Consider the following 288,358-nt stretch of genomic DNA (forward strand, 5'->3'; position numbering starts at 1 on the left):
TTCACATTGAAACAAGACAAAATTGATTATTCCGTGTAGACATTATGCAACTATATTTCATTCATAAATTAACTGATTTATTTATCACAAGGCTTATCAATTCTCTTGAAACCTGTACAAAGAAGCATTGATTATATATATTGCCTATTGATTTATTGATATATGTTTTCTCGAGAAAGCATCTGATTAGTACTGCTTGTATAGTCACATAGGATTTTGTGAAAATACGCCATTCATTCACTTTCAGGTCTTCAAAATTAATACCTTCAAATATCAAGTGAAATGTTTGTTAAATGCAGATTTCTAGGTTAGGTACAAAACAGTCCTCTTTATAAAGATTCTTGCAAGATTATTTTCAAATTAGGTTTGTTTGTTTTGCTTTTTTTAATGAAGAGAAAATGTACTCATAAGCAATTGGATTTGGTTTTAGTTTAATTAGGCATTTTTACTCATACAGTTGATATCATCTTTTTAAGATTCACATTGCCAGAAGTAGGGATCTCCCATACCAAATAGGTATAAAATTATGTCAAGCAATATCCTCATTTCTGGAAGCACTAGATATTTCCACCTTTATTGTACTTTTTGTTATAATTTAAATGTTTTCTTCTTAATTATAGTTTTATTACATTTTAAATTATATATGTTATACATTAAACCACTCTCATGTAAAAAAACAAATAGATGTGCACAGTAAAGAAGTAAATTTCCATTTACTTTGTAATTTCTCTCCAAAATAGTAACTACATTTATTAGATAAGTATGTTATTCAATTTTTTCCTTTTTCAAAATCATTAGTTGATGTCTTAAGTATTAAAAAAGTAAACCTTCAGAATTTTAGAATTGAACCTATAAACATCTAGTTATATAGAGAGAGAGAAAAGAAAAAAAGAAATATATGAAAAAGAAATAAAATAGATTATAGTCATGGATTTCCAACATCTACTTCTGTTAACACTTGTTAAAATTTAACATTTATTCTTCTGGTCTTTTTTTTTTTTTTTATGAACAATCTGTTCTAAAAATGAACCAAGATATATGTGCAGAGTATCTTCCTTATACATGAAACCCAAGTACTCTGACAACTTCTGCATTTGCTTATGTAGTCAGGGGTTCCCCAGCCTCTCACACACCCAGTGGTACTTTTCATAGAAGCAACTCAGTCATGAGTTTGCGGTGAATTCTTCAAGTCCAGTTAACATACTGCCTTGAACCTATTAAGCTATGCTTATTTTTAATGCTTAATATTGTTTACACTAATGCGTGGACAAACTATCTAGTTTATTTCGTTTTGTTTTTTTTTGTTTTGTTTTCCGTCATTCCACTATGCCTTGGAAAGGTAACCATACAGATACAACTACTTTATATCTTAAAATATTCCATAGTACATGTATGCTGTACTTTATTGACTTGTTCACCTACTGATGGATGTTGTGGATTGTTACTAACTTTTGCTCTTTCAAACAATGCTCAATAAATATATTTTGAGGCCCAATCCAAATGTTTCTTTATATATTCCTAAAAGTTAAGTTGCTATCACGAGGTAGGCACATTTTTAATTGAATTTTCTATTGCTGAACTGTGCCTAAATGAAATACATCATGTTCCCTCCCCACCAAGTACTATTTTCAGACAATAGTTGGCAATAGCTAATGGGTGAATAAATATATGATGTTATTTAAATTTGTTTTCTCTATTCTCTCAGTTTATTATTTTTTCAATTTTAAGATTTCTTTATTTTGGATAACACTCTTATCATGTGTGCTTTATAAAAACAATTTTTCTAGGTATCTCATTCTCTTGACATTGCTTTTTATAGAGCAGCAGTTTGTAATTTTATTTATTTTTTATTTTTTTATTTTTTTTGTCTTTTGGCTATTTCTTTGGGCCGCTTCTGCGGCATATGGAGGTTCCCAGGCTAGGGGTCTAATCGGAGCTGTAGCCACCGGCCTACACCAGAGCCACAGCAACGAGGGATCCGAGCCGCATCTGCAACCTACACCACAGCTCACGGCAACGCCAGATCGTTAACCCACTGAGCAAGGGCAGGGACTGAACCCGCAACCTCATGGTTCCTAGTCGGATTCGTTAACCACTGCGCCACGACGGGAACTCCAGTTTGTAATTTTAATGAAGTGAAGCTTATCAACATTTCTCGTAGGTCATGCCATTGGTGTTGTAGATAAAAACTCACTATACCTAAGGTCACCTTTTTTTATATATATATATATATTGGGAATAACATTTACTGTGAAGCTATCTACTAGGCCTGCCACTTCTTCTTTTGGAAAGTTACTAATTTTTTATTAAATTTCTTTAATTAACATAGACCTATTTGGATAGCTTATTTTGTCTTGTGTGAAATTTTGGCAGCTGTGTCTTTCAAGGACTTGGCCTGTTTCATTTAGGTTATCAAATTTGAGGTCATATAGTTGTTCATAGTATTTCTTTATTATCCTTTAGTGATGATGCCCCTCTCTAATTTCTGATATTAATTATTTGTATTGTCTCTTTTCCTCATTTAGCCTGGATAGAATCTTATTGGTATTATTGATATCTTCAAGGAAACAGCTTCTGGTTTCCATGATATTCTCTACTGATCTCCTATTTTCAATGTTATAGATTTCTGTTCTAATTCTTATTATTTATTTTCTTTTGCTTATTTTTCATTTAACTTACTCTTCTTTTTTCTAATTTCCCAAGGTAGAAACTTAGGTTATTGATTTTATATCTGCCTTCTTTTCTAATATTTGCATTCAATACTACAATTTTCCAAGAACTTCTTTCGCTGTATCCCAGATTTTTTATGTTATGTTTTAATTTTTTTTAGTTAAAAATATTTTTAAATTTATCTTGAGATTTTTTTCTTTGACCCATGTATTATTGATTTCTAGTTTAATTACATTGTGATCTGAGAACAGACCTTGTATGACTTCTTTTCAGCTTGCTAGTAGAGTGTTTTATAGCTTAGCATGTGGTCTATCTTGGTGAATGTTTCATTTTAACTTAAGAAAATTGTGTATTCTCCTGTTATTGGAGAATACTGTCTACGGGTATCAGATATATCCAGTTGATTGATGGTATTGTTAAGGACAACTTTTCCTTTGTTCCTCTTTACTTTTGGAAGATAATTTTTCAGGGTATATAGAATTCTAGTTTTTTTGTTTGTTTGTTTCTCTCAAGATTTTAAATATTTCACTTCAGTCTCTTCTTCTGATTGCATGCAGAAGTATGATAATAGAAATTAGATATAATTCTATTTTTATTCCTCTATATAGTGTATTTTCTCCTATTTTGGAGTATTTTTTTCTTGATCTTTGACTTTCTATAGTTTGAAAATGATATGCCCACATGTAATTTATTTGTGGTAATTCTGTTTAGTATTCTCTGAGATTCCTGGACTTATGGTTTCTTGTCTGACATCAATTTGGGGGAAAATTATTCCTATTATTTTAAATATTTCTTGTGTTCTTTTTCATTTTTCTTCTCCTTTTAATCTCATTATGTGCATGTTATATCTTTTATAGTTGTCCCACTGTCCTTGGATATCCTGATCTTTTTTATTCTTTTCGTTGGTTTGTTTTTTAGTTTTGGAGAGTCCAATTGACATTACTTTAAGCTCAGATTTTCTTTGCTCCACTGTGTCCAGTCTATTAATTAGTACATTAAAGACATTATTTTTATTAGAGTGTTATTTAATCTCTAGTATTTATTTTTAGTTCTGTCTTAGGATGTTTATCTCTTTACATTGTCAATCTCTTATCACAAGCTCTTTATGTTCAGAGAGCTTAGCATAGTAGTCATAGTTGTTTTAAATTCCCAGTCTAATTCCAGTATTCCTGTTATGTCTTTTAAGGGCTACACCCATAACATATGGAAGTTGCTAGGCTAGGGATTGAATTGTAGCTGAAACTGATAGCCTATGCCACAGCCACAGCAATGCCAGATCTGACCTGCAGGTTGCTACAGCTTACAGCAACTGAGCTTTAACCCACTGAGCGAGGACATCACTACCAAGCAAAAGGAAGTACAAATAGGTCTCTAGTAATGTGGAGTTGTACTGTTGAGAGAGGGGAAGTGTTCTATAGTCCTATGATGAGGTCTTAGTCTTTTTTTAAACCTATGTGTCTGGACTCTGAACTTAACAAGAGTTTTCTTTCTTTCTTTCTTTCTTTCTTTTCTTTCTTTCTTTCTTTCTTACTTTCTTTCTTTCATTCCTTCCTTCCTGCCTCTTCCTTCCTTCCTTCCTTCCTTCCTTCCTTCCTTTTCTTTCTTTCTTTTCTTTTCTTTTCTTTCTTTCTTTCTTTCTTTCTTTCTTTCTTTCTTTCTTTCTTTCTTTCTTTCTTTCTTTTCTTTCTTTTCTTTCTTTTCTTTCTTTTCTTTCCTTTCTTTCCTTTTTGCTTTTAGGGCCACACCTTCAGTATATGGAATTTCCCAGGCTAGAGGCCAAATCAGAGCTATACCTGCTGGCCTATACCGCAGCCACAGTAACGTGGCATCCAAGCTATATATCTGCTACCTACACCACAACTCATTGCAGTGTCAGATCTCCAACCCACTTAGTGAGGCCAGGAATTGAACCTGCATCCTTACGAATACTAGTCAGATTAATTTCCACTGCACCACAATGGGAATTCCTCCTTTTATTTTTATTCCGTCCTTAGATGGGGCATGATGATTAGAGTGAACTAGAATTGAATATACCTCTTCTTGCTGGTGAATTAGGCTCTGATAAAACCCCAGCAGGCTACAGTTAACTAGTTCCTCTTGAGAACATCTCTCATTAAGAACAGAATGAACTGGTGTATTTCAAAATGGTTCCTTTTTCCTTCATCCTACCCAAGGCAGGAGGAGATTTTTCTCAGATAACTTACTGTGAGACATAGTTGACTTACTTGTGTTAAGTCTTACAAAATTGTGGGGGGCCCTCTATGACTGGGTATCTCTGGAGTGTTTAACTCTCATGTGTATCCATATTGAGCCTGCAATAATTTATTGATTACAGTTCAGGTTTTCCTATTCGGTATTTGGTCCTACAATGACTTCCAGTTGTGAGTCCCTGTTTCTGTAGGCTCATTCCTTGCATCCACATAGCTACATCTCAAATGGTACGGCAGAAGTTGTCCTGCGTCATTCCCTCTCTTACAGATCCTAAAAAAAAAAGTTTATTTTCCCATCAGTTTAACTTTGTACTTGTTAGGGTAGAGTGGCAGCTTCTAAACTCCTTACATGTGGAACAAATGTAAGAAATCAGTTTATTCTGATTTAATAGTTTTTAAAAGACTATGAAAAGGTAAAGTCTGTATATTATGAATGCCTCATAAAATTTGGTTTTCAAAACATAGAACCAAAATGTATGAGATAGAATAACTTAAATACACACAGATATTTACTCCTAAGACATATGGTGGCCCTATAATTCCAGAATTTCTAATTTTTATACCAAGGATAATATTGTATTAGAAAATTATATTGTAGTTGGTGTGGATATATTGCAAACTGCCCAGTACAAATATATAATGAACTGTTCTTTACCAGATAAACTGCATGTTTATAATACTCAATTAATACTTCCGGCTGACTTTAATTGCATTAGCTTTGCCACACCAGAGGTGGCATAACTTTCATGTGAGATAATTAGGTTTGTTCAATTTAAACAGACACATTAATGCAGCTCAGCAAGGCTCAATTAAATCTGTTTTCAAAGCAAAATCACAGTGTGAGGCATTGTGGGTAATGTTATGCAAATTGTCATATTGGCAGAGAAACTGAGTAAGGTTTCTGTGGTTTCTATTGGCACAAAATGAATTTCTCCACTTGGAGTACCAAGGCAAAAACAGCAAGATGCCGGTGCTGTGATTTCTCATTTGCAGTGCTTATCAAAGTAATACAGCTGTTGGCCTCATCAAACAAATTGTTTTTTTCACTTTGATCTTCTTTAAGTGATTTTTTTAAAGCTTTTTTTTTTATAACCAGAGTATTGTTTCAAATTTAAAAACAATTTGTCTTCCACTAGACATGACCAATGATCAAAGATCATCTTCTTTATATTATCTCCATTTTTAATAAGGGTGTTTATCAAGCAGGAAAGCCAGACCATATATTTAACCCCATTGAAATACTTATTATAACCATTCCCAAGGGTGATAGGTTTTATTTGTCTATGTAAATGTGTTTATGTGTGACACAGCTTGGCACTTGAAGAAAATTTTAATGCCCTTACTTGAATACATGTGTAAATTTACCAAACTATCTGTTATATGCCAATAATTTTGCAGCAAAAATATGATATTATATTGACGTAATAATTTAAATGTCTATTCTAATAATAGGTACTGATTGGAATAGACTTTTTTGAAATTTTAATAAATTAAAAATTAACTTTAATTTTTTTGTAGTCTGATGTATGATTACAAAAATTTAATTCTCACTCTGTATATTGTATACCCACATTCATCTATATAAACATATTAAATAACTATACATACATATTCAAACATTAATATGTAAAATGCATATTAAATTTGCAAGTATGTATTATATAGTGTATGAATATTCTGTATTTATTTTCTTCTCGGTAAAATTACCAAATCTTCTCTGCCCTTAACCCACTCCATAGACTATTCCTCCCCATTTTAACTGTACAGAGAATTTGGAACATTCTTGGTATTTTCTTTTCTTTTTTTTTTTTTGTCTTTTTAGGACCACACCCATGGCATATGGAGGTTCCCAGACTAGGGTTCCAATCAGATCTATAGCCACTGGCCTATGCCACAGCCACAGCAATGCAGGATTCAAGTCACATCTGCAATCTATACCATACAGCTCTTGGCAACACAGGATCCTTAACCTACTGAGAGAGGCCAGGTATCGAACACATGCCCTCATGGATGGTAGTAGGATTTTTTGTTTGTTTTTGGTATTGTTTTTTTCTGATTCGTTTTCCAAACATATAAAAATTATATTTTTAAAGAGCCTGTTAATGTTCATTTTAAATAATAGCACAAAGACTTATTATGGATATGCTGTAAGGCTAATCTCACATCTGTATTCTTGAAGGATCTTTAATACTTTTTTTAATTAGAGGACATCAATGTGTAAAAGTGAACAAATATTTTATCAGAGAAATTATTAGAAATAAATAGAACTACATGATATATGAATGTTTGCAGTAGGGATATGATAAATGATGAGGGATCTTCTATTATTCTTTATGGTTTTATATTTTTCTTTATGGTTTTAAGTCTGTATAGAGATTATGTAATTTTTATATATGGAGGACCTTAGAAGAAAATAAATCTTTGAAAAATGTTTCCTAGAAATATAATATCTTTTTGATATTTGCATGAAATTGGAATATTGGATGAATTTGAATAATCTTTGTTTTAAAGAGATAAAAGTTTACAGAAGAGAAGATTCATATCAGGAGACATGATCTCATTTTTGATACTAAGGTCCAGAAAACTGATGGCTGTTGTTAGCACTTATTGCTACTTTGAATAGTCTATAAAATAGCAAAATTATTCTGCTGATATAGAAAGATAATTAGTACAACAAACTTAAGGGGAGTTTTTATATAATATTATTTAATAGGGGTAACAACTAATAAAATAATAATTAAAAATAACAGGAAGAATAGCTAAGAGCTTTACATGTTGATATACATGGAGTTTGGAGTTTTTAGGAACACATTCTACCATCAGTAAATCTGAGTTCTATTCTAGCAAAAAATGACAGTTTATATAGTTATATTAAGTTGTAAAAAAGCATTCATCTTGTTTTATTTTAGATATCATATGTACTTTACATATTTTACATATGTTATATGTAACATTATATGTTACATATAAAACATTTTATATGTATTACTTTTTAGTTTATATATATATAGCTTCAAAATTTTAGAGGTACATAAAATGTTTACCCTTTTCATTATGCTTTTTTAAAGAGAATAATGCCAATTTAAAAATGAGTAGGAGAAATATTTTGCCTCAAAACTACAGCTTTTATTTTACATCCAGTTCTAATCCTAATAATTTCAAAAAGCAGAAGTAAATAATATGAATTTTGAATATCCATTGGTTATTTGTAGGGAATGAAGTATTCTATATGATTATATTTTCCAATATTGAAGCTTCCCCTTTCACACATGCTTATTCCATAGTAATTAATGCATTTATTAAACAACTACTTATTTATTTAGATGGTTACAAAATACAAATTCTTTGTTAGATAATAGGATACAATATTGAATAAGACTAAGTCCATGACCTCAAGGAATTTATAGCATGTGTGAAAATGTTTTGATTTTTTTTTAACTTTTTAATTTTGGTGTAATTGTAGATTCATACGCAGTCGCAAGAAATAATACAAAGAGACCTCATATAACTTCACTCAGTGGTAATACTTTGTATAAAAAATTATTGTACCCCAAACCAGGAAATTGACTTTACCTCACATTTAGCCAGTTTTACATGCAATAACTATATTTAATTCTATGCAGTTTTAGCATGCGTGTGGATGTGTATGACTACCATTGCTATAGCTAAGATACAGAACAATTCCATCATGTGTGGGGGGGATGTTTAAATACATGTTTTAAAAATTGTTATTATTTAGATGATTTTGATAAATAATTTATAAAATCTATGACCCATATCACTATTTTTTTTACAGTTGTACAAGGACACATCTCACACAATTTTGATAACATGGAATAACCATTATATGCATGCATGTTTTCATTACATTGTAAAATATTTATCCATCTTCTACATATATAAATATTTATTTTCCCTCAATAAATGTCATTTCCCCTGTCATCACAGTTACTATTCCTAATTTAATCTAATTTTCTTTAGTCTTTCTTTTAAAAAATTAACAATAGCAAACTCAAAACCTATTCAGCCAAGGACAGTATATCAGTGTTCACAGGAAAATGTGCATTGCTTCATTGTTCATTATGATTAATTTGGGGAATAAAATCTTCTGGATTTCTTTGCAATTTCAGGAAAAATTTACTGAAGATATAAAAAATTTGCATAGGAATAGACTGCAAAAATATTTAAAGATAGTCTGTCCTTGATGGACTAAAACAGAGAAAAATAGAGATTTCATTTCTCTACAGTAATTTCAGTTATTTATGACACATCTAAGCTTCATTGTGTTTTTTGAATGATGCACTTCATTAATTTATCTATTAGCTCTTTCTGTGCACTCAACTGTGTCAAGTACCATAGTACATGTTTTGTACCAAATAGAGAAATATTTTATGAAATAAATAGATATTATTTTAATAATCACAAAACTATGGTCAGTCTCATGGATGGGTGCATGAGAGAGTACAATGAGGGAGTTAACTTGACATTCAGGTCAGAGGGAGGTTTCCCTGAGGAAGTCATGTCCATGTTAGACTTGAGTAGCAGCTAAACTTTGGTGAAGTGAAGAATGGGGAAAATATATTGATACTGTAAGGTAGGAAGTAATAGACACATTCAAGACACTGAAAGAGCTTCCTCGTAATAGAGTGGGAGAATGAAATAGCAATCTATTTTGTAAAAATAAATGAGCATTTTTGAAGTATGTAAGAGAAAAAATGGCCTGATATTTGAGTTTCACAGCTTTCAAAGCAATTAACTAGTCATATCTCATTTGAACCCACATATTCAAAGGCTGGTCATATATTTATTGAGAATATACCATATGGATGTTGGAGAGTGTTCTGTCATTAGATGAATTCAAATTATGTTTCAGTTTAAGCCGTTTTAAACTCAATTACTAAGAATGGTTAAATTTCTGAGATTTCAGGGAAAAATATATCATAGTAGAAATAAATATTCTCTAAGAATTTGTTATAGGAGATTCTGATTTAATATTTTTTAGACTCAACAGCTGAGAAAATGCCAATGTACAGTGCATCTCTACTCAAAAATGTTCAAAATCACACTAGTAGGTACAACCTAATTTGTTATATGTGTCTATATAATCATATAAGAAAAGCTTTCATCAGTACTGAGTTACTCCTACTCAGACTAAAATAGTAAGTTTTATGTCTCTTATTATACCTAATTTGTATTGGTTTAAAATATGGTATGAGTATTAAATAAACTGATCCCAAACTTAATGTACATTCCAGAAGGTTAATTTCAGTAGAAAAAAGTAAAATATAAATTTATATTATTACTAAGCTTACAATTTGCACAAAATTATTTTACTAATATGTGAAGCCACAATGTAATTTTCTTTAACCTTAAAAAAATGCATATCTAATTACCAAAGTTATTCCTTTGTTGAATACTAGAAATAGTTTCAGATAACTCTAAAGAATTTACCAATAAGATAAATGGACTGAATTGAATCAGAGATATCTTCTTTCTGTGGGAGCCTCCTGACTTTAAATAAGAGACTTTTAACTTAAATAAGAAAGGAACATTGACTGTCCTTAGGAGAGCTAAATATAGTAGCCTGATAATCATCTTTTTTTCCCTTTTATAATCCATGATTTATTTATAAACACAAACATTTAATATTGACTATTTGACATTAATTACAATATTTATTAGTATACCAACTGAGAAATAATAAGAATGTCCTTGTAAGTGAGAGAAAAATACACACATGGACACATAGAGACCATGTAGAGACTGAGGCATATGTTCCAGTCACATGCCTACAAGAAACACCAGGGAATTTCGGTAATCACCTGAACCTAGGAGAGAGGCATGAGACAGTTTCTTCCTCAAAGTTTCCAAAAAGGAACCAACACTCCTGAAACTTGACTTTGGACATCTGGCCTCCTGAATAGTGAAAGAATAAATTTATGTTTTAAGAAGATGATAATTTATGTTAATCTGTCATGTTTGCTATAGCTAAAAAAGGACCATAGGTATACAAGTTTCTAGGATTATTGTTGCCGCTTCTGTTGATATGTTGTCCTTCCCTAAGTCTCCTTCCTCAGAGTCTGTGTCTTCAGTCTTTTTCAGCTGTAATTCATTTTTATTACTGGAGCCAAATTAGGGTGATGGTGAACTTTGTGGAAAGGAAAGCATATAATTGTCTGAGTGAATCTCATTCTTTTAGTGGGCCTGTGTCCCTGGGTTGTAACTTTTACAAGGGTTTGATGGTTCCCTTCCTCCAACATTAAGTGCCATAGAAAGTATGGAGATGGCCGGGGTGGGAGAATTTCTTCTCCCTCGGATGGGAGTTGACCCTGAATAGCAGGCTTTCTTTGGGAGAGTCTCAGTCATATTTCACAGTAGTTACGCTTTCCCTTTTCCTGCCAGGATCGAGAGGGAATCTTTGTCTGCTATTCTCCATTAGAATGATAGGATTCCTGTAGGTAGAATGAAGATATTTTCCCTCCCCCACTGTAAAAATCAAATCCACTAGGAGTTCTTAATTTCCTGTAAATGCATACTCAGCCTCCAGCAATTTGTGAAATTTCCATTTAACTTTCTATCAGTTTTATTGCTCTATTGGCTTCTCTATAGTTAAGCAGTCTCTTGTATGACTCTTGATTTTCCTGCTCTCTAGAGTTTTTTGGAGGAGGGGTGATTTGCCCTGTGACCTCTATAAAATGGTGGGTCCAGTAAAAGTAATCTGTTTTCATTATTCTGGATTTTTTTGTAAGGATGGAAATAATGACTTCTAAGCTGTTTGCATGTCTCATCTTGAAATGAAATTGGCCTTTAATTGTTCACTGACTTAGATCTACAGTGCCTTCCTACTAATAAGTTTTTAAAATCTTTTGCCTCCTTATTCTCAGTAGAATTTTTCCAAATAACCATTACATGAGCTTTTTCTAGTTTAAATTACAAGGATTATATTTTATAGGTTCTAGAAGATATTTTCTAACCTTTTTATGTATTTATTTCTTACATTTTAAATTCAGCTTTCATAACTTTAAACATTTCAACCATGCTTATTTTGTTATTTTATAATAACTCTATTATCTGATATTTTAAATTTTTAATCCTGGATACTGGCAAATTATCTTTTTTTAATTTTGGATTTAGAGATTTTTTGATGCTTTCTCTGTGAGAATCATAAGAGTGTTAATGAGATTGTGTCCTTCTAAAAAAAATTCAGTTTTCTAGCCTCTATCTTCCTAATTTAGGACTAAATTCATTCATTAATGATCAAGTATTAATTTATTTCCTGCCATGTGGCAGAGAATGTTTTATGTTGTGGGAATATATCAGTAAATATCAATAAATACCATCAAAAATCTGATCATCATGGAGTTTACCTGTCCATGGAAATGATGATACATTTAATTATTTCTTTTGCTCATGATTTCCTTCTCCAATACTCGTAGTATACATTAAATCTTCAAAGCCACGTAAAGGAAGATTATAGCTCATAGAAACTTTCTTTTACCCTGTGTAGTGGTAAGGCTCAAGCAGACCTTTTTTTTTTTTTTTTCTTTCTTTGTCATCTCCTTCTTGACAATTGAGTGCATCATATGGTCCACTCATTCATTTATGATAGAGAGACCTTTGGGCAAATTAACATTACACTGAGTTCCAAATTCAAACTTAAAATCTTTCTTGGTTTCGAAGCCTTATCCTTTATTCTCAAAGCAGCCTTTAAAAACCAAGGCTTTTTACTTTAAAGCAGCCTTTAAAAATCAAGGCTCTTTATAAAAATATCCTAAAGGCAGCTATAACATTACTTTTTCATTTTGGTTTCTTGCTCCCTCTTTGCTATATATCACATTTTATTCAGATTTTTGAGGTAGTTGAGATGTAACAATTATACATTAGGATAATATGTAAGACATTTGTTTTATTTACTAAAGTTCTTTTTCTGTACCTTTATAGCTTATTACCAATTTCAAATTTTTATTATAAAGAAAGTATAAAGGTTTTATTATATGAATGATTCTATGACTTCTAAACATAAGAGAATAATTACCTATTTTCTATTTATTGTTGCATACCTGATTTGTAAATTAAAAATAGTGAAGCTATATGATGCCCATTCGAAAGCATGTGGTTTTTGTTTTCTTTGGGGTAACCACTCTCCATTTGCAAAGTACTATTTCATATCAAATCTACTTTTTCCTATGGCTTATCTTATTAATCAATATTTAAAGTCTTATTTAAGTTTTGCATTGATGCTATTTTCACATAGCTCTAGAAGTAAAATGCTAAGTTAGTATCAATATGTACTATAACTCAGAAAATAGTGTAATTTAAAAAATTTAGAATTTCAATTATGTTCTCTTGTAAAGCAATTGGAATATAATATGTGCCTTTGCTTGCAAAGCAGATATTAAATGGACATTGGTAATCTAAAGAAAATTATAGTTTAAATAGTTTCTTATTTTATGCTGAACAAATATAAATATATTTATTTGGGAATAATTATCTGATTTTCTAGTTACATAAAGAATCCATGTATCTGTGCATTTTTAATCTAGTTGTATTAAAACTTAATAGAGGCAATTTACTATTTGTATAAAATTTATTTGCATCTTAATTAGAACTCTGAGAATCTGACACAATGCTGTGTTATGTGAATAAATACTTTCCACATACGCTACAGGTGAATATGCAAACTGAAATCCTTTAGATAAACCTAAGCAAACTTTTTCCCTTTCATGTGTACACACACAAAACACACTTAAGTTTGGAATGATAGGTCTGCTCGCCAGGAGAGAAAATATAAAACTTCCCTTTATATATCAGTGCTTCAACTTGAACAAACATCTCGTAGCACTTTAAACTTGACTACAAAGTGTTTTATAAGCTTCTCTATAGCCTTTGCAAGTTATTGAGGTTAATGGTCAATGCAATTGCCATCTCTTATCCAATAAACTACTTTATTTTGTCTGTGAGTTCTCTAAGGAATAACACGAGCATAAACGGTGTATTCAGCATACATGAAATATAACCCTATTAGAGTAGCCAACTAAATTACAGAACCTCTGAAGCAGAAAAACTGCCAGTTCTGTAAAATGATTATCTTTCTCTTCTTGAATGGAATGAAATGATAAAGTTGCTGATTTCAATAAAATAATTTGAACCAAAAATTCAGAGTTATATAAAATGAACCTAATAAAGTTGGAATGGCAGTACACATAATCTATTTGATGATTATATTGAAGGAAAAAAAAAGGGAGACTGATCAGAATGGCCATGAATACTTCAGCTCATTTTGGAAAAGAATACACTATAAGAAAAACAGCAATAGAGATGAACCACTCTTTTGTCTCAAAGATTACTATCCCAAACCACCTTTTAAAATACTGTGACATCACTGCATTTATTATACTCAAAGTCTTGGCCATTAAAGGTGGTAATGTTTCTAGACATCAGAAGTTATATTTTTAACTAGAGACCTAAAAATATGATGCTATGTCATATTACCAATGATATGTTTAATAATGGTGACATATCACTCTGAGTTTTATTTATGAGTTGGATAGTCATCTGTATTATAGTTGGAGCCTCTGCAACTTTTGTATGTTTGGTATTCTATAATACTTGATTTTTAATCAACTTCTTCATTCTAGTTTTTTAAATGTCCTTTCTTTTTGCCGTGCCCATGAACCATAAATTCCAAATTAGCCTCCAACTAAAAACTAAAATTTATTTGTATTTAGCTACTTTGATGGATGCAATGAAGTAAATCAAGAAAGAAAAAGAAAGTTTAGAATGCATTTTGCTTTTAATCCCTTTTCTTTCTACTGATGTATTCAAGTTTAAGCTTGCAAAAACCAAAATATTGTACATTTTTGTATTTTTGTTTTGTTTTGTTTTTTGTCTTTTTAGGTCCGCACCCCCAGCATATGGAGGTTCCCTGGCTAGGGGTCTAATTGGAGCTATAGCCACCAGCGTACACCGGAGCCACAGCAATGCCAGATCTGAGCCACGTATGTGCCCTACACCACAGCTCACAGCAACCCCGGATCCTTAACCCACTGAGTGAGGCCAAGGATCAAACCTGCAACCTCATTGTTCCTAGTTGGATTCGTTCCTGTGCCACGTCGGGAACTCCTGTTACGCATTTTATTCTTCATTCATGTGGATACCAATATAAAGAAAGTTTCTTAGCATACAATATAAAATCATACATGATTTTGTTTCATTATCATCCTACAGTTAGTTTAACTAAAACTTATAAAGTTTAAGTCCTTATTCAAAGCAGTTTTTTTTTTAACTAGTAAAATTGGCATACAACTATTGTTTTAACAAGAAAGAGACTACACTTTTGACCTTTATAATTTACTGCTTTTCAGTTTAAAAATAATTTATTTCAAACAATAACTTAACATTTCCTGTGTGAGTTATAAAAACTAAAAACAATACCTTAAGGTAAAGAATTAGAAACTAAATATACTTATGAGATACATTGTGAATAAATGGCAGTGCTTAATTTAGAAATGGAAAGGCTATACAAAATCAGATATTCCTGGTTCCCTTTAGCAGTGGCATATCTAAAAAATAGAAATCTAATGGGGAGAAAAGAGGGATGCTGGTGGAATTCCGCTTCAGTTAAGAGATTACCATGTGTAAAATTTTTTATAATTCTAGAGTTATTTTAATGCTAGTTTCCTGTTTTGTAAGTCCATCAAATCTATGCTGGATCCAGCTTCAGTAAAGGTTGCTTTTAATCTCCTGTTGGGCATTGCTTTAATATTTTTATAATCTAGCAAATTCTCTTCTTCTCTTCCTGAGGGAGAATGGAAGCTGGTATAAACATCCAAAATAAGCATGAGTCATTTCTCCTGAGAAGACACTGCATTCTACATGTCAAGTAACCTTATAAACACTGTATTTTGTTTGGAAGCCTGAGATGTATATTACAAAGTAAAGTGTTTCTGGATCAAATTCTCACTGTTATTGAGATGGAAACATTTCAAAATGTTCAAAAAGCATTCAAAATGTAAGCAGTCATTTATAAAAGGAAGCATTAAGAGAGAAAAGGAGGTTAAAATTGGTGGTTGACTATTACGTCAGGCTTTTTTAGTCATAAAAATTACAGTAGATCACATAAGCTGTTACAAAATTTACTGTAATTGTTAAAACGATATAGTACTTCTATATCATATCCAAATATTTCTTTCTCTTCTCGTTTCACTCCAACTTCCCGTCCCTTCATTTCTTGCTTATCCCTTATACCAAAACTTAGAGCATATGGTGCAGAAAAGGCAACTCCATATTTTATGTCAACATTTTCTAAAAAAAACAAGCAAATATAATTTTTGTATGCTTTTTAATATAGATTCTGTTGTGCTATATTTAAGATATAAGTTATGCTTGGAAAAATATAGCCTCCAAAATTCTGTGATGTAATACAATCAAAATTTATTTCCTGCTAATTACATATTGCTTAAACTAGTGGTGGGAAGTTCTACTCTCTACACAGCTGACACTTGAACAAAGCAGGGAATAGGAGCACCAACCCTCCCTGCAGTTGAAAATCCATTTATAAATTATAGTCAGTCCTTCATATCTGTGGTTCTGTGTATTCTGGGTTCCACATCCATGGATTTAATCAGCAACAGATTATGTAGTACTGTAGTATTTACTACTGAAAAAGAAGTACATGTATAAATGAGCCCATGCAGTTCAAGCACATGTTTTTCAAGGTTCAGCTGTACTTACAAAAGGATTCAGGCAAGAAGAGACTGCCACCATGAAAGGAGAGTACACAATCACATATGCATGCATTTATTCTTAAAGCCCCTGCCCAGGAGTAACACAAGTCACTTTTTCTCCATTACATTGGCCCAGAATTTTATGGGGACAGGAAAGTGCATTTCTTCTGTTGGCCTAGAAGAAGAACCAGAAATATTTTGTGACAAGCGACAAGGATTATTGTTCAAAGTTATGGACAAGCTTAATTTAAAAGACTTTATTTATTTATTTATTATCTTTTTGCCATTCTGGGGCCGCTCCCGCAGCATATGGAGGTTCCCAGGCTAGGGGTCCAATTGGAGCTGTAGCCACCGGCCTACATCAGAGCCACAGCAATGCGGGATCCGAGCTGCGAATGCAGCCTACATCACAGCTCAAGGCAAAGCCGGATCCTTAACCCACTGAGCAAGGCCAGGGATCGAACCCGCAACCTCATGGTTCCTAGTCGGATCCGCTAACCACTGAGCCACGACGGGAACTCCAAAAGACTCTTTTTTAAAAAAGTCCCCTTTTAGAATGTTTATCGATGATTCAAAAAGCAGACGGATCAATATTTACACCTGAAAATTAAAGAAAACACTTACCTAGGGAGGCATAAAATTGGTCGTACTATAGGTGTATCATGAGTATGTATCCATAATTTTATCAAGAATTTCCCTTGAGAAAAACAGAACAAGTGGCTCTCCTGGTACTTTGGTAGTATGTAGCTTTTCTTCTACTAATTGGAGTAAATCTCTTGAAAGACAGTCTTCATTAAGGTTATTTAAGAAAGAATAAAAAGCAAGTAATTGATGTATTTTCCTAACTCCTTTCACACTTCCTTATTCTTAGGGTAATCAACCCAAAGTTGTTATCATCTAAAGGCTTTATGAGAAATGTGTGAATTCTCACTCCATATATGATTTTCAATTTGCAGTTAAAAAAACCCAGAATGTGTATGAACGTCTAAATGTTTTCTTCATCATGAAAGTAAGCTGATACCACTGGATGTACTTTTTATTTGCAATTATTTTGAAAATTCAACCTTAGATAAAAGGTATATATTTTTCATAAATCTTTTTATATGACTTGTTTCAAATATGCAAAATATGGAGTAAATTGTAACTCAGCTATTATTTGAAGGGACTAAATTATGTACATTTAAATGTGGATATCACATAAGATCAAAGAATTGCATGACTTCATAGTTCAGCTCTCCCCACTTACCCACACACATAAAGGAAATAGATAATTAAGAAAAAAATTAACTTAGTGATTTCAATGTACAGTATTTCAACTCAATTCCTATCAACAACTGTCCATTGAATCCATGCATTTTACAAAGGGCCTTGCCAGGGATTTGCAGATATAATCCAAAAATTTATATAGTTAATTTCTGCCATGGGGGGTGTTTTTACTTCATTTTTCTCCCCACATATTTACATGGTCACTCTTTGGGAAGCTACTCTTCTTGTTTATGGTGATTCTTTGTTGCATTGGGTAGAGATAGCCAGTAGAACACATGGTGGACCTTTTTCTCTCAGACAGAAGAGCTTGTTGAGATTTTCTGTGCAGTTGAGGGAGTAAATAATTTCCTTTTTTGGACCTCCAAGTCATAATGCTCTGAGGAGGAAGGGAATAGAATGTGCAATGACAGCAATTTCTCTAAGGCAGAGAGAAGAGAGAAAGGCAGATTATGGGCTTGTTTTAACCATGGATGATGGAGATAATAAGTACAGATGGGATTTTTGTGTTGACCTTAATTTTGAAAAGCCTCAAGAGGCCACTGAAATTGTATGTACTTCATCTTTTCATTTCTTTGGAATCTTGTTCTATAACCCAAAGTCTCAACCTGTCACATAAAAGCATGTTTAAAAGGAAGAAAAATAAAAATAAAAAGATTGTGTAAGCACTTTTGTGCTCAGTTTTCTAGAAGTATAAAAGGTTCAGGAAGGTCTCAGTTTATGTAAACAAACAGTATTTTAATCAACACAAGAAAAGAAATTGCTGTATTTGATTGGTTAGAAGAAGGATCTCTACTTATTTTTCCTTCCATATCATCTATTGTTTCTTTTAAACTTTTTAAAAATCTTCTCTAAGCCTAACTTTGTAACTTAAGAATAAGATTAGAATGCATATAATTAAAAACAAATTAGGTTATTAAAAAAGTCCATCTAATTGAACGTGCATCTCCTCCTAACCACTCAAAATGTGGTCAAAGGAAAGAAAAGATATGAAATTCAAGGTATTCTCTTAGGCACCTCTTAATACTTCTATATTAAATATTAAAAGTTGTTTAAAAAGTTAAAACCACAAAGTATTCAAAACATTTAGTAGTGAAGGTATAAATCACTCCATGAGGTAAAGACCCTGACCAGCTGAAGTTCTAACTGAGGGCAACTGGATACTAGAAGAATGAAAGGATAAATATAAACCGTGACTTGGTGACATGTTACAGGAAAATTTAGCTGCCATGAATATCTTTTTTACTTGCTTACTATAAATTTAGTTTATATATTTGTCTTCTTTGTCTTCATCTTCATCTTGTTCCTGCTCCCTCTCCCCCTTCTTTCCCTTTTCTTCTTTTCTCATTATTTTTTAAAAAGATTATTATTGATATTTAATTTTATAGTTTAGTCCTTAGGCTATTAAAAGTAGAACTGTTTCTATTTTATGGAGCAATTAACAATATCTAGACATGGATGCCATATATATCACTCAGAGAGTAAATAATGAGTGCATGGACTTTGAGAGAGGATGACAGGATCTTTATTCATATGAAGTGTAGTTATATCTGGTTAAGATAAAGTATTTTTGGTTTGTTGTGTTTTGAAGGTCAAATGTAGTAAAAGAGTTTGCAGATACTAAATAGTCCTTAAAAGGGTAGACTGTTATGGCTTTTAAGTTCTAGTCTCTCATTTCCAAATCTATCCTTTACTTTGTGCTGGGATGAGACTCAGCAAGTTTTGTTTCTCCTTTGGATTCCTGGTGGAGTCTATCAACAGAGGGTTTTTATGTGAGGTTGAAAGGCTAGAATATGGAGGAGATTTCACCTTTGCTTTGTTACCTGTTTCTACCAGGATCACTCCAGCAATGATACAGTTGGTTTCAGTCTTGAAGTTATTTTGTTTTTTGCATTTTCCCCTTAGATTTCAGAACCTCCCTTATTATGTACTTCAAGAGACAGCATCGCCAGCCACCCAATTATCTCTGCTCTTACTTGGCTATAACCAATTCAAGGGCAGATGCCATGATTTTTATCTGCATTAATCCATACTTTTTTTAAAATCAGTAAACAGAAGAACCTCTGATTCAAAGTAGGCATAAAGTTACCACTTATTGAATGAAATTAAAATGAGAAAAAAACAACTAGCTAAATAATGGCTTCCATGATATTTTCTTCTTGCACAGAGTTACATTCAGTTGTTAAACAGATGTTCATATAGGGCCTTCTTTGTGCCCTGGTCTTGGTGATTCCTTGGTTAATAAAATTGATCCTAATGTAAATCTGAGAAAATACAAGTCAAATTAGATTTCTTTTTTTATTTTAAATGATTTTTACTTTTTCCATTATAGCTGGTTTACAGTGTTCTGTCAATTTCTACTGCACAGCAAGGTGACCCAGTCACACATACATACATACATATGCATACATACATATATATATACATATATATATATATTCTTTTTATCACATTATCCTTCATCATAAGTGACTAGATATAGTTGCCAATGCTATACAAGATCTCATTGCTTATCTATTCCAAGGGCAATAGTTTGCATCTATTAACCCCAAATTCCCAGTCCACCCCACTGCCTCGGCAACCACAAGTCTGTTCTCCAGGTCCATGATTTTTTTTTTCCTGTGGAAAGGTTTATTTGTGCCATATACTAGATTCCATATATAAATGATATCATATGGTATTTGTCTTTCTCTTTCTGACTTGTTTAACTTAGTATAAGAGTCTCTAGTTCCACCCATGTTGCTGCAAATGGCACTATTTTGTTCTTTTGTATGGCTGAGTAGATATATATATATATTTCACTAGAATCTCTGTGTTGGGGAAGCCATGGATTTATCTTTAAAATATATTCAGTTACCAAATATTCAAGTAAATTGTTATGTTAAATATATCCCATTGTGTTTATTTTTGAGACGTAATGTGCTTAATATGCTTGAGTAATATAAAAATTAAATATAAAACAGGTAGTAGAATTTGATACTGAAGAACTAAGGTTAAAAGCTAGTTCCTTAATTTTCTATGAGATTGTTAAGGCTATTTAAACACCCTCATGTTTTTGGTTTGTTTCAGTTTGGAAAGTTTCTATTGACTCATCTTCTTGCTCACTGATTCTTTCCTCAGCTGTGTTGGCTCTGCTGATGAACCTATCAAAACATTATTCATTTCTGATACTGTTTTTGGTTTATTCAATTTCTTTTTGATTATTTCTTATAGTTTCCACGTTTCTGCTTACATTATCCATCTGGTCTTAAATGATGTCTACTTTCCCCATTAGAGCTTAACATATTAATCATAATTATTTTATGATAATTACAAAACCCCAGTCACATCTGAATCTGATTCTGATGATTGATTTTTTTCTCTTCAGACTTTGTTGTTTCTTGCCTTTGGCATGTTTTGTAGTGTTGTACAAAACACTACAAATGGGAACTGGTAAATAGACCTTCAATGTGAGGATTTATGTTACCCTGGCTAAGAGTTGGGCATGCATCCAATGTTTGTTGTAGTTATAGATGTCAGAAACTTCACATTCCTCTACTGTCCTTATTTCAGTCTCCTTTCTTAGTTTTGGGGCTTTGCTTTGTACTGCTTCTTAGGGAGGACCTATATCTTCCAGGTATAATCTGCTGTTATTATGTTCAAGCACTGTTAATACGGTGGTAAAGTGTGGGGAGCAGGAGTCTTCTGTAATTCTCTTATTAAGTTACAGTCTCTTGAGACCATGTTTCAAGAATGTAGCCTTCACAAATGTTTCTGCCTCTAAAGGAGTCTAACTTTTTATCCCCTTACCATCACTCATCTTTTAGCTGCAGCATTCCTAATCTTTTTTACTTGAATCTCTCTCTCTTGTTGACCATGGATTTTTTTTCCCCTATTAGTGGAGTCAGAAAGACTGTAGCAGATCAAAGGGGGATTGGAGTTCCTTCACCCTAACTGGGGTAAGTTTCCAATATCACCCACTGGTGGCATCCTTCCTCTGGAGAGTAGCTTTTATTAGAGAGAAGAACCTGGGATGGTATCCCATTGGCTACTCTTCTTCCTACTGCTAGTACCACAAGGAGGATCATCTTTGAATCTTGGCCATGAGAACTTCATCACATTCCCGAAGGGAAGCTAATAAAAGTGTGGGGCTCATCTATGAATGTTGCCCCAGGATTGCTCAGTTGCACACTAGTCTATACCCAGGTTCCAAAAATTAGTCAAAATTACTAATTAAGTAATTGCTCATGTTCCTCCCAGCTTATGGTGCTCAGTGGATTCTCATTCAGATAAGCAGATCTTAACTCTTAGATCTCTCTGGAAGTGCCTCTCTCTCCTGATTTCATGGTCAATCTTTGCTTTGTGACTTCAGATCCAAAGGGCCCAAGAAAAGTCATTGCCTTTTTCCCCCATTTTTTATTGTTTTATTTCTTAAATGCTTATACATTTTTAATTATTTATTATTATTTTTAATAGTTATTTCCCCAATACAATTTTTTTCTACTGTACAGAATGGTGACCCAGTTACACATACATGTACACATTCTATTTTCTCACATTATCATGCTCCATCATAAGCAACTAGACATAGTTCCTAGTGCTACACAGCAGGATCTCATTGTTAATCCACAACAAAGGCATAGTTTATATCTATTAACCACAAGCTCACCAACCACCCCACTCCCTCCCCTCCACCTTGGCAACCATAAGTGTATTCTGCAAATCCATGATTTTCTTTTCTGGGGAAAGGCTCATTTGTGCCATATATTAGATTCCATTTAAGTGATAACATATGGTATTTGTCTTTCTCGTTCTGACTTACTTCACTCAGTAGGAGAGTCTCTAGTTCCATCCATGTTGCTGCAAATGGCATTATTTCGTTCTTTTTTATGGCTGAGTAGTATTCCATTGTGTATATATACCACATCTTCCTAATCCAATCATCTGTAGATGGACATTTGGGTTGTTTCCATGTCTTGGCTATTGTGAGTAGTGTTGCAATGAACATGCAGGTGCATGTGTCTTTTTTAAGGCAAGTTTTGTCCAATATATGCCCAAGAGTGGGATTGCTGGGTCATATGTTAGTTCTATGTATAGATTTCTAAGGTATCTCCATACTGATCTCCAAAGTGGTTGTACCAGTTTACATTCCCACCAACAGTGCAGGAGGGTTCCCTTTTCTCCACACCCCCTGCAGCACATGATGGCCTTTCTGACTGGTGTGAGGTGGTGTCTTGTGGCAGTTTTGCTTTGCATTTCTCTAGTAATCAGGGATGTTGAGCATTTTTGCATGTGCTTGTTGGCAATCTGTACACCTCCCTTGGAAAAATGACTATTCAGGTCTGTTGCCCATTTTTCCATTGGGTTGTTGGCTTTTTTGCTGTTGACTTGTACAAGTTGCTTGTATATTCTAGAGATTAAGCCCTTGTCAGTTGCATCATTTTGAAAATATTTTCTCCCATTCTGTAAGTGGTCATTTTGTTTTTCTTTTGGTTTCTGTTGCTGTGCAGAAGCTTGTCAGTTTCATTAGGTCCCCCATGGGCTTATTTTGGCTTTGATTTCTATTGCTTTGGGAGACTGACCTGAGAAAATATTGATGAGGGTGATGTGAGAGAATGTTTTGCCTATGTTCTCTTCCAGGAGTTTGATGGTATCCTGTCTTATATTTAAGTCTTTCAGCCATTTTGAGTTTATTTTCCTGCATGGTGTGAGCGTGGGTTCTAGTTTCATTGATTTGCATGCAGCTGTCCAGGATTCCCAGCAATGCTTGCTGAAAAGACCGTCTTTTTCCCATTTTATGTTCTTGCCTCCTTTGAAAAGCTTCATTGACCATAGGTGTCTGGGTTTATTCCTGGGTTCTCTATTCTGTTCCATTGGTCCATCTGTCTGTTTTGGTACCCGTACCACACTGTCTTGATGACTATGGCTTTGTAACATCACCTGAAGTCTGGGAGAGTGATGCCTCCTGCTTGGTTTTTGTTCCTCAGGATTTCTTTGGCAATTCTGGATCTTTTTGGTTCCATATAAATGTTTGGATTGTGTGTTCTAGTTCTGTGAAAAATGCCATGGGTGATTTTATAGACTATAGATTGCTTTGGGCAGCATGGCCATATTTCCAATATGAATTTTTCCAACCCAGGAGCATGGAATATCTTTCTATGTTTTTACATCTTCTTTAATTTCCTTGATGAATGTTTTAGAGTTCTTGGCATGTAAGTCCTTTACCTCTTTGGTCAGGGGTATTCCCAGGTATTTGATTTTTTGGGGTGCAATTTTAAAAGGTATTGTATTTTTGTATTCCTTTTCTAAGATTTCATTGTGAGTATACAGACATGTGAGCGATTTCTGAATGTTAATCTTATATCCTGCTACTTTGCTGAGTTTGTTGATCAGTTCAAGTAGTTTTGGGGTTGAGTCCTTAGGGTTTTCTGGGTATAGTATCCTGTCATCTGCATACAGTGACAGTTTTACCTCTTCTCTTCCTATTTGGATGCCTTTTATTTCTTTTGTTTGTCTGATTGCTGTGGCTAGGACTTCCTGTACTATGTTGAATAACAGTGGTGAAGAGTGGGCATCCCTGTCTTGTTCCAGATTTTAGTGGGAAGGCTTTCAGCTGTTCTCCGTTGAGTATTGTATTTTCTGTGGGTTTGTTATAGATGGCTTTGATGATGTTAAGGTATGTTCTCTCTCTACCCACTTTGGGAAGAGTTTTTGTCATGAATGGATGTTGGACTTTGTCAAGTGCTTTCTCTGCATCTATTGAGATGATCATGTGGTTTTTGACTTTTCTTTTGTTAATGTGGTGTATGACATTGATTGATTTGCGTATGTCGAACCATCCTTTGTGCACCTAGGATGAATCCCACCTGGTCGTGGTGTATAATTTTTTTGATATGTTGTTGGATTCGGTTGGCTAGGATTTTGTTGAGAAATTTTGTGTCTATATTCATCAAAGATATTGGCCCATAGTTTTCTTTTCTGGTGGTATCCTTGTCTGGTTTTGGAATTAGGGTGATGGTGGCCTCATCGAATGTCTTTGGGAGTGTTCCTTCTTCTTCAACCTTTTGAAAAAGTTTAAGGAGGATGGGTATAAGTTCCTCTTTGTATGTGTGGTAGAATTCACCTGTGAAGCCATCTGGTCCTGGACTTTTATTTGTAGGGAGTGTTTTTATGACCTCTTCAATTTCATTTCTAGTGATCGGTCTGTTCAGTTGGTCTTTTTCTTCTTGATTCAGTTTTGGTAGGCTGTACGTCTCTAGAAAGTTGTCCATTTCTTCTAGGTTGTCAAACTCATTGGCCTATAATTGTTCATAGTATTCTCTCATGGTTTTTTGTGTTTCTGTAGTATCTGTTGTGACTTCTCCTTTTTCATTTCTGATTTTGTTTATTTGGGTTTTTTTTCTCTCCTCTTGGTGAGTCTAGCCAGAGGTTTGTCCATTTTGTTTCCCTTTCAAAGAACCAGCTCTTGGTTTGATTGATTTTGTCTATTGTTTTTTGAATCTCTATTTTATTGATTTTCTCTTTGATCTTTGTCATTTCCTTCCTTCTGCTGACTTTAGGTTTTGTGTGTTCATCTTTTTCTAATTCATTTAGGTGGTGAGTTAAGTTGTCGATTTGAGATCTTTCTTCTTTTTTGAGGAAGGCCTGTGTTGCTATGAAATTCCCTCCATGCACTGCTTTTGCAGCATGCCATGGAGTTTGAGTGGATGTGCCTTCGTTATCATTTGTCTCCAGGTGTTTTTTAATCTCCTTCTGGATTTCCTCATTGATCCATTGTTTTTTTAGTAGCATGTTGTTTTGTCTCCATGTAGTAAGTGTTTTCTCATTTCTTCTTCTGTGCTTGATTTCTAGATTCATGCCATTGTGGTCAGAGAAGAATCTTGAAATAATTTCTTTATTCTTAAATTTGTTGAGGTTAGCTTTGTGCCCCAGTATATGATCAATACTTGAGAATGTTCCATGTGCGTTTGAGAAGATGTGTATTCTGATTTTTTTGTATGTAAAGTCCTGAAAATGTCGATTAAGTGTAACTTTTCTATTGTTTCCTTTAGGATGTCTTACTTTATTGATTTTTTTGTGTAGAGGATCTGTCCATTTTTGTGAGTGGGGTGTTAAATTCTCCTACTATGATTGAATTCCCATTGATTTCTCCTTTTATGTCTGTTAGCATTTGTTGGAGGTATCTAGGTGCTCCTATGTTAGGGACATATACATTGATGATTGTAATATCCTCTTCTTGAATGGATCCTTTAACCATTAAATAGTGTCCTTCTTTGTCTTTCTTTATGGCCTTCATTTTAAAGTCTATTTTGTCTGATATGAGTATTGCTGCTCCTGCTTTCCTGTCTTGTCCATTGTCATGAAATATCTTTTCCTTTCCCCTCACTTTCAATCTATATGTGTCCTTTGCTCTAAGATGAATCTCTTGTAGGCAGCAGATCATAGGTTTTTGCTTTTTTATCCAGTCTGCCACTCTGTGTCTTTTGATTGGAGCATTCAGTCCATTGACATTTAAGGTGATTAATGATAGATATGTATTCATTGCCATTTTAAACCTTGTTTTCCAGTTGATTCTATGTTTCTCTTTTCTCCTTTTATTTATTTATTTATTTTTTTTTGGTTGGAATGTTTTCCATTTATTTTATACTTTAGTACTTTTCAGTGTTTGGGATGTAATTTTTGCCTTTGATTTGTGGTTGCCCTGTTTTTTAAGTATGTTAACACCTTCCTATATATGCTTCCTTAAGCCTGATAATCATATAGGTTCAAACACATCATTAGGTTTAAAAAAAAAGAATCTATTTTTCTTACTTCCCTTACCCACATTGCATGGTTTTGATGTTTGTTTGTTTGTTTTTTAACATCTAATGTTTGTATCTGTATGCTGGCTTATTTAAGTGACTGCTTTCCAATTGTGGTTTCCTCCATCCTAGTTCTTCCTTTTTTTTTCTTTTAATTTAGAGAAGTCCTTTCAGTATTTCTTTTAGAATGACTTTCATCTTGCTGTACTCTTTCAGGATTTATATCCTGGAGAAATTCTTTATTTCCCCTTCTCTCTTAAATGATATTCTTGCTGGATAGAATATTCTAGGTTGCATATTTTTTCCATTCAGTGCTTTAAATATTTCTTGCCACTCCCTTCTGGCCTGTAGTGTTTCTGTAGAGAAATCAGCTGATACCCTTATTGGGGTTCCCTTATAATTAACAGTTTGCCTTTCTCTTGCTGCCTTTTGAATCCTCTATCTTTAACTTGTGCCATTTTTATTATAATATGTCTTGGTGTTGGCCTGTTTGGGTTCAACTTGTTTGGGGCCCTCTGTTCTTCCTGCATCTTGATATCAGTATGCTTTAGATTTAGAAAGTTTTCAGCCATAATTTCTTCAAATATATTTTCAATCCGCTTTTCTGCTTCTTCTCCTTCTGGAATTCCTATTATGTGTAGATTGGCTTGCCTTATATTATCCCATAGGTCTCTGATACAAGAGACCTTTCATGTTTTTTTTCATTTGGTTTTTTGTCTTTTGTCCTGTTTGGGTGATTTCTATTATTCTATCTTCCATGCATTATTCATTCTGCATTATTCATTCTGGTCTTTATTGCCTTTAGCTTGGTTTGTATCTCTGCAAATGAATTTTCTAGTTTAACTTGACTCCTCCTTATATTTCTAGTTCCTTTCTAAAGGAATCTGCATTACTGTTCATATCCTGTCTTAATTTCTTCACTATTTTCACTATCTCCCTTTTGAACTCAAAGTCTGTCAGACTGCAGAGGTCTGTTTCATTGTTGACTGCTTTAGGTGAATTCTCCTGTTGCTTTAACTGGCAATGGTTTCAGAGCTTCTTCATCTTGCTGGTGTTTTTCTTTTTATGAGAATTTTGGGAAGCCAAACTGTAGTTTGGCACAGTCTGGGGTGGTCTGTGGGGCCGGCTCCGTGAGGGTGGGGCATGGGCACTGGGAGTGAGTGAAGGTGCCGGCAGGCTGGATCAACGTGGGCTGGGCATGGGTGCCAGGAGTACTCGAGGGTGCCTGCAGGGCTGGATCCACGCAGGCGGGGCTGGATCTGCAAGGGCTGGGCAAGGGTGCCGGGAGTGCGCAAAGGTGCTGGCAGGGCCATATCCATGCATGCAGAGCTCAGGCACTGGGAAGGAGCCCTCAGCTCTCTACATTCCAATGGGCAAGCATGCGCACTGGAGCCCAAGGAGTTTACTATGGCAGCCTTCCCCTCCTTCTCTCTCTTCCCGACAGTGGTGCCTTGCCTCTCCTGCAGGTCCAGACTGTCTCCCATGTTTCCTCTGCCTTGGCTTTCCACTCCCCAGCCCTTAGCGTACCACTCACCCCATCAGCAGCGTACCACTGCCTAGTCCCTTAGGTTGTCTCCACCCCACCAACCCAGCCCACTCCCTGGGACTGACCTCTGGAGCCTAAGTCTCAGTGCTTAGCCCTCACCAAACGTCTCAGTCTGTGATGTTTGTGCCAGTGGTTCAGATGGTCTATGTATCTCTCACCATGCTTTTGGGGTCTCAGACCTGATTCTGTGCTTTTCTCGGCTTCTTGGAGTTCCCTCTGACTCAGCTGATCTTTCTGTTGGTTAGGTGGCTTCCCAGGGTGTAGGTTCTCTTTCTTCACAACTCCCACACGGGAGTGTTAGACCCGTCCTGATTCCTTTTTTCTCTCTCTCTTTTTTTTTTTCTTTTGTTCTACTCAGTTCTGTCAAGAGTTTCCTGCCCTTTTTGGAGGTTTAAGTTCTTCTGCCAGCGTTCAGTTGATGTTCTGTGCAAATCGTTTTGCATATAGATGTGTTTTTTTGATGTGTTTGAAGGATAGGGTGAGCACATCCTCTTACTCTTCTGCCATCTTGCCAGCCTCCCTAATTCTTTATCTATAGTCATCTTTCTATCCATTCAGACAGCATGTTCCTTTTCAGTCCTTGTTTCATTACACTTTCCCCTTCATTAAAAAAAAAAAGTACGTTTTTGAAGAACAGTCTATCCTCACTCTCTGTATGCCCCCAATTTTTTCTTCACGTCTCACCTCATCTCTTCTACTTCAATGAACTGCTTTTGTCAAGGAAACTCATAATTTCCATCTTGGAAAGGGCTCCTTTTCTGTTCTCATATTAATTGATATCTTAGCAACATTTAAGGTAAAATATCACTTCCTATTCTTAAATTAGTCTATTCCTTGTATTCTATTTCTTTTGGTACACTCTATTTTTCCCTACCTTATTGCTCACTCCATCTCAGAATGGATCTAGCACTGGATCCTCCTTTTATGTCATTTGACTCTAGGTGACTGTCTCAGTCATCATACTCACCTTTATTCTCTGAATATGTCTTCTGCAGATAACTTCGTGCAGTTCTATGACTAGAAGTAATGTCCGCATGCTAAGACTCCCAACTGTCTATCTCTAGTTGTAACTTTTCACCTGAAATCCAGACGTATATACAGCAACTTACTGGATATCTCCATTTAGGTAATATGCATGTCCAATTCAAGGAATCCCAATAGGACTTTTGATTTTCTCCCCTTAATGTGTTGTGTCCCATGCCTCCCTTTCCTAATGAATGGCACCAACACTAACTTACGTCTTAAACCAAAAGCATGAGGATCTTTGCTGATTTTTGTGTTTGCAAATATGTTCAGCCCTATCTCTAAAATATAGCATAGATACTTTCATTCTCTCCCCCCATTCCACTAACATCCTTGACCTGATCATGATTATTTCTAGACCAGACTACCAGACAATGCCAGTAGCCTTCTTTCTGATCCCTTCTCCCTTTATTCTCTAAGATCAGTCAGAGTAAATATGTGAAATTTCTGACCTTCAAGAATCTTAAAATCTAGCATTTTCTCCATACTTCTAATAACATCCAAATTTCCTTCAGTGGCTCATAAACACCTAGTTTATTTCTGCTCATTAGTCACTACCACTATAATCAACTTTCTTTCCGAGATCTCAGAGCATTTGTATTTTCTGTTCCTTTTGCTTGTAATACTACTCCCACAGAACTTTAGATGGTTATTGTCTTTGTATTTTTGTCATTTCTACAATCACACCTCCTAACAAGTCTCCCTCAGGCAATTCAGAGGTCCTTCTGCCCTTTACTTAGTATCACAGTACTCTCTTCTCTTTTCATCAAAGCATGTATCCCTAGATGACACTATCTTGTTCTGTATGTGATTTTGTTTTCTTGTTTATAGTTCATTAAGCTCTTCTCAAACAAAATGGGTTATGCCTTAGTTCAGAGGTGAAGTCTGTCTTGGTATATACAGTACTTAGAACAAGGCTTAGAATATAGTAGACAATTGATTTTTTTTTTTGAATGAATGAATGAATGTTAGGAGTAGCTGGATTACCAGCTATTGGCCAGAAGGTATTTTCAACAAAAGTTAAGTTGGATCATGCCTTATATATATAACATTAAATTTTGTATTTACCTAGAGATTAATACAGTTATGCTGATTTAAAAAATTTCTAGTCTGTTTACCAATGATGGAAAAAAGAAGGGGGAGAAATGTTACATAATGAAGTATCTCTGATAGAAAAAGGAAAGCAATAAAAACACATAGGGTATCAAAAGTTCATTTTAAAATGAAGTTATTATAAAAAGTGAAACCTGCTTTAACAGACCTTGCAATTTCATAAAGGTTAAATGAAAAACAAAAGATAATCTATTTTTATAGATGATTTGCTTTTCAACTCTAAGGACATAGAAAGGGACTAAGTTTACTGACAAAGCAAAAAATAAAGTAACTTCATTAACCATGCTAATTTAGATTTCTCTAAAAAATGCCCAGCTGTATTTTATTACTTGTTCAATTACAATTAATCTATTTTTGAAGTTCTAATTAAATGCTCAAATGATAAAAATGTTCTTGTTTTAATTTTTAAAGAATTAGTGGTTGTTTCATTGACTGCAACATGAAACTCAAATTTGGAAAGCCATTCTGGGGTTCAATAACAAAGTGTTACATTTTGAGTGATAATGCACTACAAACTTTAAAATGCATGTATATTGCTTTAAAATGTATGTGTGTTGCATTAAATGAGTTCTTTTAAAATGTAAAAAAAAATAAATTTACAGTTTAAATTGGTAAGTGTATTTTAAAATTTAGTTTTATAGAGTTCCCGTCATGGCACAGCAGAAATGAATCTGACTAGGAACCGTGAGGTTGTGGGTTTGATCCCTGGCCTCGCTCAGTGGGTTAAGGATCTGATGTTGCCATGAGCTGTGGTGTATGTTGCAGATGCGCCTTGGATCTGGCCTTGCTGTGGCTGTGGCTAGGGCTCTGATTAGACCCCTAGCCTGGGGACCTCCATATGCCACAGGTGCGGCCCTAAAAAGACAAAAAATAAAATAAAATTTAGTTTAAGTGCTCCATTTGCAGGATGGAAATTGATATTAGCACCTATCATTCTTATTTTTATTAAATTATTGTAACTATTGCTTTGTTTGATCAGAAGAAAATGTAAGTTGCCACGGTTCAAGTTATCATTATAGACATATTCTAGGGTACCATATTTTACTCCCAGAAAATCTACCTTTGATTTTTGGAGGCGATACATACAGATATTCTGAATGTCATTATGTAAAGATTTTTCTTCACATCTTTCATATCCATCTATATACTCCAAATAATTGGTTTAACATGGGGGGGGTCAAAGAAAGTATTTGATCAGGGAGGATATGAGTCCAAATTATCAAGAATCATCATTGTTTCGTAAGATTTTATTATTTTTAGAAAAATTGTTTAATCAGTGTATATAACCCATACTACTGTTAAAAAATGTGATATAATTTACATCAATTAAAGTAAGATACAGCAGTTCATTTGTAATTCGTATGTATTTGATTTAAAAATTAGACCCAGTTTACTTAAGGAGTCAGTAGGAACATAGGAAAAAATTGGAGTAAGTCTTAATATTTTAGGATGTGAGTTTCATATGAAAGTGAAAATTGATGAAGTTAAAAAAGAGAGAAAACATTAAAATGTAAACTATGATTAAATTTCTAAAATATATTTAATTTGGGTTATTTTTTTCATGAGTAGTTGATGAGAAAATGATGAAGGAATGAGTAAACCTTTAAAAAAAGACAAAATTTCTAACAAAAGAAATTACTCTTTCATATAATCAGGTCTACCACTAATATCTACAGGGCATTGGGCTAGTACATATGCAGACCCACATAAAAGTTATGAATGGAGATAATAAATTGTTATATAATGCATGGCCTATCCTCTTACCTTAAAAAGTATGCCTTATTAAGCAAAATTGAAAAATATGTGAAGAACTCTATTTCTTTATCATTGAAAGTCACCAAAATATAAGCTGTAGCTGTATTTAAATGTTATTGTCCATATATTAGTATTCTTTGATGAACCAGTAATATTGAAATGGGTAAATAAACTTAAATTATAAATTTGTATAGATAAATATTTATATTTAAGATAAATCAGAAATTAACATTACATTTGACATTTTAAGATAATTTGATTTCAACTGACAGTAATGCCAATTTATATGTTCCCTGAATACTTAAAAGTCTGGTAGTCTTTATAAGTTCAATTTGGAGATACATTACTCTGTTGAAACAGGAAAAGTTGGAAATATCAATAGAATTATTTAAGAAATTCTAAGATTCAGACATTAACCACAGGTATGAGTTGTAAAGAAATCTCATATAATAAAGCATTATCATCACATAAACTATTAAAATATTTTAGTTTCATCATAATAACTCATTACTTAGTCATACAATATATAAATTCATGTAATACTTCCCAGATTCTTTTAAATTTTTTCAAGCTATATTTTATAAAGAAATCAGGAAATAAATCAATTTTGTTCTTTTTTTTTCAAAAAATGTTAACCAAAAATTTACCTTGTTTGTTAATGCCTAGAAAATACTCTAGATATAAATAATTTTTTTGATAATTTTCTTATATTCGTACAGATTATTTTTCTTATTTGAATTTTCTGGGAATATGGGAATACTACTTTACTCATATATTTCACATGTAGTATATTTGATTTAATTTACCTCTAAAATTAGTCAATAAAGATCTCTTTAGGTTTTTAATACTTCTTGTAAAAATTTACTTTGCAGGGATCTGTTATCTTCATGAAATCTGAGAAAGATTTGTCAAATTTATTAATTTGTTTTTACCTTCAATTAAACTTTGTTTCTTTCCTGTGACACCAGTGGAATCACCAACAAATCAGATATGATAGCAAATTCAGACATGGGGATTCAGACATGGTGGGAAAAGATGAGAAGAAGGATTTCCTTGCGGCCCTACCATGGTAGGAGATTTGAACACATTGTGTTGTGCCAGTGTTGAACATTAAATCTTGGGTGATATAGCACGCTTTTGTTTTAATATATGTTTATTTGATTTTATCTTTAGCTTCTTTTTGATATGTGGGTATCATCAAAGGCCAGCACCTAAGGAAGAGAATTTTAAGAATTATGTCATAGATAATTTGTTGCCTTCTCCAAACCTAAGCCAGATTGCTTTTAGAGTGGCTATTTATTGTCTGTTAGCTTGGACCCAGGTATTTTCCAAGGACTGTTTACAGCAGTAGCTCCTGTGCTTGAATTTTGAGAATCTTTTTGGTTGATCATTGTCTTAGATATTTTACTCTTGTTACCAGCTTTTCCGTCTAAGATAGGTTTACTACCCCAGCTACATCTGCTATCAATCTGTTTCCTACACCCAAACTATTCTGTTCAACTCTTTTTACTCTCATCTCTTTGTGAAACTGAAATTTTAGCCAAAATCAACCATACTTTCCTTTTAAACATACAGTTTGTTTAAAGTGAGCTGGAAACAAAATTGTTGCTTGAAATATAAAGTTTAATAAACTAAGGCAGTACAAGCTCTTTAATAAAACAGCTGTTAATGGAGTTCCCTTTGTTATACACATAAAACTAATCTGACTAGTAACCATGAGGTTGTGGGTTTGATCGCTGGTCTTGCTCAGTGGGTTAAGGATCTGGCATTGCAGTGAGCTGTGTGGTGTAGCTGTGGTGCCATGAGCTGCGGTATAGGTCACAGATGCAGCTTGGATCCTGCATTGCTATGGCTGTGGGGTACACCTGCAGCTGTATCTCTGATTTGACCCCTATCCTGGGAACCTCCATGTGCCGCAGGTGCAGCCCTAAAAAGGAAAAATAAAATACAAGAGCTGTTTATTTAGTGTGTTTTTTTGGTTTTTTGTTTGTTTGTTTTGTTTTTTTTTTAAGAAAGGGGTAATAGTGAGCATTTAAAAATATAACCCATGGTTTATAGGTATCCTCTTAATAATTCACTGCCTGTTGAAGAATTAAATGAATATTCAGTTCATTACCCAGCTACTTCTATGCCTCATTTCTCATTTTTCATTATAAAGGAAAATCAAAATATGATCATTTAAATAGAATTAGAATAATCTCACTTTGTAAAAAAGTAGACACATTTTTAACAAAGCTGCAAGTTAATACAGCCCAAACAATGAAACAAAATAAGCTAAAAACTTTTGAGGAAAGAATTTTCATTGGCAAATATATAAAATGAAGTTAAGCCTTAAAAATAAAAGCTGCTATAAAGTAAATGGCCTCATGTTGTTCAATAAAAGGAAGTTGTCCATCTGAATCTAGAATTAATAGCATCTGGAAGAAAAAATTGAATACAAAATGATTTTGCTACTTGGCAATATAGACTTGGATACATTAGATACCTCCCAGACAAAAACCACTCAGAAGTAAAGTACATTTCAATGAAACAATGGTGAGTTAGAAAACTATTGTGAGCTGCAGAAGGAAGAAGGAAAATTGTAAGACATTTATACAAGACCAGGTACCTCAGCAAATACTGCGTAGACAAATTTAAGATTACTCTGAGATAGCTACCATGTTAGTGACCTTAAGGAATTCCTTCAGAATTGACTAGTTTACAGACTTGATGATATTTGCAAGAGAGAAATGAATGTAGGGAAGTACATGGGGACCCTGTAAATGCCAAGAAAAATGAAAACCTTTGTTGGTAAGCTCTTTGACCAGTGTATGAATGTAGGAATTGAAAATATAATGAAAAAGCAAAAATAAAATTAAAAAAATAAGAAGACAAAATCATATCATATTTAGAAGGAAAGACTAAAAATCAGTTTATCTAACCTCCCAAATAGTCAACAAAGTTCTAGAGAATGTGGATATAATTGTTCTGAGGGAAATATAGTTAATCTTTATATCTGATAATAATACTCCAATATGTTCACAACACATTAAACACTACTCAGGTTTTTTACCTTTTTTGTGTAATAATTTTGAAGCTGAAAATAATGTGATTTTAGTGGATGTTTTATGTTTATTGTGTATTTGACGCTATTGTTAAAATGTTAATTACTTCAGCTGAGTTTGTTTCTTACCAAAATCGTTGCAAGAAAAGCTCAATTTAAGTTGTTAACCTTGAAAGTTAAGCATTACAGATAATTTTGTACCAATAAATTTTGTATATCAAAACTTCTCTTAGAACCTGTAGGAATATGCTTTAACTGATCATATTTTTTTTTAATGTAGAGGTATAAATACCTGCTAAAAAGCACCAGAAAATAGTGATTTTTAGTGAGTCCAGAAGTTTAATAATATAGAATCTTTGCTTGTTACAAATATTAATTAATCTTATACTTAATTCACAAACTAAACTATGTAATGAAATTTCAAATTTTATGCCTTACAATTAAGAAATTTGGAATGAAGAGCTAATACAAATGTCTGTAGTGACAAAGTATCTTCTAATGCATTAATTTAGTGACTTCAATCAAATTGGTATATTAAAAAATTGAGTGAAGCCAGTAAAATGGCAAGATATATGATCCTCTGATGATATACCCTGCATAGCAACAATTATTTGGCAGTCATCTATGGACAAATGTACCTTTGTGGGAGCCTCGGGATTCAGGTAGAAAGTTGCAAAATCTTGGTGGAGCCAAAGACCAAAGGATTGCAGTTTTCAGAAGGCAGGCTCATGTTCAGGTTTCAGTTTCACTAACTATGATCCAAGCTATAGACCTGGTAACAACTCATCTCCATGTAGACTTTGCTACATCCTTATTTGGCCTTGATCCTGCCACCCGCACAATCTGCCAAGGTACCCAAGAGGAGTCACACCTACCGGAGCCTTGGATAATAGTCTTGCCTCACTTGGTCTCAGCTGTGACCCTGAAATAGCCCAAGACCCAGCTCCAGCCCCTCAGCTACAGTCCAGTGGTAGACGTACTTATCCTTGGCCCCAGAGGTTGGTCCACTAACATTGGTCCACCTGAGGATCCTGAAGCAATTCTGTGTTTCAACTCCAACTCCTCTTTAGCATGGGATGGGGGAAAGCCTGCCTGCTCAGGAACCTTGCCAGAGAAATGCCCATACATGCCCTTAGAAGGAGGTCTGCAGATTTCTTCCCCAGCTACACACCCTGATGGAGCTTACTTGTTCCCTGCCATTCTCAGCCACAGACCAGGTCCAATCCTGCCTTCCAAGGGACCATCTCAGCGACCCAGAAAGAGCCTACCCAGAAGCCAGATGGAAGCCACATCCATCTGCACACCTGGTAACAAGCCTATCAAATACAGACCCTGAAGCAGATCCTTGTCTCACCACCAGCCCTGCTGACCAAAGACCTAGAAGCAACCCAGTCCATCCAGAGACCAGATAGAATCCATACCTGCCTAGGCTACTGGCAATAGTCCTGCCAGTCCACTAAATAATCAGCAATAGCCACATGGCCTGGCTTTAACCCAACTGGGCTATGATTGCAGATGTAATCCCAATCAGCCCAGGGACCAAAAAAAGAAGGACTTTATCTGTTGAAACCATTCTATAAAGACTGGAAAAGGCAACTATTCCTTCAAATGCATGGATACCAATGTAAGCTAAGTAGATCATGAAGAATAGGGCAAATATACCACCAAATAAGTATCATTTTCTACCGTAATGGTATGAAACTAGAAACTAGTGGCAGGAGTAAAACTGAAAAATTCACAAATATGTGGAAATTAAACAACAGAACTAATGGGTCAGAAGAGAAAGTAAGTGGAAATCAAAAGTGTCTTGAAATAACCAGAATTAGAAACAAAGCATACTTAAACTTCTAGGACAGAGCAAGCAGTTCTGTGAAAGAAGTTTATACCAATAAATGCCTATATTAAAAAAAAAAAGAGGGAGTTCCTATTGTGGTTCAGTGGGTTACTAGTATCCATGAGGATGCAGGTTCAATCCCTGGCCTCGCTCAGTGGGTTAAGGGTCCTTTGCTGCTATGGCTGTGACGTAGGTTTGTAGCTGCATCTCCCACTTAAATCTTAAGCCTTGGAACTTCCATATGCTGCAGGCACGGCCCTAAAAAACCAAAACCAAAACAAAACAAAAACAAAAAAAAGGAAAAAAAAACAAAAAGAAAAGTGAAATAAACAGCCTGACTTTACACCTCAAGGATTAGACAAAGGACAGACTAAGCTCAAACTTAGCAGAAAGTAGGAAATGATAAAATCTGGTAGAAATAAATGAAATAGAGACTAGATAGGCAATATAAAAATCAATTATACTGAGGTTTTGTTTTTGAAAATAAAAATAAAATTGACACAGCTTTAGCTAGACTAATCAAAAAGAAGGGGGGGTCTCTAATAAATAAAATTAGAAATGAAAGAGGAGACATTACAACTGATACTACACAAGTACAAAATATAATAAGGACTACTATCAAAAAATATGTTAACAAATTGGATAACCTAAAAGAAATGAATAAACTACTAGAAACATATAACCTATTGAGACTGAATCATGAAGTAAAAAGTCTTATAAGGCCAATATTGATGAAGTTGAATCAATTGAATCAATAATCAAAACTCAATAGATAGAAAAAAAGCTCAGTAGCAGATGTCATCACTCGTGAATTCTATCAAATATTTAAGGAATTAAAGCTGGGATTCCCACTGTGGCACAGTGGGATCTGGGATCTGTAGCATCTCTGCAGCACCAGGACACAGATTTGATCACCACCCAGAAGAGTGAGTTAAAGGATCTGCTGTGGCTATGGCCACTGCATAGGTCATAACCGTGGCTTAGATCTGATCTATGGCCCAGGAGCTCCAAACTCCAGGAACTCTGAACTCCATATGCTGGTGGATGACCAAAAAAGTGTTAAAAAAAGAATTAACACCCATCCTCAAATTCTTCCAGAGAATTAAAGAAACACTTCCAAACTCATTTTATAATGTCAGTATTGTCCTCATAACAAATCAAAAAAAGAGAAAACAAGAAAATTACAGACCAATATCCTTTTAAACATACACGCAAAAATCCACAACAAAATACTAGCAAATTTAATTCAATGGAACATTAAAAGGATAATACACTATATTCAAATGAGATTTATTCCTGGGATGCTTCAACATATAAAAATAGGATGTGATATATTAGCAGAATGAAGGATAAAAATCACATGATTGTTTCAATATGTGCAAAGAAAGCATTTGCACTGTAATCAAGTATCTAAAATCCTATTCACGTTCTACCTTGTAATAGAATGAAGATTTTCTTTGTCTAGAATATTGTGTTATAACCCTTCCACTTTTCATAGGTGGCCTAATTCCAGTACCACTTTCCAGACACAACTGTATGAAATAGAGCAATACACACTCTACCTCTCAACTTTACTACTCTCTCATATATGTAGCTATCTTTGTAATTATCAGGTTTGAGTAGATACTATAATAATACAATTTTGGATGCTCAATAATCTTGAAATGATCCTTCAGGCTATTAAAAGTAAATGTCAAAGTTTTGTCTTTGCAAATTATTTTATTAGTTTTAAGTTTTAATACTACATCAAGTAGATTGATTTTTCCAAGTATTTTCTGAATATAAGGCAACTTCTTTAAGGGAACATTTATCTATTTTTTTTTTTCTTATGGATTCAGTAATGCCACAGATAAAGGGGGGGCAAACAAAGTGATATAAAGCCCTGCCTGGAGTTCCCATCGTGGCTCAATGGAAATGAATCTCACTAGCATCGATGAAGACACAGGTTCAATCCCTGGCCTTGCTCAGTGGATTAAGGATCCGGTGTAGCCATGAGCTGTGGTGTAGGTCACAGACATGGCTTGGATCTGACATTGCTGGGGCTGTGGTGTAGGCTGGCAGCTGCAGTTCCTATTGGACCCCCTAGCCTGGGAACTTCCATATGCTGAAGGTGTGGCCCTAAAAAGACAAAAAAAAAAAAGCCCTTCCTATTTTTTCATGATAATTTTTTGTAGGGATTTGAACCTTGACATTCTTGCTCGAGGACTGTGCTCTTAGAAGACATCTTTTAATGACTCTTTTTTGGCATTGAGAGAATAAACTGCAGTTCATTAATAAAATGTGATTTTATTGCATTTCTTTAAGAATGTTTCATTAATATCAAATTAACATTAAATGTGGCTTATCTAGGCATATTGGTAAAGAGCAATATGGGATTTTTATTCTAAAAAATGCATTGGATACTACCCCCACCATAGCTCTCAAGATGAGTTCACTATCAGAGGCATAATATTCATACATTGGTATTTTGCTCTATAAAAATTTCATGCCATAATTATGGTAAGAATGATAGGAGTTCCACTGGAGAGTTTGAAACTACTCCAGCAGTATTTATCTAGAAAAAAGAAAATGAGAGATAACTTCTTGTTTTGGTGGAAAATTAACTTCTGTAATCAGAATAAAGGTATAATATGTAATTGTATCATTGGTACAAGCTTTAGATCTGGTTTAGAAGTGTTATTTTTGTAAGTTATTAAATTGCTGCTATACTGGTATTTCCATTATCTTCATAGAATTCTCCTTTAAATTATTTGTTGTCTCTTTTATTTGCTAAGGATGTGTAGAAATTACATTAAAATTTAGTATCTACTTCAGTTTTGTTAGTAATCCAATTGGTTTTTATTTTTATTAAATTCAGTTGTTAGTAAATTACACATGAAGGCAGTAGAATAAAATAGTATTTAGTTGCCTTTTAATTAATACTCTTAAGTGTCCTTATGGAGGTAATGAACACTTACTCCAGTCACACGGCCTGACGACATGGACGTATATATTTTTAATTTCCAAATTCAAAAACTATGCAGCTATTTCTATAGTAATTGTTAAAAAATTATCCACTTAACTAATCTTCAAAATATTTCTACATATTATTTTGTTAAACATGGCCCCAACCAGTGATTACTAAGGGCCTATATGCAGCTATTACTTCCAAGTAGAATCACAAATCTTTAAAATTTGCATAGACTTTTGAAACAATAAATCCAATCCATATTATTGAAGATGAATTTTATATAAAACCTGAGTACAAGTGTGTCAAAAAAAAAAAAAGTGGCAGTGTTACTGGCATATGTGCCTTAAGTTTCATTGCTTTACCTGCAAATGTCACCTGCTCTATGAGAGTGATATCACACTTGGATATATCAGTTACTATAAGCAAACTGGCTAATGATTAATGCAGTAATTATATCCATATATAAATAGGCTAGTTGCAAGTTTTTATATGTATTTATGTATACTTTCTTTTCGTTTTGTAAGATGAAATAGGCAGACAACATGCCATCTAAAGTCTTTTTCAGGTCCATATTTTTTTTTGTCTTTTTGTCTTTTCTAGGGCCACATTCACGCATATGGAGGTTCCCAGGCCAGGGGTCTAATCGGAGCTGTAGCTGCTGGCCTACACCAGAACCACAGCAATGCAGGATCTGAGCCACATCTGCAACCTACACCACAGCTCACGGCAACTCAGAATCCTTAACCTACTGAGCAAGGCCAGGGATCGAGCCTGCAACCTCATGGTTCCTACTCGGATTCATTAACCACTGAGCCACAATGGGAACTCCCAGGTCCATAATTCTAATTGCTGTGTATGTACACTTTTGTCCTAATAATTTGCAAGTAGTCTATTTACTTATACATAGAATGTTCAGACATGTATATATTCATATTCTGTAACCTCTATCTCAACTATAGCTTTGCATACATAACCAATAACACAGGGTTTTCATTCACATAAATTAGACTTTATTGTTTCTTTGACCACCCATTTCACTTTAAACAATCAATACTGTATTTCCCAGTTTATTCATCTATAAAATCCTTAAAATGCAGATTATGCTACAGGGTTTTTGAAATTATTACCTACATTTATTCTTTAATTCATCAAGTATAGACTGTCTCATTTTATATGGTAGCCACATTGCTGGGTATTGGAAATAAGTAGTGAGCTAGAGATGTCATATCATAAGCATTCTAGTGCATATGAAAACAATTACAAAATGCAAAGGTAAATATTGTCATTATGAAGCTAACATCCTAGAATTATATAAATTGACGATGTAGAAAATAGTTTATTTAGTTTTTTAAAGACAAGTCTTTATTTTTTTTTTAACCACCTAAGACCTTGGTAGCAGATTTTTAATATTTCTTGCCTACAATACTATACTTTCTCTAGCAGGGACAATTCTTATAACTACATCCTTTGTCACCTAAAGTTCCCTACTGGTTTTTGTTATTAGATCATAGACTGTAGCTCCAGGTAACATGTTAAATAGACTTAATGTATTATAGTGTATTAGTTGTTCTTTGCATGTTATAGTATGACATTACAAGAAAAAGATCATCTCAAGCAGAATTAAACTACTGGTAAGCTGAAATAGGATAAAAGTGATGTTGAGAATCCACAATTTTGTGAGGACAACTGTTTTTGAGTCCACCAAGTAAGAAACATGACTGATAAAGACTTTGAGACAAGGGCATATTGAGATTGAGCCAAAATCAGTCTATAGGTAATTAGCTAACCATGAAACATTGTTGTTCTCTATGGCTTATGACACTCCCACAAGTAAAGGAGTGTCAAGGAAATAACAAGTAAAAAAAAAAATTAGAGCTGAATGGAAAAGTAAATACAAGACAGAATGATAGGTGTTTTTTAGGCCAAAGGAATTGACTGGAAGCAAACAAATTGGAAGCCTATTAAATATTTTAGGGGTTTTACTTCCAAAGAAACCATGATTTGAAGCTAAAGTGTTTTTGAATGTACCAGATTTAACATTCTAAGGCACTAAATTGGGATAATGGAAATGGAATATAAAAGGTTTATAGTCTCATGAGAAGTTAATTCCAACACCTATTTCAAATGTGCCAATGGTGAACTGTTAGAGACAATGTGATTTTGCAAGGTCTAGGCCTTAGGAAAAATAACATGTTTGAAAGAAAACAGCCTTAGTAGATAGAGATAGTATATTCTTTCACAAAGAGAATTAGTTATTTACCTCCCCACAATTAATCCAGCATAGTAGAGATAAAGCCCTTTTGTCTTCCTCCTGGGCAGATACTTATACTCTAGGGGAATAAGTAAGCTCTATCTTTCCAGGGGGATAATAGGCAGATATGCTAGCAATTCCATAAAAGTTAAGTGTCTCTTAAAAGTAGGTGTCCTTTTCAAGAGTTGAACTCTACTGTACATGCAGGCAACATCTTAGCCACGTTGTATTGCCTGTCGAATTTGGACATGAAGAACTGATTAAAACTGCTGCTATCACTGCTGTTTTTGACTGACAAATCCAGGGGGTCCTGTGGCATTCCATTAGGATACTGTGTCAGGCTAACACATCTGGCTGACACATCAGACCCTCCACATTTTCTAACATAAGGTCAAGGAGGTTCCTCCCAGATGGAAGATGCAAAGTCTAATCAATGACCTCGCCATAACTAGTCCAGGACAGTCTTCACAATATCTGGCCAGTAGAATAGCATGACTGATGTACCACACTGTTATTTATTGCCCTTCTTCTCTTTTTTAATAGAACATTTTATTTTAATTATTCCATGGTACTTCATTATTTTTATATTAAAGTATAGTTGATTTACAATGTACCAATTTCTGCTATATGGCAAATTTGCCAAGTCATACATACATGTATATAAATGGGTATATATATATATATACACACACATTCTTTTTATCATATTATCCTCTATATGGTCTGTCCCAGGAGATCGGATGTAGTTCCCTGTGCTATGTAGGACCTTGTTGTTTATCCATTTATTCTAAATGTAATAGCTTGCGTCTACAAACCCCAAACTCCCAGTCCATCCTATTCCCTCCTCCCTATCCCTTGGCAACCACAAGTCTGTTCTCTAAGTCTGTGAGTCTGTCTTGTTCATTCCTGCCATATTTTAGATTCCACATATAAGTGATATCATATGGTATTTGTCTTTTTGTTTCTGACTTACTTTACTTACTATGGGAATCTCTAGTTGCATCCATGTTGCTGTAAATGGCATTATTTTATTCTTTTTTATGGCTGAGTAGTATATTGAATATGATAAGGATATATTGTTTAATAGTCACTGTCTACATTCCTTTACTTTTTTCTTTCATTTTTAAAGATTTATTGAAGTATCTTTGATTTACATTTTTGTGATAATTTCTGCTATGCAATAAAGTGATTCAATTATACATATATGCACATCAATTCTCTTTCAAATTCTTTTCCCAGATAGATTATCATAGAATACTGGGTAGAGTTCCCTGTGCAGGTCTGCATTGGCCAGTCATTCCATGTGCCTCGATGTGTATATGCCAGTCCCAAACCCCAAGTCCATCCCTGTCCCACATCTGTCCCCTTTAGTAACCATACATTTGTTTTCAAAGTCTGTGAATTGTTTCTGTTCTACAAATAATTTCATTTGTATAATTTTTTTTAAATTCCATATATAAATGATCTCATAAGATGTTTGTCTTTCACTGTCTGACTTCACTTAGTATGATTATCTCTAGGTCCATATATATATATATCTCTGAAAATGGCATTATTTCTTTTTATGGCTGAATAATATTCCATTGTAAATATGTACCACATCTTCTTTATCCCTCCTCTTTCCACGTACATTTTGGTTGCTTCCATGTCTTGGCTAATGTAAATAGTGCTGCAATGAACATTGGGGTGCATGTATATTTTCAGATTATGTTTTTTTTTTTTTCCAGATAGATGCCCAGGAATGGGATTGCTGGATCATATAGTAATTCTGTTTTTAGTTTTCTGAGGAACATCTCTACTGTTTTCCATGGTTGCACTAATGTACATTCCCACCAGCAGTGTAAAGGGGTTCACTTTTCTCCATATCCTCTCCAGTACTTGTTGGTTGTAAGTTCCTTTACTTGTATATATTGGTCTCTGCATCACTAACAGATAATAGACTTTGAACCAAATGTAGTTATTGGATGGTATTTTGGATTGCCTTGCCTTCCTTGCCTGAGGATTTATGGTCATTCTGTATGTTAGAAGAAATCTCCATATAGATATAGAGATGCAAATTACACATTATGGTTGATATTATTAGCTCTTCGTTTACAAAATTTCTGATTTGGAAAAAAACCTAGCCTATAAGATTGATCTTCCCTGACAATTAGATGAGAAACACATGACTATATTTTAGCAATGAATATAAGCAAACATTTGATGTGCTGACTTCTGAGCCAATATTTTTGAGATTTATGTGTGTCCTTACCACCACCCTACATACAAGCTCTCCCACCAAATAGACGCAGAAAACCTTGTAGTCCTAAGAGATTATGGAGCTGCAAACTTAAATGAGCTTGAGTGTTTGATTCACAACACAAAGTGAACATTTCTTGTCATCCAGGAACACCTATTTTGGACTATTATCCAAACATAAAATAGCATTATTATGTTAAGCTTCTAAATACTTTTAGTTTTCTTTTCATAGTAGCTAGTGTTGACCTAACCAATGAAATGTTGCAACCTAAAAAGATAGCAGAACATCTAATGTGTCTTTGATTTTAAACTGTTTTTCAATAGGGTCCCTGTATAAACTATGCACTAAAGGAATTTCACAGGACAGATCATTCTTTTGAGTCTTGGAAGGATCATTAACATTATAATTAACTGATTTTCTTTTACCAGAAACCACCCCGGGAGGGACAGAGCTATATCGTATACATTCCAAATTGTTTTATTATAGTAATCTGAGTATAGATAATGTTTAAGAACATTCTAAATGATAATTTCCCCTTAGAATAAATTAGACCCATTTTTAACGCTCGTTTTGGTTCTCAAAATGAAGAGTATATTTTGTTTATCTTAAGAAAATACAGGTTTCTCTACACAGAAGAGCCATTCTCTCCTAAGTGTACATATTCAATAAATAAAGATGTAGAGTGTTGAAAGAAAAAGAAATTATTCGCTTACCTTGGCAGATCAACTCTTTTAACTCAGGTGATTGTGACCATAAACATAACCAGTTTATGTACAATATTAACTCTAGAAAATGACAATGAAACAATCTAATCTTCCAATATTTCCTTCATATGAGAACTTTCTAAGAGTTAAAATCATTTACATTATATGTCACCGGCTTGTTTATTGAAATGTTTGTCCCCTGTGGTCTTTATCATTTCCTTCACATTGGACCAGAAACTCTGAAATGTAAGGTATAAGGATAAGGACTCCATATCAGTGACAGTATAGTTCTTCCATCCTTTGTATTTTAACTGAAAAAAAAAAAAAAGTAATGTTGCCACAATATAATTAACAATATAATTAACAATATAATTTCATGGGAGGTTTTTTGTTTGTTTGTTTGTTTGTTTGTTTGTTTTTTGGTCTTTTTAGGCCCACACCCACGGCATATGGAGATTCCCAGGCTAGGAGTTGAATCAGAGCTATAGCTGCCAGCCACAGCCAAAGCCACAGCAACAAGAGATCCAAGCCATATCTGAGACCTACATCACAGCTCGTGGCAACGCCAGACCCTTAACCCACTGAGCAAGGCCAGGGATTGAACTAGAGTCCTCATGGATATTAGTCAGATTCTTTTCCCCTCATGGATGTTAGCCACAACGGGAACTCCAATTTTCGTGGGAGTTTTTCCTATGATTATTATTGTATGTTGAAAGTCCAAAATCTTTTTTTCTATGTCAAGAAGCAAATGTGTTGGTGATGAAACAAAGAGGAATAAGTTTAAAGATTTTAGAGAAGTTAGGCAATTGAAAGTTTAGAGAATGCATATACAAACTTTTGACCATCACTAATCTCAAACAAGATGTCAGAGCTATGGAAGGCTGACATTAACCACTCAGATTTTCAAATAGAAAAGCATCAAGTAAAAAAGAAAAAGAAAAGCGTCAAGTCCATAGGTGGAGAGGACAGGAAATTTCTTTCATCTAAGAAGTCATATATCAATGTCTACAGGTCAGAAAGAAGCAATCATGAAACATTTCTTATAGTGTGAAGTTTCCCTTAAATCCATTCCAGTCACCCTTATGTTAGAAAAATGAGTGACTCGTGGTTCAACACAATCAAGTACAACAGAAGTAATTTCTCACAGTTACCAATAAAGTTCAAATAGATGAATACTATGGATATGCATCAAATAAACTTGATACTACAGAAAAAGTGAAGTGATGATTTTGTATAAAAAGAGAGTTAATATTTTCCTTATCTGAACTTAGAGTATATAACAATATCCTATTTAATTCATGAAAAGAAAAATAAGTATTAAAGTACCATGAATCAGTAATTTAGGGAACTGATAATGAATTGATTCTGGTATAAAATGGCTTATTTTATTTTCCATGGTTCAGAAAATTTACATTGGTCAAGGATATGGGCCTTGTGATTTCTTTCCTCTGGAAAAGTCATACTTGATAGAAGTATATAGTAAGTATCAGTTGTTTAAAGTAGACTATTGACATAGCATAGACCTTTGGAGATTTACAGTGGAAGAAAAATTTTTTTACTGAATCTGAGTTTTGAAGAAAGTTTATTAAAATAAATCTTAAGATTATTAAATAAACTTTAAATAAAGTAAATATTAAAGTAAATAAAGTTGTGTTAAGTTTATTAAGTTTATAAGATGAAGGAAGAAAAAGGAAATGTATATGTATAAAAATATTTAAAAAATAAAAGAATCAGATTGAAAGATGCATAAGTATGTTTTGGTAGTTAAAGAGTATTTGTTCAGCTACTTTTTAAAAAGCATTGCAATCTAATATATCACAGTGTGCATATGTACATAAATATATATATACACATTATATTTATATGTATATAGTCTCAAAAGGTAAAAATCAAGATATAATATTCAATTTTTACTGCAACAATAATGTGTAACAAACAGTCACAAAACAGTCATTTACCTCAACAAACTGTTTCTCAACTGCAGTTCTGCTGGGTTCTTCTGGGTGTTGTTGGACTCTGTTGGGCTTTGTGGGTTTGGCTGAGCTCAGCTGAGCCTGGCTCTAGGCTGTAGGTCACAATCAATTCTGATTCACATACCTTTTCATTTGAGAACTTTGACTAAAGGAGCAGTCACTATTCAAGACATTATTTTCAGGGCAGAGGTAAGGTGATCAAGAAGATGAAAGGGAAACCCACAATACCTTTTTTTATGACTTTTTCTGTTATAGTTGATTTATAGTGTTCTGTCAATTTCTACTCTACAGCAAAGTGACCCGGTCATATATTCATATTCATATATATATGTATATATTTATTTATTTTTTCTCACATTATCCTCCATTGTGTTCCACCACAAGTGACTAGATACAGTTCCCTGTGCTATATAGCAGGATCTCATTGCTTATCCACTCCAAATTCAATAGTTTGCATCTACCAATCCCAAACTCTCAGTCCATCCCACTCCCTCCCCCACCCCCTCGGCAACCACAGATCTGTTCTCCAAGTCCATGTTTTTTTTTTCTTTGGAAAGGTTCATTTGTGCCGTATATTAGATTCCATATATGTGATATCATATGGTATTTGTCTTTCCTCTTTCTGGCTTACTTCACTTAGTATGAGCAACATGGATGGAACTGGAGTCTCACAATACCTTTTAAATCCTCAGGAATTCCCATGTGGCAAGTAAGGTTAAAGATCTAGTGTTGTCACTGCTGTGGCACTGATTAGATCCTGGCCCTGGAACTTCTATATGCTGTAGGAAAAAAAAATTCTCATCTTAGAACTGACCCATTTTCACATCTCCTAGTTTTTACTGGTCAAAGCATTACAGGTGAGTGAACCCTAAGTCAGTGAAGGTAAAGATATATTAACTTACTTCCTGTGAATCCTAGGAAGGATGGGCAGAACTGTAAAATCCTATTCCAGGGAGGAGGAAAGATTGGGAACAATAATTCAATGTATCGAACAAAAGAAGTATTTTCTAAAAGCTCAAACAGGGCCTTGAGAGAACACATGAAAAGCTGCTAAATGAATTCACTGATCACTCTGTATTGCCTTAAGCATCTTTCCCTGGCCATTGTCCTCAATCTACCATGAAACCATGATTTCCTGAATAGAATGATTCATATATTACTAAAATTTAGAATCCCTGGTTTCTAGGATGCCCAGAAATACAAATTAGGAATTCATAATGATAGGGAATGAATAGACTATTCAACTATCTCCTAATTGGAATTTTAATCTTCAGATGTGTCACCTTCAATCTTTTATGTAATCAAATAACAGTATATCACTCCAATGCATAAACCCCTTCAATGCCTTCTTGTTGTTTTTAGAGTGAAGGCAGCATACCTCGATACCTAAAAACTCTCCATATTTAGGCACCCACCTAATTCCTTAAACTCATCTATATAATACTCTTCTTAATCATGACTACAGTGGCTTTCTTTCAGACCCTCATATTCACCATGTCTTCTTTCAACATGTAATTTTACCTGTGCTGTTCTCTCAGCCTGATTATGCTATTCTCTATTTTCCCTTATTCCTCTGTTTTGTATGAAATCATCACTTTGAAGGGGTTTTCCCATTTATCTTTTATGAATCATTGATCTATTACAAATTTTTGTAACTGTTTTTCTTCTTTATAGCATACCAATTTATGTACACAATGATATCAAAATGGTAAGGGATGTGTCTGTTTTTCTTAAAATCATTATTGTGTCTCTAGCAGTTATCAAGAATGCCTAACCTAGACAATAATTGTTTTATAAATGTTAGTTGAATGACTGAATGAAAGCCTAACAGTGACTTGTTGAGAGATGATTTGCAATAAATTGTGTTTTTATTGAGAGTGAAATAGACTTACCTTGGCATTAAGTTAATGTTCAATAAATGTCAGCCTGAAATACATGAAAAGCAATTTTGGACTTTGTGTTTACATCCACGGCCAAACAAATCTGTGTATATAAGTGGACTGTGACCATCAAGTGGAAGAGTGACTTGAGGTTCTGTTTCCTGTTTAAAAAAGGAGATGACCTACTAGATGTCCAGATTTCATATTGCTGAAGTATACCTTTGACAAACTTGCATTGATGACAAGCATGAGATCTATGACTTTCTAACTACATAAATAAATAATGTGCTACTTTCTTTTTTCTAGTATTTTTTTTCCTCAAACCCTCAGGCCAGTTAGAACTAAGTTTGTAACATCTCTTTATTTCCATTTGTGTCTATAGCTTTTTTTTTTAAAAAAAAAACTAGGTTATATTTCTTACCAATCTACTTTAAAGATAGTTTTTCATTGAAATATCTATTTTACTAGCTGTAAGTTATCAAAAGGGTATTTTTAACCTATCTTTGAAACCCATCACACTGATGGATATAAATATACCTAATGTATCACTAATTAATTTTAATTAGAGTACATGATATTCAAAATATCTTATACAGAGGCATCTGCATGTCTTGTTAATTCATTCTGCAAAAGTTATCTTAAGTCACTTTGTAATCTCTATCTGCACCAATACAATTCTGGTCCCAGTGACCACCATTTCTTTCCTAGACTACTAGTATAAACAAGATTTCCTGCCTGTATCCCCCCAAAATCACATTCTCACACAAAAGCCAGGATACTCTCTTTGAAACCTAATTTAGGTCAGATGCCTCTTTTGTGTGTGTAGGATCTGTGAACACTTAATCCATTGAATTTAGAACAAAGTCCAAAATCTTTATTATGCCTATGAGACCTTACACGATTTAGTTCAAGTCAGCATCTCCAACCTCAGTGTTGGCTGGTATTGTTTTTTTCTCACAATGTTCAGGCTCATTGGCATTTAAGGAATTCCTTAAAAATGTCATTTTTTCTCACTTCAGGTCAGAGTTCTTTTGCCAGGAGTGGGTTTTTAAGCCCCATTCCCTGTGCCAGAGTGACATTTAGAGATGTCTTAGCAATTAGTGCATAGCGTTGGCTCATAGATGTGTTGAGGAAGTCCCATTTAGTGTGAGGCTCAAAATGTCTCTTTGCTGATTGTGTCAAGGTTCTCTGTCATTACCAGTGGACATGCTGAGGAAGCCTATGTATTTAAGTCATTAATGAGATTTATCTTATGTTTGCAGCAGCAGCATCTTTGGACCAAGACAAAATCGTGGGTGATATAATAGAGAAATAAAAAATAAATGGAGTCTTTGGCTATTATGTTAACCTTCCAGGTCAAACTCTGCCTCTAGGTTTTCCAGTTTAGAGCCAATGAACTCCTTACTGTTTAATTCAGGTGTAGATGAATTTTCTGTTTCATAAAACCATTGTTTAATGTTACAAAAAACCTACTAGCTATGGGAAAGTTATTTAAATTAACTTAGACTTAATTTTTCCCATATCTAAAATAAAGTGTAACTACCTTGATAGATTCTTATGAGGATTAGAAATAATGCACGTAACACTCAATAATATGTAGCCACTGGCTACCATAATTACAAAATTTTGTTTCTCAACCAGACTTGATATTGCTTAAGAAATTTTATGAAGAGGCATTTAGTTAATGCTGCTTCTTCTCAATTATTCTTCAGTATCTACTTCATTTATCACTTTGTTGTATTTGAAGATGTTTTATCTTCAGTCAACCAAATCTGATACAATAAATTAATGCATATAAATTTGAAACCACATAATTATGACTGTCAATCTCTATTTCTCCAATGTTAAGTGCAAGCTCCCTAACAATGAGCCCTACTGGTGGGTAATTAACTCCCTCTGACATAGGTGTCAGAATTTCTTGCTAGTGTGTGCTAATGTGAAATCCACTACTACAAGAGTTATAGCAAAAGCAACAACAAAAATCAAACGGCTCTTCAGAAAACAAAATCCCAGCAGGTTCACATTTTAAAATAATCTACCTGCTGGCAGATCCAATAAACCTGCTGATTATTGGCTAGTGTCTCCAAATCCTGCTGTGTCTTACCTACTCAACTGAAGAGGCTGCTGTTTTAAATGACTGCTAATAGTATATGACATGGGAATATATGTTGTGGCCTATTGTTGTGATCAGTAAAAAGATGAGAACAGTTACCATTTGCCTAGAAACAGAATGAATGAGTAGAATATTTTATCAAATATATTCTTACTGCATAATGTTTTCAAGAAAATGCATAAACCATGTAATTAAATGTTTATTCAATTCTAGTGGTTATTGTGCATAGAGATTTTTCCTCTCATTAATATTTCAATTTATAATATTATTGGAAAAAGACCTTTTGAAAAAAAATCTGTTTTAGAAGCATATCAGTGAAACTTATCTTTTAGACTACATGATTGATAGGTAAGAGGATTGTTATCAGATATTTGGTGCTATGCTATAATATATTCTTGTCAACAGAATTTTTGAAGGCGCAGCAACAAAGGGTGGAGATTGATATCCCTTTTATGGGGTGATGCTGTGATGTAGCACTCAGGCACTTTTTTTTCTATCAGGAAAACAGACCACAGGAATATATATTTATTTCTGTGTGTTTTTAGTAATGTGCTGAAAAGTGGCATTGTGGTTCTACATTTTCCCTTTTTGTTGCAAGACCATCTTTCTACATTTCCTGTAAAAGAATTCAAAGTCTTTGCCATAATAGTGATTTTTTTTCAAAGGGGCCATGAAACGCAACCCTTAAAAATGACACGGAGCATTGAAAATTTCAAAAAAAAATTCAAAAGGTGATGTTGGGATGCCCTCTAAGGCATAAGGTATTATTCAAAGTTATGACACAATCACTTTTATTCTGTTGCTCCCTGTCCCATGTAACATAGGATGGCATTCTCAGCTTGGCTTTTGTAAGTGGTTATAAATACTGCCAATCTCCTGTATTCATAGCCCTAATGCGATAACTTACATGATTTCCTTACTTTCCTTGAGATACAATCAGTGCTATGACAGGAGATAAGGGGCATGGTAGGAGTGCCTGACAATATTGCTCTAAAAAGCACAGGATTCATTTTTAGATGTGATACAGAGTCAGGTCTTCGAGTTAAACTGCCAAGTCATGGTTACAACCCTGCCCTTTGTATTAGTCCCCATATTCACTTCTCAAGTCTCAGTCCCCTAGGTCAGGTAAGTGTTGTAGTGATAAAAGAAATTAGCACTAGTAAAATTATTTTTTAACACTATACACAAGAAGAGAAAGTTGATGCTCTGTTTACTATTGGCACCATTATTAAAATAATTGCTATTAATTTTTCTAGTACAACCTCCAACACAAGAAAGTGATAATTTTATTATTTTTTTCCCCTTTACTCACTACCACAGGGTAGGATATACTAGCTAGTCTAAAGGCTTATTGGTATGATTCTCAGAAACATCTGGGTAACCAGTCCTTATTCTAGTTCTGAAATGTGAGTTAGGGAATATATTTTTCCTGAGGTGTGGAGTGTGAGGATGAACTTGTTGGATTAAAAGGAGGCTCTGAGTCTCTTATGAGGTGCACCTGGTCCTGGTGAGATGGTCTATAGCATGTCTGTAGCCAAGGCTCTCAGATGAACTGTCCCAAATACATGTATAAACCTGGGCTTACAAGGGAAAGTTAATCAGCCAAGGGCCTGATACGACCTATCCTCACTCATAAAAAGTCATGGAAAATTCTCTTCTTCCTGGCAAGGCTCTTGGGAATTTTAGAGGCCACAATATACAGGTCCATTAGGTAAAATTATTATCTTTGTTGTATACCTTGACTTTTTCAGAGGAAAAACTGTGTTTGATTAATGTAAATCTGCCTGTGCCTGGTCTTTGCAAAAATCTAAATCTATTATTGACATATATTAAGACAAAGGTGAAGCTATGCATCAAACATTTGTTAATCATTGATCAGTGATTGCTGAACACTGGTTGGCAACAACAACAAAAATTATATGTATTTCTGCTTTTAAAGAGCACTAAAAATGGTTGGTATAATATATTAATACATTAATGCTATTGGATGTCTCTGGAAGTTGAAAATTTCATAATTATATTGTATCAGAAAGCCAAGCTAAAACGAGTAATCACTTAAGTAATCAGATTATCCCCTTTGTCTCTAGATAAGGAAACTGTATACCACAGAGCATCACTGTTAAAAAACAGTAATATCAGAAAAAGTAAAAAGCAATGTACTAGGGATGGGAGGGAAATAAAGATCAACCTAACTTTGGACAACTTTGAGAATTTTGACATCAGTCTTTACTTTTGCTGTTACATAGTCATACCGCACACTTACCTCGAAAATTTTTTACTGCTTTCAGCATTTATTTTTCTATTTCAAGAGTGATTATATTGGATTATGATGTTAGAAGCAAAATTCAGTATTATCTGCTTTTAGGGAGGAGCAAGAGGTGGGAATTAGGAAGAACCAGGTGCAAAGTAAGATTCATAAAATTTCTTGAGATAATGATAATAATAATAGCATAAACTTTCATGGTGACTTTGTCAGGTGCTATCATAAGCAATTTATATACACTGATTATTAGTCAATTACCTCCTAACAACCTTATGAGATAGTTTATACTATTACCTCCTCTTGGCAAATGAAGTAACTGAGACACAGAAGTTAATCACCCAAACCCGAGGACCTAGTGGATTTTTAGAGCCAGGAATCAAACTCAGGCAATCGGGGACCAGAGCTTTTGCTCTTAAGCAAGATTCTACTCTGCTAAAAAGCAAGTCAAAACAAAAAACTTTAACTTATTGATTGGATAAAGTTTACTAAATGTCTATAGATTTTCTCCATTTTAGTTTTTTTTTGTTTTTTCTTTTTTTGTTTTTGTTTTTGTTTTTGTTTTTGTCTTTTTGCCTTTTCTAGGGCCGCTCCCATAGCACATGGAGATTCCCAGGCTAGGGGTCTAATTGGAGCTGTAGCCACAGGCCTATGCCAGAGCCACAGCAACACGGGATCCAAGCTGCGTCTGCAATCTATACCAAGCTCACTGCAATGCTGGCGCCTTAACCCACTGAGCAAGGCCAGGGATCGAACCCGCAAAGTCATGGTTCCTAGTCAGATTCATTGACCACTGCACCACGATGGGAACTCCCATTTTAGTTTTTAACATCAATTTGTAATTCAACTTTCATCACATGAGAACTCTTCTAATTAAGAAAAATACTGTTGAAGATTGATTGATAGGCAACGCACCAGGTTTGTCTTCTGAGCTGCTGATCGCTGGTCTCCTACATTAACTCCCTGACTAATAGGCCCAGATAACAAAATGTCACCTGCTGTTTCATGTGAGAGATTTTATAATTTCTGTTGTTGTTGCTGTTTGTATTTCTTATATTTTGCTAAGGTTTTTGTTGTTGTTGTTATTTCCCCAATACATTTTTTTTTCCTACTGTACAGTATGGTGACCCAGTTACACATACATATTTACATTATTTTTTTCTCCCATTATCATGCTCCATCATAAGTGATTAGTGATTACCAAGGGGGAGGGGGAGGGAGTGGGATGGACTGGGAGCTCGGGGGTTAATAGATGCAAACTATTGCTTTTACTAAGGTTTATTTGTAGTGCTCTCTTAATTACCTCACTTCTGATGTCTGCTTTTTGATCATATATAGCCACTGCACAAGATTCTAGATTTTACAAATCGTCAGTAAATAAAACCAGGCAAAAACAGACTTCCTGTTTTTCAAATGTTCCAGAGTTAAGAATCTTACAGACTTGAAATTCTTGAGTGTCTAAGATTCTTGTAGCTTAGTACTTTCAGAAGTATCATCTTCAGAGATTGTAGTGGTACCCCCATAAAGTCTATCTTTCTTTTCATCACTTACTTTTACATTCTTTTTTTTTCTTTGTCTTTTGTCTTTTTAGGGCCACACCACGGCATATGGAGGTTCCCAGGCTAGGGATCTAATCGGAGCTGTTGCTGCTGGCCTATGCTAGAGCCACAGCAACACCAGATCTGAGTGGCGTCTGAAACCTGCACCTCAGCTCACAGCTCACCACAGCAACACTGGATCCTTAACCCATTGAGCAAGGCCAGGAATGGAACCCACAACCTCGTGGTTCCTACTCAGATTCATTTCTGCTGTGCCAAGTCAGAAACTCCTTACTTTTACATTCTTTAATTCACATTTCTTTTATCTCACACAAAGATTATACCATACTAATTACATATCATAAAAAATTATACTAGAGAATTCATTTTTATTATTCCAACATTTAATATTGCCCATATAGAAACTTCATCATATAAAGCACTAAAAATGTCTTTTTTCCTGATTGTATTGTAAGTCATATTAACAAAATTCAGTCTTTAATAGAGATATTATGGGAGTATTTAAGTTTAACTTTGCTCCAATCTAGCCTCATATCATTTGTTATGGAGTCAATAAGAGTGTACCTGGTTTTAAATCATTCAGAAAGTACTGTTTGTCCATGTATCCCTTTTCAAACTATACGTGTAGTATCTGGAGCTGTCTGTCCCAGCCAGAGTTAGTCTCAGCCAGACCCAGGTCCTTCTGCTTCATTAGGCTTACGCTAAATGATTGGAGAAGTCTAAGGAAATCTGCTGCCCTTTTGTCCATGGTAATGTCTCACAATTTGGGAATAGATTTAGTCTTCTGCTCATCCACAAGAGTTCTGAACTTCAGAGTCATTGTTTACCCCTGACTGTGAGCTGCCCATTTGCCTAACAGACCATTGTGCCCCTATGCTATCTATTTTCCCCTTTGGTAGTCTCTGAGAAATCACTCTAATTGTATATTTTCAAAGGGCTCACATTTATCTTGGTGAAAATTTTAACATGTTTGCTTAGCACTGTATTTACTTAACATGGTCTTTTCTATGTCACAAAGGAAATAGAAAGGTTGGGACCTTTCTTTTTCTGCTCACATTAGTTGGTATGAGGACCTTCAATGCCTGTGAAGATCAGGCTGTCAAAGTCTATTGGACAGTGGAGAATTGATGAGAAATGAAAGATACATGGGCCTTTTTGAATTTTTTTTTTAAGTAGGCTAAAGGAAATTAGTTAAGGTAATTTTTACAGCTGAGTTGCCCTGTCAAAGAGTTGAGAGAGAAAATTGTTCAGAAATATGTGCTGAGACTTCCATCCTCATACTTCCACCTCAGAAACAAAAAACAAATCCTAAACTGAATAGGATCCTCTATGACATGACTCTTTCATCTAATTCCAAATGATTTATTTCCAAGCTGGAAGTTTGTTTCTAGTACTTCTCATATCATCTCAAAACCTAATGATTAATTAACATTCCCCTTATTAAAGCAGTTCACAAAAATTATGTTCTCAGTATCATGTTTGCATAGTTTCTTGTAATAGAAACAATCTCTAAATTACTAGAGAACCTGGATTTAATTTACATAGTGTTTCCTACCTTAATCATTCAGATTGACTTTTCCTTATAATACTATGCCAAAACCCAAGGAGAGTAAGATTAACTTTATACAAATAAGTTGTTTGGTAACAACAGATAAATCAATAAATTGAAATCATAATTTGATTGCAGCCAAGATTTTCATTGCAATTTCATGGCTTGTGTTTCTAATTTCTAAACGTTTTTATTAAAAATCATACCAACAAAACTATATAGACAATATTCATTGACTGCTAAATTTAAAATAACAAAAAAAATTCTTATAGTTTACTATGACCAGGTAATGAATATAGCTATGCCTTCTCTCTCTACAATGATCATTTAATAGTGCAAATAAAGGAATAAAAGAGCAATGATCACAAGGATAGCACAGTGGGAGAATAAATCATAGAAGAAAAGTAAACTGGAAAACTGTGAAAAAGTAATAGCTGACATAATCACCCACAGAAAACTGATTTTAACTTGCAGGATAAAACTCTTTGGAGAACCTCAGGGATTGAGGCAGTGTACATTTGAAGGTGGTCAGGTGTGATCCTAAAGCTTGAACCAGAATTGTAGGCTATATATCGTGGAAGGGTCAGTAAGACACAGATCTCTACTGCTTACCCATCCACATCTGACTCTGACAAAAGGATTCATTTATATTCTGGTGATATTTGCTCCTGCTGAGGTCAGATGAAATACTGCCTAAAAATAGCAGCAATAAGTAAGCAGCATGCTCAAGAGAAAATACTCCCTGCATTTGGGGGGGACTTCCAATGCAGAAACCAATTGATTGTTTTATCTTGCCTTGATATAAAGCACACCAGACCACATGTACCCTTTTCCAATCAGCTTTCTTTCCATGCTGGTTGGTGATCAGGCAACCCAGGTGGAAGAAGAAAGAGGGAGACATCCAGGAGAGATGCTTCCAAATTAAAAACAACTTAATTACAGATTAAGTGTGATTTACTATATACCAAATATACTATTGGGGTTTGAGGAAGACAATGATAGGAATAGAAAAAAGAGAAAAACACAGAAAGAAATTTTTCTCTCTAGGTGATACCAATAGTTAACGTCCCCTCAAATTATGTGACTATAGGACATTATAGGGGATCAAATGGGACCAATATTTATATGATCATAATAACATAAACTGTAATATCTGCATAACAAAAACTTATAAAAATTCCTTGAGAGAATGAGGTAAGGGAAAATATATTTGATGGAGAAGAGGTCTGAAACATCTTACATAGTAGAAGATTATACACAATATCTATAATGGAAACAAGATATAGAAGCATAAATATGCATTTAGGAATAAAGCTGCAGATATAAAAAAAATCTATTGACAATATTTGGAAGTCTTCATTGTATCATTGTCAACTATCTAATTCTGTCTAAATTGTTTTATGGATATATGCACATGTGTATTGATATACATATATTTGTATGTGTATATATTTATACATAGGTATTGACATACAACCTTTGCTCCTCATCTGATCCCTCTTTCCATCTCCTTATCCTCATCTCCTCATGTAACCTAATAATGAAAGATGATTTCTCAAGTTGGAATAATGACTCCAGCATTTTGTTAGTTGATTCATATTTTGGTATTTTTTTCAAATAATTTTTAATGAGAATTTCAAAGACGTCTGTCAAAGAGGTGAGCATCTACACTCTGATAGGCCAGACAACCTAAATTCAACTTCTGGCTCTCTTATTTACTAGATGTATTTCTGTGGGCAAATTATTTAATCTCTCTGTGTTTTTATCTCCATTTATAAACTAGGATAAAAATAGCATTTATATAGAATCGTGACAACAAAATTAATGAATATAAAATAATTAGTGTCATTCCTGGGGCAAACACTCCGTAATAATAATAGCGATTGTGCCAACTAAAAATATATATATTTAAAAGTACAACAATAGGAGTCCCCATCGTAGTTCAGCAGTTAACTAACCCATCTAGCATCCATGAGGATGTGGGTTGGATACCTGGCCTCACTCAGTGGGTTAAGGATCCAGCTTTGCCGTGAGCTGTGGTATAGGTCGCTGCAGCCGCTTGGATCCCACGTTGCTATGGCTGTGGTGTAGGCCGACGGCTACAGCTCTGATTAGACCCCTAACCTGGGAACCTCCATATACCACAGGTGCAGCCCTCAAAAGACAAAAAGACCAAAAAACAAAACAAAACAAAAAAACCGCAGTATAACCATTATTTAAATTCACTCTTTAGTCATTTTTTAAGGCAGACTGCTATATATTAAAGCAGAAATATTTATGGACTTTAGATGACTTCAAATTTGATGTTATTCTAGAGTAGCATTTTTTTTTCATATACCATTTAAATAATGGGTCATAAAGCTGTTAGATCGTGAGTTTTTTGGTTGTTAAATTGGATGGTTTGAGGGCATTTTTGTATTTTTAATGTGTTTTACAAACAGATCCTAGAAAAATATATGGCCTATTTTATTTTTATTATTTACTTTTTTATCTTGTTTTTGTCTGTTGGTTTCTTTGCTTGCTTCTGTACCCAAATTTTGGAACTTACATAAGCTACATCCTTTCAACTAATATAGGCCAATGCAATATTGAGGTATCACTTTCTGGTACAACTTCTTCAGTGTCAATATTTTCATATTCTCTATTTGTCTATTTATCTAACTAATTAACTAGCCTAGTCAATGCCCATTAAGAGAAACAAAGCCACAATAAATGATACAGATATTATAGGAATCAGCCCATACACAATTGTGAAATTGATGAAGGAACCTGTAAATGGATGTTGTCTCTTTTATTTATTTGGCCAAATTTGCTGTTGGTTAGTCAGTTCAGAAATGGGGGTGGGTGGGTGGAATGGAGTCTATGAAAACAACTGGAATCAGTGAGAGAGCAAACCAGAACTTGTGTCTATCTTTCACCACTCCCAGCCTCTGATAGAGAAACTAATGCTCTTCATCATGGAGCAGCAGATATACTTGACTAAAGACTCAAGAGAGCTGCGGGTCTGGTGCTACTCTATACCAATTAAGTTTGTTAGAATACAGTTATGTGCATGAACTGTTACAGTGCTGGTACCCTTTACCAGTTTTCAGAGGATAAAAATATGGCTGCTGTTTCACTTACATTTTCTGTATCTCACAAAAATTAATTTCTCTTGTGAACCATATAGGAAGAGATTCTAGGAAACAATATTCCAGCTTTCCTAAATTACCGCAGTATGAAATCACACCCTATGTCTTGTCAACTTGGTGTTCATTCTTGTCTCTCTTAACTAGAATAGATTCCAAATAAAGATAACAACACAATCATTCTTCGGCATAATAGGATATACATATAGTCCTTGCACAGTTGATCCTTTGTACAGTTGAAAACATACTAATCCTCTTATCAAAAAAGAATACAACTCTTTCTGTTCATCTTTAGGTATGTTCATTTTTCTTTCAACTGTGTCAAACTTCTATTTTCATACCTTATAACTTACATACTGCAATATAAGGTCCAAAAAATTAATGTATATTAGGTAATTAGGAGGGGAAGAGAGATGGGAAGAAAACAAAATTAGTAATAATAGATACACACACAAAACTCTATAAGCTAAAGGGAAAATACTCAAACTCTCATAGTCCTCATTTTGCAGATGATCATGTAATCAATAACCTGTATTTACATCTACTTTCTTACAGTATCATTTCATATTCACTTGACTTAGAAAGTGTCTCAGTTGACAAGGGTTTGTTATCTTTTGGGAATGGCTCAAAATGCCATACCTGAAGAGTGCTCTAGAGACAGTTGTACTGTCATTCTTGGCCTACGTTGAGTAGTTACCAAATATCTCATTGGGGATGCCAGAGGTCCTTTCATAATTTATTTCTTATATTCCTTTCAAATTTCCTCTAGACTCTGCTAAGAAACATAGTTAAGTTGTAAGTGAGCAGATATTGCATGATAAATTAACTCAGGCATCCCAGTATCTGCAAACCTTTGTATACCTACTTCTATAAGATAACAAATTTGGGGGGAAGTCATTTTTACTTCATTGAGTAGAGGCCTCTTATACATCTGGTGTTTAGTCAGTCGACTAAGCAAACTGATAAGTCACCCCTAGCTATTTAGGGTAAAACACAATAAATCTAGAATATCTGCAAATGAGCCATTTTAGTATTTCTTAATTCAGCATGGCATGATTCCAACCTGATATCCCACTCTTTGAATGCATCCCCATGCCTATTCCTAAGGATTCTATCTTAACTAACAAAATCGTGCTTGATTATCAATACCCTATCATAGGTTACACTTTGAAACTCATCTTCTGGGATCTTCTGGGATCTGAGTCTGTCTATGGATCTAGTAGCAAATAGAAATGGTGAGGGCAGAATACACAGAGGATCAGTAGTTTACAAGGTAATTTCCTCTTAGGGAGGAGTATTAACTTTCTTCAGGCAAGAAGAGGTTCACCTCTTCAAGTGGAGAAGAGGACTGCAAAGGAGGCTTAGCGGTATTGAGAGCTCAAAATTTTCAGCTTTATTAGAATTGGCCAATGTGTACTCTATCTCAATTTGCCGAGCCCCTTACCTTCCAAATCAATACCCTATTTTTAACAAAAGAGATGCTGAGAGGCTGGACATTAAATCTTCACTTAGAATTCAGTCATTTACGATATTAAGCTTTTAGTTTAGTTTTCAGAAATTTCAGTCCTAGAGTTACAGATGTGTTACTCTTAGGGAAGTTGCAGAAGCTTCCTGGTCACTTACTTGGACTTCAAGCTGAAGATTTAAAGCCCTGGGCATATCGTTTTCTTTCCTCAAGTTCTTCTGTGTACTTAGATGTACTTAACCAGTCCTGTTATATACCTTATTGTGCTAAGTGCTCTATCTGGTACTCAAAGCCTTGTCATTTATAAGCACTTGATTATAAATGCCTATTGGTAATAGTTTAAGCAACTCTTTTGCCTCTACTTGTCAGTAATTAGCAGTCTCTCTTTTAGCAATGCAAGCAGGATCATTATTGCCTTTAATTCTAATCAAATCAAATATTCAATTGTAGATAGGTTAGTACCAATCCAGTGAATTGCTAAAAGGTTTCAAGCAGTTAAACTCTTAAATGATTTAATTTATGAAAATGTTTTCTTGATGGAATGACAAATTTTATAGTTCTGAGCACAATGTACTGTAATAATGTATATCACCATATAAGGTTGTATTCTTAATCGAGGTATTTTGAGAAAAACTCAAGAAAAATTTCAACTGTCTAACACTTTCCCATATGCTCCTACTTCGGAACTTATAACAGCAATGACTCATGTCCTTATATGTGTGCCATGAAGATCTCTTTAGCTTATTAAGACAGTAGTCATGAGGTAGTTGATGTTTTCACTAGTAACATCTAATGGTTAATCCACTAAATTTATACAAATAATTGATGTACTTATTTGCTCTCCTGCAGAAAGATTCTACAACTTGCAGCAGTTTTCCAAGTAATCCTTAAAATTTTTAAAGAATATGAGCTACTGAAATATGTGATGGGCTTCAACTGGAGGGGGTAAAATCCATTTGAAAAGAGAGAAAATTGCAGTGCCATTATTAAAATGTTATAGCTAATGATTTGCTATAGAATTGTTGTAATTCAAAATCTTTCTTTGCTTTTTAGATTTAAGCATATCTTTATAGTGTTCTTAAAATAAATATATAATAGTAAAGAAAAAGATTAGAAACATGGAAGAATTTTCCTTCAAATTGTCAGTATTTTATGTTCTATGTGTTCACTCAGCAAGGTAATTGATGCTCAGAATTCTTATAGATAATGAACAAAAAAGTGAAAAAAAATACAATTTGAAGCAAATAGCATTTGACATTACTTTTTGCACATTTGACGTTTGACTTTTCCCTTTAGGTTTTATTCAAATATTTGCTAAACATCTGGTCACATTTTTGCATTTGCTCTTGCTTTTAGTCTTTAGGTTATAGCCACCACACACACAAGGTTCTATCCTGAGCTACTTTTATGTCTCATGTAGGATGATCGTACCCATGCATCTTTTAATGCCATCTGCATACTGCCATTATAAATTCTTTTGGCATCAACTTTCTTATACTGACACCATATTTCTTCTGAGTTTCAGACCTGTATTTTCAAGTGACCATTCGATATGTTCCTATTCAATATGTACAAATAAACTTACCAGTTCACTTTTGCCTGCAAACTTAAGAAATAATATAAATACATGAGTAGAAATATTTTTTAAATTACAAACTAACTCACTGTTTTGTATAAGTAGATTTAATCCACTTATCCATTGCAGAAGAGCATCTATTCACTGCAAGAAATTCTATATTTTCCCAAATTTACTTCCTTCTTCTAAACTTGAGGTAGCGCTATGTTCTCAGTAGTGATGATAATATAGGAAACTACTAGTATGCAAGAGCTTATCAATGACGAAACCATGTGCTCGGTATCAGTCAATATCTCCTTTGAAATATATGAATAGTTATAATTTATGCTTGACAGGTAAGTCTATGATTCATTTAGTTTAGTTATGTATAGTGTTTTTTGCCTATTGATGGACAGAGATATCTCCAGAACCAGTTGTTGAAGAGTCCTTGGATTGTAAGCAGTTCATTGCTGAGTAAAAGTAAATTCAAGGTTTATCATGATTTAATGTTAATTTTGCTTATATTTAAAAGAGAAAATATAGATATTCAAGTTATTCTACTAATGTCAGTGTTAACTTATTCACATCTTTGAAAATATATGCAGTAATTTGGTATATTCATTTCTTCTCTCTCTCATCTATCCAAATTACTTTCTAATAGTCTGTATAGGACAATGCCTTTATTCATCTTTATGGCAATATGTCTTATGCAGAAGAGTAATTGCTACTTTGGAGATGTGGAATTAAATTATTTTTTTCGAAAATTCATTTGAGAACTTCTGCTTTCAGTAATGGTAGACTATGCAAATTGAACCAATTAATCTGATGAAAACAACTACAATGCACGTCACATTTTTACTTCAAATTGGTCTAGGTACAACATAATTATTATGTTGGACTTTTACATATTCAGTGTAAGATAACATCAAGCTAAATAGGTGAGTGGCATATATATATACATATAAAAACTAATACAGAAGTCTTCATTACAGCTTGAATTACAATATCATTCTTTTATATAGCCTTTTTTGAGGCTTTTTTTTTAATTTTATGAGGCCCAATTTATCAATTTTTCCTTTTTGTGGTTCATGCTTTCAATATAAGTTCTAATAATTCTTGTAAAAAGACTCTAAATGTCTATGAGGTTTATATCTTTTAGTATATCTAAATAAAAACTTTGGAAAATGAACTGTCATTTCAGCAAAAAACTTCTTAATGATTTTCTGTCCTATTATCACTTTCTGAATAAATGCAGCAACCTGTAGAGTTGAAATGTTCCTGCCAGATGCCCACAGTCTCTTGTTGAACCACAATACTACAGCATCTGTACCTATTTAGATTAATTATGATTAAATTTAAAAACTGAGTTTGTTGAATTGCTTCATCATTTAATTAAGATGGAGACAAATTAATTGTTTTTATGTGCTTCTTTTTTGAAAGCCTATGAGTTTCTGATTATCGACTAAGTTTAGTATGCTTAATTTTAAAATTAAAAACTTCAAATGGAAAATTTAACTACTTCATGATTTCAGAGTATGTGTCTTTTGTGAGATTCTTCAAATACTTTGTATGTATTAAGAACATTCCAAAGATGATATCTCATCTCTCATCTCTCAGGAACAAAAATAATCAGTGTAAAAGTATCCACAGCCCCTTTTCCCCAACAACACGTGTGCATGCGTGTGCACGCACACACACGCACACATATCCCTTCTTATGGAAGAGCATTTCTTTGACAACTTTCCTGCCATTCTTCTGTAGGACTGATCTCAATAAAGTGTAGATTGACAAATTCAGAGGCCAAAAAAAGCCTGAATTTATCTATACTGCAGAGAAAATATAAAGGGAACAAAAGAGGATGATCAATAATGCAGTAGAGTTGAGAGGGATGCATGGAGAGCAATAACAGTCACAGAGGGGTTTCTCAGGGAGAGAAGCTTGCTAAGAAAGGCCATGTGGAGTGAGAGAATAAAAAAATCCCATTTAGGACTGAAGTTGTACAACTTTTCTCTAAAATAAGTAGTTTTGAATTTTGAAGTAGAAACAAGAAGGCTATTGTTTTTGTTTTACAATTAAATGATAATTTCATTGAGAACTGTATACACATTTTCATGTACATCTTTTTTATTTAATTTTTATTATTTTTTCAATTATTTCCCCAATACAGTTTTTTCCACTGTACAGCACATGGTGACCCAGTTACACATACATGTACACATTCTATTTTCTCACATTATCATGCTCCATCATAAGTGACTGGAATAGTTCCCAGTGCTACACAGCAAGATCTCATTGCTGATCCATTCCAAAGGCAATAGTTTGTATCTATTAACCCCAAGCTCTCCAACCACCCTACTCCTACCTCCTCCCACTTGGTACCACAAGTCTTTTCTCCAAGTCCATGATTTTCTTTTGTGTGGAAAGGTTCATTTGTGCCATATATTAGATTCCATATATGTGCTATCATAAGGTATTTGTCTTTTTCTGACTTACTTCACTCAAGATGAGAGTCTCTAGTTCCATCCATGTTACTGCAAATGGCATTATTTCGTTCTTTTTTATGGCTGAGTAGTATTCCATTGTGTACATATACCAAATCTTCCTAATCCAATCGTCTGTCAGTGGACATTTGGGTTGTTTCCAAGTCTTGGCTATTGCGAATAGTATTGCAATGAACATGTGGGTACATGTGGTTTTTTTAATCATTTATTTATAGATATATTTTTTCCACTGTACAGCATGGTGACCCAGGGGAGGAAGTGGGAAGGACTGGGAATGTGGAGTAAATAGATGCAGAATGCATGTGTCTTTTTCAAGGAAAGTTTTGTCTGGGTATATGCCCAAGAGTGGGATTGCTGGGTCATATTGTAGTTCTAGGTATAGATTTCTAAGGTATCTCCATACTGTCCTCCACAGTGGCTGTATCAGCTTATATTCTCACCAACAGTACAGGAGGGTTCCCTTTTCTCCATACCACCTTCAGCATTTGTTATTTGCGGACTTATTAATGGTGGCCATTCTGACTGGTGTGAGGTGGTGTCTTGTGGCAGTTTTGCTTTGCATTTCTCTAATAATCAGGGATGTTGAGCATTTTTTCATGTGCTTCTTGGCCATCTGTACATCTTCCTTGTAGGAATGTAAATTCAGGTCTTTGGCCCATTTTTCATTGGGTTGTTGGCTTTTTTGCTGTTGACTTGTATAAGTTGCTTGTATATTCTAGAGATTAAGCCTTTGTCAGTTGCATCATTTTGAAAATATTTTCTCCCATTCTGTAAGTGGTCTTTTTGTTTTCCTTTTGGTTTCTGTTGCTGTGCAAAAGCTTGTCAGTTTGATTAGGTCCCCTTGGTTTATTTTTGCTTTTATTTCTGTTGCTTTGGGAGACTGACCTGAGAAAATATTCATAGGGTTGATGTCAGATAATGTTTTGCCTATGTTCTCTTCCAGGAGTTTGATGGTATCCTGTCTTATATTTAAGTCTTTCAGCCATTTTGAGTTTATTTTCCTGCATGGTGTGAGTGTGGGTTCTAGTTTCATTGATTTGCCTGCAGCTGTCCAGGATTCCCAGCAATGCTTGCTGAAAAGACCGTCTTTTTCCCATTTTATGTTCTTGCCTCCTTTGAAAAGATTCATTGACCATAGGTGTCTGGGTTTATTCCTGGGTTCTCCATTCTGTTCCATTGGTCTGTCTGTCTGTTTTGGTACCCGTACCACACTGTCTTGAGGACTGTGGCTTTGTAATATCACCTGAAGTCTGGGAGAGTGATGCCTCCTGCTTGGTTTTTGTTCCTCAGGATTACTTTGGCAATTCTGGGTCTTTTTGGTTCCATATAAATGTTTGGATTGTGTGTTCTAGTTCTGTGAAAAATGTCATGGGTAGGTTGATAGGGATTGCACTCAATCTGTAGATTGCTTTCCATAGTATGGCCATATTTCCAATATGAATTTTTCCAACCCAGGAGCATGGAATATCTTTCTATGTCTTTACATCTTCTTTAATTTCCTTGATGAATGTTTTATTGTTCTCAGCATTAAGTCCTTTACCTCCTTAGTTAGGTGTATTCCCTGGTATTGATTTTTTGGGGTACAATTTTAAAAGGTATTGTATCTTTGTATTCCTTTTCTAAGATTTCATTGTTAGTATACAGAAATGCGAGTTTGAATGTTAATCTTATATCCTGCTACTTTGCTGAATTTGTTGATCAGTTCAGGTAGTTTTGGGGTTGAGTCCTTAGGGTTTTCTATATATAGTATCATGTAATCTGCATACATGTACATCTGCTATGAATTAAATAATGTCAGTAAATATACCACTTATATTACAGAACATAATATTGGTCCTAGATCTTCCCAGAAAAGAAAATAGCACTAGTGGGTAATAGGGGAAAGAGAGCTGAGAATTTCTTCCTCATTACTTCTTCCTTTGAGATTCTAAACCTTTCTCTTTCCCACTCCAGCTTCTTCAAGTTTTTGCATTATAAAAAGAGAAGTGTCCTACAATGCACCAAACCCTGTGACTAGGCAAAGACCAATCTTTCTAATAGTTTCATAATCCTCTCTAGGCTTATGTTGCCCCAAACTGCATAGCTGACTCTCTTCGTGGTAAAATTTAGTCTCAATTTTCAATTTCTTTCTAGAATTCTACTACCAGTATCTCAAACTCAGTCTCTTCAACTGAGGTCTACCCAATCAGTGAAAGTTATTTTTTTACTCTTCCATTTCATCCAAGTCCGCATTTCACAAAAGAAATGTGAAATTTATTTCATCCATTATAATTACTATATCTAGCTCTTTTATTTTCTTCTCTGCTAAGATCACACTCCACACCACCACTGCCAGTCACCTCTACTACCTTGCAAGCCTTCTACACTCTGGCCCACTCTGCATATATCGGCGAGAGGGAGTTGGTGAAGCCTTATTAAACCACCTCATTCTCATTTGGCAGTTGTCTAAAAATTCTATTGCCATGAAGATGAAGTCCACTCTCTTTATGCTGGTGTGCAAGATATTGTGTCATCTGTCTGGATAACTTCCCCAGTGATCTCCCCCATGGTTTTTCATGTCCTTACTGTTTTTTTGCAGAGTTTCCTCTTTTCCAAATTTTAAATTTCAGAATCATGTTTTGATATTTTTCAAGGTCTTTGTACTTTCTCTTCCTCCAACTGTGAAAGTTCTGTCTTAAAATACCTGCACAACTACCTTCTTCCTGTCAGTTTGCTCTCAGGTCAAACCTGTCAGTATCCTCTCATAGAGTTACCTCATGATAATGTAGCTCAAGGAAGCTTCCCAAATCCCCAGCACCCAGGAGCAATTTATGTATTTGCATATTCATTGTCTCTTTCCAGTCCTTATCCCTAAAGTAGAAAGTAATTTTGAGTGAAACATTATTTTAACATTACTAATCTGGGTTGGAAAGGGACTACAGTTTGAAATTCTTAAAGGCCTCTTCTGATTTCAAAAATATTATTTTCTTATCTATAGCTATGTCCATATTTACAACTATATATGTCTATATAATTCATTTATTTGTCTAAATTCCAACAAAACAAGTTACTGTTTCCCAAACACATCTAAAACATTGATCCTACATATGCATTTTCAGAGTAATTATATCTATGGAATTGGGATATAAATAAACATCCATGTGTGATTGCTAATCCTTAAATATTATTTTATACAAATTTAGATTCATTTTTTTTCTTCTGTTCAGTAGCAGAAATAATTATCTCAATGATGTGACTATTCACATACCACATGCCGTTCATTTTCAGAATTGTGCTGTCATTACATGGAAGAGTTTATAATAAAATATACACTTTAAAGAATACTAACAGAGGAGTGCCATAGTAGCTTAGCAGTTAAGAGTTGAGCATTGTCACTGCTATGGCTTGGGTCACTGCTGTGGTTCAAGTTCAGTCTCTGGCCTGGGAACTTTCGCATGTATGGGCATGGCAAAAAAAATTAAAAGTGAGAAAATATTAGTGGAAAACTTATAAAGACTCTAACTTTCTTCTTTACAGAAGTGAATTGATATTATTTAGAGTAATGTAAGCTTCCAAATTATACGTGCATATTTTTTATTATCAGTCACCTTGTAGGATCCAATATTCCTTTTTTTTCCAGTAATAAAATGTGAGCAAAAAATAAATTCTACATTTCTTATAACCCTCTATTATAAGTAGAAATATAAGTTACACAGTTTATATGTTCTTTTCGTAGGCTATAGTATATTTGATTTTATCACATGTTCATAAGCAATAAATACTTGCTTTACATTTACCAATAACCCTGTATATTTCAGGCAGTAAAGGGGAATAAAGACATAAAGGAGAAGAGATCTAATGTATTTTCCACCTATAATGTGCTGAATTTTGTGCTATAAAATTTATATAAATAAATCACTTAATTCTCACAAGAATCTTTAAAAAAGAATTAATTGATCACTCTCCAATCTCTTTGGCTTGTTGGGAAAATAGCGGGGCGCAGCAGGAGAGTCAGGCAAGTCTGAATTTAAATCCAGTTTGTACCCCTTATAAGCTGTTTGATTTGGGGCATTTGCATATTCTATCATGTTTGTTTTTCTAACCTATAAAATACTAATGTTATTTACATAGAAGGATTACTCTCTTTTGTATTGACTCTCCTTGGAAGGATTGAATATATTAAATGTTTCCAATTTTTCTTTCTACTTTTTCTTAGACCCTTCTGTAGTCTGACTTTTGATTTCACACCTCTTATAGTTCTGCTCTTGTCCAGTTCACCAGTGATGTCCACACTCTTAAATCCAGTTATTAATTTACTATCCTCATTTTACTGGAAGCAAATAATAGAAGCAACACTTCACCCAGATGCTCACTCTCCTCTATGATATATTTCTTTAATTTTCCTCCAAGGTACTACTCTCTGTTGCTGCTGCTCCTACTTCACAGGTGTTCCTGATTAATTCTGGCTGTTTATCCTAAAATCCCCAAGTTCCAGCTGGTGGAACATCTCAAGGTTCAGAATTGGATCTTAATTCTCTTCTTGAATTAGCCTCCTTCCCTTGGTGAGTTCATATAGTCTCATGACTTTATACAATTGCTCATGGTCCTCAATTTATATCTTTAGCTTGATATTCCTTTGGAACGTCAAACTTAGCAGCTTCTTGCTAACTTTTTTACTTAGATGTCTGTTCAAATTCTCCTAGAGAATATGTGAGATATTAACCCCTGTCTCCCCCCTCCCAAGGAAAGTGCATCTTATCAGTTGCTTAATCCCCAAATTTCTGGAATCCTCTTGACTCCTCTCTCCCACCAACATAAATGTTGTCTCCTCTTGAATGTTGCAGCTTCTACTTGTTCTGTTGGTACCTCCCTCAAATGAGTCTCCATCATCTCTTCTTTCTGGGATTATTACAGTATCCACAAAACTGGCTTTTCTGCTTCTCCTCTTAGCCTAATACAATTAATCCATATGCAGAAGCCTGAATTGGGGAGATGTCACTTTATGCCTAAATCAGATCATGTCTAATCCTAAATCAGACCATGTCACCTCTGAGTTCAAACCTGATGACTCCCTAGTTCATTCAGAGTAAAGGCCACAGCCCTTTTGCAGTCTGTGAGGCCCTATAAAATCTTACCCCTCCAACTCTTTCTTAACTCTCTGACTTCATTTTTTATTCTTCCTATTCCTTGAACCATGCAAGATATTCTGGCCACACTGGCCCTTTTGTTTCTGTTGCTGAAACTTGGCCTCTGTCCACTGGTACCAAATAGAAATGCTGAGACAGTTTGGGGTGAAGAAGAAAAAAATAGCTTTTTATTGCTTTGCAGGCAAGGGAGGTCACAGCAGGCTGATACCCTAAAGACTGTGCTCTCCTTTGGGGAAGAATTACAGAGGGTTTTATAATCTAGAAGGAGAAAAACAGGGTTTTAGATAAGAATCAGGGTTGGGTAAAATATGCATTCTTCTTTCTTTCAAGAAATCTTAGCCATCGGATCTGACATCAGGAGATACTGGAGTGACTCTGGTGGTGGTCTTCCAGGTTATTGCCTAGAATAGCAGTACTTGCAAAAAGGAAATACTGATCAAAGGTTAGAACGAACTAGGAAAGTTTGTGGAACACATCATGTGCTAATAATCTTTAACTCACAGACAATTGTGCTCAGGTTGCCTAATCTTTAGCTTACAGGTGACTGTGTTTATAACGCAATCAAATGAGGGAGAAGGACAAGGAGGGGTTCAATTTAAAAGTATTCATTTCTAAAACAAGCATAAAATATAACTTTTCTCTCAGGTGTATAAGATACCTACATTATTCTGTGTATTCCTTGAGGCGAAACCAGGATCCTGCCCCAAGGCTGTGCTAGGATTGCTTGACTTTTCCTCCCTGGTCTTTGCATCTCCTCCCTTCCCCAGTCAACAACTGTCTGAACTTGCACTGTGGAAGTCAGTGAAGACCATGGATGCTGAATGAGGCCCATTTCCTAAAATCAAGAAATGTGGGATACAGAAAGGTTTTTGTTCCCAGAAGCCCCGCAGGGCTGTATTCAGTTACAGTTCAACCGAAAAAATTGGACATTTGCTATTTATTTCTTCTGGAATAAATCCAGAAATCCAAATGACCAAATGACTTAACCCTCTTATTTTGCTCAGATCTTAATATTTCAAGGAGAATTATCAGATCACTATCTTTAATATTACAACCTCTTCCTCCCAGGCCCTGATACTCTTGATCTCATAAATACTGATAAACTAGTTTTAGTTTTCATACTTATACATATTAGATGATTCACTTACTGTATCAATTTTATTATCTGTCTCTCCATAGTGAAATATAAGCTCCATGAAAGATAAGAATTTATTCTCTTTTATATACAGATATACCCAAATTCCTAGAATTCCTTGTACATTGTATCCACTTTATAAATATTCATTAAGTGAACAAAGTTATCTAACAGTTATAATAACATAGTAAGTTCCTGTCTGTATATATTCTGATTTTTGTGGTTTATTTAAAAGTTAAAAATAGTTAGTGTTCTATTCAAAAAATATATATATGTATTTAAACAATGTTTGGCTGTATGAACATCTTTGTATTGTTGGCAGAAAGAATTTAACATGGAAATGAAGTGTATAAATGGGAACTATTGTTTTTCTAGTCCAATGAGAAGAAATGCAATAATGGAAACAGGATTGTTGTTCACAGATGTTTTTATGTTACTTAGAATTGGCATTGGCAAGAAAAAGTGTTATAAAGTTCTCCTTCTGGTTGTCAGAAATATCAAGTCAGAACACAGCTTGAATACAGTGTTAACTAAGAGGTTAAGTTAGTGGCCAAATGCAGACAGGTTGTCTAAAGGGAGTAGGTGGGTACAATAGGTGTTCCTTTCCCTTGGAAGACAGGAATGGGCAGAGAGCAGTAGTAGTCTAATCAGATACCTCTGCCCATAGGAGAAGAGCAGCATAGGCATCTTAATTACAGTAGCTGTTTTTGCCAGATGAATCATGCACAAATCAGGATCAGAGCTGTTTATAATCTTGAAGATTTAAAAGCAGTTCTCAGTAGTTATAGATGGACATCAGCCTTTTGATCACCTCAAAAATTAACCCATAACTCTATTTTCAAAAATATTCTGTCAATATTAATGTGTAGGTATGTATAGTTAGAATTTATTAAATATTGATATTAATGCAAATTTTTATGAGATTTTAAGAAAATTTAGTAAATCAAAATCAATGGTTTTGAATCAGAAATTTAATTTATTTTTTCTGAAGAAACTTGGAAAAGACCTAAATTGTTCAACGATTTCAGTGAAACAATCACTATATGTAAAAAAAAATAAAAATGTTCTAAACTTTACCATGAAAACTTTGGTATAAATATTCCACACCTTTGTATACTGTATTTTCCTCAAGAATAGAGAATGTTTTATTAATCGTTCTATCTTTACTTTCTGGCAAACAGCAAGTGCTTTATTTATTTATTTATTTATTTATTTATTTATTTATTTTCATTTTAGAGCTGTACCCACGGCATATGGAAGTTCCCAGGCAAGGGGTGGAATCAGAGCAGCAGCTGCCTTCCTGTGCCACAGCCACAGCCACACCAGATCCTAGCTGTGTCTGAGTCCTACACCACAGTTCGTGGCAATGCTGAAATCTTTAACCCACTGAGCAGGGCCATGGATGGAATCTGCATCCTCAGGGATACTAATCAGGTTTGTAACCCACTGAGCCACAGTGGGAACTCCACAGCAATTCACTTTTAAAAGAGTGTTTAATAAAATGAAGAATGACTATATCTCCCCTACTAAGTATATATTGGTATCTTTAAGAGGAAAATGACATCCTTTATGTATATTCATGTCTACTCTTTGTATCTGAGGAAAGTTGATCCAATATCTGATTCAAGCAGGAGAGATCACCCAACATATGAGAATATCAGTTGATTTGTCCACTTTTCTGACATACACATGCACACGCATATGCACGGGAGCACATGCACACACAGAGGTGGGTAGAGAGTTTGGACAGCTGTATGACTGTCTTTGAAGAAGTAGAAAAGGATGTAAAAATAACAGTCTTCTTAATCCCAGTTCTCTGGCTATTTTCCAAAGGCAACCAATGTTAACAGATTCCAAATTTCCATTTCTTTAACTATTAATTTATCATGTATTTAAAACTCTACTTGTAAGGCTATACATTTAGGCAATATTTATTATCTTCAATTTCTTTTAAAAGGATGGTAGCACACTTACACTCTTTTACCTCTACTTTTTCCTCTTAATCCCAACTTTTGCTCATTGTATCAGCATTTTTCTATTGTAAAGCTTATGATGGGAACAAGATATTGAATGGTAATTTTCATGTCATCCCTGAAATGTTGGCTGAGGCAACAAACCTGAGGAAAATAGGTAGAATTACCTACACATTTTTAAGAGCAGTTGCAGAGCAAGACACAACTTTTCAGGGCATAACGAAAGACAATAAAAGTAGCCCCACATGCCTCACTCCCAATAGCTTACAAAAGTTATAGATTCTTTTAGAAGAATGTTGGTTAATTGTAGAGATTTTGCAAGGATCCAGGATGCTGTAATGTTTCCAAACTTAAGGATGCTTCTCCCTTCACAGCCAAATTAATAGAAGTCAATGAGAGACACACAAAGACATTTCAGATGTCTCCAAGGAGAAGGCCAGACTCTGAATCCCCAGTGAAATATATGATATGGTATAGAAATTATCAGCCTGTCACATGCTTGCACTACTTTCAGGAGCCCCAGAAACATGGAGACACATGTGAAAATTGGTACTCTGGCCCACCTTTCATCCTAAGAATTTTGAAGACTGGTGCCTGCTGACTAGACCAACCCCTAATGGAAGTGGAATAAGGGGGGAACAAATACATAGTGTATTAATCATCAGTCCTTCTGAATCAGTTCAGTGCAGAGTGGCCTGTGGAATGGTGGTCTTTTGATGAAAAACAACTTTTGTTCTGCAGTTGCAGTGAACATCCAGAGCCAAGAGAAATCCATGAATAATATTATTTTCCTTTTTTTTTTAAAATTATGCCTAATTCCTACACTTTGATTCTGGAATAAATAGAAGCAGCATATTGGGTAAAGGTAGAGTGACATAAAACAATGTCCTCATTATGACAGATGTCACCAATATTCCATTCTCCCTAGAATTCCAAAGCATGAATCTCCTTCATGACTGTTACAGCACAAGAAGGCCTAGTTTCTAAGAATATGTTGTCCAGAGATGGTTTGTTTGAGAAGTTTGAATGTAATCCAAGATAAGATACTAGCTCCCATACATCTTCCCTGTATTGTATTAAATGTAGTGAACATGATTGTCTAGCAAAGCTAACTTGTGTTTTAAACTGGTAACTTCCATTTCCAAAGTTAAAGAGAGATTCATGGACATCACTGTGCAAATTTTTCCTTGGTACTAGAAGAAAGCCTGGATTTTAAACCTCTAATTTTAAAGAGAAATGCTTTTAGCTAGAATGGCCAGGGTCAGGAGGAAGATGAAAGAAAAAAAAAATATGGGACATTAACACCTCAATTGTGCTAATTAACATCAAAGAGGAATTGTTTCTCTTCCAAAGAAAGCTCTTGCTTTTGCTGGTTTGCCTAAAACAAAAACAAACACACAAATTATATACAAAGAAAAAAAATTGTTATGTTCAATTTGTAAAAGTTTGAGAACAAGAGAATAAACAACTTTTGGAAACTCTTAAAAATCCATGACTCTTATTTAATGAAAGTACAGTCAGAAAATTAGACATTTTTAAGTTGCTTGCTTTGACCAAATGGATCGCTGTCTCCCTAATGAATCAGCAGTTATCCAATCTATTTTTCATGATTTAAAAAAAAATAGACAAGGAGTTCTTTGGTGGCTCAGCAGGGTTGGGGATCTGGCCTTGTCCCACTGTCGCTCCAGTCACTGCTGTGTGCCATGGGTTTGATACCTGGCAGAACTTCTGCATGCCATAGGCACAACCAAAAAAAAAAAAAAAAAGGACTGCAAATGATTGCTTGTACTATTTATAATTAGTAAATAATATTTTGGAAATGCAGGAAAGCAGGATTGGCTAAATTTTGAACTTCTAATAGATTGTGGGTGACCATCTATATCACCTAAGCCAATGCTAGTGAAAGTGTGGCTCATAGAGCTGCAAGATAAAGCATCACTTGGGGGCTTGTTAGAAATGAACATTTTCTGGTCTCCAAACCTGTTAATAGGAATTTCTGGAGATGGATGTAAGTCTTCTATGTGATTCTTACACATGTGGTTTGAGAAAAACTCACCTGAGTTAGGTAGAAGGAATATTTGTGAACAGGATTTGACTTTTAGCTGGGCAGCTGGCATAAGCCAGGAACCATCTGATAAACAAGTTAGAAGGGAAAACACTGGGACTCAGGTGATAAGTGAATGACTATGGAAGCGATAAAATGAAATGAGAACCCAGCTTTGTACAATATGGACCCTAAGGGTGGCATTCCTTTATAGACTGATGTATTATTTTATGCATACATCTTCTAGAGATTCTACTATGAAGATTTAGTGGAGCCAGCTAGTCTTAAGAATAAGTTTTTAGTTTATTTGACATGTCCTATCTACAAAAATTGCCCTAAAACTCTCTAAAATCTATCTTATTGAGATCTCTTATGCTTTAATATTATGTATATTTTTATTAGCTTATGTTAAGGGTAGAAACATACATATTTATTATATCTTACATGTATTATATATTTAATATCAATATTATTAGATATATTACACCTATTATATTTATTATACATTTTAAAACTTATTGAGTATATTTTTCGATTGATAATTGTATACATCCTCTTCCTTTACTTAATTTATGAAAACAGAGAGACAGTATACTTAATAATGGAATTTATTCTGGAAAACGGGAACTTGGGGTTAATAGATACAGACTGTTGCCTTCAGAATGGATTAGCAATGAGATCCTGTTGTTTAGCCCTGGGAACTACGTCTAGTCAGTTATAATGGAACATGATAATGTGAGAAAACAGAGTGTATACATGTATGTATAACTGGGTCACCATGCTGTACAGTAGAAAATAAAAATGAAAGGGAAAAAAAAAAGTATTGACCTTGAAACACTTGCTTAATATAAACTGAATAATTCAACATCATAATGACTAAATATTATAATAAACCACTTTTTTTGGATAAAATAATATCTATCCCTTTTATTCTCTAGATCTGAGATAGTAAATAAAAGGAACAAATTTGTAAATGTAGAAATGTATTTTTAATGAATTTAAGATGAATGAACTTTTAAAAACGCCTTTATTATTGTCTAATTTTGAGGAAACAACGTATGATTTTAATGGAAAGATATTGATTGATCTCTCCAAGTTAAAGACTAGAGAACTGAAACCCAGGTAGATCAGGTGCTTTCAAGATTTATGGGTTTCCTTGTCACACTGAATGCTCCTAAATAGCTGTCAGAGCTCCTTATTTAAATTGTCATCAGTTCTATATTTCATTAGATGCATTTCAAGGCAAAATCCACTTTATAGTAATAGTGTTTTCTTTATGTTCTCTACAGCAAACATGATAAGTATGTCTAGAATTTACTCTATTTCCTTTGAAATTATAACTTGAAAAATGACACTATAATCTTAATCATTATCACTTTTGTAAGGAATTTTGTTGATCCACTCTCCTCAAAAAAATGAGGGAATCTTGGTTGTTTACATACACAAGTGTCAGTAGATGAATTAAAATGGCAATAACGCAATTGTCCCAGTTCTTTTTGTAGTACACATGCTTATTTAATCATCTGTATAGAATTACATAGTACTCATAAAATCAAACCTTTTTAGTTTAAGCATTATTTTAGGAAATAGGATCCATTTTGAAATGCTCTATCATTAGGGGCAACTATGAAGTGGATGTAACCTAAACATGAGGGAAAATAAATGTTTTCACTTTCAATCTATTTTAATTGACCAGTTATGAGGAATGTAGGGGGAAATGTCGAACATTCTTGTGATTTACTTCACTTATTCAGAAATTCCTTAAGGCATCTAGTTCTATATTTGCACTCGGTTCAAACCAAAAATCTCAGCCTTGACTTCAAGAAATACTCTATTTTTTAAAAAATCACCAATAAATAGTCAAGTGGTAAATATCAAACTTCTTTTGAAGTTCCTATTGTGGCACAGCGGAAATGAATCCAACTAGGAACCATGAGGTTGCGGGTTCGATCCCTGGCCTTGCTCAGTGGGTTAAGGATCCAATGTTGCCGTAAGCTGTGGTGTAGGTCGCAGATGCAGCTGGGATCTGGCGTTGCTGTGGCTCTGGTGTAGGCCGGCAGCTATAGCTCTGATTCGACCCCTAGCCTGGGAACGTCCATACCTCCATATGCCGTGGGTGTGGCCCTAAAAAGACAAAAGAAAAAAAAAAGAAAACCCCAAAAACAAAAACAAAAAGCTTTCTTGCCTTCAATCGTGTAATGATGGGCATAAATTAGTGTAAATAGATAAAATGAGGGTCAAAATAATGCAAAGTTCTGTTTTCCCCTAGTATTTTCCCCCATCTGAATACAATGACATCACATGCTATTATGTTCTTAGGTAAGAAATTCATATATCTCCCTTGTTCTTAGTTATCACCCCCACTGCCACCATTTTTTTACTTCCTATTCTTCAGCCAGTCATACTGATACTATCTCCATCCAGCCTTTCATCTGCTTTACTCCATTTCTAGCCCAAGACAAGGTCATATCTTTTCAGATCTGATATTTCCCAGCGTTTCTTCTCATTTCTGTTCTTGTTGCATTCTTATCCATGATCTACACTAATCAACTACAGTTAATTTTTGTATTCTCTTTGTAATCAGATTACAGTTCAAACTTCTGTTAATGATGTATACCGGACCTGCAAAAGTTGCCACCCTATTTTTCCAAATTTATTTCACATTGTTCCTCTGTTTATGTTGCTACCCACCTTGCTCTTCTCTTTGTCCCTCTGCTTTTTTCAGTCTTTCCTTTAGTCTTTCTCCTTGGTAAAGTTGTCTCTGGGAGTCCAAAGCTTAGTTAGCAAACTTAAGGCATTTCACTTAGTTTTCTGGGTGTTTAGTATATCAAAGCATAGTCAAAAGGATAGCTTAAAATGAAACTGCAGAGCCTAGCAGGGGTCAGCCACAGAGTCATTTTTGTGGGTCTACTCTGCTTGAATGTTGGGAGACTATTTCGTGTGAAAGATGGTATCCTTACTAAAATGTGTACTTACTAAAAGTACACATTCCTATAGTAAGGGTGAGAGTCTTTTTTTTTTTTTTTTTTGACTTGGCTAATTGTATTTATTTATTTATTTTTGTTTTTTTGAGAGTAATTTTCAATAAAGGGCGAGATTGTCTTTTATGTCAATTAACCAGAATGGAAGAAGTAATTAGGCAGAGAACTAAAGAATGCTGGTGAGGGAAGAATGTTAACTTTATCTTTCTTGGCATAGACATCCAGAAGACAAGGTGGAGATGTTTTAAGGGTTGTGGTTGCATTTAGAGAAGTTATATTAAGGCAAGTATTGCCTTGAGAAAATTGATTACTAAGACAATAAGAGTAACCTCTGATTATTTTACTAAAAATAATTGTGACCATATGAAATACTATGTATTATATATTAAAAAAGTGCTGGGCACTGAACTAATTTTTAGATGTTTATACTGATTTCTGACAGCATCTGTATGAAGTAACATGACAATTTTACAACTGAGGAAATTGAGGCTCAAGGTCACATTATATAATAGATTAAAGTTTGAATTTATCTACCTGCAAATCCCATATCTTTCTAGTAGATTTTTCTTCCTTTTAAAAATAAAAAACTCAGTATTTGCTCTTTTTTATATGTAAGTGAATCATTTTTCTAGTTTTTTAAAAATAACATTTGAAAGTCTACTCACTGTAGTAGTTTTACTAGAAAGCAGTGAATAAAAAGCAAATTAATCTGCTGTATGTCAAAGGTATTATGTGGAATACTGACAAATGTATAATCACTTTCCTGCTTGTTCCCTTCCTTTTTTGCTTTTCCTGTTATCTTCTCATGCTATTTGTGTATGCTAACTTAGAAATTCCATAGCTCTTGTCTCATGCACTAAGAAGGTCATCGTTTATTGCTGTTTTGATGTTCAACTTTCATGTTTTTATAGCAATATCTAAATGCCTATATCTGTTGATTTTTCCAAAGAAACTTTCCTTTCTCTCTTATTTTTTAGATCCTAGTCAATACTTAATCACATCTCATCTATTGAATTACATGTCCATCTCTACAATCACTTTTAATAACCTTTGTACTCCAGTACAAATAGGAGAGAAACACCCCTCTACATTAGCCACAGTTTCCCTGTTTCTTGGACACATACCTAAGGTTGAATGGTAGCTTAATAAACACTGCTATGTCTATAAACTTCTGAACTCTATAAATTAAAGCAGAGTGCACAAACAGCAAAATGTACTTGAAAATAAATTTAGCACTCATTGTTAGATCAAAAGCTGAATAAAAACTGACACTCAGGTCTAGAAAAAAAATGTTATCACACAAGTCACCTGTTGACCCTGACCAACTGTTACCCTCTCTCACTTACCCAAGAGGACCATTTCTTAACTAATTATTAATTAGTTAATATCTAACTAATAATTCTAAAATGGACCCTACTTTTTGTCTTTGATTGAGAATCATGAATTATGCTAGTTTTGTGGGTTCTTTTACTCAGGATTGTGTTTATACAATCCTTCCATGTTGTGGCATCAAGCTGTATTTCATTTATTTTCATTGCTGCATAGATTTCATTTCAGGAATATGCTAAACAGTATTTATCTATACAATTGATGGATATTTTGGTTATTTCTAGTAAATTCATTCAGAATAATGCTGCATAGAATAATCTTTTTTTTTTTTTTTTCCTATTTAGGACCATCCCTGAGGCATATGGAAGTTCCCAGGCTAGGGGCCTCGAATTGGAGCTGCAGTTTCTGCCTGTGCCACAGCCACAGCAACGCCACATCTGAGCAACATCTGTGACCTCTGTCGCAGGTAGTGGCAATGCCAGATCCTTAACCCACTGAGCGAGGGCAGGGATTGAACCCACATCCTTGTAAATACTAGTCATGTTCTTAACCTACTGAGCCACAATGGGAACGCCTAGAAAATTCTTAAACATTTTTACGTATATAGTTTTATTAGAAGACCTAGGAATGGAATTATTGAGTTATACTATGTGGCTATATTAGTGGTTGTGTGAATTAATAGTCTTCAACACTTTTAAGTGGGCCTCTTCCTCCTTACCTTTCCTAATACTTGATGGTACCTTTTTGTTTTTCTTTTTATCAGTCCTGTAGATCTGTAGTGAGGTTTCTTTGTGATATCAGTTGTCACTTCTCTGACTACAAATGAGTTTTAACCCCCTTTTTCTGTGTCTATGAGCCACTTGGGCATTCTCTTTTGTAAAGTGCCTAATATGTTATGACAATTTTATTCCTGGTAAGTTGTTCATCATTTTCTTATTGATATTAATGAATTAAATGACTCATTAATGACTATGTTCCTTTTGCTGGTTACTTGTGTTGCAAGTTTTTTCTCACTCTTAGGTTTGTTTTTTTCTCTAATTTAATGTTTATTAATTTTCATGTTGTGCAACTTATCAATATTTTCCTTCATTTTCAATGATTTTTGTGTCCTAATTAATTGCTCAATACCAAAAAATTATATTTTCCTATACATTTTAGAAGCTTCATATATGTATGTGTGTATGTATATATGTGTGTGTGTGTGTGTGTGTGTGTGTGTATCTTGGATTAACTTATTTTGCTTTTATAATTAGATTTATAGTACATTTAGTATTTATATTTCTATGTGGTGTAAGGCAGTATTTAAGTTTCATATTTTTTATACAGATAAATTTTTGAGCACCTTTTATTAAAAGCATTGTCCTCTATCTCAGATCAATAATATTGATCATTTTCATAAATGATTGACTATTTTAAACCATTTGTATTTTGTGTAAATCTAAGAATCAAAATTTTAATTTACACACACATACACAGAAATATACACACCCTCACATACATACTCATACAAGCCTGTTGAAACCTTAATTGTAATAGCAATCCAATTACAAAATCCAAATGCAAAGAGCAATATAGGCAAAACTGGTATCTTTGAAATATCTTACATGTGGAATATGCCTTATTTATTATATGTTATCAAAAGCTCTTTAAAATGTTTAAAAGTTTTCTTAGAATTCTGATATTTCTTAGCTTTACTCCCATATATGTTTGTATATATGAGAATTGCTATAGTGAATAGTATCATTTTAAATTTATCTTATGACTTTTTCATATAGAATATTTAGAAATATAACTAAATTTTCTATAATGACTTTGTGTCCAGTAATTTTGCTAATACTCATTTTCTGATTATTTTTCACTAATATATACTGTTATTTGCTTATTATCTTATTATTTTTAGCTCAATTTCTCTCTAGATAGAGCACAACTCATATGATTTTAAATCTTTAAAATTGCTTGAGACTTCCTTTTTGACTCACATACACAGTTCTGACAAATTGACCTTTAAAATAAAGGAGTTCCCGTCATGGCTCAGTGGCTAACGAATCTGACTGGGAACCATGAGGTTACAGGTTCAATCCCTGGCCTTGCTCAGTGGGTTAAGGATCCAGCGTTGCCGTGAGCTGTGGTGTAGATTGCAGATGTGGCTTGGATCCCGCATTGCTGTGGCTCTGGCGTAGGCCGTCGGCTACAGCTCTGATTCGACCCCTGGCCTGGGAACTTCCATATGCCGTGGCAGCAGCCCAAGAAATGGCAAAAAGACAAAAATAAAATAAATAAATAAAAAATAAAATAAAATATAAATTCTGTTGTTGGGTGCAGCAGTCTATATGTTAAGTGAAGTTTCTTAATCATATTGTCCAAATCTCAGTTTTGCAGCCCTTACTGTGTTTCAGTTCACTGTCTACTCTCCATTACCAGTGTTTTCTTTTCAGGTTCCCCGTCTATCACAGAGGAGATGCTATGAGCCACACTTTGTAGAATTCCTAGTAAGAGGCATTTCAGTGAGCTGTGGTTCCTCATGGATATTTTGACACTGTCATATTTGTCCATTTACCTGCTTCTGTCTTGCTGAATTCTGGGAACTGTACATGATACATTATAGATATTATAACACTCTTCTGAATCCTACAGCACGCCTCCCAATATGTGTAAGATTCTCAGGTGTCTCTTCTACTTGAAAGACCTTGTACTCTAAAATTGATTTCCTTAGTTCTTCAAGGTTCTAATCTTCAAGGTCATCTCATCCGAAACTGATATATATTCTTATTGCAAAAGAGCTCTCAACTGTACTCACTGACCTGGATCATTTCTCTTCTCAGATCTTAAAACATACATTTCTACAGCCTTGTTAGATATTCAATATTCTTAAGCAAATTCACTGTTATATTTTAAGCAGTTATTCCTAGTTATTCACAACAGAACAGAGTCTAGATTTTCCTAGTCTGACTTTATCAAGAATGGAAATCATTTACTTTTTCTTTTTGATATGCTTTTGAGCTTATCAATTAAATTCTTATTTATCATTGTGGAAAAAATTAAAAGTTTTATAAGGGCGTAGACTATGTCATTATTGGTAATAGCTATAGGAACAATAACTAGCAAAAGGAACAAACGAATGATTCATTGTTTCATTTAGCTATATTTTAACATACATTCTTCTGTATTTATTTACAAGTTAGTTTTAAAAGGCGTACATTTTTCATTATTGGTGATAACCAGAGAACAAAGTATTATAGTCATTCTCCTGGCTTATTTTAAATTTAAATACTAAAATTTCTGTCAAATCAGTCATATTTATACATAGAAAATCTCAACTGTCCTAGATTATATCCAAATGCTCTAAATCCTGCTAATGAGTTTCTCCCAAGTGTGAGGATATGTCAAGTTCCTTCAATCTTACGGTAAGGATAAATGATCTCTTTCTTAAATTTTCTTGAAAAATAGATTTCATTTCTCAAAAATAAAAGCCTTATGCTTGCCCCACTATACTGGTTTTGATAAATTGCCTATCTCCTATAGTCAGAATAAAATGAAACATTTTGACTTATTTTATAAGAACATATTTTTATTCTAGCATTGTTATTTAACAATAAAAAGTTTGCTGCATTAACCTATAAAAAATTAAAAAGTCAAAATAAATCTGGCAGAGAGGAAATATTTTTAGAAAGGAAGTTATAAGCTAATGTTTCCTATACCAAAACAAACACCTAGACTCTGTGTTAGAAGAGAAACATGGCTACACATTTCTTCAGGACTTTGTTTTATTCTTGTCCGTGTGCAAATAAATTGCTGAGTACTACATGAATCCTTACATTCTACAAATTGTCAAGAAATGTGAGCTAAATTGTTGTCATTGATGATGAGGTGACTGCATTTGGATATAGATAGATAGAAGACAATCATTCCTTGCTTAAATCTGCAACACAATTAAAAACTACCTTGTTGATGTAGAAAAGTATATGTTTTTTCTAAATGCATATAAAGCTATAGTGGACTTTGCATATATTCATTTTAAAATATTTTAAAATTTTATTATAAATTCCTCATCTAATAATACACTCTCTTTATTCATTTTTTTTCCTAACCACCCTTTCTATCTTGCTTGTCTTCCAACCAAGACTAATCTTACCTAGATAGGTGGCATTTTTTGTTTTCTCTGCTTGAAAGATGCATTACTCAGAAATACTTATAGCTCCCTCCATTATATTAAACAGGTCTCTTGTCATATTTCCCTGATTTGAAAAGTCTTCACCAGTTACCTTATTTAATTTAGTGCTGCTATTCCTTTACTCTCTTTTATTTATCTTCTTGACCATTATTACTCTCTGAAATGATACATGAATTTGTTGATTTTCTTTGACCCTGTACTGGAATGTAAGTGTTATGAGAGGACGGCATTTGTTTTATTCTCATCAGTATCCCAGGACCTGAGCAGTGTCAGGCTCCCAACAAGCTCCAAGTACGTGTTTTCTCTTATATGAGGCTTCAGTGGGGCTCTTAGCTACACAGCCAGTCAGCCGACTACAATATGGATTCTTGCCTCATTTCAGTAAGACGTGTTCCTATAGTTCCTCATCATTATTAGATGGAAAGCAACACTGTTCTGCTAAAACCTTGTTCTGTACCTCTCCTCTTCTCCACAAACAGGGCTTTAATCTGAGCCCATAGATCACAATCTGTAAACACTTTTATGCCTAGGATTTGAATTTACTGAGTATCACGTTGAGTCTAGAATGTCTTGTGTCTATGGTTCTCCTAACACCGCACCATATAAATGAGCAACTAATCTCCTAGGAGCTAATGTTTGCATATAGTTACTATGATTGAATGTTAAATTTACCTCCAAGCTCACCAACTTAAAGGGACAAAAATTTACTACATGATTATCATTTTACAACCAAGAAAAGTAACAATATATGTTCTATATTTTTAAAAACTTGTATTCCGTCTTTCCTAATTTAAGAAACTTTGAACTACATAAAGAAAAAGGTCTTTAACAATTATTTTTGTGGAATATGGAAAAAATGTTCTTTATGCAGTTGCGCTTTGTTTCATCTGAATTGAAAACACATAAAGATTTGTCTTCAAATACAGTTGTGAAATATGATTGGGGATCCAATGAGATTAAAGTCATGAAAGTGGTTGGGAAAATTCGGAAATGCAAAACATGAATTATTCCCTAAATTATATGTATATATATATACACCCGCCGTGCATGCTTGCATGTGTTTTATTCCTGGAAAAGGACAGCATGAAAAATGGCACAGATGTGAAAATGATTTAGATTTGTTCAACAAGTAGTATCTAATCCAGTTTTCTGGGCAAGCTGAGCAATATGAGACTTGGCAAGGAAGGATGAGTGAGGAGAAGAAAAGGTAGTGTTTCGTCTGTATCATAGTGTGAGAGGCCTTGAATGCCAGCTGAAAATTTATATATAAAGATTTGAAATGGCACAAAAACCCTCGAGCAAAGAAAGCTACAGTGCTTTCCAGGATGAAATCACAATGACAGCTATATTGTAAGTAACAGCATTGAATGATGGCTTCCTCCAAAATACATAGTTTTAATAAATTGAGGGAGAATGACATAATTTTTTAAAGTTGTAAAGTAGAAAAAACTATTATCAAAGTATAAGCTCAGCTTCAACTCATATTTAGAGTGTGTATTTTAGCAAAATGAACACATTTATATCCGGACAAAATAGTTTATCACAATAATTTTTCATTTATTATTGTTATGTAATTTTGATTCATGCTATGTCTTTTCTTCTATTCAAAAACTTCTCATTTTTTCCCCTGCATTATCCTTTGAAAACATAGTTAAGATTAAGCAGATTTAAAAATAAATTTATCACCCCATAGTTGGGAAATTGGTAAATACGTTATATATTGGTATAACACTAACAATAGCCAAGAAGGGCCTCGGTGAATATCACATGACATATTTAATAGTTATTACCTACATGTAAGTTGTTTTACATTAAATATTAAATTTTTTATTAGAAAAAAAGAAACCATAGCAATTCTTTCTTCCAGTGTAAATACAGATTCCCTATATTCTGGGGATTATTTTGGAACTCTTTACCAAAGATGGACATGAGCAAAAATAAATAAATTAGATTTCAGCTTCATGAGGACAAGTGCAACATCTGCTTTATTCACTCTTTAGCACCAGGTTTCCCAAATAAATGTTCTTTGAATATATGAATTAATTCGTATTGACAATTTTTATGGAATTTGTATCTTGTCGAAATCCATGTTTTGAAAGCCTTAACTCTCAATGTAATAGCATCTGGAGATGGGCCTTTTAGAAGTAGTTATTTAGGGTAGATGAGGTCATGAGGGTCATGAGAGTGGGCCCTGGTCCAATGGGATTATTGCCCTTAAAAGAAGAGATGCCAGATACCTTGCTCTGATTCTCCCTCTGAACTTACAAAGAGGTCATGTGAGCGTACAGCAAGACGGTTGCCACTGGTGGGCCCAGAGAAGAGGCCTCGGATTAAAACCTATGTTACTAACACCTCTATCTTGGAGTTTGTAGCCTCTAGATCTATGGAAATGCATTTCTGTCATTTAATCTACTCAGTCTATCTTATTTGTTTTGGCAGCCTAACCTGACTAATACAACATTCTAAGCTATTTTTAAGCTATAATAGTGCATCATATATTCAGCAAAACTAAGTATTGAAATACAAATTAAGCTGAGATATTTCCTTTGTCTTTACCACAAAACTGAAATGGTGATTGGAATTTAGAATTGTTTATTTCAAGATATCTCTTGATAGCACTTCTTCCCTGTCAGGATTTGCAAAGCCTACTGTTTGGACTACTCAGAATTTCCACATTAAAAATAAGCTATGCTTTTATTACAAAACTAAGTGCTTTATGGAAAGACTGAATGCACATGTGGGAAACATTTTATGAAAATATGTTTTCAACCTCAGTGATAGAATTGGAAAACATAATTAAAGTGATTGTTAGATGCTAAAATAATTTATCACCTTTGTGCTGTGTTTTAAAAAGTGTTATTCCTAATGGAGCTGTGTTTTTGTTACATGTTGCATAAATAAGCTGTTTCTGTTTTACTTTGGAATCTAAGTATGCTCCTAATTTCAGACAGTTTTACTACACTTAATAAAATCAATTACTGTATTTTAGTACTGAGATTTGGATATTGTATGAGAAGAAAATTTATATATGGGGAATGGAAAGAAATCTTCTATTCTCATTTATGAAAACAAAGATCGTGTGTGAATGGTGTGTTTATTTGTAAAGTGTCATGATTTTGTTTTGTTTTCCATAACATATTAATGTAAAGAATGATCTCCTATCACTTTGGTATGAATGGGTTTTCTGGAACAAGCCAATCATATATCTTTGGGCATATGTAGACCCTATTCCCGGGTATACTTCTGAATCTATTTGCTCATTGGTTCTGCTTCTACAAAATTATGATATAAAAATAATTAATTAATAGACTAGTTGTGACAATAACATGAGCTATATGAAAAATCCTTTAACAATGCAAAAAATAAGGCAGGATTTCCAGCAATGATAGAAGATTCAACAAATCTTCTTAAAAAAAAAGCAAATATAAAACTTTACAGTATTGTAGAAAACAAGCATGTCAGGAGAGTGAGAGTTGATCCAAGGCAAAAACAAATTGAGAAGAATTTATTTATTAGAAACTGATAGAACTTCAGTTATAAACAGTGAGACTCTATGGTCTTCTGGCCTGAGGCTATTCCTGTTCCTGGTCCCCATTCCCACACTCCACCCCTCACCCAAGTATTATAATCACAATTGTTTAACCAAGATGTAGCTTGCCAAGAAAACTAGCAACTTCATTGATTTTGAACGGATTTTGAACGGAGTGAAAACCACACCCTCTGGCATAGTAAATTAAGCAGCAAACTAAGTAGGAGCAGGAGTAGAAAAACAAAACTCTGGTAGCCTGAGGTTGTGGGCCTGAATGGGGAAGTAGCAGTCAAGCCAAACGTTTAAAAGGGAGAGGATGGAAATGAAAGAGCTCTGGAAGCTAAGCTCCCCATATATTCTTGGCTGACTAGAAAACAGTAGGCATCCAGAGAGAAGACTGAGCTGGACCAGAAAGTAAAAGCTAAGGCAGGCTTGAATTTTTTTCACCCCATCCCCATCCCCAGATCTGTCGGCAGAGAATGGAAGCCTTAGGGATATAAGGAGTCTGAGCACAGCTTCTGTCCAATTGTTGAGTGACTATTAAGCCATGAGGACACAGAGAAGTATGGCCTTAGGATAAGAGGAACAGAGAAAGATTTAGTAACATTTTTGTTGCTTCTAGGAGTTTTTTGTTGTTGTTGATATAATTTCAATTCTATTGCTGGAAATAAATACTGTGTTTTTTTCACTAATAGGATTCTGAAGATGTCCATGTGAACTACAAAGGAAGTTTAGTCTTTGCCTTTGGAATAATTTTACTTCTTATGCCCCAAACAAATATTAGGGATCAGAAAGTCAAACTAACAGAAAGATGTTTATCTTTCTTATTTTTACAATGATGATATGAATCCTTCTGAATCTGAGATACATGAAAATTAGGATATTAAGTATTTAGGATTACCATCTAACAGTATGAACAGTATACTACTATGTATGTTAAAACTTGGCGATATTCTTCGACTGACTGAAACAGCTTATTAGATCATTAGGGCTAGATCATCATTCACAATCTGAGTCAGGTTAGTTTTGCTATGTCATGATCATAGATTTGATCCCATCCCAACCATATCCTTTCCCCCAAGGATAAAATTACTGAATGTCAAAATAATCTCAATATTAAAATATTTATAGGTCCTGCTGCTGAAAGGATGGTTATATTAATTATATAGCAATATTTTCTCAGATAACCAACATTATCCACATTCACAAATAAACATAAACATATTTACTTTGAGTCAAGAAGTCCTCATAGTCAGTACCTTCTGTTTAAATATATATGCAATTTTAGTATTTCTTATATATGGGGAAATTCTCCTGAAATGTTGGCCTCTGCCTCCATATCTTCCAGGCAGTTTGATCTATATTTCACAGCTCCAAGGAAGAATTTGTCAGGGTACACAATAGAATCGGCTTCTATTTTCAAGTAGCTTGTAAACTTAGAACTTAAGAGACTTTTCTGAGGGGGGGGGGTAAAAGAAAAAGAAACAGGATTTCAGATGGAAGCATGTGACCTGATTAAACAATGAAAGTAGGATTTTTCTTCAGATTATATGAACACTTCCTTGGTGTGAGAAAAGAAACCATGGAAAGATCTTCAGGTCTAGAGGTAATAGGAAACCAGAATCTGCTTCATAGGAGTGCTGTGGGCACCTCGATTTTCCAGAGAAAGATTACAAAGTACTTTAGTTCCTAGGTGTAAGGGTTAAAAACTCAACAATTTTCATTTACAAAAAAATTACCCAAATGATAGAGAACTGCCACACCTAAGGGTAATACATGTATAGGATATTTGGTGACTTTTGAAGATAGATAACTAAAACCGAGAGCCCTCTGCCTTTGAACATTGGTAATGCATAGGGTCATGGAACCAGGGTGATAAGAGAAGAGGGCATAACAATTACTAAGCTGGACTATAAGACCAGTGAAGAAAATGGGAGCTCAATGTAAAAACAGTAAAGTTGTAAAAAGTAAGTAAATGGTATTTATTTCACAATGGTATTTATTTATTTCTTTTCTCACACCAAGGAAGTGTTCATATAATAGGGGCTGAAAATTATAACTTTTATGTATTTTTTTAAGTTCTTATTTGACCATAAGTTAAGTTAATTTATTAAATTACAAACTAGCAACTATGAAAATTTTATGTAAATATCTACTGATAAAACTCCTTAGGTAAAACATATATGTGTTCTTCTTTCTGCCTGTGACATTAGAGGTGATCAATTCTTTGCTATTTAAAAATAAGAATTAATAGCATTTTAAAAGCACTAAACAAAAGGGACTCTTATTGTTATAACATTTCCAAGAAAGATTAAAATATGATAAAATGGAGACCAGCCTTTCCTTAAAGGAATCTATTTAGAAAAATGAAGAAAAAATTTGTTATGTTCAAATATATTCTTCACATTCTGAATATTTGGACAGATGGAGGAAAAATTAACATGAAGAGAGTGGATATTTCTTGGACAAAAATGCTTTCAATCAGGCATAAATTCATAAGCCTCTAAAAATTTGAAGATGAATTCACTTCATTACTCTCATCGAATAATTAGAAATGGTACAGTGCTCTCTAGGAGAGAACTAAAATTTTTTTTAAAGAAAGACACTCAGGTACAATAATATCAATTCACACAAATTAAATATTTTGTAGGAGCAAATTTTGTACTGAACCATCAAAGCTAAGTTCCCATATGGCATTTCATGATGGTATGCAGATGTCCTCTAGTAGTAAAAATACAATTCAGGTAACACTTGAAGACCCTGTTACCTCTTACAGGGACTATTTTAATAGCCTTCTTATTGTTTACCTCTAGTCCCTTCTCCTAAAAAGAACACTTTTCACCCTACTGTCGGAGAATATGTTAAGAAGCTTATCATGGTTTTGGTAAAGGCTTTTCCCCTTAGCTATTAAATAAAAGGCATATTTTCTAGTTTGACATTCAGGGATCATTAATTTAAAAAGTATACACATGATTTACTATCAAGCACTATAAAATATAATTTAATAGTTATTAACCTAATACTATGCTAATATGTAATAATACATTTTGAAGAGTGATAGTGTCACAAGAAAAGCATATTACACAAAGATCAAAAGCATGGTTCTTTAACAAAACACAGAAGAATATAAATCCTAACTCTAGAAATTAGCTGAGTGATACTCAGTTTTGTGCTGATAAAGTTGCTCTCTGAAAAGAGAGCACTCTCACTTGTAGCATTTGCCAATTTCTGTGGTGTAAATGCTCCCACCAGGGCCATTTAAAAGCTACCAATAGTTTAACAACTTTCTCATAGAATTTAACAATTAACTCTCATAAGCTGCTACAAGCTCATTGAAGCACATCACCAATCTGGGTGAATATTCCTAGGGTAACATTTGCCAATTTTTTCTTCTTAATATTTAATCTTCTTATTTGTAAAATGGGCCTAATAATTCCTGTATTATAGTGTTGTCCTGTGGTTTAAATGAGATATTATATTACAAATTACTTTTCTCTACCACTGTGTTCTATAAATAGAACAAAACCTGGATGAATATGGTTATTGAATATTTTAATCCTATTGTTGAGATTAGCTACCTAGAAAAAAAAGTTTCCTTTATAAAAATTATTACTCTTGGACAACACACTCAAGAACTCTGATGGAGATATACAATGGTATTTCATGTCTACCAACACAACATCTATTCTACAGCCCATGGATGAAGTAATTTTGACTTTTAAAGTCTTATTATTTAAGAAATGTTTTGTAAGGCTATGGCTGGCATAGACAGTGATTCCTCTGATGGATCTGAGCAAGTAAATTGAAAACCTTTTGGAAAGAATTCACAATTTTAAATAACATTAACAGAAGTTTGAAAGTTGATTCTAATACTCATGGATGATATTTAGGGGTTCAGTGGAGGAGGTAACTGGTGATGTGGTGGAAATAACAAGAGAACTAGAATTAGAAGTGGCGCCCCTCAATGTGACTACATTGCTGCAATCTCATGATAAAACTACTACAGGAATCTGCTTCTGGTGAAGATGATGGAAACTTATTAATATGACAATAAAATATATAGAAGTTACATAAATGTAACTGATAAAACAGCAAAAGGGTTAGAGAGGATTGACTCTAATTTTGAAAGATGTTCTACTATGAGTAAAATTTTATCAACCACTTTTGCATGCTACAGATAAATTGTTCATGAAAGGAAGAATCAGTTGATACAGCAAATCTCATTATTGTCTTATTTTAAGAAATTGCCACAGCCACCCAAACCTGCAGCAACCACCACCCTTATCAGTCAGCAGCCATCAACAATGAGGAAAGACCCTTCACTAATAAAATGATTACAGCTCACTGAAGGTTTAGATGATGGTTAGCATATTTTAGCAAATAAAGTTTTTAATTAAGGTATATACATTGTTTTGTTATATACATAATGCTATTGCATACTTACTAGACTATGGAAATATAGTGTAAGCAATACCTTTTTTTTTTTCTTTTTATAGATGCACCTGCAGAATATGGAAGTTGCACTACAGGGGTCACATTGGAACTGCATCTGTGGCCTGTGCCCCAGCCCCTACAGAATCTGAGCTGCATCTGCAATCTACACTGCAGCTTGTGGAAACAACAGATCCTTAACCCACTGAGCAAGGCAGGGATCAAACCCACATTCTGAGAGACAACATCAGGTCCTTAACCTGTTGAGCCATAGCAGGAACTCCAAGAATAAATTTTATATGTACTGAGAAACAATCTTATATATGACACACTATATTGCAACACTCTTTTTATTGCAGTGCTTGAAAATCAAACCCACAATAGCTCCAAGTTATCCGTACAGTGTAATTGAGAACATAATCCAGGAATGACTTCAAATTTGACTTTCTAACTCTGACTTAAATATTAATAACTTTATTTTTGCCCCTTCTAGTATTTCCTCTAGCTTCTTACATTGCAGTATCTTAATTTTCAAAAGAGAAAAATTGTGTTTTCAAATATTTCTTTTCTGTTTTTCTTAAGTGAAAGCATTTTTCTGTTTGTATTATATCTCAAGCAAGACCCACCTCCATAGGGTGCAATCAAGAGCAAAGGTACAGAGCAAACTAACAGGCCTGCAAGGCAAAGAGCTTGTAACCTTGGCCTCATTAGCAGTAAACTCCCCTAAGCAAGTTATTGGGTCAGGACAAACTGAGGCCATGTAAGGCAAGATAATGGGTTGCTACTCCAATATTCAAATAATTATTTTATGTAAGTTTCAGACAACACCCAATGTCATTAATCTTGGACAGTTTTCCAAGTGTATACATGATTACATCTACCATGTTTACTAGAGAGAAGGTTATTATAGGAATACTAAAGATCTTTGATTCAAAACATTTTTGAAGGTAAAACTAATAGCATTGATAACATTGATTGTATTTATAACTTCAATTTCTCTATTGAATAGTATTATTACATAATATCTTTTAAGGATAAATAACTTTGACAAAATAACACAGAAAATATTTCAAAAATTAGAACTGCTTAAACTGCATTTTTATATGAAGAGTCAGTATTTTCTGTAGTTTTTTTTAAAATTTTAAACTGCTTCATACTTAGCATAGTAGTACAAAGAATAATATGTTTAAAGTATTGGTGATTATACAGATTAAGAAGGAAACAAAATAGTATTCATTCATTCATTTATTCAACATATTAGGGAACTTTCTTTTTGCCAGATTCTGTTTAAGGAACTGGGGATGTGTCAGGGAACTAAAAAGAAAAAAGAAAAAAAGTCCTGTCATGCAGCCATTTACTTTTCATCCTTTCTACTTCTGATAGGAATCCATTACCCTGTTACAGTATTTATTTTTCTCCTACATAGTTCATATATTATATATAAAGATTTTATATATATATATATATATATATAAAACAGTTTTATATGAATTCACAGAATATTTTTTCCTTTAAGACTTTGTGGTTGTTCTACATTGAAATAAGACCCAAAGACATTCTATTTTATTGCTAAGAGAATATTTAATTGTACATCTCTGTTACACTTTGGGTATCAATTTTCTTGTAAATGCGGGTGTTTTCAGTATACTCCAGTTACAAATAATTGCGCAATGAATATTCTTTTATGTTTTCTTATAAATGTGTTTGGAAATAATTACCATTATAAATTTCAGATAAAGTAGGAAGGTAAGAGGTTATGAACATCTTTAACATTACTAACCAGTGTCAAATGTTTTTCCAAAATTATATTGCCAGTTTCATTCCTACCAGCAGTGTCTGAGAGTTTCTGTTGCTCCACATCCTCCTCAACTTGTAATCAGTCTTCTTTAATTCCTTTCCTTTTCATTTTTTTAGTTTTCCTTTCCCTGCATTTCCTTATTTCTTTTCTTCCTTCCTTCTTTCCTCCTTTCCTCCTTCTTCCTCCCCTCTCTCTTTTTTCATTCTTTTACTGTCTAGTAGATTCAATATCATTATATGTATTGATATTTCCAAGATTATATATAAGGGTCAGCAATTTTTTTGTATACTATCCATCCCCACACCCTTCTAAAGAGTGTCAATATTTTTAATAACTTTCCTACTAGATTCATTTTGTTACATCTGTAGAACTTCTTAGATGTTGTAAATATTCTTGAAAATACTGATAGATTTGTATTTATCAGGAAAGTAGATATAAGTATACCAGATATAATCATAGCATCATTTCCAAGTAAAGATAGTAAGCATTCCCTGTGCTTAATGGGAATCTATTTATGTTGCTTTAAGAAATTGTCTTTCCTTTTCCTTTCCCACTAACCCTATCAGGTAGCATAATATATGCTAATAATAAAGACGCTTATATTTTACTATGTATATTACAAAATATCAAAGAAGTGGAGAAAACCACCAGAAGGTTAATTTTTCTGAGGAATTAGAACTAGTAAATAAGAAAACCTAGGTTATCCATCCTCAGAGTTTGGCACCCCTCTTTGAAACTCTCATGAAAAGTCATGTGAAAATACTTCAGCCCCACAATTTACTTCTCAGCCACCCTTAATAGAATCATAAAACTTTCACAACAGTAAACGGTTCAAACCCCGTGCTCACCTCCCTAGGCTCTTCTTCATATAATAGCACATAAATTTTCACTTTATTCTAGGTAGCCTAATGCATTATATTTGTCCAGTTCTTCTAATTATGTTTTCATGAGCTCTTCTAATTATTGTCAGTGAAAAACCTGTCTGAATTAGTTAATATTCAAATGGGTGGGAGACCAGAGTCAATCTTTGAACAACTACATATTCTTATCAATATATTTTTAGCATCATGGAATTCCTCATACATTTCTGAAATATAAATCTTTCATACACATAGGTACATGTATGTTGATGAATACACGTCTATACACTTATGCATTCTTATACATTTAAATGGTATGTTTGTGGGGATGAATTTATTTATATGAGCTGCCTACTAGAAAGTTGTCAGTATCCACTTAGCAGTCAACAACTGAAATTAAGAGGAGGTGTTATTTTGGATAATATATACTTGACTATCTCAATCAAAATAATCAATGCAACATAATTATTATCATTTCTAAAATAGTTTGCAACTCAAAATATAAAATATATTCATTAGCTATTTAAATAATAATATTAAGTAACTGGTGTTATTTATGAAATAGATGGCATTGCATTGACTTTGCAAAACATGTTCAAATTGCTTATTAGTCATAATGCAGAAAAATCCTTATCATTCCTATTTAAAAAATAAATAAATAAGTAAACCTAAAGCAGAGAATGTTTCTAGATGCAACTCTTTAAACTACACAAAGGTAATGCATCATTTTACTAACAGTGCAAATAATAGACAGTTCTAAATATTTTACTCAAATTTAGCATCTATCAAGATCTCAAAATAGTGCATTTATATGACAAAAAGCCAGTTAACAAAATAGAAATTTTAATCAACTAATCATTCAGTCAATGATATTTATTCATTTTAGTAAATATTTGATTAAAATTCTAGATTAGCTTTACCAATAACCAGGTTATTTGGTAATTATGTTCAGGTTCTATGACAATTTATTCTATTCCTGTCATAAATTATGTCTAAAACTTTTATAGACTTTTAGTTCCTTTTACTAAGATTGTCTTCTCTGTGGTCTGCCCATTAGTTTTGATGAGCAAATTTATAATTTAACATTTAGATTAGAGTCTTCATTCTGGAACAATTATATTGGTTAGAGAATCACAAATCTCTATTTGAGTTTTGGTAGACTTAAAATCATTAAAATAATCAAACTTTAGGCAGTTAGTATATATCTCCAAGTCACTTGAGCAGAATACCATGAAATTGCATTTCTGCTGCTTTGAAATACAACAGTCCCTTAGAACTGATGTAAACAATATAAAAAGCAAAATGTCTAATTGACTCATTTCTGACATTAGCTTACTCAGTGTTCAAAGCTATTGCTTATTCTGATGAAAGAGAAACTTTGAGTTATAATGAAGCATTATATTATCACAATCACAAATACAACTCCCAGGGTTGAGCCATTTACAGCCAAAGCAATTAATTTTTGTATTACGATTATGATATGAGTGTGATTGATACCTGAATACAATGTTCAAATTATTTTTAGTTGATATATAATCTAAGATTCTCAGAATTGACCTGGGCCCTATAGATTATGCAATTCCTTCTTTTGTTCAAATGAAACAAAAAAAAAGTCTGTAATCTTTTTTTAGACTTTTAAAGACAGAGACTCTTAGATTTCTATCAATATCCACTCTTTATTTCCTAACACCAATTTCATTTGGAGGTCCATATCCCTCATTTAAAAAAATTTGTATCCTCACACTAACTGTTGAGAGTGGTATCACAATTATCACAGGTAATATGTGAACAGATATCTACTAGTGTTTCCTAGATTATTTTTCCACAAGAATAGACTAAACTATTTCAGATTTTGCTTTTACCTTTTTCTTGCCTAAGAATGCACATGATATCAGGCATTGGACTAGCTATCTTGCAACCAGAAGGATGAAACAAACATGCTAAAGATGCTGTACTATAAAAGTATTTAATGACCTTATGAGCAGTTACAGCCTCATTATCACATCACTCGAATTACTTTAATCTATAACACTGTATGGGAGCTATTCCTAATTTAAATTTGAATTCCTACGTTTAGTTTAAAATGTTTTAAAAAAGATGATAAATGAAACCTCAATCATCAGTGTATATGTAGACCATTATCCTGTTGGTAGTAAAACACTTGATTTTAAAAAGATGCCAAATATCTTTAAATAAGTATTAAAATTCTCATTTAGGAGAGTTAGATATAATCACTTAATGAACAGAAGAGGAACATCATTTGAGCAACAAAGTAAATAATATGAAATAAATATTTTTGCAAGATGCTACTTAACTTCTATGCATTTGCAAACAACCACAATTTTAGCCAAACAGGAAATGAAACAAAAATTAGCCACATACGATACTTCAATGCCAAAAGTTTATTTATTTTTTCCCACTGTACAGCAAGGGGGTCAGGTTATCCTTACATGTATACATTACAATTAAATTTTCCCCCCAGCCTTTCTTCTGTTGCAACATGAGTATCTAGACAAAGTTCTCAATGCTATTCAGCAGGATCTCCTTGTCAATCTATTCTAAGTTGTGTCTGATAAGCCCAAGCTCCCGATCCCTCCCACTCCCTCCCCCTCCCATCAGGCAGCCACAAGTCTCTTCTCCAAGTCCATGCTTTTCTTTTCTGAGGAGATGTTCATTTGTGCTGGATATTAGATTCCAGTTATAAGTGATATCATATGGTATCTGTCTTTGTCTTTCTGGCTCATTTCACTCAGTATGAGATTCTCTAGTTCCATCCATGTTGCTGCAAATGGCATGATGTCATTCTTTTTTATGGCTGAGTAGTATTCCATTGTGTATCTATACCACTTCTTCCGAATCCAATCCTCTGTTGATGGACATTTGGGTTATTTCCATGTCCTGGATATTGTGAATAGTGCTGCAATGAACATGCGGGTGCACGTGTCTCTTTTAAGTAGAGTTTTGTCCGGATAGATGCCCAAGAGTGGGATTGCGGGGTCATATGGAAGTTCTATGTATAGATTTCTAAGGTATCTCCAAACTGTTCTCCATAGTGGCTGTACCAGTTGACATTCCCACCAACAGTGTAGGAGGGTTCCCTTTTCTCCACACCCCCTCCAGCACTTGTTATTTGTAGATTTATTAATGATGGCCATTCTAACTGGTGTGAGGTGGTGTCTTGTGGCAGTTTTGCTTTGCATTTCTCTTATAACCAGTGATGTTGAGCATTTTTTCATGTGTTTGTTGGCCATCTGTATATCTTCTTTGGAGAACTGTCTATTCAGGTCTTTTGCCCATTTTTCCATTGATTGATTGGCTTTTTTTGCTGTTGGGTTGTATAAGTTGTTTATATATTCTAGAGATTAAGCCCTTGTCAGTTGCATCATTTGAAACTATTTTCTCCCATCTGTAAGTTGTCTTTTTGTTTTCTTTTGGGTTTCCTTTGCTGTGCAAAAGCTTTTCAGTTTGATGAGGTCCCATGGGTTTATTTTTGCTCTCATTTCTATTGCTTTGGGAGACTGACCTGAGAAAATATTCATGATGTTGATGTCAGAGAGTGTTTTGTCTATGTTTTCTTCTAGGAGTTTGATGGTGTCCTGTCGTCTATTTAAGTCTTTCATCCATTTGGAGTTTATTTTTGTGCATGGTGTGCGGGTGTGTTCTAGGTTCATTGCTTGCATGCAGCTGTCCAGGTTTCCCAGCAGTGCTTGCTGAATAGACTTTCTTGTTCCCATTTGATGTTCTTGCCTCCCTTGTCAAAGATTAATTGACCGTAGGTGTCAGGGTTTATTTCCGTGTTCTCTATTCTGTTCCATTGGTCTGTCTGTCTGTCTGTTTTGATACCAGTACTACACTGTTTTGATGACTGTGGCTTTGCAGTATTTCTTGAAGTCTGGGAGAGTTATGCCTCCTGTTTGGTTTTTGTTTCTCAGGATTGCTTTGGCGATTCTGGGTCTTTTGTGGTTCCATATAAATGTTTGGATTGTTTGTTCTAGTTCTGTGAAAAATGTCATGGGTGATTTGATAGGGATTGCATTGAATCTGTAGATTGCTTTGGGTAGTATGGCCATTTTTACAATATTGATTTTGCCAATCCAGGAACATGGAATATCTTTCCATTTCTTTACATCTTCTTTGATTTCTTTGATTAAAGTTTTATAGTTCTCGGCATATAGGTCCTTTACCTCCTTGGTCAGGTGTATTCCGAGGTATTTGATTTTGTGAGGTGCAATTTTAAAAGGTATCGAATTTTTGTATTCCTTTTCTAATGTTTCATTGCTGGTATACAGAAGTGCAACTGACTTCTGAATGTTCATCTTATATCCTACTACTTTGCTGCATTTATGAATCAGTTCAAGTAGTTGTGGGGTTGAGTCCTTCGGGTTTTCTATGTATAGTATCATGTCATCTGCATACAGTGACAGTTTTATCTCTTCTCTTCCTATATGGATGCCTTTTATTTCTTTTGTTTGCCTAATTGCTGTGGCTAGGACTTCCAAAACTATGTTGAAGAGCAGTGGTGAGAGTGGGCATCCCTGTCTTGTTCCAGATTTGAGTGAGAAGGCTTTCAGTTTTTCCCCATTGAGAATTATATTTGCTGTGGGTTTGTCATAAATGGCTTTGATTATATTCAGGAATGTTCCCTCTATACCCACTTTGGCAAGGGTCTTGATCATGAATGGATGTTGGACTTTGTCAAATGCTTTTTCTGCGTCTATTGAGATGATCATATGATTTTTGATTTTTTTTTTGTTAAGGTGGTGTATGATGCTGATTGATTTGCGTATGTTGAACCATCCTTGTGAACCTGGGATGAACCCAACCTGGTCATGGTGTATAATTTTTTTGATATGTTGTTGGATTCGGTTGGCTAAGATTTTGTTGAGAATTTTTGCATCTATATTCATCAATGATATTGGGCAATAGTTTTCTTTTTTGGTGGTATCTCTGTCTGGTTTTGGAATGAGGGTGATGGTGGCATCACAGAATGTCTTTGGGAGTATTCCTTCTTCTTCAACCTTTTGAAAGAGTTTAAGGAGGATGGGCACCAGTTCCTCTTTATATGTTTGATAAAATTCACCTGTGAAGCCATCTGGTCCTGGACTTTTATTTGTAGGGAGTGATTTTATGACCTCTTCAATTTCATTTCTAGTGATCGGTCTGTTCAGTTGGTCTGTTTCTACTTGATTCAGTTTTGGCAGGCTGTAAGATTCTAGAAAATTGTCCATTTCTTCCAGGTTGTCAAACTTGTTGCCGTATAGTTGTTCATAGTATTCTCTTATGGTTTTTTGTATTTCTGCTGTATCCGTTGTGATTTCTCCTTTTTCATTTCTAATTTTGGTTATTTGGGTTCTTTCTCTCCTCTTTTTAGTGAGTCTGGCCAGGGGTTTGTCAATTTTGTTCAGCTTTTCAAAGAACCAGCTCTTGGTTTTATTAATTTTCTCTATTGTTTTTTGAGTCTCTATTTTATTGATTTCTTCTTTGATCTTTATAATTTCCTTCTTTCTGCTGACTTTAGGACTTTTTTGTTCTTCTTTTTCTAATTCATTTAGGTGGAGGGTTAAGTTGTCCATTTGGGATCTTTCTTCTTTTTTGAGAAAGGCCTGTATTGCTATAAATTTCCCTCTGAGCACTGCTTTTGCAGCATCCCATAGATTTTGAGTGGTTGTGTCTTCATTATCATTTGTTTCAAGGTAGTTTTTAATTTCCTTCTTGATTTCCTCATTGACCCATTGGTTTTTGAGTAGTATGTTGTTTAGTCTCCATGCAGTAGGTTTTTTCTCTTTCCTTTTCCCATGGTTGATCTCTAATTTCATGGCATTGTGGTCAGAGAAGATACTTGAGATAATTTCTAGGCTCCTAAATTTATTGAGATTAGCTTTGTGTCCCAATATGTGGTCGATTCTTGAGAATGTCCCATGAGCATTTGAGAAGAATGTGTATTCTGCTTTTTTTGGATGTAGTGTCCTGAAGGTATCAATGAAGTCTAACTTTTCTATTGTTTCCTTTAGGATCTCTGTTGCTTTATTGGTTTTCTGTCTAGAGGATCTGTCCATTGATGTGAGGGGGGTATTAAGGTCTCCCACTATGATTGTATTCTCATCAATATCTCCCTTTATGTCTGTTAATATTTGTTGTATGTATCTGGGTGCTCCTGTATTTGGGGCATATATGTTGACAATAGTAACATCCTCTCCTTGGATGGATCCCTTAATCATTAAGTAGTGTCCTTCTTTGTCTTTCTTTACGTCTTTTGTTTTAAAGTCTATTTTGTCTGATATGAGCATTGCGACTCCTGCTTTTCTGTCATGTCTATTGGCGTGAAATATTTTTCCCCACCCTTTCACTTTCAATCTATATGTATCTTTTGTCCTAAGGTGAGTTTCTTGTAGGCAGCATATTGAAGGTTTTTGCCTTTTTATCCCCTCAGCCACTCTGTGTCTTTTGATTGGGGCATTCAGCCCATTGACATTTAAGGTGATAAGTGATAGATGATTATTTATTGCCATTTGAAGCTGGTGTTCCAGTTGATTCTATGGTTCTCCAGTCTTCCTTTCTTTTTTCTTTTTTTTTTTTTTTGGTTGGATGATCTCCTGTTATTATCTGCTTGAGTGTTTTTTTTTTTTCATTTTTTGCAAATGCAATATTTGGTTTTGGCTTGTGGTTGCCCTGTTTTTTAAGTATGCTAACCCCTTCCCATACTTGTGTGTTTTAGCCTGATGGTCCTGTAAGTTCAAACACTTCATTACTATATTAAAATTAAGAAGAGAAACATACAAACAAACAAAAAGGGTTATTTACTTCCTAACATCCCTTGCCCACATTTTATGGTTTTGATGACTCTTTTTTATTTTTTTCTTTTTAATTTTATTTTGTTTGAGGCCTGTTCATGATTAAATCTGTATGCTGGCTTATTTGAGTGACTGCTCTCTGATTGCAGTTTCCTCAGTCCTAGTTCTTCCTCCTCTTCTTTTTTTTTTTTTTTCTTTTCTTTTTTCTTCCCTTTCCTTCCTTTCTTTTTGGTTTAGAGAAGCCCTTTCAGTATTTCCTTTAACCTGAGTTTTGTGTTGCTGTATTCTTTAAGTTTTTGTTTGTTGGAAAAAATTTTTATTTCCCCTTCTATTTTAAATGATATTCTTGCTGGATAGAGTATTCTAGGTTGCATATTTTTTCCTTTTAGCATCTTTAAATATCTCTTGCCATTCCCTCCTGGCCTGTAGTGTTTCTGTAGAGAAGTCAGCTGATATTCTTATGGGGGTTCCCTTATAGGTAACATTCTGTTTTCTCTTGCTGCCTTTAGGATCCTCTCTTTATCACTAACTTTTGCCATTTTTATTATGATGTGTCTTGCTGTGGGTCTATTTGGGTTCAGTTTGTTTGGGGCCCTCTGTGCTTCTTGTATCTTGAAGCCAGCATCCTTTAGATTTGGGAAGTTTCCAGCGATAATTTATTCAAATATATTTTCCATCCCCTTATCTGTTTCTACTCCTTCTGGAATTCCTATTATGCGTAGATTGGCCCACTTGATATTATCCCATAGGTCTCTTATATTGCTTTCCAGTTTTTTGATTCGGTTTTCTGTCTGTTGACCGGATTGAGTGATTTCCATTATTCTATCTTCCATATCACTGATTCGTTCTTCTCCATTATTCATTCTGGTTTTTACTGTCCTTAGTTCCGTTTGCATCTCTGCAAATGAATGTTCTAGTTTTTCTTGGCTCCTCCTTCTATTTTCTAGTTCCTTTCTGAGGGTATCTGCATTACTGTTCATATCTTCTCTTAATTCCTTCAGTATTTTCACTATTTCTCTTTTGAACTCCAGGTCTGTCAGACTGCAGAGATCTGTTTCATTGTTGACTGTTTTAGGTGAGTTCTCCTGTTGGTTTGACTGGGGGTGGCTTCTCAGCTTCTTCATCTTGCTTGTTGTTTTCTTTCTCCTGAGGGAGTTGTACTCTCCGTTATCGGGCAGTGTTTGCCTTGTCACTGCCGTGGAATATTTCCTGAGGGCTGGCGTTGTTGGTCAATCTTTTTTGAGGCAGTGTGGCTTTTCTGGAGTGTTGATGGGGCTAACAGTGTTTCTTTGAAGCAAAGGAGGACTTCCTGAGGGCAGACAGGACTGGGAGGTCCACACCACGATGGTAGCAGATTTCACTTGGTCATGCAGATCTTGCTCTGGTGTTTTTAGCCTGTGGGGTTCTTGCAGGGGGTTGGTGGTGTTGGGCAGCTCTTCCTCAGGAGTGCAGCACCCCCTGGGGGCTGGAGCAGCTATCTGGGTCACTGAGAACCTAAGAGGCTCTTCCCTAGGGCAGCCCAACTCAGAAGGATGGCCTGAGAATGTAGGCAGATCTTTTCACAGTCTGGCCAAGCTTGTTGCAGCTTTTCTGGGCTGCAGGGGCTCTTCTAGGGGGCTGGTGGTGCTGAGCAGCTATTCCGCAGGAGTGGGGCACCCTCTAGGGGCTTGGGCAGGTAGCAGGGCCACTGGAAACCCAAGAGGCTCCTCCCCAGGGCAGCCTGACTCAGAAAGACCATCTGAGACCTTTTCCTGGCTTGGCCAACCTTGTTGCAGCTTTTCTGGGCTGCAGGGGGTCCTGCCTGGAGCTGGCAGTCCTATACAGCTGATCCACTAAGGCACCCCCTGGGGGCTTGGGTGGGTAGCAGGGCCTTTGGAAACCTAAGAGGCTCCTCCCCGGGGCAGCCCGACTCAGAAAAACCCTCCGGGAATTAGGCAGATCTATTCACTGCCTGGCTAGGCTTGTTCTAGCTTTTCTGGGCTGCAGGCCTTTTCTCAGGGGCTTGTGGTGTTTGGTGCTACTCTGCGGAAGTGTAGCCCCTCCAAAGGGCAGGCAGGCCTGTGCAGGGACAGCCCCTGTGGTGGTAGGCTTCAGGCAATTGTTGAGGCCAGCCCTCCTGGATGGCAGGCAGCCCCAGGTTTGGCGAGAGTATAGGGGGTGGCGGGGGTGGGGGGAGGGGATGCACTGGGAAGCACAGCTTTCAGCTAGCTAGCGGGCCTGTAAGCTTGCTGTGGCGTGGGGGGTATTCTATGGGGACCCACCCCTTCTTCTCTCCCCTCCCCATCACGGGCGCAGACCAGGCTCTTCTCCCAGGTTCCCTCTGATGCGGCTTTCCACTTCCCCGCCCCTAGAGTATTGCTCCCTTCCTCTGTGACAGCTTTGTCTTCTAGTCTCCCAGGCAGTCTCTGCCCCATCAAATGGTTTCTAGACCTCCCAAGCAGTTTCCGCTCCACCCCGCCCCCCCAGCCCGGGGACTAACCTCTGGAGCCGAGGACTCGGTGCCCAGCCCCCACCCAGGCGTCTCAATTTTTGGTGACTGTGCCTGTAGTTCAGATGGTCCGTTAGGTTCTTGATCGGCTTTTCCGTACTCCATCTTACTGCTACACTCTTCTCTGCATCTGGAGATTCCTCCGGTTCGTTTGATCTTTCCCCCGTGTAGGTGACTTCCCAGGGTGCGGGATCCCTTTCTCCTCCACAGTTCCCTTTCGGGAGCGCCCGTCCCGCTCGGATTCACCTTCTCTCACTCTCCTCTTTTCTCCCGTTCTGCCTGGTAATGTCACGAACTTCTTGCCGTTATTGGAGTTTAGGTTCTTCTGCCAGCGATTGGTTGCTGTTCTGTGCGAGTCATTTATTCTGTAGATGTGCTTTTTTTTGCTGTGTTTGTGGGAGAGGGCGAGCGTGTCCCTCTACTCCTCCGCCATCTTGTCCTCTCTCTCCCATCAATGCCAAAAGTTTAAAAGAAGATAATTTTCATTAACAGCAGAATGTAATAATGATGGTATAAGTTCTCATTAATAACTAAAGAAATTCATAAATAGATTCTAAATATGTAGAAATCTTAGATTCAAATTTTTACTTGGATAGAGAATAAAAGGAGCATATAATTGTATGAATGAATGAATATATGTCATTTTCAGTTAGTTTTTTTATACATGTATTTATCAGTGTTTCTTTTTCGATCCTAATCTGAATTAAATCAATATTGAATCTTAGATGAGATAGAATTTATTATTAAACTGGATATAATGCACTTGAGAAAAATGAATGTCATATTCTTATATGTCTATTCAAGGCCTACTATGGACCTTGGTGCGTGAAACATAAAAAAAGTTTTTATGAATATTAAATGTCAGAAATATATATCAATTTTACTGGGAAAAAAGCATCCATTCCCAAAAAATAATTAATTATTAATTCACCTCAACCTTATTTTTATATCCATTATTTTTATGTATATGGAATTACCATTAAAGTATTTGGTATATTTATCCCTTCCCACATTTTGTGCTTCCTTTGTCAAGCATTTTCATTCTTAATATCTTCATATTACTCTTTTTACATAGCCAATTTTATTTAAATTTATCATGCTTTTATCTTTTCCAGTTTTCTTTATCCCTTCATTCATCATTGAAAATTCAGTCACAATGCTTTCTTTTTCTTCTGCTTAAAGAATTTCCTTTAATATTTCTGACAGTGCAGGTTTGCTACCTATATATTCATTTTGGGGGGGATAAAGAAATGTTTTAAGTAAAATTCAACTTCATTTAAAAATATGTTTTAGGTGGATATTAAATTATAGCCTAATGTTTATTTCTTTTAAGGGATTTAAAATATATAGCCTATTCTCTGGTTTTTATTATTTTAGTTTAAAAATTGGATACTATTATTATTGCTTCTTATTTGAAGATGATGCTCTATTTTTCTCTGATTGCTTTTTTTAATATAATGATTTTTATTTTTTTCCATGAGAGCTGGTTTACAATGTTCTGTCAATTTTCTGCTGTACAGCATGGTGACCCAGTTATACATACATGTATACATTCTTTTTTCTTACATTATCATGCTCCATCATAAGTGACCAGACATAGTTCCCAGTGCTACACAGAAGGATCTCATTGCTAATCCATTCCAAAGGCAATAGTCTGCATCTATTAATCCCAAGCACCCCATCCATCCCACTTCCTCCCCCTCCCCCTCCCCCTTGGCAACCGCAAGTCTATTCTCCAAGTGCATGATTTTCTTCTCCATGGAAAGGTTCTGATTGCTTTTAACATTTTTTTTACTGCATTTCAGTGATTTTGTAGTTTGCCTAAGGTTGACTCTTCCATATTTATCATTCCTGTCTCTAAAGATTTCTGTCTTTTTAAATCAATTTTAGAAGATTCACAACAGTGTCTCTTAATACAAAACTTACTGTCTCCTTTTCTCTCTACTCCATCTAGGATTCCAGTTTGCAGGTCTACAATTCATCTTCACTTTGTTTTACATAACATTCTTTTTTATATTTGTATTGCATACATAACATTCTTTTTTATATTTTTATTCATGTTCATTTCATTATAAGTCAATATTTTCTACTGACTTATCCTCCATTCCACAAATACTTTATTCAGCTATGTCTAGCAGTAATCCTTTATGAGTCTCCTTTGAAAACTTGGAATATTTTTCCTGAGTTCTTCCTCTCAGGAGGTGGACAGGCATTTTTTTTAATGTCTTTTTGAGAGAGATTGCTCTTGCTTGCCTAGTCTATCAATCTCTGCAGAATAAAAGTTAAATAAATGCTATACAAAGAGTCATATAATATTAGGTTGGACCTCTCTATTGCTGCCTTTGCTCTGAGATTTTGGTCTTTTAATTCCAAGCTATTGTGATAGCTCTTAATTCTAGTTTTTGTCTTTACTGTTCTGTGCTACTTCAGAAAGCCCTGGGATCCAAGTTTTATTTGGCCTGTGGTCCCTGTGTTGCTGACAAGTTTGCAAATGTATTGGGAAGTGGCAGACAAATAATATTGGAATCTTTTCATTGTGTTTTTGTTCTCTTGGGAATTTGGGACCTTGAAATCCTGACTTTCTGAGTTGATTTCCAATATCTTCAAACAGCAGTTTTCATTTTTATTTCAGGTTTTATATTTACTCTTGTTGAGAGATTATGTCGGAAATAAGCCATTCCACTATAACCAGAAAATGAAGTCCCTTAAAGTTAGTTTTCAATCTAATTTTACAAAGTGGGTAGAGGAGTTCCTGTCGTGGCACAGTGGTTAACGAATCCGACTAGGAACCATGAGGTTGCGGGTTCGGTCCCTGCCCTTGCTCAGTGGGTTAACGATCCGGCGTTGCCGTGAGCTGTGGTGTAGGTAGCAGACGCGGCTCGGATCCCACGTTGCTGTGGCTCTGGTGTAGGCCAGTGGCTACAGCTCCGATTCAACCCCTAGCCTGGGAACCTCCATATGCCGCGGGAGCGGCCCAAGAAGTAGCAACAACAACAACAACAACAACAAAAAAGACAAAAAGACAAAAAAAAGTGGGTAGAGATAATCAATAGTAACACTCAATTTAAGAAAAACATTTGTAACATGTTCATATATGTAACTAAATTCAATGGGCTTCTAAAAAATAAAAGCACAATCTTTTGTGACACATGCAGTTTTTGTAATTAATAAGGCTCCTATTCTGCTGTGTAGGTAAAATCATTATAGTGTGTAATGAGGAAAAGATACACATCACCTAAATAAATCAATAGCTTTTAAAATTTCTAAATCTATTTAACAGTTCAGTAGTTTCTGTGACCTAAGTTTATTATTAAGCTAATTACCATCCTGATGTCATCAAGTAAAATATTTTTAAATGACTTCAAACACTAATATGTGCATTTTATCTTCTCACAATTATGTTATGAACTTTTGCTTTATTGTGATATTTGGCTAGGTCATTCTATTTCAGGATCATCTTCCATCAGGCAACACTTGAGCTCATTTCAACTAAAATCAGAATTATGGTGGTGTGAATTGCTCATTCTCGATAAATATAAGCAAGTTTCTGTTTGTGTACTTCACATTTTGCTCATGGCCCTCAAATTGATGGACAGTTCAGTTTTTATATTTCTTTATTCTGCAGAGAGACATGCTGTATGAAAATGGATAAGGTTCAAGTATCAAGCCATATTTTATTATTTTTATCCTGGCTAAAATTCTCATTCAAATTCTGGGATAAATGCCAGTTTGGGGCTACATTATGAGGGTCATTTCTTCTTAATATTACATGATGCAAAACAATAATGATTTCTAGATTTTTCTGTCAAATGCAGATTTAGTGCTGAAAAAATATATACATATGTATATATATAATTAATGAAAATAAAAATGGCATTCTTTAATTTCTATTACTTGGGATATGTGACTCATAAAACAGTTTTCTACAAAAATCATACTTATTTGTGAGCTTTTATTTACTATGTAAGTTTATCAGCAGGGACATTTTAAACTCATTTAAACAAACTAAAAATAAATATTTTAAAATATATATTGAATTTGTATGGTTTAAAATTTAAAATATGTTAAAATATTTCTAATTATAAAGAAAGAAAAGAAAAGAAAAGAGGGAATTCCCGTCATAGCTCAGCAGTTAACAAACACAACTAGTACCCATGACGATGGGGGTTTGACCCTGGCCCCACTCAGTGGGTTAGGGATCCCTTGTTGCTGTGACCTGTGGTGTAGTTCTCAGACATGGCTTGGATCCCACGTTGCTCTGGCTTTGGTGTAGGCCAGCAGCTGTAACTCCGATTCAAACCCTAGCCTGGGAACCTCTATATGCCACGGGTGCAGCCCTTAAAAAATAAATAAATAATTAATAAAGAAAAGAATTCAAGGAGTTCTATTGTGGCTCAGCAGGTTAAGAACCTGAACAGTATTCATGAGGATGTATGGATGTATGTTTGATCCCTGGCCTTGATCACTGGATTAAAGATCCAGCATTGTCTCAAGATGCAGCATAGGCGGCAAATGCAGTTTGGAACCCACTTGGCTGTGGCTGTGGTGTAGGCTGGCAGCTGCAGCTCCAATTTGACCCCTATCCTGGAAACTTTCATACACAGCAGGTGCAGCTGTAAAAAGAAAAAAAAACTTTAATTTAAAAAACAGAATTATGAGTCTTGGAAAAGTAGGAATAGGTTTGTAATGTCACTTGAATGAGTAGACCTATATAAAAGGAAAAGTGGATGAAGGTAATAATTTAACAAAAGTGAAGCCTATTAATTTGAAAAATATAAAAATTAGGGTAGTTATAAGACCAAATTTGAAATGTGTATGAGAAATTCATTAGATTGTGAGGGCCTATCAAAAACTTAAACTTCTGATACTTGTTCTTTGTTGTTCAGATCAGGGAATAAAAATGGATTGTGTCCAGAATATCCATGAAGAAGATATCCTTATTAAAAAAATCCAGGATGTTTTGAAACATTGATTCTTCAAAAGATTTCTTTGTTTTTTAGTATACTAACATCCCTCAACAGAGTAAAATTAAATCAGAATAAATGCCTTGTATTTATATAGCGCTTTCTAATTAATAAAAATGTTTTACCTACATTGTTTTATTTTATTCCTGTGGTAATCAACTGCTAAATTAACACCTCTGCTTTGTGTCATTTTTTTAAATTTATTTTTATATATTTATTTTTTTAATTACTCAAATGAATTTATCACATCTGTAGTTGTATAATGATCATAACAATCCATTTTCACAGGATTTCCATCCCATAACCCAAGAACATCCCCCCACCCCACAAATTGTCTCCTCCAAAGACCATAAGATTTTCAATGTCTGTGAGTCAGCATCTGTTCTGCAAAGAAGTTCCGTCTGTCCTTTCTTCAGATTCCACATGTCAGTGAAAGCATTTGATGTTGGTGTCTCATTGTATGGATGACTTCACTTAGCATGATAATTTCTAGGTCCATCCATGTTGCTAAAAATGCCGGTATTTCATTCCTTTCGATGGCTGAGTAATGATCCATTGTGTATGTGTACCACATCTTCTGGATCTGCTCCTCTGTCGATGGACATTTAGGTTGTTTCCATGCCTTGGCTATTACAAATAGTGCTGCAGTGAACATTGGAATACATGTATCTTTGCAAGTCATGGTTTTCTCTGGATCGATGCCCAGGAGTGGGATTGCTGGATCAAATGGTAGTTCTCTGTTTAGTTTTCTGAGGAATCTCCATACTGCTTTCCACAGTGGTTGCATCAATTTACAATCCCACCACAGTGGAATAGGGTTCCTTTTTCTCCACACCCTCTCTAGTGGTTATTGTTTGTAGACGTTTTGATGATGGCCATTCTGGCTGGTAGGAGGTGGTACCTCATCATGGTCTTAATTTGCATTTCTCTAATGATTAGTGATGTTGAATGTTTTTTCATGTGTTTTTTGGCCATCTGTATGTCTTCTTTGGAGAACTGTCTGTTTAGATCTTCTGCCCATTTTTTGATGGGATTGTTTGTTTTTTTGGTATGGAGCTGCACAAGGTGTTTATAAATTTTGGAGATTAATCCCTTGTCAGTTGATTCATTTGCAAAGATTTTCTCCCATCCTGTGGGTTGTCTTTTCGTGTTGTTTAGGGTTTCCTTTGCTGTGCAGAAACTTTCAAGTTTGTTTATGTCCCATTTGTTGATTTTTGTTTTTATTGTCAATACTCTCAGAGGTGTATCTGAGAAGATGTTGCTGTGATTTATATCAGAGAGTGTGTGACCTGTGTTTTCCTCTAAGAGTTTTACAGTGTCTGGTCTTCTATCTAGGTCTTGAATCCATTTTGAGTTTATATTTGTGTATGGTGTTAGGGAGTGTTCTAATTTCATTCTTTTCCATGTGGCTGTCCAGTTTTCCCAGCACCACTTATTGAACAAGATGTCCTTTCTCCATTGTATATTCTTGCGTCCTTTGTCATAGATTAGTTGGCTATAGGTGTGTGGGTTTAATTCTGGGCTTTCTACCCTGTTCCACTGATCTATATTTCTGCCTTTGTGCCTGTACCATATGGTTTTGATGATTGTTGCTTTGTAGTAGAGTCTGAAGTCCTGGAGCCTGATTCCTCCAGCTCCATTTTTCTTTTTCAGGATGTCTTTGGCTATTCTGGGTCTTTTGTGCTTCCAAACAAACTTTAAAATATTTTGATTGAGTTCTGTGAAAAATGTCCTTGGGGATTTGATAGGGATAGCATTGAATCTGTAGATTGCCTTAGGTGGTATAGTCATTTTCACGATATTAACTCTTCCAATCCATGAGCATGGTATATCTTTCCATCTATTTGTGTCATCTTTGATTTCTTTCATCAGTGTCTTAATAGTTTTCAGAGTACAATTCTTTTTTCTCTTTTGGTAGGTTTAGTCCTAGGCATTTGATTCTTTTGGACATGGTGGTAAATGGGATTGCTTCCCTAATTTCTCTTTTTGCTCTTTCATTGTTAGTGTATAAATCTGCCATCAATTTCTGTGTATTAATTTTGTATCCTGTGACTTTATCAAATTCATGGATGAGCTCTAACAGTTTTCTGGTAGAGTCTTTAGGATTCTCTTGGTATAATATATGTCATCTGCAAATAGTGATAGTTCTACTTCTTCCTTTCCAATTTGGGTTCCTTTTATCTCTTTTACTTCTCTGATTGCAATTGCTAGGATTTCCAAAACTATGTTGAAGAATAGTGGCAAAAGCGGACATCCTTGACTTGTTCCTGATCTCAGCAGGAATTCTTTCAGCTTTTCACCATTGAGAATGATGTTTTCTATGGGATTGTCATATATGGCCTTTATTATGTTGAGGTAGGTTCCCACCATGCCCACTTTCTGAAGGGTTATTATCAGAAATGGGTGTTGGATTTTGTCAAAGGCTTTTTCTGTGTCTATTGAGAGGATCATATGGTTTTTATTCTTCATTTTGTTAATGTGGTGATTCACATTAATTGATTTGCAGATATTGAAGAACCCTTTCATCCCTGGGATAAATCCCACTTGCTCATGATGTACAATCCTTTTAATGTATTGTTGGATGTGGTTTACTAGTATTTTGTTGAGGATTTTTGCATCAATGTTCATCAGTGAAATTGGCCTGTAGTTTTCTTTTTTGTGGTATCTTTGTCTGGTTTTGGTATCAGGGTGATGGTGGCCTCATTGTATGGGTTTGGAAATATCCCTTTCTCTGTAATTTTTTGAAATAGCTTCAGAAGGAGAGGTGTCAGCTCTTCTCTAAATGTTTGATAGAATTTGCCTGTGAAGCCATCTGGTCCTGGACTTTTGTTTGTTGGAAGTTTTTTAATCATAGTTTCAATTTCAGTTCTCGTGATAGATGCATTCATCTTTGCTATTTCATCTTGGTTTAGTCTTGGAAGATTGTACTTCTAAGAATTTGTCCATTTCTTCTAGGTTTTCCATTTTGTTGGCATATAGTTGCATATAGTAGTCTCTCATGATCCTTTGCAGTTCTGTGATATCTATTGTTACTTCTCCTTTTTCATTTCTAATTTTATTGATTTGAGTCCTCTCTTTTTTTCTTGATAACTCTAGCTAAGGGTTTATCAATTTTGTTGATCTTTTCAAAGAACAAGCTTTTTGTTTCATTGATCTTTTCTATGGTTTTCTTCATTTCTATTTCATTGATTTCTGCTCTGATCTTTATGATTTCTTTCCTTCTACTAACTTTAGGTCTTGTCTGTTCTTCTCTCTTGAGCTGCTTTAGATGTAAAGTTAGCTTGTTTATTTGGGCTTTTTCTTGTTTCCTGAGGTGGGCTTGAATTGCTATAAACTTTCCTCTTAGAATGGATTTTGCAGCATCCCATAAGTTTTGGAGTGTCATATCTTCATTGTCCTTTGCTTCTAGATATTTTTTAATTTCCTCTTTGATTTCTTCAGTGACCCATCGGTTGTTTAGTAAGATGTTGTTGAGTTTCCACATGTTTGTGTTTTTCGCAGTTTTTTTCTTGTTGTTGATTTCCAGTTGTATAGCATTGTGGTTGGACAAGATGCATGATATGATTTCAATTTTCTTAAAGTTACTGAGGTTGGATTTGTAGCCCAGGATATGATAAATCTTAGAGAATGTTCCATGTGCACTTGAGAAGAATGTGTGTTCTGTTGCTTTTGGATGGAATGTCCTATAAATATCTATTAAGTCCATGTGGTTTAATGCATCATTCAGGGCCAGTGTTTCCTTATTGATTTTCTGTCTGGTTGATCTGCCCATTGCTGTAAGTGAGGTGTTAAAGTCTCCCACTCTTATTGTGTTATTGTTGATTTGTCCTTTTAAGGTTGTTAGCATTTGCCTTATATATTTTGGTGAACCTATGTTGGGTGTGTAGATATTTAAAATTGTTTTATCTTCTTCTTGAATTGAATCTTTGATCATTATGTAATGACCTTCTTTGTCCCTTAAAATATTCTTCTTTTTGAAGTATATTTTCTCTGTTATGAGCATTGCTACTCCAGCTTTCTTTTGATCCCCATTTGCATGAAATATTTTCGTCCATCCTCTCACTTTCAATTTGTATGTGTCCCTAGAAGTGAAGTGGTTTTCTTGTTTGCAGTTATTCAGAATTTTGGCTATAAGAGTCTATATGTACATGAGAATGTTTTACACTGTTGGTCTCTTAATTGAAAGTGTATCTCCAGTGTCCTGCATTTGTACCGGCCGTTTCTGATGATTTCTGATTTTGGTGGTACAATTGTGCATGGATGATTTCATATCTTTTCTGTATATATACCTTTTCTGTATATATACCTTGTCATTTGTGGAATTTTTGTTTCCTGTTTCTGTCTTTTCTTTTCTGCCTAGAGAAGTTCCTTTAGTTTTTGCTGTAAGGCTGGCTTAGTGTTGCTGAATTCTCTCAACTTTTGCTTATCTGTGAAGGTTTTGATTTCTCCTTCAAATCTAAATGACAAAAATAAATAAATAAATAAAAACTAAATGAGAGCCTTGCTGGGTAAAGTAATCTTGGTTGGAGGTTTTTTCCTTTCATCACGTTAAGTATATCATGCCATTCCCTTCTGGCCTGCAGAGCTTCTACTGAAAAATATACCAATATCCTTATTGGGGTTCCATTGTATGTTATTTGTTGCTTTTCCCTAGCTGCTTTCAAGATTTTCTCTTTGTCTTTAATTTTGGTCATTTTGATTAATATGTGTCTTGGTGTATTCCTCCTTGGGTTTATTTTATATGGTACTTGTGCTTCCTGGATTTGAGTGAGTCGTTCTTTTCCCATGTGAGGGAAGTTTCAGCTATTATCTCTTGGAGTATTTTTTCTGTCCCCTTCTCTCTCTCTTCTCCTTCTGACACCCCTATAATATGGATGCTGGTGCATTTAACATTGTCCTAGAGTTCTCTGAGACTCTTCATTTTTTTTTCAGTCTTTTTTCTCTTTTCTGTTCTGTATTCGTAATTTCTTGTAATCTGTCCTCCACCTCACTTATTTGTTCTTCTGCCTCTTGTATTCTGCTGTTAGCTGCTTCTAGTGAATTTTTTATTTCAGTTACTGTAACTGAACCTTCTGGTTTAGGTTTTATATCTTGTAACTGAACCTTCTGGTTTAGATTTTATATCTTGTATCTCTTTGCTCAGTGTTTCCTGTAAGTTATGCATCTTTGCCTCCAGTTTATTTCCAATGTCTTGCATCATCTTCAGCATCAACAATCTAAAAGTCTTTTTCCTGGAGGCTAATAATCTCCTCATCACTTAGCTGATTTTCTGGGTTTTTTCATTTCTCCCTCATCTGAGTTATAGTTCTCTGTCTTTTCATTCTTATAGGTTTTTGGTGTGGCAACCTTTTTTGTAGCCTCTGTTGCTTCTGGAGTCTGCCCCCTTGTGGCTGAAGTCTGTATGGAAGCTTGCTGTAGGCTTCCTGATGGGAGGGGCTGATGTCTGCCCACTGGTAGGTGGAGCTGATTCTAATCCCTCTGGTGGGTGGGGCTTAGCCTCTGGATGGGATTAGAGGTAGCTGTTATGTGCCTGAGGGTTCTTTAAGTAGCCTGTTTACTGAGGAGGGGGCTGTGATCCCAAGTGGATTGTTGTTTTCCCTGGGGCTTCTCAGCAGCTGACTGATGTTGGGGCCAGATTTTCCCCAAATGGCTACCTTCAGAGAAAGGCAGGGCTGCTGAATATTCCCAAGAGCTTTGCTTTCAATGTCCTTCCCTCACAACAAGCCACATTCACCCCTGTTTTCCCAGGATGTCCTCCAAGAACTGCAGTCAGGTTTGACCCAGATTCCTATGAAGACTTTGCTTTGCCCTGGGACCCAGTGCACGTGAAAGTCCATGTGCACCTTTTAAGAATGGGGTCTCCGTTTGCCCTAGTCCTATGGAGCTCCTGAGCACAAACCCCACTGGCCTTCAATGCCAGATGCTCCAGGGGTTCTTTCTCCCTGTGCCAGGTCCCCACACATGAGAGTTTGATGTGGGGCTCAGAACTCTCTCTCCTGTAGGTGAGTCTCTGTGAACCAGTTAGTTTCCAGTCTGTGGAGCTTCCCACCCAGGAGGTATGGGGTTGTTTATATCATGAAATCACCCCTCCTACCTCTTGATGAGTCCTCTTTTCCTTCTGGAGTAGGGTATCTTTTTTAAGGTTTCCAGTCCATTTGGCTGAGGAGTGCTCAGCCTTTAGTTGTGAATTTTGTTGTTTTTAGGAGAGAAGTTGAGCTCCAGTCCTTCTATTCTGCCATCTTAATTCAAGGGTCATTTTTATTGACTAATATTGCATGGAAAATAGCACAGTCTAGACTGTAATCTAGAACTTTTGATTCTATGTTCAATTTACTTTGCTCTGTATTGAGTTTAAAATGTCACCATAATTAACTTGAAGCTAATAGAGAAGAGTGTTGAGCATCTACAGTTTTTGAAATTGAGTAATTAGCATATGATTTAAAAATTTATGTGTAAGTTTACAGAATGGTCAAGGATAGTTTTCTTATTCATTGTAACTCCATGTGACTTCCTTTTTTACAATGACTCTTGTGTATTCAATCAACCATGACTGATTCTTCTCTCAGTATAGATAAAGAAAAGGCCACTAATTTACAGGCTCACTTAAACAAATCAACGTATTTCCAAGCACCAGTTTATATATTTATGCTCTCCTCAATTTGCTTTTCCATGCATACTTTTGTTTAGGTAGAAGTAAAAGTATTTATTTTATGGTAAGAGATAAAGCCTAGGGACATTGCAATGGCTTTATCTGTCTTGTTCACTATACAGGAGTAATATTTCTAGAGAACATTTTGAATTCCTTAGCCCTTTACTTAAAACCCTTTATTGCCTCAATTGTCTATTAAGTAAGATCTATCACTTAATTTAGAGGCCATCAAAAACTGAATAGCCACATAACAGCTAATTGGGACTTTGCATTCATTTTCTTCTATTCCCTCCTTCCCCGTTCCTCCAATCATGTTCTTCCCTCTGTATTTCACATCCCACTGCTGTTCCTATCATATGTTCCATGACTCAGATACTGTATTTTCAGCATAACTGCCCTAGGATCATAGATACATGCATTTATGCATTAATGTCACTCTGCCAGTTATTGATTTACTGACTCATCTCCTAATTCAAAATTTTTTCTTGCTCTATAAAGATGAGTTTGTACTTTTTAAGCATTTTTGCTTTGCCAGCTAGTACAGGTGGCTGGAAAGACATTGCAGGAGGTCCTAGTGGGCTCCTGCAAAGTGGACACTTTCCCCAGTATCTCACTTCTGCAATGCTTGCAGCTTTTCAGTTCTTGACTCCTGCAGCATTCATCAGCCAGCAGCTTCCACTGCACAGCCTTCTTAGAGGTTTTGTAGTTGAGTGTCTCCAAAGAGATACTTCTCAGTGAAGAAATTTCCCTACCATCTTAGTGAGTAGAAATCTAGCAAGTGCTAGAATGTGGATTCCCAGCAAGTTTTGAGTGTGTTGCACCAAAGTGTCTTATATGCCATCCAATTAGCCATGGCTTTGTTCTCCCCAATGGTCTGTATCTCAGCCCTGTGGAATCATTTCCTTTGGGTGTTCTACCTTAGCCATAGGGCTATTCTTCATTTCTTCTATACTTGTATTTTTTAACTTTTCTTTACTTCTTACAAGCCTATGCCACATCACATCAAGTCCAGTTATAGCTAACATGCCTTTACATTGAGCTTTCCTTATTCGAATCACTGTCTTGATTGGACTCAGACTGCTAACAGTTTCTTAATCATCACCATTCCAAGGACATTTGCTAATTGAATAGATTTCACTTAAATCATACCATAATATAGATGATCATCTCAAGGTTCTGATTATAGGGTTCATTTAGGTGAGAGTAAGGAAAGTAAAATTACTGAATATTTTCCACTAATAACGGGAATCAAGAAGCCAATGCATCTATAACAGAATATATATGACATGAGGTTCTCTCAAAGTTAAAAATCACACATTTAACAATACTTATTTGGGTAGTTCTTTCAAAGATATCACCTTATTCTTACTATGACTTCAAGTGGTTGATTCCTTTTTTTCTTAGGTGAATATTTACTTCTCATTAAATATTGCATCATTCTTGGCCATGGATATATTTACAAGATGGGATTTTCATCAGTTGAAAAGTTATCATACATTTTGTTAATTTATTTTTAATTTCAAATCTCAAATCAAATTTAACTCTTCAGTAAAGAGTTTATTTAATTTTTCACATATGCTTTTGGTGCATTATTAACTCTGATTGAATGTGCCATAATTCATCATGAAAGAATTACTTGGAGACATAAAAAATGCATTAAAATGCAGCTGTTATATTGCTGAAAGCAGTGCATCAGGGCATGCACATGGCCACATGAAACATAGAGCTGATTAATAGTATATCCTTGTTACAGTCACTTCTTAACTTTATGGTAATTACCATCTATTCAGGAGCAGACTGTATGGTTTCCTTTATGCAATGAAATTATCAAATCAAACAAGAAATAACTTATTAACAGATGTGTTGACCACTGCAGTTTGAAGAATATCAAATAATAAATAGTAAGAGTTCCAGTTGTGGCTCAGTGATTATGAACCAACTATCCATGAGGATGCAGGTTCCATCCCTGGCCTTGCTCAGTAGGTTAAGGATCCAGCATTGCTGTGAACTGTGGTGTAACCACAAACACAGCTCAGATTTGGCATTGATGTGGCTGTGGTATAGGCCAGCAGCTATAGCTCCGTTTCAACCCCCTTCTGGGAACTTCCATATGCTGCAGTTGTGGACCTAAAAAGACAAATAAATAAATACATAAATAAATAAATAACAAATAGTGTATTGAAGTTTCCACTACCAATAAAAAACCAAAGGTGAAAACCCTTATGAGTTCCTAGGTAAACTATATAAAAGTAACTGAAACCCCAAAGATTTTGATATTTTAAATATCTTAGCTTTTTGAATTATTTTATTCTTGAAATTTTATTATATCTATATAACCATTTTATTGTATGTCATATGATGAGCTTTCATCATGAGATTACTTTTCTTCACATGTTATTGCCCAAACACTGTCATTAATGCTAAATAATGATGAGCCAGATGAATCATTGATTCAGCTGGAGGTGATTAACTGGAATGTCCTTGACAATCATGTATTTATGAAATGATAAAATAAGAAAGTATAAAAAATTAAAGGACATGTGAAAAAACTTATGATAATAAAGGAAAAGTGCATACACTTTCTTACTATTAGTCAACATGCAACAAATATATTTGCTTTGTACTTTAATCCAGGCACCATGCTAGAATTATGTGGCAGTAAATATCTATTGTTTGAAAATTCAAATAACTTTAAGTCAAAGAGATTAAGAAATAGAAACATGTCACCAATGAGTTTACTGGAGATTCATCTCATTAAAATCTTTAATTTGATTATCAAATTATCTATAGATTAATATTCAATTAATATTTAGTTTAATTAACTGTGTTAGATAACTTTATATATGATTCTATTTTATAAGCCAAACTACCATGTAAAGAGAGATTTGTTATTATTACCTGATATAAAATTATGCTTATATTATCAGAGTAAATAATAGCTGAAGGAGAACTCACAATTTAAATTTAAGAGCTTGAAAAATATATTTAGTTCTTCTTTCCCAAACCAATAGTCTTTTTACCATATTACATCTGGTCATATTAGAATTTCAACAAATGTTTCTTTACAGTTGAATTAACAAGTCCTAGGTAACATACAAAAATAGTTTTAGTTTGTTCCAATGACTTACAACCTCTGTAAATGATCTCTAAATTTTTTAACATATTCTTCACCCTTAATCCTCCTTACACTTTCTAAGACACTTTAATTTCAGAGCAACTTTAGGTTCACATCAAAATTGGGCAGAAGGTGCAGATATTTCCAATATACCCCTGATCCCACACATAATACACACCCTATTGTCAACATCCCCCACCAGAGTGGTACATATGTTGCAAGTGACAAATTATTATCACCCAGAATCTATCATCTGTATTGGGGTTCACTCATGGTGAACATTATACAAGTTTGAAAAAAATTATAAGGACATGTATCTATCACTATGGTATCACACAGAGTAGTTTTACTGCCCTAAAAATCCTCTGTACTCTGCCTATTCGTCTCTCCTTCACCTCCAACCACTGATTTTTTTACTATCATCATAGTTTTTCCCTGCAGAGAATACAATATAGTTGGAATCATAGAGTCATAGCCATTCCAGATTGGCTTCTTTCACTTAGTATGTTCATTTATGTTTCCTTCATATTGTCTTCATGGCCTATTAGCACTTTTTTTTTTTTTGGTACTAAGTAATATTCCATTGTCTACATGTTCCAAAGTTTTTTTTTTTTCAATCCATTCACCTACTGAAGAAATCTAGTTTCTTCCAAATGTTGGCAATTCTGAGTAAAGCTAGTAAATCATCCATGTGAAGGTTTTCATGTGCCCATACATTTTTTTTCCCCATTTGGTAAAATACCTGTGAGTGTTTGCTGAATAGTATGGTAAGAGAATGTTTAGTTTTATAGGAAACCACCAAACTGTCTTCCCAAATGGCTGTACTATTTTTCATTTAAACCAACAATGAAAGAAATTCCTATTGTTCCACATGTTGGCCAGCATTTGGTATTGTCAGTGTTCTGGATTTGGATCATTCTAATAGATGTGTAGTAGTATCTCATTGTTGTTTTAAGTGCATTGATGACATATGATGTAGAACATCTTTTCATATGAATTTTGCCATTTGTATATCTTCTTTGGCGAAGGGTCTGTTAATACCTTTGACCCACTTAATTGTTTTTTATTCTTGAGTTTTAATATTTTGTTTCATACTCCTTTTTAGATATGTCATTTGCAAATATTTTTTCCCAGTATATGGCTTATCTTTTCATTTTCTTACCAGTGTGTTTTCTTGCCATTTTTTTTTTTTACCAGCATGTAAGGTCTGTGTCTAGATTTTTTTTTTTTTTTTTGCAGATGGATGTCCAGTTGTTTTAGCAGCATTTGTTGAATAGATTACCCTCACTCCATTGTATTGTCATTGTTACTTGGCAGTTGATTATAATTAGTTAATTATTTTTACTGGGGTCTGTTTCTGGGGTCCCTATTCTGTCCCACTGATCTATTTTTCTATCTTGCTAATATCACACACACACACACACACACACAAACATACACAGGCATACACACACACTCTCTCTTTCTCCTTTTTGGCCGTGTCTGTGGCATATGGACTATACCAGGTCAGGGATTAAATTTGCACCACAGCAGCTACCCAAGCCATTGAAGTGACAGTGCCAGAGCTTTAACCTTCTGTGCCACAAGGGAACTCTCACACTCTCTTGATTTCTAAAACTTTATAGTAAATCTTGAAGTCAAGTAACATCGGTCCTCCAACTTTGATGTTCTTTAAATTTGTGTTGGCTATTCTAGTCTTTTGCCTTTCCATGTAAGCTTGAGAATCTGTTGGTGTTCACAAAGTAACTTGCTAGAACTTTGATAAGGATGTGCTGAAACTATAGGTCAGGTTAGGAAGAACTGAAATCTTGAAATCTTGATATATTGAGTCTTCCTATCCATGAATATATACCCCTTTATTTACTTCGTTCTTTGATTTTTGTTCATCGGAGGTATATAGAATTTCTCATACAGATTTTGCACATATTTTAGTAGATATATACATAAATATTTCATTTTAGGAGTACTAATGTAAATGACACTGTGTTTTTAATTTTAAATCCATTTGTCCATTGTGATAAATAGGAAAGTAATTGATTTTAATACTAACCTCGTATCCTTCAAACTTGCTATGATTGCTTATTACTTGCAGGAGGTTTCTTGTTCATTTTGGATTTTCTACAAGGATAATTATTTCAACTGTGAACAAAGATAATTTTAGTTCTCCTTTCCCAATCTGTATACCTTTTATTTATTTTTTCTGTCTTACTATATGAGCTGGACTTTCCAGCAGTGTTCCTCTATTCTTAGTTTATTGCAAGTTTTTGTCATAGATGGATATTGGATTTTGCCATATGCTCTTCCTGTATCTATCAATATGATCATATGATTTTTTTTCCTTTCTAGCTTGTTGATGCAGTTAAATTAATTGATTTTCAAATGTTGAACTATCCTGGCATACCTGGGATAAATTTCGCTTGCTTATGACTTACAGTTCTTTTTTTTTTTTTTTTTTGTATTTTTGGGGGCCACACCTGCAGCACACCCACAGTATATGGAAGTTTCCAGGCTAGGAGTCTAATCAGAGCTATAGTATCTGGCCAAAGCAACAGCCAATGCAATGCAGGATCCAAGCCACTCCGTGACCACAGTTAACGGCAACACCCGATCTTTAACCCACTGAGCAAGGCCAGGGATCCAACCCACATCCTCATGGATACTAGTTTGGTTTGTTAACCACTGAGCCATGACAGGAACTCCTTACAGTTCTTTTTATACATTGTTGGATTTGATAAAAATTTCATTGAGAATTTTTGCATCTGTGTTCATGAGAAATACTGGTTTTCTTATGTGGAAAAATATAGTTTTCTTACAATGTCTTTGTCTGGTTTTCTATTAGGGTAATCTGGCATTATAGAATGAGTTAAGATTCTATTTGTATCTTATGAAAATGCCCATAGATAATTGGTAGTTTATTCCCAAATGTTTGGCAGAATTCACTGATGAAACCATCTGGACTGGATGCTTTCTGCTTTGGGAGTGTATTAATGATTGCTTCAATTTCTTCAGAAGGCATAGGCCTATTCAAATTACCTATTTATTCTTGGGTGATATTGATAGATTGTGTCTTTCAAGAAACTGGTCCCTTTCATCTCCATTATCAAATTTGTGGGCATAGAATTGGTCATAGTATTCTTTGATTATCCTTTTAATGTCCATGAAATCTATAGCAATGTCCTCCCTTTCATTTATGATGTTAACAATTTGTGTCCTCTCTCTCTTTCTTAGTTAGCCTTGCTAGAAGGTATTGATTTTATTATTCTTTTCAAATAACAAGCTTTTGGTTTTTTAAATATTCTCTTTTGGTCTCCTGTTTTCAATTTAATTGATTCTGCTCTAATGTTTATTATGTCTTATTTTCTGCCTATTTTAGATTTAATTTGTCCTGCATTTTCTAGTTGTCTAAGGGGAAGCTTAAATCATTGATTTATCTTTTACTTTTAGGTATTATTTCTGTGATCATATCTCTTGGTATCATATAGTTGCTAGTAGAATATGAAATAGGTAAAATAATTTTAAGTTTTTTTAAAAAACATCTGTCCAAGAGTACAAGTTTGTTGTTATTGTTGTTGAAGATGGCTTGAGCAATTGGAAAAGTTTCAAATATTAATAAATACTCATTGAAGAGAAAAGAAAAAGAAAGGAGAAAGAAGGAAGTGAGGAAGAAAAATAACAGTTCTGGAATAAATGAATAATTACATGATGAACTGAATAACTGTATAATCTTCGAGCGTTTAAATTTGTATGCAAGCAAGTTTAAATTTACTACCAAAGACTAGTTCTAACAAAAGCTATACTATCTTATTTTCTAAGGAAAAATAAAAATAGGAGGCTTTGAATGTAAAATGAGAAATTAACATAATATTCAGATAGTTTTATCTCAATTTTTTAGAAAACCTCATGAATAATTAAAAAAGAACAGGGAGTTCCCTTTGTGGCTCAGCGATTAATGAACCTGACTAGGATCCATGAGGATGCAGGTTCAGTCCCTGGTTTTGCTCAGTGGGTTAAGGATCCAGCATTGCTGTGAGCTGTGGTGTGCTAAGTCACAGATGGAATTTGGATCTGGCATCGATGTGGCTGTAGCACTGGCTGGCATCTACAGCTCTGATTCAGCCCCTGTTCTGGGAATCTCCATATGCAGAGAATGTGGTCCTAAAAAGAAAAAAAAAAAAAAGAGAGAGAGAGAGAATGGTTTAAGGATCTGGCATTGCTGTGAACTGTGATGTAGGTCATAGACTTGGTTTGGATCCTGCATTGCTGTGGCTGTGGTGTAGGCCAGCATCTGTAGCTCCAATTCAACCCCTTAGCCTGGAAACTTCCATATGCTGCAAGTGCAGCCCTAAAAAGAAAGAAAACAAAAAAAGGACAAAATAATTGAAAATGCACATCTGTAATATTTTTGACTTTGTATCAAATATAAATAACATCTTTTGTGGCTAAGAAATAATTTCCGGAGTTCCCTTCATGGCTCAGTGGTTAACAAATCCGACTAGGAATCATGAGGTTGCGGGTTCGATCCCTGGCCTTGCTCAGTGGGTTGAGGATCTGGTGTTGCCACGGTCTGTGGTGTAGGTCACAGATGCAGCTCAGATCTGGCGTTGCTGTGGCTCTGACATAGGCCGGCGGCTGTAGCTCTGATTAGACCCCTAGCCTGGGAACCTCCATATGCCGCAAGCGCGGCCCTAGAAAAAAAAAGACAAAAAAGAAAAATTTTCCAGTTGAACACTTTTTATCAAATATCAAAGTTTAATTCATCTGCATTTTAATTAAAAAATCTTACATGATGTTAAATACTGATAACTTTTATTCACAGAAATGAATGCTATTTTAGTTTTCTGTGAAGGCAAATGCATAATGTTAAAGGATATTGAAAAATAATCTACTTTGAGTTTTTTGTTTTAAGTAAATTTTGAAATAGCATATTGGTTAAAAAAAGATAAAGAAATACACTAGTTGGCAATTTGAAGACTAGATAAAAAGAGAAAATAAGGGAAATTAGAGAAAAACATTTTTTTATTATTTATCTTAGTGTAATATTTTGAGGCAGTAAAATAATTTTGAAGAAGTGTCATACATTTGCAGGTTCTTTCTGAGAATAAAGATCTTTCTAAATAAAACTAATGACTTCTAATTTATAAATAGACGTAAAATAAAATTAAGATTATTATATAATTGTCTTTTTTAAGATGACTTATCTTTTTATATTAATGATCTCAGAGTATTTTGCACACATATAAGTATGTGTTAAATATAAACATGTACAAATATATTAGTATATATTTATTTAAAATAACAAAATTGGCCATTTGGTGCTTATGGTATATTTTTTTAGAGAATTCCTTTTACAGAAAGTGTAAGAATTCCTAAAATATAAATGTTTAAATAGTTTAGTGAGTAAAGAGAACTAATGAGACAAAATTGTCTTTTGTTTTATCGGAGCTTTATTTGTCTATATTTTGGTTCAATGTTCTCTTTTTTCTATTCACGTATTTTAATATTTCCTTCATCTGTTTTGTAGCAGTGAAAATAGTCAACAATAAGACTGTTTTCTTCAAATTGGTGGAATTTATAAAAGCTTTCAAACAATGAATCATACATGAGTTGCACAAAAAAATAAAAATAAAGTATCAAAAATATTTTTTCAAAACCTGAAATCATGTGTGAAAATTGTACACAAATGGAACAATAATGTATATCAATTAGCACTATTGCATGCTCAAAGATCCTTTATAAACTTGTTCCATTAAAACACATGAGGTTTTGGTCTAGGTGACCAAAAAAGCAAAATAATTTTATACATTCTAATTTATGGTTTTGAAAAAAATATTAGCTATAGCATGCATTTAAGGGAGTTCCCATTGTGGCGCAGCAGAAATGAATCTGATTAGCATTCGTGAGGATGCAGGTTCGATCCCTGGCCTCCCTCAGTAGCATTGCCATGAGCTGTGGTGGTGGTTGCAGACATGGCGTGGATCTGGTGTTGCTGTGACTGTGGCGTAGGCCAGCAGCTACAGCTCCAAATTCAACCCCTAGCCTTGGAACCTCCATATGCCATTGGGTGTGGCCCTAAAAAGACAAAAAAATAAATAAAAATAAATACAGAAAGTCAAGATTACAGGGCCAGAATAGAAAGAGAAATACCAAAGAAGCAAGAGTTGCAATAACTTAACCCACTAGGAGGCTGGAACTGTTAGAAGGTGTGACATATGTAGCGGTGAAGTAGGGTGAAGAGACTAGGCTCCTTGTGTTATCCCTGGAATCTGGGAAAACACCAGGATATACAAATCATTTTTGCTCTCAACTTGGGATGAAGCTATCATGTGCCACTTTGAATACTCAGGGGCCAAAGGATAGGCTCTCATTTGGTGTGTGGTACATGTGGATATAAGGTCAAGATTGCTCATCTGCAGAGAGTAAAGTCCTGGAAACAACCTGATAGCATAATACCTATTTTTTTTGTCTTTTATTTTATAATGATTTTTTTCCCATTATAGCTGGTTTACAATGTTCTGACAATTTTCTACTGTGGCTCACAACATAACTATTCAGCGTTGCTTCTACAGTGGTTGTGGCTCGACCCCTACTTCTTACACCATAAAGAGCTCTTAGTGAGGCGGACAAAAAAATACTCCTCTAGTGCATAACTAAGAATCTATAGGGAATTTTCAATATTTGAAAGAGCAAACAGGTAGGAAACTTAACATCTAAGGAACTAGATATCAAATAATTTTATTTACAATGTTTTGTAATAAGTAATCTTAAATCCTAAAAATGTAGAGGTTTAATTAGTATTCAAAAAACAAGTAGAGGATGTTTTTTGTTTGTTTTTACAGAGAAAGATGAAAAATCATTTGAAAATCTTGGAATTGAAAAATATAAGCATCAAAACTACATTTTTAAAACTAACAGGAGTGCTAAAGTGTGGACTAAATCTTGCTAAGGAAAAATGAATGAACTGAAACTGGGAATAAAGTCAGGAGTTAGCCCTGCACATCTTATGAATTGGTTTGATTCTTTAACCTCCCTATCTAACCTCAGATCCTTCAACTGTATAATGGGAATTATAACGGTTTTTGAATCTTAGTGCTATTGTGAACGCAAACACGTAAAATGTTAAGTACAGTACATGGCACCAAATGCATACTGAATCAATCTCAAATTATCTATTATATCACTATCTTCTCATGGAAGGTAATGTATTAAGACAGAGACTGCGTAATAAAAGCAACTGAGGCAAGGAGGATCAAACGCAAGTCTCTAATGTATATCCAGTAGGAATTCTAGAATAAAAGAGAAGGGAAGAGAACCAAACTCAAAGAGATTTTTGAAAATGGATTATTTTTAGAATGAAAAAACAAAAACGTGAAAACCCAGTAATGTTAATGTATCATGTGTGAAGCCAATGAAATTAAGTCAAGCAATTATCGAAATATGTTTGAGGAAATAGGTTGATTCTTTCACTTTCTGTGCTTGATTCTTCTAGCTTTGATGCAATTTTAGAGTGGACTCTCAATTTATGTTCTGAACCTTTCATGCTTTTCCATGAACAGGACTTTGGCACAAAAAGCCCCAGTGTTCAAGTTCAAGTGTTCACATCCTAGCTCTGGTATTTAATAATTCTAAGATGTGCACAGATATAAACTCATTGTGCCTCAGTTTCCTCATCTTACCAAGGTCATTAAGGTAGTTTTGAAAATTCAACTGAAGTTACACATATAAAATATTTAAAACAGTGTCCTACTCATAGTAAGTGCTCAACAAATTAAATATAATTACCCTGCACAGACATCAATTTAATGGGTCATCTGAAGAGAATTTCAACAAATGTTAAAATTTTCTTGTGACAATTCTAGTAGGATACTCCTAAACCAAAAACAAAAAAATATATAGATACATAGATATTTATATAAACAATATAGTATGAAACAATATAGTATGAAATTGCTCAATCATTAAAAATCATTAAAGTGTAAGTAGAAAATATTTCTATTTTTTTTCTAAGACTTGCTACAGACTTGAAATTTCCCTTCCCACTGTGTAGTTTCTCCTCCTCATCCTCTCCAATTAAAATTATTTCAAGAAAAAATTTTTTTAAGTTTAAAGGCTCCTCAGATCAGCTACTGAAGTGGTGACTCTGTAGAGTAATTATGCATAATATTTATTGAGGGCATGCCATTTATTGAGTATTATGGTCTATTTCATGGTGTTTAGTTACTTTTGTCCTTTACCATGGAAGTGTCTCAGTTTGATGGTGTAATCATGTAATAAGACAAGTTAAGTCTATTAATGGAAATCTCCTATATTCTTATCATGACAAATAGTGAGACACAGGCTGTCCCATGGTACTTCTAAACTTGGCCAACCAAGATCTCGTCTAGCCTTTTCTTCAAGCCTTGGTGATCTCAGGCTAATTTTGCAAGTTCACTGCTTTCAGACATTTCATCTTCCTAGAGTTGGCTCCATCCATTTTGTAGGAAGAATTTCATTTCATTGACATCAGACAGATCACTAAAAATTTCCCAAGATTCAGTTTCTTTATATATAATACATGCATAAGACTACCTAATTCATGGAGTTTTACTGAGGTTCAATTGGGAGGATATTGAATTAAAATATGAAGTTCAATTAATAGTTCTTAATATATGAATATGAACATATGAAGAAATATCAACCCAAATATTTCTCTTACATGCACACACACACAATGTATTTTAGAACTTACTTTGTATGTAAAATGTATCAAGGCCTTTACAATCTAATTATAGAGTTTCATATCAATATAAAGTTAAAAAGTGTAATGGGAATAATATTTTGACTCCCACCAATTCTTCTCCTTTTGTTGATTCAACTTCCTACATTCCTTCTCTAGTTTTCCCTAAGGACAGGAAGGTAAATATAGCTTAATGTAGGAGGAGGAGATGACTGTATTTGTTTTCTAGTGTTGCCACAACAGATTCTCCAAAATTTAGCAGTTTAAAACAGCACAAATATATTATCTCACAGTTTCTGTAGGTCAGATCTGACATGGATCTCACAGAACTAAAATCAAAATGTTGGGGAGTTCCCATCATGTCTCAGTGGTTAACCAAACCGACTAGGAACCATGAGGTTGTGGGTTCGATCCCTGGCCTCACTCAGTGGGTTAAGGATCCATCATTGCTGTGAGCTGTGGTGTAGGTTGCAGACACAGCTTGGATCTGGCTTTGCTGTGGCTCTGGTGTAGGCCAGCAGCTACAGCTCTGATTAGACTCCTAGCCTGGGAACCTCCATATGCCGCAAGTGTGGCCCTTGAAAAGACAAAAATAAAATAAAATAAAAATGTTGGCAAGGCTTCATTCTTTACAGGAGGCTCTGTATATAATCCAATTCCAGACTTATACAGGTAGATCCAGGTCTGTGTAGTTGTACACCTGAGATTTCCATTTCCTCACTGGCTGTCAGCAAGGGGGTCTTTGCTCCCAGATAACCTACATTTCTCCCCGTGCTTTCCACAAGACTGCCTCCCAGCAACAGTGAATCTAGTCTGTCCCAGGCTTCAGAACTCTCCTCCTTTCCATTCTGCTACATCTCTCTGGATGTAGGATGGACTCTTGTGCCATCCTTTTCTGTCATGAAGGTTTGATGTGATAACATGGGTCCACCAGAATAATGCAGAATAATCTTCTGGAAGGTAGGGTTCATCTTTAGAATTCAGCCTGCTATAATGACAGTCATTGTGCAATATACAAAAGGAGTAATTATACTCTAAAAAGAATAGTATTTTGTTTCTGAGAGAAAGTGCTGGAGAGGGAGAGCAAGGACAGTCAGAACTGTTATCTTTCACGTCTAAAAACTAAGTGGCTAAGAGAGATTGGCAGGAGACAGAAGCACAAGGAGCTTCCAGACCTTTTTTCATCCTCAGATTTGGTACTGAATCCGAGTAATGGTGCTAGTACTTGAGGGAGGTTTGGAGAATTTGAGAATATCTGCAACATGTCTTAGGGGAGGTGGGAAAGCAACAGGAGAGGAAAAACATGCTATCTTGATTAGCGTCGCAGAGTTCTGCATATTCTGTCAAGTATGGAAAAGAATTCCAGAGCTTACAGCCTCTGCAAGGAAAGGATGGCTGAAAAGAGATTTGAGAGGAATAAGGAAGGAACAGTTGCCCTTCCAGGTATACAGTATCTTCCCAGGACTTGAACCCTTTTTCTTATGAAATGGGTTAATTTCAAGTCTTTCTTTCCTTTGTGCCTTTTAGTTTGGAAAGAACAATTGGAAGTTCTCAACTTGGAATATAAATAGAATTTTCCATGCCTCCATATCATTAGATCAAGTTTTTGATGCCAATTCTTAGGCAGCAGGAAAATCTAAGAACTTCCATTTATTTTGATACTGTGTATAGAGAGAACAAGTAATTGTTCACAGGTGAGAATGCTTAAGCATAAAGAGGCTGGCACAGCACATGGGATTCTAATCAATCACAACACCCAGTACATCACCCTTCATTTCTTCAGTAACATCTATAAGGTTAGAGATGTTGATTTTGCTCAACGTTTCATTTCAGTGCCTTCATTGTGCTGGATAGGGACTAAACATTCAATAAATTGCATCCTACCACTACTCTGGGTTGTGGGCATTTTGCTTGGAATTTTTTTTTGCTCTACCTGTTGTTGGCATAGGGGCTTCTTTGGGGAACTGGCAAATTGCAGATGACCCTGTTTATTTTTACTGTGACTGAAACTTAGATTTGCAAAGAACCTCATATATTAATACAAGCCCCACCTTAGGCAGGTAGATATTATCATTCCTCTTTACCACAGAGGCAACCAAGGCCCAAAGTAAGAGGCTTCCCAGGCAAAAATAAACAGATGAAAGAATATTGTACAAATTTTCTGACTCCCAGTATAATACACAACAACGATCAGGCATAAATAAGCTGAAAGTATTCCCTCTGCTTCTTCGTACACTGCAGAACTTAAAAAAGCAGATGAAAAAATAAATCAAGTTGTTGTCCCCTGGACACAGACTGGTCAGTGCTTTGCTGAGACAAAGGAATAATGGGCACTGGACACCATCCTGCTCTATAAGGAGAGTCCCACTAAGCCACCCCAGGGAACTATCAAGAGAATATCCTCCTGATGCCATGTGGAGGAATAATGACTACCCAATACAGATTAAAAGCAGAGCCAGGTGGCAGTTGTGCTAATAATACTATATACCTTGAACTAGAATAAAAATGAAACCCACAAAACCCAGGGGAACATTTTTGGTTGAAAGAACAAAGCCTTGAAGAATAAAGGGGATTAAAAAAAAATCTTAAAGTCTGTTTTCAATATGGAAACTGAAATTTGGCCAGTTCTAAAGGACAGTCTGTTCACTTACCTCCTGTTCATTAAAGCTTACCAGCAGCTTATAAAAACCTTCCAATTTCTCAGAGAAAGAATTAGAGCTTGGACTGTGAGGCAAATACCAATCAGCAGCTGGATGCAGGTCAGGGCTTCCCCTTGGTGGATTGGCTCTCTGCTGAAGATGGGAAGAGCTGGAGTACAGCCAAAGTGAAGAAACAAAAAAAAGTGATGTCAGTGGATTTCGCTGTTATTATTATAAATAGGAAATGTTTAGGCATAGGAAAAGTATTGTAAAATTATATAATACTTAGATCTGTGGTTTAAAATTAGATTGTCTTTAAATGTGACGTGTGCAGTATCTTTTCCTCAAAGCCGTTTCTATCAGAAATATCATGTAGAAGGTTGATGTGATTATTTGGATAAATCAAAATGAAGAAAAACAATCTAGCTTCCATATAAATATTCAGGGAAAAGAGTAACTTAGTATCTTCTACCAAGGCAGTCATGCAGTATCTCTGCATGATTTTTTAACCTAGACTCTGAAATTTAATAATATATGATTTTTAGCTGTGAATTTAAAATATTTTAAGGTGTAGGGTTTTGATTTGATACAAGGTGATAAATAAGCTGCATTCATATATGTTCTATTTAACTCTCCATATGGGATTTATTTTTTTGTAATAAAGCATATTAGTTTATTTTGCATCCTACATAACTTATTTTACAAGAAATCATATTAGTTTTTTTATATCTCTGCAGAATATATTTATGTACCACTATATATTTTTAAAAGTGCATTGAAGTATAGTTGACTCATAACATTATATTAGTTTCATGTGTACAATGTAATCATTCAATTTTTTATAGATTATATCCCATTTAAAGTTATTAGAGAATAATGGCTATATTTCTCAGTGATGTACAATATATACTTGTTACTTATTTGTTTTATTCATGGTACTTTGTACCTCTTAATCTCATGCCCCTATCCCTCCCCAATGGTAAATACTAGTTTGTTCTCTAAATCTGTGAGTCTGTTTCTGTTTTGTTTCATATTTTTGTTTATTTAATTTATTAGATTCCACATCTAAGTGATAACATAGAGTTTTCTGTCTGTATGGCATTTCCTTAAGCATGATACCCTCTAGGTCTATCAACATTGTTGCACATAGCAGAATTTCATTATTTTTATGACTAAGTAGTATTACACATATATATTATATATATGTATGTATATATTCACACACTACATCTTCTTTGTCCATTCGTCGCTTGTTGGACACTTAGTTTGCTTCCATAGCTTGGCTATTATAAATAATGATCCTATGCACATTAGATGCATTTATCTTTTCAAATTAGCGTTTTCATTTTCTTCATATATGTACCCATTAGTAGAACTGCTGGATCATATGCTAGTTTTATTTTTAGTTTTTTGAGATCCTCCATACTATCTTCCATAATGGCTTCACTAGTTTACATTCCCACCAACAGTATACTAGAGTTCCATTTTCTCTATATCTTCATCAACACTTGTTATTTATAGGCTTTTTGATGATAGCTCTTTTGACAGATATGATGTGATATTTCAGAGTAGTTTTGATTTGCCTTTCTCTGATGATTAGTGATGTTTTGAGCATCTTTCCATTTGTCTGTTGGCCTTAGGTGTATCTTCTTTGGAAAAATGTATATTCAGACCTTCTGCTCATTTTTTAATCAGATTTTTTTTGTTTTTTTGATATTTAGTTATATAAGCTATTTATTTACTTATTGTACATTATTTTATATTATATTCCATCATGGTATACATGAGATATTAATATAATTTGGATATTACCCCCTTATAAGTCATATCATTTGCAAATACTTTCTTCTATTCCATAGGCCATCTTTTTGCCTCCTTTACATTTTATTTCATTACGAAGATAAAATCATAATCAATTTAACTCTTCCCAAGTTATTAGTTCCCAATTAATAGGAACTTGGCATAATTCTAATATGTTACTATTACAGAAATTCAACATTGTCATCAATGTACACATTATTTCATTTATATCTTGTCACAAATGTTCTGACAATCCATATAAACCATAAAATAAATGTTGACAGCTCAAATTTGAGAAAAGGCGCAGACATCTAAATAATCCATTGAAACTACAAAAGCAAATGATTGGAGAAGTTTAGAGTACAATGGGTAAAAGGCAAAACTAAAATATTAGAGTTCTTTTTCAGGTAGTCTTAGTTTATTTAATAACTCTGTATTCTGCTTACCTCCTTCTCCTCTCCCTCCTCCCTTCCATCTCTCTTTTTTCTTTCTTCCTTCTTTTCTCTTTCTTCCTTTTACTCCCTTCCTTTCTTTCTTTTTCTTTCTCCATTTCTGTTTTTCTCTCTTCCTTTCATATACATAGGGAGTAAGGACTAGGATGGCATAATATGAAAATGCTAACATATGTCTAATTTCAAAATTATTTTTTATATTAGTGTTTGCCAGTTAAGGTTTCACTTGAATAAAATACTGTACTCTAACTTAATCTTAGTTATAATCTTTTTTATGAACTGAAATCACCTAGTGTAAAGGTATTTTCTTTTTTAGTAGTTACTCGATGACAGAAAACAGTGCAGAAGTGAAAGTGACAAATTATTCTTTCAAAGGTTGTATATCTAGCATGACAGAAACAGAAATAATACTTGCAATATAATAAAAGATGTTAGAATTGAGGTATTAATAAATTATGATGGAAAAACATGTAAGAAAACAGTTCAGATAAGGGAATTATGGTTAGGTGGGTCAGGGAAAAACAGAGAGGAGATAATATATGAATTGCTTCTTTAAAGCCAAAGAGACTCAATATTTTACGTGTAAAAGAGAGAAATACCTTTCATAAAGATCAGTAGATTTTTTAGATAGGAATTTTACAGAGATTTCATTGAAGTTGTATGTAGTATGGACTGGACTGTGAAGAGAATTGTGTTAAAGAATGTATTAGACATTTTAAAACTTCATGGAGGGAAAGTATGGATAAGGGAAAAAAATTCAGGTGGCTGTAGGAAAAGAAAAAATTGGAGATGGAGATTTTCTAGGCAGGGGGCCAGCTTGTCAGATTGACAAGAAGGCATCAGTAAATGAAGTAAATGAAGAGAGTTCAGCAAATTAGGTAAACTAGAAAGCAAGGGAAACGAGAAAAAAATGATTCTGCTATGTTGGAGTCAACAATAAGAAGAAATAAGTGAATGCCTCTCTTGTAGCTTCTCCTTTTTTCTTTTAACCATACTAATCCATCCTCCTGCTGTGATCTATTTCAGTAAAGTATTCTTGTTCAGAAAACAACAGCAAAAACATACATCTCATTATTTTGAAACTGAATCTACTTAAATTTGAGCAAAAGTTGCTTTTGTAAAACAGAAGTTTCTCTCCAAATAAATATTCAATTTACATAATTAACATGAAAGTATTTTATTACAGTGCCTAAGCTGGTGTCATAATGTGATAGGTTACATTAATTGAGATATGTCAGGGTATCAGGTTTACTCTGTTTTAGATTAACTCAACAAACCACTTCAATGATTCATTTATTCTTTCATTAAACAAGTAATCATTGAGTGTTGATTATGTGCCAGGAAGTCTTTTAGGAACAGTGAATGGAGCTTTCCTCCTAGTGATGATAAAAAGATGAATAGATGAATATAAAATATTTTGGAAATGATAAAGCTGAAGAATAGAAAATCGTTAGAGATAAGAGAATTGCATTTTTATATAGAATTTGCCAGAAAAGATTCATGGAGAATATGACATTTTGAGTGAAGAAGTGAAGCTGGCAAATCAGCAAACCATGATATATCTGAGGAGGAACACTCCAGTCAGAGGGAAGAGCAAAGGCCAAGTGGGTAAAGCAAAGTGGAGAGAAAAGAGAGAAGGAAATTAGCACAGAAGGATAAGAGGGTCCAGTTAATGCAAGGTTTTGCAAGCCATACAGACTCTGACTTTTATTCTGATTTGGATGAGAAGCCCCTGAAATAAATAGAAAAACAACAAGATCACCTTACATTCATCAGTGTCATTCTAAGTGCTGTTGAGAATATACTGAATGTATGCAAACAAGAAGCAGGAAGACAATTTAGGGGACTATTATAAAAATCAAGGCGTGAGTGAAATTATTTGAACTGGAGATGTAACAGTGCAGGTAGTAGTAGAGGCAGGGAGAATTAAACTAATTCTGGGCAAATGTTAATGGTAAAGCTGATGGAATTTGTCAGTGGATGTTGGAGGAGGTCATTGAAAAAATGTTACTGCTGGTTAACTTGTGAGCTGGACCCAGGCAATTAGAGGTCCTCCTTCTCTTGTCCTTGAAATATATGTTCTGCCCACTGTTGCCAGAGTCTGAGCTGTTTCAAGGACATGAATTTTAGATACTAATGTATTGTTGAGGCCATCTGCACAGTATAAGTTACTGAACGCTGTTAAGATCTCTATATGAACTTTAAGATTCTGGTGGGAGATCCAGTGATCTACTTACTTAAGGCAAGCTTCTCTACCCTCCCCCATTTCCATGCTTTACTCTTTGGAAGTCATTATTTTCAGCCTGCACTTATGGAGTGGGGAGTTATGCTCCCCTTCCTTTAAGGTTAAATATCTACATAAATTATTTTTAATTTTTCTTCTCCAGATATTTGTCACTCCTCACCTGTTTGTTAATTTTCCAACAATTTATTTATATCAGTATGGATTCAAATATCTAATATCCTTATAGTTTTAGTTTTGCCTTTTCTGGAACATCATATACCTGTAATCATACAATATATAGCCTTTTTGGATTAGGTTATTTTGGTTAGCAATATGCTTTTCCCATTTCCCATGCATTTTTATGACTTGTTAACTCATTTCTTTTATTGCTGAATAATATTGCATTGTATGTATGCAACACAGTTCATCTGTTTAAATATTGAAGGACATCTTGAAAGCTAACAGCATTTGGCAATTATGAATATCACTGCTATAAATATTCATGTTCAGGTTTTTTTGTATGGACATAAGCTTTCAATTCAAGTAGGTAAATACCTAGGTGTGTGATTGCTGGATCATATGGTAAGACAATGTTTAGCTTTGTGTTATATGAATGAACCAAAGATGGACTCTGTATTTTGGTGCCTACACTGGTTATTTCTTCACTGTAAGATGAGTTTCACTATCTCACAAATGTACCAGCTGTAAACTCAATTTAAACAAGCACATTTTTAGCCATTTAGAGCTTGCCTATTTTGCATACTCTGAGTGTCTTAGTCAGCTCTGCCTGCCCTAATAAAATACTATTGACTGGGTAGCTTAAATAACAGAAATGTATTTTCTCACAGTTCTGCAGGCTAAGTCACCTTGCTGTAATTGCGTATTCGCTCCAGAAGTCATGTGTTTGTCAATTATATATAATTTTATACATAGACTAGCATGCAGTTTGTAAACAAAGATAATTTGATTTCTTCTTTTCCAAATTGTATATGTTTTATCTTGCCTTACTGCACTAAGTAAGGCTTCCAATATGATTTTGAGTAGGAGTGGTAAAGGAGGGTATTGTTTGCTTATTCATGATCTTAAAGAGAAAGCATTGAGTTTCTCACCATTAACTATTATGTTATTTCTAGGAATATTCTTTGTAGATGATCCTTATTAAGTTTAACAAGTTTTTCTTCTCTGTTATTAGTTTGGTGAGAGTCTTATTTTTTTTTCATAACTACAATTGAATGTTGGACTTTGTCACATGCTTCTTTTGCATCACTTGATATGTTTGTAATGATTTTTCACCATTACCCTGCCTGTTGATTGGTAGGTTATATTAATTGGCTTATAAAGGTCAACCAGTTTTTCACTGTTAGAATGCCCCCCCCCCCGAGTCTTGATATACAATTTGCTGGTTTTGATATCCTAATATTTTGCTGAGAATTTTTGCATCTATGTTTATAAGAGATATTAGTCTAAGGTTTTCTTTCTCATAAATTATTTATCTGTTTTTCTTATTAAGGCAGTGCTGACCTCAAGAACAAGTTAGGAACTGTTCCCTCTACTACATTTTCTGAAACAGATTAAAGAAAATTGGAGTTATTTTTTTTTTCTAACAAACTAGATAGGTGCTGAAATCGTCAACTGCAGTAAGAGATTCACTTATTTTTTCTTGTAGTTCTATCAGTTTTATCTCTTGTAATTTGATGCTGTATTGTTGAATGACTGCCTACATGTTAAGGATTATTAAATCTTGGATAACTGACCACTTTATCATTATGGAAATGCCTCTTCTTACCTCTGATAGTTTTCCTTGCTCTAAAGTCTGCTTTATCTGAAATCGATGTGATGATTCCCACTCTCTCTTTTTTTTTTTTTTCTTTTTTGCGTTTTAGGACCACACTCTCTGCATATGTAGATTCCCAGACTAGGGGTTGAATCGGAGCTATAGCTGCTGGCCTGTGCTACAGCCACATCAATGCCAGATCCAAGCTCCATCTGTGACCACAGCTCACAGCAGCACTGGATCTAAGGATCACTGAACAAGGCCAGGGATTGAACCTGCATCCTCTTGGATGCTAGTGAATTTCATTAACCACTGAGCCACGACAGGAACTACTCCCACTATCTTTTGATAAGTGTTAGCATGTTATATTTTTTCATACCTTTACTTTTAACAAGCTTGGTATTTATATTTAAAGTAGATATCTTGCCAAAAACATATAGTTGGGCCTTTTTAAATTCACTCTAATAGTCTCTGTCTTTTAATTATTTTATTTGGACCATTTACATTTAAAGTGATTATATAGTTTGATTAACATCTACCATGTTTCTGTTTTCTGCTTATAGCACATGTTTTATCTTCTCTCTTTTCTGCCTTCTCTGATTATAATTGAGCATTATATGATTCCATTTTCTCTCCTCCCTTAGCATATCAGTTATATTCCTTTTAAATTCTTTTCAGTGGTTGTCCTAGAGTTTGCAGTATACCTAATATACCTGTACAACTAATCTAAGTCCACTTTTAAATTGTAGTTCATGAGAAGTCCAGGTACATTATAACTTTCTCCAATACTCTCCCTCTCTATATGTTCATCTGATTCTCTTAGCAATATCATTTCCTTTTCTCTTAGCACAGACCTATTAGTGATGAGTTCCCTAATTTTTTACCTAAAAATGGTTTATTGATGTCTTCACTTTTGAAGAACAGTTTTGCTATATATATAATTTTTTTTTTACTTTCAGAATTAAATATTTCACTCGGAGTTCCATTGTGGCACAGTGGAAACGAATCTGACTAGGAGCTATGAGGTTGCAGATTCAATCCCTGGCCTTGCTTAGTGGGTTAAGGATCTAGCGTTGCCGTGAACTGTGGTGTAGGTTGCAGACATGGCTTGGATCCTGCGTTGCTATGGCTGTGGCATAGGCCAGCAGCTACAGCTCTGATTAGACCCCCTAGCCTGGGAACCTCCATGTGCCACAGGTGTGGCCCAAGAAAGACAAAAAAAAAAAAAGAATTAAATATTTCAGTCAATTTTTTATCACTTGTATGGTTCATGAGGAGATGTTTGATAAAATTATTACCCTTGTTCTTCAATGGGTAAGGGATTTTGTTTTTACTCTGACTTTTTTCTCAATTTTATCTTCATTTTTCATTTTGAATATGATATGTCTAGGTGTAAACTGTTTGGTACACATCCTGTTTGCTGTTTTCTCAGCTTCTCATGTCAGTCCTTCTGTGTTTGTCATTAACTTTGGAAAATCCCCATCATTATTGCTTCAAATATTTCTTATGGTTTTTTTTTCTGGTATTCCAATTACAAATGTTTCTGCATGTTGCATCATTTTTATTGCACCATATTTCTTGAATCTTCTGTTTTGTTTTTGAATTCTTTCTTTTTGCATTTTGGTTGGCGAAATTTCAATTTATCTAGCTTCAAAACTGCAGATTTTCTCTTCTATGCCAGGCTACTGATGAGCCCTTCAAAGGCATTTTTCATTTTGTTATCGTATTGACAATGTTACTGATTTCTATATTTTTTTATTTTAGACTTTTCATTTCTCTGTTTATATTAACCATCTCTTTTGCATGTTGTCTAGTGTTTCTGTTAGGGCCCTTAGCATGTCGATTATATTTAGTTTAAATTTCTTATTCATTGGTGATTCCAAAATCTGTGTTATAACAATAGTTATAACAATCTGGTTATGATGATGGTTCTTTGTCTTTTCATACTGTGTTTTTGATTGCCTTTCATTTTTTCAGAAGTTGGGCATGATGTGTCAATTAATAAAAACTGAGATGATTAGGTTTTTTTTTCCTTTTTTTGCACCTGTGGCATATGGAAGTTCCCAGGCTAGGGGTTGAATTAGAGCTGCATCTGCCAGCCTACACTACAGCCACAGCCACAGCCACACCAGATCCAAGCCATGTCTGCAACCTACACCATAGTTCATGGGCACACCAGATCACCAACCCACTGAGCAAAGACAGGGATCAAACCCAAATGCTCATGGATAGTAGTCGGGTTTGTTACTGGTGAGCCATGATGGGAACTCCTGAATAGATCTTTAATGTGATATTTTATGGTAATATGGGTAGAAACTTGGGTGAGTTTAATATTTGCTGTAACTTAGGTTATCAGAGGCCTGTTTCCTGCAATGTCCTTAGATATTTGTTATTGTTGTTGTTTTACTTTATTCTTCTCTTTACTTTTCTCTAAGGATTTCTTCTTAACTATAATCTGTAGCAAAGCTCTTTCTGTTATAATATACCATTGTGATGCTGGAGCCTTGATGATGTGATAAGGTGTGGAGGAGAGCAAGTATTCCTGTAATCTTACAATTAAATCTGTATCTTAATAGGTCTGTGTGAAGCTGTGATGATCAAAAATGTTTCTTAGCTTTTTTTCCCTCATCTTAGTTGAGATAGAACAGCTAGAAAGGCTGACATTTGTTAATATCCATTTTCCAAGTTAAAGAAGGCTCTGGTAAATTAGTTCCTCTTCTAGAACAGGGATATAAAACAAAGGGATACTTTTTTAACATCCCTTTAATTATTATGTGGTTATAGTTGACCCTTAAATAATGGCAGAGGTTGGAGTGCCAACCCCACACAATCAAAAATATACATTCAACTTTACAGTCAGCCCCTTTTATCCATGTATCAACTATATAATTTATATATATGTATATTATTAATTTTACTTTCATAACAGGGATAGATTTGTAATAGTTTAATCTTGCCCTCACCTGTCCAAAACAGAAAACATGAGGGATTTTTTTTCTGGGATCACCGCAGAGGGTACCCATTGAGGTTCCTATAGGTAAACCCACAAGTGTAGGGGGCCCTTAAAACTCGGTCTCCCAGAGTTTCTCACTCTGCCTTCAAAAGTTTGTCAAGATCACCGTGTAAATATTCCTGCCAGAATAAGACTCCAGAGCTTCTCCTCCAGGTGAGCTGAACTGGGCTATGATTCTTAATACTCTGCCCTATCCCAGATTTCTCAGAAGCAGTTTCTGCATTACCTCAGGTATTTGGTGGATGTAAGAAAAATCATTCCCAATGAATTCACTGCTTTTTTTTCCTATAATATGCAAAATTAAGTTTTTTAGACATTTAAGGTATTAATGAAATTTCATATTGCAGGTGGCTTCATATTGCAATCAGATGTTATATGGACTAATTTTTTTTTATTTTTCCCTTGTCTTACATTGCATACAATTCTTCAATAAATTTCGCTCCTCTCTCTTGCTTTTACACTTTTCATTGGTACCTCTTTCTTCCATTTAGTCCTTCTCTCTCTCCTTTCCTTTCTCAATAAACTTCTGCTCCTCTTTCCAAAAGCCTGACATTTCTTTTCTCTCCTATTCTGAATTCTCTCTTTCAATATCAAGAGAATGTTTTCTCCATATTTATTTTCCCTGTTCCTCTTAATTATTCCTTATCATGTTTCAAATGGGAAAAAAGAAAACAAAATTAACTCAGATTAAATTTAAAGGGGAGTGTAACTTCTCTTCCTCTGCGTCCTCTGAAAATGCCATAAAGAGACATTTAGAATTTCTCCAGAAATCTTGGTTGATCATTCCTCCATCTTTTAATTAAATGTTTTTAATCAGGCCAAAAATTCAATAAAAAGAACTATTTTTTCCCTTTTTTTCTCTGTTTTGTTTAATTGGTAGTATTGCAACAGTATTATTTTCCTACAATTTTCCATTGCAAGTACACATTATTTCAACCACATTATGGACTAAATAGAGTTTTGTGGGCTTGTCTGAGACCTAACTACCATTTATAGCATTTTTTTTTTTACCTGTGGGAAATTACTTCCTAGGTCTAAACAACTAACTATACCAAACTTTCCATATAAAAGCTGTTTATACATAGAACAGGTTTCTCCTTTCCCCTTTGACCTCTTCTTCCCCATTAATCAAAGATAAAACTGGATGGTACTTTATTCCCAAAGATCAGACACAAACTCTGTTTCTGATAATATCAAAACTACTTGCTTACCGATTGTCTACTCTGGATCGTGTAGACCCCTGTGTTAAGTACATTTACTAAACATTTTAATTTTCAAAATAATCATATTAAGTATGTAACATATTTTATACATAGAGAAATCAACACTGGTTGATTAAGGAAATTTCTCAAAATCACAATGTTTCTAAGTGGCCTAACTGCAATTCCTACCCAAATCATTTGAACACAGGAAATCCTAGGCTACAGATTCAAGATGATGCTAATTAAATGCAAAGGCAACACTGTCATTTCTCATTTCTCCATTATTTTGCATACATTTAGTTCCAAATGTATTATATAATGTGATCTCACCAGCACCAGAACTGCTCCAAGCATTCTTATTGTCTGTTTAAGCACCAATATAAAGGCATTATCTAGCTGTATGTCACTTTTAGAATAGACTTCATGGTAAAATATGTAGGACATTAATGCAGAGAGGAATATTCTAGCATTCTGAAGTGCTAAATATTATAAAGGCTGATGGAAAATATAAATATTTTAAAAAACAAAAATAGCATAGTACTTTTTATTCCTTAGCTAGCATATAAATCAGTCCTAATATGTCTTTTCACATTTAACCATCCTTTTTTTCAAGTATTCTTTTGGCATTGTAGTGAAATGCAAGTTTCCTTTAGCTTAGATTTATGTGTTTACCTACCAAAAAATCCCAGAAAAATGCATATTCTATAATTTCTCATTATAATGACAAACCAAAAGAAAATATGTTTTAGCATATTTAATTAGAATGTGCTCTTCTGTGCTTGCCCACATTACATTGTGTGCTATATGAAGAATTTTTTTCAGAAGTTCAAATAGAGAAGAGATTTGAATCATTATATGACACATGGTATCCAGGCATTCCTAACTCCTAAAACAAAGTGCAGAATAACATTAGTATTTTAAATACATAGATTGTAGATACAATATTTTCAAGTCCAATTTCGAAACTGTATTATCTTTTCCATTTTTACTAAGAATTAGACATAATGTGACCTTGGCACATTTTCATAATGCTATGTTGATAAAAACTTAGCTTTATAATAAAAAGAATGTTAATATTAAAAGACAGTGACACATAATTAAAATTGATATTTGTGGTTCTTCTTAGGTTATATACGTGACTGATTAGCCAAACTAATAACAAAGATGTGATATAACACCATGTTAAACACCCTTCTATTTCAATATTCGTTTCACTAATATTACTAAAGTCATAATACAACAATAGAATAAATATACAAATTAATTGGTGCTTTTAAGGAAAAAATAAGATTAGTCACCTTTTGTTTTACTTATTAGTTTGACTATGGGTATTTATGCATAATTATAATGTAAAAATTTTTGTAATTTTAAAAGAACTGTGCTCGCAAAGAGTTATGCCTTGGTGTGCTGCTTATAGAAATTTCATTTTAATATAATATTCTTAATTCCACTGGATGTTCACAGTTATCTTTTTAAGAAAATCTAAAGCAGTACTCAAGTTTGAGTATTGTAAAAAGAGATAATAAGTGAAAAAGTACAGTATCTGCTATGCAGTGTAACTAAACAACTTTCAATTTTATTATTGGTTGACATAGGTAAGCAGAAAAGGCCTTATTAACATACAGATTTATATTCCATAGTACTTAGAAAAAAAAAGACTCTTTTACTAGAATCGATAGCCCACATTAGAAGAAAAATCGGCACATCTCTTTAAATTTTTTTTTTTTTTTTTGCTGGAGCATAGTTGACTTACAACATTGTGTTAGCTTTAAGTGTACAGAAAAGTGAATCAATTGCATATATATGCGTATATCCATTCTTTTTCAGACTCCTTTCCCATATAGGTTATCACAGAATATTGAGTAGATTTCCTTGTCCTATATACAGTAGATCCTTGTCACTTATCTATTTTATATACAGTACTGTTTATATGTTAATCCTGACCTCCTAATTTATTTCTCCCCCCAGCATTTCCCCTTTTGGATCCACCTCATAGAGAAGTGAAAATAAAAACAAAAATAAACAAGAAAGACCGAATTAAACTTAAAAGCTTTTGCATAGCAAAGGAAAACATAAAAAACAACCAAAAAACAACCCACAGAATAGGAGACACTCTTTTCAAAAGATTCATATATCTTTAGATATCAATAATGACTCATATATAAACATAACTAAATATACCTCAAAATATATTTCTTGTGTTCTACCATTACTCTTATCTACAGTAAAAAGTCAGTTTTGTAACAGAATAAAAATCAAAGACATAATAAGTTATGCAGTAAAATTATCATCAACATAAAAAAGATACTCTAATTTGCTGTCCTGGGCGTAAAACATACTGCTTTCATAAAATGTTAGTACAAAATTCCTATTTCACACTTATGTTAAAAATATACATCAGAATTTAAGGTATGTTTTTATAAGAAAAGCAGAGAAGTTAAAAGTGTTATGTCTTATACTATTCATTACTTCTCAGCTGCTGTAGTTGTTACAATCAAACATCAGTCATAAGAAAGCTGAATTTCACAGATATTATTTAAAAAACTCTAATCACAAATGTTAAATATTTCTGTATAGTTGTCTATGACAAAAGCCCTCAAAACCAACTATGGGTGATAATAAGCATGATAAAACTGGCAAATATAATATTACAATATGTTGCAGTCTTATTGACTCCTCCAACACAGATTTCTGGGATTTAAAGATGAAAGGACCTTATTTTTACTGCTTGTAAGTAAAGAAGAAATTTCTTCCACATCATTTTTCTCTTTAAGAAGTGCATCTGTGACCTACACCACAACTCATGGCAATGCCAGATCCTTAACCCAGTGAGCAAGGCCAGGGATAGAACCTGCATCTTCATAGATGCTAGTCAGATTTGTTAACCACTGAGCCATGACCGAAACTCCTTGTTTAAGCTGTTATTGAAATTTAACTGTAATTGGAATCAAAGAAATAGATTCTGTTTTGGAAAGACTTAAACATTTTTATTAGTAGGAAAAAACCCACAAAAATACTAATGGATAAATATTTTACATGCCAATTTGTTTTTTTTATCAGGTGTCAAGCAGTTTGGGGAGTATACTCTTCCCATATGTAGTTTTATTAGGTTACTGGCCCTTAAGACAAATGGCCAAATTTCTTTTCAAAATGTTTATAACATTTTATATTACTTCCAACAAGGATTAAGATTAGAATGACAATCATTAATCATTCTCAAGTTTGCATCTTTCTCTTATAATTTCATTAATTGTGCTGGCAGGTTGAATGAAATATTTTTTTTTCTATCTGGATGTTATTAAAAATGACTTTTTTCTAATATTAAAAAGTATTTTGAAATCATAAAGGCAAAAATACCTTTTCAATTGTCAAATCAGAGAGAGCTGCTCTGCTCAAATTTGGTAAAAGTACAATTAAATGAAAATAAAAATAAATTTTTTTTTCCTCCAGAAACCTGCTTTCTAGTATTGCAAATTTTGGATAATGTTAATACCATCATAATTTCTCAGGTTCAAAACAACTTCAGGAATCATAGAAAACTCTTCCATTTTCTGGTTTTGACACATTAAAAAAATAATTTATTGAATTTTACTTAACCTACTTTTTTAGTGTCACCTGTCTATTTTCAGTGTCCATCATTGTGCTTCTATCATTTGGATTCTCATTAACCATTGCATTTGATTATGCCAGTAATACTCTCTTTTCTCCAGGTTTTCCTGGCTCCAATCTGCCCCTTCACAACTGACAGTGATAACTTTCTAGAGCAAAAATATGATCAACTTTCTTTCCCCATAAAGGCATACAGTGCATCAAAGTAATGTGTAGAATAAAAATATGAATTTAAAACATGCTTCCATATTTAAGTGGAGTTCCTATATTTAGAGTTTGCATTTCTTCACTATTTCTCTCTATCTTTTCCAAGGTTTGTGGAATTCTCATCCTTTGGTGAACATATCCATCCTTCATAAACCTTTGTTTTTTGCAAATTTCTCAAATGACTTGTCTTGAGCTACTAATCATGAATTTAATTCAATGAAGTAAAGCTAACATTTTAAATAAAATAGAAGTCAAGTTCTTTCTATACTTTATATATTCTGTAAATATTTTAGTTGAATCCTCTGCTTCTTGAACTATGTATATCTGCTTAAACTGCATAATTACGCCTATAGATTATATTAGACATAGGCAAGTGTTTGTTGTTTCTTTTATGTATATTGATTATTCAGTTCAGACACCAGATACAAGATCTTAAATAATTTGTTTTAAAAGGAGTATTGCCATTTCTCTAAATGAAAATTTTACAGATACTATAAATAGTAAATACCTAGATTAAAAGTAGATTAATATATAGTTTGGAAAACTATATATTAATAAATGTTTGGAAAAATATTCTAATCTTTGATCTCAAGGCAAAAGGTAATATATGTATGCTGGTTACAAAATAGAAAATGGCAAGTTTTTTACTTTATGGTGGTCATAATCCAGTTGTAAATAAAAAGGCTTCAGTCATAAATTTCATGACATTTTTAAATTTAAAGAAAAGTGGTAGAGTGGTAGATGGCAACATAAGACATAGGATGAAGAAGTTCCCACTGTGGCACAACGGGATCCATGACATCTCTGAAGCACTGGGATGCAGGTTCAATCCCAGGTCTGGCTCAGTGGATTAAGGATCCATGCAGCTGCAGCTTAGTTCTCAACTGTGGATCAGATCTAATCCCTGGCCCATGACTCCATATGCCTCGGGGCAGCCAAAAAGAAAAAAAAAGACATAGGATGAAGAAGTAGTATATTATATTAATCATCTAAATGAACAAATATAAAGTATGTTTTTTTGTCTTTTTTTTAGGGCTGCACCTGCTGCATATCAAATTTCCCAGGCTAGGGGTTTAATCAGAGCTGTATCTGACGGCCTACTCCACAATCACTCCAACAATGGATCCTTAACCCACTGAGCAAGGCCAGGGATGGAATCTGCCTCCTCATAGATACTAGCCAAGTTTGTTACCACTGAACCACGACAAGAACTCATAATGTGTGATTTTTTGTGACATCATAATTTTTTATCGAAGTAGTAAATAAAATTAAGTAAATCATGGTATGAATTAAAGTTGATTATAAAGCATAATATTTTATCTTTTTTTTAATTGCTGCACCTGTGGCATATGGAAGTTCTTGGGCTAGGATCAAATTGGAGCTGCTTCTGCCAGCCTATGCCACAGCAACAGCAATGTGAGATCTGAGGTATGTCTACAACCTACACCACAATTCACGGCAATGCCAGAACCTTTACCCATTGAGCAAGGCCAGGGATCAAACCCGAATCCTCATAGATACTAGTTGGGTTCTTAACCCATTAAGCCACTAGGGGAACCCTTAAAACAATACTTTTAATAAATGCTTAATAATTTTAAAAATACTTTTGCATTTATGGGACCTAATAACCATGTATTCCATAACAGAAAAGGGCACAAAGTCATAACTACATGTTAAATTGCAATTTTAGAAATTAAGAGAGTTTCTAGACTTGGTTGATATCAGAGTTAAAAGCAAAACAAATAAAAAGCTGTGAAAATGTTAAGGAAGTAAAAAATGTTAGTAAATAAAGTGAAAAAATTTAAAGCTGTTAGTATCAAACAAAAGTCCAGAGTAGGAAAATTCATGGAATATTTAACATCAAAAGTAAAGCTGAATTTGTTTTGAAATTACCTCTTAAGATAGGATATTGTCATCTTGCCTATGATCAACCAGGATAAATACAAGAACTAACTAAAGAAAATAGTTTTGGCTAAAGAAAAGTTTTGTGCATGGTAAATTATAAAATATGCAATTCTTATTCCTGTCCATTCTATTTATTAAAAAATATTCTCATTGGAATTCATCTTTGCAGCAGTTAGCTTTCTGTGTTTAACCTTGATTTGATATGATACAATTTTCAAAGACCACTTTGATTTGACTTGATTTACTAAGACCTCTTCCCTGCATTTTATCTTGGGCAAGTGGGAATGGATGAATGAATGTGTGGAAAGCAGGCATGTTAGAGGGAACTACTTACAGTTTAGTATGGAGTTGAGTATTGAGAAGCACTAGTGATTAAGCTAGGATTGCACTTTATTTCTAGATGAAATTGTGTTTGCCACATGGTGAAGGAAATATTTCCACATATTTTAATCCAGAGGGTAATATAATAAATTTATAATTTAGATTACTCTGGGATTTATGTGGAAAATAGATTGGTAAGGGGTTTTAGCATATTTAGAGCCATGAATTAGGAGGTTCTCATAATACATTATAGAAAATAAAGTCCATAAAAAAAGAGTTGTGAAAATAAAGAAGGTATACTATAAGAAGAAATTTAAAAGTACATATTGTTGAATTTGTTACACATTAAGCCGGGAAATTAACAAGGTTAGGACTTCGATGTGACCCACAAATAATATACTAGACTCTAAGAAACAGAAGTCTCTTTACTAATGTCTAAATTTCTGGATGCCTCTGCCTCAGTCTCAGCTTTCAGATTTTTCAGAACTTTCACTTAATGCATTCTCAAATATATGATTTATTTCATCAAAGTCACCATCTAAAACAGGAGGATGATCTGAGAAAGAAGACTAAGATACAAAGAAGAAAGCATCTCCCTCAGTTTTATATGTGTATATTAACTCAATAAACCTAATATTAACATTTCAACATGTAATCAGTTTTTGAAAAAAGTTGTAAATTGTAAATGAAGCATTTTACATTCTTTTTACTTAGGCTAGGAAAGCTGGTGAATATTTCATAGTTACTAGAGTACATTTCAATTTGGATGGTCACATTTTAAGGACTCAATAGCCAGTACGGCATGTGGCTGTGGCTGCAGTGTTGCATAGGGAACTTCCTTTTTTTTTTTTTTTTTTTTGTGCTGACCCATGGTAGATGGAAGTTTCCAGGCCAGGGATCGAACCTACGCCACAGCTGCAAGCTACACCACAGTTGCTGCAACTCCAGATCATTAACCCACCATACCACATGGGAATGTCCTGCATAGGGAACCCTTTTAATGACTCAGTTTTCTCCTATCTCTAAAAATTTGTAACACTATGGACATAAATATTTAATAGGTAAAACTAACAAGTAATTAAATCTAAACTACCTCACCCTGGTTATCTGAGCCAGAGGATTTCAATATTCCTTTTATCTGAACATTTCAAACCAACAATGGCCTGTTATTGAACAAGCTTTTAATTCCAGCTTTCAGCAAAGTGAAGCTGCAAAAATTTATGGCTTGTCATTGCTTGGCCTCAATGTGCTCCTCAGAACTGCCAGGGTTGTGCTCCGTTCCTACTAGAAAAAGCTAAGCTAACAATCCTAAGCAATCTAAAAAGCATCTTTTACAGTTACATTTTTAGACTTATATTTGGACTTTCATTCTCATTCCTACTCAGTTATAACTTAAACTAGACTTTTGGCCCCTCTTGACTCTTTTCCTCCTCCATGTCGGCACTATCCTTGGACTTTATTTTCACAGAAGCTAATTATATCCTCCTATTGATAGGCTGTAAAGAAGTACTCCATCAGTTTACTGTGCTTATTAGATGGGTCTTCCCAGTGGTCTGCACTTAAAATATACAGGTCCATTGTGGATAGCAACTCCCTCATTTCATCTCAAGAAAATAAAATCTGCACAATGACTGTGAAAACAGAGGTTTACACATCAGATTTTAACATTATTTTTCCTGCCTTTGACCATTTTGCCCACTACCTACCATGCAGTGTATTCTTACTGAACTAAAAAAAAAAAAAAAAAAAAAAAAAAAAACAGAAAGCTTTTGGACATGTTAGAGATCATATACACCAAGAGATTTTTGAGAGTTCCCATTATGGCTCAGTGGTTAATGAACTCAACTAGTATCCATGAGGACACAGGTTCGATTCCTGGCCTCGCTCAGTAGGTTAAGGATCTGGCGTTGCAGTGAGCTGTGGTGTAGGTCACAGATAGAGCTTGTATCTGGCCTTGCTGTGGCTGTGCCTTAGGCCAGCAGCTGTAGCTCCGATTCAACCCCTAGCCTGGGAACCTCCATATGCCACCCTAAGGGAAAAAAAAAAAAAAAGAGGTTTTGTATCAAGTTTTTGTCACTACAGTAAGAAATTACTGTAAACAGTAATTTCCAAAAACTTATAATTTAAAACAACATAAATTTATTATTGTGCATTTCCATAGGTCAGAATTCCAAAACAGGCCTCAACGGCCAAAATCAATGTGCTGGTAGGACTTTGATCCTTTCTAGAGGCTCTAGCGGACAATTCCTTTCCTTCTAATTCCCAGCTATATAATCTATAATTTAATTTGATTTTTGTTTTGATTTGTATTATTTAATCTGTGATGTTGTTTGCTAGTTAAGGATAGAAGTTCATATATATATGTCATATATATATATATATACAGTTATCCAATTTTTGCAGCATCATTTGTTAAAAATACCATCCTCTTTCCACTGAATTCCCTTGGCTTCTTTGCCAAATTTCAACATATGTGCTTGAGTCTATTTGTAGACTTATAAGACCTGAATAGACATTTCTCCAAGGAAGATATACAGATGGCCAACAAGCACATGAAAAAAAATGCTCTATTCTCTATCATTGATCGGTTTTCCTCTTTTACACCAAAACTTCTGCGTTTCGATAATGAAGTCTTATATAGTTGTGTTGCAGTGTCTTAGTGTATGTTCTCCAAGTTTTTTTTTTTCTCCCAGAGGTGTTTTATACCTTCTAGGCCCTTTAAATTCATATGAATTTTAGAACCAACTTGTCAATTTACACACACACTGAAAGGCCTTCTATAATTTTGATTGTTGTTTGATTGAATCTATAGATCAATTTTGATAAAACTGACAAAATTATATTGAATATTCCAATCTGTGTACAATTTATATTGCTCCATTTATTTAACTCTAATTTATCTCAACACATGTGTCTGAGCATAGTTAAAACAGTTGTTTTAAAATGCTTATCTGCTAATTCCAACATCTGGATCATTTTGAGATTAGCCTATGCTGATAGCCTTTCCTCTTAAAATTTTGGTCACATTTTCCTATTTCTTCATTCACTTAGTAATTCTGGAATGCATCCCAGATATTACAAAAGATAATAATATAAGTTCAAAATTCCAGTAGGTTTCTCTGAAAAATGTTTATTTCTCTTTTTAAGAAAACTGGTAAAATTGGATAAACTCAAACTCTCAATTTTGTCTTCCCTGTCATAGTTTGCCCCTGAAATTCTCTGTTTATTTCTTTTGTTCTTGCTTAAGCTTCTCAAAGTTTTCCTCACATAAATAATTTAGGAATCAGTTTGAGATTAGGGCAGAGATTTTTCAAAAAACTGGGGGCTAAAACAATAGTTCTCTTTTTCCATGATTTATTTTTCTTCCTACCTGTTGCTGTTTTACTGTAATCCCTGTCTTCTTGTTCTTCAAGACAGTAAGATTCCCTGGAAAAAACTTGAGTCTGATAGCTAAGACTCATCATTGTTTCCTTATCCAAAATATAGACTGCCATGCAGTGTCTGATAACTTTTGATGGTTTTCCAATGCTTTCAGATGGTTATTATTTATATTTTGTCCAGAGATTATAGTTGTTGATTGAAAGAGTTGGTACAAGTCCTTTCTACGTTATTTGACTCTAAGGACTTTACCTTGAAATGGATAGTGAAGTGAATTCCATTGGTAAAATTTGTAATATCAAAGCATCTTTGAATAGCTAAGCAAGTACTTTATGATCAAGATGTCCTGCTATTTAAATTGCTATGAAATATGTTTTGCCAGGGTGTAGGGTATTTGCATGAATTTTCTAAAGTGATACTAGTCTCTAGTATTGTTTTGTTGTTCTCTCCCATATTGGTTCTATTTTCAAGTTTATGTTCAATGTAATAACTATAATTTCTCCCATGTTTTATAGAATCTAAGTATTCCTAAAACACTGGTTAAGATCAAACTCCATAACCATCCAAGCTCAGTGCCCACTGATGTAGGTATTTAATAATTTCTTTGATTCATTTTTGACTTTATTTTGCAAGTTTTTGTCTCCTTTTCCATTATTTTTGTTGATTAAATTTAACTAAAATTTTTTATTTCTAATTAGATTTTTAATTAATTTGTATAAAGCTGTACCAAGCACCTCTACAAATCTTAAATGCTTTAATATCTATAGTTACACCATTTTTCCAGTTATTGCTAATGTCTGCCTTTTTCCATTTATAAAATAATTCCTAAAGTTTTTGTTTAACTTTTTAAAGTAATGCTGTTGTTAGTATTTAACTCTAGTAGTATCACATTTTCCAGTTACTTTATCCTTTTTGTTAATTTTGTATCTCTACTTCTTTTGATTTATTTAGCTATTTTTCCACTCACTTTATAAAGCATATTCATTTTTTTATATTTCTTGTTTCTAATTTAATGTTTTTCAAACTATAATTTTTTCTCTTGATTATAGTCTTTTTCATATCTGATACGTTTTTATATAAAGGATCATTTACTATAACATGCTACTTTTATTTTAATATCTTTAATTTATTTAGAAATTTTTATGATTTATTAACTTGAGTAATAAATATTTTCATTTTTCTTGTCATTATTGATATTTATCATTATTTATATAGTATTACTTTTTGTGTTTGTGCTTTTTCCATTCTGTATTGGGCTCATTGATATTTTTTCTAGAATCTTCAGCATTTTTCAGAATTAGAAAGGAGTCCCATGTGAGAACACAGCCAACAAGGTGGCTGTCTACACATCAGGAGGGGAAGTCTTATTAGAAACTATTCCTGGAGTTCCCGTCATGGCGCAGTGGTTAACGAATCTGACTAGGAACCATGAGGTTGCGGGTTCCATCCCTGCCCTTGCTCAGTGGGTTAAGGATCCGGCATTGCCGTGAGCTGTGGTGTAGGCTGCAGACGCGTCTCAGATCCTGTGTTGCTGTGGCTCTGGCGTAGGCCTGTGGCTACAGCTCTGATTCGACCCCTAGCCTGGGAACCTCCATATGCCACAGGAGCGGCCCAAGAAATGGCAAAAAGACAAAAAAAAAAAAAAAAAAGAAAGAAACCATTCCTGATGGCAACTTGGTCTGGACTTCGAGACTTCCAAACTGTGAGAAAATTTTCTGTTATTTAAGCCACCAAGTCTGTGGTTGTGTTATGACAACACTAGCAAACTAATACAAGAAGAAATCTTTTAGTCTTTCATCATTGAGTATGATGTTTATTCTAGTTTTTTTAAAATAAATGTCCTTTATCATGCTGCAAAATTTCCACTCTATTCCTACTTTTATGAATGATTTTTTTTAATTACTAAGAGGTTTTGGATTTGAAAAAATGAATTTTCTGCATTAATTGAGATGATATTTTTCTTCTTTCACTCTGTTAAGATCATGTTTTACAGTGATTGATTATGTTATATTGAAACAACCTTGTATTTTTGGGATAAATCTCACTTGGTCATGGTATATAATCCCTTTAACATGTTGTTAGATTTGGTTTGTTAGTGTTATGTTTAGAAATTTTTTTAATCAATACTCCAATAGGATATAGGTCTATAGTTTTCTATTCTTGTGATGTTTTTCTTTGGCTTTGGTGTCATGGTATTCTTGACCTCACAGAATAAGTTATGAATGTTCCTTCCTATTTTATTAATTTTTAGAAGCATTTGAGATAAAATGTGTTAATTCTTCTATAAATGTTTGATGGAATTTATTAGTGAAGACATCTTGTCCTAGACTTTGCTGAGAGGTTTTTGATTACTGTCTCTTGTTAGCAGTCTGTCAAGATTTTTCTACTTCATTTTGAGTCAATTTAGGCATTTTGTGTGTTTCTAGGAATTTATCCATTTCATCTAGTACAGTTTGCTGGCATGCAGTTTTTCTTAGTATTATCTTATAGTCTTCAATTTTTATAAGTTTGCTAATAATTCCCTCGTTTTCATTTGTTTTTTTTTTTTTTTGTGTGTGTGTGTGTAGTCTCTGTTTATTTCATTATGAGTAAAAATAAATAGTTTTTAACTTTATTCATCTTTTCAAAAACTAATTTTGGTTATATTTGTTCTCTCTATTGTTTTTCTATTCATGATGTTATTTGTTTCTGCTCTAACTTTATTTTCTTCCTTCTACTAGCTTTGGAATTACTTTGCTTTTTTTTTTCTCTAGTTCTTCAAGGCATAAAGTTAGGTTGTTGATCAGAGATCTTTCTTATTTTTTTAATTTAAGAATTTAAAATCCATACATTTCCCTATGATCATTACTTTTGTTGCTCTCCACCTATTTTGGTAGGTGCTCTCTTTGTTTTTGTTTATCTCTGTATATTTTCTGACTTGTCTGATAATTTATACTTTGATCCATTGGTTGTTTAAAAATGTGTTGTATAATTTCCATATATTTTTAATATATATATATTTTTTAGTTTTCCTTCTGCTATTGATTTTCAGCTTCCAAAGACTGAGATCTGTTTGGTGGCATTTTGTATGGTTTATCCTGGAGAATATTCCATTTGTACTTGATAAGCATTTTGCTGTTGTTGGGTGCAGAGTTCCCTATTGTTCTGTTAGGTCTTCATTGCTTATAGTATTTTTCAAGTCTTCAATTTCCATAATGATTTTCTGTCAGTTTTTGGAAGCAGTGTATTGAAGACTCCAACTATTATTTTTAAACTATTTCTTCCTTCAATCTTTCAATAGTCCCTTAATTTATTTGGTAGGCACTCTCTATTTGGTATAACAATTTGTTTTATTTTATCTTGATTATTTGACACATTTATCAATATGTAATGTCTTTCTTTGTCTCTTTTAACAGTTATTGATTTAATTTTTTTGTCTGATAACAGAATAGCCACCCTAGCTATTTGTGATGATAAATTGTCATATATTACATGTCAAATAAATAAAAAGTGGAGTGGCAAATCAAAAATATAATACTTGCTTTGTATTTATTTATATTTATAATTCATGTGTTTAGCTTCACAAGAGAACCTTATTTACACATATGGCTTTGAGTTACCATGTAGTATTCTTTCATTTCCAACTAAGAGCTCCTAGTTATTTCTTCTAGGGCAGATCTTGTGGTAAAATAAATTCTCTCAGCTTTTGTTTATCTGGGACCCTGTTGATTACTTAAAGAAAGTAAATTACTATAATTAGAGAGATAGAACTTATAAAAAGAACAAAATTAACTTCTAATGATAAGAAATATCATATCTAAATGTAAAACAACATTCTGGAAAGATTAAGGCATATTAGATACTTCAGGAAAAATCAATTGAATTTAAGACAAAGCAATAAAAACTATCAAAAATCATAGAAAAGGAAAAGTCTGGAAAATAAAATGAAACTCTGTGGCTTGTAGGAAAATATTAAATATCTCATATATTATAGAAGTTTAAAAATAAGGATGGGGAGAGGGCAGGAAAGAATAAAATAGTTAAGAAATAATTTACAAGTATTTTCCATATTCGATAAAAACTACCGGTCACAGATTCAAGAAACTCAGTGAAATCTAAGCAGGATAAAAACAAAATCATACTAGACACAGAATAATTACTTTTATAAAAACTAGTGAAAAAGAGAAAATTTTATAAAAAGCCAGTGAAAATAGGCATAGTTCCCTCAAAGGAACAAAGATAATAATGATAGCAGACAATATGTGAAATATGGGAGTGTGATGTCAGTGGAATACCATCAATACTCATAAAAATATTCAAAAATTTGTGAAATGAAGACTCTTTCAGACAAATGGTAGTTAAGGACAGTAGACCAGCACTATAAAAAATGTTAAATTAGCTCTTCAAGATAGAAAAATGATCTAAGTTGAAAAACTTGATCTACATAAAAGAATGAAGAATATAGAAAATAGTAAATTTGGAGGTAAATATAAAAATTATTTTCTCCTGTCTGAAATTTTAATATAATTAATTGTTCACACAACAGTAATAATTCTTAAATAGATTATCTAAAATTTATACTCTAGAGGTCTATAAGAAGTAAAGAAGTGTCCATTCCTAGGTATTAAGAGTGTATACCTACTTCAGTCTCTGCTTTCCTTTCCTCTGGCTATCAGTTAAAAAAATAAATTACCATAGGTGTCTTGGTGTATTTGTGGGTTCTCTATTCTGTTCCATTGGTCTGTCTGTCTCTTTTGGTACCAGTACTACACTGTCTTGATGACTGTGGCTTTGTGATATTGCCTGAAGTCTGGGAGAGTTATGCCCCCTGCTTAGTTTTTGTTCCTCAGAATTGCATGGGCAATTCTGGGTCTTTTGTGGTTCCATGTAAATTTTTGGATTGTTTATTCTATGAAAAATGTCATGGGTAATTTGATAGGGATTGCACTGAATCTGTAGATTGCTTTGGGTAGTATGGCCATTTTTACAATATGAATTTTTCCAGCCCAGAAGCATGGAATATCTTTGCATTTCTTTACATCTTCTTTAATTTCCTTGATTAATGTTTTATAGTTCTCAGAATATAAGTCTTTCACCTCTTTGTCTGGTGTATTCCCAGGTATTGATTTTTGGGGTGCAATTTTAAAAGGTATTGCATTTTTGTATTCTTTTTCTAATATTTCATTGTTAGTATACAGAAATGTGACTTATTTCTGAGTGTTAATCTTATATCCTGCTACTTTGCTGAATTCATTGAGAAAGACAAATACCATATGATATCACTTATATTTGGAATTTAATATACGGCACAAATGAACCTTTCCACAGAAAAGAAAATCATGGACTTGGAGAATAGACTTGTGGTTGCCAAGGGGAAGAGGGAGGGAGTGGGATAGATTGGGAGCTTGGGGTTGATAGATGCAAACTATTGCTTTTGGAATGGATTAGCAATGAGATCCTGCTATATAGCACTAGAAACTATGTCTAGTCACTTATGACGGAGCATGATAATGTGAGAAAAAAGAATGTGTGTATGTATTTTTAACTGGGTCACCATGCTGTACAGTAGAAAAATAATTGTATTGGGAAAAAAATAAAAAATAATAAAAAAGTAAAAAAAAAATTTAAATAAGAAATAAATTACAAGTTTTCTAAAAGATAGACTGAAACTACAATCTTCCAAGAAACATAGCTATCTTTAGAAATAGACTCAGATGTTACAAAAATGTTGAAACTACCTGATGAAGAATTCAAAAGATGATATATTTAAACTAGTTATCAGTAATCAGATTAATACAAGAATGATTTAAAAGAAATATTTTTCTGTGTTTTAAAGCAAGACATATTGTATATGATAAATCAATTTTAAGTATAAAGACACTTGTAGCTTAGAAGTAAAAGAATGGAAAAGATATGCCATAAATACACACAAACAAACCAAAATTAAAGGATATTCTACAAAATAATTGACCAGTACTCTTCAAAAGTATTGAAGAGAAAAACAAGTATGAAAATTATGGAAACTTCTAGATTGGCTCATACTAAGGGGACATTAAATCTAAATGAAATGTGTGATCTGGTTTTGAATCTGGGACAGGAAAAAAATAATAATGAAAAACTGCTGAATTCCAAATAAAGCTGTAGCTTTGGTGATTTACTCAGGTTGTATAAATTATTTGAATTGGGAGAAGAAGGGTAGATGGGAGCTCTCTATAATTTTTCAGAAATATTTAAGTAAATCTAAAAAAAAACCTTCTAGAATAGTAGGTGAGTCCATAAAAGGAAAAAGATTTTAATCAATGAAAATTTAATTCCAGCTCAGATAATTTTTTGCTTTATATTTCTAACCATAAATAATTCTTCAAGTATAATAAATATAGATTTTTAAATATGGTAAAATATTGATAACATAAAAGAAAATAACTTTGATCATTTGAGTCTTTGCCTAATGAAAACTACAGTATATGTTTTCCTACATGATTTCTTTATTTTTCTCGTTAGCATAAACAAGTGCCTTCAAATTCTTCATTACTCACTACTAAAATCTTGAGTAAACAAAGCGTATATGCTCTGAGCATTGCTCCAATTTTAGTTCCCCTATTGATTTGGGAATTTTCTACTTCTACATGAAATAAGAACATGTTACTCTGTGACTCTGTGCATGCATATCAAAGTGCCAAATTGTAGATAAAAGGGGTTATTTATCAAACTTAACTATACATCACAATAACTTGAGGATTTTTATTTTTTTACTTTATTTTTTTATTAGTTGACTTTTTATTATTATCACAGTAAGTTTGAAGAGAAGTTTATAAAAAGGTAAGACATTAAATTAGAGAAAAATTTTATACTAAAAGTGATTCAAAAAGACAGTGGTACCTATATGTAAATGCTGCTGTAATTCTGGTGCCTAACACTGTGCTGTACTGCAACTAAAAAGAGAAAATTAAAGATGTTGTCCCTGGAAATTCTGGAAAAATTTCTGATCTTTTCACATAAACATTAACTGCATAAAGGTAATAGAGAAGTAAAAGGAAATATTGTGAGTTCAAGAGTTAAAATTTGTGATATTATAACAAATATTTTAATCTGATGGAACAGTGCTTCCCACAGATTAATTTCAATGATAATCTTCAGGGAATAAACTACAGAGAAATTCTTCTGATAAAATTACATGTGCCTTTTTAATGCTCAAGTTTATCTAGGATGGTACTTTCTTCCTGCAACATATATTAAGATCCTTTTTCAAATCAGAAGAGTTCCCGAGGATATACTTGTGCTTACTGTTTTTCATTCTTTTTTGTTTGTTTTGTTTTTTGTTTTGATTTTTTTTAATTACTCAATGAATTTTATTACCTTTATAGTTGTACAATGATCATCACAACCCAATTTTGTGGCATTTTCATCCCAAACCCTCAGTGGATTCCCCTACCCCCAACCTATCTCATTTGGAAACCATAAGTTTTTCAAAGTCTGTGAGTCAGTATCTGTTCTGCTAAGAAGTTCCTTGTGCCCTTTTTTTAGATTCCACATGTAAGTGATAGGATTTGATGTTGGTGTCTCATTGTCTGACCAACTTCCCTTAGCATGATAATTTCTAAGACTATGGAGGATTTTTAAATATGTATTCCATGATCCCACACCTGAGATTCTTCTTCATTAAAACTGAATTGGTGCAAGAAAAGATGTATATTTAATAGCTCCCTAGGTGATTTTTGTAAGGACCCATCACAGTCTGCATATGAGTGTCATCAACCAAACTTCAAAAGGTGACCCTTTAATTCTTAATAATATAGCATAGAATGACAGAAAGCAGAGCTTTGAAGTCAGAAAACCATAACACACATTTCTTCAAGCAATGCCTTGGGAATTTTCTAGACTTTCTAAAACCAATTTTCCTTATCTTAAAAACTAAGGATAGTAATAATACCATTTAGTGTTATCATTATTAGGACAGCATACCTATGCCATGTTCCTGATACATACAGAATGATCTGTAAGTGGCAAAACTCCAGTATTTCATTCAAACACAGCTACTAATGCTACTAATAATCCCTTCATATGCCACCACCCTCAAACACAAGGTAAATACAAGTATAACCCTCCACATATGAGATACTTAAAACCTTCTTTAGAGAATGTTCATTTAGGAAGATGATTTTATACTGATAGAATAACAGAATAATGTGGTAAGGAAGAAAGAGAATAAGAAAAAAAAAGGCGTGAGCTACTACAACTTTGCTCTCTGTGGGAAGGTATGGATATTTTATAAAGGATGGTTGCATGCTTTTTTAAAGAAGCATATATATTATGTAATTTATATCAGAAATGGTAAATATTACCTTTATATTTCAAATAATAAGAATTAACCAATTATGTACAAAATCTTGTAGATTGTAGGGATCCTGAGAAGATAATATCTTCTCAAAAGAGAAGCAAATTGGGATATTATGGTGGAAGAGATACATCAGAATATTTAAGACAAGGATAGGACTTTTCTATTTATCAAAAGAAATTATGGGAGTTTGTTGGTGGCCTAGCAGTTAAGGATCTACATTGTCACTGATGTGGCTTGGGTCACTGCTGTGGTGCAGCATCAGTCCCTGGCTCAGGAACTTCCACATGCCAAAGGCATAGCCAGAAAAATTTATTAATTTATCTATTCATCTAACCGTAATTGGCAGAATAGGTAAATGAATACATGAGTCATCAGCTTTATCTTATAACAGGATATTTATTTATACTTGTATATTAACATTTTACCTTTTCAGGTACTATCTCAATTATTTGATTACTTAATTGAATTCTATGTTTTATATAGTATATTTGGTAAAATAATATATCTCCCCCCATCTCCAAAGGCATATGTAAAGAATATCAAGTATTTCAAGAATAATCACAAGGAAATATTCATGTGAACACTGAAACAACCCTTTTCTATAGAGTTTTTATCAAGAAGAAATAGGAATTCTTTAAAACTTGATGGCCTTATAAGCACAAAAGGAAAAAAACTTTCCTTTCCCCAGATATTACTAATATCTTCTTTAAACAAGGTGACAATTTTTCTTTAGTGACTATTTTCCAAGAGGTAATATACCATTTTTTAAATGATAGAATACTAATTTATATATGATTTCAGGAGAGGGAGAGCAGAAAGCTAGAAACTTCTAAGGATCAGAGAAAAGGGGGAGAGTCCCTTTCATTAGTATTATTGTATTAAAAAAACTTTAATAATATTAAAACTTTAAATTATTTACCAACATTTTTGTTTTACTTTGTTTGTTTTACATTTTTCTAGGTAGTCTTTCTTTCACTGTGATGTTAAATTCATTTTTTTCTGAAATCTATAGTGATCTATTTTCCAAAAAAAAAAAATCTATTCTATATATTACTTGGAGGTGAAGCATTTATGTGGTCAGAAAATACCTTACTTCTTAGAATAGAAATATGATATGAATGTCCTCTTACCTTTGTATTGTTAAAATACTAAAGGTTATGATGATTTGCCAACTCAGGAAGTTGCCATTAGATCATGAGAATTGTGCACAGGGAGCTAATCTTCTTAAAATAGGAAAATTGGTATTAAATCTTTAAAATTTCACTTTATTCTCTACACAACATGTAAGCAAAAATAAAACATAAAGTAGTATGAATGCATTCTATTCTATACCATTAAAGACATCCCATGGTTTATTTTATTTGTGTTATCTAATCCTTGTTTGTCTCTATCAAATAATCATTTTCAACCTTGTATAAGGCAAAGCTTATAAATATCAATATACTATTCTTTAGCTTGGGTTTTGAAGACTATTTTCTGTTTCAAATCAATTGCTTTCTTCTGTGTAAAATAACTTTATTTCTAGAAAAGTGTGAACAATCTTCCTATTTTCATAATTAAAAAAAACCAAAGGAGTTCCTGTTGTCGCTCAGTGATTAGCGAATCCAACTAGGAACCATGAGGTTGCGGGTTTGATCCCTGCCCTTGCTCAGTGGGTTGAGGATCAGGCGTTGCCGTGAGTTGTGGTGTAGGTTGCAGACTCGGCTCGGATCCCACGTTGCTGTGGCTCTGGTGTAGGCCGGTGGCTGCAGCTCCAATTAGACCCCTAGCCTGGGAACCTCCATGTGCCGCGGAAGTGGCCTTAGAAATGGCAAAAAGACAAGGAAAAAAAAAAAGGCAGAGAAAAAGTATTTGTTTTACTTATAAACCATGACAGTCCTTTTTTTTCCTAAAAATTATTAAACTCTTTTATACTTCATGTCAACTATTTATGTTAAACACATATCTAATGTTCACATATTTCATGGTCCCACTGTCCACTTAATGTTTGCTGATAATGCACTTACTGCCAACTAAAAATAATTACCTCATTATGTACATCTATACCATATTTAGAGACAGCTATGATCTTAAATTGCTGAAATCCAAGATTTAACCTATTGAACACCATGAAATTTACCACATTTATAAATACATTGGCATAACAGATAAAAGTGGGTTTGATATATTAAAAAATTGCTCAGTAATGCCACATGGTGAGCCACTGCTTTATTACAACTTGTCCCACAGGACTAGTTTTGGATTTTAAAATAATCGTGGTTCTAGGAAACATTTATTGGGGAGTTAGTATGTTTCAAGTACTGTACTCAGACTTTATATTATCACACTTAAGCTCCAAACAATTCTATAATATAGGAAATATTATCACTGTTTTATAAATGGTAATTATTCTGTCTACCATGTCATAACTAATGGCAGAGCTGTTTCCAAACCAGATCATTGGATTCTAAGGCACAAGGGCTTAATAAGTCTGTATAGTGAAAAGAGCCTTGGAAGAATGGTCACTGGGGAGATAATTGCTTATGATGACTGCACTCTTAAAATGGTTTTAAATATCTCACCATTGAGAAAGTCTTTGTCCTCTTTGTATATGCTACAAGGGATATAAAACTATAAACTTCACTTTGCTTTTTAAATGATTGCCCAGCAAGTGGAAAGTCTTTTTAAGAAGTCATGATGAGGAAATGAACCAGCTCAAAATCCCTCATCTGCTTCACACAGAAGGCAAACTCTTTTGTACAAAAGCATTTTGCTGTAAACAGTTCCATTATTAGCTGCTATCCCTTCCCAGCAGGTGAAATGTGACACAACAATAAATTTCTATTCCCCATATAACTTCTGATGAAACAATGAATAGCACTGTTCAAAAGGCAAAAGGCCAATTACTTCCTACTTCTTAACTGATTGAGTAGCAACTGGACAGAAATAGGTGACATGATGTCTATTATGTCTAGGAACATAATAATCATTTATATCTTGATTAGAAAAGTTCTATTCTAGAATTTTAGATCTAGACAGAACTACAGAGATTAAATTGCCCATGTTGTTTAACTTGCAGGTGAAAAAAATTCAGACTCAGAAAAGTTGTATCTTTGAGGTCCTGTCGTGGTGCAACAGAAACAAATCCGACTAGGAACCATGAGGTTGCAGGTTCAATCCCTAGCCTTGCTCCATGGGTTAAGGATCCAGCATTGCTATGAGCTGTGGTGTAGGCTGGCAGCTGTGGCTCTGATTAGACTCCTAGCCTGGGACCTCCATATGTCCCGGGTGTGGCCCTAAAATACAAAAAAGAAAAGAAAGAAAAGTTGTATCTTTTTAGGCTCACACAGCTAATTATTGACAATTCTGGGAATAAAATACAGGTGTCTTGCGTACTTTCTGAGGCTGATTTGAGGCACTAGTTAAGACATTTATTTAAAACTGAATTTCTTTTTTCTTCTCTTAATATCAACCAAAGTCCTTGCTGCTACCACCAAAATCTTTAGTCATCCTGGATTTCATTCTTTTTCATGTCATAAATCACTCATCTGTGCTTGGATGAAAGTGTTTTATGTACTCATTTAGACTTTGTTGTCTGTTTATCAAAACCTAGATGTAAGATCTTTAAAGCCAGGAGCTTTATCTATGTTGTTTAACCACTATTTCCTGTAGGATGAGCGATCACCCTGGTTTCTCTGGGACTGAGTTTCCCTCCATGTCGGTGTTTTAGAGCTAAAACTGGGGCTAACCTAGAAAGAAAAATCAGGGTGAGTTGGTCATCCTATCAGGACCTCTGCATGTAACTTTAAAATGTATGCATTCCACTCTGCTAAGGAGTATCCTTAACATCAGAAATATCAGAGATTTAATTATTTCCAATGTATTTTGAAAGATGGAAGCAATGTGGTGAAATTTGCAAAGTGTTGTCATTTGAACAGGGATAGTACTGGGTTCTATCCTAATTTTAAAGGACAGTGTATATTTTACTCTAGATATTCTATTAGCATTTGTTGCCTGACATACCTATTAAAATTAGAGCAAAAAAAGGAATAAATTCAGTTATGGTTTATCTATGCAGCTTCTTGGTCTCAAATTTTGGGTAAAATAATTTCTTCTCAGGTGGGGAGCTGTCATATGCATCATAAAGTCATGCATACATACACAGAAATATACATACATAACCTGCAAACCATACATATATATCTTCATATTTTATGTATGGGTAATAAAACTAGGAACTCATGGGTCATATTGGTGCATACACATTATCTCAAAATGCTATTATATTATTTGATTGTTTGACTCAGGATTGACAAAAAAAAAAGCCTGTGGGAAAAGTACATAGGAAAAAAGAATCAACAAAAATGTTCTTGGTTTCAGGAAATAGACAGCAAATCTCTTCACTATAAGAATAGAATCCTTTAAAAATGGCTTTTAGATTAATCTCAACAAAGTGACCATCACTGTAATGAGTGAGGTTTGACAGAATTATCTTTAACTCCATTCCCTACTGTGACAAACAACAAACCCTATACTTAGTACCTGCTTGCATTGTTGAGATGAAATTTGTCATGTCACTTCCTATATAGCCCCTGATTGTATTTGTGGTATGGAATGGCTCCACAAAGTCTTCATAGAATTGCAGTTATCAGCTATTCACTGCTATCACAAACCACAAAATTGCTATTTTTTTTTTGCAATCATCCACTTCCAATAGTTCTTCTCAGACCCTTCAATGACTAGTTTGGACATTTGGTAATTTTCTTTGGACCCAGACATTCACTTTGTCCATAACCAGACTTCTTTTTTTATTGTTATGAAGAATGTCTTTACAAAAGCCTCCTTAATGTGTTTATATATATATATATATATATATATATATATATATATAGAGAGAGAGAGAGAGAGAGAGAGAGAGAGAGAGAGAGAGAGAGGTAGAGAGAGAGGCTATTTTGTGGCTTTGTTAGCCCTTCCTCTTGATCTCTTGATCAAAACTACCCCAACAAACTTGTGATAACATATTTTGCTCCAGTTTCTCCTGGCTTACATTTTACCTCTTGGTCTATACACTCAACCTATTTAGTAACTGCAATGTTCTTAACCCACATCAACTGCAAACATCTAAAATATATTTGCCTTATCTTTCAAAAAATTCCTCAAAATGCATTTGGTGTAGGTACATTTTTTCATGCTTTTATGACAATTTCATGTATAACTTTGAATTTGTCCTAAGCCTCCATTTTTAAAAGGAAGGGATTATTTTCTATGGAGACCAATAGATTTTCCTAAACAAATGAAAAAATGATATTACATTTTTCTTTTTGCTTTCTTATTTGTTATTTTTTTCAGATTTCTGGCCCTTACTGATCAGGTCAATCGTATATTGTATTAACACGTGCTGCTTATAGCCAAACAACCCTCAAGAAGCAAAAGAAGCCTCCTATAGAGAAAGTAAGATAGTATGAAATGTAAAATTATCTCTGCAATTTGTCATTTATAATGCCAAGTATGGATACTCACAAATTATTGTAAAAAACAAAAAGCAAGAGAAAGTAAATAGACACTAGAAATAGACCAGAAAAATTAGGTATTGGGTTAACAAACAAAAATTTGAAGTGAATGTGACCAACATTTTCAAGAAGCTAAAAGATAAATGTAGAATTCTAGAAAATAAATTAAATCAAGAAAATAGAATCAAGTAAAACTTCTTGTATTAAAAAGTAAATCCATAGATATTAGGAATGCAGGAAATTGAGAATGCAGTCTCAGAGGTTTCAGGGAAATCTGGGGATTCAAGGTTCTCAAAAAAATATACAAATATATGTCCATCCAAGTCTAATGGTACCCATTCTTCCCTATGAAGGGACTAAATTTCACATAATAGAATGAATTGGATTTAGAATTCAGCATCTTTGAATTTCTCCCACTCATAAAATTAAGTTCCTTCCCTGATCTCTATTCATGACCACAACCTTGTATGATAAGGGTCTCTTTATTTTATTTTTTTATTTTTTTGTATTTTTGTTGGCAGGAGAGAACATATTTAACTAATTCTTTTTTCATTTAAAGTATAATTGATTTACAGCGTTTCTTCAATTTCTGTTTTACAGCAAAGTGACCCAATCACACACAGTTCCCTGTGCTGCACAGTACATCTCCATTGCCCATCCATACCAAAATCGTGCAATGCCCACCCATCCCACACCCTCCCCCTTCCCACCTGGGAACCACATATCTGCTCTCTCAGCTGTGGTCTGTTTCTATTTTGTAGATAGGATCATCTGTGCCATTTTTTAGATTCCACAATTAAGTTATATCATGTAGTATTTGTCTTTTTCTTTCTAGCTAACTTCACTTAGTATGAGAATCTCTAGATCCATTCATTTGCTGCAAATGGCATTAGTTTATCTTTTTTTCATGGCTGAGTAGTAAATATATATATGTGTGTGTATATATATATAATCCATTCGTCTGTCAGTGGGCATTTAGGTTGTTTCCATGTCTTAGCTATTGTGAATAGTGCTGCAGTGAACTTAGGAGGACATGTATCTTTTTGAATGTAAGTTTCATCTAGATATATGCGCAGGAGTGAGATTGCTGGATCATATGGTAGTTCTATATTTAGTTTTCTAAGGTATTTCTGTACTATTTTCCATAGTGGTTGTACCGATTTACATTCCCACCAACAGTGAAGGAGGGCACACGCCGCCCCTCCGCACACTCTCCAGCATTTATTTATTGACTTGTTAATGATGGCCGTTCTGATTGGTGTAAGGAGGGTCTCTCTAAATGCTGCATACAAAGCTTTTTGAATTTTCCCACTTTGCTTTAAAGTGTTGATTAATAGACTCAAGCTTGGAAATTTCTCACTTCAGTGAATCACCCATTCTAATTCCATCGTCTTTATAATTAGCACTTTTTCCATGCCTCTCAATTGCCCAAAACTTGTACCAGCTAGTAAATTTTGTTCTACCTGAATTTCATCCCAGCTCATCACAGATAAAAGTATGAGCAATCATACTGCCTAAGCATGCCTAGGGCCATCAGATTTCCATCTACCACTAGTGATAATACTGTCACCTTTTAAACTATACAACTCCAGAATTACGTCTGCAAAATTTGCTTCCTAGAACAATATCTCTCAAGTCCTTAGAGAAAGAATCTGAGGAAGAGATTCTTTTTCAATGGCTTATGTGGGATATTCTGCTGGAAGAAGAATGAGGAAAGTGAAATTGGACAGGGGCCAAAAGCAAAGATAGGATATAATCTCTGATGGAAACTAGACTTGACCTGATGTTACTAGGATGATCTTGTTACCGCAGCTACCCAGCAGCCCTGAGCTGCAGCTTATCAGCTCTGGCGACAGCTCTGTGGCTGTAGCGTACTAGCTCCAGCAGCTCTGTGGCTGCAGTGGGTCACCTCTTTCACCCGGCGAGAAACCAAGCGAGCACTCGGAGAGTTGAAGAACTCAGGTTTATTACGCAGGCGGGTTCAGAGGAGATCGATCTCCAGAGTCTGAGCCCGGAAGAAGGGTTTCACAAGGCTTTTATGGGCTACTTCTTCCGGGTCCATGCTTGGCTAGTTGGACTGGAGTGACGTCAGGCAAGGTAGGAGATGCGGAAACAAATTTACAGAAGCAGATGCATGGGGGAGGGGTAGTCGGGGCAGTTGGCTAGACTTTGCTTAGTTATCATGGCTGGGGTCTCTCCTTTCTACAATTTTATTGGGACATTTTCTCCTACAATCTGAAGCATAGATTGCACATCAAATTGGCCTTCCTTGAAGCAAGGGATACAGCTATTGTACCAATGTGTCAATTGGCTGGTGGTCAAAGCTGGTGATGCAGAGTTGGTTTCAGTCAGACAAAGGTGAATCTGTAGATGTATAATGAAGCTGTGACCCATGGGAGTGAATGTACCAATAAAAGTGAGCTGAGTGGATGTATTAGTCAGGGGTCTCTAAAGAAACAATGTCAATGGGAGATATGATAGGTATAGATACTGGTATAGATAAGTATCTGTAATCTTTATCTATGTATCTATATAGATACAGAGAGATTGAGATTATGTGAGGAATTTACTCATGTAACCAGGCAATTATAGAGACAAAGTCCCAGCATGGAGACCCAGGAAAGTCAATGGTACATGTTCCAGTCTGATATCCGACTCGCTTGAGATTCAAAAAAGCTGATCTCTCTGTGTTTGGTGACTCATTAAAAATATTATTTGTGCAACCCTCTGCTATGCTTCAATAAAAATATTATTTAAAAAGAATGCAGAGTGACAAGTTGACAGGCAAGTCTATCTCATTGTTTGTTGACTCTGATTCTTGAAAGTAGCATAAGAATCTGGAAATTTATATCGGGTCCAGAAAAATAGGTAAGTCCTAGTCTTTTGTTCATGTCAAAGACTTTCTTTACTTCTTCTCCATCTACTAAATCTGGCAGCTCTTGAGTTTTATCCTATGTGATCTGTTGGTAACTAATCTGTTAGAACCACTCACAAATGGTTCTTTTCTCCCTATCATTGCTTCAGAGCTTCATCAATTAGTATACGATCCCAATGGCAAAAAAAGAGCCATAAATAATATCTCTAAATTCCTGTCCGTAAATCAGGTATAGGTCTCATTTTCTTTCCTGTCACTTTATGCCATTTTCTTTCCTCTCTTTCTTCTGTATGAAGTGACTTAACACCTTGTAAACTGTTATTATCAAGTTCTCTTCCTCTTATTACTCTAGAGATCTCCAAAACAAATGAAATATAAATGAATGTAATTTCCATAGGCATTTTCATTTAATCCTTCAATCCATAGCTTATTAAAGTATTTTGAGCAAAGATGAGGAGATTGAGGGCTAACTAAATCTTGGAAAAGAGAAGAACGAAATCTTTTTATTCTTTTCTTTCAAATATTCTACAATTAATGTGAAATAAGTAAATTTTTAAAATCCTACCAAAATAAAAATCACTTGCAATAATTTGAAATATGAAACATTGTAGTCAGTCCTTCAGTGGTTTTTGTGCAAGTGACAATTTTCTGCATGAATACATCCAATAACCTGTCTTTTATAATGTGAGCCCACTCACTCTGTCACCATTAGTTGGAGTTAAATTGGGAATATCAGATATTCTTCCTTGATTTCATGCCTAGATCCAAATAGTTTAATTCATTTTTAAGAGTCGTCTTGGCTGATTTATAAACTTGGAAGCTATAGAGTGGCTATTACTAGCCTGACACTTAAAAGAAGTAGAAAAATCTATTCTTATAAGAAGAAAAAAAAAACAGAGAAAGAGATATATAGAAAAGAGAAAAAATAAACAGATACAGCTTCTGATTATAGTCTTTTCCTGAGAGCCAGTTATGATCTGAAATATAATTGCTTGCAGATGCATTGGAATACTTATTGTAAATCCTATCCTTTGGTTTAAATTAGCTCAGATTGTTTTTTCTCTTCGATGGAACTGAAGAGTTTCAAATTATATCAACTAAATTAAACTAGTAACATTACATATATGTATATCTAATGTTACATATTTTATATATATTATGTATATACATATATTACATATATATATATATAATGTTTAACAGATCTAAATAGTAGCTACATATGTCTGTAACCACATTTTTGTAGTAGCTTTCAATGGACAATGTTTACATATATATATATTATATATATATATATATATATAGCAGAAATAAGTTATATATTATATATACATTTATATGTATATTTTACATACACATATATGTATCAAACACTGATATATCTGTTAAATACTAGAGCTCAATTAAAATTGAAATAAATTGGCAAAACCCACACATAATGGACCAAAGTGGCTATCAAAATCAATTATTTAATGGATCGGGTATCTTCCAAATTACAAATATATGTTGATGTCCCTCAGTTCAAAGAGAGCAGAGCACACTGCAGTTGAACAAAAGTGACTTGCTTTGTTCCTGAAACAAGGGAGTGAGCAAGGCATGCGGTGGAGCATATAAGACATCTCTTTAAGAGAGTATTTGGACAGGTTTCTTTGGAGCATTGTTTAGTATCTTGGAGGTGGTACAAGACAACAATTTTGTTCTTGATTGGATGTTGTCAGAAAAAGAAGGGATTGTATGATTGGCTATTTTAATAATTGTACTAGAAGATAAAAAGGAACTAAAAGTGTAATTTTTTTTTGTCTTTTTAGGGCTGCACCTGCAACATATGGGGTTCCCAGGCTAGCAGTCAAATCAGAGCTATAGTTGCTGGCCTATGCCACAACCACAGCAATGCCAGATCCAAGCTATGTCTGTGACCTACGCCAGTGGTCATGGCTGGATCCTTAACCCTCTTAGTGAGGCCAGGGATCAAATCTGCATCCTCATCAATGCTAGTCAGATTTGTTTCTGCTGAGCCATGACGGGAACTCCTAAAATTGTAATTCTTAGGAAAACGGCAGTCACTGCTGTTAACTGGGAGATGGAGATGTTTGGTCATTATTATTTTACAATGTTATTATTTGTCTTTGCTGAAACACAGTTATGGACTGCTGTTCTTTTAGTTTGGCCTCATCTTGGTCTCAGAGTAGTCTTGTCTAATATTATTTTATTGTTCCACAATGAAACGCCATGCCTTAACAGTCATTAGGAGCTATTCTTTTTTTTTTCCTCCCCTCAAAATTTGAAACACATAGCCACAATTTGGCTGAATATGAAGGAAACCCATATCCTAGTTAATAGTAATAATACACTCAAAAAAAGAAAATCCTATTTTCTGTTTCTCTCCATGTAACCAATTAAATAATTTGAAAAGATCTCTATTTCCTTGCCCAATAGATACTAGATACATGATAAGCACATTTTTAAAAACATGCTTGTACTCACAGAAAATAAGAGGAAACAACAACAGCAACAACAACAAAGACAATAGGGCTTAGATCAGTTATTAATCGTGGTGAAGTGGTTTTATCCATAATGTTGATTTTCTCATTCTATTTTAATAGAAACCCAAAGTGTTTAGTTGGGCACAGGTCAAAGTGACTATTACTTAGTTTTCATCTGAGGATAAATAGAGTCATATGATGAAGTTTGATAAGTCAATTATAAGAAAGGTGCCATATGGTCAAGTCTAGGAACCTTCAAGAGATAATGGACTGTGCTCCTTGCTATCGTCTATTGTTTTGCCATCTTCTTTCTGCTACATAATTTTTAAAAGAAAACACTTGACCTAAGGTAAACACCCCAAATGGAAAATGTACAGAATAGAAGGAGCAGAGTCTCTGAGCCATGGGAGAGCAATGCCATTCTCAGACTGTACCTGGACAGGTACATGATAAAAAATAAATTTCTATCTCCTTTGTGTCACTGCTATTTTATTTTTCTGTTCTGCAGCTGAACCCAATACTAGTTGATACAATAAATAGTTGACATAACAAATACGTGATCTACTGGTACAAATGATGATAGAAATACCAGTATCTGGAAACTAAACCTGGGACTTTCTCTTAAGTTCATGAGGGTGAACCTGAGCTTCTGCATTAAGTCAAGGCTTCAAGCAGAAGTCCTAGATGGGTCAAAGCCTAGATCACCTGGCTCCTATACAAGTAAATTCAATAGAAAGAAGCAGCCTCTGATTAGACCCTCAGAGTTATTGTTTATTATTAATGTTCATTATTTGAAGGAGAAGGAGAAATATTTTTGAAGTGTCCTGATATCAGAAAGGAAAACTTAAAGTTCACTTCTTATTTTGGGAGGAAGGGCATTATTATTTTATTGAAAGATAACTGTAAGATGTGATTTTGCATTCTGGCTTTATATATCAGCCTCTTAGAAACTGAAGAACCTTCTCAGGTTGCAGTGTGAAAACATGAATTTAAAATAATGATGATTTCCTAGAATTTTCTGGATATTGTAGGAAGTGATAAGGAAAGTGATATGAGAGGAAAGGGGAGAGAATGAAAGTTGATATTTACTAAGCACTTACTCTGTTAAATACCCAGATAAACAACTCACATGCTATAGCTAAAGGAAAATGGTATGATTAATACTAAAATCACAGAGGTATTAATAAATGCTCCTTTGGGACTAAGATCCAGAGGTCATGTATGCCTAGCCACTAAGAAATATTTTTGCTAATACCCTTCTCCAGTGTTCCATTCTCTCTCTCTACCCATTTATTTATCCTGTTTTATGTACATGGATCTCATCCTGTGTTTATTGGGGAAAAATCTCATAGCCTAGAAAATAAACTTTAAAAGTAAATATTGCTCCAGATATATGTGTTATCTAAACAAAGTTGACCCTACAGTATTTAATTCAAAGACAGGATATGTCTTCATTTGTATTAAATAATTGTTTAATATACCACAAATTAATATTATAAAATGTATTTATGATTTTATGCCAACATAATATTCTACCCTGTCATTTATGAAAAAGCTATATAAAACTATTTCAAAACACTTAGAAATGACAGATACGGTCTAATAGTAAACATATTATTAAGTTTTACTAGAGTCCCTTAATCTATCACATTGATTATTTTTAGATGTATACAAAAAATTTAATCATTATAGCTTTATATGTTTTGATATTTAGTAGTACAGTTTTTTTTTTGTCTTTTTTTTTTGTTGTTGTTGTTGTTGCTATTTCTTGGGCCGCTCCCGCGGCATATGGAGGTTCCCAGGCTAGGGGTTGAATCAGAGCTGTAGCCACCGGCCTACGCCAGAGCCACAGCAACGCGGGATCCGAGCCGCATCTGCAACCTACACCACAGCTCACGGCAACGCCGGATCGTTAACCCACTGAGGAAGGGCAGGGACCGAACCCGCAATCTCATGGTTCCTAGTCGGATTCGTTAACCACTGTGCCACGACAGGAACTCCAGTAGTACAGTTTTTAAATTTGCATTATTTTCTTGTTTGTTCTAAATGAATTTAATATAATTTTGCTCAGTTGAAAATACATAATTTAAAGAAGTTATATTATTGCATATGTGAGAGAGAAAAAGATTTACACACCATTTTGAATCATATATGTGTATGTGTGTGTGTGTGTGTGTGTGTGTGTGTGTATATATATATATATATATATATATATATATATATAATCTGTATTTACCTCTATATACTTTTGGTAGCTGTTAGCTTATACTGATATAACCGACTCTGGTTGCCTTCACTTTTGTGTGGTTGTAGTCTCTACATTCCACTTTTATGAAATTGTTTTTGGTATCCCACAGCAGATTATCGGAGGTATTCTAGCCTATTCTTTCATGTGGCTAATGCTCATATTGCATTGTTCTTTAATTTTTATAAATTGTCTTCTTCATCTTATCTAGAGTTATATATTTAGATTGTTCTTGCCTCCACTTAATATCGGCTTGGGTAATATTGCTTATTCTCAGATCTACAGCCAAATAGATATGCTATAATCTTCTTGTAGTTCTCATTTATATGACATATTCATCCAGTGAGTATGTTTCTATTCTAATGGTATCTTCCAATCAAAGCCTAGTTTTCAGATATGTTCCTTATTAAAGAATCTAGAATTTAACCTCCCCCCCACCACATGCTGACACCAAGAGTGGAACAATTCCTGACTCAACCTACCTTGATTTACTTACATTAAGGATACTCTCCAGGTGCATGAGATGATATTTCCAGCCTTAGAAATACTCAAAAGCAAAGGACACATTCATCCCTTGGTATCCACGGGGATCTGGTTCCAGGATCCTTCCACAGATACTAAAATTCACTGGATACTCAAGTCTCTGATGTAAAACATCACAGTATTTGCATGTAACTACATACATCCACTTATATACTTTATATCATCTCTAGATTACTTATAGTACCTCACACGATATAAATGCTTATTCAGATAGTTGTGACTATGTGGTAAATTCAAGTTTTTCTTTATGGAATCTTCTAGATTTTTAAAAAGTATTTTTAATCTGCAATTAGTTGATTCTACAGATATGGAACCTGCAGATATAGAAGGCCAAATATATCATTGTCATTTGAACAGTATAAGAATACATGAGACAGAGAACTAGAATAAATGAAACATTTAGTCTTCATCATTTTATAAATCCATGTTTGGGGGAAAAATTTTATGCAAACATAATATTTAATCACTTTCATTCATTTCTTCTCTTTAATATTTAGTTCACTACCAAAAGTATATCTATAGAACATTTTTTTCCACCAACAGTCTTCCTTAAGCTATGCTAAATTTGGATATATTCATCCCTTTATATGCATGATTTTTTTTTATTAATATCTACCAAATGTTGTACATCTGCCAGTAGAAACAGAAGGCCTTGAGAAGAGTAAAATATATTATCTCTAACACCTGTTACAGTCTTACAGACTTATACCATAGAATACATTATGGAAGCATGGTTAAAATTATTTAAAAAATCAATATCATTTTGCAGTATGCTTTAACCTTCTATATTTTACAGAATAAGTTGCTCATAGATACCACTTTTAAGGCAAAATATATAGTAGGTACATTTATCTAGAATTTTTTTAGCTGAAACATAACAGGAAAAACATTTACAAATGATAGTTATAAGAACTCTAGAAAAAATAGACAATGCCATCAAATTATGTCTTATTTCATAATAAAGTTCCAAAAAATTATTTTTGAAATATGCAGATTATATGAATGCCTTTCAAGGACATACGTTATCAGCCACATTTAAAAATAACCTAATCTTTTGGAAGCCTAAAAAGAAAAATATACTATGAAATCTTTTATTGTCAATCTCAATTTTCTCATACATATAAATTTCAAAAAATTTGTATTTTTCTCTTACTTAAAATGGACTGCATTTAACATTCCTCTGTGCATGTCCATTAGAAATTACATAGATGATTTTTTTTCAAATCCCTTCTAATTCACTGAATAAAATTAAATTTCAAAATTTAATCAAAGGAAAAAAGGCCCTCAGATTGATATGAATTCCTCTGTTTTTGGAGATTTATATTCTCCATTCTTTTTCATTCTCCTTAATTTCCTTTTTTTGTTTTATTTATTTATTTATTTATTTATTTATTTATTTTTGTGGCCACACTTGTGGCATACGTAAGTTCCCGGGCTAGGGGTTGAATTGGAGCTGCAGCTGCCAGCCTGTGCCACAGCCACAGCCACGTCAGATCCAAGCCATGTCTGTGACCCATACCACAACTCATAGCAATGCCAGATCCTTAACCCACTGAGTGAGGACAGGGACTGAACCCACGGCCTCATGGAAATTAGTCAAGTTGTAACCCAATGAGCTGCAATGAGAACTCCTCATCTGCTTAATTTTTAGTTGAAGGAATTTATTATTTTCACATAATTTTCTTCCTTACTGCATATTTAACAAATTCCAAAATTGATCTTTTTAATACCTTTGGTCATTGAAAGTCCCTTGGATATCTTTTGAACAGAAACTCTTTTAGACTGAGTTAACTACACTGACTTGGCAGTTCAATCAGGCAGTTGCTGAATTTAGTAATATTGATGTCGCTTGTTTGACTTTAACATTTCACTCAGAACTTGAAAAAGTTCAAAAATTGTGCTAATGTTTTTTTAATCACAGTCACAGATTTGTATTTTTAATGTCATGATTAATTTTATGTGTCAACTTGACTAGGTCAATGGGTACCCAGTAATTGGTTAAGTAATAATAATAACAATATTATTATTATTATTATTATTATTATTATTATTATTTTGGCTGCACCCACAGCATGTGGAAGTTCTTGGGCTAGGGATGGAACCTGCCTCAAATCAGTGATCCAGGCCACTGCAATGACAATGGTGGATCTTTAACCCACTGAATCACCGGGGAACCCCAGTTAAATATTATTTTTGGGTGTGTCTGTGAGACTAGCACTTGAATCATTAGGTTAAGCAAAGAAGATTGCTCTCAGAAATGTTAGTAGGCCTCACCTCTGTGATATATGATAATGACTGATTGGCTAAATCAATGGATGAATAAATGATTAGATAGTGAATAAATAAATGACATAAACTCTTTCCTGGAGTCAACGTCCTACCCCCTTTTTTCCTGTAATTCTTTGAAGGCATAAAAAGTGTTATTTCCTGCAAGGCATGCCAAACACAAATTTGGCTAAGAAAATGTCTCATTGTTCAGCACTCTTAAATGTCTTTTCTCCTCTAGTCTTGTTAATAGAACTTTTGTTGGGAGAAGACATGGCATGATCACTAGGGAATCAAGATTTCCAGAGAGATGAGGGGACAAACTTTATTCACTTAAAAGAGCTCACTGTGTTTTGAAGTGGATTTACAGAAGATAAATTTGATAATAACATAAAATTTCTAAAATCAAATGTGATTCTGAATTGAATTCATGTATAAACTGTATTTTGAAAAAGATATTAGACTCATATTGAAATAGGTCTTGTATTTTATATATTCTGCACTATTTAATGAAATGCAAGGAAATTAATATGAAAACTATTGAATAATTGGTCAATTGAACTCTCATTTTGATTTAATTAATCAAAACCAAATAAACTTCTAAGATCTGATGTTGTTTTTAATGAGAATTTGATTGGTAATAAGTGAGAAGTGAGGATATCTTATAAATCACTAATACAACTATCTTCATCATATACTTTGTATACAATTTAATAGAATCTTCAAAAGTTCTCAAATAGTTTTGTAAAATTACATTTAATTTTTTTTTAAATAGAGTTACAATTTTCTTTAAAATGAGCTATAGTCTCCTTGATCAGTTAAAAATGCTTAGGTGTTATGGTCTTTCTTAATTTGAAAAGAGGAGCTGAAGCCTCACAGATGTAAAGTAAAATTGCAATTTAAAGAGTATAATAATTATGATTTAACAACTTGCAACTTTTGTTCATGCTTCTGGATAATACGTAAAGTGGAAATGCATTTGACCTTATGTTTTCACACATAAATGCACTTTTAATTAAGATAATATCATACTTTTAAAACAAATTCTTTCCAGAACCATTCAGTTGAATAAAATTATTATTTAAAAAATTTTAATAGCACTAACTGAAGGTCACCTATTCCTCGTAGATATAAATGTTACAGCAAAGTGTATGTTCATGTTTTCCTTCTGGTAATGGAACCAAGGCAAATTTAGTCCCAAATTTGTAAATGTGCAATTTGCATTTTGAAATAAGTTGGCAATACACCTTCCACTGTACAAAATGCACAATTCCTAAATTTAAAAATTTTCTTCAAATTCTGCTGAAATCTATTAAGAGTAAAATAAAATAAATAGCAAACAATTAGACTATGGTACCAAAAATAAAATAAAATAAATAAAATGACTAATTCCCATTGTGGCTCCACAGTAATGAACCCGACTAATATTCATGAGGATGAGAATTTGATCCCTGGCCTTGCTCAGTGGGTTGGGGACCCCACGTTGCCATGAGCTGTGGTGTCAGTCATAGACATGCTTTGGATCCCACATTACTGTGGCTGTGGTGTAGGCCAGTAGCTACAGCTCCAATTCAACCCCTAACCTGAGAATTTCCCTATGCTGTAGGTGCAGCACTAAAAAGACAATTAATTCATTAATTAAAATTAAAATGAGACATTTACCCTTTCTCTCTGTACCAGCTAAATAATTGAATAAAAGATCAACTGTAGTTATATATTTTGTGGAAGGAATTCTTACTGAAGTTTTATTTCCTTTGTGTTGTAGTACCTCTAAATTACTTGACTCTTTAGAGAAGTAGTATTAACACGTTGTCTTTTTTTACTTTTAAAAGACATTAATGAGAAAAATAACATTTTAGGTAGTATAAAATTAAGTAACATGATTATTAAAAAGATTGAAATAGAAAAGTTTTAGAACAATTAGTGGAGGCATTCAAAGAGAGCTAGTGTGCATATTTTTGGCTTATTTCATTCCAATTTTTCCTTATTTTAATTTTTTCTCTTTGTTTTAGATATATTTGTTTCTCAAGATGATACTAGCGAAAAATACTTCCGTCAAAAATATCTGTTAAAGTGTAAGAAGTACACCAGATTAAGACATTGAGAAAATGTGAATTGAAATGTATTAAACATTTTTCATCATGTTACATAGAATCAATTTAACACCTTTTAAGAATAGCTTATGCAACTAAATATACTTAGAAAAATGGCATTTTTTACTGAAATATTAAAATTAACTCCATATTTTTGAAAATTAAATATTTCACACATAGATTGTGTATTGAACAAAAAAATCAATATCATTTCAATTTAACAATTTATTTATATATTCAATTTTTGAAGAATATTTTTCCACAGGGTGGCCAGGCCATTAATAAAGTAGTATTTTTTCATTAGTGCATATATTTCTTCAATTTTTAACTATATGTAACATATCAATAGCGATCTTAATGATTACAGTTTTTTTCACCACTTGCAATTACCTCTTAAAATAACCAAAGTAGACTTATTATGTGAGACTATATGAAATTTTGACATTAAATATACTAATTTTCCAAGTGCTTTTCAAAATAATGTCTTTATTCTGTTACAGGAAAGAATAACAATGTCTTGCAACATCCTTAAAGATTTTTATTTTGTTTTAATCATGCTTTTCTCGAACATAAGTATACATTAAAAAACCCTCAAATTAACATATTTTAAGTTTTCAGCTTAAACATTTTTTTTTCAAGTTGATAAGTTAGTGTTAAAGAATATTTCTATTTTTAGATGGCATTGAGGACTTTTTGAAAAATTATTTAGGTTTCCTGCTTTTATTTGTTAAACAGTACTTATCTATTTTTAACAATATATTATTTTCTTTTGAATTAGATATTTTAATATGCTGCATGCTAGTGCTAATCCTATATCATTGAGTGTTTAAAACTTATTTTTTCAAGTCTGGCTTATCTTTTAACTTCTTAATCTGCATAGAACATGCAATTAAAATGTAATCAATATATTAATAATTCATTATTTATATATTGTGCTTTCTGCATTTCATTTTGTATATTCTATATTTTCTTCATGAAAGTTTAAGCCATAAGTTTTGTCTATCTTATCAGCTGATAATTTATGTTTTTCGTACAAAGTAAGAATCCTTATGTTTTTTTTTCAAATGGAATATTTGTTGGGAAAGGCAGTCACCTGAGCACAGTCTCTAGACCCCTTCATGATTGCATAAGAATGTGCTTCAGAATAGGAATGTTTCCTTACAAAGAGATAAAGAACTTCAACAGCCTGTACTGGGGATATTTTAGGGAACACATTTCTCACTTATGGATTTGATGGACTTCTTTGCTCTCATTACATGTGTGCATCATATGACACTCAAGCAACCCCATTGCTATAACTCTTTCCAATGGGGAGGGATGCATGCAGACCATCTCTTTGCTTGTCTGTGGGAAGAGACCCTTGGGTCCTGAGGGAAAAATGTCCACTGTTGCTGATCTTGTTCAGTCTCTACTTCGTATGTATAGAGCAGTGTTCCATCCAGTGCTTCTGAGAGATGAATTCTTGAAGACCTAATGCCTGCTAATCATGGAGGGGGTTGACATCTGCTCCTGGTGTGGACATTATTTTGCTATTTACTATGCTCTGTGCCATGGGACTCCTCTCCTGGAAGTGGTAATAAGTACCACTTGCTGGAAAGTATTTATCATTGAAATTCTATTTAGTAAATCAGTCATCTCTTTATTGATTTGTACTAGTTCCAATAATGTCTGCTAAGTTTCTTTAGAGCTCTTATTCAGTTATCTGAGCTTTCCATTCTGTTACATTTTTGTATTTATTTTGCAGCCTGGATAATAGCACTCTTAATTTCTAATCATTTTTAATGATATTGCTACTTTATAGGAAAAGTTTTCTTATCTTAATCAGGTACCAAATCTAGACTAAGTTAGATGTAGAGACATGGGAAGGGAAGGCATATTGACTTAACTTTTTACTATTGAAAAAGTTAAATAGAAAATTTACTATTTATGTCTCTTGCTAGGGCTATGGCTACCATAAATAGAAGGTATATAAAAATTACAAAAAGATGCATTTTGTGTTCATATTAATTACAAAACCATACCCCCACCATCCTTTTTTGCTTCTGAAAGACAAATTTTAAGAATATGCTCTGTCCTCTGAAGTGAGTCAACTCTGTCCCATGTTGCAAAATCCTGGTCACAATCTGCTTGGAGGCTTTGCTCCTTATTCTTCCATATCTCCTCTGCAATTCATTAGCATTGTTGAGTTGGGTATGATGGAGCAGGGAAAGAGGGGATGTCTGAAATTGAAAAATTTACTTGACCAATGCACTAGTAATCTAGCTTCCTGGCTTCCTCTGGATTAATACATGGTTAGAAGCTAAACTCTTCCCTTACTGAGGTACATTTTAGATGTTTTTCAACTCACAGTTCAGGGACATTTGATTCTTCACAGTATCTGCCCCTTTCTACAGAGTTGCATTTGTGTAGCTAGGAAACTTTAGGTGAAAGACTAAAGATACTTCAGTCCAGTTATGTTTCATGGGTTCAGTTGACTATCTGGAGGATAACACTTGGACTGCCTTCCATAATGGGTCTGAAAGCACAGAGTGCTTCTCTTGCAGCATTCTGAAAGAGCCCTCAACTCAGAGTTCAGGGACATTTGATTCCGCAGTATCTGCCCCTTTCTACAGAGTTGCGTTTGTGTAGCTAGGAAACTTTAGGTGAAAGACTAAAGATACTTGAGTCCAGTTATGTTTCATGGGTTCAGTTGACTATCTGGAGGATAACACTTGGACTGCCTTCCATAATGGGTCTGAAAGCACAGGGTGCTTCTCTTACAGCACTCTGAAAGAGCCTTCTTAGTGGCTGAAGCCACATGTACTGGGACAATCTTTTTCTGCCTGAAAACCATCTTGCTGTCTGTCCATATTTATTTCAAATACCCACTTACTTGGCTTGTGATGATGGCAAAGAGTGCCAACATCCCAAGCTGTATGAATACTGGAGAATGGTAGTAGTGTTAAACAGCACTCTAGAAACTCTCTTCAAAGAAACACTCTTTATCAAGTATCTCTCCCATCACATCTTCCTCTCTTTATACCTTAGAGTAGTGCTTTCCAATCAAGTGTTCTGCTATAATGGAAATGTTTTTTGTGCTGTCCAACATAGCTGTCACTAGCCCCAGGTAACTATTTAGTACATTAAGTTGAAATGCAGCACATGTGGCTGAAAAACAGAGTTCTAAGTGAATAAAATTAAATTTTCCACATTTATGGTGGTTACTATAAAAGAAAGGAAAGTCATGAAGTTCTGTTTGGAGTTAGAGGACTTAAAACTCCATATGTGTGGTATGAATGAATTGTCTTATACCTTGCCTTGCTTTAGAAAGTGAGACTATTTTAAAAATACTGTCTTCAGCTTTGGGGCCCCAAATTAATTTTTTTTTTGCTTTATTTTTAAGGCCACTCCTGCAGCATATGGAGCTTCCCAGGCTAGGGGTCTAATCGGTGCTACAGCTGCTGGCCTATGCCACAGCCAAAGCAACACCAAATCAGAGCCACATCTGCGACCTACACCCCAGCTCGCAGCAATGCCAGATCTTTAACCCACTGAGCAAGGGCAGGAATCGAGCCCACAACCCCATGATTCCTAGTCGGATTCATTTCTGCTGCGCCACGACAGGAACTCCATCCCAGATGAAATTTTAAGTGGTAAAATTTCCTACTGATATCCTTTGTCATGTATTATTAAATAATTTCTGTATCTATTAGGATAATCATATAATTTTTCTCGGTTTCTATCTTATTGTTTTGGTAAATATGGATGAGTTTTCTAAACTAAACCATCCTTGAATTCTAGAGGCAAACACTCCTTAGTGATTCAATATTTTAATACACTGAGAAATGTGATTTTTGAAGATTTTTGTATATATATATATATATTCATAAGTAAAAATCATTTATTTTATTTTATTGTACTCTTCTTGACCACTTTAGAATTAAGAGTACACTAGCCACATTAAATTGGTTGGAAAAAAATGTACATTATACCTTTCTTAAAGATTTGATAAAAAGCACGTGGTCCTGATTTCTATTTGTCAGGAAGAGGTGAATACTTGTCCTACTACTCTGTTTAGTGTTGCTCTTCAATTAGATTTTTATATTTTTTGACAATTCTATTCTAATTTTTGAACAAAACTATCCATTACCAATAAATCAGCTATGCTTTTCTTCTGATCCTTCCACTTCTGTGTTTTAGGTATGCCTCTGCTTACAGTCACATCACTGTTGATAACTACATTATCGCTGTTGATAACGATAATGGTTTTGCTATTGCAGTGGCTAATTACAGAATTTCTATGATGCTTAAGATCTGTTTGATAAAAAAGTTAGCCTTATTTCTTTACCCCATCTCCTTTTGTGTAACAGTGATTGAATGACAGTTATATTTATATTAAAACTTGGACTGAACAATAAGCAAATGACAATAGGAGGCCCTTTGAGTGACAGCCTAACAGTTCTTTTGAAACCCTAAACTTTAAGTTTTAGTTTAGAAAATGGACACTAACTAAAAGGCCAAAAGACGGAATTCATGAAGTTTAAGTACTACTTAGTGACAATCCATCTCTCTTAATCCTGATTCTATTTCATCCTTTAAGTTAGATTGTATTAGTACTCTCTAAAATTGTTGTTTCCATCATTCCACTAGAATTTAAACCCCCAGAGTGTATTATGTTCTAAATTGTATGTCCCTATGGTTGGATAGGTTTTGGTTGTATAAAATTATTGCTTCTGTTTTGGTTTTTTTTCTTTTCCCTATATTTAACAAAGCTCGAATTTATTGAAGAAACTAATGTTATATATGATAGACTGTACTATCCCTGAGGAAAAAAAAATAATATATAAACTCTTCCCTCATTAATCTTTCAGCCATTATTTTAATAGAATTTCCTGCCAGGTGAAATTGCTTAATCAATATTCTCACACTGTGTACAATGTTCTTATTTTGAAATTTGAAAATATTGTACTTAGTACCATTTCAGCTGTCATGCTCAAAGTATATATTTTCGTATTTAGATAAGCATATGCACACATATACATACACACATATTTGTAAGTTTTTTGTAATTTAGTAATCTTTGTTAGTTTTAATAAAATTAAAATTTGGTTATTCAGGAGTTCCCATCGTGGCACAGCAGAACTGAATCCTGCTAGGAACCATGAGGTTGCAGGTTTGATCCCTGGCCTTGCTCAGTGGGTTAAGGATCTGGCACTGCTGTAAGCTCTGGTATAGGATGGAGACACGGCTCAGATCTGGCATTGCTGTGGCGTAGGCCAGCAGCTGTAGCTCTGATTCGATCCCTAGCCTGGGAACCTCCATATGCCATAGGTATGGCCCTAAAAAGAAAACAAATTGGTTATTTGTAATTAGAAAGTAAATATTTTGTGTATTAAGGTCCTTTCTCAATTTTTCTATGTCATGAATGTAAGATAGTAAGATAGTTGTATATTAAATATTTAATATTTAATAGATATATTAAATCAGTGCACATTAGCAAAACAAAAAAAGGGGGGGGAGGCATTTAAAAGACTGTAAATAATGACCTTATGTTAGGTTTTAAGATTCTTATGTCTGTGTGGATCCTGTATCAGAGAAAGCCTTTCAGTCCAGAACCAGCATAAAGCACATGTGCAGAAGGAAATAAAGATCACATTCCCAGCTTCCTGCTTATGGTTTCAGTAAGTCCAGATAATTTTACAGTTCCTATGTAGGATTCTGTGAAACAGTACTGTATTCTTATTATAATTTATTTCTTGCTGGAGCTAATTCAACTTGATTTCTTTCCCTTATACACAAAAGTTTTCCAAATAAAACAATTCACCACCAAAATAATAGTAGAATTAAGACTAATAGTTCCATTACTTTAAAATATTGGTTATAGGAATTAAGTGACAATACTACTTCATTTCTAATTTCCCTTCTGTGTAAGAAGATATATTGGACTATAGCTAATAAGGAAAGCTGCTAAACTAAGAAACATATATAAATGATATTCATATATTTAAATTAATTATAGCAATATTGAAACAGTGCATATAGAGGATGGTATGAAGCAATAACTAAAAGGCACTATTACAGAAATAAGGGCTCTTTTTTCTTATGAACTTGAACAGAAATTTCCAGAAAGTAGTTTCTCATGATTTAGATTGCATAAGTTCTAGTGTCAGAAAATGCCATGTCCCAGAAAATGTGAATAAAATTTTGTGGTTTCGGCTAGCAAAAAGCCTTTGCAGAATTAGAAACACACATTCTTCTCCATTATGGCCCCACCGTATGTGTTTTCTGCAGACTTATTGGCATTAAAAAAAATGCAGTCCTTAGGAATCAACAACTTCTCCATGATATAGGTGGGAAGTAAAGAAACAGGGCCCTGAATGATGAAACTCCTCAGTAGCTAAGACTCTGTAAACACCAACAGGCAGAGAAATGTGTGACAGATTTTGATTCAGATAAGAGCTTATATTTATTGTGTTTGCTTTGTATATACTATTTCCTTTAGATATAATTATCTTTTCAATTATGTATCGACCATATGAGGAATTGTTACCACCTCTGAGAAAAAAATTGTAGTAAGTGATTGGCTCAAAATCACCTAGTCTGACATTGGAAAACCCAAGATTTGTATCCAGAAGGTCTCACTCCAGAAGGTGGTCCCTAGATGTGATTCTGCTCTTTGAATGCTATGCCAAGAATAGACAGGTAAATGATACTGTCAACAGTAAAAATAGCCGCCAAGGGATGTGTGTACTTTTTAATTTTTTTGTATTTGTGCAGTTTTTTCCTTTACCTCCATAATAAATACTGCCATGACAGATAAGGTATTCAAACTTGCAATTACAAATTTTCTATAATTTGATATATACCTTTCATAAATATTTGTTGAGCACCTCTTCAAAAGCTAATCACCATGCAGGCCACAACAATATATAAGACAGAAAATATTCCTAAAGCTTCTAAGGAAAGTAAGGTGAGATAGTTTATGGTGAATTGCAGAATTAAGTATCCATGAAGGGCAGAGACAATAGTTTCTAGAACCACATAGATGTGAGGGACAATCACCCAACTAGACTGGTCGGGCAGTGTTTCTGCAAAGAGCTAGGATTTTACTGGACATGTGGAGAAATTGTCTTTGTCTCTGACTTTCAAATGAGTAGTCTTTTTGAAGCATCCACCAAGTTGCTAAATTCTTCATCTGCAACTACTCCGTGACCCCCCCAGATCTATAGATCAGCCACGGTTAAAGTTCTAGAGTTAAGGATTAACTTTGTTTAATAGGGCTTAATGGTCCTCTGACCTGAATTCTTCCCTTTTTGTCGTGCATTACCTGCTTCTTTAGGCTGTCGTTGAACTTGGTATAATTTACATGTCTGCCTAGTTTTGCACTGTTGCCTTCTCTGTCATTTTTGCTTTCTTCTTAGCAATTATTGTCTTAAATAACTTCCTAAAGTTGTTCTAAACTTACGTAATTAATAGAAGATCCCAAGTTACTATCAAGCAATATATGGTTCAAAGTCTATTTCATTTCCCCAACATCATGTTACCATTTTGCACTGGGCACAATGTGTTGTTGTATCTCATTAAAATACCTGGGAACAATCTTTATTTTTGAAAAATTCCATTGCTAACAGGCTTAATCCAAAAAGATATGAGAATAGAAGTCATCTAAGGTTTCTAATTCATTTTTGCTGTATAATTCCCCTCTATGGTATTTAGATATTATTCTACAATGTAAGAGCATTATGTGTTAGATTCCACAGAGACATCAGTTGTGATATTCTCCAGGAATACAACTGATGGATTATCAGTAAAGAAAACTCAAATATTAAATGATCGGAAAAATTGGATATGAACTCTTGAAGTCACTGGTAAGTTCATGAAATTATCTGGAGCAAGACTAATTCAAATTGGCTAGTGTTCCTTATATTCTGTTATGCAATTAGAGAAGATATAAGATACAAGATATTTCCTTAGGTTTCATGTTTTTTTTTGTCTTTTGTCTTTTTTGTTGTTGTTGTTGTTGCTATTTCTTGGGCCGCTCCCGCGGCATATGGAGGTTCCCAGGCTAGGGGTTGAATCGGAGCTGTAGCCACCGGCCTACGCCAGGGCCACAGCAACGCGGGATCCGAGCCGCGTCTGCAACCTACACCACAGCTCACGGCAACGCCAGATCGTTAACCCACTGAGCAAAGGCAGGGACCGAACCCGCAACCTCATGGTTCCTAGTCGGATTCGTTAACCACTGCGCCACGATGGGAACTCCAGGTTTCATGTTTTTTATCCTAAGATGTGATAGCCTTTTTATAAATTGTTGGGCTCTTTAGCTGAGGCTCTGGAATAAATCAAAATGCAATCAGACAAATGATGACTATTCTCTTAAATTACACAGACTCTTAACAGTTACAATATATAAAGAGAGCACTTATATGGCAAAAGTTACCGTCAGATATTAAATCCTTTGAACTGGTTATCTATACTCTCTTCTACCTGTGCCTACTTTATGTCAGAACAGTGTTAAATGCCAATCCAACTTTGATGCGCACTTTCACAATTACTTGAGTTTGCTAGAGGAGAAAACGTTAGCAATCTTACATTTTAACTGTATTTTACCTCAATCATCTTTATTTAAAATCTTCATTTCTATGTGAGCTGGTGGCCCCTTGCCTCTGGAACCTAAGGTGGACATAAGTTCCCAATTCTAAGACTTAACACTGTCTCCCCAGGATCCACTTGCCTTTTTCTTTCTTCCTAATTTTTACCTATTCTCAGATTATTCTGGGTAGCTCCAGATTTTTTTTTTCCTATTCAATGGAGAAAGTGAGGGGGAGACCCTGATTATTTCCTATCCCCATAATTGCATATTGAGCACAGTAACTGGTTCACCAAAACAAGTAATACATATGTATTTGGAATTATATTCTTGAATGGCTGATGTGCTTAAAAGTTCTGCAGATCACACCAAAATGCTAAGGGTATAGTTTAAAGGCAACTTGAGTCTTTTTATATGACTTTCATGTGTTTATATGTGTCTTTGCAAATATGTGTGCATATGTGTGTTAAAATACATATCAAAAGTCACATCTTTGGCAGCCAAAAAGTACGGACCTTTGGGGAAACTGGGGCACGGATGAGTTAGTGAGATTTAAAATGCATGTTGTAACAGATCCTAACCTTCCTTTTCTGAGATTATTTCTGATAGAAAGTAAACTCTCTTTGCTTGCTGGTATATAACTAGTATGGAATAGTTTGTAAAAAAAAAAAAAAAAGCCAAGTAGATAGAAGAATTAGCAGATGCTTGCTGAGGTGATGACTTGGGACAACTCGGATTGGACATAGTAACATTTTGGTATCGTGAAGTAGTGATATCCAAAGTGCAGTGTCAAGTTCTAGATGTATAGGAAAAAAATATTAGAACTTCTATTGTGCTCTGTTTTGTCTCATCAATTTAGATGTCTATTGTGTGTAAAGTATTAGTACAGTTGTATGTAGATAAAATTGATAAGTTAAGAACGTATGTATCAGGGAAACCTGCTTAATTTTATCATTATTATTACTATTAAGTAGGATATGAGAAAAAAATAGTTACTGGTTGAAAGGCATTATGCACTACTAGCCACCTTCAAAACTACTAAATTGTTCTTAATGTGTCTGTTAACTTGACATGAACAATAGAACATCTACTTTGTAGGAGAGAAAGTAAAAAGCATGAGTCACTTGCTATTCCCAGTGAAAATACAAATATATTTCTATAGATGCTTCCATTTAACATTCTGTCTTAATGTGCAATTCTTGCCTACTTCATGCAAAATTTATGTGTTAATATGCACACACACACTCTTGCATACACATGAAAGATTGTTTCACAAAAAGCAATGGCTGTGGTACAAATAATAAATTTCTATGTTGTGAACTAACAAGTCCACTTTTATGTATAGTATATTTTATAAGCTAAACATTGTGAAATTAGAATTTAGAAAATAAAATTTTACTGTATATTGTAGTGAAAATTTCTATCACACAGTCATATATAATATAGTATATATATTTTTTTGTCTTTTCTGGGGCCACACTGCAGCATATGTAAGTTCCCAGGCTAGGGGTCTAATCAGAGCTGTAGCTGCCAGTTTTCACCACAGCCACAGCAACGCCAGATCCGAGCCATGTCTGCAACCTACACCACAGCTCATGGCAACACCAGATCCCTAACCCACTGAGCGAGTCCAGGGATTGAACCTGCAACTTCATGGTTCCTAGTCGGAGTCATTAACCACTGAGCCACGACGGGAAGTTTATTTTTGAAACTTAGTTTATTTTTGAAAAATCATTTGACCTATCTGAAGGTCACTGTTCTGATGATTTTAAATACAGCCAAAAAAGTATTTTTTTAATTTTTTTAACACTTTAAAATTAAATTTCCAAAATACTATTCATCAATAATTCACTGTCATAAGCATTAGAAATGAATCATTTAGTTAAATATATTAGGGTAATTATGATCACTATGTATTTAAATAAATCAGTTTTTCATTATAAATCAATTTGTAATGATATTGAAAATTTCCCTGTTGTGTTATGATAATGTTTAAAAAATACATTTAACTACATTTTTACAAACCACACAAAGATGAACTATAATAGATAAATAATTTGTGTAATATTTGAATATAAGAACAATAGACTGGAGTTCCCATTGTGGCTGAGCAGAAAAGAATCTGACTAGCATGCATGACCATGCAGGCTTGATCCCTGGCCTTGCTCAGTGGGTTAAGGATCTGGCATTGCCATGAGCTATGGTGTAGGTCACAGACACGGCTCAGATCCCGAGTTGCTGTGGCTGTGGCATAAGCCAGTGGCTATAGCTCCTATTCGACCCTAGCCTGGGAACCTCCGTATACTGTAGGTGTGGTCCTAAAAAGACAAAAAATAAATAAATAAATAAAATCAATAAACTTTACGTCAAAACAAATGTATGTATTCACTTAATGCCCTCAAGTATTTCTAGTTATTTTGAACTTTATTGCAGAAGCAGATTTCCTTACCAGTTTTACTAATGGTAGTGTGTTGCTAATGATGATTCTCCCTGTATAAAATATATTCCCTAGGAATATTTTAGGATATTTTAGAAAATAATTTTTTTCCAAGCTATTAAGATACATGTATAGCTTCACTTTTAAGAATTCCAAATATGTAAAACTCTCCTGAATAAATTCAGAATATTTAATACAATTAGACACAGCAGATAAATGATTAATTATACTTATCCTTAAAAAGAGTTATTCAGCAATATCTTTCCATTTTTTTCTTTTTTAATAAAAGTCTAATTCTTGGGAGTTCCCATTGTGGCTCAGCAGGTTAAGAACTGACTAGTATCCATGAGGCCTCGATCAGTGGGTTAAGGATCCCATGTTGCCATGAGCTCTGGTATGGGTCTCAGATACATCTTGAATCCTGTGTTGCTGAAATCCAGCTACAATTGGATCCCTAGCCTGGAAACATCGATATGCCTCAGATGTGGCGCTAAAAAGGAAAAATAATAATATTAATTACAATTCTTGCAAACTTTTCAGAAACAGAGCCATTGAAAAATGGGAAGTAAACTTGAATCAACAAAAAATTAAATTACTATTCTAATGCATCTAATCATATCCTAGAGGAACGAAACTGTTGATGCTGGTTTCACAAAAATCTAATATATTCTAAAGAGAGTAGTTTCTTCACCATGAATCTCAAATTCATTTTGTGTAATTATCCCATGGATATTTGACAGTGTGTTTAGGGGCATATTTATATTTAAATGTTGTTCTCTTTTATTCATTATAAGCCTTTTGGAGGTAAAAACTATACTTTCTTTATATTATAAAATATAAGATTGATCTCTTTGGTATTACTTAATTGTTGATAATAATGTTAAGAACACCCATTTACACATCTCCAAAAATGCTTGGGTGATTAATGAGGTATATTTAAATCATTTGATATTCAGAAATGAAAGATGCTATATAAACATAACATTTCATGCTATTAATATTAAAATTTAGGCAGTTCTGAAACAACATCATAACTATTTACAGGATTTATTGGCCAAGGAAATTACCTGGGTAAAATACAAAAAGTGTTTCAGCATTGGATATACTGAGCTTACTCAGCATAGTTACACAAAAGTAATAGATACTAGGGAGAATTATATTGTAGGATGTCCTCATTTTATGTATAAAGAAAGTATGGTCAAAATCATACACACAAAACATAACAAGAAACTGAAATGTCATACTTAGATGAGAGCAAGTTTGATGAGTTATACCTCCCACCCTACAGGATCAAGCAGACAGATTCCCTTGCTTCCTAGATTTTCTTCAAATGAAATATCTATTCATTACCAAAAAGCTCTTGTGTTAAAATAATCTTTATAATTCTTTTTTTTTAATTTTCCACTAGATTGATTATCTTTAATTAACTCACTGCCTTATCAGAAAAAGGTGTGAAATTGCTCTTTGCTCTTCTTAGCTTCTGGCAGGTTATTGAGCAATGTTCCATCTGCTTTGCTCTGCAGAGCAAACTGAAAATGTCTATCACTAAAAATCTCCCTTTCTGTCTAAACACCCCAAAATGTTACATTTCTTCTTCATGAGATCTCCCATCTCAGATTTTTTTTTTAATTTAACTCCGTTTTTGTTTGGACTTAACCTGTCCTTCCTCCAAATTAAACAGTAGTCTTTAACAAAGGAGTTCATGCCTGATAGGGAATATGAGTCTCTTGGAGTCTCTTGACTGTCAAAGAAAATGTTATTACTCACATTTGTATTTATTAAAATTTAGAAAGAAATTAAAACTTTACTAATATTTACTAATATTTCATAAATGTATTGGCTCTGACATCTGCACCTTGTGTATGAAATTGTCAGTTTTTATTTACAATTTGGAAAATATACAGAGGGAAGCATAGGGTTTGTATAAGGAAAATGGATGGAAAATGACACTCTTATTCAGGTATCGCTTTTAACACATTGTTAGTTATTGCATTTTATAGTCAACCATTTAGTGAGTATATGAATGAGCTTACTGGATCTCTATTTTGGTAACAAAGTAGAAACTGATCAATAAAATTGTGTCCTTTCTTTCTTTTATGCTATTCAAAGATTTATTATAAATCTCTTGTGAAAGTACTTAAAACAGTTTCTGAACTTGAAAGATACAATCTAATTTAAACAGGAATTCCATTCAATTTCTATGTCCAGGAAGACAGAGCACTTGTACATTTTCTTTTCCTTCCCATACAAATAACTAAGAACCATGGAATTATATATATAATAAATATATAACAAGTAAGAAGACTCTGAAAGTTTAAGAGAAGAAGGCAGACTAACTGAGACCTCAGGGCCCAAGGCACAACATATAGTGAGTTCTATAATTTTTTTTATTGTTTGTTTGTTTTTCTTTTTGTGTGTATATATATATTTTTTTTGCATAATCAAGGCTAGATGTGGAGCCAGAGAAGCTAGCAAGCCAGAAACATGAGTAGAGGAATTAAAAAAAAAATACCTAAGACCAAAATGCCAGGCAAATAAGGAACAAAACTTTTAAACAATGACCACTCTGCTGCAGGGACACACCACAGAAAAAAAATTGTGGTCTCACTCACACTCCTTCCTTGCAGAAGCCAAATAGGTGAATCTGGATTTGTTATACTTGTTAGGCTCTTTATGGCACTTAAACTTACCCAAGTGGTATCAGAAATAGTCAGATGGTGAATGAGGACCTTCACTACTACTCAGTGGTAGTGAGGCCACCTTGAATTAGGTGTCAATGGAGGTCATATAAGGAAGAGTAAGGAGATACTCCTACTGCTCCCAGCTATGTTGTTAACAGAGCCCTGCAGAAGAACTGGAACTCTAACCTCCACCAAGGCATTAACAAGGAGCCCCTTCCTCACCCAATCTCAATGGAGGTCAGTGGGGAACCTGGATGTCTACTCGCACATAGAAGTCAGGTGTCACGTCCCCCTTTTGTCTGATGGAATGTTCTCAGAGAAAGCCAATAAAAACAAACAAAGGGTTAAATAAGACCCAGACTCATATCATATAATACCTTAAATGTCTGGGTTTAAATCAAAAGTCATTCATCATATTGAAAATCAGAAAAACCACAATTTAAATGAAGAACACAGTTGACAGACTCCAACATCAGAGTGGCAGAGATCTTAATATTATTTGAGAAATATGTAAAATCAGCCATTTAAAAATATTTTGATGAGTTTTTACAAACGTGCTTGGACCAAACCAACAAAAAAACAGAAGCTCTCAGAAAAGAAACAGAAAATATAAAGAAAAAATATAAAGAACAGAAAAATATAATGATGGAAATTAATTACTCAGTGGATGGGCTAAACAGCAGAAGAGAGTAATCAGAGAAAAGAGTCAATGAACTTGAAGACAGAATAATAGAAAATATTCCATATGAACAATAAATACAACATTGTATTCCATCCATGGATGAAAAAGCCTGTACCTGCTAATGTTCCTAAGGTTAATCATAGTGTTTTATGTTTAATAATGTTATATTATTAAATGCATGTATCTATATACATATATAATTTTGTGTATATGTGTGCATATACATACATGTGGAATAAAGATATATAGAGACAAGTGTAGAATCATTGCAAGTCTTCCATTGACTAAAAAATTCTGATTATACAAGACTTAGAGATTTGATACATTAACATATTTGATAACTCATAACACATTTAACTCTGTTATACATTGCACAGTGTTGAAGATCCTACAGTAAATTTCCTAAAAAGTCAGTTGATATGATTGTATTAATTCACTGTTCGAATCTAAAAGACCCAGTGATGAATATAGGGTGCCCACCCAGAGAATAGTAAGCAACATTCTATTTTTTTCTGAAAGAATCTGAAAGTTGTGTAAATACAGAGGGGGCAGGTAAGAAGGGAAATATGGAAAGAAGTAGAGTTTAGAGCGCATTGGGAAATGAGAAGGAAGGAAGAGAAACTAAGTAGCTCTATCATTGAACATACTGTAATAACTGACAGAGGGGAGTCAAGCAAGAAGTTAACATAGGAGGCATCTGAACTTCTCTCCTCCCATGGACTCACTAAATGTACATCTACACATGGGACAATTATCTCTGAAAGTAATCTAGAAATGGGTGTGTGACTTCAACATAACAGACAAATGAGAAAATACCCACAACACAATGGGTAGCAAAGGCTGAGATGCACTCTGGCTATAAAATTCACCCCCCAGCACAGTACCATGCAATCGAAAGGAAGTCTCACACTCTCAGACTCTTAGTTTCTCCCTCAGGAACAAAGAGTTTGAACCTTAATTCTAGTATTCCAACTTTTAAGACTCCCACTTGAGGGATGGTACCCCCAAAAACCTGGCTCTGAAAACAATTGGGGCTTGAACCCATGAGACTCACCAGACTATAGCAAAAAAAAAAAAAAAAAGAGTTATTAAGGGGCACATGAATGTGAGCAATCACTTTTGCTTTCCCCCAAGGGCTCTGCACAGAGAACAGCAGACAAAAACACCCATCTCCCAGGATTTTCTTGAAAGGGTTTAAATACCTACTTTTGTGAGCTGCTGCCTGGGCATCTACCTTCTAATTTTAGCACTCATCTAGAGGCTGTCTTCTTCCTGGAAACTAGAGAAATGAGCAGGCACTTTTCCACCTTCTCCCTCTCTTTCACCAACCCCCCCCACCCAGTCTCTAGTATATCCAGGGAAGTGTTGATACACAGGTCTGGCACCCAAAACCTGTTGCTACTACCTGAGGGACAGGCCTGAATTTCCTGATTCTAATAGCTCACAGGGCCTATATTCACAAAGATCACAAGACTATAGCAAACAAAGAGGTAGTTTTTAAACAGATGCAGAAGCACCCTCCCTAGTCCCAGCCCCAGACTGTATACTGGGCCCTGATCAAAGGAAGCAAGCAAGCTTGACCATCTCCAAGTTCTTTCTGAAATGTGCCTAACTGCAAGTTTTCCCAGCTGCTGTCTGAATGCCATGCTTCTAATCCACTTGAATGGAATAACTTTGATTCTCTCCTTTGAAAACTGACAGGTCTTGGCACACCTTCAACCACTGGGAACTACTAAGAAAAAAGAAGGCAGCCTAGCCAATTACAAAGGCTTGAGAGACAACCAGAAGCTCTGGTAGAGCTGATTGAAGAATGTCATGTCATTCAGGAGACCACTCTGCCAATATTAGGAGAAGTGGTAGTTTTATTTAATGCACAGAAAGCAACAAAGATCATAAGAGATGACAGTGAATGATTTTACACCAAGAAATTGGTGAACCCAGAAGGAATGTATATTTTTCAAGAAACACGCAACCTACAAAACTGAAGAAATCAAATATCTGTACAGATCAGTTAATAGCAAGGAGATGGAATCATTAATCAAAAACCTCATAATGAAGAAAAGTCTAGAACTAGATAGCTTCATTAGTAAATTCTACTAGACATTTAAGAAGAATTAATGTCAATCTGTTACAGCTCTCTGTTATTTCTCTCCATTCTTGCCCACACGAAGGATTTGAACCACAGGCAGTCTGGCGGGGACCATTCCATCTGGGAAGTGCCACAGTAGTGCTGGATAGAGGCAGTAGTCTTCCCACATAGGAATTGTAGAGCCAGATGTAGCCTTAGGGATACAGGCAGATAGACTCTCTGTGCAGGAGTATTCCTTTCCAAATGGGAGCTATTCAGAGCCAAAGGGAACTCCCCTTAAATCGACAGTGTCTTAGGTCAAAAGTTACAACTTTCATTAGGGAGATTTTAAGAGGCCGTTCTGGTCCCCTGGAATGAAAAACACTACTTCATTGTAGTTGTGATTTGAGGCAGTGGTATTCATTCCAACAGTTTTGAAACGGCTCCTCAAAATCACCCTAATGTGTGACCATCATTAGAAAGGCTACAAATAAATGCTGGAGAGGATGTGGAGAAAAGGGAACTCTCCTACGCTATTGGTGGGAATGTAAATTGGTAAAACCACTATGGAAAATCGTATGGAAGTACCACAGAAACCTAAATGTAGAACTACCATATGACCCAGCAATCCCTCTTTTGGGCATATATCTGGACAAAACTTTCATTGAAAAAGATACATGCACCTGTATGTTCACTGCAGCACTATTCACAATAGCCAAGACATGGAAACAACCTCAATGTCCAACCACAGATGAATGGATTGAGAAGATGTGGTACATATACACAATAGATTACTACTCAGCCATAATAGAACAAAATAATGCCATTTACAGCAACATGGATGGAACTAGAGATCCTCATACTAAGTGAAGTAAGTCAGAAAGAGAAAAACAAATACCATATGATATCACGTATCTGATATCTAATATATGGCGCAAATGAACCTATCTACAGAACAGAAACAAACTCATGGACATAGAGAACAGACTTGTGGTTGCCAAGGGGGTTGGGGAGGAATTGGGATGGACCGGGAGTTTGGGCTTAGTAGATGCCTACTATTGTTTTTGGAATGGATAAGCAATGATGTCCTGCTGTATAGCACAGGGAACTATATCCATTCACTTGCGATGGAACATGATGGAGAATAATGTGAAAAAAAGAATGTATATAGATGTATAACTGGGTCATTTTTCTGTATAGCAGAAATTGACAGAACATTGTAAATAAACTATAATAAACATTGTTATTATAATGCCTCTGAGGGTTGCCTTGGAGATGGCACTCAAGTTCAAATCAAGTTCATGGGAATAACGTGTACAGCAAATTTATTCACACCCTCAGGAAGAGCAGGCCACCCTGGGAGTAGGGACTGGTTCTTCTCACAATTGGGTCTTCCTTGATATCCTTATACTGTAGACTTTATTGGGGACCTGATTTCTTCTACCCAGGCCCACTAATTTCTTCTACCCTGGCCCCCTGTGCCTTGAGTAGGGGCTGAGTGTTGTTTGATCTCTATTTGGGGGCATGTTTTGATCCTCTGATTGGTTTCAGGCAGGATGCCTTATCTGTGTGGGGAATAGTTTATAGGAAAGTGTTCCAAATAGCATGCCTCATTTGTATGGGGAAGTGCCTAGAAGAGCATTTCTCTTCTGTACAGGGAGATGCTCCAAAGAGCCCCCAGGATCTGTGAGTGTCCTTATTGTTTGATTTCAGGCTTCCTGTTTTTAGTAATGATTAATGGCCTGTTTTGAGTCACCCAGGTCAAACTCCCTAGCCTAACATATCTATCTCAAACTCTTCAAAAAATTTAAGAGGAAGGAACATATGCAAACTAATTTTATGAGGCCAGCATCACCCTAACACCAAACCCGGACAAGGACACTGCAAGAAAAGAAAATTATAGGACAATAGCCCTGATAAGCATGGATGCAAGAATCCTCAATGAAATGCTAACAAACTGATTTCAACAATATAGTTAAAGAATAATAAACCATGACCTTATTCAGTTTTATTCCAGGGATGAGAAGGTGTTCTAACATCTACAAATGAATAAATGTGAGACACACATTATTAGATTGAAGGATATAAATTATATGATCATCTCAATAGATACAGAAAAAGCACTTGATAAAATTTAAAATCCATTCTGATGAAATCTCTTAACAAACTGGGTATAGAGGAGGATACCTCAACATAATAAAAGCCATATAAAAACTTACAGCTATGGAGTTCCCGTCGTGGCGCAGTGGTTAACGAATCCGACTAGGAACCATGAGGTGGCGGGTTCGGTCCCTGCCCTTGCTCAGTGGGTTAACGATCCGGTGTTGCCGTGAGCTGTGGTGTAGGTTGCAGACGTGGCTCAGATCCTGCGTTGCTGTGGCTCTGGCATAGGCCGGTGGCTACAGCTCCGATTGGACCCCTGGCCTGGGAACTTCCATATGCTGTGGGAGCGGCCCAAGAAATAGAAAAAAGACAAAAAAACAAAACAAAACAAAAACTTACAGCTAACATCAAACTCAATGGTGGAAAGCTTACATTTTAATATTGGGAACAAGACAGGGATGTTCATTCTTGCCACCTTTATTCAATATAGTATGAATGTTCTAGCCAGAACATTTAGGCAAGAAAAAGAAACAAAAGCTATCCAAATCAGAAAGAAAGAGGTAAAATTGTCTCTATTTGCATGTGATATGATCTTATATAAAGAAAGCATTTAAGACTTTACCAAAAACTCTTTCAAGTAGTAAAGAAATTCAGTGAAGTTACAGGATACAAAATCAAGATACAAAAGTTAGTTGTTATTCCATATACTAATAATGAACTATCAGAAAAAGAAATTAAGAAAATAATACCACTACAAGAGCATCAAAGAGAATAAACTACTTAGGTATGAATCTAACCAAGAACGTGAAACATCTGTATGCTCTAACATTGATGAAAAATTATGGATGACACAAATAAATGGAAAGATATTTCATGCTCATGCATAGGAAGAATTAATATTGTTAAAAAGCCCATACTACCCAAAGTTATCTACAGATTCAGTGCAATACCTACCACAATTTCAATGCCTTTTTTCTACAGAAATAGAAAGAAATCTAATCCTAAAATTTGTATGAAACCACAAAAGACCCCTAAATAGCCAAAGCCATCTTGAGAAGAAGAACAAAGTTGAAAGCATTATACATACTGATTTTAAACTATATTAAAAAATCATAGAAGTTTCCTTGTGGCCTAGCAGTTAAGGATTAGGCATTGTCACTACTGTGGTTCAAGTTCAATCCCTGGCTCAAAACTTCCACATGTTGTGGGCACAGCCAAGGAAAAAAAAAGTCATAGTAATCAAAACTGTATATTATTGGCATTAAAAACAGACACATGGTTTAATGGAACAGAATTGAGAGCTCAGAAATAAACCTGTGTATATATGGGCACTTGAATTTTGACAAAGGACCCAAACATATACAACAGGGAAAAGTTGTAGGAAATCTCTTCAATACATGGTTTTAAGGAAATGAGACAGCTACATGCAAAAGAATGAAACTGGACCCCCAGGGCCTTTTCCTTACACCATACACAAAAATCAACCCCAAATGGATTAAAAACTTCAACATAAGACCTGAAACTGCAAAACTAGAAGAAGACTTGGCAATTATATTTTGCATATGACTCTAAAAACAAATACAACAAAGACAAAAAAGAAACAAATGGGACCCCAGCAAACTAAAACATGTCTGCACATCAAAAGAAACCATTGAAATAAAAAAGCAATCTATGAAATGGGAGAAAATGTTCTCAAACCACATATCTGTTAAGGTGTTAATATCCAAAATATACAAGAAACTACAATTCAATAAAAAAAAAGAAACCCAATTAGAAAATGGACAAAGGGCTTGAAGAGACATTTTTCTAGAGAATGTATTCAAATGATTAACAGGTACTCTAATAGGTACTTACCATCACTAATCATCAAGGCAATGCAAATAGATACCACAATGAGACATCTCCTCACAACTGTTAGCATTCTGTTATCAAAAATATGAGATAAAAAATGATGGCAACACTTCTACACTGTCATTGGGAATGTAAACTAGTATAGGCACAATGGAAAACAGAATGCAAGTTCCTCAAGAAATTAAAAATAAAACTATGTGATATACTACTGAGTATATACCCAAAGGAAGTGATATCAGTACTTCAAAAAGATATGTCTTCTCTCATGTTCCTTGCAGTATTATTCACAATAGACAAGGTATGGAAACAACCTATGCGTCTATTGAGGAATGAGTAGATAAAGAACATGTAGTATACATACACAATGGAATTTTACATAGCCCTTTAAAAGAAGGAGATCCTGTCATTTGCAACAACTGGAATGAACCTCAAGGATATCATTCCAAGTGATATAATGAAGACAGAGAAAGACAAATACTGCATGATATCACTTATATTTGGAAACTTTTAATTGAATTTATAAAAATAGATAATGAAAAGTGGTTGTTAGATCCTAGGGGATGGGGAAAATAGGGATAGGTTAGTAATAGGGTACAAGTTTTCAGCTATAATTGATTAAGATCTGAGGATAATGCATAACGTGCTGACTATGTAACAATGTATTGTGTAATTGAAAATAGAATTTAAATATTCTTACCAAAAAAAGGGAAGAAATATGAAATATGTCAAGTGATGGATTGTTATCTCAATGGGGGAAATACTTACAAAGTGTATATTATATCAAATTATCACATTGTACATTTTAAATATTTTACAATTTGTCAACTGCACCTCAGTAAGACTGAAAAACATACTTTAAACTTCATATAACAAATTTCCTTTATATATAATGTTACTATGCCTTTTAAATTTATTTATAAGATCAAAGTATTCACCATAGTCTGCTTAAACTCAAATAAAATTATTTCTCTCTATGTAGTATTTTTTTATGTCTTACTCTTCTAGTGTATCTTAATGTGTTATTTTTCATCACTAAAATATTAGTACAGTTATTGGGTTTTGCAAATATGTTTCCCAGATTGGTTTGTGTTACTACCAGTTCATGGTAAAGTGTACAGCCTATGAGGGACAAGCAAAATGATGAATGATAACTTTGCAGATGCTAAAAGGATGCTAATAGCAAGAGAAATTGTCTTCTTACTTGTTATATATTTGTTATTATTATTATAATTATCCTCTGAGTAAAATTACAAATATATGCTATCTATATTTAAGCAATGCTTGAGGTTACTTTTCCTCAAGAAAAAAAAAACTATCATTTTGTGTTAATTTTATTGAGAATTAATGAGCTCATTTTTTTTTTTTTTACCTCAGGAAAAACTTGAAACTGATTACAGGGATAGAATGAGAGTTAATATGTAGTTTTAAAAGGGCAAAAAAATTACAAAATTATTTACTTAACTTCATGGTTAAGAAGATGAAAAGGTAGATAAGTAAGAGAACAAAAACGGAAATGGAGAAGGGGAAAACAATTTCAGTTTCTTAAATAAGAAAGATGTATTTAAGTATAGTGAAATATATCATCTGAAAGTGTTAGAGTCTCTATTGATTTTGATCTAAAAATCTTCCCACTTTAACTACAATACAGAATGTCACTAAATTTCTCCAACTATATGGCCTTTACCTACAAATGTAATTTTGAAATAGATCTGAATTTTAGCTTTAAGCAATCTGCTTACTTGTTTTATTGTACTTTGCATTATATACTTCCCAGCCAAGACTTCTCTTTTAAGTTACAAAACATTCTGGTGGTTTTCCTTCACATTTACATGATTGGTTTTGAAGTGTAGCTTCCAGAATGATAGTTTCATGTAGTTGTTGCTAGAAATTTTCTTGCATGAGATACACATTTTTAGACTGATTCACATTCTGACAGTAATTAAAAGTAAATATTTTAAGCATTTATTTACATTCCTTTGTTTTATGTTGAGTGACACTGATGAAGACTAGTGCATTGGTTATTGGTAATGTTATACTGTTCATATTGAGTTGATTGTGGAGATATCAACATTATATCAGTTGTAGTCTTTCTCCTTTCAGATGGTACAGAATTACATTCTTTTGCATATTTCCCTAGTTTCTATTATCTCATTTTTTTCTATTTTAACCAGCTCTGTTTCTCATTAAACATATTAACATCACAAAAACTTGATACAATGTACTGAGAAAGAAACAACATCATCTTTGTGGTATTCTGTTCAAAATGCATAATCTCATTCCAACGATTCAAAAATAGTGAGCAACTCCAAATTGAGGGACATCATGCAAAATAACTGATTTACTCCTCAAAAGCCTCACTCACAGTAAGGAAAGACAAGGAAAGACTATGAAACTATTATACACCAGAGGAGACTAAAGATAAATAACTAAATGCCACGAGGAATTCTGGATAGTAGCGTAGAATAGAAAAATGGTATTAATGGGGAAAACTGATGAAATTTGAGAAAGGTCTACAGGTTAGTTAATAATATTGCAGCAATGTTAATTATTTGTTCTTCATCATTTTACCATGTAGGCTATTAAATAGTTACGGAAACATTATGAGACATGTAAGAGAACTCTTGATATTACTATTTCAGTTTTTCTATAAGTTTATAATTAGCCTTAAATTAAAAAAAATGATATAGCGTTTACTGTGTGATACTTTAAAATATTCAACAATGAATGACATAAAACCACACAGACTGAAAATTAATGTTTTTAATTGTCGTGGAGCACTTCATATTGTGAGATAAGAAAGTAAAGCGTATCTACAATTTCTAAAATAAAAAAGGAAAAAGAAATGAACATATTATAGCAAGAAGTTATTCAGCTCTGTGAATCAATAGGTGTGAGTAGCCAAGGTCCCACCTGCCAGCTGAGGTGGCAGGCCAGCATTTTTTAAGTAGGCCAATGACAATTAATTATTTTATATTCTTTTTTTGTGGTATAGTTGATGTACAATCGTATATAAGTTTCAGGTTTACAATGTAGTGATTCAAGATTTTTTAAAGGTTTTATTCCATTTATCATTATTATAAAATATTGGATGTATTCCCTGTGATGTACTATATATCTTTGTAGTTTATACAAGGGGAAATAAAAAAGTATTTACTCTCTCCACTGGTAGCTAACAGCTTGTTCTCTATATCTCTGACTCTGTTTCATTTTAGTTATATTCACTAGTTATTTTTTTTAATATTTCATTTAATATAAATGATGTCATATATTTGTCTTCTCTGTCAGAATTATTTCACCTAGCATTATATCCTCCAAATCCAACTATGTTGTTGAAAATGGCAAAATGCTATTCTTTTTAGGATTGAATAGTGTTTGTGTGTGTGCGTGTGTGTGTGTGTGTGTGTGTGTGTGTGTGTGAATCACATCTTTATCCATTCATCTCTTAATGGACACTTAGGTTCCTTCCATATCTTGGCTATTGTAAATAATGCTGTGCACATTTGGATGCATATGTCTTTTCAAATTAGTGTTTTCATTTTTTTTTTTACAGATAAATACAGGTAAATACTCATGTGAACAGCTGAGTCATATGATAGTTCTATTTTTAGTTTTTAAAGGAAAGCCCATATGTTTTCCATAATGGCTGTATCAATTCACATTCTCGTCAATAGTGTATGAGGGTTCTCTTTCCTCTACATCCTTACCGACATTTGTTATATATGGAATTTTGTGAGATGATGTCTCATTATGGTTTTTATGTACATTTCTCTGATCATTAATGATGTTGTGTATCTTTTTTATGTCCTTGATGGCCATTGGTATGTCTTTGAAAAAATATATATTCAGTTTCTGATCATTTTTAAATCATTTTGTTTTTTCTTTTTTTTTTTAATGTTGAGTCGTATGAGCTATTTATATATGATGGATATTAACTTGTTATTGGCCATATAATTTGCAATTATGTCCTTCCATTCAGTAGGTTATTTTGTTTTATTGATGGTTTCCTTTGCTCAGCAAATCTTTAAGTTTAATTAGTTGCATTTGTTTATTTTTGCTTTTATTTGCTTTAGCAGATACAAAAAAAATTGCTAAAATTTATGTCCAAGAGTGTTCCATCTGTTTTCTTCTAAGTTTTGTACTCTCTGCTCTTACAATTAGATGTTTAAAACATTTCGAGTTTATTTTTGCATATGGTGTGATAAAATGTTCTAATTTCATCCTTTTATATGTAGCTGTCTAAATTACCAAGCACCACTTATTGAGAAGACTATTTTTTTCTCCATTGACTATTTATGCCTCTTAGTCATAGATTAATTGGCCATAAGTGCATGAGTTTATTTCTGGGATCTCTATTCTGTCCCTTTGACCTATGTGTCTGTTTTTTTTTTTTCTTTCTTTGCACCAGTACTATACTGTTTTGATTATCTTAACTTTGTAGTATAGACTAAAGTCAGGAACCATGACACCTTCAGCTATGTTCTTCTTTCCTCAAGATTATTTTGACTATTCATGGTCTTTGGGATATTCATATAAATTTAAAAATTATTTGTTCTAGTTCTGTATTTTGATATGGATTGCCTTGAATCTGTGCATCAACTTGGGTATTATTGTCATTTTAACAGTATTCTTCCAATCCATGAGCATGATATAGCTTTCCATCTATTCATGTTGTCTTCAATTTTTTTCATCAGTATCTTATAGTTTTCCAAGTACAGGCCTCTTACCTCCTTAGGTAGGTTTATTCCTAGGTATTTTATTATTTTTGATGTGATTATAAATGGAACTGTATCCTTAATTTCTCTTTCTTATAGTGTGTTACACTGTTTTAATAGTGAGCATTGTTCTCTCTGAAACTGTGTGAGAGGGATCTGAAGTTTACACAGGCAGATATTAGTTCTTTTAAAATAGGCGATGGATACAGTTTATTAAACATCAATCTCTATATTGAGCAAATTATGCAAGTTGTACATTAAGCAAGAGCTTTTCTGGAGACTTAGGCTTTGGGCATGTCTGCCCAGTAGTGCCTGTCACCAGTAATGGCTCCAGTTTATGTTTATTCTGTCTGCCAGATGAGTAAAGAAAAATCCATGTCTCAGAAGTACATAGAAAGACTATACATTAGACCAGAATGAAATCTATTCATGTGATTACATAACCCTAATATTCAATGTTCTCACAATAACAGCTTGACTAGCTTAATTTTCTCCCCTTTCCCAAATATTCTACCTTAGGCAGCAAACGAATAAATATTTATCTGTGTTATAACTATCCAAATTTGACAGGCTGTTTTATCAGATAAAATAACTCAAAGTATTTCACTTTTATTTGAAATTGAATGATTTCACTTCATTCTTCTCCTATGCAATCACCACCTGTTAAGGCGGAAAATAGGGCATTGGTTCATTTATTTATTCTGAGACATTAGCAATCCAGAATCAGCTTGATCCAAAGGTTCCCCAGTACTGCTGCACTTAGAACTACCTGGGTATTTTATAAACTACCTGAGTATTTTATTTCACTCAGAGGAACAATGAATTAGCTTTCATACAGTTTCTGCCTAAAAAGCTCAAGATTGCACCACATAACAGCTAAATTAGAATGACTGAGGGTAGAGTTCTTGTGTGGCTCAGAGGGTTAAGGTTCCAGTGTTGTCACAGCTACAACTCAGGTCACCAGTGTGGGTCACATCACTGCTGTGTGGCATGAACTGGATCCCTGGCCTGGGAACTTCCACATGCTGCAAGGGAAAAAATGGCTAAAGGCAAAAACCAGGTATTAGTATTTTAGAGTAATATTTCAAACAAAACACTGAAAAACCTTTCTGTTACAGAAGAGTTAAAAATTATGAATAAAATAAAACAAACACTCTTTAAAAGGTTTTGCTGAGCTTACGTTTTATTAAGGCAAATCCCAGAAGAAGGGACCCACAAAGTCAATAATATATGAAAAAAAAAAAACCTCAAACTCATTAGTAACTAGGAAAATGCAAATTAAAACTATAATTATCTACAATTTACACCTATTATATTGGCAAAAATTTAAAAAAATAGCAAGAAATAATGGTAAGGTATGGGGCAAAGGGAGCTCTCATTCAGTGCTGGCAGATTTGTAAATTGGCACAGCCCCTCTGGAGAGCAATTTCACACTCTCTAGTGAAGTAGAAGATGCACGTGTATTATAATTCAGCAATTACATTTCCCCAAGAAATGGCCACGTGTGCCCAGGGAGACGTGAACAAGAATGTTCATTTTGGCATTGTTTGTAATATTGAAAAACTGAAAACAATCTGAATATCCATTTAGGAGAATAAATCAAGAAGTTGTATTATTCACACAGCAGTGCAATATATACTCACTAAAATGAAGGAACAGGAGCTTATTATAATAATATGGATAATTTATTGAAAAATATTGACTAGGGAGTTCCCATCGTGGTGCAGCGGAAATGAATCCAACTAGGAACCATGAGGTGGCATGTTCAGTCCCTGAGCTACATTGTAGCTCACAACCTGTGTAGGTTACAGACCTGGCTCAGATCTTGCATTGCTGTGGCTCTGGCATAGCCCAGCAGCAACAGCTCCAATTGGACCCTTAGCCTGGGAATCTCCATATGCTGCTGGTGCAGCCCTAAAAGGAGAGAAGACAAATAACTAAAAAATGAAAATGAAAATATTGACTAAAAAACATGTTCCTGATGATCATAAAGTATAATATCTTTAATATAATTTTAATTCATGCAGAATAAATTATATACTGTTTGAAGACAACTCCATAAAGAATAAATATTAAAAGTTGAGTGAGAATTTAAGTCCAAATCTAGAGTAAAGTTTATATGTAAGCAGGAACGTTAAAGAATGAGGTCTAGGAAGAATAAATTGGTGTCTTCAATTATATTTTACTTCCTAAACTTGGTAATGGATGTGTAACTGCAAATTATACTATTAAATATATTTTCTTGTGCCAAAAATAATTTACTAAGCAATAAATTGTTTATTGTACACTTTAATTATTGGAAATTGTGTGCTTTAATTTTGTAATTTTATTTTTCAGCTCAGAATCTTCCAGCCTCAGTAGACTATAATTTCTGAACCCTTGTCTTTTAACTTTATTTGTAACTGCCTAGGCATTATTAGCTATAAATGCCTAAAACAAAGTTGTAATGCACACATTTTGGATCAGGACTGCTAACCATTGAATCTTTTAACCTAAAGTTATTTTTTCAAAGCAACTAAGTAAAATTAGTGTTTTTAGACTGTTACTATTTGCTTTGCTCCTTTTTGCATCTAAAAGTTTGCAGATATTATTTTTCTTACCACTTATAGAGACACCAGCCTAAGACTGAATGAATTTCTCAGTTCTACTCACTTACAGGAACAGTGAATTAGCTGTTATACAGTTTCTGCCTAAAAAGTTGCTGAATGATACTCCCAGGGGTCCACAGGGCTTTTCAGGCCTCTGCTGTTTTTCTCAGTATTATCATCCCAGGTGATTCTGCCTTAAATGTTGTAATTCTGGCTTTCAATTCCAGTTTACCTTTAGGGTGAACTTGCCTTCTAATTTTTCTCTTTTCTTTTTCTGTTAATGATTTATTCACCACCCCTATAGTTTTAACCAAAGTTGATAAAATTAACCAAAGGTCTGTCAATGGGTTCTTTTTATACACTATTCACTTTACAGGGAATCTGAAATAGGTACCATCTGACATACTCCACTGTCGGTGGGGGGCAATCTTTTTTTCTTATTTCCAATTCCCAAAACATTCAGAGTAAGATATCAAACAACTCAGGTAATCTAGCATCATCTTGCTTCCCTTTGACACTCTCGTATCTTCATAAACATCCTTTAGACTGTTAGGTAGGCCGGTGTAATGTCTACCATCAATATAGGTAGTTGCTTTAATGATAATGGAATTTAATGTTTTAATGACACTGAGAGATATAGTAAAAAAAAAAAAAAAAAAAATCCAGTGCCCTTTAATATCGCTGCATAGCAAAGGCTACAAAGAACAAGAGACAAAAACAATTCTAATGGAATAGACATATTTCACTATCATTCAGGCTCCTGTAACATGTTACTAATGATACTGTGTCATAGAGGAAGGATTCCATACCATCCCTCAAGACATTTTGTTATGCTCTTAAGGATTCTAATACTCTATTAAGTCTTAATTGCACTAGAAAGTCTTCTTATATACCTACCTGACACCACATATATTTGAGAACTCCAGCATATTCATAAATCTTTACTAACAGATATGGTAAAACAAATATTAATTTTGCAAATTAAAAAATTTAGGCGAATGATTTTCCTGGTGAATCTGTAATTTAAGCCTACTTTACAAGTTACTAATTTTATGAAAATCATTCTCTGTTCTTTCTCAAAATATAACAAAACTTGAAATTGACATATATGACCATTATTCGTCAGAATTCTCATTACAAAAAATGCAGTAAAAAAGAGTTGTTAAAATCACAGATATATCACATAATTTTTCAGTCTGAGAAACATTCTAGACTGAGATTTCAGAAGTGACTTTCTACCCCACACTGTAGAACTGGCTCATTAAAAAGAGCTATTTCCTCTGCCATGAACAGAAAGTTACAAATCAGGAAGCCATTCCACTCCTGCAGTTTCAGGTCTTTATAAAAATTGGCATGAGCACAAGATATATATATTTCCCTAGTTATTTTTCTATTTATCTAATCAAAATTTCCCTTGGGTACATATAATTGATGGAATCTAAACTTTATATTTGAACCCTAGTGAGGCGGAATACTAACTCAAGTAGTCAGTGTAGGAGCATGGACTTCCATGTATTCTTTGATATGGCTGTTGATTAACATTTGTGGTTTAAGGGCTCCAGAGAGTAATATCCCCACAGGCCTTGTTTACTCTAGGAAGTGTGCCTTCCCTACAGGCCTTGTTTACTATAGGAAGTATACCAACCCCCACATGGACCTTAATCTCTAACCCACTCCTCAACTGATAAAAAAGGAATGAGAGGAATGGTGACTCAGTCTAAGGGAAGCAAAGGACAAAGAAGCCATAAAACTTATGGGACATTTCCACCCCTAAAATCCCCATTGGACAAGGACTGATATAGGTAACTGGGCAAGGCCAATGGGGGGAAAACCACAACTTTCTAGACCCCACATTGGTACCCCCCATCTCTAAGGGATGAAAACCCCTATAGAACAATAGAGAGCAGGGGGTCTGCCCCCCTGCCCCTGGAGCAGACCTGGGAGCTCTTTGCTTTCCTGTAATGCTTTGCTTGCTTTCTGCCTGTATGTTCATGGGTTCATTCTTCTACTGTGTGAACAAGAACCCGGATTCTGGTAACATCTTTCCAGCATCACTAGTAGAGAGAAATACAAATGATTTTTTTTAAGTGTGGGAGAGTGGTTTGGGGGAGAGTCTATCTGGGAAGGCTAAGTGAAATAGGGCCATATAAAATATAAGGAGAGTGACCAAAATATGTAGGCAATTACAGTCTTCCACATTAGATGTGGCCATCAAAAGAAACCCATGATTAATTGCCATATTTGTTCAATATTAAAACAGCAGTAACAGTATCCTTGAACATACCATATTACAATTTCCCACATATAAATAAAAGCACGTTCATCCTTTCCCCAAAAGGCAAGGTCCAGTTTCATTAATCACTGAATACATCTTCAGGTCTGGGATTTTTAATTAATGGCCTTTCCGCTCTAATTTATTCACAGACCTATCTCAATAACCTCTAAATTGTGTATTTAAGAATAAAATTAAATTAGTTAATATAAGTAATCCATGGGTTATTTCTATGGCTTTCATTTCTTCAACTTCACTTTTTCACAACGCCAAAATTACTATTTATACCAGTGTTTCTTGTTTTCTGGTTTAATATTTCCTTTGCTTTCAGTCAGCAATCCAATTGACTAGGACTATTTAATTGATTGGATGTCTAAGCTTTCCTGAAGATTGTGAACCTCTTTTAATATTACTATGTGGTATTGTTATTATGCATTAACTTTAATCACTACACATGGAATTTATTGATGTGCCTTAGTTCTTCTATTCTTGCACCATATAACAACAACAGTAGTGCTTTTTTTAATCAGGAACCATCATTCTAGACTTAAGAAATCTCTCTTCTCGTGTTTTTCTCAATGATATGAGAAGCCTATAGTGGGCATTTTGATGATTAATTTTATGTATCCCTTTCATTGGATTAGGAGACTTCCAGATAAAGCATTATTTCTGGGTGTGTCTGTGAGAGTGTTTCTGGAAGAGATTAGCATGTGATTCAGTAGCCCAAATAAAGAAGGTTCACTTCAAGAATGTGGATGGCACTATCCAAGCTGTTGGGGGCCTAAATTAAAAAAAAGGTGAAGGGAGGGAAAATTCTTTCTTTCTTGACCTGGGACACCCATTTTTTCTTGCCATTTCAATTAAAGCTCTTGATTATTAGGACTTGGGCCTTGGATTGACTTATACCACCAGCTCCCACAGTTCTCAGAATTTTGGCTTTGAACTGAACTGTACTACTGGTTTTCCTGAATTTCTAGCTTGCAGATGGTAGACTGCAGGATTTCTCAGCTTCCATAATCACATGGGCCAATTCCTGTAGTAAATCTCTCTCTTTCTCTCTCTCTCTGTTTCTATCTCTGTATGTATAGATAGATATTAATATATATCCAATTGGTTCTGCTTATCTGAAAAATGATGGCTAATACAGCTGTTTTGCCATCACGGTTTATAAATTCAATAGAAACATGTTTTGAATCCTCTGGTGGATCCTCTTTATTTTTTCCCTACTATTGTAAGATCTCTGAAATAGCAGAGCTCTAAATGTCATATGGAAGAAAGTCAGTATTTTGAAATTTCACTAGAAATTATGATTTGAAGCTGACACTCTAGCTTGTGATCCTTGTTCCCTTGGGTCCATATTTCTAACTCTGGGAGAAAAAGCTATATACATATTCCAAACCCAAAGTATTATCCCCCTTATAACATCTTAATTGAGTATTCTATAAAACATTCCACTATTCTTTTAGGCAAGCTGTTTTTGAGTGATGAGAAATATGGGAAAGCTAATAACCTTATAATCATGATTTTATTTTCTTCCATCTCCTATGGGGATAGTTTATTTATCAAAGACATATTCTGTGGGATTTGTAAGTGAATGAGGATTCAGTAAAGACATAAATGGTGAAAGAATGGTAGTCAAGGAAGGAAAATCTATCTTCACAATCAATCCTTACACCAGTAAGAGTAAATAGATCTCCTTCCATGGTGGTTGATATTCAACATACTTAACCTACCATTGCTAAGCAAGCTGGTCCCTCCATGGTATGGTATCATGTGAAAAGCTCTGGGTTGCTCATACCTAGCTCCAAGTGAGCATCAAGTCATAACCAAGGCCAATTCATCCTTGGTTAAGGAAATAAAAACATATTAATGAGCCAATGCACTGCTTCCATTCTTGCTACATCCGATTTGTTCATTAGCCCATTTAGTAAGCAGTGTGGTTAAAGAAAAGTCTCACTAATATCGACAAGGTAGATAATTTTGTCATTTGATTATTGGGAGGTTTTTGGCAGTTGGTATCATTTGTTGAGCATTTACTTGAAACATGTATATTTTCAGTCTGGGTCTATAATGAAAAGTTCTTCATCCATATACATTTTTTTCCAAACTTCCTTGGCATCAATATTACAATCTTAATTCTTCCAAGTTCTCAGATATATTCATGAACCCAATGATGAATCACACATGGAATAAAGCAATTACCCAATAAATACTGAATTGACAACAGAAGGGCCAGATGAATGAATGAATAAATGAAAAGAACAATACATTCGCTCAAATTATATATCAGATAGGAAGCATGCAATTCTAAATGCAACTTTTGGATCTGCCACAACTAACTGTTTAACTTTAGATTTGTCTTTTCAAAGTAACTTAGGCTCCTCATATTAGATAAAATTATACAAGAATATCTAGTGTATATAGAGACAAAAATAATTTGGGAAGGAAAGAGAATATAAATTAAACATACACCTTTCCAATATTATATTACTATTGAAATGTAGGCTTACCAGTATTAGTACTTATAATTTTAGAGACAAAATTTTTGTCACACTACAAAGGAAAAATAATTGTTCTTAAGTAACAGTAACAACCCTAAGACTATAGTAAATGAGAGACTATCTTTTCAAATGACATAATTTTGTTATCATTAATTTATAATACTGTTTTCTACTGAAGCAATGTATTTTAAATTCATTTTGAAAATACTCATGATTCAGTGATTCAATGCAATGTACCATTTTTGCCTAAAATTTTTTTTTTTTTTTTTGGAGAGAGTGATTCAGAGAATGATACTCAGTGCCAGGAATGAATATTACTTGAGGGGAGATTTATCATTAAAAATGGCAGGTACTATTCCCCAGTTAAAAGAATTCCTTACCAACTACTCATTAATTATAACTTCTACAGAGTTTCCTTTTCATAAATAGTTTCAGTGGCTCTTTGTATCTCTAGAATATCATTCATGTTGCAATATATAGAATTAATTGCATTGCAAACTAAAGTGAGTGAAATGATATTGTAAAAATGACTACTTCACTCTAATTTTACTGATCATGTTGATTCACATTTAACATCACCACAGTCCACTCCTTTTGTCTTAGGTTCGTAGTTATGTCATTTTTAGGTGTTTTTTTTATTTTTTTATTTTCTTTTGTAAAATGAATTAGCTGTGTTTTTAAAAGCATGTATAACTGGTTAGAAGAAGCAGCATCTGTGTGATTTTGCTGTGATGTATGGTAAGGCTCTAGCTATTTTGAGTAATTGAGCATAAAGAAACAGATACATCAAGACAATATTAGATAAAATTAATCGATACTGAAACACGGGGAGACTATAGCTTGAAATGATTTTGAATGGCATCTAGAATAATTCATCTACATTTGTTAAGTAAAATTTTCAGTAAATAATTTTCTCCCATAAATGGAAAGATTAATTGCAGTGTTAACCAAATCTCTTTCATATACAGGATGAATCATTTTTTTCTTTTGTTAAGAGTTCATTAATCATTGCAAATGAGGGTGTGCTAGAGTCTAATTACTAAGTAGATAATGCTTATAATGTGTTTTCTTCAGACTCATGCTGCTTAATTTTCTACCTTGATCTTACCATGGGTGTATCTCATTGTAAAAAGGTAAATGGGGCAAACCAAATAAAAAAGCAACTGGCAGCAGGAGTTAGCTATTAATATCAATGCTCAGCTAATGAAATAATCACAAACTTAAACACTTTATGTGTATCATCTCCCATATAAGTCTGCTACACCAGATGGAAATAAATCACTCTTTCAACAAAAACAAGAAGGTTAAGGATGATACTTTAAATTCTATAAGGAACCTTTTAGGAGTATGATTCCAACTCATTAAATTCAGATGTAAAGACGCTATTATCTGTGCCAGTTAAAATGAATCTCTCTGGAATTTGGGTTTTAATTATACTGGTAAAGAATCAACCCTGTACTATTTTCATCATAGGATTTCTTATTTATTAATCAGTTTCATAAGTCAGTCTTTTGCACTTTTTATATGTTCTGTAGGTTAAATCCATGGTTATTTCTGCATTCATTGTTATTTTGCTCCTAGCATATATTAATAACTAAAGTAGAAAACTCAAATTATGCATGCCATGACTCCTTCAGGGGCTAAAACATAATAATCACCATAATTCATGAAGAACTAGGACTCTTAGTTGCTTTTTCAGTCGGAAATAAGTATTACATTCATTGCAAACTTAACTAGTAGTAACAGCAGAGGGCAAAAGTTGCATTTTATAGGCTTTTATTCTGTTTTGAGACTGACAGGCATTACATTTCAAAACTCATGGATCCATCATTAGGTTTCAGAGTAGCATTACCTGTAATTCTAGAATCATGAAATGTACTGTTTCTTATTTCCTAAGACTCCAAGTCTGGTTCTTCCTATTTTTGTACTTTCTGAGTAAAAACACTAGTTCGATAGTTGATTTCTTCTCTCTCTTATATTCGTGAAAGACTCAGATAGAAACAGAATATAATGAAATGATTTTATCCTCTTTTATTATAATTTCAATATCTATGTTTATAATGCATTCTCTATTAAACAATATAGTTTCACAGACATTATTTTAATTTGTTCTCACACCTTTCACTAAATGACAAGGACAGGTATTACTAATTCAATGTGAATAGAACCTGAGGCTCATAGGGCAGAATTAATGAATTTATCCCAATTCTCCAAGTTTTCAATCTAGTTCTCTTCCTTTTATAAAATGCCAAGTTTTGTGTTGGGTGTGTTGGCTTTTACTTTAAGTCATCACAAAATAGTTTCATTAAATTATCACAGACTTCCAAGTAGCACTCAATTGTTTAATCAATTGTTTAGTCATTTGAAATTAAAATATGACTCAGTAACCAATTTGTATGTTATCCATTTCATTAAAAGATTTTAAACACATCTCATACAATAAGCATATATATGCTTGCCCAGTTAAACATATCAATACAGTCTACTATGACTGAGTATAGTAAAACCAAAAACAAAATAAAAACAAATGAGCAAATGTCAGTACTTGTTACATTCAAATTCCCTTTTAGAGGAGGATCTAAGAAGACAAAGTTAAATGTAAACAAACAAATAAATACCTATAACTACTTGACTACCTAGCATTTCTGCAAATTCCACTAAATAATATTATCTTATATAACTAAAAACTGGACAACTTTTAAAAAGTAATGCATATAAATACATTTTGTTCCTTGGTATTTTCTTAAGAGTCATCTCAGTAAAATCAGAATTGTGTCTATTGTGCTAGTGTGTATAACTTAAGATTCTAAGATTTATCTAATAAGTGAACGCAGTTATCTGAATGACTATCCCACCCATACTGGCATCTAAACCTGTGGCTCAAAGGAAATCTCAGCACCCCCACTTTCACAGTTCTTTCTACTAATCTAGGCATTGATAGATCCTTCATGTGTGTGTAATACTAGATTTTCAAGTTCTGAGTGCAATGTGGGTGCTCAGAACATTGCATACATTGCAAACATACTTCTTACTCAGATATAGAAACTGAGGCTTAGAAAGATAAAGCAATTTACCCAAAGTTCTATGACTAGGAAGGTAAATGAGCAAAGATCTCTCTGACTCGAGAACTCTTGAACTTGCCCTGTGTCTTACAGAGCCATCACTGAAGTCATGTATTCACTCTTCAGCATCTTACTATCTGATTGGCCTTGGGCAAATTTTTGAAGTTGGAAAAGTTAAAATGGTACAAAAATACCTCTCTTTTCTGAGGGTTTTTTTCTTTGTATTCTTTCTCTGATCCCTAAAGAGGTTATGATTTAATGGGAATATTAATTACAAGATGTTCTGGAAGGTGCAGAGCTGAAATTATAAGTTAATATACGAACTTAAGTAACAACTCTACCTTTTCTTAGCATTGCATGGCTCTTGGAACTGAATCCAAAGAAGTAAATATTGGTTGATTTATGGACTCATATAAAGTTATTCTATAATAGTTTCACCATTTACCAAATCAAAGCTTTTCTAGTGGGAACTAAAGGTTTTCAGAGCTAGAATAAAGAGATTCAATTAGGTTTAAGTTTTAGTGTGAGAAAATATTTTCATTTTTCACATTTTTTTCTACTTTGTATAATGGGTCAAAACTTGACTTTCTCAAAAGTGTATATATGTCTTCCTTTATTCTAAGTGGTATAACCCCATCAAAAGCTCAACTTTTGTAGCATCTTTTCAACTTAATAAATTGTAATAACATGGCATATTATTCTACTTGTCTCTTTTCCAGTCTCCACATAAATTATGAGTTGTTCATCATCTATGAATTTTCTAGAAAAATAAAACTTCTAGATGTAACCATACACATATAAAGTAAATTTTGAAGGTATATGAAGTGATCTTTAAAATACTCGCCTTATAAATTTATGTATAAGAAATTTATATGTTAGAATATATTTAACTGATAAACAAATGACAAATTTAAAATTACTTTTCAAAAATGTATGCTTTTAATAAAGTGTATCAATGTTATAGCTATGAATACCAATAGTCGTGCCATTTATTTAAAAATAAAATGAATTTCTCAGATCACTTTACTCATCTGCAAAGTGAAAAATTATTTGATTCTCAAGGGTGTTGTTAAGTTAAAATAATATTGTTAAAGCATTTTTAGATTTACTTTGTTAGTGGTATAGATTTTTAAAACTGAGAATCTCTGTAAGTGGGAAGGAAAAGGGGAAATAGTGGTGAGGAAGAAAATCAGGAAATGATCCATTCCTTCTATGTATAGCATAATCTACTGCTTGTGTCAACCTGATATGGTTCAAGTCCCACTTTTTTCTTTGCTCTCATTTTTTTTTGTCTTTTTTTTTTTTTTTTTTTTTTTAAGGCTGCACATGTGGCCTTAAATGAAGGTTCCCAGGCTAGGGCTCTAGGGGTCGAATCGGAGCTATAGCTGCTGGCCTACACCACAGCCACAGCAACGCAGGATCCAAACTGCGTCTTTGACCTACCCCACAGCTCATGGCAACACTGGATCCTTAATCCATTGCGCAAGGCCAAAGATCTAACCTGCATCCTCATGGATGCTAGTCAGATTCGTTTCACTGAGCCATGATGGGAACTCCTCTTCTCTCTCATTTTTAAAGTTCTCTGATATTTAGGCTTCTCACTTGAGAAGAAACAGTTGAGAAATGGTCAGAAGATCAAAGATTTAGAAAATAATAACAATTTTCATATGGTATAAAGATTTTTAAGGCTTTGAAGGTTGACATAAATGTTAGACAATGAGGGAAACTTGAAATTCTTAAATAAGTCTATTTTTGTTCATTTTAAGGTGTTTGTCCATTTTCCTTCTCCTGGCTTCTTTTCTCGTCAGTGTAAGAAGTTGAAAAAATTTGTGTGTTTGTATGTGTGTACATGTGCACAATGCATGTTTTCCTTAAAGGATTACACAGTGTTCTTGATATGATTAAATCCTTGAGACATTAAATGATCTTGTATGGAAAGCAGAAACTGGCTACAAAAATATATACTCACACAGCAAGAACATGGTCATTGTTTAAATGTACATTTTATTTTTATTTTTTGCTTTTTAGGGCCACACCCATAAATGTTCACTTTTAATTGAATGAAATATGAACTTGAATTTTAAAATACTGCTAAATCTGTTAAGATCTGTTTTTGTGAGCTGTCAGTTGAGTTATTTCCAGTGATCACAATGAAGACACAAATATTTGTCTATGTTCTTCTTCCCTCCTTAATGATATTACGTAAAAGACCATGCAGGTACTTTTACATTTTGATATTTAAAATAAAGATGTACTATGCTACAGACTGACAATCTAAAAACACTATTTTATTAAATTTTGAAAATAATTTATTTGCTGTTCTCTGAAGTTTAGCAAACATTAATCTTTAAATATTATCAATAATGTGATGGCTATAAATTGACCTTAGCTTTGCCTATCATATAGCAAATTGTTGTATTATTTTTGAAAAAAATTATTATAGTTGATTTATAATGTTCTGTCCATTTCTGTTACAGCAAAGTGACCAATTGTACATATATATATACACACACACACATGCACACATTCTTTTTCTCATATTATCTTCCATCATGTTCCATCACAAATGATTGGATATAGTTCCCTGTGCTATACAGCAGGATGTCATTGCTTATCCATTCCAAATGCAATAGTTTGCCTTTGCTAACCCCAAATTCTCAGTCCATCCCAATCCCTCCCCCTCCCAAATGGCAACCACAAGTCTGTTCTCTATGTCCATGAGTTCGTTTCTGTTCTGTATATAGGTTCATTTGTGCCATATTTTAGATTCCATATATAAGTGATATCATACAGCATTTGTCTTTCTCTTTCTGACTTCACTTAATATGAGAATCTCTAGTTGCATCCATGTTGCTGCAGATGGCATTATTTTATTCTTTTTTATAGCGAAGTAGTATTCTATTGTGTATATGTACCATATCTTCTTAATCCATTCATCTGTCGATGGACATTTAGGTTGTTTCCATGTCTTAGCTATTGTGAACAGTGCTGAAATGAACATGCCAGTGCATGTGTCTTTGTCAAGGAAAGTTTTGTTCAGATATATGCCCAAGAGTGGGATTGCTGGGTCATATGGTAGTTCTATGTATAGTTGTCTAAGGTACCTCCATAGTGGTTGTACCAATTTATATTCCCACCAACAGTGCAGGAGAGTTCCCTTTTCTCCACACCCTCTCTAGTGTTTGTTATTTGTAGACTTATTAATGTTAGCCATTATGACTGGTATGAGAGGAGAACATAGGCAAAACATTCTCTTACATCAACCATACAAATGTTTTCTTAGATCAGTCTCCGAAGGCAGTAGAAATAAAAACAAAAATAAACCAATGGAACCTAATCAAAGTTACAACCTAAGAAACTGGAAAAAGTAGTTGCAAAGGATGCAACTGACAAGGGCTTAATCTCCAAAATATACAAACAACTCATGGAACTCAGCAGCTAAACAAAACAATACAAAATAGAACAAACAAAAAAGCAAACCTAATTGAAAAATAGGCAGAAGACCTAAGCAGATATTTTCCAAAGACATATGGATGGCCAACAGTCACATGAAGAAATGCTGAACATCACTAATTATTAGAAACACTCTTAATATTGGCTAAATTGTATAGTTAATAGTTTAAGTCTTTTGAATAACATTAGAATTAATCACCACTTTTAATTTACATTAGAGTATATAGCTGAAGGTAACATATCTTTAAAAAGGAAAACATTTCCTGCAGCCTGAAAAATATCTTTTCTGTGGCTTTGGAAGTGAAAGAATTTCTAGGGTACCAGAAAGAACTGTCTCTGTTACCTTGAATATCTTGTTTTGCTTTAACCAGTGGGCCTATGCTGTGAATTTTTTACAGGGTTGACTTATGTTAGGTGAATTCTTTAGAACATGACTTAATTTACAGTTTACGTAATTCAGCACTTTTCTTTCTTCCTTTTTAGTTCCTTCCTTCCTTCCTTTCTTCCTTCCTTTCATTGTTTCCCAGGATAAGGTGATCATATTTTAATAAATACTATTATTTAATATTCTGGAAAAAAATTGTGTTGATCCAAACTAATTCTGAAAATTGCAAAATTGCAAAAAGGGTACTATTATATAGTGAGTACTTTGGTGTTGTGCAAATTTTCAAGAATAGTTGATAACTGATTTTCCAGATGGATTCTGAGACAGAACATTATTGCATGAATGAAGAGGGAATAATTTTAAAGAGATTCCTACCATATAAAAAGTATGAATTTTTTTTATGAATACCTCCTATATCTCTATTCGAGCTTAGTTATAGAATTTCATTTAAGTCTTAGCAGTTTTCTTTCTTTCTGTCTGTCTGTCTGTCTGTCTGTCTTTCACGATTATTTCCCAGGATAAAATAAGATGATCACATTTAAATAAATACTAGCTTTCAGTATTCTGACAGACATTGCTCTACCAACAAATTCTATTCTATTTTATTTTTGTATTACCAGTGCATACTCATCCTTTCAAAATAAGAAAAAAATGGAAAATTGGGCTTCAGGTATTGCTTTCTTGAGGCACCATGGAATGTGGATTATTCTGTTAATGAATTAGATGGCAGACATTATGTTGTTCATTATACAGTGTCACTGTAGCTATGCCAAAAGAGTACAATACACATAAACACTACCAAACTAAGCACCCATTACAACAGGAAAACAACGAAAAAAAAGAAAAATTTAAACCCCTAAATTTCTCACTAAAAGAAAAGAAATTACTCAACTAACATCTGTTTTTTATTAATTCATTTATTAGCCAACCAAGAAAAGTAATTTATAAATAATGAGTTAACCAAATCATTTTGATCAGGAACTGAATAAATATGATCTGAGAAAATCAAATTTTTTAAGAGAACAATTGAACAAAGATTTGAGATCATTAGGAGCATTATCTATTGTTCAAAAACCAGGCAAATTAGTTGAAATGGTTTTACTTAGCTCTTGATGAGTCAACAATCGTTATCAATCCTTCTCAATTGTTTATTCAAGGAATTGATGCTGAGTTTGAAGTGATGAAAGAATTAGCCTCCATCAAAAATCTGCATTGCGGAACTGCAGTGGAGATTAGTCTGCAAGTTGAGAAAGTACAATTCAGTACAACAGCAGTTTCTGAGGTGGAAGCTGCTAAGATGTATTATAATGAATGGTGATAAAAATATGTGCGGACAGAGCATAAAAATAGTGTATTTGGACAAAATTGCAAAAATTTTGAAAATATACAGTTATTAATCATATATGAAAATATATGGTTATTAATTATATGTAATTATATTGATTACAGTTATTAATTATCTTTGTAATCAGCAGGAATTTTGATAATATTTACATCTGTTATGGAAATAGTAATGTAAAAAGTGAACTTCATTTGCTCTCAGAATTAAGCATTATCTTAATTCTTGTGTGGTAAGCTAACATGATTTACTACACAGAAATTCTATGGGCTAGCTAAAAATCCTTGAGCTGAAAAAAAAAATCACAATTAAAAAATTTGGTAAAAACCTGGCTTTGGAAATTAGTTTTTTTGCATACTTCATAATGTCTCTTAATGAGTCAACCAAAAATTATAAGCAAAGCAATGCCTATATGCAAAACTTATATTGTGAAAAAGTAATTTCAGTGACAACTGATGTTTTTTCTGCATCCCAAGTAATGTCAAATTGTTTTATATACTTCCCATGCTTCAAGTATTAAAACAAGAAATGTGATCTCTATTGCCACACCAATTTGCAGAAGATACATTTTCCGAGTTCAAACTACAATTTTAATATTGTTTTATTCATATCTTGATGCAAGTACAAAGGAAATTTTCATATTTTAAAATCCATTTAACTGTGCAATTGAAGAGCTTCTACCTATTCTTCATTTAGAAGTGATTCATCTGCAGTGTAATGACATGATAAAAGTAAAGTATAAAGAGAAGAATCTAATGCAGTTCTATGAATGCTTTTGACATGATGAATATGCTCAATTAAAATATATGCTGATGGATTGATATCAGTATGTGGCAGTGCAAATCTATGTGAAAGACATTCGCAAAGGTGAAATACATAAAACTCCATTAGAGACTTGTTCTAACACATAAACATTTGCAATTGTTTTTGAAAAATGAGAACAATAATTTTAAAAGCCAATTATGTGAAATGTTTTCTCTCAAAAAAATTTCCATTCTCCTCATTAAAAGACCCATAGTACAAAAACATTGTACTTTATTATTATTATAATTTGAATTTATTAATTCTTTTTGGAAAATTATTTTCTATTGTATTTAAATATCTACAAAATCATGGCCTCCAGGGCTACAGTACATACTATTTTAATCTGTTAAAAAAAGTTTTTCACCTCTTGTTCTATATCATCATTATATGCGGGGAGCCGAGAAGATACAAGAAGCCGAGGAAGGGAGCTTGCCTAAACGGTGCAATTCTGAGGGCAGTCTCCTAATCAGAAAAAGAGGCCTGCCTGAACGGTGCAGTACCGAGGACAAGCTCCTAATCAGGAAAACGGGCCTGTCTGAACGGTACAATTCCAAGGGCAGGTTCCTAAACAAGGGGATGCCTGCCTGTATGGCACTATTCCGAGCACAGGCCCCAGAAGACAATAAGGCTCGCCTGCTGACATAGGTGGAAAACTAAATTTCCCAGGAAATAATTTCCATTTTGTGTTGCTGAGTGGGGATTGTTCCATGGATAACTTAGTCTTCTCTGTTATTCACTTGCTATTCAGTTTTCCTCAGTCTTTCCTGATTATTTACTTATTATTCTTATTTGGTTCTTATTTTCCTGTGGTGATTTGTGATTTAACAAAGTTACAACAATAATATAATAAGAATTTCATCCTGAAAGACTTTCTCCTATTTTAATCCAACTTAGTTAAAACATAGTGTTTATCTATTAACTAGTTATATAGTAAACTTTAGAGTTAGGATCTTAATGAGGTTCATAAAAGTTAGACATATATTATCCAAAAAACCTAGCTGTGAGTTTTGTCTTTGATTTTAAAACCTTTTAAGTGATAGCTAGTTTAGTTAAGTTGGTTTATATTTACTTACACTATCTCCCTGCCATAACACTTTGAAGATAAGCACCAGTCTACAAACAAGGTTTGTGAATGCCAAATTCTTGTGTCTGTGGCCTCTTCAAGGCACTCACTAAGTTTAGTTAAGATAAAGATCTTAAAACATGATGTATAGCTGCTATACCATGTAATAGTTAACCAATATACTTTTAACACTGTGATGTAATCTGTAGCAAAAAGCTGTCTATATAATCAACCACTTTTGCCAATAAGATTTGAGCAGTCCAGCGCCCTGAAAGAAGGGACAAAGAGGCTGTCTCCATATTTGTACATTCACCGACGCCGTATCCCTGTCCGATCGGGAAAAAGTGTACACTCCCTGGCCGCCGGAGCTGGCCTCTGGCAACAATTATAACGGTGATTATATAACTGTATTTATTTGTCAACCTTGTTGAATTTTACACATAAAGTTAATGGAATTTTTGTATGTACATTATTTCTCAATAGAGTTGATTACAATTTTTGGAATGTTTTACATGTAGAGGCTGATGTTTTCTTTGTAGAAAGGTTTTTAATTATAATAAGGTCAATTTATTTTATTGGTATATTATTAGCATTAATATTTTATTTTTCTTTCTTTCTTTTTTGCTTTCTTAGGGCTGCATCTGAGGCATATGGAGGTTCCCAGACTAGGGGTTGCAGCGGAGCTACGGCTGTCAACCTATGCCACAGCCACAGCAATGCAGGGTGTGCCGTATCTGTGGTCTACACTACAGCTCATGGTAACACCAGATTCCTGACCCACTGAGCAAAGCCAGGGATCGAACCTGCATCCACTAGTCAGATTTGTTTCTGCTGTACCACAAGGGGAACTCCAGCATTAATATTTTCTATGCCTCCATGTGTCAAATCCCATAGAACTGAATAACACAGAGTGAACTTTAATGTAGACTATGAACTTTAATTATTAATAACATAGCAATATTTAATAAATATACCACACTAATAGAAAAATGTTAATAATGAGTGTAGCTGGAGGCTGGAAGAAATTTTGAGGGGTTAATAGAAATTCTCTAATATTTGCTCAATTTTTTGTAAACCTAAAATTGTTCTATAATTATTAATTAAAAATTATATATAAATTAGCACATTTGTTAAACATGTTAAAAAAAAAAACACTGTGTTTATCCATAAATATTTTGAGGATTTTTTTCCATGGTGCAATTAAGATAATGGAATCCATTTGATCTGTTTGAGTCTCAAGATTTGTTAGATGTGAAAAAGCAACATTTATTCTAGGATAGATATACCCTACTACTGAGGCAAGACCTTACTGAGCAACTCATTCAATGCTCCATGAATTATTTGATATTCTATTCTGGCTGGTGATAACAGGCACTATTCCTAGCTCTGTGTAAGTACCAGGTCCTTTTCCCTGTAATACTTTTGTATTTTCTTTCCTTGGTCTCAGTTTCCTCTCATGTGCACCTTGATTAGTTCTCTGATGACCACTCAAAGAGACTCCCAGTGGGTCTCACAAACTTAAGATGTGTATTGATCTCCACCTTGATTCTCTCCTCTCTTTGCTTGGCCTGAAAGCTTTCTTAGAGCAAAAAGCTGGTGCCATCTTAGGGGTCGCCTCATCGGTTTTCTATTTCTCAGAAATCATATCTTTCACTGCCTGATGTTCTATGTCTTTTTTTTTTTTTTTTCCATTTTAGGATCGCACTCCCGGGCTAGGGGTCCAATTAGAACTGTAGCTGCTGGCCTACGCCACACCCACAGCAATGCTGGATACTTAACCCACTGAGAGAGGCCAGAGACCAAACCCATATCCTCACAGATACTAGTAGGGTTCGTTACTGCTGAGCCAGGACAGGAGCCTCCTCCAGTATCTTTCAAACTATTTTTTATTTTTTTGTCTCAGATATCTTAGGTAGAGGTTAAATCCAGTCTCTGCTCTCTATTATAGCCGAATGTGGAGATATGCCTAGGGATTTTTGATTGTCTGGAATTACATATGAAAATCGTTAGCAGCTTAGATGATGATTTTAACTCTTCCTATGGGGAGTCTATACTTTTCTTTTGAGAGATGCTAAGTGTAGAGGCAGTAGAAGTTGATCAAATCAAGAAATGAATAATTTCAAAATTATATCTTTCTGGTCTATTTTTTATTTGTTCTTATACCTAGGTTATATTCTTCTATTATTTTTAACTGAAATCCATGGTGTTCACTAGGGCTTTTCTTGACAGATCCACAAATAGTCACTTTTTGTCTCTCAATCCTACAAGCATGCTCAAAGCTCAGTTTAGTTTGATCTGTTTTTGCCTCCTTTTCTTCTCTTTTCAGCATTTAGTTCTTACAATAAAGAATGGTCCAATAACTTGAAGAAAAAGGATATGGAGAATCTATCCTTTTATCTCTTATCTGTGCTTTTCCCTCTTTATGTCCTCATTCCTCGTCCTTCTTTGTCCTTTTTCCTTGATTCTCTTCCATTTCTAATTTAGCTATCATAGCTCTTCTCAGAGAGATTTGTCTGACATAAAATACTCCATTATAACTAGAAGTGTAAGTCTCTTTTTATATATGTATTGCTGTTGTCTTCTGATATTAATACCAATGCTATACTTTTGACCAAACCTTTATCATCAATTATGTGGACAACTAACACAGTCTGATGACTCAGCTCTTTGTCTCTAGTTCTATAATTTTTCATCCTATCACTCATACTCTTCACCTTTAAATATTTCCAACTTTTTTCTTGAACAAAGATAATTTTTAAAAATATATTCCATGATTGGTTCCTTGTCTGTATCTCTAACTACTTGCTTACTCCATTCAAAGCATCTTTCTTTCCTGTGTTACAATAAAATAAATAATTTTTGGTTTCTTAAAGAAGCCACAATCTTTCATTCAAACTTTGCTCATGCTGCCACCCTAGCCTAGAGGTTCTTTGCCTTCTCCCACCATTATTGAATTTTACTCATTATTTTTGTACTCAATTTTTACCTTTTATATGGCTCCCCATTACTTTGAATCTTTTCATCTTTTGTTGTAATTAATAAACAATAGGTTTATAGTGGATACTTTAAATGCCAAATGAATTTCATATATACAATTGTGTTTAATACAAATATTAATATGAACATGTGATTTATACTTAAGTTAATATCATATAATTATGTATAATGTTAATTTAATACCAAATATAGAATTAATTTGATTCATTTTCCTTTCTCCTTTCTTTTAGTATATGACTTAAGTAGAATAAGGCAGAAATAGCATTTTAAATTTGTGTCGTCTTGGGACAGTATGTTAAGTAGAGTAGATAATGATACCTTATTTGTGGTAGCCAGTCTCCAAGGCGGCATCCAATGATATCTCCTCTAAGTGTTCACTTTATTTAATCCTATCCCATTAAATTTAGGCTGGACGTAATGGCCAGTTTCTAAAGAACAAAATGAAGCAGAAGTAATTAACATGTGACTTGTGGCCTCAGTCGCATAGGGTAATTTGATGTACACTCTCTCTCACCATTTTCTCTGAGGTAAGCTAGCTCCCTATTATGAGCCACTCTCTGGAGAAACACATGAGTTGAACTGAAGCCATACGTGTGATCTTGGGTGTGGATATTCCAGTCCAGCAAAGCTGTTTGATGACAATAGCCCCACTTATTTTGACTGCAACCTCAGGAAAGAACCTAAATCAGGGATATTCAATTAGGGTGCTCAGGTCAGATCCCTGACCCAAAGAAATTGTGTGAGATAATAAATGCTATTTTTTAAAAAACAGCTAATTTGAGAATACTTAATTACATAGCAATAGATAGCAATACCCTAATCATATAAAGCATAACGCATTTACAACATATTAAATCTTCAATATTTTCAATAATCTGTGAGAAATTATTATCCCTGTGTTTTGAGGAAGAATCTGAAACTTATAGTAGAGGTTAAGTATGCCGTTTGAAAATGTTTTCGCTTTATTATGGTTGCTTCTCCTATCAGCTGTTAAAAGGAATTACTGCTTTAGAAGAGCTCAGGCAATTGAAGTAGGGAAGAGTATGGCAGTATGTGACAGAACATGGAAGATACCACCCTTTTAAAATAATGGTCTTTAAACTTTTTTTAATCAATTGACAATTTAGATAGAAAATCCCAGAATTTGCCTTAAAATTCCAGAGCAATATACAGAAACCTAATTTTATGGAATAATTATATCACAAAGGCATATAGTAGCAAAAAATCTGATTTACTGTAGAATTAAGGGCATATAAAATGAGTTCTGTTTGCATGCAAAATGTACCTTATTTTCATAAGCATATGAAAATAAGAAATCACATTTATCAATCTCTCTAAACTTTACACATTTTAAACATTTCATGTAAATAGGAGCTAACTTGAATCATTTATTGTTTTTTGTATGGCCATTCACTTGTAAATTGAAAGGCTGTCATTTAAATATATACAAAAGAGTGATAAATCAGAGTGAAGCAGGACGTGTATGAATATGCAAATTATTTAGAAACATGAAACTTGTAGTGTTTTACTAATCCAATTACCAGAAAGCTGATTGCCAGTCTGATTCAAGTATGTGAGAATGGCTGCCTCATTAAAGCTAATGGTTCCCTCTGGGTAGAAATGAGTGGGGTTACCAACTGTTAAGTTTTGGTAGCCCAATCAAAAATGTGTTAGCAGTCATATAACATAACAACTATTAGAACTCCAAGTATGAAGAACAGTCCTTCCCCACAACTAAGATTCTGAGTAAAATGAGAAGGGGACAAACAAACACCTCTCTCTATGGGATAATATATATATAAAAAAAAGAGATTATTTTGGGAAAACGAGATAACAGATGTGGGTATAAGAAAAGTTTCAATTCATTATAGTACATAAAACAGAAAAATTAAAATAATGAGAGAGCTAGCAGAGATCCTTTTCTCTATTTTTTAGCAGTTAGTCTTTAATTTACATGTTTCTTTAGTGGTAAGTTGAAAATTTAAAAAAATACAATAAAAGAACAACAACATGTGAAACGAAATTTGGTACTTTACAAACCCCCAATTATTGTCTTAAAATTCATAAAGTATTCATTTAAACACTTTAGAAGGCATTAACAAACTGTGTATATCTTGTGAAGTGCCTCTTAATAAGATAATCCTGCTTGTAGAGAAGGTCCTGAGTTTGGTGAATTAATAAAATCTGTGTCTACCAAGCTTTTTTCAGAATTGATTTGTTTCACTGAGAGTTCTTTAATTAACAATGTCATCTGAAGTACGGGGACCAAGCTATAATTAATGCGATGGGAATCGCATATTTAAAAATCTCATGGATAAAAAAACTTTTTCCCTTATCTCAGGCATCATTATTTTTTCCTCCATTAGGTATATAAAAAAAAAGCAAAGGAATGCATAACCTTTCAGGGCAACAGCTCAGAGTTTCTTGTCTCTCCTGGGATATGCAAAGCCGGGACCAAGACTTAAAGCAGCCCTGGGATGTTTATTTCCCTGTAACTGCTTTAGAGCCTTAGCTTCAAGAACTGTAAAAGTAGCATGGCTGAAGAAGAGGAATCAGTTTCAACTGTGTAGAATGTAATGTATATAAGTGAAAACTTTTTTTTTAAATTTTTTTTAAATTAGCATTTGTTGCCTTGAACAATCAAGTGAAGAAAACAATAATTTTATACTCTGGTGAGCAAAGCATTTAGAAGGTCCACTAGTTTCAGTGACAGGAAAATTGCTATGCCACTGACAAACATGTTACTAGAAAAAGAGTTAAACTAAATTTTACATCAAGGCTCAAGTCAACAAACAAGTTTTTATGTTAGGCTTTGATTGAGAGATGAAACCATGAAAAATCAATAACCTTTTTGAAAGAGTAGAGGATATGATGCTAAAGTGATGCTTGGTGTAGAAATGAATCCTGAGAATCTCATATACCAAAAAGAAAAGATGTTTTATGATTTTTTTCACTGATGAGTTTTTCAAACTTGTGTGTAATCATAAAAAGCTGGGTATTTGTGAATAAGACTGAGGTTTGAAACATTATAATTTGAAATAATTATTTTGAATTTGATGGTAAGTAGAATTTCTATCAGGGATTTGCATGCCTGCTTGTCTTCCTATTCTCTAAAGCAGGAATACAGAATTTCCGTTCTGGCCAGGTAAAGATTGTTTTTCAAATTACTTGTTCAGAATGAAAGCTTGTGACCCAAACACCTGTGCCAGATTGGTATTTGAGATCACTAATTTGCTGTGCATGATATCCCTTGGAATAGATTCAGAGGGGCAGAAGTGACTAAAATTGCTCTGTTCTGATGGCTGATCAGAAGCCGATGTAGCCAAGAAACACAGGAACTGTGGCTTATCTGAGAATCACTCACAGCATCGAGTCCATCATGGAAACAGGCTCAGCAAATACATAGATCAAGAGTTTTCACTGGAAACTATGTCTAGTCACTTATGATGGAGCTTGAGAATGTGAGAAAAAAGAATCTATACATGTATGTGTAACTGGGTCACCATGCAGTACGGTAGAAAATTGATAGAACACTGTAAACCAGCTATAATGAGAAAAAAATCATTATATATACAAAAAATAATTTTATCAGTACTTGAGAGCACTAAATTTCTCTGTTATAATTATGTAAGCCCTTCTCATGTGTTATTAAGAGTTCTCTTGAAGTAATATAAATTAAACTTTCCAAATAATATAAACTGAATTATTGTATGAGAGGCCATTTACTATTGATTTATATCCATGCAATACCAATGTTAGTTACTTGCTTCAAGTATCTTAGAATTAATTTCAGCTAACATTTTGATTTGATAGTCCCCTCAAAAGGTAAAAGCTAAGTTAGATTAACTATTAGAGTTAGACTACACATTCTAACCTTTAAGAGTCAGAGATTTGGTATAACTATTGTATCTAATGTTGAGATTCTTAATACCTGGACTATTCACACAGAATCTCATGCAAACCTAAATGCATAGAAAACAGGCAGCAGTTTTTGCTCACAGCAGTGGTTTCCAAAGAAGTTTGCATACAACCCATCAAAGGCTGAACAAAATATTAGCATTTTATTCATATGTGTTTTTATAATTAAAATCTATTACATAATAAGAAAAATATCAGGATGCGATAATATTTATTACACAAAGTACAAGGCTCTTTTGCTTATTTGGAACATCCTGTCCTTAGGCAACTGAGTTATCCCAAGAGAAAAGTGGGAATTTCACAATAAGCAAGATTGACAATGGTGCCCTGAAAGTTTATTCATCTCTGCTTAAGCTGACTTCATTTTAAACTATATTAATTCCTATGATTGACAGATAAAAATAATGCCAATAATGCAAGCACATGCAGAGAACATGGCTGTGTAATTTAAACATACCAAGCAATGCTCTTATTTCTTAACATAAGGTAATTCCCAATGGTATTACATGGTTTAAAAAAAATAAAAAATATAATGAGAGCTTACAGCTAATAACTCCAGTTGCTTTTTGAATCTGAATGACAACCTTGACTTAAATATTGGAGATAAAGATTGTTTCTTGCCCAGCAAGAGAGAATCACATTGGAATACATAATATCCATCAAATCAAATCTTTGACCACAGTCAAGAATTTTCAAGAAAGTTTGAAGTTCTGGGATTTGTTGAATGTGTTTATGGGAGCAGGCTGATAAAAAGTGTAACTTTTCCTGACTGCTTGCATTAAGGAGGTAGGAAAGCAAAGGATAATTACCCAACAGTTAGGGATTCTACATCCTGTCCTGCGTGGAACTGGCTTTGCAGTAATCATCATGTAGGACTGTCAGCAGTCTGGTTTACAGCCCCCCTTTCTGGGGAGGAACTCTTTGTTTTAATCGTTAACAAGAAAACTATATGAAACAGAGATTTCATATGTGACAGTGTGAAACTACTATGAATGTTGAATTTCACCCTGAATAAAATTGCGATTTGAACTGTAACTTATGACTTTTGTATTATCAGTAAGGTTTTTAAAAATTGGATATACAGAATAAGAAAATGAGCTTTATAACTGGAGAGTGAAAATATTTTTTATATATTTAGAGTGTTGTTTATTTTCTCCATAGCTCTTCATGCTCTATTTTGGATGTTTTATAGTGCACACAACATATCAGTAGAATGTATATGGATACATACTTTACTAAATACATATAGTTTGGTTATATGCTCAATATTTTATTGGAAGGTACATGGAATAAAATCTTTTTGACATTTTTCATCACCCCATTGCATGATAGTAGTTTGAAGGTATATGATAGTGTTCAGAGTCTTTTTAAAAATTTTATCAGATACAGTTGACTTACAAAGTTAAGTCAGTTCCAGTTGTAGAGCAAAGCAAATCAGTTATACATACATCTACTCCTTTTCAGATTCTTTTCCCATATAGGTTATTACACAGTATTGAGTAATCTTTAACCATAAGGCTTTATCCACCTTTTCAGCCACATCTTTTTTTTCTTCATCCTTGCTGTAGTTTTGCCACCATGTAAAGTCTTTCAGCACACAAGTTTACTCTCACAACCCCTATGCCTTTGCAGTGATGGATAACACTAGGGTGCATTTAAGTGAATTTCCTATTTTTTTTTTATTGAAACTGGCCTATGGCCTTAAAAGTCTGTTTATAAGAAATGAAATTTATGAGGGAATAATCGCATATTTAAAATAATGGTTTATTGCCCTGTTCTCTAAAACCTGTAAACAAATATAAAATCCCCTAGGACCTAAACATTTAGAAAGTTCAAAGAAAAATAATTTAAAGTAATATACAATGAGAACTTTGAACATGATGAAAAATAATGTCCTCATGCTCCTTATGAATCAAAACAACAAAAAAAGAAAAAGTCATTGTATTTTGTGTCACTAAAAAGTTCATATGTGACCTTGGATTGTTACTTGTTTGCAAACTTTATTTTCATCATTTTAGTAGTAGAGTTCCTTGTGCTTTAGCTTGTACATAGCACAACTAGAGGCCACATGACCCAGGCCTTTTTGAAACTAGTTATGACCAGGACTAAGTTCTTCCTAATGACAAAGCAGTATATGCAATTTCAGAGTAAAGTCCTTAAAAGGAACCTGATGGTCTCTACTGAATGCTTCTTCAAATTCACACAGGCTGTAACTTGAAGGTGCTTGCATTGTGCAAACTTGAACTGGGAAGGCAAGTACAAAATCTAAGGAGAAAGACCTGAGTAACTTAGTGAATGAATCCTCCTATCCCCCTAAACCACATGTAGGCTTGGACTGGGAAATAAATAAATATTCAGTCCTTTTAGAGCCACAAATTTGTATAACTAGTGTGTCTTGTATCATTCTTAATAACTAGAATATTCTATTAAAAAGAATCTTATACAAACTCAAATTTGAATTTTTTTTATTTCTTTACAAACAATTCATTAGACACAGAATGGTTTATTTATATCCTAGAAAGATAGTAAATGGTTCTAGCTTGCTATATTTTTTTCCTCATCTTTCTTTGGAAAAAGAAAAAGGATAAACATATAAACAATGCTATTATGGAAAATGATCTATAAAATGATGTCAAATAATTTGGAAATATATATTGCCATTGGAATAGACTGCTTCATGTCCTGACAATATAAAAATAAACTTATTACCTTAAAATGTATAATATGATTAAATGGATCACTATTTTACATGCATACATGTAGCTGACAAAAACTGGGTTCTGAATATTTCTTCTGTGCAGTTGTCCTTATACTTTAAGAATAAAAATGCCCAAAGTTATGACATGTAAACAACACTTTATAAATTTCAATCAACAAAAGATTTTGCTCTTCCTGTTTTAAAAGAAAGTGAAAAATCCTATCAGAATCTTCCTATCAGTGTGATGTTGGACACATCATATAATCTCACTTTTCCAGGGTTTAGAGTGAGGAAAATGGAGGAGATCTCAAAAAAGCTGTGGTTCTGATGGTTTCTAATAAAATCCATATATAAAAATTATATTGAGTGTTATGATCAGTAGAGAAATTAAAGAATTCTTGAGCTTGGAAAAACAACCCTCTTAAAAATGATAGTGATCACAGAATAATGAAATTTCATTCAATTGCTAGCCTTTAAAAGTAGTATTATATATTATTTGATAGTAGATGAAAATAAAACATTATAGCTTTCCAATTAGTAACTGTAAATTTATAGTAAAGATTTTTTACTATAAATTAGTAAATTCAGTTTTATAAAGTATTTTTTTAACGGCAGTGAAGTATAATTATCTGGATTTTCTTTAATCTTACTTATATTCTAAAAGAGATTTTTTTTGTCTTTTTGCTATTTCTTGGGCCACTCCCACGGCATATGGAGGTTCCCAGGCTAGGGGTCGAATCAGAGCTATAGCCACAGGCCTACGCCAGAGCCACAGCAACGTGGGATCCGAGCCGCGTCTGCAACCTACACCACAGCTCACGGCAACGCTGGATCCTTAACCCACTGAGCAAGGCCAGGGATGGAACCCGCAACCCCATGGTTCCTAGTCGGATTCTTTAACCACTGCGCCACGACGGGAACTCCTAAAAGAGATTTTTAACAACTCCTTAGATGCTAAAAATGAGATGCTGGCATTCCATTAATTAGTCAGTGCTAAGGAACCACTGTTTTTTTAAGACTGGATATCTTTCACTTCTGTAAATTCTTCGATTTCATCTATTAATTGAAAAGGAAGGACTAATACTTTTCTATTTTTAGCCACTATTTGAAGCATGGTAATTTAATCTTTTTGAGATCTAGACAGGTAGCAGACACTACATTAACTCCCTGCTATAATGTGAACATGAACAATTGAATGACCAAGCCCAGATGGGAACATTCTATATGATTTTTTTTTATTTTGGCTGCACCCACAGCATGTGAAAGTTCCTGGGCCAGTTATTGAACCTGCACCACACAGTGACAATACCATATCTTTAACCATCTGAGCCACCAGGGAACTCATATATGTCTCGAATAATAAAGTATTGGTTAAATAAGACAAAACTTATTGAAACCATTTGGGATGAGGAGAGCAAATGCTAACCTCTAAAAAACACCTGTTTTTCATATATATATACATGTGCTTCTTTGTGTTGTATCATGTTCCTTTACCTTTTTTATCAATTCCATAATCTAGGAGTGTATGTCTTATCCAGTGTGTGTATGCACGCACACAGTATAAACTAAATATGGTGTGGTTTTGTATTAGACAGGTGAAATTTCTTATTTACTGTGAGGTACTTTATGTATTAAAGACATGTATAGGAATGTTTGGAGTGGAGTTCCCATTGTGACTCAGTGGTGACGAGCCTGACTAGTATCCATTAGGATGTGAGTTTGATCCCTGGCCTCGCTCAGTGGGGTGGGGATCTGTCGTTGCTGTAAACTGTGTTGTAGGTTGCTGATGTGGCTCAGATCTGGTGTTGCTGTGGCTGTGGTGTAGGCCAGCAGCTGCAACTATGATTTGACCCCTAGCTTGGGAACCTCCATAGTGCCGAGGGTGCAGCACTAAAAAGACAAAATAAAAAAAAGTTCAGAGCAACTTTAATCATAATAGTAAAAAAAATAGATTCAGCCCAAATGGTCATGAGTGGGTAAATCATTCTATAGTCACACAGACATGTATCAACAGAAAAGATGGAGCAGGAGCTTTAAATATGCCATTGTTTGAGATAGCATCTTGAACTTGTAGTGTCTTTGTAAAAAAACTTGCTTCAGATAGCCTCTAGGCCTAGAATGAGGAGCTATGTTCAGATCAGAACTCAAATCACAGTGTAGAGTCAGGCTTATGCAATCCAATCTGGGTTCTGACATGCACAACTGTGTGTAAAAAATATATATATATTTGTTGTTTTAAGTCATTGGTATTAGGCATCTATTAGTTACATATTTTTTTAATGAAACCTGATATTTTAGTACTTAGAGAATAATTAACATTTCTATTTATGTTTTTTTTTTTGGTAAACTATATTTTCTTTTAAATTGTCCATATTAACCTATAGCCTTTTCCAAACTTTCCTTTTGTTACCTTATTCATGTTTGCAGAATGTTTCATTTTACATTCTGAAATGAATGATTTGTGTATTTTCCCTCCTTTTTCTTAGTCACACAAAGTGTTGCTCAATTTTATCACCCTTTTGGAATTATTTATGTCTTAATCATCTTCTTTATAGAATGGTTATTTTCTAATTTAGTATTTTATATTATTACATTTTGTTTCCTTCCTTCTATTTTGTGTTCATTTTACTTCCTCTTCAGTCTTATCTTCATAAAGAAAGAACTTAAGGGTATAATTTTTTTTTTTAAATTCCAATATTTTGGAGTTCCCATTGTGGCTCAGTGGAAACAAATCTGACTAGCATCCATGAGGACATAAATTTGATCCCTGGCCTTGCTCAGTGGGTTAAGGATCCAGCATTGTGGTGAGCTGTGGTGTAGATTGCAGATGCAGTTTGGATCTGGCATTTCTTGGCTGTGGTGTAGGTCAGCAGCTGTATGTCTGATTCAGCCCCCAGCCTGGGAACCACCACATGCCTCAGGTTAGGCCCTTAAAAAAAAAAAAAATCCAACATATTGTCACTCTGTGTACATTTTCTGTTTGCTTAAAATTGTATTTTATGATTTTAAGTGTAATATTTTATATACAATTATATAACTGCTAACTGTGTTGCCTAAATATTGTTACTGATAATACAACAATGTTCTATCATTTGCTGAATGAATTGTGTAAAAATTCCCTAACATAATTGTGGATTTATCTGATTTTCCTTATAATATATACGTGAGCGGCCATTACCTATTTTGAGAGAGGCTATGTTTAGAGAATACACATTTAGAATTATCTTGTCTTTGGAGGAAGTGAAACTTCTTTTTAGAAAGTAGCCCTTTTAATATCTAGTCACAGTTTTTCTTTTATAGGCTAGCTTTTTTCCTAGTAATTTCACTGTATAAGCTCTATTCTGTTGTCATTTTTTTGCCATACTATATATACTTTCCTGGTCTATTTTGATGAATGTTCTCTTTGAGGGTCAGAAGAACATACATTCTGCTGGTTTTGGATAGAGTATTTTATAAATGTCAATTAGATCAAGTTGTTTGATGATCCTTTCAGGTAAGCTGTATCTTTACTGCTTTTTCTGCCTGCTAGGTCTGTCAGTTAATGATAAAGGGGTGTTGAAATCTCAAACTATAATAGTAAATTGATCCATTTCTAAGTGAAATTATATCAAATTTTGCTTCGTATGTTTTGATGCTCCATTGTTAGGTATATACATAGTAAAGATTTTTAATGTGTTCTTAGAAAACTGACCACTATATCTTAACACAATGCATTTCTTTTTCACTGAATATTTTTTGTTCTCTGCCTGATTATTTCTATTAATTCATCAGCTGTCTTTTGATTAAGATTTCTATACTATTTTAAAGGTAATATTCCTTTTATAGTTATTATAAAATATTATCCATATTCCCTGTGTTGTATTATCCTTGTAGCTTATTTATTTTATACATAGTAGTTTGTAGCTCTTAATCTTCTATACCTATGTCACCCCTAACCCCCTGTCTCTCCCCACTGGTAACCACTAATTTGTTCTTTATATCCGTGAGTCTGCTTCTTCTTTGTTATATTCAGGAGTTTGCTGTGATATCATACAGCATTTGTCTTTCTCTATCTGACTTACTTCACTTAGCATAATACCCTCCAAGTCCATCCATGTTGTTGCAGATGGAAAAATTTGATTATTTTTATGGCTGAGTAGTATTCCCGTGTGTGAGTCTGGGTGTGTGTGAGTATGTGTGTGTGAGACATCTTTATACATTCATCTGTTGATGGACACTTAGGTTGCTTCCATATCTTGGCTGTTATAAGTAATACCACTATGAATATTGGGTGCATGTGTCTTTTCGAATAGTGTTTACATTTTTTTCAGAAAAATACTCAGGAGTGGAAATGCTGGGTCATATGATAGTTCTATTTTTAGTTTTTCAAGCAAGCTCCATACTACTTTGCACAGTGGCTACATCAATTTACATTCCTATCAATAGTGTAACAATCCTTTTTCTCCAAATCCTCACGAATATTTGATATTTGTGATCTTTTTGATAATACCCATCCCAACAGATGTGAAGTGGTATCTCATTCTGGTTTTGATTTGCATTTCCCTGATAATCAGTAATGTTGAGCATCTTTTCATGTACCTGTTAGCCTTTTATACATCTTCTTTGGAAAAATACCTATTCAGGTACTCTATCCATTTTTAATTAGTTTTTTTTTTTTGGTGTGTTTAATTAGTTATTTTTGAAGTGGAAATGAGAGAGGCTATGCATGTATAAGAGAAGGTGACATATGGGAAATTTCTGTACCTTCCTCAATTGTTTTGTAAACCAAAAACTACTCTAAAAAATATTTGTAAGAATCTTATGAATAAACTGTGAGGTTTTTAAGAATAGTGTAATTTTCAGTTATAACCTCAATGTAACAGGATACTTTACCTTATGTAGGTACTCAGTTTTTTTGCAATAGAGTGTCATGAAAAAAAATACTTATTGACCTAATTTTAGATAACATGAGGCATTACTAACTCATAAATCACTGTACAAAATTGATTTCAGTAAATATTTTAAATTTATGAGTCTATAAATGAATAAGCAAACTTTGAATTTTATTTTCACTTTATAAAATCTCAAATTAACTATTGTATGATTTCTTAGCTCAGCACAGTTATTTTTCAGACATCTCCCTCAGTAAAATGTGTATTCCCAGTCACAGAAAAGGATCTCCATAAGGGAGATGCTGCTGGAATCTGTTTAGGTTTATATTAATTACATCCTTAAACTCCCTTACTTTTCATATTTGAAGTGACAAGGCTAGACTCTTCCTAATTCTTTTAATGGGAACATTTTAATGGGAAAAATTACTAAAATGTTTGTGGTATATTCCTATTCATTTAATAGTCTTATTTGTATGTGCAAGGCAAGTCAGACAATATTATACTGAAGAAGATTATGAGTACTACTGAGGAAAGATTAACTAGAGTAGAAAATCTTTTCCTGAAGAATTTATATTCAAAATCAACATGAGTGATTGTCAAAATTATCTTTCTGTATTGTTTGCTGCTATGTAGGAAATCTAGTTAAGAGAAACGGTGTTTAAATCTATATTATGCTATAATTATCTTGAAGTAACTACTTTCCACTAATAAGAATGTTTATACAAATACATTGGACCAGTAGGTTACTATAATATTTTCCTTGATGAAACAAAAAACAAAAAGTAGTGTTCTCACCAATACTCAGTAACTGAAATTTCTTTTGGTTGAAACATGTTTTGTTAGAGAAAGGAATTTCCAAATTGTGTTTGACTGAACCAATACTCAGGAAAATAGAGGGCCTGCCCCTGAAGAAACTATTAAATTGAGAAACATTTCATTTTGTCCCTCACTTTGACTTATAACTACCATATTCTTCCTGCCTGTATTTTCTGTGTTTTCGTGTAATATTTTTATTAAACAAAATAGGCTGCTTATACATATATTTAATCAATCACAAGATTTGAGAACTATAAACTACAATTCTTATTTTACTTAAAGAATCGGTTTGATGAGGAAGGGATCAAGATGGTAGAGTAAAATGACCCTGAGCTCATCCTCTCTTATGGGCAAAGCAAAAACTCAGAGGAATAATCTATGAGGATGATATAAGACCAGCAGGAAAGAGTTTCCACAACTAAAAATAGACCAAAGGAACCATAGCCCAAGTAGGTAGGAGGGGCAGAGATGTTGTCTAGTAAGGATACACATTCCTGGTTGGTGGCTGATAGATGGGAGGGATGTCACAACCACAGAAGTCCCCCCCGCAAAGAGTAAGGGGACAGAACTACACATCCATCTCCCCAATCTGAATCCCCTGAACCAGAAATAAGAGTGTCCAGGAAAAAAAGCTTCAGACTTTGAAAACTAGTGGGTCTTACTTTTGAGATATTTAGAGGTCTATAGGAAATAGAGACTCTGCTCTTAAAAGGTGCATGCAAAATTTTACATGTTGTAAGTCCCAGCATAGAGGTAATAGTTTGAAAGATGCCTCTGTCATATCTACTTACTAATCTTGGAGCATTTCCCTGGGAGGGCAGGAGGCAGCTGGGATTCCCCCTGGGAACTAAAATGCTAGAGGAAACCATTGTGGGGAATCTCATTCTATCATGCTGACATGGATGCTGGCAAGTGCCATTTTAGAATCCTATATCTAGCCAGTTAGGGCCTGGGGCCAGCATCACCCAACAATGGGACCACAGAAACTGCAAAAAGCAGGGTCTCACAGCCAGCTTGGTCAGGGCCAGCACACCCACAATAGTTGGCTCCATTACAGAAAAAGGGCACATGTAGCTCATATAGGGAACAATCCTGGAGCTCTTAACTCTGGTTATAGAGGGGAGCATGCTATAAGGCTAGCTAGGACATTTCTTATGTAAAGTATATTCTCCAAGAACAGGAGATATAAAAAACATACCCAATATATAGAAATAAACACAGAGATAGGGAAAAAATGAAGATATAGAGGAAGATGTTCCAAATGAACAAGAAAAAAACTAAGGAAAATAACTAAATGAAATAGAAATAACCTACTGGATTAAGAATTCAAGGTAATGATGATGGATATGCTTACCAGCCTTGGGAGAAGAAAGGGTAAGCTCAGTGAGAACTTCAATGAAGAGTTAGAAAATATAAAAAAGAGCCAATCAAAACTGAAGAATAACTGAAATAAAAAGTACACTAGAGGAAATCAACAGTAGATTAGATGATATATAGAAATGGATCAGCAAAAATGAAAGCAGAATAATGTAAATCACTCAAGCTAACAGAGAAAACATGTTTTTAAATAAGAACAATTTAAGAAACAATTCAGATAATATCAAATATACTATCATTTACATTATCAAGTTTACTAACCTTCATATTATACAGTGTCAGATATTAGAGAGAGAAGCAGAAAACTTATTAGAAGAAATAATTGCATAAAACTTTCCTAATCTGTGGAAGGAAACTGACATCCAGCTCCAGGAAACACAAGCAAGATGAACCCAAACAAGATGAACCAAAAAAAAATCCAAACCAAGTCATTACAATTATAATAGCAAAACTGGGCCCTGAAAAGCAAACAAACAAACAAGCAAAAACAGCAAAACTTGAAGATAAAGAAAGAATCCTAAAAGCAGCAAGAGAAGAGCAACTAGTTAAATACAACATACTCCCATAAGTACAGCAGCTGACTTTTCAGCAGAAACTTTGCAGGCCAGAAATGTATGGCATGATATATTCAAAGTGCTGTAAGGAAAAAACCTACAACCAAGAATACTCTACCCATCAGGGTTATCATTCACATTTGAAGGAGAGATCGAGAGTTTTATAGGCAAGTAAAAGCTAAAAGAGTTTAGTACCATGAAACCAGCCTTACAAGAAATGTGAAAGGGACTTCCAAGCAGAAAAGAAAAGGCTACAATTGGACATAAGAAAAATAAAACAGAAAAAATTCTTGCTGGTAAACGCAAATATATAGTAAAAGCAGTGCCACCCAGTTATAAAGCTAGTAAGAAGGTTAAAAGAAGAAAGTACTAAAATCATCTGTTTCTACAATAAGTAGTTAAGGGATACAGAAAATAAAAAATTCAAAGTATGACATCAAAAACATGTCTTTCAAGATTTTCCTTTTGCCTTTGTTTTTCTACATGATTTATCTTTTTTTTACATCCATATTTTTGTTTTTTGTTAGTTTTATTTGTTTTTCTTTAGACTTGCCCTGTTTATCCTCTAAGCATTGTGGAACTGTGGTTTGGTGTTCTTCATTAGTTTTGGAAATTTCTCAGCCATTGTATTTCCAAATATTTATTCTACTTTGTTTTCTCATTTTTCTGCTCTGATATTAAACTTTGTGTATATTATGCCCTTGGAAATTATCTCACAGTTCTTGTGTGTTTTGTTTTTTGTTGTTTTTATTCTTTTTCTTTTGCATTTTAAATTCTGAAGTTTATTTTGATCTCTCTTTCACATCTCTGATTCTTTCTTTGTTGTGTCAAGTCTACCATTAGGTTCATAGAAGATATTCTTTACTCTTGTTATAGTGGAGTTTTTTTCCCCATCACTTTCTGGATGCATTCTTATAGTTTTCATCTCTCTGTGTACATCTGTTCTTGCATGTTATCTACTTGTTGCATTAGAGGCCTTAAAAAATTAAGCTTAGTTATTTCAAATGATTTGTCTGATAATTTCAACATCTATGTCACATCTTTGGCTTTGATGATAGCTTTACCTTTTCAAAATGTGTTTGATTTGTTTTTAGGAATTTTTTTTTTAATTTTTGCTGTTGTTGTCATTGTTGAAAGCCAACAGTGTTAATATAAATATTTGCTAATATAAATAAAGTAGATCTTTAGTGTGAGATCCTATATTAATTTAGCTGTGAATCAGCATCTACTTAAAGTTTGCAGTAGCTACAGGTAAAGGATGATTCAAATTTCTCTGGTGTCTTTGCTTTTGTCTCACTTTGACTTTGGGCTTTTCTAAATAATCCTCCTTGGTTTCTTCAGCAGTAAATTTTGACATTATACTGGTGCCATGCTGATATTTTGAAAATGTATAGGTAAAATGAATCTCTAAAATCTAATAAAATCTCATTGTTTTAATATTCTTTGTCAGAGGATTGTGACTTTCCAAAACTTCTTCCTGACATTATTACTTTTTTTCTCTCTCTCTTCTCCCTAATCCTTTCATTGACATAATTCTTCTCAATCTATTTTCTTGAGGTTCTGATCCCTATTGAATATTTCCAATCTTAGGTGACACAAAATGCCTAAAGGAGGCTGAAGTGAAAGGATTGTCCTTCCCCTGACTAGAATAATGATGTGGCTTCCCCCCCCCCCCCCCGCCGCCCCCGGAAAGTAAGCCTTCACTTTGGAGAAGATTCTGGAAATTATTTTTTTTTAATTTTTTTTTGTCTTTTGTCCTTTTAGGGCTGCACCAGTGGCATATGGAGGTTCCCAGGCTAGGGGTCCAATTGGAGCTATTGCTGTCGGCCTACACCAGAGCCACAGAAATGCCAGATCTGAGCAGCATCTGTGACCTACACCACAGCTCACAGCAATGCCAGATCCTTAACCCATTGAGTGAGGCCAGGGATCAAATCCTCAACCTCATGGTTCCTACTCGGATTCGTTTCCACTGTGCCATGACGGGAACTCCCTGGAAATTATTTTCATCAGTCACTTTTTTCTCCTGATATAATTAGATAGTATCTTTCTCATATCTTTATTATGAGAAGGGGATGTGATTCCTACAGGTTAATCACACAAAACCTTAACCTTGGCTTTGCCCCGAAGAGTTTCTCACTCTCAAATTGAAATCTACACCCAGTCTAGAATGATTTTTCAAAACAGTTTCTGCTCCTGGTACCAAATCTAGGCTGTGTCTCTAAGCACATCTCTAGAGATTTTGGTGTAGGGGTCCAGGTAGGATCTTTGATTTAAGTTTTTTATCTTTTTATTGATATAAGGACAGGAGTGATAACCACCAAGTGTTTTATATGTCAGCTCTAATACTAGAAGTTCCTTTTAAAGAGTTTTAAATGTTCTCATTTATAGGATCAGAATGTGGTTGTAAATTATAGTGAAAAAAAAAACACTTTTAATTGTTACCAAATTACAAAGATGTAAGTATTTTTTTTTTGGAAAAAAGATTTTGTAAAATTAATTCTTTTCCTAATTTAATTGTTGTTAATTGATCAATTAATTCTGATTCTCCAATTGTTGTTGTAAGTGAAATGACCATCTGTTGCATATCTTAAACTGAGTAGTTCCAGTTGTTAAAAAGAAAAGAACATTTAGACTCATGTAGTTTATTTTTCCTTCCAGATCCACAGCCCCAACCCTGGCCACAGAAGATTGATGCAGATGAGTGTGTCATGACTTAACCCAGATTCCTAAAGGTACTATACATTCTTAGATATTTTCTTGAGAAAGAGAAATGTCCTTTTCTGCTCCAGATAAATCTTATAAAATCTTACATTAATATAATTCCACTTAGGGGCTAGAGAAAGGAAGGCAGATTGCATAGCTTCAAAAACATTATTTTCTAATGCTAATGATGACATTTGCTTCTCTCCTACAGACATATTTAGTGATAAATATAAATATTTTTGTATTTTGAGTTCCTTGTGGCAAAAAAGATAATGTTATCCATTTCATTTTATTTAGTCATAAATTAGAATTCAATTTAGCTTAGAGTTCAGGAAATTTTCTTGGAGGTGAATAGCTGAGCAAAATCAGAAATTAGCTGAGAAAGAATAAGATCATTCTGTGTGGGAAAGATGGTTTACAAGCAGAGAAGAAAAACATAAATATATTAAGGGAGAAACAGCATGATGTTTCTTAAGAACAGTGAGAGATTTCTTTACTAGAGCATGAAAGAGATAGATAAGAAAGGAGTACAATTGGGGATCTGTCATGAAGGCTTTAAGAATAATGTTAAGGATTTTGGACTCAATTCGATAGGCAAAGAGGAGTTTGTACCAAGGTGGTGTAACACATAATGAGAGTTTAAATGACCATAGTGGGAAGGAAGAAAGAAAAAGAGTGAAAGGGTAAAGAAAATATTGAAACCACATTGGGATGATTATATGTTTCATTATAGAAGTTGAGGGAAAGATAGAAATCAAGATTCCTGTTTAGATTTCTAGGTTTGGTGATTGAATAAATGGTACTGATATTTCCTAAGAGGGAAAAGAAAAGTAAGGAGGAAGACATATTTTAGATGGGATGAAAATGGGAAAGAAAGAATAGGGCCACGTATTCTATGAATTAGGAATTTCTTACCTATAGCATATTTATAGTCAATAACATAACACTTATAGTAAAAACTATCTGAGTGACTATAGAGAGGAAAAAGCAAAGGCACATACTCCAGGAAATGTCAAAATTTAATTAATAGAAGAAAATGAGTAAAGGAAAATTACAGAACGCTAATGTCTAAATGTCGCATAATTCGGTGGGCAAGTTATTTTAAGGAGTAAAATATAGTCAATAGTAAAATCAGTTGACAAAGTAAAATCAGGTGTAAAATCAGGTGACAAAGTACAGAATATCTATTGTTCTTAGAAATACAGAATTTACCAGCTGAATTGCTTTTTCAGAGGAGATTTAGCAGAAATATAAAGGTGCTAATAGATTAAGAAATAAATGGAAATAATGAAAACACTATATCAATAGACTGAAGAAATTTAGTTGCAAAATTAAAAGCAAGGGAGAACAGTAACTAAAGAGGAAAATCTAAATGAGTGTGTTTATGCATTTTCTTGAGAAAGACTTGAACATGTTTTCTTTCCAGGGGAAAAGAGTAAGTATTATGAATAACGAAAGGATGCAAAGGAAACAACAGATTCCTAGGTAGTAGAAAGGGGCTGGAGGGCCATTTTCCTTCCTGTGACTTTGGATAATTGGTCAGTTCTGTGTGCAGATAACTATGCAAGTTGAAGATGATATGGAGGTCTGACAGAATTTCAGAAACAATACTTTATTATTTTATTATCCTTCTTGTTCTAAATCTGAGGTGACACTATCAAGTTAAATGTTTAGTTCTGCCAGTTTCTAAAAGTTTTTTCGTTGAAGAAAATGTTTATCTGAAATCTTTACAAAGCCTCATGATTTGTAGGTGGTATGTCATTCTGAAAACAAGCACATTTTAAAAAATTATACTCCCACCCAAAATATAAACAAACCTATGTCCTCTTGTGTAGCCTACTCAACATAAATCCTCTATCGTTTGGAACTCGACAAATCATTTGGGAATTTCATTATCTTAGGTAAAACTATGACCACATGTGAATCTTTTAATAACTTAATGAGAAATACAGTAAATTCTTAGTGTGAAAAGATAGAAAATAAGTTTGCAAATTTGCTCCCCTCTTTTTTATCTGTTCCATTTTCCTTTTTGCATTTTACTAAGCTCAGGAAAAGGGCAGCAGCTGCTCTGAAAGTGCCACACCAGCTTGTGCACAGGCACTTCTTACCCATTGTGAGTGAAATTGACTAGAATCACACACTCTTCATCAATTTCCCACTCAGTAGAAATCAGTTCTTCTACACAAGGGGGCTGCACCACATTTGCTCTGCAGCTGTAGGTCCCGTGGAGCTAAGTTGAAGAAAGAAAAGAAGACCTGCTGCTAGTGAGTGAATACACTCTGAGTGGGTGTGCTTGTCTGATTTTGTGATTGGAATCAGCCTCCTAAGTAAGGAGAGCAGTGGAGGCTCAGGTTGAACTGAAGGAAGTGAAAGTTTCTTGTTTTAATGTTCAAGTTCCACTCTAACTTATAACTAATGAACTAGCATCCTGCACAGCAGTACCATGTTCCATAGGCAGCAATTATGTAAGAATAGCATTCCAAACTTGGTAGTTCTGTGCCTGGCTGGCATACAGACTGCTAGTGTGGGAAGAAGCTTTTTACACAGATGTTAGCTAGAAAATAGATGGATGGAAGTGATGGTAGCTTACTGAGATCACAATAAGAGAGGGCAGAGATGTAAATTTAAAATCTTTAAATTCAAGCACAAGATGATTCATGCTGAAGGCTTTTTTTCTTTGTGTAACTTAGGAAACTTCTAAGTGGGTACATTTCAACTAAAATCACATATTGGGGGGATCTTAGTAACCAGCCTGGTGTGATCTCCCAGAAATCTGAATTGGAATTTCCTATGGAACTTATTACAGAGCGGATCCTTAGACTATATCTTGTGAGTCTAGTCAGTAATTATGGATGAAGCACAAAAATTAGTTATTTATAACAACTTCTCAGGTAATGAATGTGCGCAATAAACCTTAAGACCTGCTAGTATATACTGACCTTGGTAAATGACAAGTAGGCAACATAATTATGAAAAAAAAAATTCAAAGCCACTTTCAGTTTAAATGTTACATTTTTCAACTAGCACCAGTCAAATAAACCCAGTTATGTGAAAAAATAGAAAATGAAAATTAGATGGAAAAGAACAATTACCTGAGTCATTTTGGTTATCATATGAATAGCAGAATTCATTTTGTTCAGATAGGACAATTGAGCCAAGCATTTGAAGACATTTAGTAATTGTCTGACTTCTTTGAGTGTCTTAGAACTAGAGAGCAACATGCCTACTGGAAAAGAAGGCTCAAGGGACTTGCTGAGATCTAAATGTTCCAACCTATTACAGAATTTAATTTGCACACCACTTTAGCACACAAATGCAACATATATGGCACAAGAAGTGCCTCTCCCTTTTCTAGAATCAATGGTATTTTCCTTAACTATAGCATGCCACTCCTGTCCCCAAGCCCCAACCCAAGTTCTGACCATGACTCAGAACATGTCAAAAGGGGTGCCTCTCCCTTTTCTAGAATCAATGGTATTACTCCTTAATTATAGCAATCCCACTCCTGTCCCAGTCCCAACCCAAGTTATGACTGCGTCTCAAAATCCATGTCAACAAGGCTCTCTATTTTCCTAATCTCCAAATTATAGATAACCATACTGAATAAATAAATCTCATGGAAAACAATTTCCTTAGTATAGGGACATATATTAGATAAAAGGCACTAGTTAATCTTCAAAGGCAGAATTCTACACAATGTATGGACATATGGTAATTAATGAGACTTTATGGGCTTAGTTTGGAAAAGTCCTATATAGACTATTTTACTTTTCACCTAATAGTAAAGATCACCTTGGTTTTTATTATGGTCTTAGAAATGAAAATTCCTCATTTTCATAAGCAATTTACTTATATAAATTATATAATCAAGGAACTAAAGATGTTATCCAAAATATCTCCATTGCTTTAATTAGTTCCTATGAAATTAATTCACTGCAAAAAATATTATTCAGCAAAAATGAGCCTAAAATTTACAATCTAATCAGTTTAAGAAACAGTTTTTGAAATTTAATTAACCTAGCTAGAACAAAAAATAATGTGCATGATTAGACTCTACCTTTAAAATGTTCAGATGTCTGTTGCTTTGCTAATCAAATATTATTAGTCAGTGCACCCCAACCTCTGCTACATACACTGCCAGAGGAATAGTTTATACACTGAAATCAATTTTGTAATGTTTATTCTGAACTTTCTGTTTCAATGAATGGGAAAATGAACTGGAGACAATCAATTAATAATGGCCCTACCTTTTTTGAGGGCCATTTTATTGATATCTGACTTTCTAAATATTAGCATGTCACATACCAAATAGTTTCACTGTGGAAAACAAAGGATTAGAAATGATTTTTATGCACTGGTTTTGTGCTTTGTGTAACTACTGACAAAATTTGTGTATCCCTAAAGGCATTAAAAACAGAACACATGAAATCAAATGAAAAGAAATGACAAAGTGACTATCTTAAATCATTTTTAGCCCTTAAATACATAAATGATCCAAAAACAAAAAGTTGTTCTTGACAGGAGTTCCCGCTGTGGTGCAGTGGAAACAAATCAGAGTAATATCCATGAGGCTGCAGGTTTGATCCTTGGCCTCACTCAGTGGGTCTGGGATCTGACATTGCCATGACCTGTGGTGTAGGTTGCAGATGTGGCTTGGACCTTGCATTGCTGTGGTTGTGGTGTAGGCTGGCAGCTATAGCGCCACTTGGACCCCTTGGAACGTCCATATATCCATATACTGTGAGTGCAGCCCTAAAAAGCTACAAAAAAAAAAAAAAAAAAGTTTTTCTTGACAGTATGCGATATCCCAAGCTCTGTAAGGATTTCTAGTGACATCTTTTCTCTGTCAACCCCAACTCTACTCAGGTCAACTTGCCCTTCCCCTTTCTTGCATTTATAATATTTCAGCATTTAAAAAAATTACATTGTCTGGAGTTCCCATTGTGGCACAGTGGTTAATGAATCCGACTAGGAATCATGAGGTTGCGGGTTCGACCCCTGGCCTTGTTTAGTGGGTTAAGGATCCGGCGTTGCTGTGAGCTGTGGTGTAGGTCGCAGATGTGGCTCGGATCTGGCGTTGCTGTGGCTCTGGCATAGGCCGGCGGCTACAGCTCCGATTCGACCCCTAGCCTGGGAACCTCCATATGCGGTAGGAAGCGGCCCTAGAAGAGGCAAAAAGACAAAAAAATAAAAATAAAAAACAAAATAAAATAATTACATTGTGGTTACACATTCTCTCCTACTAGTCTTAGTTCCTTGAGACTATGGACCTAAATTTATTTATTTCTTATCCTCAGAATTTAGAGTGTATTTTGTATATATCAGACAATTAATAAAATTTCATTGAAGCAATACTAAATGTAATTTGAAAAAAGTCTTGAATATCACTGTGATACATGATGTCTTTTGAAAAATATATATTATCTCCCCATAAATCTTTCTTTCCTATCCAGCCTTTACAAACCAGAACAATATTCAGGGATTAGGAGCTGAGACTTGTTAACTCATACTGCTTATGTTTCAGTCATGAGACAAGTAACCTTTGCTCAAACTATGCTCAAAGTGAATTGTGTGGAATCGATTTAATTCTGGATCAGCTACAATTAACATTAGATTTTCAATAGCTTACTGTTCACTGTTGAGCTGGAAGGAATTAAAGAATGAATCATTTTAATGAAAAACAAATACTACCTAAGTAATTGTAGCTTATTTACTTCATAGATTTGTTTTGAGGTTTAGCGTTTGTTTGCAAACAATAACAGACAAGAATTACACTAAAACAAAAATCATACATTTAGCAAAAAAAAAATTTTGGATACATAACATATTTTTGCTATATGTAACATAGTCCACTGGTGTTATGTATGCCTCACAACAAAGTACTTGCTAGGGCTCCAAAGGTAGTCTTGTGTTCTTTGACATGAAGGCATATAAAATAGAAAAGATAAAAAGATATTTAAATTGATGGTAATTGACTTGAGCTTTTCAGTCTGCTCCATGTTAGTTCACACAATATCTTTGTTTTCCCTTCTAGCACTATATATTCCTCCAATTAATCCTGATAGCCAACAGTTTCCACACCTAAAATAAATGTTACATCAAATTTTCTAATCTGCATTTTTTTAACCCCAACTCATGTATTTAAAATGTTTATAATGATTTTGTCTTTCTAAGTTGTCTAGCCAAACTTCAGGCTGGTATCTTCCATCTTTGCAATCTGACCTGTCATACATTAAAGTTAGGGAAAAGAATAGAAACTGTAATAATAAAAGAAGTCAGCCACGCATTTCCCAAGATTATCTAGAGCAGGAAAAGAGGAATGGGTGTGCCTAAGGAGAGACTATACTATTTTAGAAAACTCACTTAAAATATAACACCACTTTCAGATAATCTTGTTTTTCCTCTTTCATAGGTTATGATCAAAGACTGAGAAACAGGAATAATTAAGTGTATATACATGTACTCTACTGAAAGAATAATTCATAAAGAGACAGTTTACCTTCAAAGAGAAAAATGTATTACGGCCTAAAATGACCACTTCATCATGAGAGGGTGAAAATAAATGATATAGCAAACTTGTCGAGATGAGAAACACTAGTTTTTCACTTCTTAGCATTATTTGGGAATGCACATTTATTTGGGGAGAGTGTTTAAATACAGAAACACACAGGAGTTCCCATTGTGGCACAGTGGAAATGAATCTGACTAGGAACCATGAGGTTGCAGGTTTGATCCCTTGCCTCACTCAGTGGGTTAAGGATCTGGCGTTGCCTTGAACTGTGGTGTAGGTTGCAGATGTGGCTCAAATCTGACATGGTCAGGCTGGCAGCATAGCTCTGATTCGGCCTGGGAACCTCCATATGCCATGAGTGTGGCCCTAAAAAGCAAAAAAAAAAAAAAAAAAAAAGAAAAGAAAACCAGAAACACACAAAATTCTGCTACAACTCTGTATTAGGTGTAAAATGGCAAGTGAAGGGCTAGGTGGTTGTGGAATGAGACTGGAAATAGATCCTATTTAAAAAAAAAGAAGGAAAGGAAAAAATGTTTCTTAATGACTGTAACATATAAAATAAATTCTTATTGAGTATATCTCTTTATAAATGTAGAAATAGAGTCATAGGAAGACAAATAAAAGTTATTATGTATTATTACATAATATAGACCTACTAAAAATACTCAGCAACAATTGGTAACAGAGTGAGTAAAATATATAATATCTTAGCTAAGATGGCCTTAGGGATCCCTGGGGCTTGCAAAACACCAAGAACTTATTCCCTCTTTTTTGTTTTCATTTCCTCTCTGATTCTCAAAGAAATCTATATTCCATGAAATAAATCTAAAATTTTAAGCTATCAAAGGCAAAGTGGTGATCAAAGTTATGAGGTGAATAATTGAAATTTTTATGGATGCCATGGGATTTGTGTGTTGTGATATGACTAACCTGATTAACAGAGTAGATAAAATGTTTTTCTTTTATTATTACTCAAATGAATTTATCACATCCGTAGTTGTATAACGATCATCACAATCCAATTTTATAGGATTTCCATCCCACAACCCAAGCAAATCCCCAACCCCCCAAAACTGTATCCTCTGGAGACCATAAGTTTTTCAATGTCCATGAGTCAGCATCTGTTCTGCAAAGAAGTTCCGTCTGTCCTTTCTTCAGATTCCACATGTCAGTGAAAGCATTTGATGTTGGTGTCTCATTGTATGGCTGACTTCACTTAGCATGATAGTTTCTAGGTCCATCCATGTTGCTAAAAATGCTGGTATTTCATTCCTTTTGATTGCTGAGTAATGATCCATTGTGTATATGCACCACATCTTCTGGATCTGCTCCTCTGTCGATGGACATTTAGGTTGTTTCCATGCCTTGGCTATTGAAAATAGTGCTGCAGTGAACATTGGAGTACATGTGTCTTAGCGAGTCGTGGTTTTCTCTGGATAGATGTCCAGAAGTGGGATTGCTGGATCAAATGGTAGTTCTATTTTTAGTTTTCTGAGGCATCTCCATACTGTTTTCCACAGTGGTTGCACCAAGTTACAATCCCACCCACAGTGGAATAGGGTTCCTTTTTCTCCACACCCTCTCTAGCACTTATTGTTTGTAGATGTTTTGATGATGGCCATTCTGGCTGGTGTGAGGTGGTACCTCATCGTGGTCTTGATTTGCATTTCTCTAATAATGAGTGATGTTGAATGTTTTTTCATGTGTTTTTTTGGCCATCTGTATGTCTTCTTTGGAGAACTGTCTGTTTAGATCTTCTGCCCATTTTTTGATGGGGTTGTTTGCTTTTTTTGGTATGGAGCTGCACAAGGTGTTTATAAATTTTGGAGATTAATCCCTTGTCAGTTGATTCATTTGCAAAGATTTTCTCCCATCCTGTGGGTTGTCTTTTCGTGTTGTTTAGGGTTTCCTTTGCTGTGCAGAAACCTTTAAGTTTGACTAGGTCCCATTTGTTGATTTTTGTTTTTATTGTCAATACTCTGAGGGGTGGATCTGAGAAGATGTTGCTGTTGTTTATGTCAGAGAGTGTTTGGCCTATGTTTTCCTCTAAGAGTTTTATAGTGTCTGGTCTTCTATCTGGGTCTTGAATCCATTTGGAGTTTATTTTTGTGTATGGTGTTAGGGAGTGTTCTAATTTCATTCTTTTCCACATGGCTGTCCAGTTTTCCCAGCACCACTTATTGAACAAGCGGTCTTTTCTCCATTGTATATTCTTGCGTCCTTTGTCATAGATTAGTTGGCTATAGGTGTGTGGGTTTAATTCTGGGCTTTCTACCCTGTTCCACTGATCTATATTTCTGCCTTTGTGCCTGTACCATATGGTTTTGACGATTGTTGCTTTGTAGTAGAGTCTGAAGTCCTGGAGCCTGATTCCTCCAGCTCCATTTTTCTTTTTCAGGATGTCTTTGGCTATTCTGGGTCTTGTGTGCTTCCAAACAAACTTTAAAATGTTTTGTTCAAGTGGTGTGAAAAATGTCCTTGGGGATTTGATAGGGATAGCATTGAATCTGTAGATTGCCTTAGGTAGTATAGTCATTTTGACAATATTAACTCTTCCAGTCCATGAGCATGGTATGTCTTTCTGTCTATTTGTGTCATCTTTGATTTCTTTCATCAGTGGCTTAATAGTTTTCAGAGTACAGGTCACTTTTGTCTCTTTAGGTAGCTTTACTCCTAGGTATTTTATTCTTTTAGATGCGATGGTAAATGGGATTGCTTCCCTAATTTCTCTTTCTGCTTTTTCATTGTTAGTGTCTAGAAATGCTGTCAATTTCTGTGTATTAATTTTGTATCCCACGACTTTGCCAAATTCATGGATCAGCTCTAATAGTTTTCGGGTAGAGTCTTTAGGATTCTCTAGGTATAGTATCATGTTATCTGCAAATAGGGATAGTTTTACTTCTTCCTTTCCAATTTGGGTTCCTTTTATTTCTTTTACTTCTCTGATTGCCGTGTCTAGGACATCCAAGACTCTGTTGAAGAGCAGTGGCGAGAGCAGACATCCTTGTCTTGTTCCTGATCTCAGTGGGAATTCTTTCAGCTTTTCACCATTGAGATTGATGTTCACTGTGGGTTTGTCATATGCGGCCTTTATTTTGTTGAGGTAGGTTCCCACCATGCCCACTTTCTGAAGGGTTATTATCAGAAATGGGTGTTGAATTTTGTCAAAGGCTTTTTCTGTGTCTATTGAGAGGATCATATGGCTTTTACTCTTCATTTTGTTAATGTGGTGATTCACATTGATGGATTTGTGGATATTGAAGAACCCTTGCATCCCTGGGATAAATCCCACTTGAACATGATGTACAATCCTTTTAATGTATTGTTGGATGTGGTTTACTAGTATTTTGTTGAGGATTTTTGCATCTATGTTTATCAGTGAAATTGGCCTGTAGTTTTCTATTTTTGTGGTATCTTTGTCTGGCTTTGGTATGAGAGTGATTTTGGCATCATAGATTTTAACACCCCACTTACAGCATAGACATATCATTCAGACAGAAAATTAAAAAGGAAACACAGTCCCTGAATGAAGTATTATACCAGATGGTCTTAATAGATAATTATAGGACACTCATCCAAAAGCAACAGAATACACATTCTTCTCAAGTGCACATGGAACATTCTCTAAGATTGATCACCATCTGGGCTACAAATCAAACCTTAGTAACTTTAAGAAAATTGAAATCATATCAAGCATCTTTTCCTACCATAATGCTATACGACTGGAAATCAACAACAAGAAAAAAACTGCAAAAACACAAACACGTGGAGATTCAACAACATGCTGCTAAACAACAAATGGGTCACTGAAGAAATCAAAGAGGAAATTAAAAAATACCTAGAAGCAAAGGACACCAAAGATACGACACTCCAAAAACTATGGGATGCAGCAAAATCCGTTCTAAGAGGAAAGTTTATAGCAATACAAGCCCACATCACGAGACAAGAAAAAGCTTAAATAAACAAGCTAACTTTACATCTAAAGCAGCTTGAGAGAGAACAGACAAGCCCTAAAGTTAGTTGAAGGAAAGAAATCATAAAGATCAGAGCAGAAATCAATGAAATAGAAATGAAGAAAACCATAGAAAAGATCAATGAAAGGAAAAGCTGGTTCTTGAAAAGATCAACAAAATTGATAAAACCTTACTTAGCCAGACTTATCAAGGATGGTTCTTTTCTTTTTTTTTTGTCTTTTTTTGCCTTTTCTAGAGCCACTCCCATGGCATATGGATGTTCCCTTGCTAGGGGTCTAATCAGAGCTGTTGCTGCCAGTCTATGCCAGAGCCACAGCAATATGGGATCCGAGCCGCATCTGCAACCTACACCACAGCTCATGGCAATGCCAGATCCTTAACCCACTGAGCAAGGCCAGGGATTAAACCTGCAACCTCATGGTTCCTAGTCGGATTTGTTAACTACTGAGCCATGATGACAACTCCAAGAATGATTATTTTAAAATATTATTATAAGGCATGTCAATGCTAATTATCTGAAAAGGAATCATATTTAATTTAGGGGGAGTCTTAATGCTCATGCACTTAGAAGATATGAAAATTTACCAAATGATCTTCAGTTTGGTCAACATATTGTAGATCTAACACTTAGATTTGCTTTAAATTGTATTATTCTTCAAAATAAGGTTTGGTTAGCAAATACTAGACACAAATATTTTTTTACATATTTGCAATGTTATGCATGCTGAATTGAATACAAAACTCTGAGAATTTTTGATTTTATAGATTTTTACTGTCAGGCTCGTACTTACACTAATGTTAATATTTAATTCCTAAACACACGAAACAAGTAAATTAATTCAATAAATAGTATGTTAAAATATTTGTTTTTAATTCATCATAATCTTTAAAATAGCCTTATTTTTTTCTTATTTTCCATGAGTCTTTTATTTCTCAGTGTAATCAAGACTGTCCTTACATGTCTTAAAGAGGCAGCACAGTAGCATAGAGTGTATAAATTATGCAAGCACATAGTCACAAATCTAAGGAAACCTAAAGAGAACTAAAGAAAATCAGGCAGAAAGATGGTAAAGATTGCAGCAAAAACAATGCTTATAAAAAACTCTTTACAGTATTTTTGGGTTTTTTTTTTTTTTTTTTGGTTTTTAGGGCCACCCCCTCACAGCAACACAGGATCTGAGCTGTGTCTGAAACCTACACAACAGCTCAAGGCAAAGCTGGATCATTAACCCACTGAGCGAGGCCAGACAGCTAATCAGCATCCGCATGGATACTGGTCTGGCTAGTTATCGATGAGCCATAACTGGATCTTTCCTCTTTTCATTATTCTTTCCTGTCTCATCACTATTTATACTTGGCATGTTCTTCTTCCACTTTTTGTTCTTTAGAGCTAATCTCATATGATGTGTTCTCAATAATCTCTTTCTTTTCTGTTCTTTCAGAATGTGAGATAGACTCAGGTTACATACTTAAAATCTGATATCAGATAAACCTCATTTGTGTCTAACCCTTGCCCTCCTTACATCGTAAATTTAGAATTACTATTCTGTCCTTAGTGAAGAGAGATATGTCCCTGCCTCAGGCATTTCTGAGGATTTAATGAACTTGTGGATATAAGCAGTTTAGATTATTACATGTTCTATACTGTTCCCATGATTTACTATAAATACTTATGCTCTTCTATCCTTCTCCTCTGATTTTTTTCCTTAAATCTACTCCAGTGAAATTATTCCCCATTCAAAACACTGAAAAGCTCTTAGTCAAGGCCAACACCAACCACGATGGAGCTAAAACCTGATGATATATCTCATTTCTCACCAAATTACAGCACTGTTGGACACAACTGATCTATTACTCCGTTCCCAGGAGAGCATTTTAATGTCTGGGTTCTAGGGCCATTCCCCACCACTTATGTTTTCCCTGTTCAATCACTGGTCATTCCTCTTCAGATTCACTTGCTGATTCCTCTGCATCTCTTCACTCTCTTAAAAATGGAGAGATCAAGGCCCAGGAACCTTTCTTCTGTGTCTGTACTAACTCCCATGACAATCCCATGCAGTTTAGATGCCAGGGTCTCCCATATTTGCATCTACCCTGAATGCAATCTTTGTCTATTCAGTGATCTACTTAATACCTCTGTTAGGTTTACTGAGATGTCTAAGATTTGGTCTCCTTGACACCACTTTCCCCATTCCAGCATGCTTTTGTCTGTCTTCCATATGCATCAGTTGATGGGAACTCTATCCTTCTAGTTGCCTAGGCCTGAGCTCAGGTGTCTTCCATGCCCTCTCCCTCTCTCTCACCTCTCACACACCACATCAAATCCATTCACTGGCTATACTTTAAAATATATAAATAGAATCAGGCATGTTTTAATCCCTCCAGTACTCCCTCTCTGGTCCAATCTGGATTATAACAAAAGCCTTTTAAAGAGGTCCCTGATCCCATTATCTTTACATATACTATTCTTTAGTATATGTTCCTAATACAGAAGCCAGAATGATACTTTGTAAAATACTTAGATCTTTTTCCTTCTTTTCTCAAAAAAATTGTCTTCCGCAAATCATTTTGCACACAGAAAACCAGTGTATTGATAATATTTCCCAAATTTCCATATATTTGTTCTTTACTTCTTTGATGTACACCCCTATGAATTTATCTTAAATATAATTTTTTCTTTTTTTGGTGTCTGCCTCATTCTTTTTTTTTTTTTTTATTTTCCCACTGTACAGCAAGGGGATCAAGTTATCCTTATATGTATACATTAAATTTTTTTCCCCACCCTTTGTTCTGTTGCAACATGAGTATCTAGACATAGTTCTCAATGCTACTCAGCAGGATCTCCTTGTAAATCTATTCTAAGTTTTAGCCACAATAGCTTTTTTGCTGAGTTTTGAGCTTGCCAATTAGGCTCCTACCCCAGGGCCTTTGCAATTGCTCTTTTTACTGCTCATGATGCTCCACATCCACATTCACAGGCTGGCTCCTTCATTCACTTTAGTCCTTTGCTCAAATGAAACTTTCTAAATAAAGAAGCCCTTCATGGCTCCCCTATTTTAACTTGCTTTACTCTTTTCCGTCCCTCCTTGCTTAATTTTCCTAATGCTTAGATAATACATATTGTCAAGTTTTAAAAGTCCACCTAAATATCTATAGAGCATCTACTATTGTATCATAAACATATAGAAAACTTTTTAGCCATGTTTCCTTAAAAACCACATGATCACCATTCTTTTTTAATATTATAAAATGGTATTAGAAATGTTTAGAAAATCTATAAGCTCAACTCCTGAATTTTATTTCCATATAATTAAATGAGAGGTTTTACAAAATAATTCCAATAGGATTTAATAATTAATGTAATAATAGAAATAAGTGTGTTTGATAATGATTAATATATTCCCACAATGTAAGTCCACTTTTTACTTGTTCTACATACAATACTGGTTTTCCCTTTATCTAAAATGAATAATTCTATTTATTTATACAATCAAAAATATTTTAATCTTTTTCCTCTTTTACTTCCCAGTTTACTTTTGTTTATTATGTTCTAAAGCTCCTCCTGGGTGGTCTTCCTAATACACTGTACTTTGTTTAAATATAATACTTATAATCTACATATAATTGTTTTTAAGCAAAACAACTTAAGAATAATCTGTCCTCAAGAATACCTGATAATTTCCAGAGATGGCTGTGAGCTACTCATTTAATTTAAAAAATACTTTTCCATTCTTTTTTCTTTGGTTCTTAAATATGTATCAATATTAATGAAAAAAAAAGTTTCAAAGGATTCTAAGTGAGGCATAGTGTTACTGTGGATTCTGGGGCTAAATCAGCCCTAGGATTTATTATTCTCTCTTATAAAATTATAATTATATGGCAACACATACCACATATATGTTTTGAGAGCCTGCCTCCTAAAAATGGTGAAATAAGTGAAATAAGTGAATAAGTGAAATAAGTGAAATAAGTGAAACAGTGAAATAAGACAGAAAGAAAAGAGCATAAAGGGCATAATTACTCAAAAGAATGAAAGACTCTAAAGCTAACGAAATATAATAGAATAAAAGCTTAGCACATGATCAAAAAGTGATTTGATTTAAATGATTTCCATAGAAAATAATCTAAAAACATAAATTTCAACTTTTATTCTAATTTAGAGCATTCTTAAAGCAACACCTCCAAAGCAAACTGGATAACACCCATTTTGTTTGGGAGACATGTCAAGAAATAAAGTTTTTCAGTTTCTTTGAAAAAAGTTCTAATTTATTTTCATTTTGTCAGCAAATATATTCTCAGGCTAAGTATCAGAAAGGTCTTTTTCACTCTATAGGTAAACACATTTAATCACCAGGTTTGTATGTTTTTCTTAAATACAGAAAGAAATCCTATCTAGGAAAACATTTTCAAACTCTTTTGGCTTGACAAATAACTTTCATCTCTTTATTGCTCTTCAAGAATAACATTTAATTTAAACAATTTGTTCAATAATAGTGACACATCTAATATTTTCTGCTAGGAAATTCATCCCATTCTCCTCCTGTAGTTTAGCTCAATAAACTCTAAAAATAAAATTTCAAATAATAGTAGGTATACAGTGAGTTACTCCTAAATAATACTTCAGAACACAATAGGCCTTGTGGTAAATCTGAATGTAAGAATGATTCCCTACAGATGCCAGAGATCCACCATAGCTGTTGTGTTATTAGTTACACCAGGAAGCCTTGTCAAAGTGCATGACTGCTGAACCTGGAAATATTCTGAAATGTCACAGACCAAAGCTCTATCACTATATAGACTCTACAGAGATCTGTAACGACATTTTAAGTTGGATTGATATTTCTGCTTCCTGAAAAACTAACTTTGAAGAAGCTAATATTCTCTGGTTTATTCTCTGATTTATTTCTTCCTGTGTTATTACGAGTATTATCTCTTGCTAACACTTAAATAGCCAATGTAAGTAGTGTTTCATTCAAGGAATTTGTGTATTAGATATGAAAAGATGGCACTAAACCATGTAGGTATTTAACAAGATAGAAGAAAAAGTCTTCATATTTCTCAATATGTTTAAAACATGTATAGATCCTAAGCATTCACTAAAAAAAGAAATCATTTATTTTATAAAATTGATGTTTAACTTGAGGATAATGAAAACTTAACTAAAATGCAAAGATACAGAAACATTATTATAAAGGTTAAGAAACTTTAAACTTATACATTTGTTAGAATTGCTAATCAGGAAATACATAAAATTCAACCTAGTTAAAAAGAAAACTAGGGCTATACTTTAAAGTGTGAATCGGAAAATAGAATAATCTAGATAACTGAAATGGACCAAAAAGCCTCTACTCTTTATCCCAAATTAGTATTTTTTTTTTAATTTTGTCTTTTTGCCATTTCTTCGGCTGCTCCCACGGCATATGGAGGTTCCCAGGCTAGGGGTCTAGTCGGAGCTGTAGCCACCGACCTACATCAGGGCCACAGCAACGTGGGATCTGAGCCGCATCTGCAACCTACACCATAGCTCAAGGCAACGCAGGATCCTTAACCCACTGAGCAAGGCCAGGGATCGAACCCGCAACACCTCATGGTTCCTAGTTGGATTCGTTAACCACTGAGCCACGACAGGAACTCCCGTAATTATTTTGAATGATGAACATTTTTGCTTGGTTATTGGAACAATTGCATAAACTATCCACTAAATAGGTGTAGGCACAGCCTTAGAATCAATAAGAAAATGGAAAAAAAAACTAATTGCATATTTATGAAATAATAGTCTTTAAAATCACTGATGCTTACTTGTATTTACAAAAATAATATGCCTGCTATTTTACTATGAAATTAATGTTTATTTAAAGAAAATTGTTCATGCTCTTCTTTATCAAATATATCTAACCCTAACCCTAAGAAAAAGATTTCTTTAGTTAGATTTCTGAAACTTTTTTGAATGTTGTATTTTGTTGCTATTTTATTGTGTCTTAGAATTTACACTGTATTGTAAAACAATTTCGTGGGAGGCATGGCCACGGATGAGGTCATTTTGGTGTAAGTGAAGGCAGAATACTAATTCTTTCCCATCAGCATTGTATTTCTACTGGCAACAGAATATTGGCTTTCTCAGGGGGTGTATTGGGGACCTCTTTTGGAGCCACTGTCAAGATATACATTGTGCACAATCCATGTCATGACTTGACAGTACCACTTGCTATGGCATCTGTTTAACCCAGCAGAATTTATGTACCTGCACCTGCTTCTCTGTTTTCCTTTATTTTAACCATGCTGCTCATGGTTCATCCAATAAACCAACAGACTTCAAAATTCCTCAGAAAGGAAACACGCACCAAGCTCTGAGTGTATGTATATTCCTGAGTTACTCAGGACAAACGTCAGTTTCTTAAAAATAGAATGCCTTCCAGTGGCTGTTCTGGGATGGGTCTAAGGGTTCCTGCAGCTTTTGAAATAGCCAACCAGAAATGATCAGTGTTGCTTCTCTCTTGGGTAAATACACCAATCTCTCTGTGATTGAACAGTTATCTCTTCAGTTATCCTAGTGAACCTCACCTCAGCACGAACATACTCATTTTCTCCCTCCAAAGATCTTCATTTTCTGCATTTAAGGCTAGGTTGGTGGGCATAGCGGTGAAATACTAGTTTGGCTACCCCTTCTCATAGCAAGTAGGTGAAGTCCAAGGTACCACAGGGGTTGGGGGGAATTCTGGCAGCTTCATAACTGCTTTATAATGTAGATAGACTTTATGGTTCTCAAAATTAAAAAAAAAATTAAAAGGCTCATTTTACCTATTGTAACATGTCTCAGCTACTCTACTCATATAATTAGACTTTTCCTATAATCCATGAGTGGGCATGGGAGTTGTGAAGAAAAAACACTATACAAAGGAACAAAAACCATTCCTCCTGTGCATATTAGAAATTCTATTTTGTGAACATATAGCCACAAAGTAGTGCACTAATGTAAAGATAAAATTGGGTAGAACCTTGTGTGACTGTGTGGATAAACACACAGCTTTGATGGCCATTTATGACTAACTCACTTTGTTTATTCTATGATATCCATGGGAATGTCTATTAATATATGTTTCACTGAACAAGACATATTAGTCTTCCATATTCCCTGCCCTCCACCAAGTACACACCTGTGTGCTTTCAATGTAGGGTTAAAACAAATTTGTGTAACAAGAAAGAATGATTTATGAAGAATTTAATGTGGTTGAATTACATATTAAGAAACTGCCTAGTTTTTCTTCTTCCATAGCGCAACAAAATGGATAAAATATTATTCTGTTTTGCCCTCCATTTGTAGCAGGAAACTCTGCTTTTGAGTCTTTGATTTCTAGGTTTTCTTTATTCTCTGGTTAAGGGGGAAGGAAAGATTTTTTTGGCTATTTGTAGGAAATGGCGGAGTTGTCAGGCTAATACAAAAATAATGTCTTAAAAAGTAAAATTTCCTATGTTTTCCTTCACCCATTCCATTTTGAATACACTTAACTCCCCTTGATGACAAAGACTGAAGCATCTTTGTTCTCTGAAGGTCAGAGTCCTGTGGTTTTTGAAGGACTCTTGATTCTCTAATCTCCTTATGGATGGCATTGATTGATTATAACAATTCCAAACTTTCTAGACATTCACATCACTTTACTCTTGCTGGCATAGTTTTAGAATTTCAGGAGATACACAGAATACTAATTCCCTTAGGAGAAACCAAATATATATTTTACATATGTTTAATAATATAAATATATATTCACATCTTTATCTTTTTTGTTATTTTAATGTAGTTATGAAAATGTTTCTGCCACTGTACACTATGGTAACCACACACCGTATGTGTCTATTGAACCCTTTAAATGTCCTAGTGCACTGAGGAACTAAATTTTAACTTTCATTTGATTTTAACTAACTTTAAATTTAGACAGTTGATGTGGCTTGCAGATACTTTACTGGACAGTGGAGTTCAATAGAAAAAAATCAGTTTTATTACATGAAGTGTTACTCTGAAGAAACATCTTGGGGAAAAAAAGGTATACACATTTTCAAGCACATTTTCCAGGCAGTTAAAGAGATGTAGAAAATTCTGCTTTGTTTTATAGGTTCATAAGAAGAAATTAAAAATGAGAAGATGGCTGTGGATAAAGTTAAAAACCTATATTGATTACTTAGAAAATTAGAAACAGTTGGCCACAAAATTTTACTGATGCAAAGAGAATAAAAGAAGGTAATATATTTCATAACATGTAGATTATTAATGATTCTACATTATCAGTAGCCTTAGAGATGTTATAAAGTGTAATGAAGGGGTTTATATCTCAGAATCTGAAAATTCACAAGACGCAAGTACCTGATATAAGAAAATCTGAATTACCTCCAAAACACAAGGCAGTTTAGTCCTTGAGTTTTCTATGAATACCCTGTTAGTTTTACAAGTCAAGTAGAAAGTACAAATAACAGAAAAGGGAATGATGTTTTTCAGATAGTACATAAATCTGAGGCTACTATTCAGAGTTTAGTACTTTTATTGAGATTAAAATTTTGTTTTCCTTCAACATCATAAATTTAGCAAAGGATTTATGGTAATAGAAATAAAATTAAAATATAGCTATTAAATTATTCTTTTTTCTTGAGGATTTCCTCAAAATTTATTTATTTTTTGGCCATGCCTGTGGCATACAGAAGTTCCTGGGCCATGGATCAAACTTGCACCACAGCAGTGACAACATCAGATCCTTAACCTGCTGAGCCATCAGAGAACTCTTGAGAAAATTTAAGTTGATATAAATACATAAAACATTTCTTTTTTTATTTTATATGTATTGTTATTATTATTTTTTAATAGTTATTTCCCCAATACAATTTTTTTTCTAGGGTACAGCATGGTGACCCAGTTACACATACATGTACACATTCTGTTTTTGCACATCATCATGCTCCATCATAAGTGACTAGACACAGTAGCCAGTGCTACACAGCAGGATCTCATTGCTAATCCATTCCAAAGGCAATAGTTTGTTTCTTAATTATGCTAAAATATGTATAGGAAACAACTTCTAACATTCTAACATTCTAACATTCTTATCTAAGCAGTAGAAAATTTAAGCTTCTTTAATATAAAGTTATATTTATTATTTATTTTTGCTTCATTTCACAGTTAAGTAATTACCAGTGTTTTAGGATTTCTAAAAACAAACAAAAACTCTCAAAACCCAGTGTGTTTGATATTTAGAATTAAGATATAAATATCTGAGATGAATCTAGCTAACAGTAAAATGTAAGGATTTTTTCATCTTCTAGAAATTATTCTCTAATGTGCATTTATATTAATAATAAATCAATAAAATTTCTAGTCATAAGCTTTGAAAGTTTACTAAAACATACTGAAGATGTTTTAAGTGTGTGAGTGTTTATAGCTGTGTGTCTATGTGCCTGGATAACAAAACAATCCATTTGAAGGCTAAGGAAGAGAATATTAGTTGTGTTTTCTGTTATATCAATTAAATGGACATTTCAAAATTTAGCACTCATGGAGAGAGTGAGTAAGATGTTAGGCAAAGCCTTTTATGGCATTGTGTGTGATAAGGCAAAATAATTCTGTGTTAAATCATATACTTTCTATTGAGTTTGTTCATCACATTATATTATATTCCAAAAAGATCATAAGTAAACCTAACTGAGCAAACCTTCTTAAAAGAATAGTGTTTGTTTCATTTACTTTTTAAAGGCCCAGAATTTTGAATACAAAATTTCTGGAAATGTCCATTTAGTACATATCCTTTATAATATTTAAATTGATTTTTTAATTAAGAAAATTTTTGTGGGAACTTCTGAGGTGGTTTTATTTATTATTTGCTCTCTCTATGTATACTTATAATCAATGTCACTTATTGGCAGTAGATATAGAACAAACACTCATGAATCACCTGTCCAGTTTAAGAAGCAAATGCTGCAAATAACTACTCTCTATGTGCTCTTCTCTATCTCATCCTCTCCTCCCTCCCGTTGAAAACCACTACCCCAAATTATAAGATTATTCTTTTGTTTTTTAAAAATGTAATTTTTACCCAATATGATGAAAAATAAAACAAAGTGTTTTTAGACGTGCTAAACATCTGTATAGTACAATAAAACCAGATAGAATTAGATTCATATTTTTTGCTTTTGTTTTAGTTTTTGTTGCTGTTGTTTTGTTTCATATTATCGCTGTATCTTTGATATTTTTATTCTGAATTAAAACAAATAAAAAGTTGTGGAAGGTATTACTAATACCTTCTTTATATAGTTTTCACAAAGATTAAATGAAGCTAAGAAGATTTAATGCATCTAAAATGCTGAAAGCACTGCTTGGTGCATATTGGATGTCTGTATCATCATCATTAATATTGTTACTATTATCATTTTTTGTAAATGTATATATGTCATTCTTGTCTATGATTTAATAACTGTTTAGTCAATCAGCATGGTTAAATTACAAAGCCTTGGTTTAGTTCTCAGATAATATTTTTTCTGTTATACATTTTACTCTTTTAATTGAATTGTTCCTTCAGCGCTTTTGAAAAAGAGAATTAGGAAACACATAATTCCATATCAATTCTAATAGTTAATACCCTCATGATAGTCAAAATAAAAAGAATGCCATGAAAAATTGCAACAGAACCAACTCTGTTCCTGTCCAAACACATCACATCCTACTCCAGTATCAATACTACGTGAAGCATACAGACCCCTTCCTTACTTTTTAAACATTTTAATAATTTACAATTTATCAATTGTAAATTTATCCTTTTGTTGAGGAAATCAGAATAAAATCCCCTTATTATTCTAAATTTGTTTTCACAGATCATATTTACATATAGATTTTAGATATTTTATATTTTAAGTATATATACTTAATGTAGCTTTTAATTACATAATTGATAGGTATGTAATAATGCTATATAAACCTACAGACATTCTATATTCCTGTAATGTTTTACTATATACCTTATGTAGAAAAAAATTGTATCAATTGACAATTTCCTATTCTCATCAGGTTGTTGCTTAGCAATGCAGATACCATCATTTCTTCTGTTCTTTTTGTCACATGTATAATTTTAAAAGATACAGGCTTGTAAGGTTTTGAGGAAATTATTGCCCTCTATTCTACTATGTTATTAATAATATACTCAACAGGTACTTTTAAAACATTCTTGCTAAAATAGGCAATATCATTTCCTCTATCATTTTCCTCCATTCTTTGCATTGTTTGATTAAAAAAAATTAAGGGAATGAATAACTGTTTTAGAAATACTGTCTATTTTCAAATTAAGATAGAAGCATATACAAATAAACACACTGAAGTTGATGTCCTATAATATCATAATTAGATTCTATATGATATTAGCTATGTTATATGTTATAAAGATATTATAAATAAAATATTTAGGGTAGGATGGGAGTTCCCATTGTGGTTTGGTGGTAACAAATCTGACTAGTATCCATGAGGATGCAGGTTTGATCCCTGGTCCTACTCAGTGGGTTAAGGTTCCAGCATTGTTGTGGGCTGTGCTATGGGTCACAGACGTGGCTCAGATCTGGCACTGCTGAGGCTGTGGTGTAGGACGACTGCTGCAGCTCTGATTGGACCCCTAGGCTGGGAACCTCCACATGCCTCAGGTGCAGCCCTAAAAAAAACAAAAAAAAACAAAACAAAACAAAATGTAGACTCTACAACAAAATCTAACCTTTTATCCATTATGCATGCCTGTTGCCTTTTATCACTATGTGTGCCTTTGCTTTTCAGCAGTGTCCTTAAGAAGGTCTTTTGCTTGAATTTCAGGGTGACCTTACCATCTCTGCTATTAATTAACCTTTATTTCTCTGAACGGGTTACACATTCAGTGTACATGTTTGCCTTTCTTTGTTCTATCTGAGCTGTCCATGAAATACAGCAGAGAAACCCAAGCTCTCTCAGAGAAAGGGCACCAACTCTTTTGAGCTTACTCCTTGGTTCAGAGATTCCCAGCAGTCAGTTTGAGACTATAATTGTGTTCATATGTCACCACAGACTAATCTCAGGGGCCTGCCCTCAATTCCTTGTTCCCTTACAGAATTCTAAATACCATTTCTAGTCTCTCTACCATGAAAGTTTTCAACTACACAACTTCAAGATTGAAGAATGGGAGGAAAAAAGTATAGTTGAAAACTACCTTCTATTATGTGTATATTCAGATAACCAGTAACCAAACTGCACTGTTTCCCCTGTTCCTCCATAACACTTTTCTGAAAGAAAGAAAACATGGGACACATAACTGTCATAAGCTCAGCAAGTCACAGTGTTTGATTGTTATTTTTCATTTGAAGCAACTACAGTGTGGTACTTGATTAGTCAGTGCATACTAAGAAAGATTTAACATTCTAAAGAATGCTAACATTCATCTAATAACTACTGCTGTGTTCTGGTTAATTTATTCTAAACTAATAATCATGGTATTTAAATACAGGAAGTTCTTACAAGTTAATTCTATCAGTGAAGTTATACAAGTTGAGCTTTTTTCTAAAAATAATTTGTGATAAGAGATTAACTGTATACCTCTTTCAGATGACATTGGGTCAAACTAACTATGTCCTCAAACTTTAAACTGGGGAAAATGCTAAACTTGACTTGACCAGGCAAACCCGATATTAGGAATAGGTATGGGAGTTCCTGCTGTGGTGCAGTGGAAACAAATCTGACTAGGAACCATGAGGTTATGGATTTGATTCCTGGCCTTTCTCAGTGGGTTAAAGATCTGGCGTTGCTGTGAGATGTGGTGTAGGTTGCAGATGTGGTTCAGATCTGGCGTGGCTGAGTCTCTGATGGTGTGGCCCTAAAAAGACAGAAGACAAAAAAAAAAAGTAATAGGTATGGCAACTTTGTTAGAAGCAGTTTCTCTGTCAAACACTGGGAGTCATTGAAGTATGATTAGGCTACAGGGGAAAGCAGAACACTGGATGAGAAATCAACTCTAAAAGACTCATCAGAAATGAAAGACCCTTCACCACTCATTAAGCAAAACAGTGTGGCAACAGCTATAACATTAACCTTCAAAATGGATTCCTTCCAGTCATAGATTATTCCATTACGGGATTTCGAAGGCAGCAGCCAAGTTCTTTGGAGACAAAATTAGTGTGCATTTTACCTCATAGAGTTTATAGAAACTTTTTGAACATCCCAGAATAGTCTGTCATGAGAAGCTAAGTTACTAAACAAGAATTAGGAAAACTTCAGTTCACATCAAAGAACAGACATAGTTGAATTAATGGTCTTGGCTTGAGCCAGTTTGAGTGACCTTTTAATTAGAGACCTAGAGCTTTGGATTTTCAAAACAATGACAACAAAAGTAAGTAATCCAAATCAGGTGTCTTTTTCTCCTAGAAGATTCATGACAGTTCACCAAAAATATACTTTGTCTAGAAGTTTTTGTTTTTTGTTTACCTATATTTCAGAAAGTTTCTATCTGTTGAGAGGTTGACCAAATGGACTGATCTCCCACTCCATTCCTGTTTCTACTATTTATGACCTCTGAATTACAATTCCAGGTCTGACTTTGATCCTCTGAAGTGCACCAAGAAAGGGTATCAGAAGATGATGGAGTAAATTGGCATAGTGTTTTTTCCTTACCATTAATTTTATTGAGTCTTGTGTGGTAGATTTTTCAAATATAGAATGCTGCTATTCAAAATGCCTTCTGGACATACAACCCTTGGCTAATCTTAACATATACAAATATACCTCAATAAGGTAGTAAGTCAGAGTAGAGATGAGAGGTGACCATAAAGTTGAATAAATCAAGAAAGAGGGGGGAAAAAGGAAGGATCTCCTATTGTGGCTTAGTGGTAATGAACCCAATTAGTATCCATAAAGAAAGGACATGGGTTCAATCTCTGGCGCTGCTCAGTGGGTTAAGGAACCAGTGTTGCCGTGAGCTGCTGTGAAGGTCACAGATGTGGCTTGAATCTGGCATTGCTGTGGCTGTGGTGTAGGCTGGCAGCTGTAGCTCCAACTTGACCCCTAGCCTGGGAACTTCCATATGCTGTGGGTGTGGCCCTAAATAGACCAAAAGAAAAAAATAAAGATAATTAAGGATTGGTGTCTAGAATCTTGGAATTTGCCTCAAGTAGAGAGGACCATGCCTGGAAAGACCTGAGGAACTGATTTTGTATGTTTCAATAATATGATCAAGTGAGAAATAAAATAATTATCTTATCATCAGGTATAGCCATTCTTTTTTTATAGCTAGTGAGAAAGGCCACTCCCTTGGTTTATAACTGAATACTTACTGAAGAGAATGGTAAAATGGGTAAATTTTAAAATTGCACTTAGAAGAGAAATGAATTATCTATGTGTATACATGTGAGCACATGTATGTATACACACAATAAACAATAAGGGGTCTTAATTTCCATGTTATTTGAGTTATTTGAGAGCATGTTATAAAAATTTCAACTCATTTCATGATAGTCATCAACTATATAACCATATAATACAACCGTATTCAAAAATCCCAGTGTAATAAAATCCTAAATAAATTATTCACAGATATAATACACTGGTGTATTGAAAGAAAATATTTCATGACAAAATAATATTTAATCCTGAGAAAGCAGGACATATTAATATTATTATCTTCATATTGTCGATAATCATCCAGTAGTTGTCAAATATTTGTAATAAGTTAAATTGAATTACATTAAAGCATACATTATTTGAATATATCAAACTCTTAATATTGTGGACTTAATTTACTGTCATTGTAGATAACTGTCCTTACAGGATAAATTTATCAATGGCAAGCTAACATACAAATAGTTTCATCTGAGTGAAATGTTGCACTAATTGTAAAAGTAGGTTAAATAACTTAGTAAAATTTAGTATTCATTCCATGTTCTAAGAAAATAAACATTTATTGACAACAGCTTTTTTTCTGATGATATATATATATATACATTTATATATTTTTCCAGAAATATATATATATTTTTCCTTCTGGGTAGACATACTTACATATTTTTCCTATTCCTCTGGCTAAGTACATTAAAGTACTGGACAATATACATTATCTATAAAACAAACATTCTTAAGGGTGAAGAGAGACAGACAGGCCAGAAAACTCAGGGTCTGAGGAATGACACACTGATAAGTTTTCTGGGTTTTCTTTTTGTCTCACATATCACTAACTTGGAGGTGGAGAAGTCAGTAACCTGGAAACACCAAGTACAGACAAAAATAAAAGTCCCAATAGATATTTGCCTTTTCTAACCAAAGAACAAGGAAAGCAGCTTTCTAGCCAGAGGGAAACTTTCACACAATAGCTGTCTATTCCAGAAAAACACAATAGAAAAGACAATGGCACCACCCACACCCAGTCAGCAAAGGTAGCATAGGGTGTCTAGATTTCCACTCTCTCCAAGTTGCAGCAATATGCACCAAGTTGTAGCAATACGCACCAACCTCCTTTGCCTAGCATATATGAGAAGTATTAGAGAAGACAGAGTTGAGATCTAAGACATTTTTTTTCCCTCTGGGTGGTAAAAGGAATGCAACATGGTCTTAATAGAGAACATATGGCGAGGTTGTATTTTCACTTCCACCTGGCAGCAGTGAGGTAGATCTCTCCTTCTCCACCTGAGAAAACATTAGAGGAAATACTCTTAGAAAGCCAAGACTTTTACTCTTGGCTGCAGCAACAGAACCATCTCCTTACCCAATCTAAAGTAACTGGAAGCCATGTATAAGATGCAGACACAAGGCAGACTTACCTCTCCTTGACAGGAAGAGGTTAGTAGAGACATGGTAGGGAGCCAGAACACCCACTACCTTATAGCAATAGTGAGTACCATTGATCTTGGGTGTCAAGAGACACTAAGTGGGGAACCTGGACACCTAGTCTTTCCTGGCAGTAACAAAGTTGCATTTTGCTTTTCCCTTGCCAGAGCATTGTCAGAGCAAGCCAGCTCAAACATGTTTAAAGATCCAGCGTTTCATAAGATTCAAATGTCTAGGTTTCAACATCAAATTATTCATAATATAAAGAACTAGAAAGATCTCAAACTGAATAAAAAAACCATCAATAGATGCCAATAGAGATGTTAGATAATAGAGATGTTAGAATTATTTGATAATAGAGATGTTAGAATTATCTGATAAAGGGTTACTATTCTTTTGAGGAACAGCTTTTCACTTGCTACTGGGCCTTAACAGAAACTGAACCCTTAACCATGGGCCACCAAGTTACCAGGTGACCTGAGATGCCCATCAAGACAGAAAATTGAAAGCAGTAAGAGAAAAGTGACTTATCATGTACAAGGGATCCTCAATAATATTAGGAACAATCTTTTCATCAAAACTATGAAGGAAAGAAGGCTGTAGGATAATATATTCAAAGTGCTGGAAGAAAACATTACCTGATAAATATTTTAAAATCGTCATCAACACAATGCTTAAATAATCAATTATGAACACATTTGAAATGAATGAAAACAAATAGAAATTTATGGCAAAGAAATAGCAAGCCTCAGCAAAGAAACTGAAGATATAAAAAAGAACCAAATGGAAATAATAAAACTGAAAAATAGGAGCTCCTATTGTGGTCAAGTGGTAATGAACCCAACTAGTTTCCATGAGGATACAGGTTTGATCCCTGGCCTCATTCAGTGGGTTAAGGGTCCAGCATTGTGAGCTGTGCTGTAGTTCATAGATACATCTTGGATCTTACATTGCTATGGCTGTGGTGTAGGCTGGCAGCTGCAGCTCCAATTCAACCTCTAAACTGTGAATTTTGATATGCCACAGGTGTGGCCCTAATAAAAGAAAAAAAATCCTGAAAAATATAATCCCTGAAAGAAATAACTCAATGGATAGGCTCAGGAGCATAATGAATAGGACAAAGGAAACAATCACTAAACTTGAAAATACAGCAATAAAACTTATCCAATAAGAGCAACAGAGAGAAAGTGCACTAAAAAATAAACAGAACAATAGGAATACTGAGAAACAGTGGGTCATAATGAAAAAAAAAATCTAATATTCATGTCACTGGTGTCCAAGAAGGAAATTAAAAAAAAAAAAAAAAGAGGATTGAGTTGAAAGAGTACTTGAAACAATTGCTGGTAAATCCTCCATCTTGGAAAAGGACAGAAACACAAGAAACTGAGCAAATATCAAACAAGATAAACATAAAGATATCAATACCATGAAACATCATAATCAAAATTCTGAAAACTAAAGACAGAGAAAAAAAATCTTGAAAGTTCTGAATGAAGGCCAGAAAGGAAAGAACTGTCAATCCAGACTTCTATATCTAGTGAAAATATCATTCAGGAATAAAGGGGAAAACAAGACATCTTTGAAGAAACTAATGTGAATAGGAGTTGGTAAAAGAGAATATCCAAATCCAAAAAGCACATGGAACATGTTCAGCATCATCTATCTGCAAGTAAACACAAATAATTACTGCATGATATACCACTTTTAACCTACCAAAAGAGCAAAAATTAAATAAATTAATAACATATTAATTACTGACAAGTATATGGAGAATCTGGAACTCTCATTTAGTGTTGATGATTATATAAATTGGTTAAAAGACTTTGGAAAACTGTATCTACTAAAGTTAAATGTGTGCCTGTATCATGATTCAACAAATCTGCTGCTACCATCTATGCTCCAAAGACATGAGCATATAGGTCCTCAAAATCATATGAAAAAAAATGTTTGCAATAGCTCTATTTCAAAACAAGGAAGAACCCAAAAGTTTACCTAAAGAAAAATGGATGGTTGGTAGGATATTTAAACAAGAGAATACTGCATACCTCTAAAAAAAGCATGAAATTCTGATAATCAAAATAATATGGATTGATTTCATAGATGTTATATTGAGCAAAAGAAGACAAATGATAATATCTTATATAAATCAATTTGTATACATTTCAAGATCTCACAGTATTTATTGATGATTATAAAATTTGGATTAATTAAGAATTCTGAGGGTGAGTATTAACCAGAAAGAAAATGAGAGAAATTTCTAGAGTCTTGAAAAATAGTTTATATCTGATATTGGGTTTTACCTATACAAACAATATTTGACATCTACATTTAAATTTTGTGCACAGGTGGAGGTGAGTATAACTGGCTGAGGCATGTCTCTTTTTTACTTATTATTTGAGCTTGTGTTTTTAAAATTTCAGAGACCATGCTAATCTCCGTCATGTTGCCCTCCTGAGAAATATTGTGCCATCTAGATCTAATTCTATAGCTCAGTAGCCCTGAAAAGAGAATTTTTCCTGATTAAGGACACTGAAGAAATCATGCTAATACAGGGATAATAATTTAATATAATTCACCAAACGTTATGCATAAAATATCACCTCAAATGGAGGACAGTTTATAATTCAAAAATTGGAACTTCCTTGCTAATATTGAGAAAAGTAAAACAAAAGAAGGACTTTTGTTATCCTCATAGTTTGTGGGCTCAATTGTAATACTGATAAACCATTTGGAAAGCATATGCTTTTCCTATAAATATTTAAATAATTTGGGTAATACCCAAATACTATAATTTTGAGTCTCAACATACTTAAAAAGCTATTATCATATATAGGGAAAGCATGAAAATAATATGTAATAATAATATAATATGCATTTAGATGCAGTATTCCCTATGGATCTCTTCAAATTAAAGTGTCCTAATTCTTTTCCAACCCATTGTTCTTATGGGTTATCTAATCCTTTCTCACATTTTTAATTATATTATCAATATTAAGTCATACTTCATCTCCTCTAAACCTGTATATATTCTCAGCATTATATTACAGTACCACAGTTAACCCACTCACCCAGCTAAGAACATTGTGTCATAATTCACTTCCTCAGTTTTATAACTGCCCACTTCCAGTCACTTTATATCTTTGATTATAAGCTTAATAGTTCCCTACACACATGTTATGGTTTCTCATATCTTTGATTATTCCTTTTTTAAATCATTTTTTAGAAGCTCAAATGTCCCTAATCTTCATACCCTTTGCTTGCACTTTTCATATACAGATTTCCATTAAACTAATTGGATTATAAGTATGCATTTAATTTGCCTGTTTTCTATTACACTGTAATTGCATCAAGTACTGTGCATCTAGCTTATTGCCATCAAAACTATGTGAAGAAGATGATATTAAAAGTTTTATAGTACTATGCATTTTACAACAAGATCACTGTGTCCCTTTCTGAACACAGACAACATATGTGAATGAAGAGAAAACATACAATAACATGCACAAAAATCAAGACTTTGTTTAGAAATCATGTGAGGTTGCTTTTTTAATTCCTATGTAAGGAATTGAGAGAAAACATTCTCTTCTTAATCCCAATGAGATCTGAAATTTATGACGTGAGGTCACATTGTTCTGCAATTTTTGCTCTGAAAAATTGAGTGTCAAAACATTTTCTCACAGTGTTGGTAAACTTGACCTGTCAAATTCACAGATATTTGGCTTTAGCCAAATGGCATTAGTGGAATTCTTCTGTCAGCCTCATATTTGGCTTTAGCCAAATGACATTAGTGGAATTCTTCTGCTGGATCATGCTTGTTTCTCTTGGTCACAAAACAGTGGGATACTTGCAGAAGGTGGGAGCAGTGGGATAATAGCTGTATTTTACCTGTCTGTGTATTGGCCAGAAAAAAAGGAAATTGTGTCTTTCAGTGTCCTGTAATTAATTTTTAATGTCACCAAAGAGAAGAAAGTACCATCTAGCCCATAGAGTGACAGGAGCCCTAGTTTTGCTGAGAGGAACTCACAGATAGTTTTTTATTTTCATTTTTCTAAATAAAGCACATATGCATGAAAAAACCAAATATAAATTGTTTATCTTTTGAATATATTTAACCCTTTTATTTTTCATTTGGGAAGGGAATAATCAACACTTGGCTATTTAATCTGAAGTATTTTTTCCCATAGCATGACGTGCAAAACCCCAATTTGTGAAGCTGCTTAACAGGAGCTGAATAATAGAAAGATTTCTCTAATCAAACATATTTGGGAACCACATAGCTAAGTAAATGTAAATGTTTCTCCTCCTTGTAAGTTACAGCACTGGATATGCAAATATGCCTTGGATTTTTGACAAGCATTTGAACAAAGTACTTTTTTCATTGATTGTGCCAAGATAAAAGTTATTTTATGGAATTAATGTCACATGAAGGATGCTTGTGAAATACTACCATGAAGTGACCATATCTATCTTTCCATTTCTTCCTATTATTTCTGCCTTTTTATAAAATGTTCCCTTTTCCTTCTTTTGTTCTTGTTTGTTTGGTTCTGACCTTACTAAGCACCCACTGAGCATCGCATAGCAGGGGATAGAAGCTATTTCTTGCCTTGACAAGCTGGGTAACCTGAGAGGGTAAGGGCATAAGAAAGGATAAAAGGATGTTATTCTTTAAAAAAAACCAATTTTTTTTTCTGGTCTGCTACATGCTTTGTAGACCCATTTCATTATAATATAAATGACTACATAGAATGTCAACCTAAAGTACATCTTGGCCCCAAAGCCCTTTTGGGCAACCACATAAACTATTCAGGGATTTTGTAAGTCTCTAAACTGTCATTATCCATGTTCTAGCATTTACGTACTTGGGGTTAAGTAAAATATAAAATCTTTCCGAAAAAAATCACAAAAGAGGTTAAAAGTGCCATGAAACTTCGCTATATTTAATGATAAATGGATTCTTTCTCATCAATATCTTCCTATCCCACCTATGGAATGATTATAATGTTTGATTAGTAATTCAATGATTATGTCTTCAGTTAGTTTCACTTCATAGTAAGAAAGTTCACCAGTAAGTCATAATAGATAATTATCCTGAAATGATTTGCTTAAATATTCAGCCTGATATTCCATATTACTCATTTATAACATAGAATTAGTAAGTGGCATTTCCAAGATTCAGTATTTATAATAAATGAGATTGTTCTGGTATGAAACAATTTCTCATAAGTAGGTTAATCATTTAAACTAAAGCATAGCATCCTATAAAGTCCTTCCCTCTTAAAAATTCTATGACTGTAAATCAGGCTAAATCATAGTATATGCTATATTTTATGTATAGTTTCTGAGATCTACTAGCATCCTTAATCCCTAACCAGTTTTTAAAAAATGAAATAATTTTTCTAAAGATATTTACCTAATTAATGGAAAATACAAAATTATGTTAAAACTGGGCTTAATGGAGTTCCCTGAATTGGTTAGTGGGTTAAGGAACCAGCCTTGTCACTGCTGCAGCATGGGTTGGATCCCCGGTGCCAGGACTACTGAATTCCATAGACATGCCCCCCCCCCCCAAAAAAAAACCCAACGAACTGGGCTTCATATTACCCATAACACTGAATGGTGACATAATTTAAGGCAAATGCGTATTCTCTGGTCTCTAGGATGATGCCAAGTCCTGATACCATCAAAAACCTGTATCATTTGTTTTGGTTTTATTTACAATTTAAATCTCTTTTAGATTTGTTCTTCAGTTGTGAAATCTAGATTTATTTAAGTGTATCTTATAGCTTAGTTTCCAAGTAGATATCTGGTCAGGACCAATCAGATAACTATTTAGCAGCTATGAATTTAAGCTGTCCCTTAGGGTTAGATTCAGATTTCCCTAGTACTCTTGTGCTTTCCAGAGGGCTGTTTAGAAAACTTAGACATTTCTTGATCCCTAGGAAATAAAGAATGTTTCTAACTGTTATCAAACCTATTTTGGAAATGTGAGCTCTTGATAAAATTTCATTCTGGCTCTTTGTTCTATTACTTATGTTATTAGTTTACATAGTCTTACAGAGTCGTAGAATAAATTCTTTGCTAAATTGAATAAATGGCGTGTTGTTTCTCTTAATTCTGTGCTCAAATTATTAGTCAATGTTCTCACAGGACTCTGATCTAGTGAAAAAAATTATTAGTCTCCAGAGCCAAAGAAAGCATGTGACTGAACTGCAATTAAATGCTTGATGATGCAAACTAGAAAAGCACAGGAAGAACTGGGAGATCAACACGCATTATTTCTTGAAATTAAATTGCTTGTAATAATAAACATTGTTTTTATAACAATAACTAAAATGGTCCTTTTTATTAACAATTCTAACGAATACTCCTAGTCTTATTTACTGTAAGAAATGGCATTTCTCAATAAGCATGGAGCCAATGGTTACCTGTAAAGTTTATGTTTATTTACAAACCTCAAATCTCTAGACAACAGGCTCCTTCCTCTCTGGCATGTTTCTCAAAGAGACCATATCTGTATTGCCATATATACTTCACATGGATCATACAGGCTTGATAATTTCTCAACTTTCTAATGCCCAGACAACAATCCACAAAATGCACCTGTCATCTTAGAGAAAAGAGATGGGATAAAAATTTAATATCATATCCAATTTTTTTCTTAAGAAATATTATTTAATATTTAAAGATTTAATATCATATCCAATTTTTTTCTTAAGAAATATTATTTTATTATGGTCATTAAACTGTAAAGTAAAGATTTAATATCATATCCAATTTTTTTAAAGAAATATTATTTTATTTTGGTCATTAAACTGAATCAATGCAATATATATACAAACATATTTTTAAGTGTAAACTTGACATTTCCCACTATTACTTTTGAGTTTCACAAGAACCAAAGATGCACACCTACACAAATAATGATATTTCCCTTTTTCATGTTATATTAGCAAATTTATACAGTGCTTAGTATGTTCCTATTTAACATGTCTTTAATGTTTGCCTGTACAAAATGTGCTATATTGATTAATTAATTTAGTTTGCTAAACTTTAACTCTGAGAAGTTCTATTTTATCCCTCTTCATATTTAGTGAGGATATCAAGGCATAGAAAGTAGGTAACATCTCAACATCCTAGAGCTATAATGGTAGAACCAGAGTATAGCCTAACCAAACTGACTCCATAATGTCCATTTTAACCTTTGTATTGTATTGACTCTCACATAAGGAATTTAGAGCCCCTTGAAAGGGTGATATATTTTCACATTGCTGCGTAAGTAAGCAGCAATATAATTTGTGTAGTCTAGAGCTCTACTGATTCTCATTTATGAGAGATTACAAAACTTAATAAGCATACTGCAAAGTTCTTCATAAAAATCAGATGAGTGTTTTTCTCAAATCCCAAAGAGGTATTTTAACATCTAGATGCATATCATTCTTTTTTTTTTCTTTGTGTATCATTCTTTTGATCAAGGAAATGCCATTCAGGAAATTGGGACCCAAACATTAAATTTTTGCAGCGGTAGAGTATGCATTTGTAGATACATGCTATGTATGAGTCAAACTACAATGACTAAATCCTAGTTAAGAAGACTGAATTGACTTATTTGACAAAGTTTTCCTGAACTCTTACTTATACCAAGCATGCTTCTTCAGGGCTGGGCTATGCCAGTGAACAGAAGATTCTGCCTTTGTGAAGTCTACAAACAAGCAAACGGAGGGATATAAAAACAAAAGAAAGCAAAATCACAGTAAATAAGGACATTTTAAGGCCATAAGAATTGAAGAAAAGTGTAAATAAAGCATGCTAACTAGGAATCTGAAATTCAACGTGGCTAATGGTAAGGGAATGGCTATAGTTTTTAATGGGGTATTCAGATGAAGTCTGACAGTAGAGGAAATTGTAAAGAGGTGAGAAAGGTAGTCATGCAATTTTCCAAAGGAACATTTGAGAAAATGGGAACAGTTTATAAAAATAGTGGAGATATTAGCATATTAAAAAATATCAAAATGACCAGCAGGACCACTTATGCAATTTACATAAAATAAAAATATTAAAACTATTAAGAATTTAAAGATGGTGACAAGGGAGAATTAAAGCCTGGGTCCCTTTGAGCAAAGGGCTCTACCTACATGATAGAATTGGTTGCATGCCCATGAAACTGGCACTGGTGGCTGAGGGAATGTTTGGGAGATGAGATTAGAAAGATGAAGAGAGGCCAGATCTTATAGTGCGATGAGGGCCATAGGGAGAGCTTTTGTTTTTACTCTGAGTGAGGTGGGAGATACTGAATTGTTTTGAGTAAAAAAGCTATATGTTTTGACTTACAGTTTTAAAAAGACAAGGCTTCTGCTGCTGTTTTGAGAATAGAACATAGTTTAGCTAGGGTTGAGGCAGGGAAAAGTTGCATTAATAACTAATAAATGTTTGGGTTAGATAATGATATTTTTAAGAAATTAGGTGTTTCTTTTCAATTAGAATTAATATTTCTTTGCAGTTAAAATTTAATAACTCTAACCCATATGTGCAAGTGTGAATATATATAGTGGTATGAATATATATTAAAAGAACTGGTTCAAATTAAAAGATAACTTTTTTGCCTTATGTAAACTGATTGTAAGAGACAAAAAAATGAAAGTTATAGGAGAGGGTTAAATACCTGAAGGGATGGCATTGTATTCAGAGTAAACTTACAGATATGGAAAACTCATATTATTAGATTCTATTTTATTTTACTTTCTCGTGGCCACACCCATGGCATATGAAAATTCCCAGGCTAGGGATTGAATGTGAGCAGCAGCTGTGACCTATGCTGCAGTTTCAGCAACCCTGGATCCTTTAACCTACTGTGCCAAGCCAGGGATCAAACCTGCTCCTCCACAGCAATGCAAGCCACTGTAGTTAGATTCTAAACCCACTGCATCACGGTGGGAACTCCAAGTAGATTTTGGTTGTGTCAGTAATCTGAGTATACATTAAAAATTATCTAATAAATAGTCTATGAGTTGTCATGAAAGTAATTGTAGGAGTTCCCATTGTGGCTCAGTGGGTTAAGAACCTGACTAGTATCCATGAAGGTGTGGGTTCAATCCCTGGCATCACTCAGTGAGTTAAGGATCTGGAATTGCCAAAATCACTAAAAAAGTGGAAGTATAACAGAAAGTCCTGCACATAAAATTATTTTTAAAGTGTGTTGGGGAAAATAACAATAAAAAATAAAAAAATAAAAAAATAAAAGTGGCCCTAAATTCAAAGAGGAAAAAAAAATAAAAATAATATATAACTAATGTTTCAAATTGAGCTAAAATTAACACAAAAATAATAGAAGCTCTGAAAGGACAGCTTAAATCAGAAATAGAATAGTATGATTAAAAATATATATAAAAGATATATGGCAGGAAATAATTAGAACGTTTTTGAAAATCATCTCACAAATAAAGACCAAATTGGAAGAAACAGAAATAATCACGAATAATGACATAAGAAATACAAAATGTGGAAAAATTGACATTTAAAAACTATTTTTTTCCTTTTTCAAGGGCCACAACTGCGGGGCATATGGAAGTTCCCAGGATGGGGACTGAATTGGAACTGCAGCTGAGGCCTACACCAAGCCACAGCAACACTAGATCTGAGCTGCATCTGCAAACTACGCTGCAGCTTGCAGCAATGCCAGATCCTTAGCCCAATGAGTGAGGCCAGATATCAATCCCACACTCTCACAGACACTATGTCAGGTTCTTAACCTGCTGAGCCACCACAGGAACTCTTACAGTATTTTAAATAAATGTAGAAATAAATAAAATAGATTTGAGAAAAATCACTAGATATGGAATGTAGGCCAAGATAATCCAATTTAGCTAAAAACAAGAATCTCTAAAAAGACAACTAAGCAATATAATTTTGAAAAATCATTGGAAAAAATATTGGAAACCTAGTTTTGAAATATTATAGTTTATAAATGAGAAAATCAACACAGTATGACTCATAGATTTACATATCCTAGCAAAAGTATTGGCTTTGATAAAAAGAAAACTATTTGGGCATCTAGGCAAACAGGTTATAAAACATATAAGGGAAAGAAAATCAATTTGTTATCTGACTTTTTTGATAATCTTAATACTATAAAAAATGGAATAACATATTTAAGACATTTAAGCAAGGAAAATGAAGCCAGTATCTCATATTCACTCAAACTGGCCAGAGATTAATAATAGGACCATATAAAACTCAGGAAGATTTATTTCCGTGAGTTTCAAGACTGTAGTTGATGTTTAGTTACCTACAATTAATGAAGAGGTTATTCATATATTTTAATAGGTAATGGTTTTATCAAGTTGTTTTAATATTTGGATTTCTTGAACACACTCAAATAGTACTTTAAATGTCAGTTGCAACTGTTTAAAGTTTTAATAAAAAATTTAGATGTCTTCCTAAAATGTGTAAGAGTAGATATTTATTCAATAAATATTTAATTTTGTGAAGATTTAAGTAAAAAAAAAAAACTTGTTCCTAAGAATGAGGGACAGCAGTGGATTAAATAATTTAATATGGTCAAAATAGAAAGAAGGTAAATTTTATTGTTACAATTATCTACGTAGAAGGTAATTATGACAGTGTTCCTAGAACCTCTGGTAGACATGGAAAAGGATCAAATTTGAATTTCATTTTAAAGAAAGAATTAGCAGGATTCAGTGACATAAAGAACATAAAAATATTTTTAAAAAGAAGAGTATATCAAATATGACCAAGTTTTCTAGACAGGGAATCTAGAAAGTCATCTGAAAAAACTCGTTGACAGAACTGGGTTAGGTGGAAAGCAAATGTGTGTCGCAGGATGATATAGGGGAGCTAAATTTTGCATATAGTAAATTTGAGGTGACAATCAACAAAGCTTTTTGCATATACAAATAACAAGTTAGTGATTCAGACTCTAGATATAAATGTGGCATTATTTTCGACAAACGACAAGGTAAAATCAGAGAAGGATTCTGAGAGACTAATTCAAGAAAATAGAACAAATTTCTAAAATTAGGCAACTTCCTGTAATTTTAGCCACTTTCATTTTACTCTATGGTAGGGATTTGCTGAAAGATGGGATGATGTTAGAGAATATAGATTTGAAATATCTTTGTCAGATTACTAAATTAACTACTAAGTAAGTCATTCTTAACAAATGAAATTTTCATAAAGGTTGCTGCAGGCGTATCATACGAATGTCCAGTTCTCAATTACATTTTAACTTCTCTATTTATAGGAAAGTTATCACGGAATTGTTGGAGTGGGGAGGAGGAAAATGCATCCAAGTATGTATAGTTCTCTACCTTTGTACATAGAACGAAAACCCCAGCTATGTTCTTTTATTGCAGCATTGTCTATTTCATATGAAACAGTAACAAAACACCATAGGCTGTGTCAACCCAATGTCAAAATAAATTGATAAATTCAGTATCAGAATAGCAAAGTTGTATTTTAAATAAGTATACTTGAATTTTAATATTTTCTCTTATTCTTAGGTGTATTTCTAATGAGCTAATATATCTCTGTTAGTAGGATAATTTTTTTAAAAATAGTATAAAATTTTATCATTAATTTCTCTGCATATGTCAAACATTGCTATATTCAAATGTATTGTGCTTGGTGGCTTCTATGCTCAATTTTTTTTATTATTTGAAATATTCAAACACTCACAATATGACAACCTATTTTCTGAATCTAGGAGCAACTGAGTTTTATATTATCACCAGTTGGAATGTTTCTATTTTTAAATTAAGTGAATCAAATGTGACCAAAAAGTAGATTGCAAAGTACCACTCTAAAGGATGGAAGTCCATTAAGCTTTGCAGTTACACAGGCAAAAACATAGACTCTAAAATCTCCCCTCCCACACTCAAAGTGAACCAATATTTCAATTATTGATATTTTGATAGAATTATTTGTAAGTGATAATACATCATGTTAACTTTAGGAAATAAGGAAAGGCGAATTATACATTTTATGGGAATGATCACATTTAATCTCTTGACTTCAGATATCACTGGTTCAATTTTATTATGGTTTACTACATGATACCTTAAATCAAAATATCATAAACCAAGACATCAGAAAGACATGAGTTATCATTCGGTAGAGACATGAGTTATCATTCAGTCTAATAATAGGAAATGTGAGGAAAATTAAGTATTAACTTCCTTCCAGAGAAAGAAACATTATTTGTATAAATCGTCTCTCTTTCTCTCTCTTTCTATCTCTCCTCTCTATCTCTCTATCATTTATCTAAAGTGTATCTGTATTTAACTACTTATGTAAATAATATAGCATGTCAAAAAACTACAAGTTTCTATAAAAACCTGCATGTAAGTTTTTTCTCTTTAATTTGAAATTACTTCTAAGACATAGATTGTTTTATTATAAAATAACCATCCTCAAAGATAACTTGAACTATAATATGACAGATAAAATGTTCCTTTAATCACTCTCTAAAATATTAGTCCCAGAGTTCCCGCCATGGCTCAGCAGTTAAAGAATCTGACTAGCATCCATGAGGACGCAGGTTCAATTTCTGGCCTAGCTCAGTGGGTTGAGGATCCGGTGTTGCCATGAGCTGTGCTGTAGGCTGCAGACTGGGCTCAGATCCTGTGTTGCTGTGGCTGTGGTGTAGGCCAGGGGCAACAGCTCCACTTGAGCCCTAGCCTGGGAACCTCCATATGCTGCAGGTGTGGCCCTTAAAAAAAGAAGTAAAAAATAAAATATTATTCCCTATAAAACCTGATTTACATAATAATATGTACAGAATTATAATTTTTATCATGTACTGTTGACCCCTCTGTGTCAGTGGATTCATTGCTTATCTCATAACTAGGGCTTACATTTCAAGAGAGCTGGAATGTGGAGAAGGTGATGGGTGGCAAAAGCATTATGTTCATTCAGTGAGGTGGTAGACTGAAGACCAATTGGAAATTGGGAAATCCTCAAGTGATAAAAATACCTAAAAATACATACAGTTTTCTAAACAATTCCTCAGCCTTTCAGTTTCTCTTTTTTTATTCTTCCACACAGACCAGGATTTTTGTGTTTATCATTTTCCATTTTGGGTGAATCAGACTCAAGTGGATTCAGAGACCTCTTAATATGACTAAATTTCATTAACAGATGAGATAAAAAGTGAGACAACTGCGCAAAACTGCGTTTTTCAAGGTCCAACTAAATGTTAACATTACATGTGAGGGTCTAATGTTGTAAGATCTGCAGATTCTTTAATAGAAATAGTCTGAATTTTAAAATAAAATATGCAATCTTTAATATATATATATGTATTTTTGTTTTGTTTTGCTTTTTTGGGTTACAGCCTCAGCCTATGGAAGTCCCCAGTCTAGATAGAGGTCGAATTGGAGATGAAGCTGCTGGCCTATGCCACAGCCACAGCAACACTGGATCTGTGCCGTGTCTGTGACCTACACCACAGTTCACGGCAATGCAAGATCTTAACCCACTGAGCAAGACCAGGGATTGAACCCACATCCCCATGGATCCTAGTCGGGTTGGTTACGACTGAGCCACAACAGGAACTCCCCAAAATATGCAATTTTAAAGACTGAATTGTTAAGATTGAAGAAAATATTTTGAAAGCATAATTCATTCATTTATAATAATAGAGAAATTTTGAGAATACTTTGTTTTATCGCTGACATGTAGAAAGCTCAAAAGTTGTCATTTTCATCTTTATTAAACAAAAAAAGCTGGATAAATTGAAAACCAGCTCTTCTTGGACCTATCAGAAAACTGATATGGTTGGAATACTGCTATTCCTTCATCTGGAGAGACAGTCAAGTCCAAAGAGACACAGCTAAGATCTGCTTAATTATATCAGAAGCCATAGATTGGTACGAATGAGGATTTTGGTAAATTTCTGGAGGCTCAGTGTGCATGAACATGATGGTGAAGAATTCCTGAAGGCTGGAGTTTTGGACTATCACATTAATTTGATTTACGTAAAGGAACCACACTTGATTCTCACAAAGAGCATATAAGAAACATCCCCTGTGGCAGTGGGAGGAAGAGAGTAACTACTGAAATAAACTCAATCTTGTCTACAACAAGGTCTGTCTAAAAAGTGGAGATTTCATCAGAAGACTATAGAATGCTGCTTTCCCCTCCTTACTACTACCACGACAGGGCTTTAGTGTAGTAACAGTGGATTACAGGTAAAAAAGCAGCATGATATTAATTCTCACTGGTGAAGAGCACTTAGGAAAGGACAAAATCAAGAGAGAGAACATGGACAATAAAATAATTTGAAGCCTCTGGCACCTATAGGTACAGTAGATATTAATGGAGCTGGCAGCTAATGAGATTAACATAAATGTCCACATAACAGATATATTTACCTCAGTTCCTATTGATTGATACATGTTTGCCTTTCAACAGAAAATTACAAGTTATGCCAACACACAGACACACACACAAACAGTCTGAGGAGACAATGCAATTATCAGAAGCAGAATCAAATATTACATATATTTTGGAATTACCAGATAGATAATTTAAAATAACTACAATTAATTTATTGAGTTCTAATGGGAAAAATAAACATGTAAGAAAAAATGAGTAAAGGGTAATGAAAAAAAAGGAGAATCCATATAAATCACTAGCAGTTAAAAAAACAAGAAAAATAGCAAAACAACAAAATAAAAAATGCTTATGATATTATGATGTGCTTCCCTAAATTTTACATGGGAGAAAATATTGGTAAGCTAGTAGGTAGATCAGTAGAAACTCACCAAACAGAAATGCAAAGAGAAAACACAATGGAAAAAAATGAAATAGAACATCCCAAAACCATAAGATAATTTCAACTGTGTAATATATATATGTAATACATGTAATTATATATATTATATATAATTGGATTATTATATAATAATACATATACATGCACATAGACAATTGGATTATTATACAATATAATACATATACATATATATGTAATATATATATACAATTATATATATATAATTGGATTATCAGTCAGGAAAAGAAGACATAAAACAGAAAAAAATACTTGAAGTAACAATGGAAAAGAACTTTTAAAAATTAATGACAGAAGTTTCCACTGTCGCACAGTGGGTTAAAAATCAAACTGCAGGGGCTCAGGTGGCTGCAAAGATGCAGGTTTGATCACCAGCCCAGCACAGTAGATTAAAGGATCTGGTTCTGCCTCAACTGTGGCATAACTAGCAGATGCAGCTAGGATTCACTGCCTGGCCGGGGAACTTCCATTTGCAGTGGGTGCAGTCATTAAAAAAATAGTAATAAATAATGACAGATACCAAACCACAAACCTAGGAGGCTCAGAGAATACCAAAGAAGAAAATACCAGTCCCCAAGTACATTCCCAGTTAAAATATCTAAGCTTATTTTACTTAAATGGAAGATAAAGACTGAATTTTTTAAATTTTATTTTATTGGAGTAGAGTTGATTCACAATTCTGTGTCAGTTTCAAGTGTACAGCAAAGTGAGTCAATTATACACATATATATATATCCATTTTTTCTTCAGATTCTTTTCCAATTTAAGCTATTACAGAGTACTGAGTAGATTTCCATGTGTTATACAATAGGTCCTCATTGCTTATCTATTTTATATATAGTGGTGGGGATATGTTAATCCCAATCTCCTGGTTTATCGTTTCCCCCCACATTTCCCCTTTGGTAACCATGAATTTGATTTTGAAATCTGTGAGTCTGTTTCTGTTTTGTAAATAAGTTTGTTTTTATCATTTTAATTATATTCCACATTTTAGTGATTTCCTATGATATTTGTTTTTCTCTGTCTGATTTATTTCACTTAGTCTAATAATCCCTAGGTTCATCCATGTTGCTGCAAGTGGCATTACTTCATTACTTTTAAAGGCTGAGTAATATTCCATTGTGTAAATGTACCTAATCTTCTTTATCAGTTCCTCTGTCAATGGACATTTAGGTTGCTTCCATGTCTTCATTATTGTAAACAGTGCTGCACTGAACACTGGGGAGTATGTGTATTTTCAAATTATGGTTTTCTCTGGATGGACGCCCAGGAGTAGGATTGCTGGATCATATGGTAGTCCTATTTTAAGTTTTTTAAGGAACCTCCACAGTGTTCTTCATGTTGGTTGTACAAATTTACATTAACAGCAACAGTGTAGGAGGGTTCCCTTTTCTTCACAGCCTCTCCAGCATTTATTGTCTGTAGACTTTTTGATGATCATTCTGACCAGTTTGAGATATACCTCCCTGTAATTTTGATTTGCATTTCTCTAATAATTAGTCAAATTGAATATCTTTTCATGTCTGTATTTTATTCTTTTTGATGCAATTGTAAAGAGAAATCAAGAAAGCAATCCCACTTACAATTGCATCAAAAAGAAAATCTTAAATAGACCCAGAGATGGGAGAAACTTTCTGCATAAAGAAAGACAGATAAAATGATAGTGGACAAATAAGAAGAGAGTGGAGTGAAATATTTTAAGTGCTGAAAGAAAAAACAAGTACTGACATAAAATATTTTATCTACAATTAAATATATCTCCCAGCAAATGGGGGGAAATATAAAAAAACTGGAGGGTCTGAGTAAAAATTATATGGGGATTCCTCATTATTTTTGTACCTTTTGGAAGTTTAAAATTATATGAAGGAATTTTAAACTAAGTTAGTTTAAAGAATAACCTCCAAATAAATTCATCTTTCCAATTCATGAGTCCATAGGATTAGACAAAAATGAATGCAGAGAAGTAATTTTTTTGACAAATTTCCCCAAAGGAAGAAATAAACATGTATTTTAAATACTAGTGCATGATAAAGTCCCCGCTGAGGTGAGAATTACCTTGGATAGAACTATGGCAAATTGTGGAATTCCTGTCATGGTTCAGGGTGTTAAGAACCTGACTAGCATCCATGAAGATGCAGGTTGGATCACTGGCTCGCTCAGGCAGTTAAGGATCCTGTGTGGCCACAAGCTGCAGCATAGGTTGTAGATGCAGCTAGGATATGGCATTGCTGTGACTGTGACATAGGCTGCCAGCAGCAGCTCCAATCAACCCCTAGCCCGGAAACTTCTGGGTTGTGGGTGTGGCCCTGAAATGAAAAAAAAAAAAAAAAAAAAAAAGAGGGAGAAAAAAAATAGAATTACGGCAAAGTAGAAAAAAGGTTTACTTCAGGGGTTTGTTTGACAACTGTACATATATTTTCCTTGCCATCAACTTTTCTGATATTAGAGACATACCCCAGAATACTATAAGAACAAAATGAGAAGTAGTGCTTCATTTAAAATCCAAATATAGGTGTACCTCATTTCATTGTGCTATGCAGATACTTAGTTTTCTACAAATTGAAGGTTTGTGGCCACCCTTCATTAAGCAAGTCTATCAACACCATTTTTCCAATAGCTTTTGTTCACGTTGCATCCCTGTGTCACATTTTCGTAATGATTACAATATTTCAAAGGTTTTGATTATTATTATATTTGCTATGGTGATCTCTGATCAGTGATCTTTGATGTTACTAGTATAATTCGCTGAGGCTTAATTGAGAGTTAGCATTTTTAGCAGAACTGTTTTTTTGTTTGTTTGTTTTTTGCTTTTTAGGGCCACGCCTGCAGCACAGGGAAGTTCCTGGGCTAGGGGTAGACTTGGAGCTACAGTTGCTAGCCTATGCCACAGCCACAGCCACAGCCACAGCCACTTGGATCTGAGCTGCATCTGTGACCTACACCACAGGTCACGATAACACTAGCTCCTTAACCTACTGAGTGAAGCCAGGGATTAAACCCAAATAGTTGTGTTTCCACTGAGCCACAATGAGAAATCCAAAAAAAACTTTTATATGAGTCACCAAAACTTGTGTGACTCACTTTATTATGATATTCACTTTATTGTCATGGTCTAGAACTGAGCCCACTGTATCTTCCAGGTATGGCTGATTCTATTCTGACAAAAGAGAGGAAAAAGAGGAGAAAATGTGAGGTGTTAAGAAGTTGAGAAGGCTCTCTGACTACTAGGTCACTTAGGATAACAAGAGGGTTAAAGGTAAACCTTCATATTTGAGCAAAAGTGTTAATAAGTTAACATTAACCAAAGAATAAGAGATTAATTTATTTATTCCATAAGCACATAATAAGTAAATATTTAACTTAGAAGTAAAATTATACTACTAGATTTATTTTATATAACTCTCTATTTTTATGTATGGTCAAAATCCAAGTAATGAGTGTTTTTCAGGCAAAACTAAGTTTTAAACTTGTGAAAAATTTTTAGGTTTTTCATGAGGGAAAGTTCCTGTAAGTGACAATTTCTATTTTCATCTCATTTTGTAACTGGTTACATAATCATAAAACCTGTTGATGTGAGCCAAAGGGACAATTTATTCATGCAATATAAATTATTTCTGAGCCACTCCATGCTTCTCCGTCTGCCATCCCTATTAGAGATAATTGGTGTAATTCATGTATTCCTGGGAATCCTATGAGCCTACAAATAACATTGCAATTATCATTTCAAATTTTCAAAAAAAAATTATCAAATCTGACAACCTTCCATAATTCTTTACTTGATTCTAACTACAGGTTGATTGTCTTTATCATGATCTCAAAGGAGGAGAATAAAATTAACTGAAGGAATGTCTGTTTATTAATATTTTCCTCAATTTAATGTTTTTTACGTGTATAGTTAAATATGAATATCAACTGAATATGATGATCTCTCAGAGCAGATCAAATATCATCCCTGTGAAGAAAGCTGGGTTGCTATTTATGAAGTGGCAGTGCACTAATCCATATGAATATATAATTTTTCCCTTAAGAAATTTCTACACTGGAATGTAAACTTTACCCTAAAAGGGTTATTATTTTTATTCATCTTTGTATTTACAACATTTAGCACAAGGTCTGTCACAGCGTTGTCAGAATGGAAGGAAAAAAAAAAGAAACAAAGAAGTGAGAGAGGGAGGAAGGAAAGTGGTGGAATGGGAGCTGGTCTTCTGAGGACAGTTAACTCAATCTCACTTTTGAGGGAATGTTTTCGATGTGAAGAGCATAAATCTTCCCAGGAATACTTGGTAAGTAGAATCTTTAACTTAAGGTAAAACCAAGAATCACATAATCTTGAGGCTTCATGATAGGTAAGATAAGTTGAAGAGCAAAATCATTTGTTTTTGCAGTTTAATATTAAAGACAGCTTTGTGGCAGGAAAGCTCCAGGAGCTTCAGGAGTTTGGAGGGAGAGTGACTCCCACGTTTTCTTTTTCAGAATTTTCTTGGATGTTCATGGGAGGCAGTCAAACATAGAAGTCAAGAGTATGAGTTAGGAAACCAGATAACTTTCATCCATTCTTAGACATTTGTCAGTGTAAGCTAAGTTTTAATGTCTCTGTTTCAGCACAGTTAAAATGGAATTGATTCATATCCACATCCAAATCATCACTGAATTGTCAGCTTTAAAAATTTTTGCTAATCTATTTGGTGTGTCAGAATGTCTCCTTGAAATTTTCATTTGCATTTACCTAAAGTCAATGACAAGAAGTACCTTTTCATTTGTTACTGGCCGTTTAAGTTTCACCATTTGTAAAACTCCCATTGAGGTCTTCTGCCTCTTTTTTCATAAATTGTTTTTCTCTATTTCAATTTAAATTGACTTTCCGCTTTCTTTGTTTGTTGAAGTTCTAGAGTTGATCACTCAGCTCATTTATTTTCACTTTGTTGAATTTTTTTGTTCTTCTTAAATAAAAATTAATATGAAACATTTAAAGTACAGTTATTATAAATATCTTTGTTGCTTGAGTTCTAAATGCTTTCTAGTTTCCATAATGATTTCTTTATTAACTTACAAAATATTTAGAACATTTTCAAGTATTTTTAAATATAGTCTTTTTAACTGTCTTAAAGATGTGGGTTTCTGGAGTCCCCTGGTGGCCTAGTGGTTAAGGATTTGACATCATTACTGTGGCAGAAGTTGAATCCCTGGGAAGTTCCATGTGCTTTGGGTTCAGCAAATCTGAGATCTGGGTTTCTAATCTACATGTTTTTCCTTCTCTCTGAAGAACTTTTAACATTTCTTGCAAGGTAGGCCTACTGGCAACAAACCCTCAATTTTTGTTTATATGAGAAAGTCCTTGTTTTTCTTTCAGTTTTAAAGGGTACAAAATTCCAGGTTGGTGGTCTTTTTCTCTCAATACTTCAAATATTTCCCTGTGCTTTCTCCATGCTTACATGGTTTTCAAGGGGTCAGAAGGCTCCTCCAAAGGTAAGAGTTTTGTTTTGTTTTTCTTCTTTCTCTAGATTCTTTCTTTCTTTCCTTGTTTTTTTGGATATTTCTGTAGGTGAAATATATTATGCCTAATTTACACATAAATGCCTTTTTGAGCATTTATTCTGATAGGTGTTTTCAGCACTTGCTAGAATGGTGATTCGGTTTCTGACATTAATTTGAGAAAATGTTCAGTCATTGCTCCTTGAAGTATTTCTTATATTCCTTTGTTTCTTCTCCTTTAGCATACCCATTACATATATCTTATATCTTTTATAACTGTCCCAGTGTTCTTGGATATTCTGTGCCTATTTTTGGACTCTTTTCTATTTCTTTTCTTTTCTTTTATTTTCTGTTTTGAATGTTTGCATTGACATATCTTCAAACTCAGAGATTTTTTTTTTTCCTCAGCCAGGCTCATTCTACTATTGAGCCCATTAAAGGCATTTTTTATTTCTGTTAAGAGTTTTTTGGGTTTTTTTTCTTCTTTTTTTTCTTTTTATGGCTACACCTTTGAAATATGTACGTTCCCAGGGTAGGGGTTGAAACTGAGCTGCAGCTGCAGGCCTATGCTAGAGCCAGCATCTGCAACCTACACTGCAGCTTGCGGAAATGCCAGATATAAATACACTGAGTCCAGGAAGCCAATCTGCCTCCTCACAGAGATTATGTCACATTCTTAACTCATAGAGTCACAAAGGGAACTCATTTATATATTTTAACCTATAGCATTTCTTTTTTCTTTCTTTTTTTTTTTCCATTTCTTGGGCCACTCCCACAGCATATGGAAGTTCCCAGGCTAGGGGTCCAATCAGAGCTGCAGCCGCTGGCCTACACCAGAGACACAGCAACTCGGGATCTGAGCTGTATCTGCAACCTACACCACAGCTCATGGCAACGCTGGATCCTTAACCCACTGAGCAAGGCCAGGGATCCAACCCGCAACCTCATGGTTCCTAGTTGGATTCATTAACCACTGACACACAACGGGAAATCCTATAGCATTTCTTATTAAATTTCTTGTTAGAATTTCCATCTCTCCTTACATTGTCCATCTGTTCTTTTTATTACTCAATGAATTTGCTACATTTGCAATTGTACAATGATCATCATAATCCAATTTTATAGGATTTCCATCCCACAACCCAAGCAAATCCCCAACCCCCCAAAACTGTATCCTCTGGAGACCATAAGTTTTTCAATGTCCATGAGTCAGCATCTGTTCTGCAAAGAAGTTCCGTCTGTCCTTTCTTCAGATTCCACATGTCAGTGAAAGCATTTGATGTTGGTGTCTCATTGTATGGCTGACTTCACTTAGCATGATAGTTTCTAGGTCCATCCATGTTGCTAAAAATGCTGGTATTTCATTCCTTTTGATTGCTGAGTAATGATCCATTGTGTATATGCACCACATCTTCTGGATCTGCTCCTCTGTCGATGGACATTTAGGTTGTTTCCATGCCTTGGCTATTGAAAATAGTGCTGCAGTGAACATTGGAGTACATGTGTCTTAGCGAGTCGTGGTTTTCTCTGGATAGATGTCCAGAAGTGGGATTGCTGGATCAAATGGTAGTTCTATTTTTAGTTTTCTGAGGCATCTCCATACTGTTTTCCACAGTGGTTGCACCAAGTTACAATCCCACCCACAGTGGAATAGGGTTCCTTTTTCTCCACACCCTCTCTAGCACTTATTGTTTGTAGATGTTTTGATGATGGCCATTCTGGCTGGTGTGAGGTGGTACCTCATCGTGGTCTTGATTTGCATTTCTCTAATAATGAGTGATGTTGAATGTTTTTTCATGTGTTTTTTGGCCATCTGTATGTCTTCTTTGGAGAACTGTCTGTTTAGATCTTCTGCCCATTTTTTGATGGGGTTGTTTGCTTTTTTTGGTATGGAGCTGCACAAGGTGTTTATAAATTTTGGAGATTAATCCCTTGTCAGTTGATTCATTTGCAAAGATTTTCTCCCATCCTGTGGGTTGTCTTTTCGTGTTGTTTAGGGTTTCCTTTGCTGTGCAGAAACCTTTAAGTTTGACTAGTCAAACTTAAAGGTTGTCAGTACTCTGAGGGGTGGATCTGAGAAGATGTTGCTGTTGTTTATGTCAGAGAGTGTTTGGCCAATGTTTTCCTCTAAGAGTTTGATAGTGTCTGGTCTTCTATCTGGGTCTATCTGGGAGATGCACTGGGTTTGTGAGATGGAAATCCTATAAAATTGGATTATGATGATCATTGTACAAGTATAAATGTAATAAATTAACTGAGCAATAAAAAAATTAAAAAAAAGAAAATAACTATTCTCTTTATGGAGAAAATAAAAATCTAGAAAGTTTTCAATTATTTCTTCTTTTATTAATTTCCCTACTTGTCGGTATCTTTCTTTATGGGATATTGCATAATCATCAGATCTAGTGTTGAAAGAATCTTACTTTAAAATAAACAATTTAGGGAGTTCCTATCATGGCACAGTGGAAACAAATCCAACTAGGAACCATGAGGTTGCGGGTTTGATCCCTGGCTTTGCTCAGTGGGTTAAGGATCTGGAGTTGCCATGAGATGTGGTGTAGGTCACAGATGCAGCTTGGATCTGGCATTGCTGTGGCTCTGGCATAGGCCTGCAGCTATAGCTCCGATTAGACCCCTAGCCTGGGAAACTCCATATGCCATTGGTGCAGCCCTGTAAGGACAAAAGACATAAATAAATAAATAAATAAATAAATAATCAATTTATTTTAAATACCAGTTACAACTGAATTTTTAAAGATATGTTTTAGAGCAAGAGTTCATTTTTTGTTGTTTGGGTAATTTGAAATGATTGAGTTGGACCTGTAAAGAATGGTTACTCATTAGGGACAGTAGGATGATATATAAATTCAAAGTCTCATCCAGTTTGGTCTGACCTTGGTGTCCTGCTGAGTCACCCAGTGCTCCCCTTGGTACACCTGATGCTCTCACAGAGAAGTGTACAAGATGCAAATGTCTCGCTTAGTCCAGTCAATATACCTGCTCCTGCTGGTCTCTTTGAATCACCCAAATCGTTTCTTTCCCATGCTTCCTTGTTCAAATCCTAATTACTCAATAAAGACCAATTCTATAGTCACCTCCTTTCTCAGATATCCCGATCTTTTGCTGTGAAAAGAATTTTCAGTTCCCTGTACCAAACTGAACTTTATTTGTATATCATTTGTTGAGGAACATTTCTACTGTCTATGTTTTATTTTAGTTATTTAAGTGCATGCCTTACTGATCTTAACTTCATGTTTTACTGGATTCA

The sequence above is a fragment of the Phacochoerus africanus genome, chromosome 7, assembly GCF_016906955.1.
Source record: "Phacochoerus africanus isolate WHEZ1 chromosome 7, ROS_Pafr_v1, whole genome shotgun sequence".
In the NCBI taxonomy this organism is placed as follows: domain Eukaryota; kingdom Metazoa; phylum Chordata; class Mammalia; order Artiodactyla; family Suidae; genus Phacochoerus; species Phacochoerus africanus.